Genomic DNA, 272,728 nt, shown 5'->3' with positions numbered 1-272,728 from the left:
TATTGGACCACTAGGAGAGGTGGGAAGCCTCACCCCATTCCTACTTTGATGAGGCCCACCTGAGGGCAGCTGAGTCTCAAATATCATTAGCAATCATCTGTTCCTTAACACCTAAATCAATGGTTGGCCAGTTGAATGTCAAAGGCAAGCAGGCAGATCTTCCCAAAGCTGCAGACCCAAGGCCTAGAGCAGTGATGGTGAACCTTTTTTCCCTTGGGTGCCAAAGCGCGTGGGGGCCTGCTATTGCACATGCATGAATGCTCACACCCATAACTCAATGCCTAGGGAGGGAGGAAACAGCTTCCCCCACCCCCAGAGGCCCTCTGGAAGCTGGAAATAGCCTGTTTCCCAATTTCTAGTGGGCCCAGTAGCTTGTGTTTCACCATCCCCGGAGCCGAGGGAAGGTAAAAACACCCTTCCCCATCCCCCTGGAGGCTCTCTGAAAGCCAAAAACACCGTCCCAGAGCCTCTGTGCGAGCCAGAAATCAGCTGGTCAGTGCACACATGCACACTGGAGCTGAGCTAGGGCAATAGTTCACATGCCAGCAGATATTGCTCTGTGTGCCACCTGTGGCACCCGTTCCATAGGTTCACCATCACTGGCCTAGAGGGACAGTGGGACCACCTGTGGATCTGCAGGTTGCCAACCTTCCTCGATTCTCCTTCAATGCTCATAGTACATTTTGAAGTTCTCACCAGTTTACCGTCTGCTGCTGCCTCTTCAGCGTTCAGTCTCACAGCACTCTACCGTAGGTCCTTAATAGCCTGGCAAACAAGAATACACAGCAGTCAACAAACATTAGTTAAGAATTCCCACAGAGGACAAGGAACTAAACACACCCACACCCACAATTACCTTTCCTAGTAGAGGAAATAAAGAGTTTGCCTTTCCATTATATCACTAGAACAACATTTGCAATCGCTTGGTGTAAACCAGGTTCTTCCACCCCCCTCCCCACAAACCCCACCAATCTAATCATCCCGACAAAGCTTTATTAACACTGTAAATACTGAAACAGGCGTGGTCGGGGATTTCTCCAAACATTCTAAGGTCCTTGCCAGGCAAACGGTAATAATAATAATACCTTGCACATATCCAGCAGACATGTTGCCTACACTCAGCCTGCTTTCTGAAGCATCAGTTTAGGGCCATATTTTAACTCCTTCCGGTCTGCAGTGTTGGTTCCAGCTATATCCCCCCCCCTTTTTTTCCCATTCCATTCCACACCCTGCACAATTTTGACAGTATTCTCAGAGAGAGCCCCCTCCTTTCAAAAGAGATGCCAGGTTGCCTCCTCCCATGTCTGGGTTTTGCTTTTTGTTTTTGCAGCTCCTCTGCCTCCCAAAAGAAAGAGTTGTGAAGCTGGCAGGCTGAGAGAGAGGAGGAGATCCCGGCATCCCCCCCCCCCCCCCCACTAAATAAAGATGCTCAAGGCAGGCAGTTCCAGGGGGGGGGGAGAGAAGGAAGAAAGGATGGCGGGAGCAAATTGCACTCCTGCCATTGAGCAAAGCTGATTGGAGGAACGGGGTTGTTGCTGGGTTACAAGAATGAAGATGGAACGAAGGCCTCCCCCCCCCCGAAAGACAAGCTTTCTCTTCCCACCCAACCCCCAAATAAACCCACAAAAGCTAGGTACCCTGGCAAGTACAGTAGCTCCTTTTCTCCCCGTGAGCCCGTTCAATGTCCGGCTTAGCCATCCATCCACAACGCCAAGGAAGGTGGCTTTTTTTATTGTCTGGGCGTGTTGCGCTTTTTTTTTTTTTTGCAAGCGCAGCTCCGCAGAAAAAGAGTTAAAAATCCTCGGAGACGTTTAGTTGGGAACGGGCAAATCCAGCGCTCGGAAGAAGGGCGCAGGCGGCCTCCCTCAGCAATAATAACCCCACGAGCCCGCTCCAGCTTACCGGCGTCCTTTCAATCAAACAGCCGCCCCCCCCCCCCTTTTTTTTTTTTAAGGAAGCGGGAGTTTGCGCGTGCCGAGCCCGCCGGCCTCTCCGCCCAGCACGAGAGCTCAGGGGAGCGCGGGAAAAAAAGGAAGCGCGGAGGAGGCCGACCTGACAGGTTCGCGCAGAAGCTACGTTCACCTGACGCTGGGATTTTAAAAAAAAATTATTTATTTTTTCCACTTCAGGGCGTAATGCTGAGGCGGATTTACACAGCAACACCCGCCAGGGATTGCGATAGACTGTAGCAAAAAATAATCCGGCGCTGTGGGGCCTTTTAAGCAGCCTGGGGTGGCGCCCCCCCCAACTCCGCCCCGAGTCCACGGAGAGGGGCGGCATATGAAATAAATCAGATAAATAAACAAACAAATAAATAAATAAACTCCGCCCTGAAGCACAAGGCGGCCTTGTGAGGTGGGTTGCGGTGTGTGTGTGTGTGAATCTGAAACTTGCGTTGCAGCGGTGAGCCTATCTCCCCCCTCCAGCCCTGTTCACACGAACTAACCTGCGGAAAGAACCGCGCCTCTTTTCTTTCAGACCTGGCGCCTTCCAGACAAGCGTTGGACTTTCACAAGGCTCTTCGCTCCTGGCCGAAAACAGTCAGCCCCGTGTGGCTCCGGAGGAAGCGAAGTTTAGGCGAGGAAAAGCAGCAAAGCTGAGCTCCGAGCCTCTCTCAAGGCCAGAAGCTCTCGATAACCTTTCACCTAATTGAGAAGCGACTTTTCTTAGTTATGTCTGGCGGGAGCAGTTTGTTCACTTTGTCTAGACAGGCACAGGCATACCAAAGGAGAATGAGTTGTCTGTGGGGATTCTCAATCATCCCGGTCATGGTTGTCCCAAAGGTTGCTTTTTTTTCCTCCCAGATTTTCTTTTATTTTTCTTCACAATCAACATACAGCTTCATTATCTATCTATCTATCTATCTATCTATCTATCTATCTATCTATCTATCTATCTATCTATCTATCTATCAGATTTCTATGCCGCCCTTCTCCAGGACAGCTCACAGTAAACAAATACAAAAACATGAAGAAATCTAATATTAAATACTCTAAAAAACCTTAATATTAAAAATAAACAAATCTCTGTTAAGTTATATTCTAAAATCCTTTAATAAACCAATCACATTCATTCATTCATTTATTTATTTATTTATTTTGTCCAATACATATTACACATTGAAGAGAATAGATATGTAATAATATAAATAAAGAAAAGAATAGAAGAAAAGATATAAAAGTATAGGTGAACATATTTGAAAGGAAGAAAAGATAAATGAGATAAGGAGAGACAATTGGACAGGGGACGGAGGGCACACTGGTGCACTTATGCACACCCCATTCATATTATAGTTCACTCGTAGGCTGGGGTAGATGTTAAGATTTCAGTGGTCCCAAGCTTGTGGGCAGAAATGCATTTTCAGGGCTTTAAGGAAGACTGGGAGGGTGGGGGCGATACAAATCTTTGGGTGGAGTTGATTCCAGAAGGCTGGGGCTGCCACAGAGAAGGCTCTTCCCCTAGGCCCCACCAGAAGGCATTGCCTGGCTGACAGGACCTGAGAAGCCAACTGTGGGACCTAACTGGCCACTGAGATACATAGAGCAGAAGATGGTCCCGTAGATAATCTGGTCCTGTGCCATGTAGGGTTTTATACCTTTATACCATATGCCTTCAATATACAGTGGTACCTCTATTATTATTATTATTATTATTATTATTATTATTATTATTTATTAGATTTGTATGCCGCCCCTGTCCATAGACGCTACCTAAGAATGCCTCTACTTACGAACTTTGCTAAATAAAAACCAGGTGTTCAAGATTTTTTTGCCTCTTCTCAAGAACAATTTTCCACTTACAAACCCGAGCCTCCGAAAGTGTAACCAGAAAATGCAGGGAGAAGCCTCCATGGTCCTCTCTAGGAATCTCCTGGGAGGAAACAAGGCCGGAAAAGGTGGGGAGAAGCCTCTGTAGGGCCTCTAGGAATCTCCTGGGAGGAAACAGGGCTGGAAAAGGTGGGGAGAAGCCTCCATGCGGCCTCTCTAGGAATCTCATGGGAGGAAACAGGGCTTCCACCCTTCCTGTGGTTTCCCCAGTCGCACACATTATTTGCTTTTACATTGAAATGTAAAAATTGCTGCTTCTTACAAACTTCTACTTAAGTACCTGGTCATGGAACGAATTAAGTTCATAAATAGAGGCACCACTGTATCTTAATGTACATATATTGTTATTTCAATACAATAAACTAGTTCACATTCCAGGTTTGTTTTATATTATTTCATCTGTATCCAAATTTATTCTTTCCACTTCCCTCTTTCTATCTCAGGCAGCTATTTCCCCTCTACTACCTACTTTCTTACTCCCTCCCACAAAGGTGCTTTTCCCCCCTACCCTCAAAGGCAACTGAACTTTCTTGGCTTATTTTCCTTTCAAAACATTTCATTTCTCATCCAAGAAGTTTCTTTAGTTCAATGTCAATGAAAAGAAGCTTTCTTGGATGAGAAGCGAAAACGTTTTCGGGGGGGTGGGGGAGCCCAGTTGTCTTTTGGGAAAAGCACCTTTGGGACTACGTAAGAGTGTTATCATTAATAAGTGTGACTGTTACAAATAGGCAAATAAAATCTACATGAGCCAATCAAATCAATAGTACTGTATTCCTACATTGACCTATAGCTACAAGTTTGCTAAAAGGCTGGGGTCACCAACCTTTCAGACCTCAGGGACCACTAAATTCATAATTTTAAATCCCACAGACCACTTATATGATTTTAAAAAAAAATATAGGTAGTATTTAGAACAATATAAAAACGCAAATAATGTTTCTGTGGATCACCAACATTTTCTTGTGGACAACTAGTGGTCCACGGACCACCAGTTGGTGGCTATTGCTATAAAACTCACAACTTACTGACTATTAAACATTCATCTTTTTTTGTATGCCAGCCAATTGGAGATAGCTGGACATATCGAGAAGATTCTGCTACTGAGGACATTTATAAAGTAAAAATAAGGTCACAATTGTAATGGCTTGCTAAGCTGTTCACAAATAAAAAATAGGCTGGGCTTATTTAGAAAGATTAGAAGTAAACAATGAATGTCAAACATTCAAGACACACTACAGTATATCCAAACAGCTAAGATAAAAGTGTCACTGTCTTTTTGCCTGCATTGCTGAGAATCAAAACATTCCTTTTAGTTAAATCAGTCTTTCCCTAGCTTGGTATTCTTCAGATGTGTGAAAATTACAATTCTCAGCCAGAACATTTTTTGAGCATTGTAACACGAATGCACTTGAGCACCACAGAGGGAAAACTAAATTAACAAAAACTCCATTAAAAAACAATAACCACAAAAAACAAAATCTCAACATTTGTCCTTTTTATTTCTCCACAAATATTGTTCTTTATCAAATGATCTTGTGAATGCCACGAGTTCATCACTGTACAACAAGCCATCCGGGATAGAAGGACGAAGAGTTTATGAAGAATTTAAAAACTGGAAAATTCCAAAGATGAAAATAATGTTAAAGAGGCTTTGTATTTTAAGTATTTCTCACCACCTGTACAGGGTTACTAGGAAAACTCATTTTGTTATAGTATGGTTTGGTCAAACAAAGTACTTACTAGTAGCTCTAGGTGTTTATCTTCAACAGTTAACTGGAATATGAATATAGATTCACATTCTTTTTGTTTAGAGAAAGGGAAAGAATGGGATGTACTATGATGTGGTAGAGACTAGATTATTTTTATTAATGGAGAAATCCTTTTAATCTCTAAAGTTAGAATACATATCATGGGAAGACCTTGCTGCCTCCCCCACCCCCAGTTGAAATATGTTCCTTCCAAGAAGTATAAAAGAGGGAAGCTATTTATATGAAATAACTATGTGCTAATAAGTATAGATGCACATTTAAATATGCTAATTATTAAATGTCAACAATTCACATCTGATTTCAGATGATGAATAGACTGATGTTTAACAATCTGACTGGTTTCCAGTAATCTCCTTGATCCTGTCTAGGCACTTTATTCATTGCCATTCCCTTCAATTTCCCTTAACCTTGCCAAACACAGGGGGGGGGGGGGTTTCTAATCCCTCAGCTATTTGTATCACATGATCAATGTGAGTGAGTTATTGCTTACTGAGAATTTCCTTGAGCACTTAATCTGGGGTTTTTGGGCCTGGATTGATTGGTTCTTGCAGTCCACGGTATTTTTAGAAATCCTCTCCAGATCTATTATTTAAAAGTGTCTATTGTCTTGTTCTCAGGATCCATTGGCTGTCTATATCTTGGAGATATCCATACGCCCCAAATTCTTTTTTAAGTTATCATTGCTTTCTTCCTTAGGGTTTATTTCTAATTTTCATTCTGGAGTTCATCTCTTGCAATTCTTCTATTTTTACAGCTTATTTGTTATACCAGTCAAATAAATATAGAGGCAACTTGCAGAAAGTTTCAGAAATAGTCACATTCTCTTGTGCTGTCTTCAGTATAGATACTGTATATTGTTCAATACTTTCCAGTCTCTAGGGCACAGAGTCTTGTTCCTCATTTGTTAACACAGAGCTGTTATACTTTAACTGCTGTTTCTCCTTCATCTTGAAACAGTTCAATAGGTCATTTGTGCTTTCCTAATTGCCAGCTAGTCATTCCTGGATATATTTGATGTCTCTTTCTAAAAAGAATTCTAGAATTCTGTTTACAAAGGGTTTTCATTATAAGCTTTCTAACTTCCTTAACCATATTTTCCTCTGTTCTGCTGTATGCTACCTTTGAATATTCTTATTTCCTCCTGTGATTTCTCTGTTCTTCCTAAAACCATTTGGATTCTTTTATTTCTTGTTCTTTCCCTCTTTTTGAGATCCCTTGTTTTTATTTGTTGGACTCGTTTGGTTTGCTTGGCATTGAAATTACTGATAAATAAATTCCAAGGCTTTACTTCATTTCCTATGTCTACCATGAAAGCTTCTTCTGAAAGCTGCTTGGATTTCTTCCTCTTTGAAATTTTGGAAGTACACTGGATTATTTTCTGCTGCAATTTTTACAGTGTCTACTATCTCTTTGTATAGCACCTCAGGATAGATATATGGAATATGTTCCTTTCAGTGAGCCTACATTCTTACTGCATTTCCTCTTGGTTAAATCCTGCTGGTACTGTATAATGTGCTGCAATCCTTGTATTGTCTCCTCAATGCCTCCTTAAATTTGTATTTTCCAGGACCCAATACTGATATTTAGGGGGGGAAAGTTCAATTCTTTTAAAATCAGCGGATAGGTATAGATACATAAATGTCATATGAAGCACCCTTGCCTCCTTTCAATCCAAATATGTCAACTATGAATGCATCCTGCATTATTTCATTTCCCAAGTCTTCTTGTAATTCTAAATTACCTCATTTTACCTGTGTCTGCATTCCAATTGCCTATTTGCCCAGGTTCGCCTAGTGCATCAGTTGCAGCCCTATTTGGACAGGGAGTCATTGCTCACAGTCGCTCATGCCCTTATCATCTCAAGGTTCGATTACTGCAACGCTCTCTACATGGGGCTACCTTTGAAAAGTGTTCAGAAACTTCAGATCATGCAGAATGCGGGCGCGAGAGCTATCGTGGGGCTTCCTAGATTTGCCCACGTTTCTACAACACTCCGTGGCTTGCACTGGCTGCTGATCAGTTTCCGGTCACAATTCAAAGTGTTGGTAATGACCTATAAAGCCCTTCATGGTATTGGACCAGAATACCTCCAGAACCGCCTTCTACCGCACAAATCCCAGCGACCGATAAGGTCCCACAGAATTGGCCTTCTCTGAGTCCCATTGACCAAACAATGTTGTTTGGCGGGCCCAAGGGGAAGAGCCTTCTCTGTTGTGGCCCCGGCCCTCTGGAATCAACTCCCCCTGGAGATTAGAACGACCCCCACCCTCCTTGTCTTTCGCAAGTTACTCAAGACCCACCTATATTGCCAGGCATGGAGGAACTAAGACATCTCCCACAGGCTTTCTTATATTTTATGTTTGGTATGTATGTGCTGTATGGTTTTTTTTAACAGTTGGGGGGTTTTTATATAATTTTTATTATTAGATTTGTTCCATTGTTATACTGTTTTTATTACTGTTGTGAGCCGCCCCGAGTCTTCGGAGAGGGGTGACATACAAATCTAATAAATTATTATTATTATTATTATTAATTATTAGTAGCATTGCATCCTTCCTTGGCAGCTCTAAAGTAGGTAGCTATCCTTAAATGACTAATGTTCAGTAGATATATTGTACATTCTAGGTATATGTTCATATAGGTTTATTGGCTATAGTCAATGGAAAACCTGGCTATAGACAAAATGTCAGGGGTGAAATTCAATTTTTTTCCCTACTGGTTCTATGGGAGTGGTTTGGTGGGTGTGGCAGGGGAAGGATACTGCAAAATCTCCATTCCCACCCTACTCTGGGGCCAGCCAGAGGTGGTATTTGCTGGTTCTACGAACTACTCAAAATTTCCATTACTGGTTCTGCAGAACCTGATGAATTTCACCCCTGCAAAATTTCCTTCCTGATAATCCTTGCTACTTCATTCCCTTGTATGGTCTGAGACAGACAGAAATCCATCCATTTATCCCATTCATTCTGAATATACATCATGTCAAGGCAGCTTGCTGTGGATATCTTTTTATTTTATCTCACAACAATAACTTCATATGGCAGGGTATATTGAGAGTGAGTGAGTGACTGACCAAAAGTTAATCAGTAAGTTTTCCCAGCCCTATTTCAGTTTATTATCCACTATATCACACTTATCTGATTTAAACTGACCATTTTATCCACTTTTTTTCTTCCTAATGTTTCTTTTTGCAGGAGCAAGTTCTGCTTTTTTATCAACTAAGTGTTGATCTATTGGTTGTGACAGCTTTTTATCCAACCAGCTTGTTACTCAAGCTTGACGTTATGGGCTAAGAGTACATGGTCAGGCTATCGTGCTTATGGCAGGATTGAAATTCACAGTCTTCTGGCTTCTAGGCTGGTGCCCTAACCAGTAGATCAAACTGATTCTCAAACCCGTGGATGACTCTTTCATCCGCTCACATTTGCTTATTCCTAAAACATTCAATATATTATCTTCTATTTCCTCTTCAGCATTTCAACTTTTCTTTGTTTCATGCTTCTCGTGTTCCCTGCTCCAATGTTTTTTGACTCTATTCACCTTCTGCCTTGCCAGTCAAATAGGTACTGTATAAACATTGCAATGATCCTCATAGCAAGACATGGTATGGTTAAGGTGGGGACAATGATTTCTAGTGCAGATAGAAACCACAGATTCTCAAATTGTGTCACACAGCAGACATACCTTAGAAACAGTTAAATTATTATTCTGAATTATGAGTGGGCAGTAGATTGGGTCTTAGATCATAAGCAAAGCTATGCTGATTGACCATTCAGAGCATTTGCTATTCTCCCTCCTTGTGGTAGAGTTTTCTTGGTTCCTTTTCAAAGAAACACTACAGTGTTACAATTCTTCAGTGACTTCCTTCTAGAGAAATGGGCTCTGGAGGAAAAAATGCCTAAACCTATTAGTGATCGAAACATTTAAATATATTAAAGGGTTAAATAAGGTCCAGGAGGGAAGTGTTTTTAATAGGAAAGTGAACACAAGAACAAGGGGACACAATCTGAAGTTAGTTGGGGGAAAGATAAAAAGCAACATGAGAAAATATTATTTTACTGAAAGAGTAGTAGATCCTTGGAACAAACTTCCAGCAGTCGTGGTAGATAAATCCACAGTAACTGAATTTAAACATGCCTGGGATAAACACATATCCATCCTAAGATAAAATACAGAAAATAGTATAAGGGCAGACTAGATGGACCAGGAGGTCTTTTTCTGCCGTCAGACTTCTATGTTTCTAATAGAACACTCCTTCAGAAAAAAATGTTGAAAAAATTTATGTTAGAAAAGCTTGCAAGAAAACCACAGAATGCCATATACTTTTTTATGTGTGCAGAGGAGGGGCAGAAAACAATTCCAAGACTTGCAGTCAAAGTTACCCAAATATTTGGCAATGTGTTCTTTGTTACTAATATTGTCCCACCTTGGTCGAAAGCCAGTTCTATGTCATCTTTCAATGTGTTGCTAAAATAAATAGGCAATTGGGTGTTGAATTAGCACAAAAACAAGTCATTCATTGAATTGTTCCAACTTGTATAAACCATCTTAGTATGCTGGTGTAAACAATTTCCTCCTATTACTTTCCTCAGACTTGCTTTGCAAATGGAGACAGCAAGGAATATTCCAAAATATGGCAGTAGCCTTTTTGGTCATAGTGTCATGCTTTTATAGCACCAATTTTCAGATACAGAAAAATCTTAGTTTAATTGTGGAGTGAAAGATTATCCCCTAAATCCAATTGTCCACTACTCTGGACTGAAGTTATTTAAGTATTTGTGTCAGTTACATAATTTTATTTATTATATACACTGCTCAAAAAAATAAAAGGAACACTTAAACAACATAATATAACTCCAAGTAAATCAAACTTCTGTGAAATCAAACTGTCCACTTAAGGAAGCAACACTGATTGACAATCAATTTCACATCCTATTATGCACATTCACCTTTGTACAGAATATTCAATGAGAATATTTCAATCATTCAGATCTAGGATGTGTTCTTTGAGTGTTCCCTTTATTTTTTTAAGCAGTGTATTTACGTTACTTATATTTCTACATCATATAGGTGTGAATGTGGATCAAAATTTTGATTTATATAATGATGCCTCCAAAAATATGGGTCCTCATTTTACAAATCTTCAGCGAATGAAAGGTGAGTCATCCTTGAGCTGGTCAGAATCAAACTACTGGCAGACGATAGAATTACTCTGCAATACTGCATTCTAACCACTGTGTCACCAAGACTTATTATTAATGTAATACATTTTAAATTGGAATTTGGCCTTTGAGTACATACACTATATCAAGTGTTAGAATGATTAAATTCCCTCTTCCATTTGTATCTCGCTTGTATGTTTGGATCTGTTAAGAGAGAGGAGGGGCTGGTGCATTCTTGGGGCCTTTCATCACTTACACATAACCATGGCTCAAGCATGGGTGTTTTTTGTTTATTTTATTTATGTATTTATTTGTTTTTGTTTGTTTTTGTTTTCTGTCCCCACCGTGTTGCCTTTGTCTCATCCCCAGTCTTTGGATCAGAGAAACAGCCTTAAGTGATTCATAACTGTGTTATTGTTAAAGTGGTATTTAACAATAGTGGAAGGTCTTAAGCATAAAACTTATCAGGAAAGACTTAATGAACTCAATCTGTATAGTCCGGAGAACAGAAGGAAAAGGGGGGACATGATCGAAACATTTAAATATGTTAAAGGGTTAAATAAGGTTCAAAAGGGAAGTGGTTTTTAATGGGAAATTGAACACAAGAACAAGGGGACACAATCTGAAGTTAGTTGAGGGAAAGATCAAAAGCAACATGAGAAGTAGTAGATCCTTGGAACAAACTTCCAGCAGACGTGGTAGATAAATCCACAGTAACTGAATTTAAACATGCCTGGGATAAACATATATCTATCCTAATATAAAATACAGGAAATAGCATAAGGGCAGACTAGATGGACCATGAGGTCTTTTTCTGCCGTCAATCTTCCATGTTTCTATGTTTCTATGTATTTCCCCCTTTTCAGATGGTCTCCAAGGACAGCTTCAATGTCTATGAAGACTGATAGGGTTTGTCTCTCATTGCCTTGGAGGAAAGTCAGACAATGCTGTGATAGAAACAATAGAATTAGGATAAGGACTGGCAATGCGGGAAACAGATGCCCTGCTGCAATTGTTTTTTGTTGACTCAAGGATGGGTGGATAGCATGTCAGTTCAGCAGTGGGTAAAAGCCCTTGGTGTGCTCTAGGGCAGTGTTTCCCAACCTTGGCAACTTGAAGCTATTGGACTTCAACTCCCAGAATTCCCCAGCCAGTATTCACTGGCTGGGGAATTCTGGGAGTTGAAGTCCAAATAGCTTCAAGTTGCCAAGGTTGGGAAATACTGCTCTAGGGCAGTGTTTCCCAACCTTTTTTGAGCCGCGGCACATTATTCATGTTTTCAAAATTCTGGGGAACACTGAAGGGGGGGCGGGGGGGCTAAAGAAAAGTTTGGACAAAAAAAATATCTCTTCCTCCATTTCACTCTATTTCTCCCTCCCTCTTTCTCTCTCTTCCTTCCCTTCTTTCTCTCCATCCCTCTTTCTTTCTTTCTTCCTCTCTTTTTTGCTCTCTTTCTCTCTCCCTCCTTCCCTCCCTCTATGTCTTTCCCTCTCCCTCCTTCCCCCCTTTCTTTCTCTCTCTCTCTTGCTTTCTTTCCCTCTCTTTCTCTTGCTTTCTTTCTCTCATTCTCTCTCCCCTCCTTTTTCTCTCTCTCTCTTTCTCTCTCGTTCACCACGCCAGCAACAGAGAGAAAAAGAAAGAGCGAGAGAGAGCCGGAGAAAGAGTGGAGTGCGCAGCAGCCATCAGCCTCCTCGCCCTCCCAGACGTCCCCAGCGCCCGGCCTCGCGCCGCCTCCCGTTAGCCCGGCCGAAAGCCACACAGTCCCGGACTCCCGGATTGCTCGCTTCTCCGGCCAGCGCGGCGCTTTCCTGGGCAGATGGCTTTGCTGACCGGAGAAATGAGCGATCCGGGAGTCCGGGACTGTGTGGCTTTGCGCCATGAAGAGAAAACGGCAGCAGGGAAAAGTCGGCCGTTTTCTCTTCATGGCGCAAAGCCACACAGTCCCGGACTCCCGGATTCCTCGCCCCAAGGCAGGAGGCGGTGGCGGAGAAGAGTGGGCGGATTGGGCGGGCAATGGGGCAGGACGGAGAAGCCAGGGGCGCATTTGGCCGGAGGCACCGTGGGGAGGCAGGGGCAGGGAGGTGCGGCAGTAGGAGTAAAGGGAGCCGCGGCTGCCCCTGCCTCCCCACGGTGCCTCCGTCCAAACGCGCCCCTGGCTTCTCCGTCCTGCCCCATTGCCCGCCCGATCCGCCCACTCTTCTCCGCCACCGCCTCCTGCCTTGGGGTGAGGAATCCGGGAGTCCGGGACTGTGTGGCTTTGCGCCATGAAGAGAAAACGGCAGCAGGGAAAAGTCGGCCGTTTTCTCTTCATGGCGCAAAGCGCCCCTGGCTTCTCCGCCCTGCCCCATTGCCCGCCCGATCCGCCCACTCTTCTCCGCCACCGCCTCCTGCCTTGGGGCGAGGAATCCGGGAGTCCGGGACTGTGTGGCTTTGCGCCATGAAGAGAAAACGGCAGCAGGGAAAAGTCGGCCGTTTTCTCTTCATGGCGCAAAGCGCCCCTGGCTTCTCCGCCCTGCCCCATTGCCCGCCCGATCCGCCCACTCTCCTCCGCCGCCTCTCGCCGCGGCACACCTGACGGTGTCTCGCGGCACACCAGTGTGCCGCGGCACACCGGTTGGGAAACGCTGCTCTAGGGAACCAGCTGATTAAAAGGAGGGAAATGGGAACTCCACAGGCATAACCAAAAGTTATCTCACAAAATGCTGGATTTAGTAGATTACGAGGTGGTTTTCTGCATGCTTTATTTATGAAAATATATAGTTACAAACAAATGTATGGCCTTAATTTGAGAAAAATGAGAGTAGTCATATGAGTCATGAAAAGGGTTTGAGAGCTCCTATACAGGAGTGGGTTCTGGCTTACTTCTCTGCCAGTTCACTTCCTGATGCAATGTGCGGGCATGCGCATATTGTGCACCACTAAAAACCCAGCTTCTGCACATGCACAGAAGCAAAAAAAAAAAGATGACATCACCAAGAGAGCCAGCTTGGGGGGATGGGGTGTCCAACTGGCCATTGCTGCCTGTTCAGCAAGCAAGGAGAAATTCCCACTACTAGTGATATAGGACCGATCCAAACCTGTAGGAACCCACCTCTTCTCATATACATCCCTCCTTAACATTGGAAACAACTCACTAATCCAGTATTATCATTTGCTTGTATTCATGTTAGAGAAACTGTATAGAAATGGCTTTGCATATTATGAGCGAAGAGCCTGTTATGACTGACTTTAAATGAATGCAAACTTTAAAAGTTTTTTTTCCTTACATGTATAGATCCTAGAATTATCAAAGGAGCCATTTATTCAAATTACATCTTTGAATTATTATAATTTTTTAAATTAATCCATAACTCCATACTCTATCTTAGTGATGATTACTGTATAGATGAATTGCACTGTTTTTGTTATTTCTCAACTTTAAAAAAAATCAAAAAATCAAAATAAGAACATGGATGTTATAAAGCATTCCTAGGAAATTAATTCCTACTTAATAAGGTAGAATTTCTAGAGGAAACCTACTTAGTTTAGAGTAATTAAAATGCCATGCGTAATTTATTAAATACTGTCTCTGATTTAACCCTAAAGTATGCATCACAATTTCATCCAATTTTTAACAAAGCATTATATCATGAGCAAAATATTCAAGATTTTATTCTTAAATAGTTTTCCTATGATATAATCCCGTGTTAAAATTGGATGAAACAAGAAATGTAAAACACCTTATTAAAATTGTAATTAAGTTGCTAATTTAAAGGCTAAGAAACTATGTGCTTATCTCACCTAATAGTTGTGTAAATTATACTTACATTTGGGGCATAGTTCATCATGGGTTGTCATGTACAGTTGTTAACTTAAATGTGCAAAGTAACCATTTACAGATTACCAATCTTTCTCACCACATAATGTCAGAACAAAAATAAATACCTTCATGTGAGAGAAAACAAATAACAAATGCTGAAATGAGAGCGTGAAAAAATAAAATTGCTTCTCAAACTCCTCCAATTTTTCAAAGGGAATTAATATTTGCAATTTACTGGGAATTGGTTTCTATTTTTCCTTGCAGTGTCATTATAATACAGTACTGTTGACGTCACATACTGGTCCATTTTATCACAGGCAGAATGAAGAAACAACCTGCTGCAGCAGATTTGGGTGTCATAAAAAGACATCACAATATTGCTGGATTAGATCCAGATTCATTCAGATTCAATGTGACCTTTGCACTGAAAGTTACATCTAATTTAATTCCTGCTACATTCTTGCTACAATCTCTAAGCAAGGATTTATGTTTTTACTTAGAAGGGAGTAAAGAGTTGCTTGTGGAATTCTGCACCTTAGGTCCTTAATATATATATACTTAGTCTTGAATATTTGCACCTTAACTGTGGGTGTGTTTGCATTACATATGACAAGAAAACTGCTGCAGTGATATTCTACTTCTGCTCCTCCCCAACAGGTATTTCAGCTTAATGTACTACTTAAAACTGTAATAGAACACAAAATTTCTGTTGCTAAGCGAGGCATTTGAGTTTTGCCCCATTTTCTTATCTTTCTTGTCACAAGTTAATTACTGCAGTTGTTAAGTTAGTTGACATGGTTGTTAAGTGAATCTGGCTTTCCCATTGACTTTGCTTGTCAGAAGGTGACAAAAAAAAAGATCACATTATTCCCAGGACACTGCAACCATCATAAATATGAGTTAGTTATAAAGTGTCCAAACTTTGATCATTTATTAAATATTGGAATGCTGTAATGTTGTAAGTATGAAAAATGTTCAGAAGTTAATTTTTTCAGTTCCATTGGAATGTAACTTTGAATGGTCAATAAGTTAAAATGGTAAATAAGTTGTTGTAAATCAAGGATTACCTGCGGAGAGTAGAGTAGGGTAGGGTAGGGTAGAGTAGAGTAGAACAGAACAGAACAGAACAGAACAGGAACTGAATGTTTTATTGGCCAAGTTCAACTGTTATTAGATGCGCTATTGTCTGATTTTATATCCAGATCTAGGAAGAGGGAACGCCACTAATTAATCCTACTGCCCTGATGTGAATTTGTATGCTATGGCTCCAGCCAGTAACTTAAGCAAAAAAAAAAAAAAAGTAGTGAGTTTGGCTGATGGCTGCAATTTGGTGTAGTGATTAAAGCACCAGGTTAAAAATGGGGAGATCTTGTGTTCTAGTCCTGCCTTGACATGAAAACAGCTGGGTGACTTTGGCCAGTCCCTTTCCCTCATGCCTAGAAAGGAAGCAGTGGCAAACTACTTATGAAATTGTGCCAAGAAAACTCTAGGAATCTAGGAATAAATGCTCACTTGAAGATACATTTATTTATTGGTTGGTTGGTTGGTTGGTTGGTTGGTTGGTTGGTTGGTTGGTTGGTTGGTTGGTTGGTTGGTTGGTTGGATGGATGGATGGATTGATATGCTGTCCAACTCCCTAAGAACTCTAGGCGGTGTACAACAAAAAGAACAGTATCTAAAAATCAGTTTAAAAGATAGTTTAAAATCCATTAAAAACCATACATATCTCTTATGGCTGGATAATAAGCTCATTTACTCAATGGTCCCAGGCTTGCTGGAAGAGCCAGGTCTTTATGGCTTTCCAGAAGGCCATTAGGGTGGGGGTGGTACGTATCTTCGGGGGTAGCTATTTCCAGAGAGCTGGAGAGCTTTCCATATATATAACTGGAGAGCTCTCTGTATATTGGCTGATGGCTGAAGTTCTAACTCACTCAACAAATTCATGGACCATTAGTTAGGCCAGCAACATATCCCGTTTTATAGCGTACACTCAGAATAAAGTGACACATACTTTATTCCATTTAAATGCTATACTTTAATGTAAACTTTAAACTCAAGAAGTGCAGGATATGAAAGGATTTAGATACTCCCTTGGTCCATTTGAAAAGAGACAGCCCCTATTTAGTGTGCAAGTCATTTACTGCTTAAAGGCAAGGGCTTACAAAGAACAAGAAATCTAGTGTGGGTGATAAAATAAACAATGATTAACCTAGTGTAGGTAATGCCAAAAATGACTAAGCACAAAGCTGCTAACAACAAAAAAATATTTAATAATTTTTGAGTATAAACAAAGGCCAATTTTGTGCTTTTCTTACTCATGGTTACCTGTAATATAATTAATGCTTCCAAAGATATACCCATAAACATGGTTATTAAAGAGAATGGGGATTACCATCTGAACCAGTGGTTCCCAAGACATTTGGGACAGAAGAGGCCTCTTCTTATTAACTTTGTAGGAGTAGAAATTTACAGCAGGGGGTAGGAAGATGAAAAATCTGACAACGGCACAGAGAATAGGAATTTGGTTTTTGTTTGTTAGGAGCTACTAGTAGAAAATTAAATCATTTTCAACCATGTCTTATTTCAGTACAGTATACATATCCTGACACTTATGCTATGGCTGGTACGTACATTTGATATCAGCAGGGCAAGAGCTTATCTCAGAATATCTGTTCTTGAAAAACATATAGATGCCTTGACTCACAGTTCTAAGGTTTTCTCCAACCAGATTGTCGCTTTGAACAACCTATAATCATGAGGCTTGATTATTCTTTTCCCACAGTTTGCTCCACTGCAATAATTTCTCTGCCCATCTGTTAAGCAGTCAAAAACTATAATTCTATTTGCTGCATGAATTGGTTTTGTGTTTAAAGGAATTCTTAAAGATGTTCTTTGCTTTTGTATGAAATTCTGGCAAACGATTTTATTTGAGCATTTTCAAAATATATTTCATGGGTATTATATAACAAGATTATGAAATATCCTACACTGACATGTTTGTTGATCAGGAATAAATTGCTAATCTGTCACTGGCTGAGCCATTCCAGAGCAGATAATAAAGTTGGGCAGAGTGCCCTGAACACTGGAAAACTCTTGGATCTCTTAATTTGACATCATCATAAAACACAAGAAGCCTGGGAAGGGTAAGTTAGTGTAGGAGGATTTTAATTCTAGCAATGGAATTGCATTATGGTCTTCCTAGAACCAGATTACAGTTAGTCTTTGACTTACAACCACAATTGAGATCTGAAATTCTGTTGCTAAGCAAGGCAGTCGTTATGTCAGTCATACCTGATTTTACAAGGTTTTTTTTGTCTTGGTTGTTTAGCAAATCATTTTAATGCAGTTAAGTGAATCATTCTCTTAATAAGAATGATTACCCAACTCCTGGTTGTAACTTTGTTGTTTGTATCCTTAGGATTTATATTGACTGTTTCCTAATGTGATTTGATTGCTAATTTATACCCTATGACAGTGATGGCAAATCTTTTTTTGCTTGGGTGCCAAAAAGGTGCACACATGTGCAATGGCACGATGGTGCATGCCCACACCCAAAATGCAATGACCTCCCCTTGTGTATATGCACACAATCCCTCTGCACTGCCCCTGTGTTTTCAAGCTTTTGTTTTGGTTGGGCCATCTTTTGCCATCCACAGGCTCCAGAGACTTTTCTGAAGCCTAGGGAGGGCGAAAAACAGCCCAACCGTGAAACCTGCCTCCCCCCCCCCCCCCAGTCTTCCAGAAGGCCAAAAATCAGTTGGCAAGCTCACACATGCACACTGGAGTTAACATAGGGCAATGCCTTGCATGCCCTCTGATATGGCTCCACATACCACCTGTGGCATCTGTGTCATAGGTTCGCCATCACTGCCCTATGATTATCATTAAGTGTTATACTGCATGATTCTTGACAAATGTATCTTTTCTTTTATGTACACTGAGAGCATCTGCACCAAAGACAAATTCCTTGTGTGCCCAATCACACTTGGCCAATAAAGTATTCTATTCTATTCTATTCCATTCCATTCTCCTTAAGCCAATGCAGCTGCCCCCCCACTTGACTTTGCTTGTCAGAAGCTGGCTAGGAAGGTCACAAATGGTGATCATGTGGCCCTGGGATGCTGCAACCATCCTAAATGCACACTGGATGCCAAGTACATGAATTTTGAGCACCTAACCATGAGGACCCTAAGTGTGAGGACCAGTTATATGCACTGATGGGCTCCTACAGGTACAGTTAGGTATGCAGAAGCGATAGAATTTTTTTTTCTTTTTTTCTCTTCTGGGCTCTGGATATGTTTTTCCTATCACAGTAAATGAGGTTGAATGTGTATAATTTTAGAAGAGCTGTGTGTGCATGTGTTTATATACAGTAGTAGATAATGTATATTTTGGTGTTCCTGTGTGTAATAGGTATGTATGGTATACAGTGATCCCTCGATTATCGTGAGGGTTCTGTTCCAAGACCCCTCGCGATAATCGATTTTTCGCGATATAGTGGTGCGGAAGTAAAAACACCATCTGCGCATGCGCGCCCTTTTTTGCCATGGCCGCGCATGCGCAGATGGTGTTTTTACTTCCGCACCTGGAAAGACCCAGGGAAGGTTCCTTCCGCCGCCCAGCAGCTGATCTGCTTGGCAGCGCCGCAGCAGCGAGGAGCCGAAGATCCAGGTTTCCCCGCCGCCCACGCAAAGGGGAAACCCGGATCTTCGGCTCCTCGCTGCTGCGGCGCTGCCGAGCAGATCAGCTGCTGGGCGGCCGAAGGAACCTTCCCTGGGTCTTCCCCGCCGCCCACGCACCGCTCGAGAGCAAGAGGGGGAGAGATAGAGAAAGAGAGAGAAGGAAAGAAAGAGATGAGAGAGGGAGGAAGAGAGTGTGAGAGAGGAAGAAGCAAGATAGAGAAAGAGAGAGAGAAAGAAAGATGAGAAAGGAAGAGAGCGATGTCATCAGGTGGGAAAATATTTTTAATTAATATTTTTTGAAAAATCGCGATATAGCGTTTCGCGAAGATCGAGATCGCGAAAATCGAGGGATCACTGTATATACATAGAATTAAATAGTATATTTTGGATGTTTAGTAATAGTAAATAGAGAAATTGTATCTCTTTGAGGCGAGGAGAGGCCAGGCACCCTAACCCTAAACCAAACCCTTCAGGTGAGTGACGTCAAGTTGTCCACCTTTAAGCCAGTTACATGACCTTTAAGCCACTCCCTGGTTACATGATCATCAACCCACTCCCACATGGCCACATGGCCAGCAAACCACACCCACAAAATAAGCCACACCCACAGTGGGGTAGTAAAAAAAAAAAATCAGCCCTTCACTGGTTGTATATAACTTTTTTTCAGGGCCATTGTAACTTTGAACATCACTAAATGAATGTTGGTAAGTCAAGGACTACTTGTATCCTAATACTTCCCTCATGTTTGACAGTTTGTGACAACAATCCTAGCCTTGTAGCTTTTGTGTAAGCCCTCTAACAAAGTTAATAGTTCAATGGAAAAACAATTTGCCAATGAACATTTGACCTATTTTATTAAAATTCAAGAATTTCTATTCCCTGAATTATATTTAAACTTTAAACTTTCTTGCTGTTTCTGTCAGTTACAAACTCGCCTTATTGTTATATTCATGTGTGTACCTGTTTTTCACAGCTTCTCCTGAGTGTTATGATTCATGACATGTTAGTCTTGCTCATTCCTTGATATGAAGGGCTTTTAATAATCCATGCTCTAATTTCCTGTATTTCACTAGTACTGGTAACTTCCTGTAACCTCTAATTTCCTGTATTTCACCAGTACCTAATATTGATAATGCCGGTAACTGACAGGCAATATCACTATTAATTAAAACATACCCTCATTTTGTTTATCAAAAGTTTGTGTCCATAAAGAATATTAATACTGTTAATTAGCCAGCTCTCTTTAATTAAGGAAAGAGATATAAACAGCGAAAGTGCTGAAAATACAGAAAATAAATTGTTTAATATGAATGTCAGACATGTTCAGCTGTTCAATATTTTGAGTTACTTTTTTTATTTCCAGCTGCAAAACCATGGAGATTTTATATACGTGTAATAGTTATGCCATGAGAATTTCAAGAACGTCTTTTGATTTCCTGCATAAGAACTTTCATATTCTGTATATTTATTTTAACAAAAAAATAGGAACTAGCTAGCCATTCCGTTTCTGCTTGTCTTCTCAGCTTCATTGGATCACAAATCTTATAATATCGGAGGTAACTGAAAGCATTTGCACCAAAGACAAATTCCTTGTGTGTCCAATCACACTTGGCCTATAAATAATTCTATTCTATTCTAACCCAACAAAATGGCAACTGCTGCTCACAAAATTTCACCATATTACAAAACTCATTTGTAGCCCAGTGCAAATTATTTAGAATGTACCTTAAACAAAACTCAACTGAAAATCAATAGGAAAGAATGATTGGGGAAACATGATAACAATATTGGAGGGGCTGCCACATAGAAGAGAGGGACCAACTATTTCCAAAGCACCAGAAGGCAAGGCAAGAAGTAATCTATGGAAACTAATCAAGGAGAGACGCAATCTGGAACTAAAGAGAAATTTCCTGACAATGAGAACAATTAACCAGTGGAACAACTTGTCTCCAGAAGTGATGAGTGCTCCACCAATGGAGCACCATTTTAAAAAGACATTGAACAGCCATTTGTCTGAAATGGTATAATAGGGTCTACTGCTTGAGCAGGGATTGGGCTAGATAGAAGGCTTCCAAGATCTCTTCCAAACTCCGTTAGTCTGAATTCTGGAATGTTTTACTACATGGATATAGTAGAAAAAGACACAAATTAGATATTTGTCTCCTTTTCCTTTGTCCTGATGATTTGAAAAAAATACTCTTAACATCTGAAAGTGTGCTACTAGATATGTAGTGCAAGTAAAATTGGAGGGAAATTATATTTCTAATTATTCCTAAGGCTGTAAAATATTGTATTCAAGATTTCCACGTGATTAAAAAAATATTCATGTTCTCTATAAAAACATCATACAGGACCATTAGAATAGGGTGGAGTAGAGTAGATTAGAGTAGAGTAGAGTAGAATAGAATAGAATAGAATAGAATAGAAGAATAAAATAGAATAGAATAAAATTCTTTATTGGCCAGGTGTGATTGGACACACAAGGAATTTGACTTTGGTGCATATGCTCTCAGTGTACATTAAAGAAAATATACATTTATCAAGAATTATGAGATACATCAGTTAGTGATTGTCATAGGGTACAAATAAGCAATCAGAAAACAACCAATATAAATTATACTGTATATCTGAATCTGAGAGCTAGTTTTCACAATTATCCTCCAGTAATATTTTCGCAACATCATAGTTTTATACATATAAGACAAACCAAATAGACTTTTTTCATTGAGGAAGAGTCAAATTTTGCAAGATATTTTATATAAATATACATTTCAGAACAGTTCAAACTGAGCGGCATATTCACACAGAAGATGATAATATAGCTCTCAATTTTTCATTTTTCAAATATTAACAATGTTAGATTTCAGAATGCAGTATACAAATTAGTAGAAAATATTAGTTCATGCTCTAAATAAATTCCTTCCCACGTCAGCTAAGATCAATATCTATCAAATACATACTACCACACAAGAAACAAGAACAAAATAATTATATGAAGCTACTTGTGTTCAGGGCATAAATTCTTTGGGATCTTTTCCCCTTTGCACACCTACCTGCACTAAACAAACAACTTTTTTTCCCTGACCAGAACTTCTAAGGAAATCTAAGAACTAAGAGAGGGAGATACTGAGATTTCAGCATATTAACTAATAGCTGAAGGTATGTCAGCAAACCACCCCGCCATTTCAATAAAATCATTATGGAGAAATACATGTTTAAATATTTAGTCAAGGCATAACAGTAAAGCTTCAGAAACTGTCAAATTCACAGTCACAACCACCCACCATTTACTTCTATGATGCACAAATCAAAACGCTCCAAGTGGTTGCTGTTGTTTCCCCCCCCCAAAACTTGGCTACTTAAAGATGCCAACTCCAACTCCTATGGAATTCTGTTAATGGAAATCTATACATCTTCAAGGTGCCCAAGTTTGAAAAACGCTGCTCTATTTGCACTCTTGTTTGTGATTCCCTATGTATCTAGGCACATCACAATTCTTATCTAAAGTTCCCCTCCATGGCTTATCCCTAATCCCGTTCGGTTAAAGTTACGCCAGGTTTCCTGGCATTAAAAAGCCTTACCTTTTCCCTCCACTTGTTGGAAGTTATAAACTGGGGGGGGGGGGGGGGGGGGAGGGGGGATGCGTCTCTGATTGGCTAATTCAAATGCTTAATCTGAAGAGGAAGTGTGAGAGCACCGTCCTCGTGCATCTGGAATGCTCACAGGTTAGATGATTTCAACCCTTATTCTATCTTTCTCTGCAATCATCACACAAACACATGCACAGCGTGTCCCCAATGAAATTAAAAGCTGAATGAGAGAGAGGGAGAGAGAGAGAAAGAGAGAGAAAGAGATAAAGAAAAAGAGAAAGAGGGGAAGAGAGGGGGAAGAGAGAGAAATGGGGGAACAGAGGGGGCAGAGAGAAAGAGAGAGAGAGAGGTGGGAAGAGAGAGAGAGAAGAGAAAGAAGGGGGAGAGAGAGAGAGAAAGAAAGAAAGGAAGAAAGGAAGAAAGAAAGAAAGAAAGAGCAAAATAGAGGGGGAATAAGAGCTGGAGAGAGAGAGCAAGAAAGAGAGAGGTGGGAAGAGAGCAGAGAGAGAAAGAGAAAGAAAGGGGGAGAGAGAGAAAGAAAGAGAGAGAGAGAAAGAGAGGGGGAATGAGAAAGGGAGAGAGAGAGAGAAGGAGGGGGAGGGAGGGAGACTAAGACTAAACCGCAATAGGAACAATCAAATTGCTCTATTTCCCACAACTCTTCATCAGCTGAAGTGACACTATGACACCGCTTGTATAACACGAGGGGGAAGAAACCATCGCCCGGGAATTTGGGGCAGAAGCCCGTCCCCCCTCAAAGCAGCCAAAGCAAGAGATTCTGAAGCTTTATCCCAGGTCAAAGAAGTGCGTGAAATCTATTAGAGACACACAGGTCGAGGTATAGACAGGTGAGGGGATGGGTCTGCCGGTAAGTCCAGAAATCAGCTAAGCTCATTGTGGAGAAAACCAGAATCTTACCTCTGAGACAAGGCGAGCTGCTTCTGAGCTGCTCTGCTGGGTCCCTCCTCCCGGGACTGCAGGCTGCTGCTTGTTTCAGGAGGAGGGAAACATCCTTTGCTTCAGGCAAAAATTCTCCAGGATTTCTTCCTCTGTGCTTCGGAAACTCTCTGGTTCAGCTTTATCCCCGGCTCCGCATCCTTGAGCATCCTTCTCGCTGCAGCTGCTTCCTACCAGCATCCCCTTGTGCCAACCAGCCAGCTGCTGTGTGGGAGGCATTATGAAAATGCCAGACGCCCCCACTCCCAGGCAAGCGGTGAAAAGGGAAAAAGGGAGGGAGGGGGAAACAAAAAGACAAAAGTTTCATTTGGGAAGGATGGGCGGGAGTGATGCATCAGGTGTTCTTGTTTACGCCAACTGAGCCCTTTTCTTCTCTGTGTCATTCCATTGTCTCTGTGCCCATTTAACAGATAGGAAAACAGGGGGTATGTTCAAATAGCGGTGACTTGAGTTGCTCCAAGTCACCAGTCAAGAAACAGCTAGCCTTCCTTGTAGATGTGCCCTTTACTTTGCCTATATTTTTTCACATAGCCATCCTGTTTAAATTTTCTCACTACAGTGGGACTTCTACTTAAGAACTTAATTTGTTCTGTGACCAGTTTCAGTTCAGTTTCAGTTTTATTGGATTTATATGCCGCCCCTCTCCGAAAACTCGGGGCGGCTAACAACAATCATGAAAATATACAATAAAATCCAATACTAAAAGCAAATTAAAACCCCTTAATATATAAAAACCAAACATACATACAAACATACCATGTATACAGTTGTAATGGCCTAGGGAAAGAAAAAAGTCTTAATTCCCCCATGCCTGGCGGCAGAGGTGGGTTTTAAGTAGCTTACGAAAGGCAAGGAGGGTGGGGGCAATTCTAATCTCTGGGGGGAGTTGGTTCCAGAGGGCCGGGGCCGCCACAGAGAAGGCTCTTCTCCTGGGTCCCGCCAAGGCGCATTGTTTGGTTGACGGGACCCGGAGAAGACCCCACTCTGTGGGACCTAACTGGCCAGGTTCTTAAGTAGAGAAGTTTGTAAGTAGAAGCATTTTTTTCCATAGGAATCAATGTAAAAGCAAACAATGTGTGCAAACCCATTAGGAAAGAAATAAAAGCTCAGAATTTGGGTCGGAGGAGGAGGAAGAAAAGGAGGAGGACAGTCGCTGCCCAGAGCAAAGGGAGCATTTATTTTCTCTGGGCGCTGGCACAGGTTTATTCCCTCTCCAAATGCCCAGAGAAAGGAAAATGCTTTGTTCGCTCTGGACTGCCAAAGCCTCCTTAAGTGCCACCAAAAGGCTTCTCTGGCAGCCCAGAAAAGCCCGAGATGGCCGGGATTAAAGGGGGAATGGCAGGAAACTGGCCGGGCCTTCGTGCCATTCTCAAATTTCCTGGGAAATTTTTCTGGGCTCAGGTTCTTAAGTAGAAAATGGTTCTTAAGAAGAAGCAAAAAAAATCTTGAACACCCGTTTCTTATCTAGAAAAGTTCTTAAGTAGAGGCGTTCTTAAGTAGAGGTACCCACTGTTCTTCCCAAAATAAACCCTAATTGATTTTAATCTACTATCTATCTATCTATCTATCTATCTATCTATCTATCTATCTATCTATCTATCTATCTATCTATCTATCTATCTATCATCTATCTATCTATCTATCTATCTATCTATCTATCATCTATCTATCTATCTATCTATCTATCTATCTATCTAATCTACCTACCTACCTACCTACCTGCCTACCTAACTCTGGGCGGCTTACTACAAAAAAAAACCCCCACAGCATTTAAAACAATTTAGAACTAATTTAAAAACCCTAATAAAAACCATACATATCTCTCAATATCACTTATGGCCAGATCTGCTGGCCATAAGTGATATTTTCCAGGCCTGCTGGAAAGCCAGGTCTTTACAGCTTTGTGGAAGGCTGGTAGGGTGGGAAGGGTACTGATCTCCAGAGACAGCTCGTTCCACAGAGCCAGAGCCACCACAGAGAAGGCCCTTCCCCGTGGTCCCCGCAAGTCGACATTGTTTGGCTGACGGGGCAATATGCAATAATAAGCAGGATTCCCTTTAATCAGTTTTTGTCCAGGTTAGAACATCTTCATGTGATTTGGAGCTTTTTTACACCACTGAGCTCAAATGCTTTCCACCCATCCTTGAGTAAGCAAAAGTAAAACATAAAAAAGGTTTGATTTGATTTTGTGCTTCCAAATTATTTTTGACTCCTAGGAATCTCACACATTTCCTCCATGACCATCTATCCCTCACCTGATTCTTCAGGTCTTCCAACACTGCACTCATCACTTGAGTGATGACTCAATTGAGTCTATTCATCTGAGTCCTGGTCATCTTCTTTTCTTTCTTTCTTTCCATCCCTTCCCACTTGGGGTGTTTTGTCCCATTGCAGAGTTTTGTCCTGTATCTATTGTCTCTGTTGTATACTGCTCAAAAAAATAAAGGGAACACTTAAACAACACAATATAACTCCAAATAAATCAAACTTCTGTGAAATCAAACTGTCCAATTAGGAAGCAACACTGATTGACAATCAATTTCATTTTCTTGTCAGCACATTCCACTTTGTACAGAACAAAGTATTCAATGAGAATACTGTATTTCATTCATTCAGATCTAGGATGTGTTATTTGAGTGTTGCCTTTATTTTTATTTTTATTTTAGCATTGCACTTCTCATAACCAGCTGGACTTCCCTATATGGTCACAAGTGTAAAACTAATAGATTTCATGCACTTTGATGGTAATTTTGGATAGTATGGATTAAGGAGAAAATATACTGTTATAATTAAAGTTACTCTAAGGCTAGAGATGAAGTGGGAGTGGGTGCACAATTCCTGCAAGAGGGGGAATGGCCATATTGGGTTTGTTAACTATAAATTATTACTGAGAACAAGACTGGATGTCCTTGTGTATTTCCTATTACTTATTTTATGCTTTGTATCTGTTCTGTCTGGGTGCCCCCAGACTTCAACACCAACTGGAAAAAGCAGCCAGACACGCTGGTAAAAGCAAAAGCACTTTATAGTTTGAAAAATAAACACAGAGAAAAACCTGTTCTTCCCAACAGGCAGGCTATGAGACTTCACAGCAGAGTCCTGATGGCCAGACAATACAGCAGACTTCTTGCTGGCACACCCCACCACTGTAGAGAATAAGACCCACACCTTTTCCCCCCAAGGTTTCAGTATTCAAAGTCACAAACCAGAATTCCAAGACGCCAAAGATCACAGCCAGGTCCCAGGACTCCCAAAGATAATACTCCACAAGCCAGGAAGGGTGGGTCTGCCTTTCCAGCCTTTCCAGAGAGCACCACACCCAAACCCAGCTGTTGCCTCTTTAGTGCTGAAAGTACCTGGCTACTTGTCCCCTTCGTTGTGTTGCTCTTCTCTGCCGGAGATCGATTATTGCTTGTGCATTTTCATCTAAGGAATCCAGGCTGCTTGCTGGGGAGAGCTCCCTCTCGGGGGACTCTGGCTGTCCTCCCTCTCCCTCAGCCTGAGATTCCTCCTCCCCGTCTGCCTGAACCTCCTGTTCCTCATCCTCCCCCTCTGAGCAGGAAGCCGGCAGAGGATCAGCCGTTCCCTGAGGGGCCTCAGACGGAATCACAACAGTATCCATACTGGAGAAAAACTTCCCTGCAACCTCCTTAAGGCACTGTCACTTATTGAGGGCTAATACTGTAGAGAAAATAGAGCAAGGGAATGAAGGGAAGAAAGAAAGGAAGAATAAATCCTTCTCTCTGATCTTCTCCAGATGATTTAAATTACAACTTACATAATCTCCATCAGATCCAATGACTAAGTCAGCTTATCTCATATTTTCAGAATGTGAACATAGACTTCCATTATTAACTATGGTGACAAAAGTATTACAATATGTGCAAGACAAACTCCACCCTTCATTGCCCGCATTTGAACACAAATACTTAAGTGTTTGCATGATTATGCTACATTGTGTGTGTTGTCACTTTGGCCCTCTTCTGGTGCATTCGTTTATAAACTGCAAAGATTAACACACTTTGTAAAACACTCTTGTAGCAGCCACAAATAATTTTTTATGTGGTTCAAGATAAAAATATTTCTTTTGTCCTGAAAACTGTCTTGTACTGTGATACTGAATAAACAGAATGTAGTGGGGTAAGTGCATATAAGTATAACTTAGGGGCATTGAAGGGCTACCAAAATTTTTACTACCACACTGTGGGTGTGGCTTATGCAGGACGCCCTGCATTTTCTTTCAACATCTTTCAGTGCAAATTGGGTGCTCTGGAGTGGAGCGTACCCACCCACCTCCAGAGGGTGCGCTCCAGAGGGTGCGTACCCACCCACCTCCGTCCGGAAAGTAGCCCATCCCTGCTTAGGGGATACGCTTCCTTTTATGGAAGAACCATGTTACATCTACATGACATTTCTCATTGATTAGCTATGCCTTGGTGGAAACCATTTAATGTAAAGGCAAGAGCACCGACAAACAAACTTTTATGGCCTCGGGAGCAAAGCACCATTGAACTGGTTAGTTTCAAGACAGCGGGCTAACAGGGAATGCCACCCTAGTCTAAACTGGAAAGTTATATCTAAGGAAAAAAGCTTTGATATTTATGTACCTAAAAACAAAGTCTTATGTGGCAATTTCTCAACCTTCTTCTAGGATACATAAAGATTGAAAATAGAAGTTGCAAAATAACATTGTCACATCCACTCCAAAACCTATAAGTTTGGAATTCCTTGCTTGAAGCAACTATTTGGATACTTCATGGAAAAGTCTGTCCTATGATTTTTAGGTTGCCAGATGACCTTGTACAAAAATATGTTATCTCTGTAATTCCAGTAGTTACTCACTATATTACTCTGTTCTCCTGGCTTACAAACCTAAAGTAAAAATTAGGGAGCCACGTTAATTACATACTAAATTTAGAGCTAATGTAGTCCTGCAAGCAAAAAAAAAATTGCAACATCTGATTCATGATATGGACTGAACCAGGAGGCTTAGAGGTTCATATGTGGAATATAAATAAACCGGGGTTTATGGGGTATTCAAGGAGAAATAGCACCTCTGGTGGAGGAGCATGTTGTGTCCTTTTATGGCAGCCCATTTTAGGGAGCTTTTAGGGCAGCTCACTCACCTTTGGTCCCCACCTGTCACTCAGCTCTCACCTGTGGCTCCCAGTAGCTGTAGCATGCGCAGCAGCCACACCCCGGGCAACAGTTCTGACAGGCTGGCTAAACCAGGTTGAGAGTAGCCGTTGGGTCCTTGACCTTTGGTGAGATAGGGACTTGTCTATCCTGAGCATGTGAGGACAGATTCCAGTGGACTGAATGGATGAAATCTACTAGATTAGGAGACAACGATCATGAAGGTGGTCTCTGCAAGCGATGTGGTATGCTAAGTCAACCACTGTGCCCAGACCATCTCCAACTGTCTTGACTCTTGTTCTGCTATTGAAGCAAGATGGAATCTGGGAATAGAGCGTGAGGCTGACTATGCACACCATTCCCTCACTTTAATCCAATTCAGGCGCAAATCTTGACATCCCCTCCAAGATGTCGAGGTCTTCTTTGAAAGCGATGGATTAACATCATAAGTACACTCAAATATATGTGGGCATTACTCCAAAATAATTGATTCCTCATGTCAAGTCAAACTCAGTAAACATGCCAGGAAGTAATTATTTCTCATTCATGCACAAAAATATTTACAACAATACCAGTTTTTATGTGTGATACTTCCACATAAGGACTTTGCCACTTCAGAATCCATCTGAGCCTCCATAATCTTGTGACATGAACATTATCTTATTTCTGGTTTAACTTTAATGTATTTTAAATCACAATTAAACTAGTACAGTATTTGAAACAATGTTAAAGTGTCGAACTTCTGCCTGGTCTGCTGAAACTCTTGTCTAGTTCCATCTTCTGCTCCAGGACTTCAACCACCCTAACATATATTTCATATAAATTTTATGACTTTGCTGTTTCCTCTCAGAGACAGAGCTCTGTTATATACCAGTAGTGAGACAAATGGATACTGCACATAGTAGGAATAAGTATAGCAAATAACTTTACTTCTCTAGAGTGATAATAAGTTAGGGATCCACAAATTCTTCAGTTCATCGATCCCTTTGCAAAGTTTCAGATAGTTAACTGACCTCCAAACATTCATCATATGAAAACAATAACTACCACTTTATCTAATAGTGCTATGAATGAGGATGATGACAATCCCTTGTATAGACCCATCAAATCTTGGCAGTCAATATTGACCTCTTTGGAAAACCCTTGAATATGCTCCTATCTATCCACTTTATAAAATAAGTGGAAGAGAATATTATCACAAGAGCTCTTTAATCTTCTTTCAGGGATTCAGAAGTGGAAATGGTGACAAATGTGGAAGTGATTTCAGATTTCTTATGTTTTCTTGGAAGAAATGCATCAACAAATATTGGATCCAGAGAAGGCATCAACTCCAAAAAATAACACAAAATAAAACTTCTGTTTAATCTAATTTTCTAATTTCCATTTCTATAAATGCACATTTTCCTGGGCCTATAATGATGCTTGATAGTTATCAGAGTCTGAGAGTAAAAGATGACGAAGGAGAAAAAGAAATAGAACTGAAGGTGATAAATTAGTGAAGGAGAGTTTAAGAATAAGCCATTCTCAAGCCTTCTGCTTAGTCACCTGTGTATATTTTCTTCAAACCCACGGAAGTTAGTACAGATGCCCACCTAATCTGTCATTGTGACAAAGATAGTTATTAAAGAACAACCGGAAGAAGAAAGAAGATGCCTAAAAACTGTAATAACAGAATCAACCTTTCCAAATTTGACAGTGGTTCATTGCCAGGACTCCTCCTAGCCCACATTGTTTAATTTCTCAGCTAATCACAAATCGATAAAGCGTTGCATTTTCTAAACGTTGCCTGGTAATTTTGACCTTGTGGGAAGTTGCTATGGGAAAGGAGTTGATGTCATTAGCACAAAAAGCACTGAATTTACACATACAACAGGAACAGGGCTATTTATACAGAGAGCATTTTACCCCAGCCTCCCTCTTTCAGTGCTGTCATAGAGGGAAGAGCAGTGATTTTCCCCAGTCCTGACTGAGATGGATTGCTCTGGATTCACGCAGAGCAAAGGACAGAAGATTGTTGTGGGGTTCATTTAGCAAACTATTCAGGCATATTTATCTACTTAACTCTATGCTCTTCTAATAGTAACCTTGAAAGGTTCTACAACCTTTCCTTAAAGTGTGTAAGGCAGTGTTGTATCATCCAGTACTATTGACCATTCATACATCCACTACTTGTAGCTGTTTTCTTATGTCTTTACACATCTGATCCTGTGAACAAGTGTCAGGATGGAAGGGGGGAAAAGACTTGGGATTAAATAAAATAAAGGAGACTCCCAGTATGGATATTACAGTGTCTGAAATTCAAACTTTGGGGATAAATCTAATTCAGTCATTTGGATCTTTACACATAGTGATATGCTTTCTTCCAATATTCTTCCTGAGTAGTAAAGCTGGCATCAAGATGAAGATGAAGATGAAGATGTATGTATGTATGTATGTATGTATGTATGTATGTATGTATGTATTATTGTTGTTGTTGTTGTTGTTGTTATTATTATTATTATTATTATTATTATTATGTCAATACAACACAGCAAATGAGATCACTATGCTGGATTTCGTATTTCATCACCAGTCGGGTGTTTCCCAAGCACCTAGGACTGCGTGATGTAGGGGCGAATTATGTTTGCCGATCCCAGTAAAGTGGCCTTATAATAATAATAACAACAACAATAATAATAATAATAATAATAATAACAACAACAACAATAACAACAACAACAACAACAATAAACAATAGTTGTTGTTGTTATTATTATTATTATTATTATTATTATTATTATTATTTATTAGATTTGTATGCCGCCCCTCTCCGAAGACTCAGGGTGGCTCACAACAGCAAAAACAGTACAAATCCAATAATTAAAACAGTTTAAAACCCTTAATATAAAAAACAATCATATATCTCATACAAACGATACATAAAATGAAAACGACCCAGGGGACTCAATTTCCCCAAGCCTGACGACAGAGGTGGGTTTTAAGGAGTTTATGAAAGGCAAGGAGGGTGGGGGCAATCCTAATCTCCAGGGGAGATGATTCCAGAAGGTCGGAGCCACCACAGAGAAGGCTCTTCCCCTGGGTCTCGCCAGACAACATCGTTTCATCGACAGGACCCGGAGAAGGCCAACTCTGTGGGACCTAATCGATCGCTGGGATTCGTGTGGCAGAAGTCGGTCCCAAAGATATTCTGGTCCGATGCCATGAAGGGCTTTATAGGTCATAACCAACACTTTGAATTGTGACCGGAAACTGATCGACAACCAATGCATGTACGTATGTATGTATGTATGTAATTTGTATGCTGCCCAATCCCGAAGGACTCTGAGCAACTTACAACAATAAAAATACTATAAGAAACAGTTTAAACCCTGACCCTGTCCTTAGGACATGTCTTCAATTCCATCTCTGCATTGAGACAAGAAGAGTATGTCTGTAGAATATATTCTATCTATCTATCTATCTATCTATCTATCTATCTATCTATCTATCTATCTATCTATCTATCTATCATCCATCTATCTATGTATTCGATTTTTTTAATGCTGTCCTTCTCCTTAGACCCAGGGCAGCTTACAACATGTTAGCAATAGCACTTTTTAACAGAGCCAGCACATTGCCCCCACAATCCGGGTCCTCATTTTACCCACCTCGGAAGGATGGAAGGCTGAATGAATTTTACTTTGAACTTGGCAACATTGTTCAGAATTATATCTGGTGCTGAAAAGCTAAGAACTGCTTAATTTTGTTATTTGTTGTTGATCATATTCCCAAGATGGTGTCAGTTTTAAATGTACAAACACATTTTGCAAAGTCGGTGAGTAACCATTTGTTTCTTTCTCCTAGACTTCCCTGGAAAAGGTCTAGGCGCAACCTGAAATCATCTCAGAACCTGACATATCCTAATTTGTATGTCTGCAGTCTACTCCCATATTTCAACATACTAACTATACTGTATGTTAACACGGATTGTAGCTGGAATAGTAGGCACTTTCCTCTTCCCATTCCTTTCCTTAGGCTTCCCCTCCGCCCTGTTCTTCAGAATTTAAAAATTTACATAGCTAAAAGCCAACTTATTTGCCAAATATTCTACCACTAATGAATTACCTTTAAAATTTTAAGTTGGTATTGTTGTATCCTGTAATGGCTACCTTGTATCTCTGTAAATAGTTTGTTCCTCACTAAAGCGCTGTCTGAGCTGGAAATCAGGAAGTCGCTCCTGATTGGCTCAGATGCGCCCTGCCCTTGCTTTGGCGGGAACCGCAAATGTATAAAAGAAGCGGTTTCTCCCAAGCAGAGCAGACGGTACTAGCTGAAAGTCACTTACCTATTCTGAGCTGAATAAAAGTACCGTTCTCAACCAACCCTGCCTCTGGGTTTACCTCACTGGCGACGACGGACGAAAGAAACAACGCGTGCAACGTGAACAATCTCCAAATCGGCCGGGCTCCTGAGTTCTTCGACCCCGAAAAGAATTCCTGGGACGACTACCTAGCCAGCTTCGAGATTTTCCTCGAGGCAGCAGGAATACGGGACGCCGACGCCGATCGTAGACAGGCCATCTTCCTAAATTACTGCGGTCCAGAAATCCGCGCCCTTGCCCAGACTCTCACCGACCCGCTGCCGGCAAGATCCGTCGCTTGGGATGTCCTACAAGACAAGCTCGCGAGCCATTTCAAGCCAACAAAACCAGCCATGGTTTTCCGGCACCAGTTTTCTAGAATGGCATGCCTCTGCGTTTACCTCAGGTATAGAGATGTGGATCCTTTTGTAGTAGTTTCGTCCTTCAGAACTGAATCTGCCTTGAGTCTTATCACACTTTTGTTTAGCATTTGGCCCAGCAGCAGAACATGAACAGAATGGCATTTTTTGTAACCTAGTTTCATTTCATCCATGATCTGGTCTCTGAATTCCTGATACTGTATCAGTCAATACACTTTAGCAGTAGTTGACCAACACCCAGTGATGGACTGCTGTCCCCATGGGGGGGGCAGTGGGGGTAGTAGGTTTATGCGCTATTTATAGTTTTTTATTGTCCTTGATTTGATTTTGATTTTATTGGATTTGTATGCCGCCCCTCTCCGTAGACTCGGGGCGGCTAACAACAGTAGTAAACAGCATATGACAATCCAATATAAACAGTTAAAAACCCCTATTGTAAAACCAACATACATGCAGACATACCATGCATAAAATTGTAAAGGCCTAGGGGGAAAGAGTATCTCAATTCCCCCATGCCTGGCATCAGAGGTGGGTTTTAAGAAGCTTATGAAAGGGGTGGGAGCAATTCTAATCTCTGGGGGGAGTTGGTTCCAGAGGGCCGGGGCCGCCACAGAGAAGGCTCTTCCCCTGGGTCCTGCCAAGCGACATTGTTTAGTTGATGGGACCCGGAGAAGACCCACTCTGTGGGACCTAACTGGTCGCTGGGATTCGTGCAGCAGAAGGCGGTCCCTGAGATAATCTGTTCCGGTGCCATGAAGGGCTTTATAGGTCATAACCAACACTTTGAATTGTGACTGAAAACTGATCGGCAACCAGTGCAGACTGCGGAGTGTTGGTGTAACATGGGCATATTTGCTCCTTCCTTCTCTAGTACCTTAGTATGATCCTTAATTACTTTTAAAATGATTAAATAGTATGTTTTTTTACCCATAAGTGCTTTAATCATTTTAATCATTATCTAGAACTGAACTTTTATAGAAATTAACGAAAATTGAGCTGCTTGCCTAATCTCCCATAATTTGGGGAGTTGAAGTCCAAATATCTTCAAGTTGCCAAGGTTGGGAAACACTGCAGTAAAGTGTTTCCTAAATAATCTTACCTATGAGTCAGTAGATACTTGGTGTTATGCAGTTCTCTAGTGCTCACTGCCTACAGCTAAATTATAATTTTAACCTTAAGAAAAGAACGGTCTAGATAACTGGCAAAAAATATAACTGTCTCAAATCCGTCAAGAAGCTCAGGGATTTTTTCTATGATTTAGTGAGCAGCAGTGTGTATCAAACACAACAACTTAGTCAAAGGCTATTCTTGAATATTTATTAATAGGGGAATGGATATAAGACCAGAGACAGCTACGTAAACATTTTAAAACACGAACAGAACTTTTGTAGGTGTGAAACAATTTTTTAAATATATGATTCATGTTTTAAGGCAAATACATATTTTTTTAAAAAATTCCATTATTTGGTAATGATTGGGTCATAAGATGGGGAAAAAACAGAATCTTGCAGGCCTGCTAATCTATCCCTCTGGCCAAGGCAGGAGTCTTCATATCAGCTCTAACAAATGATTATCCAATCTTTACTTGAAAATCTTCAGTGATGGAGCACTGACCTCAGGAGGCAAGTTGTTCCACTGCTTAATAGTTCTGTGAGGAAATATTTCCAGGTTGTACACCTCTCTTTGATGAATTTTCATCCATTGCTTTGTGCAACCATTAGGTACTTTAGAGCAATATTTCCCAACCTTGGCAACTTGAAGATATTTGGACTTCAACTCCCAGAATTCCCCAGCAGGCGAATGCTGGCTGGGGAATTCTGGGAGTTGAAGTCCAAATATCTTCAAGTTGTCAAGGTTGGGAAACACTGCTTTAGAGCATTCGCTGGCTGGAGAATTCTGGGAGTTGAAGTCCAAATACTGTATCTTCAAGTTGCCAAGGTTCGGAAACACTGCTTTAGAGCATTTGCTGGCTGGGGAATTCTGGGAATTGAAGTCCAAATATCTTCAAGATGCCAAGGTTGACAAACACTGCTTTAGAGCATTCGCTGGCTGGGGAATTCTGGGAGTTGAAGTCCAAATATCTTCAAGTTGCCAAGGTTGGCAAACACTGCTCTAGAGAATAAAACGATGCCCTCGTCTCTTCAAGAATTGAAAGGCTGCTGTCATGTATCCCCTCAGTCTTCTCTTCATAAGGCTAAATATATTTAGCTCATTTAGTCATTCTTTACAGACTAGTCCATAGACCCTTTATCACATTTATAAAACATACATTAGATTTTAATCAGTTTGAGGCAAATGGTTTCATTTGCCACAGTAAATGAATCTATAGCACTTAAAAGAATTATGCACAGCACTACAGCAATTGGTTGAATGCCAGTAATAAACTAAATTTGTCTTTAGGTTATGTTGTGGTTCATCAGCTATCCTCCATAACTACTTATAGAGATGGATATTTTTTAAATAGTGTTTTCTTCTTCTAAAGTCTGTAAACATGTGCTTTGAAAAGAAACATACATTCATAATTTGTCACTGCATGAGGAGGAGAAAGAACCTCTAGGGCTTTTGAGCTAGTAAAGAATCTTTCATAAAACTTGTATGTAGTAGGATATATACTTACTCATGTAAATGAAATTATAGAGTTGGCTAGAATTTCTCTGTTGTGAGGCCGCACACAAGTAGAATAACTTGGAGGCATCCCCTGAGCCTCCACTGAAATCGTATCAGTTCTTCCTAGATATGTGTAGAGTACGTTTTGAATTTATTTAAGTGGTTGAATGCTGGAGATATGTTTTAATGTATTTTCCTATGCCGTCTATCAATGCATTCCTGTTTGTTAATAATGTTTTAAATCCCTTTGTAATCCATCCAGAATGCCAAGTAGAATCATGTGTTTATGGTTATGCATTCAGGTACATGTCCTGCTGAATCAGGCCAAGGCATATTTTAATCTAGGACACCAGTGCCAAATTCGCTACGTCACGTTGCCATCATGTGACGTTTTCCCCATTTGTAGAGCTGGGTGGGTGTGGCCTGCGTGTGACACATGCAACCAGTTTGAGACCCCTGGACTAGGACTTTGTTAGTGGCAGTGAAGGGCTACCAAAATTTTTACTACCACACTGCGGGCGTGGCCTATGCAAGACGTCTTGCATTTTCTTTCAACATCTTTCAGTGCAAATTGGGGGCTCTGGGGTGGAGCTCCATTTTTGCTACTCCACTGCATCCCCTCCCCATCTGGGCAGTAGCCCACCCCTAGTTAATGGTCAGATGCGGAAGGTTCTTGGTGAGCAAATGAAGCCATCTCCCTTTCCACCCATTATTCTTCTGGGACTGGTGCTAATAGTCCTTGACTTACATCCTTATTTGGTGACATTTGAACTTACACCACTGAAAAACGTGGCTTATGACCACTTTCCGCACAATCACTGCATCTCTGTGGTCGTATGATAGAAATTCAGATATTTGGTAACTGCTTCATATTTGTGATGTTTGTAGTGTCCCAGGGTCATGTGAATACCTTTTGTGATCTTCTGACCCCAATTTTTTTTTACAATTTCACTTTACAACTATGTAACTAATTTAATTGCAGTGATTCACTTAACAACTGTGGCAAGAATGTGTTAGAATATTCATGGCTGGGGGAGCCATGATAACAAGGTCAGTCAATTAATAGGCATAGCAACTAAGTCAGCCAATGAGAACTTAAACACATCCAAGTCTGTGCAGAAAATCAAAACTGAAATTTAAGCTAGTAGGCTAGGTGTAGCTCAGCCCACACCGTCTGACTGCTCTGAACCGAAAAGAACTATTCTCTCCTGCCTTATTTACTTGGAAAAACTACTTGTGGTATTGTATATATGTTATTATGTATATAAAGAAGTCAATGAATCCAGCTGAATCAGTTATCTGTGTGTGCTTCTGGATTTGATTTATGCAACAAACTCTGACAGAATTGTTGTAAAATGGGGCAAAACTCACATAACCCCGAGTCTACGGAGAGGGGCGGCATACAAATCTAACAAATAAATAAATAACAAATGTCTCACTTAGCAATAGAAATTTTGGAGACAATTGTACCCATAAGTCAAGGACTATCTGTATTTGAAGTATATTGCCCATGACCTGGAAATCATATTTCGTTCTCAAAACTAATAGCCCCTGCAAACCTGTCCCCCATGAAATTATCTTCTTGAAAGTAATTTAATTTAGTGGTCAACACAATATCTTGTGACAGTGAAGTTTAGGACTCTAGCTTTAAAAAAATCAGCTGAGAGATCATTGAGGTATATAAAATCACAGAAAGTCAGATATTTGTGCTCCAATTATATTGGTTGCACAGTTTTATACATTTTCTTTTCTACTTTGTTCAAATGTAGTGGCCAAGTGTGCACATTGTTTCAGACACAATATTTACCATATAAGGATCTTTTAAGTTACAGGTACCCTATATCGGTTATTGTATATGGGAACTTAGTGTTTTTTTTGCCCAAAATACATATTATACTTAATTAAATAGAACTGTATTGGTCATTTGGTTGGTGTTTAACCCAGAGCTTTCTAACATTTTCACAACATCCTTTTTCTAATCACCTTGCATAGATTGGTGTCATCGCCAAATCTAACCTGCTTACAGCTTATCCTAAGTCAAGGTAACTATCAACTGGCTAAGAAGCAGTTTATACATTTCAAGGACTCCATTTCCTACTTCTCTCCAGTAATAAAGCAGCCAGTATTTACATTTTTCCTTTAACCAATTAGCAATCCATAAAAGGACATGTCTTTATCAAATATTTTGAAAAACCAAGTGTACAATATTGAACACGTTCTTCTATATCCATAGATCTATATGGACACTCTACAAAGTTTGGTAAGATCTGTGCTAAACCAGAAAATGCAAAGCTATTTTTAAAAATATTGTTAAGTTATTCAATTCTTGGGCAACTTCGTAAATATTCTTATAGCAAGAAAATAATCTGCACTACTGGGATTATAATAATATGCACTGAGACCAGGGTCATTAACTACTATGAAAGGGAAAAGTGGACCACGGCCATCAATTCAGTTCACCACAGGAGAAATTCAGCTGTTGCAGAATAACTGTTGACATAAGATTGGCATGTTCTCTACTAGCATATTGCAGCTTCCATCTATGGTCAAATGTAGAAACATATCCTATAATTTTATACATACAGTATGACTTGTACAAATTACACACAATTTAGACTACAAATGAACTTAATATTTGAGAAATATATCAACGGCAATCAATGATCTAATGCTGTTACTGACGTCAAGACTGCTGTCCAAAGTAGAATTTTCTTCATGATCCAAATAGCAGCCATAGGCGGCAGAAGTGGAGGCAGTACTAATGCAGTTGCAGAGGAATAATTTCGCCTTCTCCCTTCCACTAAAATTAGGAAAATGCCAATTATGTAACTAACATCACATCAAAAATCTGGCATTTTGCCTCTTCAGGATTTTTTTAGTACAGTTTCCGAACATGTTCAGATACCAAACTTTGTTTAAAGAACCTAGCAATTCAAATAGCTGCAAAAACTAGAAATAGTGTCGTTTTTCATTCATCCAATAATTCTTCAAATTTTCATGGTGGCAACAAAACAGCTTTACTGAACAGTGGTTACACAGAAAGAAGACAAACAAGTAAGGGATTTACAACAATATGAAGATGAAAAAATTAAGATACTACAAAGCAGTCAATTCTGAACATTTATAGAGAAGCAAGCATAAAACATTGCCAATAGATAGCAACTGTACAGATTCTTAAGGCGTCAGCTAAGCTTCATTTGACAACCTATGAGTTAATGAGAAAAATGTTCCTATTGTTTACACATTTAGCAGGACCAAGATCAAGCATCAGCTTTCACTTCCCTTAGGTCTGTGATGGCTAACCTATGGCACACAAGCTGTTGTCCTAGCGTGCATGCTGATTTTTGGCTGGCCCCTCCTCTCCCAAGTGTGTCCACATGGCCCATTTTGGATGCCGTGTCATTACAGGGTTCACAGAAGCTCTGGGAGAGTGTTTTGGCCTCGGGAGGGGTGGGGAAGGCCATTTTCGCCCTCCCCAGGCTCCAAGAAAGCCTCTGGAGCGTGGGGAGGGCAAAAAATGAGCCTTCTGGGCCCACTAGAAGTTGGGAAACAGGCTGTTTCCTGTCTCCAGAGGGCCTCTGGAGGGAGGGGGGCAGGGGAGATAGTTTTTGCCCTCCCCAGGCTTCAAGGAAAGCTTCTGGAGCCTGGGAAGGGCGAAAAACGGGCCTACCGTTTCCAGCCTCCGGAGGCTTCAGGGAGGCCTGCTAGCGCTAAAATGGGGCACTGTGTGTGTTGCGTGCACAGGAATGTGGGGCAGGGCACTGTGTGTGAGGATGGGACACATTGCAGGCACTAAATTATGGATGTGGGCACATGTGCTAACGCACCCACACATTTTTGGCACTCGAGGTTAAAAAAGGTTTGCCATCACTGCCTTAGTTGGTAGACGGAAGTAAAAAAGTAGGGAAACATTAAGAGGGGCATTTTCTCTATGTCAGAATCATATCTCCAACATCAGCAAAGTCTTCCAGCTTTTTATGTAATCACAAATGTGTTTGGTGAAAGATCTATCAAAGGAACTGTTCAGAGCTTCTCTGAGATCTTGCAGAAGCAGCACAGTAGATTTCCCATTTGCATTCAGAATTTCATCAAAGAATGTATTCCACAAATTACCATCGGCGGACCTAAACAAGAAGAAAAAAAAACTTTTTTGAGAATATTCTGCATACTGCCACTTGCAGATTTCTTGTATAAATTTGTACTTTTCCAGTTGTCCTCGAATGCAGCCATGAAATTCTTACCTAGAGGCTGGAGACCTCGAGTTGATAACAGCTCTTTTTTATTGAAGAGTCAGGAGTGTTCAGCTCTAACAGACTTCAACTGAGAACAGCGGCAAAAGCCGCGTCTATTTATACTCTTAAAAAGTGCGGGGAAACCTTTTGACAGTTATTTGTTTTTGGCGGCAAGTCTATTTGACTTACCGTGTCTTAACCAATCAGCTTTTACATAGCATAGCAAGACATAACACCCCTCCCCTCATAGGTGGCAGATATCTGTCAATCATTTAGCCACGTTACATAGTCCTGTAATTTGATTGGAGGTTTGGATGGTCTCTGAGACCTGCGCAGTTCAGTTGCTGGAGAACTGTCCTCCTGTGAGGCTGGCTCCTGTGCTGCTCCATTTTTTAAGACTTTCTTGGCCTGTGGGCGTTGATGCAGCCTTACCATCGCCGGCAAAAGCCTTGTCTATTTATACTCTTAAAAAGTGCGGGAAAACCTTTCGACAGTTATGTTTTTGGCGGCAAGTCTATTTGACTTGCCGCGTCTTAACCAATCAGCGACCAGTTTTTACATAGCATAGCAAGACATAACAACTTTAATAATTTTATAAACCACATAATGAGACCTATGCGATCTCTAAATATAATGAAATATAAAGGATCTTTGAAAGCACTGAAAAAATTATATTTGTGGGTGTTATGCTTCTACTTATAAACAAAGATAAATTACAAGTACCGGTATAAGCAGTTCCTGCACACATGCAAATATTTCAATAGATATTCTGAACAGTCCAATCACCAGAAGTATCCTGCTTATATCTGCTTGAAAACTCATCATATGCTTTTCACTAGCCACTCAATGAAGCTGTTGATGCATATTCATCTATTTAAAGCTCACTCATAAAAATAAATGCTATAAAAAGGCAACCTTTTTTTAGAATGCAGCAGACAAATCTATCTACATTAAAACTGGGTAATTTAATTTGTCAAATATGAGTTGTTATGATGACTTATAGCCAGTAATGGGCAGCCAAAATTTTTACTGCCACACTGTGGGTGTGGCTTAATGGTCATGTGACTGGGTGGGAGTGGCTTGAACAATCATCATCTTTCAAGTGAACTGTTAAGTCCTCAACTTACAACCTTACCAGTGTCACTCGCTGGGGTGATAATTTAATAATAATAATAATAATAATAATAATAATAATAATAATAATAATAATAAATTAGATTTGTATGCCGCCCCTCTCCGAAGACTCGGGGTGGCTCACAACAATAATAAAAAACAATATTATAGCGAAACAAATCTAATATTAAAAAAGAAGCATATAAAACCCTATCATATTTAAAAACCAAACAACACATACATACCAAGAGCCTGGGGGAAAGGTGTCTCAACTCCCCCATGCCTGACGGTATAGATGGGTCTTGAGTAGTTTACGAAAGACAAGCAGGGTGGGGGCAGTTCTAATCTCCGGGGGGAGTTGATTCCAGGGGCCGCCACAGAGAAGGCTCTTCCCCTGGGGCCCGCCAAATGACATTGTTTAGTCGACGGGACCTGGAGAAGGCCAACTCTGTGGGACCTTATCGGTCGCTGGGATTCATGCGGTAGCAGGCGGTTCCGGAGGTACTCTGGTCCAATGCCATGTAGGGTTTCACATTTCCCACACTCTCCTTTCTGAGTTGCCCCCACCGCCTCAGGCTGGGTAGTTAGGCAAACAGGTGCTGCCAGAAGCATAAATGCTGCCAGCGCCACTTCCATCCACACCTTCTGCTTGCACCTCAGGTGGGAGGTGGTCGCATGAAACTGGATCGGAGCCAGGCAGGAGAGAGGGAAGCTTGTCTGAGGTCAGGAAGGAGGAAAGAGGAAAAAAGCAAGGAGCGCAGATGCAGCAGCAGCGAAAAAAAGGAGAGCTGAGCCGAGACCAGTAATCCAGGAAGTGACAGCCGCCGATCAGCTGGAGCTGCGCAAGCATCTTCATTTCCGCCGGTGGAACTGTGTTCCACCCTGTCCTGCCTGCTGCCCACCCCTACTTATAGCTCTAAGAAAGAAACCTATATGAAATAAAATTTTATACATCCCCTTGATTTCATACATGATAAAAAACAAGCATTCTAAAATAAAAGATATATAAAGGGACAATTTAATACACTGTAGATTAGAAAGGGTTCAGTAGGATAGTTCTTGATACAACTCATAGTGGCTTAAAAAGTCATCCAAGAAAGGCTAATACAGATACCCCAGATTTCATGAGACTAGTGATAAAAACTCAAGTAGAAATCAGACCAATTGTAATGATTCAATCAATCCCTTTTCTATCCTCTGCAGAACTGATGCTAATATACTTATATTATTCCACAAAATGCGTTAGATCAGAGTTCTCCAACCTTTCTGGCTTTGTGGACCAGTGGGGTGAACCAGATGGTTCTGTGTGAGTAGGTGTGTGAACGAGCAGCTCCATTTGCATGAGTGGAGGCACGCATGCCTGCTGCCTGCACAAATGGAGCATGTGCTTGTCTGCTACTCATGTAAGTGGGGATCCATGTACGTGCTCACTCGCCACTTACGTGGCAATTCCAAGGCCTGGTAATGGATCCCAGCCTGTGGGTTGAGGACCCCTGTGTTATCACAGATAATCCCCACTCGGTTAAAGACCTCGGTATACTAATAACAAAAGATTTAAGTGCCAACGCCCACTGCAACAACATAGCCAAGAAGACTTCAAGAGTTGTAAACCTAATCCTACGTAGCTTCTGCTCTGGCAATTTCACACTGCTTATCAGAGCTTACAAAACTTTTGCCAGACCTATCCTCGAATACAGCTCATCTGTTTGGAACCCATATCACATCTCAGACATTAACACCCTTGAAAATGTCCAAAGATACTTCACCAGAAGAGCCCTTCGCTCCTCCACTCGAAATAGAATACCCTACGAGACTAGACTTTCAATCCTGGGCCTAGAAAGCCTAGAACTAAGACGCCTTAAACATGATCTAAGTATTGCCCACAAGATCATATGCGGCAACATCCTGCCTGTCGGCGACTACTTCAACTTCAACCACAACAACACAAGAGCACACAACAGATTTAAACTTAATATTAACCGCTCCAAACTTGACTGTAAAAAATATGACTTCAGTAACCGAGTTGTCGAAGCATGGAACTCATTGCCGGACTCTGTAGTGTCATCCCCAAACCCCCAACACTTTACCCTTAGATTATCTACAGTTGACCTCTCCAGATTCCTAAGAGGTCAGTAAGGGGCGAGTACAAGTGCACTAGAGTGCCTTCCATCCCCTGTCCTATTGCTCTCCTATATCTCCTATACCTTTCTTCTATTCCTATATCTCTTCTTCTATTCTTTCATTGATATGTTCTATTACTATATCTTCTTTTCTATTCTTTCTTAGATATATTTTACTATGAGTATCTCCTCTATAACATTCATCATGTATTTTACTATGTGTGTCTGTCTGTCTGTCTGTCTGTCTGTCTGTCTGTCTGTCTGTCTATCTATCTATCTACCTATCTATCTATCCCCACTAAAACTCTCATTGTGTATTGGACAATATAAATAAATAAATAAATCCCTCAAAAACAGCCTGGTCAGCTTTGCAGTTAAATCCAATTATTTCCATTACCACCAGTTCTCCTATTTATCCATCATAAATCTCAAGATCAAATCTGTTTGCAATTCACTTTTCTAAACCACCTGCACTGTTTTTCTTGCACTCCATCCTCATTTAATTGTAATGTTCAGTTTTCTCTTCAGAGATCTTTCTCCTGGAAAGATACATATTCACATTCATCGTCCTCAAGGTTAAGAGCCTCAGCGGGACATTTGCAATTGGGAAAAGCAGCTGATTCAAATTACAGTTCTAATGGACATCATTTAAAAAATAGCCCATATATTACTGGTAGTTCTGTGAACATTTTTTTAAAGTTTAGGTTTTTTTTAAAAAAAAAATCTCTCAGATATAAATAAAAATATTATACTGTATATTATACAACTTGCAGAAAGGAAGGATTTATATTCCTTGCAGTCATAATGACCAGCTGTCTGCAAGAAATATAAATCCTTCCATTCTCCACTGTCCAGTCAGAACCGAAGAAGCTTCTTGGATGAGAAGTGAAACATCTTCAAAAGAAAAAAAAAACAAGAAATTCTGGATGCCTCCTGAAACAACACCTTTGAGTCACATTATACTTAAGTCCCAGAACCACACATAGTTGTCACAACTACTTAACTAATTAACATTCTGATTTAAATATCTCATTCCTTTCAGTTAATGGTATCATTTCTGTCATGGTGAATCTGGAATGGGAAACAAAAGGCAGTTTTTTAAATGCTAAAAACTTACTCAGATAAATCTCTATTAGTTTTCCATCTGTCTTCTTCCCAATGAACTTGAAGGGATTCCTCAAACAAAATCAAATGGGTAGTATTTGCAATGCCAAGCATGTCCACCTGCAATGATTGAAGGGTTTCCTGTGTTAATAATAATGACTTGTAATTTCATAATCTTGAATACTTCGAGTCATATTATGAAAAAAGTAATCTCTTTAGAAGCAGCTTGCTCCAAAAATATTACAATATCAACGCCAAATGTATTTCTTCTGGGGTTTTCTAGTAAGAAAAATTGTCTTTTACCTGATGTACTGGGGTGTTTTCATTCAAGATCTGCTGTCCAATCTGGGTCTGAGTTATTGGGAAGCTTTTCAGTGAATTCTCAGTTGGCTGTCGTTGTAAATCTAGGCTGTGAGAGAAGTCTACTATTTTCAGAATTTTGTTAGTCTTCTCCATGACAAATGGATTGTAAATTCTGAAAAAGAGCAGATTTGCAGGTTAATTTAATGGTTGAAGTATTTGCACATTGCCTGTCTTACTGCTTCCCTCTAGTGTTTGCACTAAGAATTTCCTTCATTCTTAACAAGTGTACCAGATGTAAAGGAAAAGCAAGGTTTTACCTTAATCAATTATCTGTGGATGGTGTGTATGCGTGTGCATGCATACACTTGTAGAGGTATTTTGTATTTGATGAAAACACTGACATAGGAAAATATGATTGAAAAAAAAATCAATGGGTGGCAGGTGAGGATAATAAAAGCAAGTAACTGGAAGGATGGGTGTATGGTATGCATGTGAAACCATACTAGCTGTTTTGAGTCAAAAAAGAGCCATCACATCAGTCTTGCTTCTCTTCTTGTTGCTTCTAAAAGATGAAGGATGATTGTCTGCAATGGAGACCCACTCTCTATTCATGAAAGCCAGCTATGTGATCTAAGTCGCATGGAAATCAGATACTTTAATTAGCAAAGAATATTTGTAGATTAAGGATTTTTTTTCTACTGAAGATTTAACCCTGCTGTGCTATTCGATAAAACTCCCTAATGTTATGTTCCCGGGTCTATTTGACCCGGACCGCAAATTGTTCATTTTAGGTACTTATATTTGGTCTTTCTGAAAGCTTTTTTCACTTGGAAACAAGTTTGAACATTTCTGCACAGATTGAAATGAAAATTGAAATGAAAAAAAATAATGCTTATTGGTTTATTTTGCTAATAAAATCCCCCCCCCCCTTTTGTGAAATAAATGCCTAATATATTAAAAATATTTGGGATTTATAGCCTAAAAAAAAATTAAAGTGAAAATGGTTGCAAGCAGCCGGGAGTGGGTGGGGGGTGGTATTTCTGATTTTAAAAAACCAATAAGCATCATTTCTTTCAGTTCATTTATATTTTTCTTATGTTCAGAAATGTTCAAACTACCAATCCCACACCAACTTTAGTAAAATTGATCACATTTTGCAAGCTAAACTATCTATAAATTGAAAAGAAGTTCACAAATAAAGGGGGGTCCTGCCTTTTATAATCAAAATAAAGCAATATACATAATTTTGTCAGTTCAATTTTCATATCATTGTGTGCAGAAATGTTCAGACTACTTTCCAAGTGAAATAAGTTTTCAAATTGACCAAACATAAGCACTTCAAATGAAGAATTTTCGGTCCGGGTCAGTACAAGTGTGACTTTTCTTTCAGCAAGAAAGAAACCCCCCAGCCTCCCCAAAAAAATTCTCATAGAGAGAACCCCTGAAATGATGAAAAGTCATGAAATTTCAAGTTTCAGATATGCAGGGAAATTTTTTTACAGGGTCTCAAACTTTGATTTCGGGTCTCAGAGACCCGAACAGCACAGCAGGGTTAATCTTCAACAAATGAAAAGTAAAGAAGAGACTAAGGTTACCATACTGGCCTGGGATATAGGCCACTGATTTCCATAGAGCATTGAGGTAAATAAACAAAAGCAGCCAACCTGTCTCCCAAGAATAATGTTTCCGGATTCAGATTCCCGTGGATTATTTCTGCTTTATGCAATTTTTCCACAATTTCTAGGAGATTGTCAACTATCAGCAGTACCACTTCTCGAGGGATAACTTTGTCATGCTGGATCATATCCTGTGGGATGGGAGAATAAAAACTAGGCATAAGCAAAATTTCTACCATTCTGATCCCAACTCAGTTAATTAAATTTTGGGAATATCATGCCTATATTTTCAATCCTGCTTTTTAAAAAACTCATATACCTTTCTTTTTATTTGGCATCAACTTCCATAATTTGTTCAACACCTATTCATTCAACAATGTACATACTGACCTGAACAGTGAGAAAGCGTATTGTCTCATGGAGAGTCACACAGCCATTGTGATATAAGTAACAAGTGCAGAATTGACTAAAATTCTGGTCAAATTCAGCACCTAGGCGCTCTTGGAGTACCAATAATATGTAGAAATCCCATGGCACAGGCTCAGAATGCACCTACAAAAGAACATTTACAACTATGACTTCCTAATATTCAAACTTCAACAGCTATGCTTATGCAAATGTGATTTTGTTATCTAATAATGTACAAATTATAGCTAATGTACACAACCCAGTTACTTGCTTGAGATAGCCAGTTGTATAAATTAGATAAACAAGAAAATAAATGGTGTGTTTATGTAGCAGATAAATTTGTGCCAATATGGTGGATCTCATTATAGCAATTGAAATAACATGCTTCTATTGCAGTCTGACCATGGAAAAGTATTCTATTATGATCATTGTTCTTCACTATCTTTAGAAAATCTGAAAACATTGCGTAATTCCACTTAAGTAATAGGGGTGGGATAAGCAATCAAAATTGTATTAGAGTGGCCCATATAATTCAGGAAAACTACATATAGATTGAATTTAAAAGAATTAGTTATTTAACATTTCATGCTGCTAGCAAAACATTCTTTGCAATTATGTGTTTTTCTGAACATAAGGGAATGCTCCATAGATAACATCTGGGACACATTTCAGGCAGACAGAACAAGTGGAAGTTTCATTCTGACTTGAACTCTTTCTCTTATGCTTCAGAATTAAAATACAATTTTATTTTACCATACTTTTCAATGAATGATTGGTTTTTTTTAACCCTGCTGTTCTGTTCGAAAAAACTCCCTAATCTTATGTTCCCGGGTCTATTTGACCCGGACTGCAAATTGATCATTTTAGGTACTTATATTTGGTCTTTTTGAAAGCTTTTTTCACCTGGAAACAAGTTTGAACATTTCTGCACACAATGGAATGAAAATTGAACTGAAAAAATTAATCCTTATTGGTTTATTTTGCACATAAATGTGCCTACCCACCCACCCGTTTTTGTGAATTTTTTTTTAGGTTTATTGATAATTTTGCCTGCAAAATCCATTCTATTTTACTAAAGATGGTGTGGGATTGGTAGCTTGAACCTTTCTGAACATAATGATATGAAAATTGAACTGAAAAAAAAAAGATCCTTATTGGTTTATTTTGCTCATAAATGGGCCCCCATGCTTATACTCAAATAGGCTTATACTCGAGTAGGCTTATACTCGAGTATAAAACAATATGGTCTTATATTCAAAAATAAACCAATAAGAATAATTTTTTTCTGTTCATTTCTATTTTTCTTATGTTTAGGATTGTTCAATTTAGTATATCAAAACTTTTGGGTTTATTGATAATTTTGCCTGCAAAATGCATTCTATTTTACTAAAGTTGGTGTGGGATAAAATAGAATGCATTTTGCAAGCAAAACTATCCATAAATTGAAAAAGAATTCACAAAAATGGGGAGGGGGGCATGCATTATATCAGCAAAATAAACTAATAAGATTTACTTTTTTCATTTCAATTTTCATATCATTGTGTGCAGAAATGTTCAGACTACTTTCCAAGTGAAAAAAGCTTTCAAAAAGACCAAACATAAGCACTGCAAATGAAGAGTTTTCGGTCTGGGTCAGGATGACCCGGGAACAGAAGAAGTGTGACTTTTTTTGCCCAGCAAAAACTAAGCCCCCCACCCCCCCAAAAAAATTCTCATAGAGAGAACCCCTGAAATGATGAAAAGTCATGAAATTTCAAGTTTCAGATATGCAGGGAAATTTTTTTACAGGGACTCAAACATGGCTTTCGGGTCACATACGACCCGAACAGAACAGCAGGGTTAAAAAAAAGCTGTTCTGCTTAAAAGATAGTAATAAAAATATTATTTTCTTATTTTCTACTTTCTTATGGTGACAATCTTTGTATTTTTAACTGTTGTCTGAATAGAGTACATTTTTGTTTTTAATTAGAAAGCAACCTTAGGAGTTTGGGTAACGTGTCATTTTAGAACAGAAGCTAGAGAACTGCATTGGAAATTAAGGTGACAAGTTGAAGGGCTTCATAAGTGTTTAATGATCGTAGGAGAGTATGAATGAGTTAAAGGAGAATCAAATTAAATAATTATACCTTTATTAAAAACGCAGTATCCTTATTTGTTATGTTAGTTGATACAGCAGAGAATATCTTGTCTCGCTCACTTATCAAATACTCTTTAGTAACATGATAAGTAGCATCTCCTGTTGAAAAAGAATTGTTTGCAAAAACAAATCATTACTAGAATATTTTGTACACCTACAAATAACATTTAGGTACAAGGACATTTAATTCTAAGAAACCTACACCTCTACACATCTCGAGTTGATATTGTTGTTTCTTTATTAATCTGTTGATTCATCTTGGGAAGATGAATCAATCGAATTTAATAGGATGTTTTAAATGGGACAAGATGAATAGCTGAATTCCTTGGCCAACTTTCTGTGATTTTCCTGTATCTTTCTCAAAATTAACTCAAGAGAAAATAGAAGCAATTGAAATTTATCAATTAGGTTCAGATAAACTATTCAGGGTTCACCAAATACCATGTTTTCCTGAATAGAAGACCCTGGTCTTATGTTTTTTTGAACCCCAAAATACGCGCTTGGCCTTATTTTGGGGGAGATCTTATTATTTTGGGCGCATGGAGCAACACAGGGCTCCTATCTTACCTGATTTCCAACTCTGTCTCCCTAACTCTAACCAAAGGAAATGGCAGGGACTGGCTGTACAAGCATTTAAATATTTTTTGGGAGATCTTATTTTCAGGGAAACATGGTACACTTCATCAAATTTGTTAAAAATCAGCATCTACATGGTAAGTTAAAACCAAGATAAAATAAAGTACAAAAACTCTAATACAATTCTAGCCTTATGTAGCAGACTAGACCTGGGTTCTACACTTTAATCCAAGGTCCAACTACTTTTCTGAAATTGAAAACAATCAGAACAAATCACTTTTCAATATTGCCTGAAGTAACTAAACCTAATCAAACCTTTTTTTATTGGCTCTCTGAAAATATAAGACTAGTCTGTTATTTAAAGGCCCTGGTACAGCCCACCTAGGATTAAATTTAGTAATTGACCTACTGGAACCAGACTTAAGCAGAGAGCATTTTAGCAAGGTTCATGTCACCCTCTTTGACCTTTAATCTCCCCAAGTTAACAAGAGTAAACAATTCCATTTCATACATTGTAAGGGGACTGCAAATGGGATGTGGGTTTACATGCTGCCCATGGCTTTTATTTATTTATTTATTTATTAAATTTGTATGCCGCCCCTCTCCGTAGACTCGGGGCAGCTCACAGCAGTAATAGAAAAACAATATACAATACAAATCTAATAATTAAAACTAAAAACCCATAATTTAAAAAAACTTGCACATAACATACCATACATAAACAATATAGGCCTGGGGAAGCTATCTCAGTTCCACCATGCCTGACAGCAGAGGTGGGTTTTAAGAAGTTTGCGAAAGCAAGGAGGGTGGGGGCAATCCTAATCTCCGGGGGGAGCTGGTTCCAGAGGGTTGGGGCCGCCACAGAGAAGGCTCTCCCCCTGGGTCCTGCCAGATGACATTTTTTAGTCGACAGGACCCGGAGAAGGCCAACCCTGTGGGACCTAACTGGTCGCTGGGATTCATGTGGCAGAACTCTCGATTTTCTTACTGAAACAGATTATACCACAAGCCTCACCTATATTAACTTCTTTTTCCAATTCTATCCAAGGCATAATCTCATCCTCCTGTTTAAAGTCAAGCGCCTCGCTCAAGAAATTTGGAAGAGGTTGCAAGAAGTGTTTGTGTTGTTCAGCATTCTGCAAACCCTCAGAAGAGATGTCTAAAAAAAGAAAACCCAAACCCATAATTTTTCAGATAACAATTCCATACCGCACAGTAATTTTCCTCTACAATAACTACACAGAAATTGAATATTGTTGTTCAAGTAAGCTTTGTCTCCCACTCAGGATATGTTTTATATTACCGATGTGTATTTTCTTGCCTTATACTTGATAACAGTGTCCAGCCTGGTCTGGTATTGTCACCATTAACAATACGTAATACAGCTTTGCATGAATCAAGAATCCAGTAAATTTTGGGACAGTGTCCCAGCACCCCTCAGCCCTCCAAGGACATGAAAGCGCTACGGGCAGCAAAGTCAAGTTGCTCGGGTCTAAAACTCAGGGACTGAAGCCACACCATTTGCTGCCTCTTATATGGCTCACAGACCATTCATGCTAAGAAACCTTCAGTTCCTGGTATATTGCTAATACAGTCTTCAATTACTAATTGAATCAATTAAAATGGAATGGAATAGAATAACTTTGTCACTTTGAATGAACACTAATCAATATACAGTGGTACCTCGGTTCTCGAATGCCTTGGTTGTCGTACATTTCGGATACCAAACAAAATTTTCAGCAAAAATTTCCTTCAGTATCTGAACAAAAATTCAGATACTGAACAGCCACAGAAAATTTTATTAATTTTATTAATTATCCGAAATGTTACCGCCGGGGACGCCTGCAATCCTGGCAGCTTCGGGGGGCTTCTTTCCTCAATGCTTCATCTTGCTACCTGTAGGCAGCTGCACCAACTTTCTCCTTCCCGGTGGCAGCAACGGCGACAGCTTCTCTTCGAGGAGCAACAGCGCTGGGAACGTCCCGTGATGAAGGGAAGCTGCCAGAGCCATCTCAGCAGTTGCCGCCGCTCCAGCAGCTTCCCTTCATTACGTGACGTTCACGGCGCTGTTGCTACTCGAAAGGAAGCCGTTGCCACCGCCGGGAAGGAGAAAGTTGGAGCAACTGCCTACAGGTAACAAGATGAAGCACTGAGGAAAGGAGCCCCCCGAAGCTGCCCGGATTGCAGCCACCCCCACCCTTCCTGCAGCTTGGAGAGTTTAGACTATAGAACTCCTCAGATTTTTTATCCCATAGGAAATAAAGAAAATAGATGTAATTGGTTCCCAGTGAGTCAACAGGGACTGGGAACCAATTAAATCCATTTCCATTATTTCCTATGGGATAAATTAATTCGGTACTCGACCAAATCGGTTCTCGACCACACTTCTGGAATGAATTGTGGTCGAGAACTGAGGTACGACTATACATTAAAATGAAATTTTGTTGCATAAAGCTCTCATGGGATCACAATGTTCAATATACACTGTCAAACAGAGGTTGGTGATAAAATACTGGCTTGCCACACTATCTCTACAAGGCCTGATGTTTATAGGAATTCTGGAGGGGTGATTTTCATGAGGGAGCAGATACAGCCCCAAAGCGTTCTTTCGAGGGTTCAAGGCCATCCCGTGCCCACCACCCAAGTGGAAGCGAAAGGAGGAGTTGCCACACTAGCACAACGTGACAGGTTTGTGGGTGGGGAGCAAGGAATGTGAATTTCCAACTGGATGGGAAGCTCAGATTTGGCTTTCCCAATGTAGGTGCCAGTATGGCTCTAGCAATAAATTGGAACTTTTGAGAAATACTTTGACTTGGACTCTTGATTTAAGTTTGGATGCTTGGAACCTTGACTACATAACCATAACAAAAGAAATAAATACAAAATTATTCATATACCCATATACAGTAGTACCTCTAGATACGAGTTTAATTCGTTCCAGAAGGGAGCTTGTATGTTGAACAACTCGTAACTGGAACAAATGTCTTTAGACTTTGTTTTTCCCCTCCAAGATAACCAGAAGCAAGGATTCTTGCGCCACCTAGTGGACGCTCAGCTCGTATCCCGAATTTGAGCTCGGGTCTCAAAAAGAAATTTCTCTCCCCTTGTGGCTCATATCTTGGAATACAGTGATCCCCCGGTTATTGCGTTCCCGACCATTGCGAACAGGCTAATTTGCGATTTTTAAACCCGGAAGTCAAAACACCATCTGCGCATGCGTGCCCTTTTTTTCTATGGGCACGCATGCGTAGATGGCGCCGGGCAGATCAGCTGCTGGGCGGCTTCCCTGGGTCTTCCCCCTCTTGCTGGCGGGAGGGCGAAGCCCCCCCAGCACCCGCTCGCCCGCCCGGCCACCCGCCGCTCGCCCTTCGCCCGGCCACCCGCCCTTCGCCCTGGAAGTTCACCAGGAGTCAGCGGAGAAGCCGCGCGCCTGTTTTAAAAGATCGGAGCCGGCCTGGGGGGGCTTTCCAGCAACCCCCGAGCCCCCAACCCGGGCTCGGGGGTTGCTGGGAAGCCCCCCCAGGCCGGCTCCGATCGTTTTAAAACAGGCGCGCCGCTTCTCCGCTGACTCCTAAAGTGCGGAAGTTCGCCAGGAGTCAGCGGAGAAGCGGTGCGCCTGTTTTAAAACGATCGGAGCCGGCCTGGGGGGGCTTTCCAGCAACCCCCGAGCCCCCAACCTGGGCTCGGGGGTTGCTGGAAAGCCCCCCCAGGCCGGCTCCGATCTTTTAAAACAGGCGCGCCGCTTCTCCGCTGACTCCTAAAGCGGGGAAGTTCGCCAGGAGTCAGCGGAGAAGTGGCGCGCCTGTTTTAAAACGATCGGAGCCGGCCTGGGGGATCGGAGCCAGCCTGGGGGGATCGGAGCCGGCCTGGGGGGGCTTTCCCTTTCAGGGCGGGCGAGCGGCGGGCGCGGCAGCAGCGAGGAGTTTGCGTGGGCGGCGGGGAAACCCCAATCTTCGGCTCCTCGCTGCTGGGAAGTAAAAACACCATCTGCGCATGCGCAGATGGTGTTTTTACTTCCGCAGCGCTACTTCGCGAAAACCCGCTCGTTGCGGGGGGTCCTGGAACGGAACCCTCGCAATGATCGGGGGATCACTGTACTCGCATGTGGAACAGCTCGTACCTAGAGGTACTACTGTATATTATATAATACAGAGTAACAAGTCTAATTTGGATGTACAGTGTTCTCTCGATTTTCGCAGGGGATGCGTTCCGAGATCGCCCGCGAAAGTCGGATTTCCGCAAAGTAGAGATGCAGAAGTAAATACACCATTTTTGGCTATGGACAGTATCACAAGCCATCCCTTAACACTTTAAACCCCTAAATTACCATTTCCCATTCCCTTAACAACCATTTACTCACCATTATTACTGGTACTCACCATTGAATAAGACACTTAGTGATCCCGATATTTATAAACATAATTATTTATTAACAATAATTATTACTTTTTTCAATAACAACGCTGATTGGCTGAGATTTCGGCCAATCAGCAATGGCAGATGAAAGTTTAGTGATGACGTATGACGTCATTGGGTGGGAAAAACCGTGGTATAGAAAAAACCGCGAAGTATTTTTTAATTAATATATTTTGAAAAACCGTGGTATAGGCTATTCGTGAAGTTCGAACCCGCGAAAATTGAGGGAACACTGTATACATGCACATTATGAGAAAAACAAATCTTGTGAGTTTACCAGACAGATGGCAAAGGGAACAAAACTGTTACAGAATCTGGTAGTCCTGCTAGAAATATTCCAAAATCTCCTCAGAGGGGAGCAATAAAAACTGACCGTGAAGTGGGTGTATGGGGTCTCTAACAATGCTTCGAGCTCTAAGCATGTACTGCTTATAAGCAGTATTCTGAATAATAGGAAGCAAGCTTCCTATAATCTTCTTCGCTGTCCTTATCACTCTCTGTACAGACCAGTGATGGCAAACATTTTTTCCCTCGGGTGCTAAAAGAGCATGTGTACATGCTTTTGCGCATGCGCAAGTGCCCACACCCATAATTCAATGCATGAGGAGGGCGAAAACAGCTTCCCCCACTCCCAGAGGCCCTCAGGCACTGCTTGCCACCAAACCAAACATTGATGTAGTTTGTTAAAATGCTCTCAATTGCGCTTCTGTAAAAAGTGGCCAGGACAATGGCCTTATTAATGAATTATTTGAAGCAGCTGTTCATAAAAAATGAAGACTGGAGACAAAGTGAACAGCAAGAGATTACTGAGCGGCTGTACCATTTCTTCTTCCAAGTCTAGTAGTAGCGCAATACCCTCCCTTAAAGAAATATTAACCAACTTCTTTTGCTAAATAGTTTAGAGAACACAGTTACAAACTTATATTTATTAAGCATATGTTTTGAGCCTGGAATTAGAAAGTAAGTTGTCAGTTGCAGACTCACCAGATTCATCAGTAGTATGAGTCAATTCAAGTTTCTCCGGAATTTGTTCCAATTTAACAGTAAATGGGGAATTTGATGATGCTGAAGATCTGGTATCTTCCTGGCTTGCCTCCAAAATTGGACTACGCATAATTGAAAAACTGTATCAGATTTACATCCTGCAAATTTATTCAAGCTACCTAAAACTCCAAAGAGCACTTTTAAAGTGGATTTTTTTCCCTCCGAAACTTGTTGCAGTTACAATATAAGTGGTAGTAGAGCTGAATATAATTAATGTACTGATGCCTCTTTATTCCATATAACCTTTCCCAGTTGTTTCACAAATAGTTATTAAAAAGCACGGGGAAAAATGTTTAATGCATTATTTTTAACACAATCCATGAATTATTATTATTAGTAGTAGTAGCAGCAGCAGCATTCCAATATTTGCCCTGAAATTCTATTTATATAAGTGGGCAAGTTTACACAGAATTATATATGACAGAAATTCTTTGGATGCAGTGATAATATATAATTCTCTTGATAATGTCATCAGCAAGTAGAATTTGTTTCTAACTTCATAGCAGAATAACAGGCAAGCAATCTCAGGAACATTGTGAAATTCTGTAAATTATATAACCACAATCTATGCAACCAAGACACCTGTATGCTCAATCCTATATAAACATTCAAAAAGTATTGACTTCCTGAGTTACCTCAGTTTTTTCACATAGATGGATTCATACTGTTCTTCACAAACAACTGTTTGTTGATTCAGAGGTGTAGTCTTAGATTCCAGACATTGTTGTTCTAGTTTGTCACACAGCTGTTCTGTTATTCCATGGAAAGGTGTTGACACCAGATGGGCAGCACTAGCAAAATCACATGTATCTTCAAGATTAGGGCTATGTGTTTGGTTCTTATATGAGCCTGTGACAATTGCATCTTTACTCAAGGGTTCAATTCCTTGAAATTCATCCTACAGAAAAATGCAGAAGAGATCACAGCATGACTATCTCCAAGACTCCTCTAAGAAGACCTGTGAGCCGCCCCGAGTCTTCGAAGAAGGGCGGCATACAAGTCTAAATAATAATAATAATAATAATAATAATAATAAAGACTGAACAACACAAAACACAACACAAAATAATTGGTTTGGAATTCTATTGAAATAGATTTATCTCCCAAACTATTTCAGCAGCAACTGAAACTTTTACATATTTTTTTTCCAAAGTTCGATCCCAAACACATACTATTGTTACTTACAGTGATACCTCATCTTACAAACGCCTCGTCATACAAACTTTTCGAGATACAAACCCGGGGTTTAAGATTTTTTTGCCTCATCTTACAAACTATTTTCACCTTACAAACCTACCACCGCCACTGGGATGCCCCGCCTCCAGACTTCCGTTGCCAGCGAAGCACCCGTTTTTGCACTGCTGGGATTTCCCTGAGGCTCCCCTCCATGGGAAACCCCACCTCTGGACTTCCGTGTTTTTGTGCTGTTGCAGGGGAATCCCAGCAGCGCAAAAATGGGTGCTTCGCTGGCAATGAAAGTCCAGAGGTGGGGTTTCCCAGCGAGGGGAGCCTCAGTGAAATCGCAGTATCGCAAAAACACAGAGATCCGGAGGTGGGGTTTCGAGGACTTCGGTGTTTATGCGATGCTGTGATTTCACTGATGCTCCCTTTGCTGGGAAACCCCACCTCCAGACTTCCGTTGCCAGCGAAGTGCTCGTTTTTGCCATGCTGGGATTCCCCTGCAACATCACAAAAACACTGAAGTCCGGAGGTGGGGTTTCCCATGGAGGGGAGCCTCAGGGGAATCCCAGCAGCACAAAAACGGGCGCTTCAGCTGGCAAAAGGGGTGAATTTTGGGCTTGCACGCATTAATCAATTTTCCATTGATTCCTATGGGAAACATTGTTTCGTCTTACAAACATTTCACCTTAAGAACCTTGTCCCGGAACCAATTAAGTTTGTAAGACAAGGTATCACTGTATTTTGAACAATTCTAAATAACCAAAACCAAATACGTTGCTAAAGAAAAGTGAGTTTTGATTCTTTAAAAACGATCTATTGTGATAGCTGACCATTTTTTCCCCATGCTTATTAGAGTACAGTGTTCCCTCGATTTTCGCAGGGGACGCGTTCCGAAACTGCCCGCAAAAGTCAAATTTCCACGAAGTAGAGATGCGGAAATAAATACACTATTTTTGGCTATGAAGAGTGTCACAAGCATTCCCTTAACACTTTAAACCCCTAAAGTGCAATTTCACATTCCCTTAGCAACCATTTAGATCATTACTCACCATGTTTACTTATTAAAGTTTATTAAAAAAAATATTTATTAAAGTCGGATGAAAGTTTGGCGATGACATATGACATCATCGGGCGGGAAAAACCATGGTATAGGGAAAAAAACCTGCAAAGTATTTTTTAATTAATATTTTTGAAAAACCGTGGTATAGACTTTTCGCAAAGTTTGAACCCGCGAAAATCGAGGGAACACTGTATATCTAAAATTATGCTTCTTAGCTTTTATTTTGTTCCACGCTATACTGCTGCATAAGGTAAACTGATCAGCAATTCCTATTTTACTCAGACAGACAGATATCAATATATAGACAGTTAGAGATACGGATTGCTCATTCAGAGTCAATTAAATGAAAATGCTATACGTTTGCTAACATTTGTATGTACATATGTGTAGATAGACAAAGGTAGCACCTGCTAATAAAGAACTTTATTTTGGGATTGTGCAGAAAAAAATAAACATGATTTTCACTTGGCTTAAACTCAAGCAGCCTTTAGAGGGATTCCAAAAACTTGAATTAATGAATCATATTTCTGATAAAAGTGATCTACCCCTGAAAGATGAAAAATAGTAGGGGCGGGGGGGGGGGGGCTTATAGTAAGCATAAGTTCCAGTATGTATTTTCTGATAAATTAGCATAAGTGGAAAGTAATCAATTAAAAACATATATTATTTTTAAGGCTTGAAATGAAGTTTTTATATGTAAATGAAACTTAAACTGAAATTCAGAGTTAAGAAACAGGTTGGAGTGGGTTACAGATCCAGCTCAGACAGCTGGCCCTAAACCTATCTATGTACAGTGGTACCTCTATTTGAGAACGCCTCTACTTAAGAACTTTTCTAGATAAGAACTGGGTGTTCAAGGTTTTTTTTGCCTCTTCTTAAGAACCATTTTCTACTTAAGAACCCGAGCCTGGAAAAATTTCCCAGGAAATTTGACAGTGGCACAAAGGCCCGGACAGTTTCCTGCCATTCCCCATTTAATTCTGGCCATTTCAGACTTTTCTGGAGTAGCCTTGCTGGGGCGCTTAAGGAGGCTTTGGCAGTCCAGAGTGAACAAAGCATTTTCCTTTTTCTGGGCGCTTGGAGAGGGAATAAACTTCTGCCAGCACCCAGAGAAAAGAAATGCTCCCTTCACTCTGGGCAGCCCAGAACAAACAGTGTGTTTTCATTTCTCTAGGCGCTTGGAGAGAGAATAAACCACTTTGCTGTGGTGATTCCCTCACGCTGACTTCCACACACCTGGCGCGAGAACATCTGGGTGCGGAAAGGCAAAAGGTGGCGCTTCGCCCCGGCCAAATCGAGGAGTCACCACAGTGAAAGAAATGCTCCGGCTACAAAGCGAATGAGCGAGAGAAGAAGGGAGCCCTTCAGCATGTGAAGGAAGAGGCAGCAGATAGTAGCAGCCGCTGCCTTTCGGTCAAAGGAGCAGGAGGTTCCCCCCTCTCGCCCGCCTGGGTTTCTCTTTCTGGTGCAGTGAATGGGAGGCAGCCTGGCACCAGGTATATGGGAGGCACGTGCTCCTCCTCACCGCCTCAGTCTTCTCTTTAAAAAAAAAAAAGCCTTAATATTTTGGATTTTTTTGATTCCCCTCACCTCACCTTCTTCCTTCGGCAGCGACTGTCTTCCTCCTCTTCTTCCTCCTCCCACCTAAATTCCAAGCTTTTATTTCTTTCCTAATGGGTTTGCACACATTATTTGCTTTTACATTGATTCCTACGGGAAAAATTGCTTCTACTTACAAACTTTTCTACTTAAGAACCTGGTCGCGGAACAAATTAAGTTCTTAAGTAGAAGTACCACTTTATTTTTAAAAATTGAATAAATAAAATAAATAAAATATGTACATTCACAGATGTAAAGTGGTAGAATTCTAAATTTGTTGGCGTGCAGTCTGCTATGCAGGCAAACATATTTTTGACAAAAGTAGTATTTTATAGGTAGGAAAATATAATAGGTTTTTAAAGCAAAATATATTCATAATATGCATCATACAAACTGTGAACACTTACAGAATTTCCAGGAGGTATGTTTTCCTTAGCAGTGACACTTTCTGAAAGTTTGTGGACTTCAAGGGGATGTCTATCATGTACCAGTGAAAAACTAAAAGATAAAACAAATGCATATTTTGATGACACTGAAGATTCACTGAATATGGAATCTTATTTTAAATACTGGACTTGCAATCTGCTGAAATATACAGTTTATTAATATTTTAAAAGTTTATATTTACCTGGTAGTCTTACTTTCTGGAGCAGATGACTCATCAAAAATAGAAAAAGGCATAGAATTCACAGCCGGACAGATCTCAGTATCTGAAAAATACGTTGTTGAATTTTAAGGTGGCCAGCTTAATATTTTCCAGAAGCTGAGTACATTAATATTATAATTATCAAGAGCACTTTAATATCCTATCTCTACATTCATTGACTTTATAATTTTTTTCTGAAACTGACATAGGCTCATAAGCAGATTGCATTATTATAGTGAAGATAATTACATCTCACTTTAAAAAAATTCTACACAACTTCTGTCAATTACAATTGTTAGCAATTGTCAGTCTTCCAGCAGAACAAATTAATACAGGGAACCAGTTTACATCTGAATTGGCTGAAATCCCCACTCATACTCAGGTTCATGTGCTTAAATACCATAACAGTCTCAGTCTAACCTATTTAATTGCTATGAAGAAACAATATCGGAATTATGGCACCATAGGTAATCCTCTTAGCAATCACAATAGTGACTGAAAGTTTAATTACCAAGCAGTAAATCACGCAACTACAACAGACTTCAAACTTACTTTCCCTTCAATAATTAAATGAAGCAGTGCAATTGCAGTGCAAACTACCATGTGATTCCAATAGGCATAAATACACGCAGGTCACAAAGTGTGCAAATCAGTTATGAAATCATAGGAATGCTGTGTTGGTTATATAAATGCAATAATTGGTTAACTTCTCACTTTTAATTTCAAATGATTACTGCATGAGAATTGCCTGTATGTAATTCTCCGTCCAAAGCAAAGTGAGATATATTTGTAATAATCATTCCTAGTCTCAATTTCTTCTTCTAAAATGAAAATAGAAATTTTGGAATAACACAGCATTTCCCACTATTTTATTTTTAGAAAATAAACAATATCATGCCAGTTACCCTGTTTTTCCATTAAAAGTCCTTAACAATACATTATGTGATCAGTGAGAGTTTTTCTGAATCTCCATAGGCTTTAAAGAAACCTTTAAACAACTGCTGCTGTTTGTACTTTGTTCCAGTCTTTTGTGTCCATTTTCCTCAGATACACTCAGATAAATGTACAATAAGAGTTTTCAAGCAGATTAGAGACACAAAGATGGCCAAATCCCTTTTCAGACAATTAAAGCATGCACCCAGGTTTTCCAGATTCAGCCTCTTTATAAAGGCACATAGGAAGAGAAGGGGAAAGGAAACAGAATGGTCCATAAAATGGTCATTTCCCCCCCCCCCCATCAACACCATAACATTATACAGTGTTCCCTCAATTTTTGCGGGGGATGCATTCCAAGACTGCCCGCGAAAGTCGAATTTCCGCGAAGTAGAGATGCGGAAATACACTATTTTTGGCTATGAACAGTATCACAAGCCTTCCCTTAACACTTTAAACCCCTATATTGCCATTTCCCATTCCCTTAGCAACCATTTAGATTATTACTCACCATGTTTATTTATTAAAGTTTATTAAAAAATATTTATTAAAGGCGGATGAATGTTTGGTGATGACGTATGACGTCATCAGGCGGGGAAAACCGTGGTATAAGGGAAAAAAATGCGAAGTATTTTTTAATTAATATTCTTGAAAAACCGTGGTATAGACTTTTTGTGAAGTTCGAACCCGCGAAAATCGACGGAACACTGTATATTTGTATAAATTTACAAATATAATCTGAGATGCTGCACGATTACATTTGATAAACTAGGTGAGTGGCTGTTAAATGGCTAGGATAAAATCAGTATGTCCCTCACTAGAATTGAATAATTACTCTCCTTGCAAAGCAAGTTAATTGAAGGAAGTTTAAATTGCATTTTGATTATTTTCACACTCTCAAAAAAGAAAAAAGTCACTCGCTTTACCAATGGGTAAGAGATTTATTATAAAAATACTTCCTATCTTCCCTTTGGTTGGACTCATGATTTGGATTATAAAAAAATCTATAAATATAACTTACCGTTGGAGTTTGAATTCTTGCACTGATTACTTTCAACCAGCTCAAAATTGCTTTAAGGTGACAGGATGTAAAACAGAAAAGAGGTTAATAAATAGATGTTGTATGTGTGCAAGTAATCGCTTGCTTCTAATTCTGAATTATTGGCTTAAAAATAAAATCTCTCTCTCTTTCTTCCTCCCTCCCTCTAGCAAAGCAATCTTCCATTACCTTTTCATAGAAAAACACTCTGGATGAAACGGTTCAAAAATGTCTTCAGTATCTAAATTATGTTGCTGTTCAGTTGGGGAAAATTTCAAATCCTTTGAAACGGCAGGAAATACAGCTGCAGTCTCTTGTTCTACTTGTTGCTGTGATCATTGAATAAACAATAAAAAATTGACAACGTGCATCAAGTCTAATGCGATTACACAGAAGTTAAATAATAAGCGTGTGATAATAGAATATTACCTGAGTGCCTGATTTCTGCTTGTTTTCTTGCTGCTGTCTCATCATTTCTTCCATTTCTTCAATCCTTCTCTGCAATTCAGCTTTTTTGTGTGCTAAAGCCTGTAGTTCTTTTATATGAAAGAAAAACAAGTTATAATCTTCACAGCAAAAAGCTGTAGCAAAATGCTACCGAGATTGCATTTTTAAAAATTGCTTAAACTCCTATGTAATATAGAACTCCAGCTATTCAGCATCATAACACTAACAACATTCTCTAGATCAGTGACAGCAAACTAGAATATCTCCGGGACCGCTTTCTGCCACATGAATCCCAGCGACCAGTTAGGTCCCACAGACTTGACCTTCTCCGGGTTGACAAAACAATGTCGTCTGGCAGGGCAGAGGAGTGTTTCCCTACACCACCCCTCCAGGGGAAGAGCCTTCTCTGTGGCGGCGCCAACCCTCTGGAATCAACTCCCCCTGGAGATTAGGATTGCCCCCACCTTCCTTGCCTTTCGCAAACTCCTTAAAACCCACCTCTGTCACCAGACATGGGGAAATTGATTCCACCGGGCCATTTCCGCTTTTGTATGAGATGTATGATTGTTTTTTATATTAAGGGTATTAAATTGTTTCAACCATTGGATTTGCACTGTTTTGTTGTTGTGCGCCGCTCCGAGTCTCACGGAGAGGGGCGGCATACAAATGTAATCAATAATAATAATAATAATAATAATAATAATAATATCTGCGGGCACACAAGCTGTTGCCCTAGCTGAGCTGCAGTGCACATTTTGCACACTGGCCATCTGATTTTCAGCTTGCGCGGAGGCTCTAGGAGGGCGTTTTCTGCCTTCAGGGTGCCTCTAAAGGGAGGAGGGGGGCATTTTTGCCCTCCCCAAGCTTCAGGGAAGCCTCTGGAGCCTGGGGAAGGTGAAAAACATGCTTACCAACCCACTGGGAAATGGGTTGGGGGGGCAGGGGAGGCAATTTCCCCCCTTCCAAGACATTGAATTATGGTTGTGGGCACTCGCGCAGGCACAATAGTGTGTGTGCACGAGCTTTTGGCACCCGAGGGGAAAAAGGTTCGCCATCACTGCTCTAGATCCTTAAAAGAGAAACTTAGAAAGGGGGGATAGGAATAGAGAGTGTTGCCAGGGGCAGGGAATGCATACCAGGAGACCCAGTCTCCCCCATTGTGGTGTGCTTTTGCTGCAGGCCATGGAGGGAGTATTGAGCCCCTCCGCCATCCAACTTGTCAATAAGGGTGCTTCTGCTGGGATATCCCCCTCCTCATTGGGCTGTTGTGCTTGGCAGGGCAGAGGAGTGTTTCCCTACACCACCCCTTCTTTCTCTTGGCCCACCAATGGTAGAGGAAGGCCAGGCTTGGGGGATGGCCTCTACTCCACAAGATCCACCCCTGCCATTCTCTCCCAGCAGTCTTTGCTGTGGACAACAGCAAGTGTACTAGGCAGAATGCTGTTGCAGCGCAAAGGCAAGTGCAGGGACCTTTGATCCCACATGGCTCTGACCATGTCACTGCCAGGACAGGGTGACAGGGAGTTGCGGCAGAGGCCCCAAAGAACCGGAGCCATGGGTTGTCAACCCCTGCGGTAGGGGAAGAGTATTAAACAGTATTAAAAAAATACATGCCGTATTACAAGGACAGGACATGGATGGTTTCAATTGTAGAATAACCCAAAGGTGTTTTTCAAACCTCTTTCAATCATATGATGCTAAACATAGCAAGTGCATTTCTTTCAAATCTCTTAAAATACTGACATTTAGCAATTCTGCAAGTTTCTTAGTAGTTTTTGGATCTAATACCTGCTCTTCTCTTTTTTCTGTAGATTTCATCTCTAATCTCTTCGAAGGAAAATTCCTCTACTCCAGCATACACTTTCGTTTTACAATACATGACCTCTACTTTCTTTTCCTGACCATCTTCATTATGGCTTTGCACACGATGTAGAGGATCCTCCTCTTTTCCAAGTTTCCGGGCACTTAATACACAGTTAATGCTGGACTCTATTTTGTGAGGAGTCCTGAAAGAATCATGGAAGAAAAAGAGGATGGACCAAGTACAAATAATCAAGGAATTACGGAGACACATTTGTCATAAAAGAAACGGTCCATAAAAAACCTCCAGTCTCTAGGGCAAAATAATTGTTACAAAAATTCATAGGGGAAATTACATGGTATTTCCCCCCAGAAAAATAAAAGCAACAGCAAGCAGCTTTGAAGAAGATGGTGGAGAGAACATGGATGTGATTTCCAAACTGGTTTCACTCTGAAAACCTATGCTTCAAATCTGACCTTCACCATAATCCCAGTTATCATTAAGTTTGGAGGCTTTTTTCTAAAAAAAAATCTCCCATTTATTTCAAAGGTAAAGAAAACACACATGGGAGAAAAAAATGGAGCTGATGCTTCACAAGAGTACAGGGGAAAGCCCTGGTTTTAAAAAGGCCTGCTTTTGTATTTTGTCTGAACTTTCTGCCCCTGCGGGCCAGGTGCATCAGCAGTTGAGCAAAGGGAGGGGAAGTACCAATATGTTACATGATGCTACTGTGACAATGTGAGTTTGCCACCCATTCTATATTATTGCCCATAGTTGCCAATAAAAATATTCGGAGCATTCAGCTGACTTTATATTATGGGTACATCTACAGGCCAAATTTTCCAATAGGAAATTTGTTTTGCTATTTACAACTATTGGTTTTGCAAGCAATTAAAACTTCAAACAATATTATTTATATAGCATCCTAACACAATCATGCTCATCCTTTCCCAGATGAGGAATACTTTATTCAGCAAATAATATATCCAGATAATTATACAACAGTAATTATCAACAGTACAAATACTCAGAAGGGCTATTAATGCAGGAGATTAGCTAGGAACAAAGCTAACCCTCTAAAATATTTCTTAAATCGTCCATCATTCCTTACAAATAGTTCCATCAAAAAGACACATACTAGTCTAGAAGGAGTTGGATGGCTTATAAATCAATTAAATTAAAATTTAATTAATGGTAACAGCTCACTACTGAAGGAATCCGTTAATGCACTTTTTGGACTATAAGATGCATTGGTGTATAAGATGCACCAAGGTTTCAGAGGTAAGAAAGAAAAAAATTGGTTGTCTCCCAAAATCCTCCCAAACCCTTTGCACATCCTTTAAAAAAAAAAAGCAGAGGTATGGGAGGCCTACAGAGAGTTGCTGGGGGAAGGCAAAAACACCTGTTTTTATACAAATGGGGTAGGCAGAGGGCCTGGGAAGCCTGCAGAGAGCTCCTGGGGGCTGGCGGAAGGCAAAAAAGCAGCCTTTGTACAAAATGGGCCATTTTCCTGCAAAAATTGGGGTATTTTTGCCTTCTCCCAGCCTCCAGCAGGCTTCCCAGGCCCTCTGCCCACCCTGTTTTTGTGAAAAACAGGCCCTTTTTTGAAAAAATGGGATGTGGAGGTGGTGCTTCTGGAGGCCAAAAATGACTGCATTCGATGTGTCTTATACACCGAGTACAGTCATTTCCACCCTCTTTTAGGGGGAGGAAAGGTGCATCTTATACTCTGAAAAATATGTATATTTCATAAGATAAGGATAAGTAAATATTTACTGTAAATTGCTCTATTCTTTACTGTTTCAGGGCAAAAAAAAATAGTTTCATTCTTAGAGGCTGCAAGAAAAAGTATTAAAATATCTAGGCAATTTATCATTTGATTAGGAATTGGAAGACGATTTTTGTTCTTTGGGATTACACAAAATAAAATAGTAAAATAAAACAGGGAAGATAGTTCCCATAAGGATTACTTTATTCTCAGATTTCTTGAGTACGATGACAGAATAGCAGAACCCACTAGAGCAGATTTATAAGAGTACTTTTCCTCCTTTACTCAGTTATTTAATAGTCTAAGGCTGAAATCTTACATGGCTTGCTGCTGTGCAGCCTCTTCAACATACGGAGTAAAGCTGGGGGTGGCAGCAGAAGCCATGGAATCTGTATTGTTTCGAGGACGCTAAAACAAAAGAAAATATTTCTTTATTTTAATACATCAACTGATGGATCATGTTTGATTTGCAGTTATTTTATCTATAGTCTTATAGTTGCTGTAAGCAAAGCAAAAATGTACTTATGTCACATTTGCAGAGTAATGCAAATAAGCAGAAAACATTCATGATACCGTGAAAATTTGTGTAACCTAAATAGTTAAGGGAAGAAGGTTTAAGAGAAAGCCATCTAAAGACTGCACTAAGATAACAATGAATCATTAACAATAGATTGCTTCCCCCCCCCAAAGAATACATCAAGTTGTTTTATATTGACATGCTATATATATTTCAACAGCAGATTTCCTATTTCTTACCCTCCCTGTGGTCCAAGGGCCTGCTTTCAATTCATTCTCCTTTGATTTTGTGGGTGGAGGAGCAACCCAAGGCTGTGGTGTAAGTAGTGGAAAATCAGGTGTAGAATCTGCAACTTGGTTTTCATCAAACACAAAAAAATTGGGACGAACTGATGCTTGCTGAGATGATGGGGTTTGGAGTCTCTGTCCTTGGCTTGGGGCTACAACACATTGCATAATTAAGTATCAATGATTCATAAATAATTGGCAAATTATAATGCCATAACAACAACTTACCTTTTACAGCATTTCCTACCCGGCTAATTGGGGCTTTTATGACTTTCTTTCCTCTCCCCCTCAATTCTGCCAGTGTGGTTCTCTGTGGTTCAGAAACAGTACTGTCCAACTGCTCCTCAGCATCACAATCATTTTCTAGCTCTTCTAAAACCTGTCGAGACACACGGGCTTGGAACTCCCTACAAATAGAAATAGTATGATTTCAGCTACCACTCCTGCCTTTTGGCTTCCTAATGAAGCAGAGTGTCTGAATCCAAATAATCTATGAAGAGATTTATTTGCAACAAAGTATCTCAGACTAAATTATTCCCAGTGCAGCCATGCAATTATCATTCCTATCCAAAGTCCCGTAGCATTTTGGTCAATGAAACCATTAAAATGCATACACTTTTGTGAACTGCAGATCACTGCATCAGGGGCATACAATGGCTACTGTGTGATTAAACTGGACCAAAGTTTTGGAGGGGAGAAAGAGAGGTTGATTATGCAGTTGCAGATTACATGCAAGACAAATTACAAACACTTCACCAGTTAAGAATTGCAACGGGCTAAGAAAACCTGTGTCCAATTGATTTTCTGTAAAGTCAAGCAATCACCTCTCAATTTTCATCAATTACCTGTGATGAGACAATAATTTATCCAAAGGCTCTGCTTTACGAAGGATCCCTTCCTGGAATATCATATCAGCTTTCTTGAAATTCTCTCTTGCCTCCAGTTCTTCTGCCCAAGTAATATAAAGTTGCGCTAGTGAAGTGCCTATCTCCTGGCTATGCAGGTAGCTATAAAGATCCAAAGGTTCACTGCAACAGTTCCCCTAAGAAACAGAGACAAGAAAAAAATGTTCATATTATAAACTATTTTTCAAAGAAGAACTCAGAATTCAGTAACTCCATATAGCTCTATGTCAAGCCCTTACATCTGCACATAAAATAGACATGATAAAAATCCGGAAAACTATTCAGAAATACGTTTTGTAAAAGATGCAGACCAAAACATTTTTACTCTGAGATGTGGTTTCAAGTGATAATGGAGAGGAGCATGAGGTTTATTTGGCTATGGAACATGCAAAAAGAAAAAAAAAGTCTTGGGAAAATCAGAGATCAGTGAGTTGATGGAAGATGCCTTGCTGGCACATTAATGCTGAGATAAAAACAGTGAAGGGCACACAAAATACACATAGGATGGAATTGGGGAGTGACATTTCATCACTTTTCTCTACTCCTGCCAAACATCCCCTCCAATTTTGTTTTGGCTAAAATCCAAAATTCTTGAACTTTGATTCTGCTGAATCATGCCTGATCTGGAATGGTTTGGCACAATTTTCTGATCACAAAGGTTTGTTTCATACTAAAAACACATTTCTCTTTTGTGAAAAAAATATTGAAGTGAAACAGAATCCCTGACTTAATAAATAGCCAAACTTTAAGTTTTCCTGCTCTAAAATCTCTAAATTTGAGCTTTTGGGGGCCTAGATTTGTCTTTATTTTGGGGCTTGGATTCCATGGTAGTAGATTAAATTCCATGCATTTCTGCATCCTACTTGTGTTTTCTCAGTTTACAAGGATTAAAACAGATGAACAAATGAATTTTTAAATAATAGATACAGACGAGGCCCATTTTAATTGCCTTGAAATAATATCTAGCAAAGGTATTTCTGTTCTTTAAAACCAGTTACTAAGGCCAAGTAATCATTTTTTCTTACTTCATTTTAATTACTTGTCTAACCATGTTATCTATTTTATGCAGTTCTAAACAAATATTATGACACTGAGAATCAAGTATGTGGTCAAGTTGCTTAGGGAAGGTGGTTGATTACCTTTCCTTTTGTGCTTATTACAGTTAATAGGAATGGAATTTCTGACTACATCCAGGACTTATACATCTATTGTCTATTTTAATCTTAGAAGTTTAAAATTGTAATTCACTTTAATACATCTCCTCTCTGGGTTAACTCCTTCAGCAGATTGTTAACTGATTTCAGATATGCTTGAATAAAACTCATATAGCTAAATCAATTCTAGTCAGGCATCAGGTTCACTTTGGGACAAAACAATATTGTGTTGTGATCTACTAAGAATTGGTTAGGGAAAGCACTGATCCAATGCTCTGTGGTCTTTTGATTAAAAAGAAAACCTGTTAAGGTATGTATATGTATTTTCAGTTTAGATTTAGTCTGGTCTTCTAAAACAGTTGTTATAATGCTGTGATTTTGTTAAGGGGAGAAGATTAAGTTTGATTTGGTGAACTATTCAAAGACCTCAAAACATTACAAATTAATGTAGTACTGCTGCTGTATGAACACATAAATGGGAAAATTCCCATAATGTTTTGTGTTAAAATGTTGTTCACAGCACATGACAGCACATGACAGTCATATATCTAAATAAAGTTTGCCAATGATCTGGGCCCAACATACTATAGTATTACTCACAAATTTAAGCCAGAGACTAAGATAACGGGGATCTTGGTAGTATCTCTGCTGTTCCTTCAAAGCTTGAATAGCTCTCTCCAAAACAGCAGACAGATTGCCTTCTTTACCTCCTTGAGGAAAGGTTTGTTCTGTCCACTTGATGTACCTAGTGATATTAAAAATAAGTATAAATAGAGGGGGGGGGGAGAATAACTGGATTTGAAAATTATGTTTTTTCATATTTCATTTACAAAAGTTAAGCATACCTGTCCCAGATGTCTAATGGATCATCTCCAGAGTAAAAGCGAATTTCAGATTCAAATGCCCTGAAATTATAATCAAATGTATGACTTTCACATTACATATTGTTTTAATGTTGGTTGTTCTAATTTATTGTTTATCAGTTAATTGTAAGCTGCTGTCTAGATATAGTAAACAAATGTCTCCCCTAGTCCTTCTTGTCATTAAACTATTTGACATGCTATAAACTGGAAAATTCTTACCAAGAATATAATAATGGTAAATGAAAAGTATAGTTGTACATGCTTTAAAAACTATTTTGAAATTGCACCCAATTTAAAGTTTCAACACAGAGAAAAACAATGCTAGACACCATATATATGTTCAGAATTGTTTAATCATCAAATATATATTCACAGCAGGAACCATATTAAACACCCAGCTATTCTATTTGTATGCAAAATAAAACCATGTTTTATTTTAAAGCAAGAATGGGATGCATGCAGGGATGAGAAAAATGACTGTCACGTTCACCTCTTTTGCTGCTGAATAACCATGTGAGTAGAAACATCTTGCTGAGCCAAAACGCCTTGCAAAGTAGTCATTTGTCGTCCTTGCCTCAGAGGCTGCACATTTTCTTTGCTCAATTCCCATTCATTCCCATCCGAAGCCATGGTAATTCGTGTTGGCCTATTAACATACAGATCCAAAGGTAAGTGCTGAAAAGACGGGCAATCGTGTAAAAAACAAACAGAGAGAGTGAAAGATAGCCTGTTCAGGACTTTATAACTATAATTACGCCAGATATCCTGACATTGCTTTTACAAATGACTCCATTTGGGGGGGGGGGGGGGTGTTTAAAAAAAATATTCTTTTTTTTACTCCATATTCATACAATTATCAATGCATATACCTTACCAATATATCTAAAACATAGTTACCTATTTCCTAAACTAATCTCTTTTATATTCATATCAACCCCTCTGTCATATATAAGCTATCAGTCTGTGTTCATGTTTCTCTTTCTCACTCCCCTCCTGCTCTCTCCATATCTCCCATCTCCCTTCCTTTCCTTCTCTCCATCCTTCCTTGCTTCCTTTCTCCACCCCACCTCTACCTTTCTCCAACTAATTCCTCTCTCTCCCTCTTAACATTCCCTTGAGTGGCTTCGATTTTAATAATTTTTATATTAAAACGACGAATAATATATTACTAAATATAAATAAATATAAATTACTAAATATTACTTAAAATAGATTTACTTTACATAGGATGTATGTATGTACGTAGGTAGGTAGGTAGGTATGTACAGTATGAATGAATGTTGTAACTTTACACAAGGATTAAAAGAGCGCTGGTATAATGGCTTTAGCTTCTCCGGCTTCACGTATTCCCATAAACTATTGCCGCAATTATTTCAATATTTATTTCCAAGAAGCTAACTTCGCAATTAAAGCAGCGCAAACGCTGCACAGACCGGAGAAAGATCATTTTAATTCTCCTTCTCCTCCCCCAGCGGAAATCCCACCATTATCACACACAGGCAAACACGCGCGCCTCTCTCCTTCACCTGCTTTGGCCCAACCCAACCCAAGCCAGGACAGAGCCTCCAAACGTTCATCCGCCGCAGCCCGACCGCATTCACCAAAATTCTCCAAGCCTGCTCGGTCGCCTCCTCCACAGTTGCCGTTCAAATATAACCGCCACCAACCGTAGCGATTCGGTTCGGTCTGATTGGCTCCTTCCTTTAACCGTTTTCGTCTCTGATTGGACAGGACATGAAAATAGAGAGGCTTCCGCCGGCTGCCGTAGAACGTGGTGGACTTAACTCTCGAGGGGGCGGGGCGACGCTTTTCTTAAGGCTGGAGATGGCTGTAATTAATCCATGTCCCGCTAGACGGCGATCAGACTATGATTTAATAAATAAGAGGTTTTATTTGTAGAAGCCACTTAGTCACAGGTGCCGATGAATCCCAGATTTCGGCCGGACGAGTAAACGGCTTTCCTATCCTCCCTTATCTAAATTGTAGGGTTCCGTCAGTTTGCTAAGGAGGAGATTACAGTAATTGATATTCTAGAGCTCAGTCAGATCCTGCAACACGTGATCGCGCTGCTTTAATCAATTAAAAAATACCTTCCAAAATTAAATTTAGACAAATGCAGGCCTCCTCCCCAACCCGTTTGACATATTGCAAAAAAACGGTTGATTATTTAAAATGGAAACTATAGCATTTTATTCAAATAAAATATATACTTCACAGTTTGTTATAGTAGTTTGTAAAATTCAGACTTCATTGTAGAAATGAATCTGGGATGACTTTATGCTTATTTTCGATACACAAACACACACACACACACCTTTTAATTCCGAAATTCTTGCAAATGATTAGTATTCTCCCTTGCAATTTTATTATATATATTTCTCAAAAAAATAAAGGGAACATTCAAATAACACATCTTATATCTGAATGAAATACTCATTGAATACTTTGTTGTGTACAAAGTTGAAGGTGCACAACAGCATGTGAAATTGATTGTCAATCAGTGGCGCTTCCTAAGTGGGCAGTTTGATTTCACAGAAGTTTTATTTACTTATAGTTATATTGTGTTGTTTAAGTGACACCTATTAAAACTGAATATATTAATAAAATAACATATATATATACATATGTATGCATGTATGTATGTATGTATGTACGTATGTATGTATGTATGTATGTATGTATAAATATATGAACAAATGAATAAGGTACTTAGTATTTTTATGAAATTAAGACTGAGTTTCCTTTATAGGAATGGGAAAATTATGGGATACAGCAAAGAATGTTTTAAAACAACCTTAATGTTATTTTATTAATATATTCAGTTTTAATAGGCGTCATGTGATATACATCAAAACACTTAATAAATACCTATATAAGGAATAAAACTCAGAAATGAGAACAACTACTGCTGTTAAAGTCTTAGACTAAGAATAGAGATTCCCAGATTCTAATGCACTCTTCACCATATAAGTTCACTAGGTAACTTTAAAGAATCATTTACTGTCTGTCAAATCAATCTATACATACAATTATTGTAGGGAAAATTGGGTATAATAAACATTATGTACATTGTGTATTACAGTACCTGAAATGAAAAGTAAGATATTACTTTAATAAATATCTTGCGTCTTTATTATATTTTCTTTTATATGTTATATTTGACCAGCAGGGGCTACTGTTAAGCTATGGAACATTTGAAAACCAGCTCCGTTCTGCAACTAAGGTACTGCAATATCTTTCCCTGCTAAATCATTGAATCCTGGTTTTAAAACTACAATGCTTGTGTTACTTAGTATTGCTTTCAGATATACCTATGTACTTTCATGAACATGTACCCTTACAAACATAGCTGATGTAAGTAGTAACAGAATGCATTTTTTTACACTGAAATGCCATCATGGTTTTTATTCATTGATCAAGAATGATTACTTCTCCATTTTATCTTTTTAACCATGGCTCCTGTTAAGTGATACATCTCTGGGAAGCTTTCCATTCTGCAAATAGTTACTGTTACCTCTGTTACTGTACATTTGTTTAATTAATTGTTCGTTTTGTTTCCAGACTGTAGTATTAGCCCAATGTACTTAAGGTATGCATGAGTGCTTAAAAGGTGACAAGCCTCTGAAGGTTGATTCTGTCAGTTTAATTTATTTATATGACTTAGGTACATGATCCCCTATTAATTGCAGCTATTGCTATCTAAGTGTGACTTAATGTAATGTTGTTTCTAGGCCTCTTTAACTGTGCCAATACTAGACCTTACTGTAATTTAGATCTTAGCCTGTATCATCCTTCAATAATAAAATAGTAACATGAAGTCTTAAAAGATTATTTATCTTAGACACAAACTGAAAAGTCTAATCTTTCAGTTAGTCTGAAAGTCATTTGCGAGAAAAAATTAAAAACTGTAGAATTTACAGTTAATGTAGAACAAGATATATGCCATCAAAACCTGAAACAAACAAAAAAATCAATAAAGAATTTGTTCATAGAGGATTTTTGGAATGGCACACCCATAAGTACCCCAAGCTCACGTACATCACTTGGGGGTGAATTCTAATTTAACACCTAAGCAAGCATTTGGCTGATAGGATGATTGGAAAATCGGTGATACCTCAACTCCTTTTTGTAGTTCTGCAAAACAAAATAACAATTGATCTAATCCCTTACTGGAACTTGTCTTTTTTTTTTTTTTTTGCTATCTCAGCTTCATCTCATATTAAAGAGAGTGAGTGGTGGGTGGGATGTTTTTTTAATCAGATGGTGATATTCTGTAGGAAAGATAACACAGCCAAGAAATCCCTTGATTCCCGTTCTTAAGATACTTTGTACCTAGGATAACATTTATATTGACAGTGTTTACCGATTGTACTAAATAATGATTTGTTAATATGGTTTGCATAAATAACAATTGGCTCAGTTCTCATAACGTGCTATTATAAAAGCCAAAGCTAAACAAACAATGGAAAGTATGTTCATATAGCAATCAAAGCCATAAGCAAATGTACATGATATACCATATTTTTCAAAGTATAAGATGCATCTTAGTTTTGGGGGAGGAAAACAAGGAAAAAAGGCCTCTGCTTCCCAGCAATTTGCCAAACAGCAAACAGCATAGATGATATACACTGTTTGCTCTGTATTTCTGTGCATGTGTGCCTGACCCATAGAAATAGCAATGAATTGGAGAAATGTACATTATGGCAGTATATTAATCCCAGAAAGTTTTTTTTAACGTAATCACTCTAATTCCTCCCAATTATTTAAATAGATCTACTCCAAATATGACTAAGTGAGGATTTAACTCAGCTGCCTTATCTTAATACTAATACTTAATACTTAATACATTTTAGATTATACTTTTACAGATCTTTAAAACTGATGTGGCTTTCTGGAAGTATTGTCTGCTATTTAAAAGAAGATACAACAGCACTGGGCCTCTTCAGATCAAGCATTAATTTTAAAAAGCTTCTTTATTTTGTTAAATTAATAGTAAAGCAGTCTTTAAAAAAATAAGTCTAATAATTTGAATTTTCCATAGGCATTTATGGTTATTGACTTACCTCCTTGCAGCAAAAAACAACCAGTTTCAGCATAGTCTGATCCCTCCAGCAATTAATAATAATAATAATAATTTATTAGATTTGTATGCCGCCCCTCTCCGAAGACTCGAGGCGGCTCACAACAACGATAAAAACAATATTATACTGGCACAAATCTAATATTAAAAAACTAAAAACCCTATCATAATTAAAAACCAAACAGCACATACATACCAAACATAAATTATAATAAGCCTGGGGGAACGGTGTCTCAAATCCCCCATGCATCTTAGCCTGGCGGTATAGGTGGGTCTTAAGTAGTTTACGGAAGACAAGGAGGGTGGGAGCAGTTCTAATCTCTGGGGGGAGTTGATTCCAAATGGCAGGGGCCACCACAGAGAAGGCTCTTCCCCTGGGGCCCGCCAGACGACATTGTTTAGTCGACGGGACCCGGAGAAGGCCAACTCTGTGGGACCTTATCGGCCGCTGGGATTCGTGCGGTAGCAGGCAGTTCCGGAGGTACTCTGGTCCAATGCCATGTAGGGCTTTAAAGGTCATGATCAACACTTTGAATTGTGACCGGAAACTGATCGGCAGCCAATGCAGGCCACGGAGTGTTGCAGATACGTGGGCAAATCTGGGAAGCCCCACGATGGCTCTCGCGGCCGCGTTCTGCACGATCTGGAGTTTACAAACACTTTTCAAAGGTAGCCCCATGTAGAGAGCATTGCAGTAATCGAACCTCAAGGTGATAAGGACATGAGTGACTGTGAGCAATGACTCCCTGTCCAAATGGGGCCCCAGTGCAGCTTTAGTTTCACTTTCATTTTAGCACAGGGACTTGCTGGCAACTTCAGCTGAATGTCGGGAGGCAGATAATCAGTGGCTTGTGCTAAGCAAGCTCTGTTACTGTTTGCTACCAGGAGGTAAATTGCTGGCAAGCAGAGTGGGAGGTAGATGGGTGGGGCTACATATAGCTGCTCCGAGTCTTCTGAGAGGGGCGTCATACAAATATTATTATATTATTATTATTATTATTATTATTATTATTATTATTATTATTATTAATAATAATAATAATAATACATTCGGTGTATAAGATGCACCCAAGTTTCCATCCTCTTTTGGAGTGGGGTGGGGTGTAAAAAGGTGCATCTTATACTCTGAAAAATATGGTAAATGTGCAACTTGTCATCCTTCTTTATCAAAAGCTTTCAAAGTATGTTCTAAGAAAATAGTCCTGTTTTTGAATATATGTTCATATCCTTTTTTCACTTTCCATTTTTACTTTCATAATGAACTCTTCTGGATTATTTGAAGCAATGTCTCAAACTCTTGGTATACAGTGATCCCTCGAGTTTCGCGATCTCGATCTTCGCGAAACGCTATATCGCGATTTTTAAAAAAATATTAATTAAAAAAAAACCAGTTCCGGGTTTGGCTTCGGAAGTCAGCTGGGAAGCGGCGCGGCTGTTTTAAAAGGTCGCAGCCCTTAAAATAAAAGGGTTCCTGTTTTATAAGTGTTAGAAGAAGCATGGTTTTGTTAGCCAGAAGCTTGAAATAAAATAAACTAGAAGAAAATAGTCATTGTGTCACTTTAGTCATTGTGGTGGTCATTTTCTTTTCTCAAAGAAGATTATATGAAAAAGATTATAGTAAGTCGTCTGCAATCCCAAGTGATAGAGATCATTGCAATTAGTGATGTCAGTCAAAAGATGATAGCTGATCTTTCAGCATCTGTACTACACTGCTGTATAAGGAGTAAATGGTTTATTTAGTGGCTTCTCAATGACAAATGTCAGTTGTAAAGCTTTCTAGGATGGACATCGCAGTTATATCCGAAGTCTGTCTCAGCTGTCTGGAAACCAGTAACAAAAACCAGCCATTTGATCTTGGCCTTTTAAAATCTCATCTCATCTAGCTATTGGGTGCTGTGCTGAGTGGTACCTGACCACCTTAACAGAAATTACATAAAGTCGACAACCCTCTTGGAAGAGGCTTATATGCTGAAGTATTGTTTACCCCAGCAAATAATTGCTTCCTAATTAGAATTAGAATAGCTGTCTACTCCATTTAAAGAAAGAAGATCCTAGTGGGTATCTTTGATTCATCCATATGCATTCCGTGCATATAATGATAGAACCTTGTGTTTCAGGTAACAAGAGTGTATGCCCTATATTATGTTCATTCCATTATCTATAATCACTGCAGTCATAAGTGATTATATAGTCATAGTCATCTATGACTATATAAACATACCGGTCCATTTATTACTGATGATATTCAGTTGCTGAGCCAGCAGATGTTATTTACATTGCAGTCATATCGTCCATGTAATTAACTCCCTCCTGATCACAGATAAAGCATCTCATTCTAACACTGAATGGAGAACAAAGGATGGAGCCTGCTTGATTCATTGGGAAGCCAGAACACATAAAAAAGGTACTCCTGATAGTCACCAGTGTTGATGGATGGAAGGTCAAAGTCAATTATCTCCCTATTTATCTCAGAATAGCAAGGGGGACACCAGCTATTTCCAAAATACTTTCTTTTGCCTGTTTTTATTTTTTAAGTTTGTGTTTTAAGCTAACCCTTCAAAGTCTTAGAGGTATTTGAGTTCTTGCTACTCTGGAGCTCAATCTTATAATTTTTATTAAGAAATAAACAAGTGGCATTTTGTTCAACAAAAGTTACTCCCAAGAAAATATATACTGAATTGGAGGTTACATCTATTATTTTATGAAAGGAAGACGGGGAAAAGTTGATTATCAGGAATCATAACTTCTATCAGGATGAGAATGTAGCCTAAAGCAGTGTTTTTCAAGCAGTGTCCCGCGGCACAGTAGTGTGCCGCAACACATGATCAGGTATGCCGTGAAGCTCAGAGAGAGAAAGAAAGAGAGAAAGAAAGAGAGAGAGAGAAAGAGAGAAAGAAAGCAAGAGAGAGAGAAAGCAAGAGAGAGAAAGAGCGAGAGAGAAAGAGAACAAGAGAGAGAGAGAGAAAGCAAGAGAGAGAGAGAAAGAGAGGGAGGAAAGGAGAGAGAAAGACAGAGGGAGGGAAGGAAGGAGGGAGAGAGAAAGAGAGCAAAAAAGAGAGGAAGGAAGGAAAAGAAAGAAAGAAGGATGGAGAGAGAGAACGAAAGAGGAAGGAAGGGAGAGAAAGGGAGGGAGAGAAATAAAGCAAAAGGGAGGAAGAGAGAGAGAGAGAGAATTTTTTTGTCCAAACTTTTTTAAGCCCCCCCCCCGCTCAATGTACCCCAGGGTTTCGCAAATGTAAAAAATGTGCCGCGGCTCAAAAAAGGTTGAAAATCACTGGCCTAAAGGACTCTTGCCCAGCTTTGATTGGTGTGTAAGTTACAGTCTTAACTAAGGTGTAAAAACTTGGCTAAGTGACTTATGTTTTTGCCACCATAACACTGGACTATTACAATTCTCCATACATGGGTCTATAATAAAATAGTGCATTGGAAAATACTATTATTCTAGAATAACATCAGTTTGATTTCTGATCAGCAACCCATCAGGTTTGTATTCAATGCCCTACCCTGGTTTCCATTTACTTTTAAAGTCCTGGTTTTAACCTACAAAATCTTCCATGGTTTGGTACATAGATTTCTATTACAGTACTACGTTCTCCAAATTATTTTCTGTTGAATTTCCTGGTCAGTAAGATCATTCAAGAGAAATTTCTACCATTATTTCAAGTGTAGAAGACCAGAGACATGATCTTGCAGAAAATATGTTTCAACCATTAATAAAATCCGAGTTTAGCTCAGAAAAAAAGAGCATGAGAAAGAAAGATTGTCCCACCTTGATTCTCCTTGGTATTAAGAGATAGGGAAGGTGGAACATCTATATCAATAAAATAGAATTCTAGTATTTCCTCTGCAGCCTGTTTCCTGACCTAGCCTGTCTTGAAGAGCTGATAAGACTTCTAAGAAGTTTCAAAGTCTGTTACCAGGATTACTTCAGCTGGAACTGGCTATCACTGACATCGGGTTTACTCCCCTCCCTGACAACATTAAGGAAAATAATCAAAGATGGATAACTTGTTGTTATTTCTTCATAGTACAGTAGTACCTCTAGATACAAGTTTAATTTGTTCCAGAAGGGAGCTTGTATGTCGAACGACTCGTATCTGGAACAAATGGCTTTAGACTTTGTTTTTCCCCTCCGAGATAACCAGAAGCAAGGATTCTTGCGCCATCTAGTGGACGCTCGGCTTGTATCCCGAATTTGAGCTCGGGTCTGGAACAGAAATTTCTCTCCCCTCGTGGCTCGTAACTTGGAATACTCGCATGTGGAGCAGCTCGTATCTAGAGGTACTACTGTATATGGACACCATCAGGAGATTTCGGTATTGCTGTCATTCCCTATCTTAAATGTCTTACATATTAAAGTTTTGAACATATCATGAATGTTTTAATACTGTATTTGTTACATCCTTTTACCATAGATATGGTTCTGCTGTAAACAGCTTTGAAGTACAAATAGTCTTCACTCAGTGACCATTAAGTTGTAACAGCCACCGTATCCCCAAAGTTTCAGCCATTGCAGAATCCATGCAGTCCCATGATCAAAATTTGGGCCCTACCTATCTCTTCTCACCCTGCCCTTTAGACCACCCTCATTCCACTGTGTCTGCTAACCCTACCATTCTGTGCTCTGCTTGCCTGCCACCCTAATATTGGCAGCTGACCTTCATCTTCACCAGCTTCTTCTTCCTATTGCTAATGAGGCACACCTCACCTAGCCCTTAGTGAGGCTGTGCCAGGCTGCAGGTGGCCTTGTCCAAATCTCACATGACTTTCTTCTGAGGTTTTGAAGACTTCCAAAGCCTTGTGAGAAAGTTGTATGTGATTTGGACAAGGTTACATCTCAGGATTCCTCCACAGCTGGATTACTGCATTCCTGTCAAACAGGTAACAAGTTGTCAAAATTGGAAGCGCCATTTCCACCCCTGTCCTTGTTAAAAGTGGCGTCCCCCAAGGCAGCGTACTAGGACCTACTCTATTCATTCTCTACATCAACGACCTCTGTGATCATATCACAAGCAACTGTGTTCTTTTCGCCGACGATGTAAAACTTTTCAACACCAAGGACAACACATCTACTCTCCAAAAAGACCTCGACTTTGTCTCAGATTGGTCTAACACCTGGCAACTTCAAATATCAACAAGCAAATGCTCTCACAGCCAACCCCCACTCAGTAAAAGACCTTGGAATACTAATATCAAATGATCTAAGTGCCAAAGACCACTGCAACAATATTGCCAAAAAGGCTTCTAGAGTTGTTAACCTGATTCTACGCCGCTTCTGCTCTGGCAACCTCACACTGCTCACCAGAGCCTACAAAACTTTTGCCAGACCCATCCTTGAATACAGCTCATCTGTCTAGAACCCATACCACACCTCGGACATTAACACCCTCGAAAATGTCCAAAGATACTTCACCAGAAGAGCCCTTCACTCCTCCACTCGAAACAGAATACCCTACGAAACTAGACTCACTATCCTGGGTCTAGAAAGCTTAGAACTACGATGCCTAAAACACGATATAAGTATTGCCCACAAGATCATATGCTGCAATGTTCTACCTGTCAACGACTACTTCAGCTTCAATCGCAACAACACAAGAGCACTCAACAGATTCAAACTTAATATTAACTGCTCCAAACCTGACTGTAAAAAATATGACTTTAACAATCAAGTTGTCGAAGCATGGAACGCATTACCTGACTCAGTAGTGTCAACCCCCAACCCCCAACATTTTTCCCTTAAACTATCCATGATTGACCTCTCCAGGTTACTAAGAGGTCAGTAAGGGGTGTGCATAAGTGCACTAGTGTGCCTTCCGTCCCCTGTCCAATGGTCTCTCCTTTATCTTTTCTTTAATATATCTTCTCCTCTATTTTTATATCTTTTCTTCTACCATTTTCTTTATATATATTACTACTTTTCTATTCTCTTCAATGTGTATTGTGTATTGGACAAAATAAATGAATGAATAAAATAAAAATAAATTTGAACAAGAGTGAGCAGGAGGGCAACAGAGCACAGCTTGGTAGGGCTAGCAGGTGCCTGTGGCCTCCTGGAGACCTAAAAAAAGGACAGGTCTGCTGGATCATCAGATAAGAGCCGTCATGGAAATGACACGTTTCTGAGGTCCGACTAGATGGCAAGATTTCAGAGAAGTGCTCATCTATCTGATCTGGTAAGATGGTCAGACAATAAGGATCATTGCGATAGCTGTGAGTTATATTTTTTTAAATATATCCTTTTTGGTGTTTCTATAATGTTGTTTGGGACAAAAAGTGATAACATTTGCAGCGCTAATTAGCCTTATAAGCTGTGACCATAGAAGTGATCTTCCACAGTAAAAGAAATAACTAAAAGAAGAATTGGATGCACAGATGTTATTCATAGAATTTATTAATTGTAAACATGCCTGCAGAAGGGGCTTATTTCATGCTGGATGTCTATTTATTTGGGTTTACGTGGCACATGGAACCAAAGCCAAAAGAAAAGCACACAACACAATTACGGCTTAGCACAATGTACAGGTAGTCTTCGACTTAGCGACCACAACTGAGTCCCAAATTTTCTGTTGCTAAGTAAGACAATTGGTTAAATCTGAAATCTGAAAAGTACGTTTTGCCCCATTTTATGACCTTTCTTGCCACTGTAGTTATTAAGTTAGTAACATGCTTGTTAAGTGAATCTAGCTTCCTGATTGACTTTATCTGTCAAAAATAAAAGTGACCACATAGCCCCGGGACACTGCAACTGTCATAAATATGAACTTGTTGCCAAGTGTCTGAATTTTGATCACATGGCCATAGGGATGCTGCAATGGTCATAAGTGTGAAAAAATGGCAATAAGTCATTTTTTTCAATGCCATTGTAATTTCAAATGATCACTATACAAATGGTTGTAAGACAAAGATGACCTGTATCAGCCCAGTCACTTTTTTTTAATCCCACCCTTATTATTTTCATAAGTAAGCCAAGGTGGCAAACATATCTAATATTAATGAATTAATATTGAATAAATTAATGAATTAATGAATTAATATTGAATTAATTAATTAATCAATCCATTCAGTGATTAATGAATTAATGAATTAATTAATTAATTAATTAATCCACTAATGAATTAATTAATGAATCCACTCCTCCTTTGGGCTCAGAGGCCGATGGGCGGGATGGCTGCAGCGAAGGAGCCACCTGGCTTCCCTGCCCCAATGGTGGGTTGCCCTGGTGGAGGCAAAGGTGGGAGAGGAGGCGGGGGGCTGAAGCGGGTCTCTCTTTTTCCTGGCACGCTGCCAATCAACCCGTGAGCAGCACATGATGAAGCAGAGGGCTGGGATGGCAAATCCGCTGCTTCGGTTTCCCTGGGAAATTGCCCAGGACTCACCAGCTGCCCCGCCCATCCTGTCTCTCTCTCTCTCTGTCTCCCTGCGAGCAGACATTGGAAGCTGAGCTGCTTGCCAGCTGTTCAAGGCAAGCAGCTCCAAGGCATTTCCAGCTGGCGTTCAAGCTGCCAGCTACTAAAGTGGGACTTTTTAAAAACCCAGCGGGACGCGAGACAAATAGGAAAAAAGCGGGACTGTCCCGCAAAATTCGGGACATCTGATCACCTTATACTAGTAAGAGATAAATTTAAGGGCCTGTTGTGGTTAGCTCTGGCCCAGCTCCTGCCCCAAGGACTGTGGATGTGGGGGAGACATCCACATGCTGCAGGCCTGTTTTACCCCCGGTGGAATCTTCTGATGAAGGCTCCTCTGACCAAGAAGACATGAGTGACAGGGAGGAGGAGAGTGTGGCAGACAGCTCAGAAGGAGATCAATTATCTAGATCCTCCTTGGATTCGGAACAAGAGTTAATGATACAGCCACGCATGCGGAGAGCGATGCATAGGCAACAACAACTGAGAGATTATTATCAAAGAAAATGAGGCCACCTGTGGTTGGGTGGGGCTGTGGTAATTAGTGAGGCTGCTATAAATAGCAGCCTGTGGGTTTGGCCATTGTGGAAGATTATCTGATCGTTGTGTTTCGTGACTGCTTTACTGACTTTGACTTTTTATGTGCTGATTTTCCCCCGCTTTGAAACTAAACCAGAGCAAAGTGTGTTTCACTTTGTGAAAGGATTGTGAATTGCCTCACAGCTGCAAGCTAAGTATTACAGAACTGATAAGGGACTTGTATAAATTACCAGTTTGTTTGGAGACCAGTGCTCTTTGCTATACCAAAAGAGGGCTTAGTTTAAGTGAATTTTCATTATAAAGAACATTGTTTTGAATTTTCAAACGTGTGTGTGTCTGAAATTTGTACCTGTGAATTTTTGGGAGGATTCTACCAGAGAGCCCGACAGAACAGGGCAGGGGGCAGAAGGCACTCTGGTTCACTCAAGCTCAAAGCTGACTCAGCCTTCCATCCTTCCAAGGTGGGTTAAATGAGAATCCAGATTGTTGGGGGCAATAGGCTGATTCTGTAAAACCGCTTAGAGAGGGCTGTAAAGCCCTGTGAAGTGGTATATAAATCTAAGTGCTATTGCTATTTTGGCATGCAAACCAAAAAATGTTCACTACATTGCACTAGATAAAATTGGCTACAGACCCAGTTAAAACACCGTAAGTGTTTCTCAAAATGTCATTTATGAGATGCTGGGTATGCAAAGAGCAGTTCAGATACTTTCCTTGAAAAGATGTTCTACAGTAAAAACAGCAGAACAATTATTTCATGAATTGTATCTTTCACTTCTCCACTATTGGAATCTTGGCTTGGATTTTTTAAAGGCCAACTCTTGATTGCCCTAGCGATTACTGAACAATTGTTTTGTGAGTTTGTGTTTAAACTTTGGACTTGTGCCTGGTTTTGAAATGCAATACACTTGTGCACTGAATGAAGGTTCCTCCTTTCTTGATTTCTCTTTACTTCCCCCCCCCCTGCCCCCCTCTCTCTTTCTCCCCTGCCTCCTTCTCCGGTGTCACTATTCCTCAGCAGGCTGAGACTACAAAGCTTTGAGCCAACAACTTCTCTATTACTTCTCAGGTAACTCAGTTCTTCTGATCAGATGCAGTCTTAAGAAAGCCTAATAACGTGGTGTGCATTCCAGATTCCACTTCAATAATTCACACTAGGATTGTACTTCAGTATCTTTCACTCATACAGCTCTTATCTTCCTTTTCTTTCTTGCTTCTGTTTTAAAATGATTTGCTGCACACCAGGCATAGTGAAGGATTTAAAGAAGGATTTGGGTTCTCCTTCTGCTGGATATGCTTCCCAACTGCAACTGCCTAACTTTAGCTAGGGATGCCAATAAATACATCTATCTATCTATCTATCTATCTATCTATCTATCTATCTATCTATCTATCTATCTATCTATCTATCTATCTATCTATCTATCTACCTACCTACCTACCTACCTACCTATCTAATCTATCTATCTATCTATCTATCTATCTATCTATCTATCTATCTATCTATCTATCTATCTATCTACCTATCTACCTACCTACCTATCTAATTTATCTATCTATCTATCTATCTATCTACCTACCTACCTACCTACCTACCTACCTACCTACTACCTACCTACCTACCTACCTACCTATCTAATCTCTCTCTCTCTACCTACCTACCTTATTTACTTACTTACTTACTTACTTACTTACTTACTTACTTACTTACTTACTTATTTATTTATTGGGTTTGTATGCCAACTTGGAGCGGCTCACAACAGGAAACAGTACAAATCCAATACTTAAAACAATTTAAAACCCTTAATATAAAAACAATCATACATCTCATGCAGACCATACATAAAGCGGAAACGGCCCAGGGGAATCCATTTCCCCATGCCTGACAACAGAGGTGAGGTTTTGAGGAGTTTGTGAAAGGCAAGGAGAGTGGGGGCAATCCTAATCTCCGGGGGGAGTTGATTCCAGAGGGTTGGGGGCCGCCACAGAGAAGGCACTTCCCCTGGGACCCGCCAGACGGCATTGTTTCATCGATGGGACCCAGAGAAGGCCAACTCTGTGGGACCTAACCGGTCACTGGGATTTGTGCGGCAGAAGGCGCATTGCTATCTTCTCAAAGAGAGCCAGTTTGGTGTAGATGTTGAGGTTCCCTAGCAATTCTGTTGGCATAGCTTGGTGGGCATGGCAGGGGAAGGATAGTCAAAATCCCCATTCCCACCCCATTCTGGGGCCAACCAGAGGTGGTATTTTCCGGTTCTCCAAACTACTCAAAATTTCCACCACCAGTTTTCCAGAACCTGCTGAATCTCACCCCGGTACCAGGCTAGAAACCAGGACAGTGTGAATTGTAGTCCTATCCTAGGCACAAAGCCAGCTGTGTGGCTTTAGGCCACTCATTTTCTCTCGGGCGTAGCAAAAAGATCTCCAAAATTTTTTGCCAATAAAGCTGCAAGATTTGTCTAGGCACTTGCCGAGAGTCAACACCGACTCAAAGCATCTCTCCCCTCAAATAAATAAGTAAAATATATTTTATAGTAAGTTGTGTGCTTCTCCAACACCAGTAAAGCAGACGTAAAGCCCCGGAGCTGCCCTGAGTCTTCGGAGAGGGGCGGCATACAAATCTAATAAATTATTATTAAATTATTATTAAAAGACTTCTGGAGGAGAAAATGTAATTCAGCACAATGCATGCTAAAATTAAAATTATTCCAGTTAGAATAGATGGTCCTGCCCCAGTAGCTAGGTGACAAACATAATGGGTAGAAGGGCTACAAGAATGGTGGAAGGTCTTAAGCATAAAACCTATCAGGAAAGACTTAATGAACTCAATCTGTATAGTCTGGAGGACAGAAGGAAAAGGGGGGACATGATCGAAACATTTAAATATGTTAAAGGGTTAAATAAGGTCCAGGAGGGAAGTATTTTAAATAGGAAAGTGAACACAAGAACAAGGGGACACAATCTGAAGTTAGTTGGGGGAAAGATCAAAAGCAACATGAGAAAATATTATTTTACTGAAAGAGTAGTAGATCCTTGGAACAAACTTCCAGCAGACATGGTAGATAAATCCACAGTAACTGAATTTAAACATGCCTGGGATAAACATATATCTATCCTAAGATAAAATACAGAAAATAGTATAAGGGCAGACTAGATGGACCATGAGGTCTTTTTCTGCCATCAGACTTCTATGTTTCTATGTTTCTAAGCAGGATTTCGAATACTCCAAAGCCAACTGATAGTTATGCAGAGTGTGTCAAACTGGTATTATGAACGCTCAGGCTCCTGTATCTTGAACCAGATGTAATTTCCAAATGGTCTTTATAGGCCAGTGATGGCAAGCCTATGGCACGGGTGTTACAGGTGGCACACGGAGCCGTATCTGCTGGCACGCCAGCCATTATTCTAGCTCAGCTCCAATGTGCATGTGTGTGCCAGCCAACTGACTTTTGGCTTGCCCTGAAGCTTTGGGAGGGCATTTGCGGCTTCCAGAGAGTCTCCAGGAGTTTGTCTCTGGAGCCTGGGGAGGGTGAAAAATGGGCTTACCAAGCCCAGCAGAGTTTGGGAAATGGGCTGTTTCAGGCCTCCAGAGAGCCTCTGGGTGGGTGGAGAAGCCGTTTTCATCATTCCCAGGCATTGAATTTTGGGTGTGGGCACTCGCGCATGCACAATAGCACATGGACACATGCTTTCGGCAGCCGAGATAAAAAAGGTTTGCCATCACTGTTATAGGCAATACGGCAGAGTGAATACAATAGTCTAATCTGTGGCTACAATGACTGTTGGCTGGATTCTCACATTATAGTAAAGAGTAATAGTGTTGGAAAGGACCTTGGAAGTCTTCTGGGCCAACCCTCCTGCTCAAGCAGAAGACCCTAAACCCATGATGGTGAACCTATGGCACGTGTACCTCAGGTGGCATGCAGAGCCATATTGGAGGGCAAGCGAAGTGTTGCCCTATGTCAGCTCCAGTGCTTACGCTAGCCAGCTGATTTTCAGCCTTGGGAAAGGCCGTTTCGCCCTCCAGAAGCATCAGGGTTTCCCAGTTGTGCTGTTTTTTGCACTACAGAGGCTTCAGGGAAGCTTCCTAAAGCCCCAGAGTGCGAAAAACATCACAATATTTAATATTACAGTAAACAGTGTAACAGTATTTAATATTAACTGCTCCAAACGTGACTGTAAAAAATATGACTTCAGCAACCGAGTTGTCGAAGCGTGGAACTCATTACCTGACTCAGTAGTGTCAATCCCTAACCCCAAACATTTTTCCCTTAGACTATCCACGATTGACCTCTCCACGTTCCTTAGAGGTCAGTAAGGGGCGTGCATAAGTGCACCAGTGTGCCTTCCGTCTCCTGTCCAATTGTCTATCCTTATCTCATTTATCTTTTCTTCCTTTCAAATATGTTCACCTATACTTTTATATCTTTTCTTCTATTCTTTTCTTTATTTATATTACTATGTATAAATACACATCTCTTCGATGTGTATTATGTATTGGACTAAATAAATAAAAATAAATAAATAAATAAATAAATAAAATAAACAATGGGCAAACCAGAAATACATTTTTCAGAAATTCCGGTTTGCCCATCTGGCTGTTTTTTCACCGTCCCAGGCTTCAGTGAGGCCTGTGCAAATGCATGGGGTGGGTGGGTTGTGTGCATGTGCACAGGGAGTGTACATGCAGGGGGAGATGGAATGAGTGTGGGAAAGTGTGTGTGTGCTAGCATACTTGTGGGACTGACTTCTGCCGTATGGGTCCCAGTGACCGGTTAGGTCCCACAGAGTTGGCCTTCTCCAAGTCCCGTTGGCAAGACAATGTCGCTTGGTGGGTCCTAGGGGAAGAGCCTTCTATGTGAAGGCCCCGGCCCTCTGGAATCAGCTCCCCTCGGAGATTCGCACTGCCCCCATCCTCCTTGCCTTTCGTAAGAATCTTAAGACTCACCTATGTCGCCAGGCTTGGGGAAATTAGGCCTCACCCCCCTGGCCAATGAAATTAGACATATGTTGTATGATTGAACTGGTATGATTGTTTTTAAATGCAGTAGTACCTCGTGATACAAACCCCTCGTCATATGAACTTTTCGAGATACGAACCCGGGGTTCGGAATTTTTTTGCCTCTTCTTACGAACTTTTTTCGCCTTACGAACCTGCCACCACCACCGGTTTTTGTGATCATGGGATTCCCCTGAGGCTCCCCTCCATGGGAAACTCCACCTCCCAGGATCACAAAAATGGGCGCTATGCCGGCCGCCGCCGCCTGGCTGTCACCTTCTGAAACAGCCGGGCGCTTCTCAGCGTACTCCCAAACGCCGAACCCGAAAAGTTTTGCAAAAGTTTGGGTTCGGGTTCAGGTTTGGGAGAACGCCAAGAAGAGCTGCTGCCTGTCTGTCACCTTCCGAAACAGCCAGGGGGCTTCTCAGCGTTCTCCCGAAAAAGTTCAGGTTCGGCGTTCGGGTTCAGGAGAATGCCGAGAAGCACCGCTGCCCAGCTGTCACCTTCACAGAAGAGCCGTGGAGCTGTCGGCCAGTCAGGAGGCTCAAAGGGAGGTGGAGTATCCCAATAGGGAATTCCAGGGGCGGAGCTTTGATGTCACGGAGATGTCCTTCCTGGCTGGCCAAAATGTGGACTACAGGAAGGACGTCTTCATGACGTCAAAGCTTCTCACTCTCAGGAAAGTTCTCCTTAATTCTAGGCTGGATCTTTCTGATAATTTTCCATCCTTGTTTTGCTTTTCGGTGCTTTGGAGAATAAGCTGACCTCCTCCTCTCTCTGCCCCTCACATATGGGAAGTGTGCTATCAAGTCACCTCTAGTCCTTCTCTTTCTTAGACTAGACATAATTTCTGCAATTGTTCATATGTTTTATCCTCCAGTCCCCTAATCATCCTCGCTGCTCCTCTCTGTACTCTTTCTGCAGTCTCAATAACCTTTTGAATTGAAGTGACCAAAATTGGATGCAGTATTCCAAGTGTTGTCTCACCTGTGCAGTATAAAGCAGTATTAACTCTTCGTGTGATTTTGATGCTGTCCTATTGATGAAGCCTAGGACTGCATTTGCTTTTTTTGGCAGTTGTAACACACTACTGGCTCATACTTAAGTGGTAATCCATCAGGGCTCCTACATCCCTCTCATACGTATTGAGGTTGAGCCATGCTTGGCTGTAAAGTATGGAATACAAAAACAACATTAACTGTGTGCACATATGGTGTTAATCCAGCATCAGTCAATCGATATTATAGCTTGGTTTAACATGCAAGCCAGGTTATTGCCTAATAACCAACAGAACTTCAAGATGTCTTATAGGCATTTTCCAGACTTACCTAGATATGCAAACTCCTAAATCATACATAAACCAGCAGTGATCTGTTTTGCAAATTTATGTTTCTTGTTGCTCTGGAAAACATTGTGGAAATTTCAGTTGGGGCAGAAGGCAGCCATTTGATCAGAATAGAATTGACCTACTTTAGGAGGTTTCTGGCTCATAAAAAGAGGGAGAAGTAAATCCTTTAATATACAGTATATAAAGTAGAGTCTCCCTTTGTTCCCTATGGTCATCGATTCCATCTTGTTCAGGTTTAGCTGCAGTGTATTAATGCGCTCAGTCAATCATTGAGGCTAACAATTAACATTCCCAGTGTGATCATTAATGAAAATTACCTTGGTTAATCAAAATATACTGATGCTTTATTTAAAAATTCTTAATGACTGCATTCAAAGCAGCCTTAGATACAAGAGTGTTTTAAAGAAGGATTAAAAAAAAAACACCTGATCCACAATGTCACAATTCTATCTAATTTAAATCAATCCTGTGCATATTAACTTTTTAAATAAATTCTACTAGCACAGTGCACAGGATTTAGTCTTAAAGAACCAAGAGGGGATTTTTTATTGTGTTTTAAAATGAAAAGCCAGTAAATTTTGAATACGGATAAAATCAAGTGAGAATGTGTAAATTGGCAATCAGCCATAAGAAAACTTTCAGTTTTCCAGTCATATATCTTAATTGTGATTGGACTTACCGTAATTGCAATTTAATGCATACTATGTAGAAACATAGAAACATAGAAGACTGACGGCAGAAAAAGACCTCATGGTCCATCTAGTCTGCCCTTATACTATTTCCTGTATTTTATCTTACAATGGATATATGTTTATCCCAGGCATGTTGAAATTCAGTTACTGTGGATTTACCAACCACGTCTGCTGGAAGTTTGTTCCAAGGATCTACTACTCTTTCAGTAAAATAATATTTTCTCATGTTGCTTTTGATCTTTCCCCCAACTAACTTCAGATTGTGTCCCCTTATTCTTGTGTTCACTTTCCTATTAAAAACACTTCCCTCCTGAACCTTATTTAACCCTTTAATATATTTAAATGTTTCGATCATGTCCCCCCTTTTCCTTCTGTCCTCCAGACTATACAGATTGTATCACTTTTGAATGAATATATCAGGCTGGTCACTCTTGCAGTAACAGATTATATTATAAAATCAGCTCTTGACTGACATATTATTTGTGCTCCGTCTCCCTCTCCCATCTGACTAGCTTTGGAGTTGCTCTGGTCAGCAGTGGACTCAATCCAACAAAAGAGTAAAGCAACATCAAAGGAAAACATCATGCAGATTTAATGGTGCACTAAGAAGAGTTAGCATAATAGATGAGAGCCAAGATCTCCCCATTCCCTCATTACCTTAATGAATAACTTTACTTATAGTATATAGAAATACATGTAAGTCAGATTGTGTAAGTCAGATTGTGCAAAAGTACAGATAGAAAATCCTTGCATAAAAATCAAGTTGTGTTAGCGGGATCACAAAAAGAGGCAAATAGAAGGCAACAAATTATATAATCAGTAATTTCCACAGTCAAAATGACTGTGTGCCAAAATAATTTTCTGCATGGCTCAAAAGAACTAACACAAGGTATGATGCCTCCAGGATATACAGAATACAGAATGACAATGTTGGAAGGGACATTAGAGGTCTTCTAATCTAACCCCAGTGATGGGCTCCTACGGGAACGGTCAGGAACGCAGTTCCGGTAGCAAAATTTGGAGCTCCACCCCAGAGCACCCAATGTGCACTGAAAGATGTTGAAACAAAATGCATAAGCCATGCCCACAGTGTGGTGGAAAATTTTTTGGTAGCCCATCACTGTCCAACCCCCTACCTAAGCAGGAACTAGTGGTAGGTTGCTACCGGTCAGGGGTGGGCTACTGCCCAGATGGGGGGGACTCAGTGGTGTAGCGAAAATGGAGCTCCATCCCAGAGCACCCAATTTGCACTGAAAGATGTTGAAAGAAAATGCAGGGCATCCTACTGTTGTATCCTGTAATGGCTACCTTGTAACTCTGTAAATAGTTTGTTCCTCTTTCAGCGCTGTCTGAGCCCAAGCAGGAAGTCGCTCCTGATTGGCTCAGACGCGGCCGGCTCTGGCTTTGGCGGGAACCGCAAATATATAAAAGGAGCGGTTTCTCCAGCCAGAGTCAGTCGGTACTCGCTGAATTGTCACTTTACCTTGCTGAGCTGTCCCTTATTCTCTGAGCTGAATAAAAGTACCGATTGCTCCAAACCCTGTCTCTGGGTCTACTTCACTGGCGACGAACGGACGGAAGAAACTTCGCGTGCAACATGGACAAAATCCAGATCGGCCAGGCTCCGGAACTCTTCGATCCCGAGAAATCGACATGGGACGAGTACATGGCCACCTTCGAGATCTTCCTCGAGGCGGCGGGAATGCAGGACGCCGAAGCCGATCGCAGACGGGCTATTTTCCTTAACTACTGCGGCGCAGAAATCCGCAGACTAGCCCAAACTCTCACCGAACCAGAACAAGCAAGAGCCACAGCGTGGGACGTCCTACAACAAAAACTGGCGAGCCACTTCAAGCCGACCAAACCAGCCATGGTTTTTCGGCATCAATTCCACATGATGGTTCAGAGGGAAACCGAGTCGATCAGCCAGTTTACAACGCGGCTGCGAACGGTACTTGCTCAATGCAAGTTTAAAGACCCGGAAGCTCGCCTCACCGACGCCCTGGTTTTCGGCATGAAAAGCAACACGGTGAGAAATAAACTCCTCATCGAAGAAGAGCCGACTCTACAAACCGTAATTAAACTGGCGCAAACCGCAGAAGCAGCCGACGCGGCGGCGAGAGAATTGAAAGAGCACGGAAGGCGGGAAATCATTGCAAAAATCGACTCCGCGTCTCCCAGCGCCGTGGAAACAGACAACCCCAGCCAACAAAGTTCCAGCGGAGACAACTGCCTCCTGGTGCAAGACCAGCCGAGACACCTGAGAGCTACTCACCCAGCCCCCTGCGCGGGCTGCCGGGGAAATCACCAGCGCCATCGATGCCCCTTCCGAGACGCTACATGCCGCCGTTGCAACCGGAGAGGCCACATCGCCATCGCATGCAGAGCAACAGCGCCAGAGGACACATTTGCCACACCGCAATACCAGCGACCTCAAAACCAGACCCCCCAAGCGCGAGAAAGGAGACCATTCCGCAACGCGGGTCAAAGGAACTACTCAACCGCTAACCGCGACTACTATAGAGGTAACTCTCAATTTTCCGTGAATAACACGGCAACCAAAAAGGGGGCTAAAATTGTTATATCACTGCTACTCAATAACCAACCTTGCTCAATGGAGCTGGATACGGGCTCTAGATATACCATCATGCCCTGGGAAAAATTTAAACTGTATATGCCTAATGTATCTAAGGCTGACCTAAATCAAACCTCTTTGGTGATTAGAGACTTTCAGGGGGGAGTAATCTCGGTCTTGGGAACAGCAAATGTACCTATCGCATTCAAGAATGTTAAATGTACCCTTCCCATGCTTATTGTAACAGGGGCCAAGCACTCTCTTCTGGGTTTAGCATGGATGGAACCACTGGGGATCGAGATTTCGGGTGTGTGTAATGTAAACTGTTATGATATGCCTAACTTTGTGAAAGAGTTCCCTGAAGTGTTCAGCCCCACACTGGGATTGTATAAAGGGCCCCCTATATCTTTCTCTATTGACCCCAAGGTCCCACCGATCAGACTAAAACCTCGCAGGGTCCCCCTGCCGCTCCTCCCCAAACTAGACATACAGCTGGACAAACTCATTAGCCAAGGTATTTTGGTCCCTGTGGAGCAGGGGCCATGGGAAACTCCCATAGTTACCCCTCTGAAGCCAGATGGCTCTTTAAGAGTTTGCGCTGATTACAAATCGACCCTAAACAAGGCACTCCAACACCACCCCTACCCCATCCCGGTTGTGCAACAACTGCTACACTCCCTGGGGGAGGGGAAAAGGTTCGCAAAGATCGACCTGGCGCAAGCTTACCAGCAACTTCCGGTCGATGAACAAACAGCAAACGCTCAAACAATTGTAACGCACAGGGGGGCTTTCAAATGCACGAGGTTACAGTTTGGGGTAAGCATAGCCCCAGGAATATTCCAGAGCATTATGGAACGCCTATTGTCAGGGGTAAATGGGGCCATTCCATACTTTGATGACATCTTAATTGCAGGGGAAAACCAGGAACAAGTAAACAAAAGAATAAGGGAAGTACTTAAGAGGTTACAGGACAAAGGTTTAAGAATCAAGCCTGATAAATGTGTCTGGGGAACCAACAGTATAGAATTCCTAGGATATAAAATAGATAAGGAAGGTATCCACCCCACAACAGAGAAGCTGAGAGCAATTAGAGAAGCCCCAGAGCCACGAGATAAGAATGAGCTGCAGGCATTTTTGGGCCTCCTTAATTTTTATTCCGTTTTTTTAAAGCAGAAGGCAACAGTAGCAGAGCCTCTCCATCGTTTACTCCAGAAGGAAGCCCGCTGGACATGGGGGAAAACTGAACGTGAAGCTTTTTCTCAAATAAAAAATTTATTAACCTCTAAAAGTGTAGTAGTCCAATATAGTGCTTCACTACCCATTAGGCTCACGTGCGACGCTTCGCCGTACGGCATAGGAGGAGTCCTAGCTCACGTTCTACCTAATAAGACAGAGGCCCCAATAGCATTTTTTTCTAGAACCATGACCAGCACAGAAAGGAATTATAGCCAGTTAGACAAGGAGGCTCTAGCATTAGTGGCAGGGGTAAAGAAGTTTCACAATTACATTTTTGGAAGAAGCTTTGAGCTAGTCACTGACCACAAACCCTTACTAGGCCTGCTAGCCCCCAACAAGCCCACTCCACCTTTCATGTCTCCAAGACTAATCAGATGGGCTCTTTTCCTCTCAGGGTATCAGTATGAGCTCACCCACAAGGGGGGGAAGGAAATCAATCATGCAGACGGCCTAAGCAGATGCCCCATAGCAGACTTAGTGGAAGACCCTGTTCCTTCCACAGATGTGTTAATGATAGAACTCGAGGAAAACCCACTAACCACAGCAAAAGAGGTAGCTGCACACACGCAGCAAGATCAAATCCTTAAACAAGTGGTGAACTGTGTTCTAAAGGGATGGCAAAATGATGTTGTGAAACCTGAATTGTGTGATTTTAAAAACAAAAGACTTGAACTATCGTATGTAAAAGGTTGTTTACTGTGGGGGGATAGAGTGATCATTCCCAAAAGCCTAAGGGGAAAGGTACTCAAAATGTTACATGTGGGTCATCCTGGGATTGTCAGGATGAAGAGCCTGGCAAGGGGGCATTTATGGTGGCCAGGGCTGGATGCTGATATTGAAAATTGGGTTTCAAAGTGTGATCCGTGCCAAGAGTCACGACCCAGTCCCCCCAAAACAACTCCGGCTGAGTGGGAACAGCCTGCGGGTCCTTGGTCTAGAATCCACATTGATTTTGCTGGCCCAGTGGGGTCTCAGTATTTTTTAATAGTGGTTGATGCTTTCTCCAAATGGTTGGAAATAATAGCAATGAACAACATAACCACAAGTGCCACTATCAAGGTATTGAGCAGACTGTTTGCATCCCATGGTTGCCCAGATCTCTTAGTGTCTGACAATGGGCCACAGCTAACAGCCAGGCAATTCGAATTGTTCCTAGATGGCCTAGGGGTCAGGCATGCCCTCATCTCGCCTTATTCGCCCTGGGCTAACGGGTTGGCAGAACGTTACGTACGGGTGGCAAAGGAGGCATTGCGCAGATCAGGCCCTGGGGATGTGCAACAGAACTTGGACCAATTCTTACTCACCCAACACATTACCCCTAACTCGCACACACATGTAAGCCCTGCAGAGTTATTGATGGGAAGGAAGTTGAGGTCACCACTAGACAGGTTAAACCCAAGGTTCTGTGTTAATAATAACCAAATGTGTACAAAACCTGAAAGAGAAATGTATTTGGGACAAAATGTATATGTAAAAAGTTTTGATGGAAATGTAAACTGGATGAAGGGAATTATTGTTAAGCAAAATGCACCTAAGACCTATGTTGTTAAACTAGAGGATGGTCGTTTGTGGAAACGACACATAGACCACATTCGGAAGCGAACAGAAAATCAATTGCCACAAACCGCTGACATGGACTCTCCCCCTTCAACAGACTTTAGTACATTGCCCGAAATAAGAGACACGCAAAGAGACTTATCGGGCCAGGGGGAACCATCCAGCGACGCCGAACCATCCTCGTCCTCCGAAGCCTTCGTTGGGCCCGCCAGGCCAAGTCCGCAACACCGGGAGAACAGCGGCGAGCCATCCTCCACAGTCGGTGGCGAAGGAGAAATTGAACTGCGCAGGTCAGCGCGAGCTCCTCAGAGGCCCCACCGATTGGACGACTTTGTCACATGGCTTTCTTGATGGATGTGTCCAACTATGAGGGGAGGGGTGTTGTATCCTGTAATGGCTACCTTGTAACTCTGTAAATAGTTTGTTCCTCTTTCAGCGCTGTCTGAGCCCAAGCAGGAAGTCGCTCCTGATTGGCTCAGACGCGGCCGGCTCTGGCTTTGGCGGGAACCGCAAATATATAAAAGGAGCGGTTTCTCCAGCCAGAGTCAGTCGGTACTCGCTGAATTGTCACTTTACCTTGCTGAGCTGTCCCTTATTCTCTGAGCTGAATAAAAGTACCGATTGCTCCAAACCCTGTCTCTGGGTCTACTTCACCTACCATGCCCAAAGTGTGGTAGTAAAGATTTTGGTAGCCCTTCACTGCTACTGGTACACCCCAGTTTGGGTGAACTGGTAGTGGTGGTGGTGGCTCCACCCACCCATCCGGACATCATCACAGATTATCTGTGCATGGGCAGAAGTGAAGCATGTGAACGAAGTGGAGCATTCACAGTTCTGAACCGGAAGTGAAGGTAAATGCTGCCCACTACTGCCCTAAACCATTCTGGATAAAGGTCTGTACAATCTCTTCTTAAAAATCTCCAGTGTTGGGGGGGGGGACGTATTTTGACTGGTTAATTGCTCTCACTGTCAGGAAATTTCTCCTTAGAAACATAGAAACATAGAAGACTGACGGCAGAAAAAGACCTCATGGTCCATCTAGTCTGCCCTTATACTATTTCCTGTGTTTTATCTTAGGATGGATATATGTTTATCCCAGGCATGTTTAAATTCAGTTACTGTGGATTTATCTACCACGTCTGCTGGAAGTTTGTTCCAAGGATCTACTACTCTTTCAGTGAAACAATATTTTCTCACGTTGCTTTTGATCTTTCCCCCAACTAACTTCAGATTGTGTCCCCTTGTTCTTGTGTTCACTTTCCTATTAAAATCCCTTAGTTTTAGGTTGGATCTCTCTTTGTTGACTTCCCGCTCGCTACTTCTTGTCTTGGCCTCAGATGCTTCGGAGAATAGATTATCCCCCACTTCTTTGTGTCAGACTTAACAATATTGGAAGATTGCTACCATGTCACCTTTAGTCCTTCTCTTTGTTAGACTAGACCCGCGATGGCAAACCTATGGCATGCAGCCCCCTTTCTGTGGGCGTGTGACTAAACAATGCTCCAATTCAGCTCCACTGTGCAAGTGCTGGCCAGCTGATCTTCAGGTCTATGCCACACGTTTGGGGGCGGGGCATGTGTGTGTGTGACGTGCATTATTATTATTATTATTATTATTATTATTATTATTATTATTATTATTAGATTAGATTTGTATGCCGCCCCTCTCCGAAGATTCGGGGCAGCTCACAATAGTGATAAAACAATATACAATAACAAACCTAATATTAAAAGTCTAAATAACAATTTAACATTAAAAGCCTAAAAACCCCATTATTTAAAAAGCATACGCACAAACATACCATACATAAAACTACATAGGCAAGGGGTGATGCCTCAGTTCCCCCATGCCTGAAGGCAGAGATGGGTTTTAAGAAATTTACGAAAGGCAGGGAGGGTGGGGGCAATCCTAGTCTCTGGGGGGAGCTGGTTCCAGAGGGTCGGGGCTGCCACAGAAAAGGCTCTTCCTCTGGGTCCCGTCAAATGACATTGTTTAGTCGACGGGACCTGGAGAAGGCCAACTCTGTGGGACCTAACTGGCCGCTGGGATTCATGCAGCAGAAGGCGGTCTCGCATATATTCTGGTCCGGTGCCATGAAGGGCTTTATAGATCATAACCAACACTTTGAATTGTGACTGGAAACTGATCGGCAACCAATTGAGACTGCGGAGTGTTGGTGTAACATGGGCATACCTAGGGAAGCCCATGATTGCTCTCACAGCTGCATTCTGCACGATCTTAAGTTTCCGAACACTTTTCAAAGGTAGCCCCATGGGGGTGGGGTGCATGTATGGAGACCACATGTGCATTGAACTTTGGGTGTTCGGACACACATGTGCGCATTCACATGAATGCATGCTTTGGGCATTCAGTCTAGAAAGATTTTGCCATTACTAGACTACACATACTCAGATCCTTCAACTGTTCATCATATGTTTCAGCTTCCTGATCCCTAATCATCTTTAATGTTCTTCTTTGTGCACTTTCTAGAGTTTCAGCATCTTTTTTGTATCATGGTGACCAGAACTGGATGTAGTGTTTCAAGTGTGATCTTACCAATGTAGTATATAGCAGTATCAATACTTCATGTGAAGTTGAGACTATTCCTTTGTTGGTGCAGCCTAAGACTGCATTTGGGGTTTTTTGGCAGCTGTAGCACCTCTCTGGCGCATACTTACATGTTTGTCCATCTAAGACTCCTAGATCCTTGCCACAGTTACTACTGTTGAGTTGCTGCCACCTATTCTATACCCTATGCATTTGTTTTTTTCCCTAAGAGTAAAGCTGACTTTTCTCATCAGTGAATTGCATTTTGTTCAATAGGCTCCTATAACCAATGAATTTCCCAACTCCCTCCATGCTGAATATAATTTTATACAATCTTTACATTTCACTTATTGGAAAAATTCTTCTACCCCTCAAGACCCTTATTTCAACGATTATAGCCCATAACAGGAGGGAAAAAAAGGTGGATTGTTTATGATAAGCAGCTGATCAGAGATGCAAATTTGTTCCTATCCTAAGGTTCTATACAACCGAAATAGTGCAAAAGTGTTTTGGACTTATGGAATGGATGATAGACATCTTCCAATAGTGTTTCCCTTCTCAAAGATTTCCCCTTTCCATGCTGCAGTTGAGCTATAATATATTCCCTGTTGTCATTAAGAGACTTAATTGCTCTATGTGTATATTTAGGAGAGTGAAAAATTGACTGTGTGCTGGCATGTGACCTGCCCATACATCTGCTTGTCAGCTTTAAGGTGTTCAAACAAGTAGATCCCCATAAAACAGGCGAGGGTAAAAAGAAAGTAAGCTAGAAAGTTGGAAGGAGATGTTTTGCTTTATCCACAATAATTATTAGGATACATCCAGAAGAATATTTTGTAGCAGGTGGCATTGAATCAAGTTATTGGCATTTATAGGGAAATAACTTTTTGCAGGCCACCTGCTTAATGTAAACAACTTTCTCCTATGTTTTCCTTCTTTTTCCTGAGAGAGATTTAAAAACCTGAAGGATCCCTCCCCCAAAATACTACAGGATAATGTCCCCAGGCTACTCATTACACTTTAAGTAGTTAATATAGTAACTCTTTTAGCCAACTCTGTCCCAAATCAGTGGTTCTCAACTGGTGGTCTGTGGATCCTGGTGGTCTACAAAGTCTGCAGAGAGGGGCGGCATACAAATCCAATAAATAATAAAAATAATAATAATAACTTGAAGAAATGCTACAATTTAAATCTGGGGGGGGGGTCTGCGGCATATGGACTGTGGCCACAAAAGGAAGAGGGCCATGGTGAAGAAAAGTTTGAGAGCCACTGACCTAAATAAATAGTCACAATTCAAAGTGTTGGTAATGACCTATAAAGCCCTACATGGGACCATCTTCTGCCGCACAAATCCCAATGGCCGATAAGGTCCCACAGAGTTGGCCTTCTCCAGGTCCCATCGACTAAACAATGTCGTCTGGCGGGCCCCAGGGAAAGAGCCTTCTCTGTGGCAGCCCCAGCCCTCTGGAATCAACTCCCCCCAGAGATCAGAACTGCCCCCACCCTCCTTGCCTTTCGTAAATTGCTTAAGACCCACCTATATCACCAGGCATGGGGGAATTGAGACATCTCCCCCAGGGTATGCTTGTGTTGTATGCTTTTTTAATGACAAGGTTTTTTTAAATGCTTTCTTTTAATATTAGATTTGTTACATTGTATATTGTTATTATTATTGTTGTGAGCCGACCTGAGTCTGCGGAGAGGGGCGGCATACAAATCTAATAAATTATTATTATTATTATTATTATTATTATTATTATTATTATTATTATTATTACTACTACTACTATATTATTATTATTATTATTACTTATTATTTTAGATGGTTAATTCTCAGTGGTAAGTCCATCTACTCCTAGAACCAAGTCTATTTTTTATACCTTCTCGTTTTCTTCCCTTCCCTGCAAATACCTCCAGTTAAAAATGTACAGTTATAGTACGATAACTGGGATTGTAGCACAAATCCAAGGAGTGTGAGCATTTTCTTCTGATTCTAATTCTGGGAAAATCCTTCCTCCCAAATTTCATACTGGGAAAAGTGAAATAATCTGTACTTGGTAACGGAATGTCATTAAGAGTTTACAAACTTTGTACATGTTCCTTAACAGAACATTCAACATTTTGTGCTGCTAAATTGTCACCTTCAAGTTATGGCTAAAACCCAATAAAGGATTACAGTATTGTAATGATCATTTCTAATCACACTGAATGACGCAGTAAATGCAATACATTACGTCAGTGGCTGGGCCCAAAATTTCCTTGGAAATCTATAGTAACTGCTTCTTGTTTTAGGACTAATGTGAGTGTTGTGTGTGGTGCTAAAGTGATATTTGCTTTAAAAGAAAAAAAAAATCTTCAGTAAGGTTTTGAAAAACTTAGTGAAAAAAATTCTAAATGATTATTTAGAATTCAGCATCTGTCCTGGTGTCTCTTGGTGTGGAATAGGGCAAAGCCTAGTTATCTCATAGCACACTAGCTTACCACATCTGTGTCACATGTATTTTGAAAAACAAATGTCTACACATCTCAAAAGCCATTTTCCAGACCAGAATGTATTGAAGCCTCAACGTTCCAATCAGAAAATCAACAAGGCAACTCATTGTAGAAGTAATGAAGGGAAAGCTTGCAGATATGAGGGTGGAAACAAATAGGGGCAATATCTAGCAGAGAATATGGGGGAATTGGAAAAATGGTTAGGACATTTATTCTGCTCTGCCAGACTAGGGGAAAAAACTTTTACATACAAAAAAAAAACAAATAATATTTACCAGGAAAAAAATGGGCTTCTACATTCTGCTAATACTGACTATCCCCAAGAAAGATAATCTGCTGTTCTAGGACTGGTTTTAAAAACCCTCTGCAATATCTCATCCATTCTTGTCTATGGCTCCACTCATCAGATTTATCCTTTAGGATAACTGTAAATATACTTAGGACTTGGGGGGTATCTTTATGAGATTTTCATAGTGAAATCCTGTACTTCAAAACGACTCACTATCGGATTTCCAACTTGCATAACTTCTGTGGTTTATGTTATCTTTGCTCCCCTACAGGATGAAGGCGGTGTAATAATCTTGTCTGATTCAAAAAGGCATCTTTACAAGAGAGAGGAGCATGTAAGAAGATCTGGTCTACCTCTTTAATAAGTAAAGAACTTGGGTGACACAAGACCTTCTTGTATCCAGTGGAGAACATTTTCCTCCTTGGAAACTTGAAGCTCGGTTGTGATTAAAAATGAAAATCTGTCTCTGGCTTTCAGTTAGTTTCTTAGAAAAGATAAACATTTAAAAGGAGTGTAAGAGGAAAAAGAACCAACAAAGAGAATCTTTTTCAGATGAAACTCTTCCTGTCACCAGGATCAGAAGATCTGCGCCAATCAATCTAATATAGGCATGACAGAAACATGGGTGAGCTATTTTGATTACAATTCTGTATTTTGCATATTGGGCATCCCCTCTTTTTTGCTTTTATACACTTGTCCCATCTAGTATTTTGCAAGTTTGTTTAATTGCAGTATCCATAATCCATACGGAGCATTATAAGAATTGTAGTCCAAGATACAATGCTTCTTAGGACAAAGAAGGATGGGTTTACATATAACAGAAACACTTACGATGAGCAATTATATTCTAATTCTTTGTATGACTCAGAAATGTCTCATGTAGCAAATGTGAAATATAAACCACCAAATATTCAGAGTGTTACCAGAGTCATCTTAATTAAAATATATTTAAACTGGCCAGAGTAAGTGAATAATGTTAGAAGAATAAACAGGGAGTGGTAAAATAATTGGTATTACCTACAAAATCTGACAGGGTAATTACCTTCATGTTTCTTTATATATAAGCCCTTTTTTGTTCAGAGACACTTTCTCACAAGTATGTGTCCGACTATTGAAACATGCTCATTGTTGTTTTCAATTCTTGGTTCTTACATTTAGATTGGCAGGAAAATTTATTCATCTCCCATAAAACCAGAGAAGCTTTTCTGCGGATATCACCACATTCTGAACTGGAGCCTTAATTTTTAAATTAGTGCCTTCACTTAGGTATACAAGTTGAAAAATTCAATCAGTTCCCAATAAAGTTAGGAACAAGAACCTGTTCTTGCACCATAGGCAATTGGCAAAGAATCTCTAAAAAGACTTTTAAAAGCAATTTAATAGTTTTTAGTTATTTTGTAAGTTAAAGCTTACGAAATAGAGAGCCAATACAAAGAAAACAGAACTACTCCTTCATTTGCCAGTTTAAAGTGCATATTATAGCAGTTGTGTTTGAATGTGGAGCAATGTTGAAAATCAACAGTTCTAGAGTGGGTAAAGAAGAAGTAAACAATTTTCTTTCTTGCTGTGAATCGCTGGGAAATTTGTCCTCCAAAGAGCATGGATGAACTCCAACTGTTATTTCCCCCCCTCCAGTGTCATGTCTAGTTTGGCTGGAAGAGAGAAGTGGTATGTAACAATTGAACACTGAAAATGATTAAAATAATTCCATTTACATTTTAAATCAGTGGAGGAGGGAGAAATCTTGTGTTTTGTTTTTGAGAAAGCTGCTTTCAATGGGAATAATTATTCAGTGGGAGAAATGCAAAAATATGGCCTTTTAAAAACCATTCCCATACATTTAAATGGAGGTAATATGTATAGTAGAAAAAGTTGCCCATTTGTACTTTATGCTATTGTACTAGCTTCATCAGCAGAGTTCAGCAAATTCATCACTACATAGTTGGTTCAACTGAAACATTTTTTTTTCTTTTCAGACAACCTGTCTCTATTCTGGATTGTTTACTCAGAGCCTTTGGTTAGCAATGACTAATTTTCTTGAGGGCATCCCCTGAGATTACCTTTGATGAAATCCTACCATAGCTCTCTGAAAATCATTGCAAAGCTATTATTCTGATAGTGTCATGGCTAACTGGATGCTCTCTTTTATTCTCATGTAATGTTTCAAATTCTCAAATCTTTTGCACAAAGAAATGTCACTGAAGGCATGCCATGAATCTTTTTGAATTCTGCTTTTAATTTAAGATACATAAAGTTTTTTTATTCCTTTGCCAACCCCCTTTCTCTAAAACTTCTGCAGAATTACCACATAATGTATACATGGCTTCTTAGTTATCTACAATAGAAATCAAAATTATATGTGGCCATATTAATATCTACAGAAACCAGTGCTGTATTTATTTTTCCTTGAATAAAAATAGTTCTATAATTCTATCTCATTCAAAAAATGATTAGGAGTGCCTTTAATATATGTAAGTATGTATGTGTGTATGTGTGTGTGTGTGTGTGTTCATGTTTATATATATATATAGACACACACACTGTATATACTGTATACACACTGTATATACAGTGTGTGTGTATATATATATGTCACATGTTTTTTTGCTGAATTTGAAAATTAAGGGGAAACTAGGATAGATCTATTTCGGCCTTATTTTGGCCTCATCAGCTAGCCATACCCACTGGGACTTGAACCTGCAACCTTTGCCTTGTAAGGCAGAGAATTATCCTCTAGGCTACAGTATCCAATCCCTTCAGCTCTGTACCATATATAAATGATTATGAGTTATTTTAGCATTGCAAAATAGCAAAAGTGTTGCTTTTGCTGCTTCCTAATACACATCTCTCCTTCATCCTCTCCCTCTTTCTCTAACTGCTCCTATTCTGAAACTGAAAAAGAACAAAAAAATTATGGGAGAATTTCCTTTGAAATGTTATTAATTTTAACTAAAAAAGTATAAAGTCTATAATGTGATAAACTGTTGTAGATTGCAGATATGGTATTATATAATGAAAATCACTTTCCCTTCAATACCGAATTAAGTCCTATATCAACTTCACCTTTTTTTCCATCTTTTAAAAATTAAACTAGAATTTTTAAAATGCAGACAAAATTGTTCCCACAATATTAATTTATTTATTTACTCACCCAATAATGAATCAGACAAATTACTTGTAATTTGTAATCTAGTAATAAGTTAGCAAAACATTTAGAAAGTAAAGTATATTAATACTTACAGTAGTAAAATAAATAATATATAGGAAAAACAACTATCTACCAGTGTAGCATTTCACCATGCACATAGAACTCCATAAATTATATTTAAAATATCTGGGTTAAATCATTTGCAGAGGAAGAATTAGTGTGAGAAGTATGCATTAGGAAGGATATTACATACAGGTGCAAGCAAAACAAATTGAATCCTGATGATATGCTATAGGTAGGCTCCTTAAACATTAACACAATCAGACATAGACATACCCATCGTCACATTGACACCCAGGTAGTTTTCTGGGAATAATACTAAACTTCTCAATTCTCTTCTCTGTTGGAATACAAACTCAAATAATTTGCCAAAATAATGATAGTGGATATGGGTACTTAGGGCCAGTATTCTAGTTACTTGTGTTTTAAAGTCAATTCAATATATGGCTCTTTTCCATGGATAGGGCTCAATATGATTCCCCATGGAAGCAAAAGTTTTATTCTTATTATATCTAATGCCAGAACTGGAGTCCAGGGGAAAAAAATCCTTTAAGAAGCACTATTGTATGTGATGTCTGGCCTTCTTTGTTTCCTCAAATGTTTTTGTTGCTTGATATGGCTATTCACAAAGTCTCTTGAGAAATTTTTGTCCTTTTACTAACCTCTTTTGTTCCAACAGATCATTAATTTTATTTCATATTAGGTGCACAGACATAAACACACATTTTAGTATATTTCATTGTTTCCTATATTTAAGTAGTGGACTGCTTAGACTTCAAAAGCCTCAGGGAGTCCCTAAAGCCCAAACAAACAATTGTTTGATTTGAAAATGACTGGGCTGCTGCAGAAAAACACTGAAATTGGTTGCAGCCTGGCTAAAACTTTCCAGAACATCTGTTATAACAACTGCTCTCAAAATTAAAATCAGAGCCATCAAAGTTGCAGGGACCTAAAACTAACGGTTTTAATAGAAAAAATATCACCCATGTGATATTAGTTCAAAATGAATTAGCTTACATTTGTCTTTCTCATTCATGGAAGTTTAGAATAGAAATTAGAATTACCAAAAATAAAACATAGAAATGGATAATCACCAAAGCCATGAATGTCGATGGGTAATTTCCAAAATATAAAAGGCATTTCTGCATGGGCCCACTATCCATGGGCATTTGCCAAGGTCGTGTCATCACAGCATGTTGCACATATATTGAAAACCTCATGTGATGCTAATGCAACTCCTGTCAACCCAGCCAAAATGGATAATAGTAAAAGATGACGAGTAATAGTAAAACAGGCAATAGTAAAAAATGTAGGAATATTTCTTGAAATGGTATGCTTCCTGGATAAAATCCTAAGCAACAAATAGTAAATTCCATTTTCTGTGGCTTTAGTCTAGTGAAACTTACTCAAAATTAAGACCTAAATTATGGTAGCAAACATACTTGCTCATGTGTGTCCATGACAGTTTTATTATATGTTAGGATGGCTGTAAAGTTCATGAATTTACTACGAAGATTTGCAAGCAGGCTGTAGGCATTCAACTGTCAATGTTAATACCTTGCAAATTGTTTATTAATCAGACGCTGATAGAAAAAAGACCTGCCATCAAACCAAGGACTGACAACAGCTAATAATCTTGCCTATGGTCATAGACAGAAAGCCACATCAATTTTAAGATGAATAAGTCTTTGTTTTTCTCAAAATGTGTGTATACTATACTTTCTATTTAAAAAGTGTTAAAAACCAATGCTGTGTTGGTTATGTTGCCTTCTACTGGTAAGTTCAGAGAAAAACAGCACCTGGTGTTTCTAAGTGGTCTTTTTTAATCATCAGATTTTTGCACAAATATCTGTCTCTTCTATAGTTTTCTATTTACCGTATTTTTCAGAGTATAAGACACACCTTTTTCTTTCTTTTTAGAGGCTGAAAATTCAGGTGCTTCTTATACTCTTAATGCAGCTTTTTTCTAAGCTTTCCCCCCCCCCCAGCCCTAACTAGGTGCTAATGATCTTCCCAGCTCTTATCTTGCAGGTTCTTTCATTGTTACTGTCTGTGAAGAATGTTTTCCAAACTCTAAGTCTTTGCAGAATTTTTTTCATTACTCTAAATTGCTCCAAGTAAGTTTCTTTCCAGTCCTAACCAGGTGCTAATGATGTTCCCAGCTCTTACCACTTGCAAGCTTTTCATTGTTATTCTCTGCTCAGAATGTTTTCCAAGCCCTGTCTTTGCAGGGTTTTTTTCATTGCTCTAACTTGCTCCAAATGTTTCTTTCCAGCCCTTTCCAGCTAACAATGTTCCCAGATCTTACCAGCTTGCAAGGTCTTTCATTGTTATTCTCTGCAAAGAATGTTTTCCAAACCTTAAGTCTTTGCAGGTTTTTTTTCATTGCTCTACTTGCTCAAAAATTTTCTTCCCAGCCCTAACCAGGTTACAACAATGTTCCCAGCTCTTACCCACTTGCAAGCTCTTTCATTGTTACGCTCTCCAAATAAGGTTTTTTTAAAGCCCTAACCAGGGGTAAAATAATGTGCTGAAACTGACCAGACTAAGGATGCTACTCCCTATTTTTCTCCCCCAAAACTAAAATGCATCTTATATTCCATTGCGTCTTATACTTCAAAAAATACGATATCTGCTATCTGATATGAGGTGATATAAGTGGCAAGAATATCACATTTTCTCCAGTCATCGTGTATTTTGGATCTGGGAAAAATGCCATCCTTCCCCCTAGGGAAACAGAATGCTGCAGTATAGAAAAATGAATGCAGGGTATCACAATATTTTTGTTTTAGATTCTATAAGAGAAGTGGCTATGGATGGGAAGCTATGTTACATGGGAACGGGATACAAGACTTCTGTTCCACATTCTAACACAGAAGAGCATGTCCCGTCTTTTTAAAATGGGAAAAGGATGCATGGCTATTATCTTTGATGGCAGTCGGATGGCTATGAAAACCATTTGCTGGGAGACTTATCATTCAATCGATGTGTTAACATTATCATAGCTAAAATAGTTACTATAAGAATTGAGCAAAGGACGTTTTCTTCATCATGGACTCTTAATAATAATAATAATAATAATAATAATAATAATAATAATAATAATAACAACAACAACAATAATAATAATAATAGTAACAACAACAACAATAGTAATAGTAATAGTAATAATAATAATAATAATAATAATAATAATAATAATACTTTATTAGATTTGTATGCCGCCCCGCTCCAAAGACTCGGGGTGGCTCACAACATAATACACAATGTACAAATCCAATATTAAAACCCTTATCGTAAAAAATTAATCACACAACCCAAGCAAACCATACATATGGGGCATATCAAACTTCCCCAAGCCTGGCGACATAGGTGGGTTTTTAGGAGCTTGCGAAAGGCAAGGAGGGTGGGGGCAGTTCTAATCTCTGGGGGGAGTTGATTCCAGAGGGACAGGGCCACCACAGAGAAGGCTCTTCCCCTTGGTCCCGCCAGACGGCATTGCTTAGTCAACGGGACCCGGAGAAGGCCAACTCTGTGGGACCTAATCGGTCGCTGGGATTTAAATACCTTTTGTGGCCATGGAGCCCGACCATGGACCCGTAAGACTTAAGATTTAAATCATAACCAGCAGTGGGTTGCTACCGCTGTGGTAGGAGACTGTGCACCAGTAGCGGCTGTCAGACTGCACAATTTGCACGCGACAATTCTGGTGCCAGTCCTATGGACGCTGCCATCTTTTTTCTTCAATTTTTCATATCTTTTGCTTTGTGCACATGCGCAGAAGCAAAATCTCATGAGATTTCAGCGGGTTTTTGTTTCCAAGTGAAGCTGTGTGCGCAGCACAGCAGTGGCAGCAGTAATAGCTGCCCCTGATCATAATCCACCCCTGATCATAACGTTTTTTCAAGCCTTCATAGATCCCTGTGGTGACATCGCGGCCCCCTCCAGGAGTTCGCAGATCCCAGGTTGGGAACCACTGAACTAGAGTATAATTACGGAGACAGGATATTTTATAGAGAGATACTCTTAAAATGCAGGACAGGAGAAAATATAGGGCCTACCATATTTTTCAGAATATAAAAGAGAGTGGAAATGTCAGTGCATGTTATACACCAATTGAAGCCATTTTAGCCTTCGAAAGCCCCACTCTGTGGTCCCATTTTTGCAAAAATGGGGTGCACAGAGAGTTTGGGAGGATTGCAGAATGGCTCCTGGGGGCAGCGGGAGGCAAAACAACTGATTTGGGAGGGGGGGTGACAGGCAAAAAATGGATGTTTTTGTCTTTCCCCAGCCCTTAGGGAGGATGGATGGATGGATAAATGGATGAATGGATGGATGGAAAGATAAGATAAGATCAGATAAGGTAAGGTAAGGTAAGATAAAATAAGATAGATAGATAGATAGATAGATAGATAGATAGATAGATAGATAGATAGATAGATAGATATTGTAGGAATGTTTGCCTTCTGTTTTTCTGTTTTTAAAATGATAAACTGACGAGACTCAACTTGGATTTGGATGGTCTCCAAATTGAATAAATGAATGATTATCTGGACCTGTGTCCTGCATTAGGCAATATACAAGTTTCTTTCTAGGAAAGAAAAGAAAAAGTTTTATATTAATATTGCTAGTATAAAGTTCTACCATATAAAATTCTCCAAATATTTTGAACAATATTTCTGTTTCTCAAAGTAGGCAAGCTTCTCCTATAGAGCAGCAAGTAGTTTCATAACAGGAAGCAAGGGCATGAATAAATTGACAATTGTGACAATGGAGGGAAGTAAGTACTGAAGGCTATCCACTGGGAATTCTTCAAGGTACATAAAAAGCAAAGGCAATGGGCTTGTTTAGAAGGAAATTATATCCAGAAAGGTTTAAATCAAATCCTAGGAGGGTGAGTTTATGAAAGGTTATCATGAAAGGCTATCACAATTTAAACTAAACCTCCCTGCTCAAAAGCCAAATAATACATCTTTTTAATATCGGAAACAAGTTTGGAACAGTTCTTCGTGTCCTTATTTAGTTTCGTCTAGGATTATTATTTTTTTTATTTATTTATTCATTCATTTGTCCAATACACAAATACATAGGAAGAAAAATAGACATGTAGTAATATATATAAGGGTAAAAGTGAACTTAGAGGAGAGGATATATGAAAGAAAGAAAATATATATGATAAGTGAGAGAAAGGAAAGACAATTAGACAGGGGACAAAAGGCAGACCAGTGCACTTATGTACGCCCCTTACTGGCCTCTTAGGAACCCGGAGAGGTCAATCGTGGAGAGTCTAAGGGAGAAATGTTGGGGGTTAGGGGTTGACACAATTGAGTCCGGTAATGAGTTCCACGCTTCGATAACTCGATTGTTGAAATCATATTTTTTACAGTCACGTTTGGAGCGGTTCATATTAAGTTTGAATCTGTTGCGTGCTCTTATGTTGTTGCGGTTGAAGCTGAAGTAGTCATTGACCGGTAGGACATTGCAGCATATGATCTTGTGGGCAATACTCAAATCGTGTTTTAGGCGCCGTAGTTCTAGGCTTTCTAGGCCCAGGATTGTTAGTCTATTTTCGTAGTCTATTATCAGGCGGGAGTTGCCACTCCTCCGGTGTGCTTCGTGTGCAGCTTCATGTCTCTGGCATGTGTGCACACACATCCGAGTGAGATTTTGCTTCTGCGCATGTGCAGGAAGAAAATTCTCATGAGGGGGCATATGTGCACATGAGAATTTGGCATTTTTTTTGTTTTTGCACATGTGCAGAAGCAAAAAATCACCGAAATCTCATGCATGCATCTCCTCATGAGATTTTGTTTCCTGTGCATCCACAGAAACAAAATCTTGCCTGGACACCGGAGACATGAAGTTGCAAGCACAGCTCAATTTTCGCTACCAGTGCAGCGTCTTTATAGAAACACAGAAACATAGAAGATTGACAGCAGAAAAAGACCTCATGGTTCATCTAGTCTGCCCTTATACTATTTCCTGTACAGTGGAACCCCGACATAAGAGCTGCTCTACTTAAGAGCAACTCGAGATAAGAGCTGGGAGGGGAGAGATATTTTTGTTCTACTTACAAGCCCAAATTCGAGATACAAGCGCCAAGGAGCTGTCTCCTGAAGCCAAACGCTAACTTCCGCGTTCGGCTTCAGGAGACAGCTGCGAAGCGGCGCGCGTGTTTTAAAAGGTTGCAGCCGGCCTGGGGGGCTCGGGGGGGTGCTTGCAGCTTTCTTTCTTGCTCTTTTTCTTTCTCTCTTTTACCTTCCCTTCCTCTATTTCTTCTTTTCTTTCTCCTTCCCACCTTCTTCCCTCCCTCCCTCCCTTCACTCATTCCTCTCTTACTCTCCCCTTTCATAAGTTTCCTTGCTTCCTTCCTCTGTTCCTGTCCCTTCCCCCTTTCTTTCTTTCTTTCTTTCTTTCTTTCTTGCTCTTTTTCTTTCTCTCTTTTACCTTCCCTTCCTCTATTTCTTCTTTTCTTTCTCCTTCCCACCTTCTTCCCTCCCTCCCTCCCTTCACTCATTCCTCTCTTACTCTCCCCTTTCATAAGTTTCCTTGCTTCCTTCCTCTGTTCCTGTCCCTTCCCCCTTTCTTTCTTTCTTTCTTTCTTTCTTTCTTTCTTGCTCTTTTTCTTTCTCTCTTTTACCTTCCCTTCCTCTATTTCTTCTTTTCTTTCTCCTTCCCACCTTCTTCCCTCCCTCCCTCCCTTCACTCATTCCTCTCTTACTCTCCCCTTTCATAAGTTTCCTTGCTTCCTTCCTCTGTTCCTGTCCCTTCCCCCTTTCTTTCTTTCTTTCTTTCTTTCTTTCTTTCTTTCTTTCTTTCTTTCTTGCTCTTTTTCTTTCTCTCTTTTACCTTCCCTTCCTCTATTTCTTCTTTTCTTTCTCCTTCCCACCTTCTTCCCTCCCTCCCTCCCTTCACTCATTCCTCTCTTACTCTCCCCTTTCATAAGTTTCCTTGCTTCCTTCCTCTGTTCCTGTCCCTTCCCTCTTTCCTTCCTTCCTTCCCACCCTCCGTCCATTCATTCACCCATTCCTCTCTTGATCGCTTAAAGCTGGTCCCTGGTGCAAAAAGGGTTGGGGACCTCTGTCCTACAGGATTGGGTGGCAGAGAAGTTGAACATATGTAAATTTAAAAGTTTAAGAAAGTTTACAAGTTAAGTGAAAGAAACTTCATTATTCATTTATATGTACATGTACATTTCTTCATTAAAAACATGTCTTTCTGCATAATTTAGACTAACTTTGTGAGTTTTTTGAGGGCTGGAACCAATTAAAATTATTTACATTAATTCCTATGGGGAAAAGTCGTTCGAGATAAGAGCTGCTCGACTTAAGAGCCCAGGTCCGGAACGAATTAAACTCGTATCTCGAGGTACCACTGTATTTTATCTTAGGATGGATACGTGTTTATCCCAGGCATGTTGAAATTCAGTTACTGTGGATTTACCAACCATGTCTGCTGGAAGTTTGTTCCAAGGATCTACTACTCTTTCAATAAAATAATATTTTCTCATGTTGCTTCTGAACTCTGGAACCTTCTTCATGAATATTTAACACAAAGTATTTAATAACAATAAATTGAAGAGGAATTATATTATAATTATATTATATATAAAACTATATTACCAGTTATGAAATGTAAATGTGTTAAATGATATGAATAACTGCATAAAACCTGATAAGAAACATTTAAGAACATTAAACATTTATATCTTTTTAAATGGTGCTGTTTGTTTGTTTTTATTTATTTATTATTTGTCTTTGTTTTGTTTTTTGTCTGCTTTTTTGTCTCTTTTTATTGACTTGCTTGCCTGTTATTGCTACCATTATGATTATATACTGTATATTGTAAGTTATTTTTGTAAATACATTACGTATGTAGCTTTTTAAAATAATAAAATTTATTTTTTTTTAAAAAATCTCAATACCTGCTATCTTGCATATATTTTGACAAAATAAATAAAATAAGAAATCAAAATAAACCAAGAAACCAGGAGAGAGGTTCTCCGATGGCCATCCTTAGAACTCGAAAAAACGGAAGTCATTGCGGACTGCACAAGATTTGCTTCTCTGCAAGTCTGGACTTGCCCTGCCTTCGAAAAATGACAGTGAGGCTTGGCTTTGGGCTGAATGCAAAGGCAACAAATAGGCACGGTTTAATATCAGATATTTTGCTTCAGGTTTCCCAACTAACGTGGCCATCGGATGAACCCAGATCTTCTTGGTAGTCAACTCCCTTCCCATGCCAGCAGCACCAGTTCCCAGTCCAAGGAAGAACAGTTTAATAAATGTGATGGCAACTGGTACAACGCAATTAAGTGTCATCTTCGGTGGTTTATATTTGGTGATATACAGTAATGGTTTTATAATGGTTTTAAAAAAATAATAATTTGGTATTTATTTGACTTCTTACTCGTGTTATTGTATTGTATTGTGTTGTGTTGTAAGCCGCCCTGAGGTACCAAGGTATTGGACGGCACAGAAATATAAATAAGTAGGTAAGATAATGTAGTGTAGTGTAGTGTAGTCGTGTAGCGTAGTATTAGTATAATATAGAAACGGCTCCAGCCTTTGCCTCGCTCGTGAAGCGAGATCACGAGCCGAACTTGACAAAATCGCCCCACGTTGTGACAGCCCCGAGCGCCGCGAGCTGGGGAACGTGCGCGCCTGCCGCTCCCCATTGGCCGGCTAGCCTCCCCCTTCCCTGACGTCACGGCGGGGGAGGCGTATCTTTCATCAGCTGTGCGGGGTAATGCCAGGAAGCGAGCGTCTTTTTTGGAAACAATACCGTGTGTGGTGTGTAAGCGGCGGCGGCGGCGCCTCAGGTTGCAAGTCCGGGGACTTTCCGGCTCCCGCTCTTTCCGCCGGCGGCTCTTGTTTGGCGCTTCCAAGCAAAGCAAGTCAGTGGACCAGATGAAAGGCGGGATCCCTTTCGGAGGGTTTCGCAGGTCGCTGCTTTGAATAGGTGACCGGGGGGGACTCCTGGATCTTGTCTCTCGGGGTACGATCGTTAAGCTTCTGCAGGCTCTTCTGCCCGGGCAGAGGCGCAGTTCGGAGCAACAGGTCAGTATTTGGGGAGAGGGGAAGGGAGGGCTTGAGTGACAACTCCGTTATTTGTATTTGTAAGTGCTGTTGATAGATAATTTCTAAATCACGTCGTGCTCCTTGGGATTTGGATCCACTTAGGGAGGCGATCGCTCGAAAATTGCAGGACAGGGACGGGAGCGGGCGGGAAGGGTTGAACCTCCAAACCCAGAGTCCCTCGAGAGCCTTAAGAGATGCAGGCATCGGCGGATTCTTCTCCTTGATAAGCGCATAAGTGCACCAGACCCCTGCCCTAATGTTTCTTTTTTGCTAGTATCATGTATATGAATACTGTATTATGATATCTTTACATACCACCAATATGTACTTGACAAAACAAACAAACAAATAAAAGTTCTGGGGATCCCCACCCACAGTTAAGAAAGTTGCATTGAAGTGAGGGGTTTCTTCCCCCTCCACCCCCAAAATCGAATAAGTTATCTTACTCAAAAATGTCTTTCTGGGTAGGATTCAGGTTTACAGTTGCACGGATATTAGCATTGTACAAAATATTCATTGAAAGATATATTTGTATATTTGTTTCCTCTTGCACTCTCATTGTAACTTGTTGCTTGTATCCTAAGATTTTTATTAATATTGATTGTTTCTTCATTGCTTATTTGACCCCTATGACAATCATTAAGTGTTGGACCATATGATTCTTGACAAATGTATCTTTTTCTTTTATGTACACTGAGAGCATATGCACCCAGACAATTTCCTTGTGTGTCCAATCACACTTGGCCAATAAAATGCTATTCTATTCTATTCTAATTCTGCTTTTGTATATCTTGCAGTTAACTTTCAATACTGCTTGAAAGGTAGGACCTGAAGAATGAAAACTTATTTTCTTTAATTTTTCTTTGCTGACCATTAAAGTTGTCCAAGATGTAAGGACAGCCAACAAGTAGGTGGACGACTGCAGCAGAAATTTGTGCCAATGGTTTGGGATGGTTTGAGGCATACAGAAAAGATGGCATTACACAAAGATCATTTGTGTTATGTAGTGAAAAAGTTGTTTGGATACCGAGACTATAGCCATCTTACATATACTGCTCAAAAAAATAAAGGGAACACTCAAATAACACATCCTAGATATGAATGAATGAAATACAGTAGTCTCATTGAATACTTTGTTCTGTACAAAGTTGAATGTGCACAACAGCATGTGAAATTGATCATCAATCAGTGTTGCTTCCTAAGTGGACAGTCTGATTTCACAGAAATTTGATTTACCTGGAGTTATATTGTGTTGTTTAAGCATTCCCTTTATTTTTTTGAGCAGTGTAGTTCTCACCTAATCATTAGGGAATGCAAATTTGTGTTCTTCAAAATAGAAAAGAGGCATATGGTTTTGCAGAACTGGCCACCAAGGTGCTACAATTGAAGTTTTAATACTTGAAGACTCAATTTGTTTTATGCACCATGGATTCTGTAAGGCGTTGCTATTTGTTGACTCATTTGGATAAAAAAATGAGTATCTATTGTTGTTTTCCGCCTTCCTTTTTCACAGTAAAAATTTGGTTTGACCTCTTCCTGGGCTGATATAATGTGTTTCAACCTTAAAAGATTATTTGCAATTGAGTCATTTAAGCAGAGGGCAGAAGGCAAAAGGAAGAGCTAAAGAAACCATGAAACCAGCTTGTCACTTTGTTTTGGTTAACTGGCATACACGTGTGTTCTGTCCACCCCCACCCTCTTCCTTGTTCTTCCATTCCTGAAGGAAGGCAAGTGCCTGTATATTGATTTTTCTCCCCCCTGAGAGAATGCTCGAAGTAATGGAAGAATGCCTGCATTGTATGGTTCCTCAACAGGTGTTTCCAAGTGGAAAGAACTGCAGAATTGGTTTCATTCTTTCACATTTGGGGCTTGTGAAGGTGGTTGCTGAATTGATTTCCTTCTTTCCGAAGAGCATGATGGTTATTTATTATGCTTCTACAGCATTTCAGGAAATATAAAACTGCTTGCTTGGGACTTTAAGGAGATTCCAGTCCAGGTGCTCAGATGTGCTGAATGGTATCAATATAATTGCATCGTGTGCACTTAAATCCCCAGGATGTTGCCTTTGGATACCAGTGAATTTGTGGATACTTTTCTTGCCACCTTCTGTCCCACTCTTATTTTTAAAAAAAATATTATTTTATTTCTAAACATCTAGAATCATTTTTATTTCTCAACAGTGTCCTTGCATTTCTCATTGGCATTGTTGGAAAATGAAAATAATAGATTTACAGTGTAAGAAGGGACTACCTAACCCTTGCCCTTCTGCTCAGAATATATTTATAATTTGCCCTACTTTCAAGGATCTTGAATTGACCCCCACAACTGCAAAATAGTGTCTGAGTGCACACATCACGAATCCCAGCGACCAATTAGGTCCCACAGAGTTGGCCTTCTCCTGGTCCCGTCAACTAAACAATATCATTTGGCGGGTCCCAGGGGAAGAGCCTTCTCTGTGGCGGCCCCGGCCCTCTGGAACCAGCTACCCCCTGAGATTAGAACTGTCCCCACCCTGCTTGCCTTTCGTAAACTCCTTAAAACCCACCTCTGCCATCAGGCATGGGGAGACTGAGATAACTCCCCCAGGCCTATACTGTTTATGTTTGGTATGTTGTGTGCATGTTTTTTAAATTATGGGTTTTTAGTTTTAATTATTAGATTTGTATTATATATTGTTTTCTATTACTGTTGTGAGCCGCCCTGAGTCTACAGAGAGGGGCGGCATGCAAATTTAATAACTAACTAACTGACTAACTAACTAACTAACTAACTAACTAACTAACTAACTAACTAACTAACTAACTAACTAACTAACATCACCCTAAAACAAATGAAGTGGGTTTGTTGGCTCCATGCATAGTGCAAATCCAGCGATTTCCACTTATGAAATATAACTTTTGGTATAACAAGATCTCTCACAATACTTATTTATTCCACAAGCCAAGGGTAAATGAATCATGATTTATTGTAGTCTGTGAAACCAGCCTAAAAGAAAGCGATGAGTTCCTATGCTCCAATTCTGGTGTTTTTCCCCCATATTGCTAACTGTTCTGAACCTCACAGACTCATCGACTATTTTAAAGTGAGCTCAACGGAACAGAAAGGTCTTATGCATAGGACTGTATAGTAAGTTAATTTTGTTCATAACATAGTTACAAACATAGGATTGTGTTGAGAGACCTCTCAAGGTTATACTTTATTTATTTATTTATTTATTTATTATTTATTTATTGTTAGAGTTGAAAGGGACCATGCAGGTCATCAAGACCAACCCCCTGCCTGAGCAGGAATCCTAAAGCACCCCAGCCAAATGGCAGTCCAATCTCCTCTTGAAAGTGTCCAGAGTTGGGGAGTTCACAACCTCTGCATGCAGGTTGTTCCACTGGTTGATCTCTCTGACCGTCAGGAAGTTCTTCCTTATTTCTAGGTTGAATCTCTCCTTGGTCAGCTTCCAGCCGTTGTTCCTCGTCCGGCCCTCTGGTGCTCTGGAGAATAGAGTGGCCCCCTCCTCTCTGTGCCAACCCCTCATATACCTGTACACAACTATCATGTCCCTTCTGGCCCTCCTTTTCTCTAGGCTATCCATGCCCAATTCCCGCAGTCTCTCTTCATAAGTCTTGGTTTCAAGTCCCCTAATCATTTTGGTTGCTCTTTTCTGCACCTTCTCCAGAGTTTCAATGTCTCTTTTGAATTGTGGTGACCAGAACTGGATGCAGTACTCAGATGTGGTCTGACCAGGGCGTAGTAGAGTGGTATTAATACTTCCATGGTCTTAGAGTCTATCCCCCTGTTGATGCAGCTTAGGATAGTGTTGGCTGTTTTGGCCGCTGCTGCACATTGCTGGCTCATGTTTAGTTGATTATCCACCAAGACTCCAAGATCTCTTTCGCAGTCACTACTGCTAAGTGGGGTTCCTCCCAGGCTGTATGTGTGTCTAGGGTTTTTTTTTCCCAAGATGAAGGACTTTGCTCTTGTCGATGTTGAACATCGTGTTGTTAGTGTGGGCCCATAGTGTAAATCTGTCTAGATCTTTCTGTATTTTGAGCCTGTCCTCTAGGGTGTTGGCTACCCCTGCCAGCTTAAATATCTAAACTATGGTGATAGAAACTGTTATGAATACTTACTGTCTTAACAGTCTTAATTATACATGCAAGATTATTATGATGTTTAATCTGGAGAAGAGGCACTTGTAGAGAGATATGATCGCTGTCTTCAAGTATCAGAACAGTTATTAAATAGAAGATGAGGAGGGAGAGTTATTCAAAGTTCTACCCCAGACAAGGAGGTCAATGTCATCTGAATATTAGGGTAAAAAAAACTCCCTAAAAGTAGGATCACAAGGGGAACAAATGCTTGAGAGGTAGTGGACTCTTCCATATTTAAACAAACTGGATGATGGTATATAAAGGAGGTTGTAGAAGTGGACTCCTATGCGAGACAGGAGATTGGGCTAGATTTTTTAAAGGCAGTGTTTCCCAACCTTGGCAATTTGAAGATATCTGGACTTCAACTCCCAGAATTCCCCAGGCAGCGAATGCATTCACTGGCTGTGGAATTCTGGGAGTTGAAGTCCAAATATCTTCAAGTTGCCAAGGTTGGGAAACACTGTTTTAAGGAACCTTCCAACCCATGCATTCTGCAATATGAAGCCTATGAAGAAGACAAAACAATGGAAGAGAGCAACCAGGATGATAAGGGGAATGGAAACTAAAATATGAAGAGAGATTGCAGGAAGTGGGCATGGATAGTATAGTGAAGAGAAGGACCAGGGGAGACATGATAGCAATCATCAATACTCAAGGGGCTGCCACAGAGAGGAGGGGGGTGCCAGGCTGTTTTCCAAGACACCAGAAGGCCAGATGAGGAATAACGGATGGAAACTGACCAAACTGGAAATAAGGAGGAACTTTCTGACGGTGAGAGCGATCAACCAGTAGAACAGCTTGCCTGCGGAAGTTGTGAACAACACTTGAAACTTTCACGGGGACATTCGACTGCCATTTGTCTGGGGTGGTATAGAGTCTCCTGCTCGAGCAGGGGGTTGGACTAGATGACCTACAAGGTCCCTTCCAACTCTAATAAATAAATAAACTTGTTTCCCACTTTTCCCCTAGCTCAGAACATTGTTCTGCCCTTTCATTTCTGCAACACTATTTTCCATTCACAACTGACAGCAGATCCATACATGGAATAAAATGAAATCATAAAAAAATTAAGGCATTGGGGAGTTATTTATTCCAAGGTAGCGAAGGATGTTAAAAGAAATATAGTAGAAATGGTGTATGGCGTGGCCAACCTGAATTAGATTTCATTCTGCTCAAACATGGGATTGCTCAGTGAAGGTGTGAGATCCAGATTTAGTCAAAAAAAGGTCTTCGTACCTGTAGAATGAAACTGAACAAGCTGAAATCGAACCAGACTATCCAGAAGATACCGTTGGCAAGAAGAACACTGGACTCTGGAATTGTGTTGTTTTGGATGGGGCTGCACTCCCCAAATAGAAATGGCCTTATACTTTTAGGGTGGTTCTTGACCATCAGCTGTCATTGGATTTGCAGCTGGCAGCTGCAGTAAACAGTGGTTTTTAGAGTTTTATGGTTAGGGTGCAGCTGGGATCCCTCCCTGATCCAGTGGAATTTAGTGACAGTAATTCGCACCTTGGTTACAACTCTTTTCATTTATGTGGGCCTTGCCTTGCTAACTATCCAAAGGTGGGTGCAAAATGAAACAGCCAGCTTCTGGTTTTCTATGCAATATTCGAATCCTGTGATGTTTGCAGTAAAAAATCTGCACTGGTTGTTAAAAATGTGCCTTGGGCACAATTGAAGATGGTCGCACTGACCTTTAAATCCCTAAACTGCTTAGGGATAGATTATCTGGGGCATTGTGTCTCCTGTTGCAAACCTTTTGGGTTACTTAGATTGGCAGGAGAGGCGCTTCTCAAGATACCCCATTGTCACGGTTTATCTTTGTAAGAAAGAACCACCTTCTCTATGACTCCAAGCTTGGAAAGAATTCCTAATGTTTGACTCCAGATCTTTCAATATTTATTAATTATATTATTGATTGATTTTCATTTTGGTTTGGGTTTTATTTGTATTATTTTTAATCTTTAATATTCTGTATTTTTTTGCTTGAGCACTAGAGTAATTAGAAAATTGGGTATGCATTTAATGATATTAAAAAATGAAGATGGAAAGCTAATTTCATCAGCTCCCATTTATTTATTTATTTTTATTTTTATTTTTATTTTATTTTATTTTTATTCCTTCCTTCCTTCCTTCCTTCTTTCCTTCCTTCCTTCCTTCCTTCCTTTATTAGATTTGTATGCCACCCCTTTCGGTAGACTCCCATGCCATAGAATAATTTCCTATCACTGTTTTCAGCCTTTATTCTGTTTCTTCCAAACTTCCTTGTTACCATCCACTCCTTCAGCATTGTTCAAACTTACAACAACACTGAAAACAGAGATTTGCGATCAGCCTTCCCAGTTTTAGCCTTTGTAATGTTCCCATGGTCACATGATCATGATTCAGACTCTAGGTAAGCAGTACACATTTATGATGGTCGGAGGGGCCCACAGTCACGTGATTGCCATATGTGACCTTCACAGTCATCCATCAACAAGAAAAAATGGGAAAGTTGGCAGGAAATAACAAATTGTAGTGAAGTGACATCACACTTAACAACTGTTCTATCCCGGGCCTACACAGATTGAAAACAAAGGAGGAATCCAGGCGCTGATATTTCAAATCAATCTTTTTATAGAGAAAGCATCATTTATACAAGCCAAAGTCATGCATGGGAGTTCATCTTGGCAGCTTCTCAGTGAGAGGAGTTATAACAGTCCAGCAGCTAGGCTGCTGATGGAGATCAAAGCTAATTGCGCATTCCTTTGTGAGATAAAGAGTCTCCAGTTTCACTGACTTACAGTTACTGCTTCCCAACCTCTCTGCAGACAGGGCACTTTTACTCCAACGATTCTTAACAGAGAAATAATAGTTGGCTAGGGTAACATGGCTGGAACCCCCAAACATCAACTGACTTCATTACAAAACGTTGAAATTCCACCCTGAATTTCCCATCAGCCACCCCTAAATACCTATGGGGAGTGGTCAACAATTCCCTAGAGTTAAAAACTTACAGACTACTTCCTTTTCCCATACAAGTATTCTTGTCTTTTTCTTAGTCTTCTAAAGCAGGCATCTAACAAAGGCTCATTGTCTTCCTCCTCCTCCTCTTCCTCCTCCTCTAATTAAAGCCTACTGTCATTGGCATATCTGCCACCTCTGATGGTCCTTCAAGTTCATCTAGGTCTATTTCTCCCTCACTCTCACTCTCTGCATCAGCTGGCAAAACCACTGGCCCAGAGTAGCAAGATGGGCCTGGCTCATCCTCCTCAAAATCATTAGCAGAGTTGGTTGAGGACCACTCACAACAACAACCTGTGGTGTCTCGTTTAACAATCACATCCAGAAGTGATAAACTGATATAAGCCAACATAACCCATCAGTTCACAACAAACCAGATCACGTCTCAGTAACAACAACCAGCCAATCAAACAATCCAAAACCAGACCATCAGAAATATCTGAATAAACAACACTAATTTACATCACACAGACAGTGCTTAAAACCAAAGATCATGCGTCAATAACAGCCAATGGATCAAAGAGTTTGAAATCAGATCATGACTCCGAAATAGCCAAACAACATCCACACTAATTTGCATCACATAAAAACATATTTAAAGGCCAGTGTTCTGACAGATGAACACAATTTCAAGCGCACTGATGACGTCTCCTTGAATGGTGATGAAACGTTTTAACCAAATGACCAAGCTTGGAGCTCAGAACAACAGCCTAATTATCAACCAAGGCTACTAATATTCAAGTATATTTCAACTGTTATTATTGTTTAGAAAACTGAAGAAAAAAGATACGGCAACAAACATCTACCAAAAAAAAGGACTGATCCTGGAAATAATACTGTGTGTTCTGTACCAGACTTTAGGCTTATATTTGTTCCCTAGCAGTGAAACAAGACAAGTGTTATCATCTATGGCAGTGTTTCCCAACCTTGGCAACTTGAAGATATCTGGACTTCAACTCCCAGAATTCCCCAGCCAGCATTCGTTGGCTGGGGAATTCTGGGACTTGAAGTCCAAATATCTTCAAGCTGCCAAGTTTGGGAAACACTGATCTATGGCACCTGTTACTAATGTAGAATAAAAGTATTTAAAGTTAAATAAATTTAGATTTTCAATATAGTACATAAAAGTGTCATTTCCTGGGCTTTAAATATGTGGGCTGTAGTGGACTACAACTGAAATTAAGATCAAGTCTTTGATCTAGTGAAGGTTAGGGTTAGAGTTTAGGTTGTGAAGTGTTATTTTAAACTTCAAATACTTTTATATACACAGATATTCAAAATGGGACAACATTTATAGCCCAGTTCTATATGTGCATACTTAAAAGAAAATCAGTAAAACATGCTACTCCTGTGTAATCTTACAATAGATTTCAAACTGTTAGATCTCATCAGTAATTGCAAGTTAGATTATACAAAACAAAGCACAATAAATAATGATTTTTTTTAAGATCTGGAGAATTCTTATGTGTTTTCTGTCAATTTAAATTAGCATTGAGAGAAACATGAAAGACTAATGATTGGCCTCAAACCATGAAAGACTAATTATTAGGTTATTATTTTATTTTTGTTTTTTATTGTTTTTATTTCTTTTATATTTTGCTTTTATGTCTTTATAAGCCACCTAGAGTCGCCATGTTTGATTAAGCAGCAATATAAATTTTCTAAAATTAAAAAAAAATGCTCTCCCTGTTTATCTATAACCTAAATGTCTATCAACAAACACTTCTGGTTTTAACAAAGAAGAGATAATACAATATTTGGATTTGGGATTTCTGTTTTGCAACATCTTGGTATATTTTTGTGTAACTGACTTGTTGAGGGCCATTTCCACTCTTCCTTGCTGCTTATCCCTTCATTTTATTTTGTTTCCACCTGCTAACATACCTCCACGTTTCTTGCACTCAAAAGGGGCTGAACTTTTTTCCGTTTTTTCCCAAATGCCATCACTCAGCTAAACAAACAATTATCTCAACATTGTCAAACTATTTACTAAGTCTGCACTACTATTACTACTATTTTTTCCTCAATATATTATACCAATTTTTTAAATTAATATCGTTTCCGGATTGTTATTTGAACCCTGGTGTGACAATCATTAAGTGTTGTACCTTATGATTCTTGACATGTGTATATTTTATTTTATGTACACTGAGAGCATATGCATCGAAGACAAATTCTTTGTGTGTCCAATCATACTTGGCCAATAAAGAATTCTATTCTGTTCTATTCTATTCTATTCTTTGTCAACTAGTTTGAAGATGGCTCTACGATACACAATATATGCAATAATCTCTAATGTCCCCAAGATCTCTCAAAATAGTGTAGTCAAGGAGTTCCCAAGGCTTTAAAAAAACCCCTGTAATAAATAGTCTAAGCCTCTAGATAACACTTTCTCTGCCCCTAAAGTAGCCTCAGGACCATACCAAACTTCCCATGGCTTCTTTTCAACCCCCCCTTTTTTTTCACTCTCTTTATCTGATAGATACTACTACTACTTGGGCAGTTCCACTGACAGGGTCATCCTGGCAAGTTTGGCCAACCAAATTCCCTGCCTTGATTCCCAAGAGCTCCTGCCTGAAGCCAGAGGAAACAGTGCAGTTTCCTCTTCTTATCTATCCCAGCGGTTTCAGTTGCTAGAGTGAAAATATAAATTGAGCCCATTGCCAGATGTGCTCAAGAGAAACTCGTTTTGTGAAGGGCCTGCTTTTTTGTGCAGCGTGTCCTGTTATGAAAAACACTTTTTAAAACTCCGTTTCTAGCTTGCCAGACTTTCTTTATGTAAGCTCTTGAGAACGCATAATATGATCTTGGAGCCAAGCTCAATTATAATGACATACTTGGGTATTTCTTTGCTGTTTGGTTGGTATAGTACGATGTGGAAGGAGTTTGTTGTTTGCTTCCTTGGGGATGTTCTTTTCACTTCCCACTCTAGCCAGGAACTTCTCGTGGAGTCAGAAAAATAAATCCATGCCATCCCTTGCCATCTTTTGAGCTGTACATTTAATCCAAAGGATATTTATATGGTGGTTACTGTGATTGGACATGGAATTACAGTGTTCCCTCAATTTTTGCGGGGGATGCATTCCGAGACTGCATTGTTTCCGCAAAGTAAAGATGCGGAAGTAAATACACTATTTTTGGCTATGCACAGTATCACAAGCCTTTCCTTAACACTTTAAATCCTTAAATTACAATTTCCCATTCCCTTAGCAACCATTTAGATTATTACTCATCATGTTTATTTATTAAAGTTTATTTAAAAATATTTATTAAAGGCGGACAAATGTTTGGTGATGACATATGACGTCATCAGACGGGGAAAAACGTTGTATAGGGGGAAAAACGGTGAAATATTTTTTAATTAATCTTGAAAAACTGTGGTATAGACTTTTTGCGAAGTTCGAACCCGTGAAAATCGAGGGAACACTGTATATAGTTTTACATGCTCCGTTATGGGCAGACTGGTTGTTGATTCAAGAGCCATCTTTAAGAAAATATTTTTTTCCTTTAAATGTAACTCAATTAGGAGAGAAATTGCCTGTACCTTGCATGGATGTCATTAGAATTGTACGTCCAGTGAAGACATGGCCATGGTGTAGCATTTGTTCAAAATCATTAATTTTATTAGAGATTTTCTGAACAACTTCATTCTTCGCTATTATCAGTACAGTATACGCTGTTATTTAGATGCTAGATAACTGAATATTTATACTGTTTCATTTCTTAATTCAGTAAGATTTTAGATCTTATGCTTAGATTTATTACACTTGTTTTATAGCTAAAAAAGTTCTGCAAAAATAATTTTGCACCGGCATTGACTAAGCAGATTCTGAAGTCAATTCACTCCTATTGTTTTTAAGTCAACCTTATTGAGCAGGTTTGCTGACCAAGGTTTTTGTCTTACTGCAAAGTGAGATTGTACAAGGTGATCTTCCAAAATGCAGTTCATGGGAAATTTTATTTATTTATTTATTCATTTTTTTTAATGCCGCTCTTTTCCTTAGACTCAGGGTGGCTTACAACATGTTAGCAATAGCACTTTTTAACAGAGCCAGCCTATTGCCCCCTCAATCCAGGTCCTCATTTTACCCACCTTGGAAGGATGGAAGGCTGAGTCAACCTTGAGCCAGTGATGAGATTTGAATTGCTGACCTGCAGATCTAGCAGTCAGCTTTAGTGGCCTGCAGTACTGCACTCTACCCGCTGCGCCACCTCTGCTCAATTAATCACCAATTCAGAAATTGTAAATCACTTCCTTCTCCACTTGGTCTTGGATCTGACCACTGGCACTGCTCATGATAGGACTTGCTAAAGCAGCCAAAATTGACTTGTAGATCTTGTCTTTTTTTTTCTTTTCTGAAAATGCCTTAGATTTTGTGCAAAAGAGAAAAAAATGAACTTGTGAATTGTGACTTGGATAACTATAGAGGATGAGTTATAGAAAGAAGAGAATCATGATATAACTTTAGAGAAAGATGTAAATCTACAAATGTATTTATAACCTTTGTAAGGAAAATAAGAAACTACTTCTTTATAACTTTTTTATTTCTTTTCTATTTTTCTTCTACCTTTTTATATTTTTGCACTTAGCAATAGCATTTAGACTTATATACCGCTTCATAGTGCTTTTACAGCCCTCTCTAAGCGGTTTACAGAGCCAGCCTATTGCCCCCAACAATCTGGGGTCCTCATTTTACCCACCTCTTGGAAGGATGGAAGGCTGAGTCAACCTTGAGCAGGTGGTGAGATCTGAATTGCTGAACTACAGGTAGCAGTTAGCTGAAGTAGCCTGCAGTGCTGCACTCTGGCCACTGTGCAACTGGTTCCATAACATTGGGGCAGCCACAGAGAAGGCCCTCCCCTGCAGGCACATCAACCTGCATTGTATATTTATTAGATTTGTATGTCGCCCCTCTCCGTAGGCTCGGGGCGGCTTACAGCAATAATAAAAACAATGTATAACAAATCTAATATTTAAAATATCTAAAAAACCCTTATTTAAAAAGCAAGACATACACACAAACATACTGTGCATAAACTATATAGGCCTGGGGGAGATGTCTCAATTCCTCCATGCCTGACGGCAGAGGTCAACGGGACCCGGAGAAGGCCAACTCTAAATTTGATCAGCAGAAGTAGCTTTCAGTATTGCATTCTAACCACTGCACCACCAAAGCTCTTCACTTTGCTTATCAAAAAGTTGCAAAAGCAAAGGGGACAAAGCAAAGGTCATAAATATGAATATGATCACATTATCGTGGGAATGCTATAATGGTGGTGTTTTAAAATGACCATAACAGGGGTGGGTTCTAACTTACCTCGCTGCTGGTTCGCTTCCTCCTGCGCCTTATGGGCTTATGTATGCTTTGCTCGTGCACTGAAAAATCTGAAAAAACCCTCCAAAAAACAGGATGCCGACCGCATGCACAGTGCCAGAAACTTGGCTTTTGCACATGCTCAGAAGAAAAAAAAACCTAAAAGTTTTTTAGAAATAAAAATAATATGGCAGCACCCATGGAATGGCATTGACCAAACCAGCTCCATGATGTCACCAGTGGGTCACTACTGGTTCGGGCAAACCAGTCCCACCTTTGGGCCATAAGTCACTTTTTTAGTGCCATTGTGACTTAGAACTGCCGCTAAATGAACTGTTAAAGGTTGAGGACTACCTATAAATCTTTTCAGTACGTATGTCAAGCCAGTGGTGATAAATCAACGGCTTGCCACGCTATCTGTAGAAGGCCTGATGTTTATGGAAACTTGGGAGGGGTGATTTTCATGAGGGAGCAGATGCAACCACAAAGCCTACTTTTAAGAAGTTCAAGGCCATCCTATGTCCACCACCTGGGAGGAAGCGGAAGGAGGAGTTGCCACGTTGGCACAACCTGAGTGGGCAATGTGACAGGTTTGTGGGCAAGGGATGTCAACTTGCAATTACCTATTTATTTATTTATTAGATTTGTATGCCGCCTCTCTCTGAAGACTTGGGGTGGCTCACAACAACAATACAATATACAGAATACAAATCCAATATAAATTAAAAATGAAATTAAAACCCATAAATATTAAAAACAATCATTACTGCACAATCATACCATTCTCATGTATTACAGTCAGAAAAAAAAGTGGCAGTGGGGGAAGGAGATAACTATTTCCCCCATACCTGGCGACATAGATAGGTCTTCAACATCTTGCGGAAGGCGGGAAGAGTAGGGCAATTCGAATCTCCGGGAGGAGTTGGTTCCAGAGGGTCGGGGCCGCCACAGAGAAGGCCCTTCCCCTGGGTCCCGCCAGATGGCCTTGTTTAGTCGATGGAACCCGGAGAAGGCCAACTCTGTGGGACCTGATCTGCCGCTGGGATTTGTGTGGCAGAAGGCGGTCCCGGAGGTATTCTGGTCTGATGCCATGTAGGGCTTTATAGGTCATTACCAGCACTTTGAATTGTGACTGGAAACTGATCGGCAACCAGTGCAGGCCGTGGAGTGTTGACGAAACGTGGGCAGATCTTGGAAGCTCTCGCGGCTGCATTCTGCACAATCTGGAGTTTCCGAACATTTTTCAAAGGTAGCCCCATGTAGAGAGCATTGCAGTAGTCGAACCTTGAGGTGATGAGGGCATGAGTGACTATGAGCAGTGACCCCCGGTCCAAATAGGGCCGCCACTGGTGCACCAGGCGAACCTGGGCAAACGCCCCCCTCGCCACAGCTGAAAGATGGTACTCTAATGTTAGCTGTGGAGGACGCCCAAGTTGCAGACCCTCTCTGAGGGGGTCAATAACTCCCCCCCCAGGGTAACGGACGAATAGATGAACTCGTCCTTGGGAGGCAAAACCCACAGCCACTCCGTCTTGTCAGGGTTGAGTTTGAGCCTGTTGACACCCATCCAGACCCCAACAGCCTCCAGGCACTGGCACATCACTTCCACTGCTTCACTGACTGGACATGGGGTGGAGATGTACAACTGGGTATCATCAGCATACTGATGATACCTCACCCCATGCCCTTGGATGATCTCACCCAGTGGTTTCATGTAGACATTAAATAGCAGGGGGGAGAGGACCGACTTCTGAGGCACCCCACAATGGAGTAACCTAGAGGTCGACCTCTGACCCCCCACTAACACTGACTGCGACCGACCGGAGAGGTAGGAGGAGAACCACTGGAGAACAGTGCCTCCCACTCCCAGCCTCTCCATCCGGCGCAGAAGGATACCATGGTCGATGGTATCGAAAGCCACTGAGAGGTCAAGAAGCACCAGGACAGAGGACAAGCGCGACCAAAGCAGTTTCCGTGCTATAGCATTAAAGAGTGTGCAAAGCAGCTTGATTTGCTCAATCCTCTGATCCTCAGCTGATTCTTGAGGCCATGAATCAATTAAAGTGAAATTCCAAGGCAGAGTCAGATAATTGGGGAAAATTGCAGAGCAGGACAGCTTTCAGATCTCTTCTCCTTCTTCTCGCAGCATCTTCTGGCTCTAAACTCTGTGCTGTGTCCTTTATATATCTAGAGCAGTGTTTCCCAATCTTGGCAACTTGAAGATATCTGGACTTCAACTCCCAGAATTCCCCAGCCAGCATTTGCTGGCTGGTGAATTCTGGGAGTTGAAGTCCAAATATGTTCAAGTTGCCAGGGTTGGGAAACACTGCTCTAGAGAATAGATGACTCCCAGCAAATAGCACATTCTACAATAATGCTTGCCAACAATGCGTTTTTCTTCTTCTTTTATCTGTCAGAAATGGATCTGAGCCTTTTTCTCCTTTTTCTATGATTTGTTGTTTTCAAAATATTTTTTCTTCCTTCTGGCTCTTGTTCCTGGTTTTTTTTTTTGGCCCATTACTAATGTTAACATCTCATGTCCAAAACCTTTTTGCCTGCTGTGGGTGTTGCCACTTGGTGCAATAGCCTTGTGTTCACAAAGATTCATAGCGATAACTGTCAATCATCAATCAGTAACCCTAACATTAAATCACATTTGGTGTTGGGGGGGGGGAGGATAAAATAGCTGAAACAAGCAGATGGAATTGACTGTTGGGTGAAACGCACTGGCAATGAAAAACATTTTGGTGGGCAAAAAGGAAACTAGACTTTTTCTTTCCTTAAGAGTGTTTAAAATTACTTTTTAAAAATGAGGATAGAAACTCTGATGTTTCTTCAGTTGCCATTAAGAGACATGATTGCCTTTTGCTGTAAAAGAATCATCGGGAATTAGGCGGCATACAAATTTTAATAAATTATTATGGTTCGTTGCATAGTCAGCCAGATGTTTAGACTGGATTTGGCATTTTTATCCACTTATCAAATCCTTTCTGGAATAAGAAGATGTTGGTTTTGATGGTGTTAAAGGAAGAGTCACAGGTGTAAGGTCTTCCAAATAAACAAGTTGCCTTTTTTAACTGGCTGGTGATTTTGTCCGAGATGGTGGCGTTCAGCAGGATTTGGGGCTATTGTTCTTGCTGGTTCGCTTTCTTTCGCCACAATTGTTCTATTTTTATTGGCAGGTCTTTAGGTTTTGTGACTTTCTCCAGTTCTTTTCTATTCTGATATCTCCAGATATTGCCATGGTCCAGTATCCAAACTTTTTTTTGTCTTTCTTAACAGTTGCTATATATGAGATATTTATCTGTTTGAATTCAAAGTCCCAGACCACTTTTAGTACAGTGATACCTTGTCTTACAAACTTAATTGGTTCCAGGATGAGGTTCTTAAGGTGAAAAGTTTGTAAGATGAAACAATGTTTCCCATAGGAATCAATGGAAAAGCGATTAATGCGTGCAAGCCCAAAATTCACCCCTTTTGCCAGCCGAAGCGCCCATTTTTGCGCTGCTGGGATTCCCCTGAGGCTCACTTCCATGGGAAACCCCACCTCCGAACTTCTGTGTTTTTGCGATGCTGCAGGAGAATCCCAGCATCGCAAAAATGAGCGCTTCGCTGGCAACGGAAGTCCAGAGGTAGGGTTTCCCAGTGAAGGGAGCATCAGTGAAATCGCAGCATCACAAAAACACCGAAGTCCTCGAAACCCCACCTCCGGACCTCTGTGTTTTTGCAATGCTGCGATTTCACTGAGGCTCCCCTCGCTGGGAAACCTTACCTCCGGACTTCCGTTGCCAGCGAAGCGCCCGTTTTTGCATTGCTGGAATTCCCCTGCTGGGATTCCCCTGCAGCATCACAAAAACACGGGAGTCTGAAGGTGGGGTTTCCCATGGAGGGGAGCCTCAGGGGAATCCCAGCAGCACAAAAACGGGTGCTTCACTGGTAACGGAAGTCCAGAGGTGGGGCATCACAGCGGCAGCGGTGGGTTTGTAAGGTGAAAATAGTTTGTAAGTAGAGGCAAAAAAATCTTAAACCCCGGGTTTGTTTCTTGAAAAGTTTGTATGACAAGCCGTTTGTAAGATGAAGCATCACTGTACTTCATTTTCTATGGTTTTTTTTTCTATTTTGTGGTCCCACCAGTTCTTGCTTGAGGGCAAAAGGCATTTCTTGCAGATATTCCAATGCCCCATTGTAGCTACTGTATCAGGCCATTATTTTTAGTCTGTCCCCATGACCTTGCAGCAGCTAATTACATAGTTCCTTTATTTCTTCTGCTCCATTGCAGTGTACTTGCTATCTGTTGCTCTCTTCTCAATTCTGGCTTTGTAAAGCATTTGGTTTTTAAAGCTTGGTTTTGGTACAGCCCTAATTAACCCCTCTGTCTCTTTCTTCAGTTTCCCTGCTCTTAGAATAGGATAGGATAACAGAGTTGACAGGTACCTTAGAGCAGCGTTTCCCAACCTTGGCAACTTGAAGATATTTGGACTTCAACTCCCAGAATTCCTCAGCCAGCGAATGCTGGCTGGGGAATTCTGGGAGTTGAAGTCCAGATATCTTCAAGTTGCCAAGGTTGGGAAACACTGCCTTAGAGGTCTTCTAGTCCAATCCCTGCTTAACCAAGAAACCTTACACTGCTTGAGACAAATGGTTATCTAACATCATCTTAAAAACTTCCAGTGTTGTTGGGGCATGCACAACCTCTGGTGGCAAGCTGTTCCACTGATTAATTGTTCTAACTGTCAGGAAATTTGTCCTGAGTTCTTCTCTCCTCGTTTAGTTTCCACCCATTGCTTCTTGTTCTACCCTCAAGTGCTTTGGAGAATAGTTTGACTCCCTCTTCTTTGTGGCAACGCCTGAGATGTTGGAACACTGCTATCATGTCTCACCTAGTCCTTCTTTTTAATTGAACTAGAACATAACCGGTTCCTACAACTGTTCTTCATATGTTTTAGCCTCCAGTCCCCTAATCATCTTTGTTGCTCTTCTTTGCTTTCTTAGCCATTGCCAGATCTGCTTTGCCTGCTTTTTTTTTTTAATGTATTGGCCTTATTGTACTTTGCCTTTCCATATCTCTTTTCTTTTTTTTCATTTAGACTTTATTGTAGGCCAATTTAGTCTCTCCAGGTCTCTTAAGCTTTCCTGGTATACTAGGTTCAGTGAATCTTCTCATTGTCTGTCAGGTATTCTTCCAGTGCCACTTTCATTGGCAATATTCTACTAATACAGTGATCCCTCGATTTTCGCTGGTTCGAACTTCGCGAAAAGTCTATACCACGGTTTTTCAAAAATATTAATTAAAAAAGACTTCACGGATTTCCCCCCCTATACCACGGTTTTTCCCACCCGATGACGTCATATGTCATCGCCAAACTTTTGCCTGCTTTTAATAAATATTTTTTTTAATAAACTTTAATAAATAAACATGGTGAATAATAATCTAAATGGTTGCTAAGGGAATGGAAAATTGCAATTTAGGGGTTTAAAGTGTTAAGGGAAGGTTTGTGATACTGTTCATAGCCAAAAATAGTGTATTTACTTCTGCATCTCTTCTTTGCGGAAATTCGACTTTCGCGGGCGGTCTCGGAATGCATCCCCCGCAAAAAGCGAGGGAACACTGTATTGCCACTTTCATTGGGAATATTCTACATTGGCAATATTATTTCTTCACCCAGAGGGTCGTTGGTTTATGGACTTCACTTCCAGAAGAGGTCATGACAGCTGTCAGCCTTGATAGCTTCAAGGCAGGATTAGACAGATTCATGGATGCCAAGCATATAGATGGTTATTGAAATGGATGTCCAAGTGCTACCTCTATGTTGGTTGAGGCAGGCAGGATTCCCTTCAGTACCACTTGTTGGGGGTCAAGGGAAAGGGAGGAGCTTGCCTTCTCTTTCTGCTCAAGATCCCCATGGACAATTGGTGGTCCACTGTGTGACACAGAATGCTGGACTCGATGGGCCTGATTCAGCATGGCTCTTCTTATGTTCTTATGTACACCCACCCATTTCTTTAAGTAGAGTCTGTCAAATTGCTGTATGGATGAAGGCCATGATTCATTATCATTATTTTTCTGGTTTTCCTATCCAGGGCGTTTACATCTAATGCCACTAATCCAACTGTGTATTTCATGAGTGGGATTTCCGAGGTGTTAATTGCCCTGATGGCATTCCTTCTACTGACTTTGTGTTTTAAGAGCTTTACTCTCTTGATGTAATGACTTGTAACCCTCTTCCTGATTTCACTGTTTGATACAGTCAGCTTGAAGGAAACCCAGGCATCTGTAGCAATGGTTTTCAACCAGACTGTTTATGTTATTTCCATAGGGCGTTTTGATTCCTTCAGTTTTCACTATTTCCCCCCTGATGGTGGCGAAAGTGGTACATTTGTCCTATCCAAACTCCATTTCAGTATCTTGGCTACATATATGAACAATGTTGAGCAGCAATTCTATTTCTGATGCTCTTTTCCAGACAGCCTCAGATCATCCATGTAAAGGAGAGGGAGATGTTTTTGATGTTTGATAGCCACGGCTTGGCTTGTTCAGTATTATTGACAGAGAATCAGAATACTGACATACAGTAGTAGTGAAACTGAGTCTCTTTGAAAGATGGATATCTTGATTGTAACTTCTCCCAATCTATCAACATTGGCTAGCAGCTGTGTTTTCCATTGTGCCATTGATCTTTGTATAAAATTTCTGACACCCCTACTGACATTGTTTTTAGGCACTTGATTATCTAATCAAACTCAACCCTGATAAGACGGAGTGGCTGTAAGTTTTGCCTCCCAGGGACAATTCCATCTGTCTGTCCATAAACCTGGCGGGGGTAAACTACTGACCCCCTCAGAGAGGGTCTGCAACTTGGGCGTCCTCCTCGATCCACAGTTTACATTAGAGAACCATCTTTCAGCTGTGGCGAGGGGGGCGTTTGCCCAGGTTCACCAGGTGCACCAGTTGCGGCCTTACCTGGACCAGGACTCACTGTTCACAGTCACTCATGCCCTCATCACCTCGAGGCTTGACTACTGTAACACTCTCTACATGGGGCTACATTTGAAGAATGTTCGGAAACTTCAGATTGTGCAGAATGCAGTTGCGAGAGCAATCAAGGGCTTCCCCAGGTATGCCCATGTTACACCAACACTCTGCAGTCTGTATTGGTTGCCGATCAGTTTCCGGTCGCAATTCAAAGTGTTAGTTATGACCTATATAGCCCTTCATGGCCTTCTGCCGCACGAATATAGCCCTTCATAGCCTTCTGCCGCACGAATCCCAGCTAGGATTAGGTCCCACAGAGTTGGCCTTCTCCGGGTTCCGTCGACTAAACAATGTCATCTGGCGGGACCCAGGGGAAGAGCCTTCTCTGTGGCGGCCCCGACCCTGTGGAATCAACTCCCCCCGGAGATTAGGACTGTCCCCACCCTCCTTGCCTTTTGCAAACTCCTCAAAACCCACCTCTGTCATCAGGCAAGGGGAAATTGACTTCCCTGGGCCGTTTCCGCTTTATGTATGGTCTGTATGAGATGAATGATTGTTTTTATATTAGGGTTTTTAAATTGTTTTTAACTATTGGATTTGTACTATGTTCTGTTGTTGTGAGCCACTCCAAGTCTCCGGAGAGGGGCGGCATACAAATCTAATTAATTAAGTAATATTAAATATATATATATATATCACTTTTTTTTTGCTGAATTTGAAAGTTAATGGAGACTAGGATAGATCTATTTCAGCCTTATTTTGGCCTCATCAGCTAGCCATACCCACTGGGACTTGAACCTGCAACCTTTGCCTTGTAAGACAGAGAATTATCCTCTAGGCTACAGTATCCAATCCCTTCAGCTCTGCACCAGGGAAGAGTTACATATTTTTGTGTCGAATCATTTTATATATATATAAAGTGGTAGGGGGTCCAGCGTTTCCTTGCAATTAATCCAAGTTACATTCAAGGGGGTCATTCTTCTCTTGCAGTTTTCCAAAATCTTAATCAACTAGGAGCTCATATTTGTTCCTCTGCTGTGTGGGCAACTTTCTCTCTGCTCAGGTGCAAAGAGGTTTTTTTTTAAAACTAAATGCTGCTGGACATCATCACCTTTCATACCAGTTGGCAATTTGAGAGTTGTTGGTCAGCAGGTAATTGGTCTACAGTAGCATTCCCTGAATGAGTGGGATGAGCTAATGTGATGGTGCGTAAGTAGCTTGGCCCTATACCATGTAGGATGCCCAAGAGAGGCATTCATATATATTATATGGATACAGAGAGATGTATTGCACACTTAAACACATGCATTTTTTAAAACTGCAAATTGCACTGCAGATTTTTAAAATGTGTGTGTGTAATATATATTTATTCCAGTTCTTTTATGGACATGGGAAGTATTTCTCCACATCTCAAGTTTAAGATGGAAAACTGATATATTTAAGGTAGTTCATGTCCAAGAAAGACTCGGATTTTTTTTTGCACTAAAATGGTAAAAACCAGCTATACTTGGTTATATTTCCTAGTAAATTGGAGTGGCACACTCAGCCCCAGGTTCAACTGGCTCTATGATTTAGATGATTTAGACCAGTGTTTCCCAACCATGGCCACTTGTAGATATCTGGACTTCAACTCCCAGAATTCCCCAGCCATCCTAAAAGTAGGAGCACAAGGGGAACAAATGCCTTGAGAGGTAGTGGACTCTTCCATATTTAAACAGACTGGATGATGGTATATAAAGGAGGTTTTTTAAGGCAGTGTTTCCCAACCTTGACCACTTGAAGATATCTGGCTGGCGAATTCTGGGAGTTGAAGTCCAAATATCTTCAAGTGGCCAAGGTTGGGAAACACTGATTTAGATGATGATGATGATTTATTAGATTTATAAGCTGCCCTTCTCCTGGTGGGCTCGGGGCGGATCAAGATTAACAAACTTGACCAATATTTCAGATACTGTGCATTAAGAATTCTTAATGAATTAAGATTAATGTACAGATACTGTACATTAAGAATTCTGAAAACTGTGTAGAGCATTTAGAATAATCTTTTTTGAGAGCGGAATGCTGGTTAAATTATTAATGTGATTTATTGCATTCCAAAATGATTTTCCTGGAAGCTAATTTTTTTTCTCTTTTAACTTTCTTCATAGGACTGACCAGACTGTAAACAGTCTGAACATTTTGTTTCCCATTTGCTTGAGAATTTTGTTTTAAAGAAGAAGAGAGAACTGGGCCAAAGGGCCTCCTTCACTAACCAATTAACTTTTCCCCCCAGGCAGCATTCAGAAATAGCTTTGTGTGGCAAATAAAATGAATGTATGTTTTTGCCTCTGTTATTCATAGTGTATTATCTAGTGTTGTAATATTCTTATTATATATTTTCAGGTGAAATGGATCCCCCTGTTTACCTGGAAGATGATTTTTCCCATTTGGATGGGTTAGATGATGATGTATTCCACTCGGATGACTGTGAACTGGTCAGTCAGTCCAGCAAGATGGCCTTTCGTGGCATTTTCACCCAGAGCAAATCTTACAACTGCCTCCTGGGCAGATTCCAGCTCTTCCCACTTACACACTGTTGCGGCCCAGGCAGCCGGCATGCCAAACAACAGGACAAGGCAACACAGACCCTCAATGCCTCCTCTTCCAGCCAGGATATCATGTTACCTTGTGGAGTCACCCAAGAGCCTCAGAGACTCTTTTATGGTAAGAATCATCAGCTGTTACTTCTTTCTTTGTCTACAGTGAGAAAAGGCAGTGAACCAGAGATACAGTCTGTTCCCTTTTTTAAATGAACCGTGTTGTTCTTGAGCAAAGCAGCAATTGCCTCCGCTGTGGCTTCAAATAGTTATCTCAGAATCTTTTAGCTGGCTCTATGTGAAACAGGTAAGGGGAGGTCCTGCTTCATGATCAGAGTACAGAGGTACCTCTACCTAAGAACTTTTCTAGATAAGAACCGGGTGTTCAAGATTTTTTTGCCTCTTCTCAAGAACCATTTTCCGCTTACAAACCTGAGCCTCTGAAACTGTAACTGGAAAAGGCAGGGAGAAGCCTCTTTGGGGCCTCTCTAGGAATCTTCTGGGAGGAAACAGGGCCGGAAAAGGCAGGCAGAAGCCTCTGTGGGACCTCTCTAGGAATCTCCTGGGAGGAAACAGGGCCGGAAAAGGCAGGGAGAAGCCTCTGTGGGGCCTCACTAGGAATCTCCTGGGAGGAAAGAGGGCCGGAAAAGGTGGGGAAAAGCCTCTGTGGGGCCTCTCAAGGAATCTCCTGGGAGGAAAGAGGGCTGGAAAAGGTGGGGAAAAGCCTCTGTGGGGTCTCTCTAGGAATCTCCTGGGAGGAAACAGGGCCGGAAAAGGCGTGGAGAAGCCTCTGTGGGGCCGCTCTAGGAATCTCTTGGGAGGAAACAAGGCCGGAAAAAGTGGGGAGAAGCCTCTGTAGGGCCTCACTAGTAATCTCCTGGGAGGAAAGAGGGCTGGAAAAGGTGGGGAAAAGCCTCTGTGGGGCCTCTCTAGGAATCTCCTGGGAGGAAACAGGGCCAGAAAAGGCGGGGAGAAGCCTCTGTGGGGCCTCACTAGGAATCTCCTGGGAGGAAACAGGGCCTCCACCCTCCCTGTGGTTTCCCCAATCGCACACATTATTTTCTTTAACATTGATTCCTATAGGAAAAATTGCTTCTTCTTACAAACTTTTCTACTTAAGAACCTGGTCATGGAACGAATTAAGTTCGTAAGTAAAGGTACCACTGTATTTCATTTAAAGCAAGACTAGGCAGCCAGCACCTCAAGATTTACATGTGACTCCATGCTTTCTCGTCTTTGGCCACCAACATTTGGCAGCAGTGAAACCCTCCATTGAATTTTGGTGTCAAGTCACTTAGAATCAGTCTTCATAATATGCAGAACTGAGCTAGTTATCCAAACAGAGTTAGTGTTATCAAAAAAAGAAGTAGATGATCAATGATATATTAATATATATTAATAATATATTAATTAATTAAAATATATTAATAATCTAAAATTAAAAAATAATCAACTAAAATGCAGAATTAATAAATGAATTGCCCTCACTTGACATTTCTTGCAATAGCAAAAGTGCTTAGATTTATATTCTGCTTCCCAGTGCTTTACCACTCACTCTAAGCAGTTTGCAGAGTCAGAATATTGCCCCCAAAAATCTAGGTTCTCATTTTACCCACTTGGACGGATGAAAGGCTGAGTCAATCTTGGGACAGTGAGGATGAACTGCTGGCAGTCGGCAGGTAGCAGGTAGCAGAATTAGCCTACAGTATTGCATTCTAATAACTGTGCCACACGACTCTAGGATGTGCTTGTATAAACTCTTTGTTCCTTATAGTTCAATAGCACAAGCTCCAGTAATAGTTTAGAAGAAAGGTAATCTAAGTTGTCCTCCTCTCAAATTAATTGGTAACTAATTGCAACTCGAATTCATATGAGGGAGTGAATGTGTTGTTATGGTTTTGAATTGGGGACTGACAAAAAAGTCACTGGTAAATTTGGGTAGTTTGCTCCCTCTTAGTCCAATTTTCCTCACAGAGTTGTAAAGATAAAATGAGGGGAGCACCAGCTTTAGCTCCTAATAGAAAGGTGGGGTATAGACAGTCATGGGCTACTGCCCACACCGGGTGGGGGGGGGGGGGGAACCAGTGGGAGTAGCAAAAATGGAGCTTACATATAGTAGATAATGTATATTTTTGAGTGCCTGTGTATAATATGTATGTACACATATGCAATAATGGGCAGCCAAAATTTTTACTGCCACACTGTGGGTGTGGCTTATTTTATGGGTGTGGCTTGATAGTCATGTGACTGGGTACGAGTGCCTTGTCGGCCATGTGACCAGGTGGGAGTGGCTTGAACGGTCATCATCATGTAAGTGAACTGTTAAGTCATCAACTTAAAACCTCACCAGTGTCGCTCTGTAGGGTGACAATTTGCTTCGCGTTTCCCGCGCTCTCCTTCCTGGGTCGCCCCCTGCCTCAGGCTGGGTAGCTAGGCGAATGGGTGCTGATCAGCTGTTGAGAAAAGAGGGGGGGAGGAAATGGGCCCCCTGCAACTCCTGCCGGTGCCGGTCTCCCTGCCGCTTTCCAAGGAGGAGGATGGAAGGGGGGGATGTTCAGCTGGGCAGACAGCTTCATTTCTGCTGGTGGAGCTGCATTTCACCCCGTCCTGCCTGCTATCCACCCCTGCACATATGGCATATATACATATAGGATTAAATAATATATTTTGGCTATTCAGTAATAGTAAATATCTTGTAACTCTTTGAGGCAAGGAGAGGCCAGGAACCCTAACCCAAACCCTTGACGTGAGTGACATCAAGTTGGCCACCTTTAAGCCAGTCACATGACCTTTGAGCCACCTCCCGGTCACATGATCATCAAGCCACTCCCACCTGGTCACATGGCCAGCAAGCCACTCCTACCCAGGCCACTCCATCCCGTCACATGACCATCAAGTCACACCCCAAAATAAGCCTCTCCCACAATGTGGTAGTAAAAAAAAAAGTCTCTTCACTTGGTTTAGATGCAGTAATAGTACTAAATTAAAAGTTGATTAAAACCATATTAGTTACCATGGGTATAATACTCCAAATTTTGAGTTCTGGAGTTTATATTGAGTTTATATTGTTTAAACGAACCAGCTTGATGTAATAACTAAGGTGCTAGGAGTGTATGTGTTCTAATCTTGACTTAGGCACAGTTGACTGACCTTGGGCCAGTTGCTATCTTTCAGTCCTAGGAATCAAGGGTTCTGAAAATCTGGCTAAGAAACTGAAGGGTCTACTCCAGGCAGTTAATTCTAACTCAAAGGCACAACAATAACACCAAAGAGTTGTCTAACGTCATACTGTTGATGTAAAAAATAATCTTATATCATATTGTGGTATAAACACCTTTTTGTATGATATTTGGCAGGAAATGCTGGATACCGTTTACATGTCCAACCAATCGGTTTCACATTGAATCCCCATCTCCAGGAGGAACCTCAGGAAAGTCTGCAGGAATTGCGTACCGAAGTTCGGATTGCACGGAAGTTACAGTGCATTGCAGATCAGTTCCACAGGCTTCATCTACAGAGGGTAGGCAGCTTGAAGAGCAAGTACACTAGGGGTAGCAGTAAGGCAGCAGAATTAACTCATTGGAAGAAGGATTTATGAATAAGTTGATTGGCCAAGTAGTGTAACTTCTGCGCCATCACAGCATATTGGAGTGTGCTTTGTGTTAATATTGATAATATACAGTTTGTTTCAAAACCGGGAACTGTTTTCTGAAATATATTTAATTATTATTCTTTATTTGATTCTATTGTAATTTATTTACAGGAGTACAATAGTTCTTCCTAACAGAAATACTAATATAATAATTTCTGAATGTACAGCTGGTTTTCTTTGTTTAGTTATGCTGCAGCCGAATAAAAAATAAATAAAGTTTGCAGATAAAGAGGTACATTATTAAAAAAAAGAAGTAGATTTGTTTTTGAATGTCTTTTATTGCAGGATTCTCCAACCTTGGCAACTTTATGATTTGTGGACTTCAATTCCCATAATTCCTCAGCCAGCACATGCTGGGTAGGGAATTATGGGAGTTGAAGTCCACAAGTCGTAAAGTTGTCAAGGGTGGAGGCCCCTGTTCTATTAAATAAAGTTCAATAAATCTATTGAACAAAGTTTTTTTTAAATCGATGAAACTAAAATGAAAAGAATCAAATTTAGTCTTTCTAAGTACTGTAGTGGGCAAGTAGTCCTCCTGATGCCGGTTCTTAAATATATATTTTTTATTTTCTTTCTGCTTACCAATCTACCACTTTGAGCCTTGCTTTCTGCTTCCAAGGACAACTTAGAAACTGCAAATACTTTGAGGGGTATCTGTTTACCTCAGATTTATTATTTTAGCAGTGGAGTTGAGAGAGAGAGAGAAATAACAAGGCCTCTCTGCCATTCTCTATCCTGTAAAGTCTTCTGTTTCCATTAGTCATGGAAAGGTAGAATATTTTCTGCTGACTAAGCCCGTCAGCTGGAAAGCAGAACAAGTAGGCAAGGCTTTCAGGAAGCCAAATTTCATGCTTTGACATCTAGTCCCAAATGTAGTTCAGCCTTAAATACCATGAAGAATCCAACTCTCTCTCCTAATGCCCTGAAGTATCTGTCACTTTGGAGATTTCTGTTGGTGCTGCCTTGTGAAGCAGCTGAAAGAAACTAACATAGTGTGATGGGTGAAGCACGATGCCATGGTCCTCAAAAGCTTTGAGTAAAAAGCATCTGTGTAATTCTCCCAGGTACTACAAGTAGTCTGTATTATAATGGTTAAAATGAAGGGAACTATGCATGCTTCAGAAGTGTTTTAAAAGAAGTGCTTTGAAACTTGCACACACACAGCACTTTTTTGGTCTTAATTAAAGCAGCCAGAGTTTTTCCAGACTTTCTTGTAATTGTAAAAACAAATGAGTTCCTGGTATAGTATATGCCCGTGAGGGCGAACCTATGGCACGTGTCCCACAGGGGGCACATGGAGTCATGTCAGCGGGCACCTGAGGCGTTGCCCTTTGTCAGCTCCAGCCTGCATGTGTGCACTAGCCAGCTGGTTTTCGGCCTTGGGAAAGCTGTTTTGCCCTCCGGAGGTTTTAGGGAAGCTTCCCTGAAGCCCTGGAGTGCAAAAACCCGCCCAATGGGCTAACCGGAAGTTCAGAAAATGGACTTCCAGTTTCCTCGTTGTGCTGTTTTTTGCACTCTGGGGCTATAGGAAGCTTCCCTGAAAGCTCCGCAGTGCGAAAAACAGCACAATGGGAAAACCTGAAATCTGTTTTTCCGAACTTCCTGTTTGGCCATTTTTCACCATCCCAGGCCCCAGTGAGGCCTGTGTGGATGCACGAGGATGGATGGGGTAGTATGAATGCACAAGGGAAGCATGGTGCATGCATGAGGGGAGGCAAATGCGCATGCATGGGGGAGGGAATGGGTGTGGGCACGTGCTAGCACATGCACGCACCCTCCTGGCACGCAAAACAAAAAATGGTTTGCCATCACTGGTCTATTCTATCCATTCATTAGCATGACTGTTAAAGCAGCAGCTGTCTGGAAACCTGGAAAACCTGGAAAAAGGCAGGTTGCATAAATGAAGAGCAGGAAGATGCGCATGTATGATCTAAAGCACTTTTCGTTTTTAAAGCCAGCAAACCCTACTTAGTTCTCTTCTGCACAGATTGCAAATAGATGTAAGTGTCCAAGACTGATAGAAGGGTTTGCCAAAAGCCTTTTAATATGATACGTTCACATAAGACAGTAACTCTGAAAATAAGTTAGATCAACAAGTTAGATCTGCATAATATAAAAAGCCATAAATTAACTGAAAACTTTGGGTATGTCTAACATATCAAGCCACATAAAATAAGATCCAAGGATGAACCTTTAGCATGCTTAGCATGTCGTGTAAATGCAGCTGCTAGGTTTTTGATTGACCTTCTTGAGTCAAATTATATGAATGTGGCCACTGAGTTTCTAGCAAAGATGAGATACTAAATTTCGGATGGGAAGCCCTCCTACACTGGTTCACTATTGGCGCTCCAAGGTGTCTTTTGGCATCTACACCAAAAAGAACTTGGTGTCAACCCATCTTCAAAGGAGTATTTTGTTAGACTTTTTGATTAAATTCTCTGAAAGAGAAGATTTGCGGAAGTGGGAAGAGTTCTTAGAAGGCTCACCACAATTTTTTCTATTTTATAAAATATCCTACTCCAGACTAATCAGCTGTACAGTTCTTTTCCTCTAGGTCTTTCAGGAGGTGGTGATGTTATCATTGGATACTGGGTACTTTTTCCTTCCCTCTCCTCTCCTCTGTTCTCTTTTCCTCTCCTCTCCCCTCTCCTCTCCCCTTCCCTTCTCCTCCGTTCTCTTTTCCTCTCCTCTCCCCTCTCCCCTTCCTTTCTCCTCTCCTCTCTTCTGTTTTCCTCTCCCCTCCCCTCTTCTCTCCTCTCCCCTTCCCTTCCCTTCTCCTCTCTTCTCTTTTCCTCTCCTCTCCTCTCCCCTCTCCCCTTCCCTTCCCTTCTCTCTTCTCTTTTCCTCTCCTCTCCCCTCCCCTCCCCTGCCCTCTACTCTTTTTCTCTATTCACCACCACTAGCCTCCACTTCCCACTATTAGTTTGTAAGGTACCCTTGTGGATTGTCCTTCCTTGTGTCAAACCAGGGGTGGGCTGCTAGCCAGCATGCCTAATTGGACTCGCCTCCACGGCTCTGGAGGTACTGTGAGTTCGAGCGGAATTATGCTTCTGCGCCCGTGCAGGTAGCAAAATCACGCATGGAGACACAAGTACGCCCGTGTTCCGGCGAGGGTTTTTTGCATGTGCAGAAGCAAAAAATCTCACTAGAACACTGGTGCACCTGCGTGATTTTGCTACCTGCACTGGCGCAGAAGCATAATTCCGCTCGAACTCACAGCACCTCCAGAGCCGTGGAGGTGAGCCCAATTAGTCGTTCCACCTAGCAGCCCACCACTGTGTGAAACCCAAGCAGATCTCTCAAAAATGCTTTACAGGAGAGGAGGAATCATCCAAGACGGTTTATTTTAACCTACCTAAACCAGTGTTTCCCAACCTTGGCAACTTGAAGATATCTGGACTTCAACTCCCAGAATTCCCCAGCCAGCATTCCCTGGCTGGGGAATTCTGGGAGTTGAAGTCCAAATATCTTCAAGTTGCCAAGGTTGGGAAACACTGACCTAGACTGACCTGATTTCAGCTTGGGCCACTTTACATCCCTTCTGAGAAGAATTGCACTCAGGAGCTTATCATTGCTGCGACTTCTGTTTCTCTTCTAAAGACAAATGCATGTTGTGTCACCACGCCAGAGCTTAGCGGGCCAATGAGATCCACAACGAAGTCTACCATATTTGTAAAGGAAACTTATATTTTTATGAACATAATGTATTTGGTGGAAGATAAGAGCTCTTTTAATGGATATAAATCAAGCAGAGAAGTTTCACTGCCCGATTGTGGGTGTTTCCAACTGAACAGGAGTAGTAGCCTGCAACCACTTCAGGAAACTGTGGTGGACCCGGGTCATGTGGGGGATGGAACTAGGCAACGGCTGCAGAGGGCTAGAGCTTTAAGTTACAGCCATTGCTATTTCCTATAGGAACTCTGTGGCAGCTGCCAAGTTCTTGCAAATGCAGAATCCACTCAGGGAGGAATGGATGTGTGTATATGTTCACTGGGGCTAGATTTCCGTGCAGCGCCAGATGTTCAGATTGCTCCGTTGCTTTTCCTACAATCTCAGGCTTCATTTTACTTCATACCCTTTTTCTCCCAGGTTTCTGCCTGCAATTTTTGAGACATAGCGGTACTTGTGTGAAGTTTGTTTGGGGCAGGGAGAGAAATGGTTTCAGATAAAACGAATGGTACCTCTGATTTTATGTTCATCAAAAGAGAACAATTTTGCCAGGGTGAAAAAAAAATGACTAGAAAAATTCCCCGATTCCTAAGAGGTCAATAAGAGGCCTGCATAATTCTGCAGGCGACATAGATAGGCTTTATTTTTATTTATTTATTTTATTTGTCATACAAATATAGTATTGCATTGTATGTTTAACATAATATAAGTATAAAATAGAGATAGAAAATATAAAAAAGACATGAGGACAGGAATGGTAGGCAGAAAGGTGCACTTATGTACCCCTCTTATTTATTTGGTAAGGTCTGGATTAAGGGATTCCATATACATATGGAAATAGGGAATCATCTTCTTTGTGTGGAACTATACTGAAGGACACCAACACCTATTGCTAAGTTTGTGCTGGTGGTTTATATTCTTTGGGGCCATTTTCTTCTCATCCTGTTGATAAAGACACAGTGATGTGTTATCTGGTACTTTTCTGGAAGATTATTGGTGACCAGAACTGTAACTTGTTTATTGTGTCACCTTATGGTTGCAATCAGACTGCACTATTGTGCAAAAAGGAAAGAACATTGACTTAGGATTGATGGTCTTCCCTATGTAATAATAATAATAATTAATAATAATTTATTAGATTTGTATGTCGCCCCTCTACGAAGACTCGGGGCAGCTCACAACAAAAATAAACAATGCAGTACAAATCCAATAATTAAAACTATAGCTAAAAACCCACTATCATTAAAAAACAGTCAATTCTACCCAATCATAACCACACATAAATCTTACTGGCCAAAAAGGGAATACATCAATTACCCCATGCCTGGTGACTAGGTAGGTCTTCAGAGTCTTGCGGAAGGCGAGGAGGGTGCCTATCATCCCTGTCCTTGTTTCCCTCTTATTAGTACTCATATCATGTATATAAATAGTGTTATGTCTTTGTGTATTTATTTTTTTATTTTACATTTATTTATTTTGTTCAATGCACAATACATATTGAAGAGAATAGACATGAAGTAATATATATAAAGATAATATGTAAAATAGAGGAGAAGATATATGAAAGGAAGAAAATATATATGATATATGAGATAAAGGAAAGACAATTGGACAGGGGACGAAAGGCACACTAGTGCACTTATGCACGCCCCTTACTGACCTCTTAGGAATCTGGAGAGGTCAATCGTGGATAGTCTAAGGGAGAAATGTTGGGGCTTAGGGGTTGACACTACTGAGTCCGGTAATGAGTTCCACGCTTCGACAACTCGATTGCTAAAGTCATATTTTTTACGGTCAAGTTTGGAGCGGTTAATATTAAGTTTGAATCTGTTGCGTGCTCTTGTGTTGTTGCGGTTGAAGCTGTGCTACCAATACGTACTCAACAAATAAATAAAATTAGTGCAAGGCGTGCCATTCTAACTTCTTGCTTTTCATAAATGTAAGAACTCCATGTGTTTGATAGGTAAGAGGAGAATTAACCACCTCCTTCTCCTCAAATCCTCCTGGCATTGTTTTTTCCCCCCATCCTAGATAGTAATTCCATCAGCATCTGTCCCTAATGTCAGTTCTGGGGTAGCTAACTTTGTTTAGAATGGCAAAGGTTAACAGGGCTTTGTTTTTCCTGTCAAGAGTCCTGAAGGGAAGCTGTAGAACTGGTTGTAACCTGACCCGTTCCATCTGGGGAGTGCAGCTATCCAATGTCTTTGTCTGAGAAATGTGTCCAAGAATGCCCCAGGGGAAGGGGGAAAAAAGCTGTAACCAAAAAAAGAAATGTGAGTCTCCCCCTCCCTTTTCTTCAGGCAAGACGTGTGTGCGTGTTGCTGTGGCACCAAGAGCCAGTGAGGAACCACTGCAGCGCAGAAATAGGGAAGGAGCATCATGTGTCATCCAAGCATGTGGGAGAGTTAGTAAACAAAAGCCTCCCTCTTTACTACGAGCTGAGGCAGGCGAGAGAGGAGGAGCTCTGTCTCTTTCAGCTGAAATAATGGAGTGGAATAAAGCAGTGTTTCCCAACCTTGGCAACTTGAAGATATTTGCACTTCAACTCCCAGAATTCCCCAGCCAGCATTCGCTGGCTGGGGAATTCTGGGAGTTGCAGTCCAAATATCTTCAAGTTGCCAAGGTTGGGAAACACTGGCATAAAGGAGGAGAAAGTGTGTGCAGGCTGACAGTCCCTTCTCTGTCTCTCTTTCTCTCATCATTGTATATGTGCAAACTCTTTATTTTTAAACAGAAGGCAGGAAAGAAATACTCGATCTGCTATCACTCGGTCTTCCTTCCTCGCCCAGTTCTGTGTTCTCAACAAAAGATTCCTAAAAGATGTGGAAGATATTTATTTTATTTTTATTTATTTATTTTATTTGTCATACAAATATAGTATTGTATTGTATGTTTAACATAATATAAGTATAAAGTAGAGATAGAAAAGATAAAAAAGACATGCGGACAGGAATGGTAGGCAGAAAGGTGCACTTATGCAAAATAATTAATTAAAAAATAATTGAGGAAAGGGAGGATTTTGTTATAGTAGAAGAATTATTAAAATGACCAGATGACCATCCATTGAGAATGAGTGGGTAAAAAAACAACCTTTTCCACTGGTGCCCTGAAAAAGTCCTATGTGGCTGAGATAAAGGTTCTTTCACTATAATATGCAGAGCTAAAATTTACTAATATTCCTCCTTATTTCTTACCCATAGCCACGGTCCTTCAATAGGAAGGAATCATACATGAATTACGGGTAGACTTGAATTTGGATTTCCTTGGTCCTTGGTTAGTACCATAATCCCTACACCAGCCTCAATAACAAATATTTGGAGTTTATCTGATTCTTTTTCTTTTAAGTTTACATTTCCATGAAACTATGTTTACAGGCAATGTTAAGCCTGGATTTAGTTGTATCTGTATATGAGACTGTGAGTGAAAACAAGCCTTGAGATGTTTGTTTCTCTTTCTCTAACTGGATTGGAAAAAAAAACTAATTATGATTCATTCATATTCAGTTCCCTGGCCTGGCCTACAGTATATATGCAATTTGGAATCAATATTTAACACAGTCTCCAATTGAACATTTGGTTTGTCTTGCAGTTGATTGGCATTCGTATTAAGCTCAACTTGTATTCCTCTTCTCTATTGGGGTGGGGGAGAAGGAAAGTTGGTTTATCTAATAATTTCCTGTTGTTTGCAGGTATTCCAAAACAGATAATTGATATATTGATTTTATGCCATTAAGTCAATATTGACCATGTAAATAGATGACAGGTCTTTCAGATTGTCTAACATTGTACCCACCATTGCTTGTAACTGAGTCAATTCACCAGGCTGCTGGTTATTCTGTTTTCTTCTGCCTTGTCTAGCAGTTTAGCCTTCTTCACATAATGTGCTTAAAGTAGGATAATTTGGGCTTTATCATTTATGCCTCAAGTGAAAAATAGTTGATTTGTTCAATGAGCCATTTGTTAATTCCTTGGCTGTCCACAGTATTCCCAAGAAACTTCTCAACACCAAAGTTCAAAAGCATCAATACTCTTATCCTGGTCTCTTAAATTCCAACTTTAATTTCCATAGATAACAGAAAGTACCATGACTTACACTGTTCTGATCTTTGTAAGTGAGACATATCGCAACACCTGAATCACTTTTCCAACAGCCAGTGGTTTAATTATTAATTTTAGGTAACAACAGACATAAACCTCCTTTTTGAAGATAGAAGTACACAGGATCAAATATTACAAAATAGTTTTTAATGATTTCTAGTGCATCTTGGGTGTACAGTAAGGGCTATATTGAAATCAATTACACAATAATACTCCCATCTGTAGTTATGTCTGAGCTTGGCTCACCCATTATTTTTTTTATTTACACATTGAAACTTCTTTTAGTCATTTGGAAGTGGACAGACTTCACTGTCCCACTCAACCAATTGCAGAAAGATATTTATTTACTTAAATTTGTTATAGCTTGTTAGGATACAGATATAATCCTCGACTTACAACCCTAATTGACCCCAACATTTCTGTTGCTACGTGAAACATTTGTTAAGTGAGTTTTTTCCCATTTTATAACTTTTTTTGATACAGTTGTTAAGTGAATTACTGCAGTTCTTAAGTTAGTAACATGTTGTCGAAAGGCAGGGGTGGCTTCTGGATCCTTTTGCTGCCGGTTTGCTCAGGGTCGCATCGTGCACATGCCTGCAGCAATCAAAAATTTTGCGCAGAAGCAAAATCCAAGATGCTGGCGCCCATGGGGACATCGACAGAACCAGCTCTGTGACATCATCACCGAGTTACTAGCGGTTCTAAAGAGCCAGTGAGAACCAGTAGGAACCCATCTCTGTCAGAAGGTCATGAATCACATGACCCCAGGACACTACAACTGTCAGAAATATGAGTCATAAGAACATAAGAAGAGCCATGCTGAATCCGGCCAAAGCCCATCGAGTCCAGCATTCTGTGTCACACAGTGGCCCACCAATTGTCCATGGGGATCTTGAGCAGAAAGAGAAGGCAAGACCCTCCCTTTTCTCTGACCCCCAACAAATGGTACTCAAGGGAATCCTGCCTGCCTCAATAACCACCGATACACTTGGCATCCATGAATCTGTCTAATCCTGCCTTGAAGCTATCCAGGCTGACAGCTGTCATGACCTCTTCTGGAAGTGAATTCCATGAACCAATGACCCTCTGGGTGAAGAAATATTTCCCTTGATTTGTCCTCGCTTTCTTACCTGTGAGCTTTAGGGAGTGCCCCCTTGCCCTAGTATTGTGTGATAGAGAAAATATTTTTTCTCTATCCACCTTTTCTATCCCATGCATGATTTTATACACTTCGATCAATTGCCAAACATTTTTGAATTTTGATCACATGACCATGAAGATGCTTCAACAATCATAAATGTGAAAACTGGACATCAGTCAATTTTTTCACTGATCTAACTTCAAACGGGCACTAAACAAATTGGTGTAAGTCGGGGACTACCCATATTTACAAAACCCAGGGAGCACAATAGCCGCTTTTATTGTACCTATTCAAAGCAAAGGCTTGCTAAATTCATCACTTCAGACTTAATCCCAAGTAACAATGCATTGCTCTGCTGCAGCCCTGTGAGTAAAATTCGAGCGAATCAAATCATGGTTAATTAGTTTGTTCATGTTTTAGGAAAAAAAGCAGAAGCAAACAAGTTTTCTCCCTGACTTTCTTGTGGCTCCCAGGGTTTTACTCAATAGACTGGGGAGTCTATGAAAAAATGGAGGCAGTTTATTTTTGCAGTACGAGAGTGGCATAACTGTCAATAAAATCCAGGAGACCTGACTCCAGTCTCCAGCCCTGGCCCCTCGATCTGGCTGAGATAATGCTTCAGGCCAGGGCTTCTGGGAGGCTTTTGTAGAAAATGAGCTGTAATTGAGAGCTGTATATATTGACCAATAAAAGTTTACAGTGGTGAGGCAAGGAGAAAAATATAAACTGTTACATTCTTCTTGGCTTCCATAGCAGTAGGGGAGGCAAATAAGAGACAATCCTTTAAAGGTGGTATTGTGAAAACAGTACTATACCACTAAATAGAACCAAAACTTTTATTTTCCTTTCCCACCCCTAAGGACTGTTTCCCTTGTATTATTATTATTATTATTATTATTATTATTATTATTATTATTATTAATTAGATTTGTATGCCGCCCCTCTCCATAGACTCGGGGCGGCTCACAACAATAACAAAGACAATGTAAGAACAAATCTAATAATTTAAAAAACACTAAAACCCCCATTATTAAAAGCAAGAAATGCAGGTTTAATTATCCTGTAAGAATAGCTTTTCACAGTCCACAACTCTTCTAATCACACTATGGGAAAGCATCAGGTTGAGGAAGGTAGCTCAGAATATTTGCCTAATCAGGACGAAATGTTAATGAGAAATATACTAAATATAACAATTTAAAAAACTAATAGAAAAAGTATTGGCTAATGAATTAATATTCTGCACAGCCCTCCTACTTAGTGTAATAAACTAGGAATTCTTGCCATAAGTCTATTTGGAGTTACTTTTTTCATATTTTTAGATTATATTTTTACTTTAAACTCAAGAATATAGTATATCTAGTTTGCTAAATAATTATTGACAAATAGAAGTTTCCTTTAAATTTCCTAGTGCTACAACAATTTTGTTTAAAATCCAATACAAAAAAATTAATCTATAGCCCCCCCCCAACCCCCCCCAATCTATGTTAGTAATTTAACATATAATCTTTAAAGATTGGGTTGCGCCTCAACCCGTTGCTCCAATGTTTCCACAATGTTTTTCAACCGTTTTTCATCATTGAAGGAGAACACGTAGAGTTTTCTTTCCATCTCCTGTACTTTATTGTTGTACTTATGTTGTAGAGTGGAGGTTGTTGGGTTTGTTTGGTTTGGTTTGGGTGTTTGTTTGTTTTTGGCAACATGTTTCTTGTCTCCTACACATTAAAAAAAGTTGCTTTTACTAATTCTGATTAGCCTGTATGATGCAACACAACTCCAAGTAATTATGAGGCAGGACTATGCCTTGGAGCAAGTCACAATCATTAAAAATAGTCTCATTTGGGACTGCTGGCAGGTTTTTTTGTTTTAATTAGGACTAGGGGGAAAAATGGTTCAGGGCATTCTTATACACACAACTGTGCGTGAGAAAGGTAGGAGCTTAGCAGGATTTTCTCTGCTGCCATCATTTTCCAGATTTAGCAACTGAGTCATCATAACTGCTGACAAAGAGCTTGAATTATTGGAGACTTCATTGTTACACCTGACTGCTGGCCTTTGTCTGTTTCTATCTAGCAGGCACATTTCCAAAGATTATCTCAGCATTATCTCAATATTAATACTAATTATTTATATTTTTTAATTTTTAGGGTTGTTGGAGGGGGTTGTTTTTTGTTTTGGTTTTGTTTTGTTATTTTTTTAAATATATTTTTATTGATTTTATAGATATGGTTACATAAAACAAACATAAAACAGTGCACAGTGCGTGTGCCCATCATCCGACTGACAATAACCATCACCACCACCACCAATTGCGGGGGGTTCAAATATTTACTAGTTTATATATATATATTTCCTTGGCTCTACTTTGCATTTGCTATTATTGAAAGAGTGATTGGAGTTTATTTTTCACATTTACGTCACAGATTCTACTCAGCATATAACCTTTCACCTTATTCCATCGTGCCATCAGCTTCTCCAGTTTATTTTCATCAAAGTTGTTTAATCTTATTTCCATGATTTCAAAATGAATGTGATCCACCATGTACCAGTACCAGTTCTGTAGTGTCCATTTTATAGACTCTTTCCAACCCAATACCACTACCGCTTGAGCACTTTCCAATGCTGCAGTTTTTATTTCTTTAAAATCTCTTAGTTCTCTTTGTTTAATTAATATCGCTATTTCTTTTGTAATTATCCAATTAATATTTAACATTTGTTTTGGTTTTGTTAGCTGTCCCATTCTGAAGTTTTGGGCTCCATTTCTCTTCTTGTGCAAAGCATGCTTCGAGAAAGTCAGATTTCTTTTAAAATCTCTTAAAACAGTGTTTGCCAACCTTGGCAACTTGAAGATATCTGGACTTCAACTTCCAGAATTCCCCAGCCAGCAAATGCTGGCTGGGGAATTCTGGGAGTTGAAGTCCAAATATCTTTAAGTTGCCAAGGTTGGGAAACACTGTCTTAAAAGATTAGAAGCAGGAGGATACTTTTGACCATTGCTTTAAACAAAGCGGTTTTGAATAAAATAGGTTTCTCTACCAATTTGGAGAAAATAAAAACAACCTTCAACACAATGGCAAATTTAAATATTATAAAATATTACAAGAGAGAGAATGAACTGTGTTATAATGTGCAAAGGAGAGGCAACAGGAGGGCATGCAGAAAGTGAGTGTATTTCATTAGTTCGTGGGCATGGAGCTGACACTAGTTCTTCACACTTTGTTGCTTCTTCTTGAAGCAGATCCAATATTTCTGTACCATGATGATGTGTAAAGTGTGGATTTGTTTATACATCTGCCAATGAAAATATTTGCCAAAGTGCCTTTTCCTGGTATTGACTCCCCATCCTGTAAAGATCATGATCCCTGCCTTTAAAATTATTTCCTGTCTCTTGTCAACAACATGGACTCTTGCTTTGATCATTGCTGGGGCTTTATCTTTTCTCCTCCCAGAAATCTCATTTTTGCATCCAACTTCAGCTGCTCTTTGTCTTCCCAACACCTGCCCTGGTCCATTGGGAGTCTGCAGCAGCCATTCATAACCTGGCGGTCTCCAGATATCCTGTGAGTAGCAACATTGATCTCCCAATGGTTGCCCATGCCAGAAAGGACACTAGGTTAGGGAGATACTGTGTTATGTGTGTTTTTTCTGTTCCATGTTTTATTTGATCTACTTCTGCTTCACCTCCATCTTTTCCTCACATTCCCATTTCAGTAGCTGCTGAATTCTTCTCACTCTTTATTTATTTATTGGATTTGTATGCCGCCCCTCTCCGCAGACTCTTATCATATCTTGCATTTGTTTCTAGAATAGATGTCAACCAAACCCCAATTGGATTAGAACAGTTCCACTATCAAGCATTTTATTCTTGTTCCATGGTGTGCTCTCCCTATCTCACAGCATCATTGTGTATAAGTGCACCAGTGTGCCTTCTGTCCCCTGTCCAGTTGTCTCTCCTTATCTCATTTATCTTTTCTTCCTTTCAAATATGTTCACCTATACTTTTATATCTTTTCTTCTATTCCTTTCTTTATTTATATTATTACATATCTATTCTCTTCAATGTGTATTATGTATTGGACAAAATAAATAAATAAAGTCTGCGAAGAGGGGCGGCATACAAATCTAAATAATAAATAAATAATAAATAAATAAATAAATAAAAACCAAATAAAATAAATAAATAACGGTTGGAAGGGATCTGAGGTATTATCTAATCCAACCTTTTGTCTAATGCAGGAATCTATTGCTGCAGCATCCTTCATGGATAGCCATCCAGTCTGTTTACCATCAGAGGAAAAGCCTCTGGTATCAGTTTTTGTCTGTTGACCAACTAATAGAGCAGCTGCATTGATTTCAAACTCTGCTTGCGTAAGGCAATGTTTCTCAGCCTGGGTTTTTGCTGGGGAATTCTGGGAACTGAAGTTGAGAAACACTGGTCTAAGGCAGGGGTCTCCAACCTTGGCAACATTAAGACTTGTGGACTTCAATTCCCAGAATTCTTAGAATTTTGCTCTTAGATTATCCACTGTTGACCTCTCCTGATTTTTAAGAAGTCAGTAAGGGATGTGCATAAGTGCACCAGAGTAGCTTCCGTCTCCTGTCCTAATGTTTCTCTTTTATTAGTATCATGTATATAAATATTATATCTTTGTATACCACCAATATGTACATGACAAACAAACTAATAATAAACAAACAAACAAACAAACAAACAATTAAATAGTCTAGATCAGGGGTCTCAAACCCGGACCACTTTAAGACTTGTGGACTTCAACTCCCAGAATTCCTCAGTCAGCAAAGCTCAACACCTCACCTCAGCAAAGATGGCTGAGGAATTCTGGGAGTTGAAGCTCACAAGTCTTAAAGTTGCCAAGGTTGGAGACCCCTGGAATAAGGCATTCATACAAAATGGCGATTGATCCCTGAATTTTTACTTCTGATTGACTATTTTATTAAAAATTGAAAATTTTCTCCAAGAGTGACTACTACATCTATCTGAAAAGACAATGATCTGTAATTTAAAATAATCCTCCACTCATTACAGGTAGTCCTTGACTCATAACAGTTCATTTAGTTGACTGGTCAAAGGTATACCTGCACTGAAAAAAAGGGACTTTTGACCATTTTTCAAACTGTTGCCCAGGGTCACATGGTCAAAATTCAGATGATTGGCAATGCGTTCATATTTATGACAGTTGCAAGCTTTTGTGACCTGACAAGCAAAATCAATGGAGAATCCATTCACTTAATGACTGTATTACTAACTTAATTACTGCAAATGATTCACTTAACAACTGTGGCAAGAAAAGTCATAAAATGGGGCAAAACTCACTTAGCAAGTGTTTCACTTAGCAACATTAAGCTCAATTGTGGTTGTAACTCGAGGACTACTCATATTAATTCACTATTAATATCGGATTCTTAACTATTGGTTAACATGAATTCCCACTACAGCAGTGCTTTTCAATTATTTTCACTTAGCCGCCCCCCCCCCCCAGAAGTAAACATTTTCGCGTCTCCCCAACTCTCCGATCTGGGGCTCAGTGGAATTTTAGTGTTAATATTTATTATTTTACTTATTATAAGCTTCAATCAAAGTATAGGCTGGGGAAGGCTGCTCTACCTACTTAAATGTGAGTAAGTCAAACTGAACGCAGTGGAGCCTGTTTTCGGTTAGATAGGCATAGGTTACCATGGTTAGGGCCCTCTTTTGACATGGGGCCAGGCCAGCTTAATCAAGCCGATGTTTTGGGGCCACCGGCCTGGCCCATAAACGCCGCCTCAACCTGGCACTCACAGCGACTGGTGTGGAAGGAGGCTTTAGGGTGCCGTTCGAAGCTTTCGCCCAGCTGCTGAGGATGCTCCTCTTTGTCCAGTAGCAGGTTCGCCACGCCTTTTGTGGCTACTGTGGCACCTGCCAAGAACAAGAAGATTCCACGCAGCTGTCCTACCCCGCCTGGCCATCTTTTCTTCCAGGCTCGGAGCAGCATGCAACTTGGAAAACACTCCCCATCTGGGAGAATCGATTAAGAGGGACCACAGATATTCCCCAGGGTCACACACACCCTCAGCATCACTTCGTGCCCCCCAGTGGGGTGGACCCCACTATTTGAAAAGCATTGCTCTACAGTAAAAAATCTTATTTGATCCCCACAGTCTTGCCAGAGAAAAAACAAAAACTCAGTTATGCACATACATATTCTCCTCCTTTCAACAGAAATAGTTAAGGCTGAGGAAACAATGGCAGGATGGAGATAAGGCAGGGAGGGGAAGGGGCAGTGCACGGGGGAGAAAAGAGGAAAAATTGAAAGAAAGAAGGGGAAGTAGCTGAACAGGGAAGGGTAAGTGTTGATATTGCTGGAATTGGACAGTAAGGATTGTATTGTTCAGAACTTTGGGGAGAAAATATGAAAGAACTTTCAAGAAATCAAGCTAAAATGACACACCCCTTCATCTCTTGTGCTTTACTGAGGAAGAAGCAAGATTTTATACTTTTAAGTAAAGATTTTTTTAAAAAAAAACTTATTTAAAACATAGGTATAAGCACTTTCATAAGGTAGAATAGTTATCAGTGCGAATTAAAAACACAGAACAAAACCCGAATGCTTAAAATAACAGTGAGTTGACATACTGAAAACAGAAATCAAATAGATAAAAAGCAGCTAGATGGAAAGGGATTATGTGTATATACTTCCATGTTTCCAGAGCATTACTTTTTCTATTTCAAAGTTAGAGGTGTTATGAGAGGAGAAGTTCTCAGTATTTGAACGCCTGCAAAATTGTCATGAGTGACATCACAACATGGCCAGAATCAAGACCTGCCTAGTTTAAAAAGACATTGGGTTGTGCTAGAAACTGCATCAGTTTGAGTTAGACTCTGAACTTCAGCATTCGTAGCAAAACAGGGAAAACTGATGATGCTCAGGGTTGTATTCCAACCCTAGCTCAGAAACACTAAGGCTAAAATATCTTAGCTATCCAAACCAGACACGCCAGAAACATACGCACAGATTTAGTGTCTTAAACTTATCAAATAGGGGCCAACTTGTTTTCTTTTCGTTCCAATTTTTAAAAAAGCACAAACATTTTAACTGGCTAGTTGTGCTTACAATAAGCACGTCACAAACTTCCAGATGTTCTCTTTGCATCTGTTCCATCCAGTATTGGTCTCTGGACCAGGGGAAGAATCGTGCAATTAATAAATTAGGAAGATGGAGTTTCCATGGGTGTTCTAGAAGATGGCTGTGAATGGCTGAGCTTCTAAGGAGCCAAACAGAATTGCCAGACAGTGTTGAGTCTGTCATAATTCCTTCCTTGGATATGCTTTTGATAGAAGTAAGCCATTAACACTCCTGCCTGAGATTCCCAGGGCTCATGATCAGTAGAAAAACTATCTGGTAGGTTGCAAGCCTAAAAAATTGAGTATTATTTTACATAAGGTCCTCCCTTTGGCACTTGGTGGCTTTCCCTGAGCCAAAAAAATATGGTTACTTTCTCCCTGTCTTCCTTTACATGTCCTTATTCTGAAAATAAGAGTGGATTCACCTGCATCAGAAGGCCCGGTAAATACATTCCACAATTTAAACCAGAGTTTCCCAATCTTGATAACTCTGGAGTTGAAGTCCACGTGTCTTAAAGATACAAAAGTTGGGAAACCCTGATTTTATACCATTAACACCCCCCCACCACCACCACTTTCTTCTACTTGCAGTTTAACTTGAAATGCTGTGGCTTGCAATAAGAGCACTGAGTTCTTTCACTTCCTTTTTTCTGTTTTAGAAAAGGGAAAAGGGAACTAAACAGACCATTCCACTTGCACAAGTTGAGATGCTGTGAACCTGGGAAAATGTGGCAGGAGGGATGGGACACAGCAGTTGTCTCTTCCAAAGCGAACTCAACCGGCTCTTGTTATTGCACTCTCTTGCTATCAGGTGTGATGGTGAACTGCAGCAAGTACTAGGAGTCCTTTTCACTAAACATTTCTCAATACAGCTCAGAGAGTCTCCATTGTATAGTTACTGCACAAACGTCTCTTTTGCCTAATGAAGCTAGGCTTCTTCCCCTTTGGGTCTTCCTGATTCACACTACATTGCCCTGGAATGGTTCGTGGTGGCCTTCCTAAAATAATTATCAGGTATCACATAAAGAACCACGTTATGATTTTTGTGTAACACTTGAATTTTCAGCCTCTTAAAAGAAGTTCTCACTTTTCCTTCCATGTTGGCTTTGGAAGATTAAAAATTGAAGATCCATTAGCATAATGGCACGTTTTCATCTCTGCTACTAAATCAATATTCTCGTCCATACATGTTTTAGTAACAAGAATGGAGAATTACAAGGTTAACCTGGTCATTTTCCAGATACTTAAAGGCCACCATGGGGACTTCTGCTTCCCTTTATTCCATCCATTGGTTACCAGATTCTTTTGCCATCTGGAATATATTCATTCATCTGTTACTCTGGGGAATGGGAATGATTTCTTTGCTTTACCTAACATTTAATCTGTTCTGTGGCAGCAAAGAATTCCTACTCCATATCCCTGACAGGCAGGCAAAACTACTTTTCAAACTATGCAGCTGTGAATGTTACATTTTGTGTCATATAGCATACTTATTTGTTTGCATTCTGCTCTTGGAGTACTCTTCGTTTCCTGCTCTGTCACTGAGAGTTTCATTTTGTGCCGTTGCAATTAATGCCATAGGATGAGGACTGACTCTAGTGTCCTTTAGAAACTTGGCTCCCAGTTTCCAGGTAAAAATAACGTGGTTTGTGAAAAGCAAAAAGTGAGCCAAATCAATTTACAATATCAACTCAGGGGATACAAACTCATCTTATTGAAATATGTAATTTACCACACCAGATGTTTAAGCTGGCGTTAAAGTGATGGAATTAAACTATTAGATTTCTATAAATAGAAAGAGTCGCTTTTCAGAGTGAGATGGGTAGCATATAAATTAAATCAATAAATAAAATGTATTTTCAAAACAACCTAGTAAGGTGTTTCATATGGAATTACCATTCATTCTGAACATCTTAGATAAAAATAATTGGCCAACATGCTTGCAGATGGTTGAACTATCCTCAGTATGCTGATGATAGAAACATAGAAACATAGAAGATGGACGGCAGAAAAAGACCTCGTGGTCCATCGAGTCTGCCCTTATACTATTTTCTGTATTTTATCTTAGGGTGGATATATGTTTACCCCAGGCATGTTTAAATTCAGTTACTGTGGATTTACCAACCACGTCTGCTGGACGTTTGTTCCAAGGATCTACTACTCTTTCAGTAAAATAATATTTTCTCACATTGCTTCTGATCTTTCCCCCAACTAACCTCAGATTGTGCTCCCTTGGTCTTGTGTTCACTTTCCTCCTGAATCTTATTTAACCCTTTAACATATTTAAATGTTTCGATCATGTCCCCCCTTTTCCTTCTGTCCTCCAGACTATACAGATTGAGTTCATTAAATCTTTCCTGATAAGTTTTATGCTTAAGACCTTCCACCATTCCACCCGTCTTTGGACCCGTTCAATTTTGTCAATATCTTTTTGTAGGGGAGGTCATCCGTTGTACATTTGTACCGCAAGCTGACCAGCTTTCAACTTAGAAAGGCACAGTGTTTCTGGTTTTTTGATCCTCTTGGTTCCCATGAAGTATCATCTTTCGCTTTTGCTGGTACACAATTTGGAGATGTTCCTAGATTTAGAACCTGCTCAAGGGACACCTGGAAGCTATGGCCCAGTGGGCGTTTGCACAGCTTCATGTTTTGCACCAATTGTGCCCATTCCTGGACACAGAAGCCTTGCTCACAGTCACTCATACTTTGATCCCTTCCTGACTACAGTACTGCAACACATTCTACCTAGGGCTGCTCTTAAACGACCATACAAATTACAATTAGGGCAGAATGTGGTGGCCCACATAGTTCTGGGTACTTCACAATTAGCCCATATCCTATGGCTGGGGAAAACTGCTTTGACTTCCATTTTCTTTACTGATGTTATTCAAGGTGTTGGTTGCCATCTTTAAAGACCTAAATGGTCGAGGGCCAGAGTATCTGCGAGATCACCTCTCCTTGAGAGTATCCGCCCGTTCCATTTGGTGTGATTGGATGGATGTTCTCAGATCACTTCCCTCAAATGTGACCATCTGGTGCCAGAGCTCTTCAAACTTAGCAACATTAAGACTTGTGGACTTCAACTCCCAGAATTCATAGGTGTCTGGAGAATTCTGGGAATTGAAGTCCACCAGTCTTAAAAGTTGCCAAGTTTGGGGACCCCAATTTAGAGGGACCTAGGCAATATGCTTTCTAAGTAGCTATCTCTGTCCTTTAAGTACCCTACTGAGGTCTGTTTGTTGTTTGTTTGTTTGTGGATTTGTGGGGATGTACAGAAGTTGAAAATGCTGGGAGTTTTCCATACTGGTAGACTTCACTTACTGCTTTGTTCAATAACCATTTGAAGTTAATGACAATGTGGAAAAAATAATTTTACAACTAATGACTTTGTTGGCGAGCTTAGCACTGTTCCTCAATCACATGGTCATCCATTATAGTCCATACTCAACCATACTGTTGACCTGTTTGTTTTATTCTCCTCAGCTGCCTTGCTGAGCAGAGAGATTGGAGAGGAAGGGATTAAAGAGAATAAGCAGGAGCACAGTGAGGAATACACCAGGCTGTATGAGTAGCAAACGTGGACCATAGGTGCCAACACATTGCTCTCAATGAATTCTCCTCATTGTGTGCCTCCTTACTCTCTTGTAGATCCCTTTTTCTCCAATGTATGTAAATGCAAACGTAATTCCCTTCTTGCTAATTATGCCACCACGCAGCGCTGGAGTGAACATCCCAAAGGGCGGGGCAGTGGGGAAAAGTAAAGCACTGACATGTGATTTCCCACTTAGCAGCCACTTAGCTGGAGCACTTTAGGTGGCTCAAGTGGTTGGAACCCTGGGCAGGAGATTAGCAAGCTCGTATTTGAAACCGGAGAGCTGCAGTGAAGATAGGTTGAGCTCTTGTCCTTCATTCCAGCTCTTGCCGAGGACATGAAAGGAACCCCCAACTGGATGTCCCCAAGACATCAGTGTTGCCACTGGATAATCCTTAAAAATCTGGAAGTACCTCAATGCTTCGGACTCAAGTGCAAACCAACTTAGCTTGATGACTAGAATGTCTGCTCGCGTGTATTGATCTTTTTATTTTCTATGGTTTGCGAGCTGTGATGGTTATGTTGATGGTATCAATTGCTACCGTGTTTCCCCGATAGTAAGACCCCCCCGATTGTAAGACATATGGGGGGTTTCAGGGGGGTTGGCTAATATAAGCCATACCCCGAAAGTAAGACATATGTCTTACTTTCGGGGAAACACGGGGGTATTGCCGGGGGGGGGGAGCCCGATGACCAGCACCGTCCTTCGCCACCGCCTCTTCCCCGGCTTGGCAAAGCGAAGGACGGCGCTGGTCCCCGCTAAGCCTTCTGCGCCTGACTCGGCGAGGCGAGAGGGAAGAAGGAGAAAGGTTTTGATGCCGAATGCTAATTCAGCAGTGGATTTGTCTGCTCAGCTATATAGGTTGGGTCTGTACAACCCAGTATTTCAAAAGAAAAAGGGAAAAAAAGAAGAGTGTTTTTAGGCTCCTATCTCCCGATCCAAATTGCTTTTGAGCAGACCGGATTCGCGAGTGCCGGTGCATCCGCTCAGGTGGGGAAAAAATAAATAAATGTTAAGGCGCGGAAGGTAATCCGATCGGTTTGAGAGCCGGCTTCTCCTTCGCGCGCCCTGAATTCGCTTCGCCTCGCCTCGCCTCCCTCAGCCACCTGCGCTCTGCATATGCCTCCGAGGTGCAGACCCCCTTCGGGCATGCCGGGTTTCCCAGAGGCTGACAGCCCAGCCTCTCGTTAACCCGGCTGCCGATGGGAGGGCAGCCAGTTGCGAGCACAGTGGAGGGAGGCGGAGGGAGGGGAGAGGGAGCCCGCCTCCTCCTTCCCCGAGGTTGGACGGCGGTAGAGGTTCTGCAGGCGGCAGCGACGGGATCATTTCGGGACTGGGCGGGCTGCTCTGTTGCTTATTTCCCAGCCGCTACTGGAAGGGCCCGGGCAATGCCCCCAGCCGCAGGCGCAGAAGGCGCAGAAGGCTTAGCGGGGACCAGCGCCGTCCTTCGCTTTGCCAAGCCGGGGAAGAGGCGGTGGCAGCGAGGCGAAGGACGGCGCTCCCCTCCGCTCGGCTCGCTTCGGACCAGCGCCGTCAAAGCGAAGGACGGATAAATGCCTCCCGGGCGGATAAATGCCTCCCGGGCGCTCCGCATCCACTTGCACTTCTCCTTCTTCCCTCTCGCCTCGCCGAGTCAGGCGCAGAAGGCTTAGCGGGGACCAGCGCCGTCCTTCGGTTTGAGAGCCGGCTTCTCCTTCGCGCGCCCTGAATTCGGGGCTGGGGGTGGGTGGACGCCTAACGCCGCCCGCCCGGAGGAGAAGAGGCCTCGCCCGGGCCAAAGCCCGAAGACGAGCCGGCCCCGGTGCCCAGGACAATATAAGACATACCCCCAAAGTAAGACACAGTGGGGCTTTTGGGGGTAAAAAGATAGTAAGACACTGCCTTACTATCGGGGAAACACGGTATTACCTTATTAAGAAAGATGGCACTATGGGATGAAAGAAGAACTGAGGTCTGGTGGCTCATGAAGACAAAACAACTGCCAGAGGATTATTACAAAGGTTCATTTCTCTAAATCCCCGCAGCATTCCAAAATGCAAGGCCCATGCCCCATTTCTGAAAAATGTAGATTAGATTAGATTAGATTAGATTTATTGGATTTATATGCCGCCCCTCTCCGCAAACTCGGGGCGGCTCACAACAAAGTAAAAACAATACATAATAGCAAATCCAATACCCACCAATCCAATTACAATTTTATGCTAAAAAATTCATAAAAAACAACCCCAGAATATTAAAAAACAAGCACACAATCAATCTAACACCAAAACAACATGGGCAAGGGGGAGATGTTTCAGTTCCCCCATGCCTGACGGCAGAGGTGGGTTTTAAGGAGTTTGCGAAAGGCAAGGAGGGTGGGGGCAATCCTAATCTCAGGGGGGAGCTGGTTCCAGAGGGTCGGAGCCACCACAGAGAAGGCTCTTCCCCTGGGTCCCGCCAGACGACATTGTTTAGTTGACGGGACCCGGAGAAGGCCAACTCTGTGGGACCGAACTGGTTGCTGGGATTCGTGCGGCAGAAGGCGGTCCCGGAGATATTCTGGTCCAGTGCCATGGAGGGCTTTATAGGTCATAACCAACACTTTGAATTGTGACCGGAAACTGATCGGCAACCAATGCAGACTGCGGAGTGTTGGAGTGATATGGGCATACTTAGAGAAACCCATAATTGCTCTCGCAGCTGCATTCTGCACGATCTGAAGTGTAGCCTTACGAAACAACATTCACGGCTTCCATTCTTCTTTCACAAGTAGAGCCGTTCGGTGGAGGAGACTGTAATCTAGCAGGACTCTTGCTGATGTATGAAGGCAAAGTGCCCTTCCAACATCAATTCCTTGATTCTCCTCTCTCCGGCAGCTCCCTGAGCCATTTTCCATGCTCTGCTGGAGGGCTGCCAATTTTCTGGAGCAATTTTTGTACAGGCGGGGTTGGGGTGGGGGTGGGTAAGAGGGGGTCATTAAAGGGAAGGTAGGAGAAAATTGCCTCTTTGACATAATGTGCATGGGACTCCGCTTGCTGGATCTCTCGATCTGCCTTCGTCGTATCAATGATGCCTCTGTCTTTCGACAAAAGGCTCTCATCGTACAAAGCCTGGATTGTGACGCTGGATGAAAGCTCAACTCTCGCTTGCCCTATCTCAAGGTAGCAAAGTTAAGAGTTTGAAGCCTCCCTGTCCCCCCCCCACCCTCAGCCAAACTTTAAAATGTGTTCCTTGATAATGGGGGACCTGAAATAACCCCAAAGTGTGTGTTTTGTTTTGGGTTGGGTTTTGTTTTCAAGTGTGTTCTTGTTTAAGGTTTAATTGGCTCCAGTCAGTAGGAAAGGGCTCCAAGACTGATTATTTATGGCTTACTGTCAAAAGGAGCTATTAAAAAAAAGGGGGCAGTATTATCTTGGAGATGTTGGGAAGCAAAGATGGGGTTTGTGTGAGTGTGGATGTGTGTGTATAGGAGTGTGTTTTCTTGTACTGGATAAAATCAGTTTTGCTGTCTCAGCAGTGTGGTTTAAATTGAAGATTAACCCTTTGACCTTCACAGTGTCAAATCACTTACAGATGGATCACCAGCTACACTTCTCTTCTCCAGCCCCTCCTCCCTTCCCCCCATCTCCTGTGTTTGCTGGAAGAGGGGGGCACTCTCCTTTAGGAAAAAAAACGGAGGGGGGGGAAGTTGTTTGTTCTTGCAGCTGGGCTATGAGACACTCAGAAGCCAATCTGATTAAAAACAGCACTTGGCTAAACTCTGCAGAATCCTTCAAAAAAAAAGAAGAAAAAAGGAAAAAAAAGAGAGGGGTTAATCCTTTTGTGCACAATACATAAAGGGTCTGCTTCTTTGTTCCATAATATTGGAGCAACAATTATTCCTGGAGAAACTACTAGTAGTCACACACACACACATTACCCTCTGGGGCCAGTGTGTTTTTCTCCTCCTTTTTTAATGTGTAGTATTGCTGGATTAAAATGGGCCTGTTCTTAAAAAGTTATAACTTAGTTTGTATAGGGACAGATTAAGCTTTTGAATGGTGATTTCAACATTTTTACATGAGTAATCTTGTTAAGACCCCTTTCCCCCACCCCGCACCCCACTTTTTTTTTAAACAGCACCAGCAGAACAGAAATCAGGTCTGGTGGCAGATCCTTCTCTTCCTCCATAACTTGGCCTTGAACGTGGAAGCCAACAGACAACGTGTGGGCCAGAGGTGAGACCTGCCCTGCTTCTTCCAGGTTTCCATCCAGTCTGCTGGGAGCACCGAACAAACCCAGGTTACAAATGTGCGTGCCACTGGACAGATGTGAGATTCCTGTGGACCCCAAGGGTGCTTCTTGTTGTACAAAAGACTTGTTTTCAATGGACTTCAATCGCCTTCTGACTCCCTTGTCTTCTGTAGTGGGGAGCTTTGGTCCAACACTGTTGAAGAAAGATCTTCCCAAATTGTCTGGTTTATAATCAAGATGCAAGGAGGAGCTAATGTAAAGAAGCTTTGGAAGCATCGGTGATGGACTGTTGGCGATGTTCTAGGATCGAGTTTTGGGGCAACTACCAGATTCCTGATAAGTAAACTTTGAGGAAACTCTGTTAAGAAGTAACTGTGAAGCAGCATTTAGTAAACGTCTTCAAGCTTGACAACTTTAAGACTTGTGGACTTCAACTCCCAGAATTCTCCAACCAGCTATGCTAGCTGGAGAATTCTGGGAGTTGAAGTCCACAAGTCTTAAATTTGCCATGTTTGAGGACCCCTGGCATATCAAATATGTACAACTGAATCCTAACATTTTAAATACTGGAGATACTGGTGTAAACAAGGAGTGAATCTTGAATAATAACACCCAATCATTACGCTCAGGAACATATAGGCTCCCCTCCTGCCTTTTAACTCAAGTCGGAAAAATGCAGTACTTTCTTATCAAATGTAACTTTCTTTACTACTCTAAAGCTGTAATCCTTATAGTAATAAAATAAGCCATTACCCAACCAATAGGATTTCTTAGCTTTCCTTCCCTAAGGAGAGAAAGAAAAGTTTGTTTTGGAGAGAGAAATCTAGCCTCAGAAGGACCTTCCCTAAAGCTGCAAACTGTCTGCAGTTGGTACTGTGAAGGTCAGGATGGGGGTGGGGGCAGCAGTGGGTTGCTTCCGGCTCGGACCGGTTCTTAGACCCAGGAGGCTCCGCCCACCTGCCCGCTATGCTTCTGCACACGTGCAGCAGCATCATGCGTACGCAAGTTCATGCAGGAAACAGTGGCAAAGTAATTTTTAACCCACCACTGGGTGGGGGCCTTGCTAGTAGAGACTCTGTTTTCCACTGTCCTCATGTGCCAACTTGTCTTTGAAGTGGGTAGGATCAGTTTGTACCATCTTTTTCCTTCCCATTGGAATCATTGGGCAGGACAAGGAAAGGAAAATCCTTTTTTTGGAGAGGATCCAGTTAGCGCAAGCCACTAAAATTGCAGAAGAATTCATTCAGCTACCCGGGTTTCTCTCTTTTCCAAATCTAAAACATCCAACAGAATTTGTTTAACTTAGCAGAGAAAAGTGCCTTAATTTTACATTACAACTCTCATTGTGATCATATTCAGTATCAGAGATGGAGCCACAAATGACTGGATGCCCCATATTACTTTTTTTTTTCTTTTTGCCATTTACAAAAAAAAAATAAAATAGAAGTAAAGTTTTTATTGGGAAAACAAAATCAGATTGCAGGAAAGAAGGGGAAGGCTTTTTATTGCCTGGCAAAGAGTTTCACTCTGGTTTCAGGCTTCCAAACCTTTCAGTCTTAGGGCAGGTGAGACGCAAAATGAATTAGAAGGCTGGTTGTGCAAATATTTGGCTATATTTTTTGCAAGAGACATACCTTCCAAAATGTTCTCCTGAAAGACATTTGCTATTCCGAATTGTGTAGCAATACTTCCCCTCTATCTTAAGAGACAGTACATTCCTACTCTAGGTGTTTTTAAGATTTAGAGTCAGTGGCCACACGGTTTGATTAACGTTAAGTCCATTTGCGGTTTTGCCCTTGTGGCCTTAGCATCCTTGTGCAGATCTAGCCAACATGGTTAGTTTGTGCTTCGTTGTATTTTTGAGGACTAAGAAAATGGACCAACACAGGAATGCAGTTGGGTGATTGTGTATTTAGTACTTCTTCCCAAAATAGCTGTAACCTCTAACATTATGGCTTTTTTTACACATTGGTTTTAAGAAAATAAAAAAAACATGAATTAACAGTATCCGTATCGTTTAAATATTTCCCAGTGTGAAGAAACAAATAGTTCAGACAATAGTTCAGACTATTCCAAAATTTTTAATACTACTTACATTTTTAATTTCATATTTTCAGAGAGGGATTTTAGAGTTTAGCAAGCAGCTTAGTCTCAGACATTTGCGTCTCTGTGCTAGATTTCCTTCCAACTTTGCCACTGTGCTTTCACTAAGAGAGTCTTTGCTCCATCTGGCCTAATTATGGAACTGTAGGCTATTTTTCAGCATTTCTGTAGTGCGTTGAAAACTTGCTGCTCCGAATCTTGGACTGAATCCAACTTTTGATCTCTACCAAAAGAACAGATTTCTTCTATCGTAGATTCTGGTCTAATGGAGCATTCCTGCTGGTAGAATGAATAGGTGATTTCTGATTCCTCTTTAAAAAAAAATCTCTTCTGGAAAATTGTGGGGCTCTAGGACAGTGAAGGGGGTAATGTGAACCAGAACTTCCTAATAGAACTCTGCTCAAGGAGATCCTACTGGAGCCAGATTCCTATTTTCGTCCTCTTGAAAGGAATAAATCTATCCCAAATCCATCTCCCCGGGAGCTTATAATTTCCATGTGAACATGGATCACCTGTTCACAGCTTCCCCCAACTCAAGTATCATTTAGGTGTGCTGAAGATTTAGTTCACCGATTCTCAGCAGGCAAGATTGAGAAAGGGTGACTTAAATGAAATGTCTCCAAGAATCAAGAGTTTCTGACTCAAGTCTGCAATCCCAGCCATATCAATATGCTCCTGTGCCACATCTTCCTTGAATTGACTCAGACAAATAATGTTGCTGGTCATTACTGCATCGTGGCATATAAAGGTAGAAGATTGTTTCCTTGAACTTTTTGTTTCATGGACCAGTTTAATTTTTATAACCTCTTTAGATACCTCTTCTCTTCCTGATCACTATAAGGAATGTTTAGCCCTTCTGCCACGAGATCAGATGTATTAGATTAGATTAGACGCCTTGTTTGACAAATGACCTACTTACCCATCATCAGTTTGGACACAGGGCAGAAATCTGAAGCACAAAGCTTTATTGTATTATTCTCTGTAGTGGACTAAGCAGTAACTATGGGATGGAGAAGTAGGGCATGTTAGCACATGGATGTTGCCTTCTATAGAATTCTTTTTGTGTGAAGAGTAGAAATCCCAATTGGGTAAGAGTTTTACATTGTGTCTTCTTCAACCTAATACATCAGAATTATTAATGTTGAACATTGGTTCCTTCCTCCCCACTATTACCAATGATTACTGTCTGTTTATACTAAAAAGCTATAATAATGTGCATCTATTTAAGTGTATAATCAAGAACAGAACCTGTAACGGGGCTGAACTGGTTATAAGACATAATAGCTTCATCCCATCAGTCATAATTAATGTGTTCTATTTCTGGATGAGGACTTGGGAAGCCTATTTGAATTTTAGATTTTTCATATCATGTACAACCAGAACAACTTGCTTAATATCTAGCAATAGAAAATTAGCATGTAATTTTTACTTACCTCCACTGGCTTCCGGTGACCATTTGGTGTTCTTATCTCATGTATTCTAACTGGGCTACCACTTTGATTTAATGAGATGCTCCTCAATTAATCCTGTGAATCTTATTAATAACAAGTAGCTGAATACCCGTGTTTCACTACGAAACTTTGTGATCGGGCTTCATAAATGTACAATTAAAGCTTGAAAATTAATGAGTAGTTACAATCGGGCTTGATACATTGACACCTAAAACTTGAAAATTTATATAAAATGTGTAACTACTTAGCATAAGGCAACTGGCAGTTGGAACAGAGTTATTTTCAGGTGGGGAGGGGGAGTAGAACGTCTAACGTCTTCGCATCGGAACCTGTTAATATAATACTGTATAAGAAATACTAATGATCTGATGGTCATTTTGAAAAATCCTTTCTTAGTGAGTACCTAGAAGCCAAGAGCAATATATGTGCCAAGTTTCAAGTTTGTAGGTTTTACAGTTCTGGAGAAAGTTTTTGGAACTCTAATTTTTGAATGGATAGATAGATAAAAATCAGGGCTGGCTTTAAGACATCTAAACTTTTTCTAAAAGAACACTTCCATATTCTTCAATTAGGGAGCCCCTAATTAGGGACCGGGCTTTTCTCTCCTGATCATTTAAATTCAAAGGAAGCAAGAGTCCTTGGCTTGGGGCGGAGGTTGCTTTATGCTATTAGTTTACAGTTGTCTTTTCTCTTTATGTCTTTCCTCTTTCTCTTTAGCAACCGAAAGGAAGTTTCAACCATGGTAGAAAAACCATGGGAGCGTTCCAATAACCTGCAACATTATCTGAAGCACTACTACCTCAGTAAAATGTTGCAAATGAGGCAGAGCAATTTTACAGCAAAAGCTTCCACCAAGAAAAGGAATTTTCTTTTTTTACTATCTCTTTCTCCTCAATTCAGCTGGTTCTTTGTTAATCCTTTTTAAATCAAACTTTCCTTGGCTGCATTCTCTCCAGTAATAGTGCTTTTGCTGCAGTTCTTGGAAACTGAGACAGCAATCATAACAAACTCTACTGCCTGAGGTGACTTCCAGCTGCCAAAAAGCCAGGCCAAGGTGGGGAGAGAATAGGGGAATGGTCTTCAGATAAAAACCCCGAGGATAAAGACCCTGGGGACACTGGCTGATTGTCCTGCAATGGGCTTTTGTTGTGCAATTTCTGTGTCTATATATATGTAGCTGCTGTTTTCTTTGAGTTGTGTGGATTTTCCTTTATGCCATGGCATTGTGTTCTCCTATTGTACCAAATCTGCTTGTCTTGTTCTGCCAACTTAAGCAGCCTGTTGGCAGCAAGTTCTTGTCCGTGTTCCCAAAGGCTGGAATTTTCATTTTTGAAGACTTTACTAATCTCTTCACCTACTTGCAAGCTTTGGTTATAACCAGCCAAAGAGGGTGATCTAACATTCCCATAGAAAAACCGTATCTGCGTGACTTTGCTTTCAGCACGTTGGTCTTGGGTTTTATTTTGTTCTTTGAGGAATTAAAATTGTGGCCTGCTGGCATTGTGACCAAACCCCAGATATGCACGGATACTGTTGTCATGTAACAGTGAGCTTGAATTAATTCACTCCAGTCACCATTTGGTACAAAATAAGGACACATACAACAGGAATTGAAGCTGCAACTGAGATTGGCCACAACCTGACAATCCCATCCTATAGAAAAGCCTGGGAAAGGCATTAATGACATAAAAAGTAGAATCAGATGTGCCCTACAGATCCAGAGCTTCATATAAATTACCCATGGGCTATAAACAGAATGGACAACAATTAGTAGATTTCACTGGCTGTGATAAATTAAAGGAGTCATTACAAACGCCACACGGTTTGTTGGTATAACTGCGCTTTCTTGTCTCAAATTGCCTAGCTGCGATGTGGCGCATGGGAAGTTTCTTTATATTGATTGAGAACAACAAATAATCTAACTAACTCCCTCCCTGAGTCCTTCAGGACTGGGCAGCATAGAAGTCGAATAAAATAATAATAATAATAATTAATAATAATTAATAATTTATTAGACTTGTATGCCGCCCCTCTCTGAAGACTCGGGGTGGCTCACAACAACAATGAAACAATACAGATACAAATCTAATAATTAAAAACTGTAACTAAAACCCATTACTTTAAAAAGAATCCATACAACACAATCATAACCACACATAACTTTCAATGGTGTGGGGGGGGATACACTAGTTATCCCATGCCTAGCGACATAGATAGGTCTTAAGGCCCTAGCAGAAGGCGAGGAGGGTGGGGGTAGTTCGAATCTCCAGAGGGTGTTGATTTCAGAGGGCTGGGGCCGCCACAGAGAAGGCTCTTCCCCTAGGTCCCGCCAGAAGAAATTGTCTGGTCAGCGGGACCTGGAGAAGGCCAACTCTGTGGGACCTATGCAGCAGAAGGAGGTCCTGTAGGTATTCTGGTCCGATGCCATGTAGGGTTTTGTAGGTCATCACCAACATGTTGAATTGTGTCCAGAAACTAATCAGCAACCAATGCAGACCGCGGAGTGTTGACGAAACATGGGCATATCTGGGAAGACCCATGACTGCTCGCGCGGCTGCATTCTGCACGATGTGGAGTTTCCGAACACTCTTTAGAGGTAGCCTCCATGTAGAGAGCGTTGCAGTAGATACCAACCCAGCCCTATGCCATCCCACCCGACCCCCAGTAAGGTAAAGGTAAGGTAAATGTTCTCCTGCATATGTATGCTAGTCGTATCTGGCTGTAGTGATGGTGTTTATCTCCGTTTCTAAGCCGAAGAGCCCACGCTGTCCAAATATGTCTTCGTAGACATGTGGCCAGCATGACTCAATGCCGAAGGAGCATGGAGCGCTGTTATCTTCCCTCTACCAAAGGGGTCCCTCTTTTTCTACTTTCATTTTTTGCATGCTTTCGAACTGCTAGGTTGGCAGAAGCTGGGACATGTAACGGGAGCTCACATTACATGGCACTAGGGCAGAAAAAGACCTCATGGTCCATCTAGTCTGCCCTTATACTATTTCCTGTATTTTATCTTAGGATGGATATATGTTTATCCCAGACATGTTTAAATTCAGTTACTGTGGATTTACCAACCACATCTACTGGAAGTTTGTTCCAAGGATCTACTATTCTTTCAGTAAAATTATATTTTCTCACGTTGCTTTTGATCTTTCCCCCAACTAACTTCAGATTGTGTCCCCTTGTTCTTGTGTTCACTTTCCTATTAAAAACACTTCCCTCCTGAACCTTATTTAACCCTTTGACATATTTAAATGTCCCCCCTTTTCCATCTGTCCTCCAGACTATACAGATTGAGTTCATTAAGTCTTTCCTGATACGTTTTATGCTTAAGACCTTCCACCATTCTTGTAGCCCGTCTTTGGACCCGTTCAATCATTTTACTCCTATGCCTGCTTTGTGTACTGAAAGCAGATGGTCTTGTGGCTCATTACATTATATCATATTTTAAACATCTGGCAATACGTGTTCAGTTCTATTGGGGTTAGTTTCACATTGGAGCCAGCAAGATCTAAAAACAGAACTTCAGGTGCTGCAATCAATATTTCAATCAGTGGCATATTTCACCCCGAGTTATTCTAATATAAAATAGGAAAAAGGATAATTGGTGCTAATGACAACCATAAAATGCTTAGCTATTAGTTGGAGATTTATTAAGAAATGTATTTTTCAGTGGAGGGTAAAATCTGAAGTTAATAAATCAAAGGTTCAACTCTATGTACACTTGAAAGTCATTCCACTTTACTGTAAAAAGTCTTGCTTCTGAGTAAGCCTGTGTAGAATCATATTACACGTCATCTTAACAAGTTAATAGTTTAAAACAACAAATGAAGCTTGAGATCTACAACTTAAAAATGCAGATATGTCCTTTACATATTCAAATGTCCATTTTCCATCTAAGATTCAATAACGGTCTTACTTTTCAGCTATTTCATACCCTGAAAGGAAAAACCTTTCCAACTATATCTGATTTTTAAGTGCTACTTTTGTTTTGCAGACTTTCACAGGCAACAGTGGGTTGGATGCCAACTTGGCCCTCCTTAGAGTAGAGCTATTAATTGTGATGGAACCTGAGAAAGAGCCCTGTATTTTAGCAATTTCTTTAAAAAATGACTAAATTTGGATCCAAGCCACTGTTTATCTTCATGGTCTGAGAGGTTTCATCTGCTTTTCAAGATATGAGGATATTTTTTTTCCAGGTATTCTGGCAGCTCTTGTTAACAAATGTCATTCTAGTTATTAAATTTTATATTTCATACACACACAGAGAGAGACACAAAATGATCATAATAATGACTTAATGTTGCTTTGGATTTCAGAGCGACAGTACCGTTTTTTAAATATCTGAAACAGTACTGAACTCTTACAAATTTCTGGTTCTTACTCATCAGCAATAGGAGAAAAGAGGCCAAATATGTCACATGCATTGGAATATAATTGTGTATGTCTATAAATAAATAAATTGTGGTCTTTAAGTTCCTCTTTTCCCTTGCCTCAAATAGGATCATCAGTATTTAACAACATAGAAACATAGAAACATAGAAGTCTGACGGCAGAAAAAGATCTCATGGTCCATCTAGTCTGCCCTTATACTATTTTCTGTATTTTATCTTAGGATGGATATATGTTTATCCCAGGCATGTTTAAATTCAGTTACTGTGGATTTATCTACCACGTCTGCTGGAAGTTTGTTCCAAGGATCTACTACTCTTTCAGTAAAATAATATTTTCTCATGTTGCTTTTGATCTTTCCCCCAACTAACTTCAGATTGTGTCCCCTTGTTCTTGTGTTCACTTTCCTATTAAAAACACTTCCCTCCTGAACCTTATTTAACCCTTTAATATATTTAAATGTTTCGATCATGTCCCCCCTTTTCCTTCTGTCCTCCAGACTATACAGATTGAGTTCATTAAGTCTTTCCTGATAAATTTTATGCTTAAGACCTTCCACCATTCTTGTAGCCCATACAACCTTTGCTGTATTGTGTTAACAGTCATTGGAGTGATTGAAAAAATTGGCAAGTTGCCACAAAAACTATCCCTGCTCATGTATTCAAATCGAGTTGCCTTAAAGACGCAGCTACAGAGGTTAGGTGAAGCATTGGCAACCCAGACTGATTTATTGGTTGAGTTATTGCAACTCACTGACTGTGAAACTGGATTAATGAGTACTTGTGTGCCACCCTGTTGCCCCCCCCCCCTTCCTCCCTTCATGAATTTGTAAAATAAATAGGAACTTTTTATAAAACTACATTGGAAGATGATTTCTGCAAATAGAAAGCCATGTGACTTTGGGGTCAAGGGGAACTTTATAATGCTTAAATGAACTCCATTGAAATCAACTGAATAGCTGTAATTACTCATTTGTCCTGTTGATTTCTATGAGTTTCAATTACAGCTTTTGCTCTCTGGTGGATAAGTTTCTTAAGAGGCCTTCAGATTATTTTCAAATAATAATGAGTAATTATTATTATTAATTGAAGTAATGAGAATACAGGATAGGTTTAAGAGTCAGAAAGGTATATTGGATCATTTTTAATGCTGTTAAGAAAATCAACGTGTGTACAATGTTTGTAAAAAAATATTTCTTTTATAAGGATGTTTATTAAAAAAATATTGATCCGGATTGATATACTGGGCCCGACAGGAAAGAGTTAGAGTTTTCTGTAACTCTTTGCTGCCATCTAGTAATTCCCCAGATGTATTGGTACCCTTTCAGTGCTATGAGCCTATCCAATCTGTAAGGCAATTGTTTATATTGTTTTATAAATATTTATATAACTCTTTTTGTTCAAAGTGCATTTATTGTCAAGAATTATTGTCTATTTCATCATTATAGGTGTCATAGGAATTAAGGATGCATGTTTTGTGTAAAGATAGATTTTCTGCGCTTTCAGTAACTGTAAAAGAGACCAGGTTGCCTTTGGAACCAGGGCTTGGGAAAAAAACAACATCAGACTGGTTGAAAAATTGTACCCGTTTTATGACTATTAAAAATAGAGGGCCCTCTTTCCCTTTTGTTCTTGCCGGATGCAGCATACCAAGTTAGTTTTTCTTTATTTCACACAGTTTTTATTATTTAAATAATGATCAACTTTTTTTTTTAATCCTGAGATTCACCATCACTTGGGTCTTAACTTTATAGATCGATTGGGCCTTTTCAGTATATATGGAAGAAGCGTTTGCAACAATCTTATAACGTGATATAAGAATGTGTGTCCAAAGCGACAATGGAGAACTGGGATTTTTATTTTTGTTTTCTTGTGGTTTTTTTACTAGCAGCTAATTCCCTAAGATCTTGGGTACAGTCAAGTCTTTCCCATCGTCGTTCTAGATCTTTTACCAAATACCAGGTATTTGAACTTGGCGCTTTCTGCACATGAGCATGTTATTTATCAGAAGACAGTTGGCTCCTCAAAATAGCCAAATAATCCAGAAATCACAGTGAGGACCATTTTTTAAACGAGTGTCTTTTAATTGGACACTTCCAGACGGAAGCCTGGAAAGTTGCAATACCAATTAGCAGCAGTTCATTTTTCCTCCAATATACGGTATATAAATATTAAGTCAAACGTATTTTTCTTAAACTGTGAAATTGGAATCCTAAAGAAGGTTCATTCTACAGTCTTAAGGTGAATCTCTCGTTCTGATGTAGTAACTTATAATTAATCTATATTTGTTCTAATCGTCTGTCTCTCCATCACACGTTATATACTGTATGCTGCAGATTTCTTTTAAGAGTGCTATAGAAAGAAGAATTTAAGACATGTGTTGTTGACATGTTCAACTTTGTACATAAGGAATTACAGTCATTTGGCAATAGCCAATTATACTGGGAGAATTGGTAGGCAGCAAATATTGCCACATCATTTTGAAAAGTGTTTTTAAAACGATTGCATTTGTACTGTATATATTATATATTCTCCCATTTTGCAGGATGTTTCTGTTATTGCATCTTTTACCCTCATGGGCCTGAAGTGCACAGACTTCCTTTTCCATGGACCGAGACCCAGTGAGAATGTAGCATTTTATCTGGCTATGGTTACCTGCAGGGGTGGGTTCCAACTTATCTCGTAGCCGGTTTGCTTCCTCTCTCGCCATATAGGCACACCTGCATAGTAATCAAAAATTAAAAAAATAAAATTTGTAAAAAGCCAAAAAAAAAGAGAGATGGCGATGGTATGCCCATGGCCAGAATTCGGCTTCTGGGCATGCTCAGAAGGAAAATTATTTTTAAAAAAAAGATCATTGTGATATCACCAGTGGGTCACTACCAGTTCAGGCAAACCGGTCTGAATCGGGAGGAACCCACCCTGGTTATGTGTCTTCAGACTGTTCTGTCTCAACCAGGGGCAAGTCAGAAGAGTCTCCCCATCCTTTTTTTTTGTTATTTACTTCTGGATTTCTGTGTTTTTCTTATTTCTGACTATTTAAAATTCAACTTGGACTCTTTTTTGATAATTGGTACAATTTTAATAAATAAATACTTAAAATCAAATGAAATGTTTTCTTTTTGTTCGATGAATTGGCAGCTGGTATCACTGGCATTAAGAAAACTGTCTATTCCATCTACAATGGGAAGTTCTGCTAGGGCAGGAGGTCTTCAACTTTGGCAACTTCAAGACCTGTGGACTTCAACTCCCAGAATTCCTCAGCCAGCAAGGCTAAAGGGTAGCTCCTTGGAAGTAATTTATGCCAGCCTGACAAACCATAACATCTAGTCTACTTACCCACACCGCATTTTGGACATAAACACTCTAGAAAATGTACAGACATACTTTACTAGAAGAGCCTTCCATTCCTCCACTTGCAACAGAATACCCTACACAACTAGACTTACAATCCTAGGTTTAGAAATCTTAGAACTACATCGCCTTAAGCACAACCTAAGCATAGGCCATGAAATCATCTGCTACAATGTCTTTCCTGTCAACGACAACTTCAGCTTCAGCCACAACAACACACAAGCACACAACAGATACAAACTTAAAGTAAACTTCAAACTTGACTGCAGGAAATACAACTTTAGTAACTGAGTAGTTGATGCATGGAATTCACTACCTGACTTTGTAGTATCATCACCTAATTCCCAAAACTTTACTCTTACTCTATCCACTGTTGACCTCACCCGATTCCTGAGGTCAGTAAGGGGTGTGCATAAGTGCACCAGTGTGCCTTCCGGTCCAGTCTTAATGTTTCTCTCTTACTAGCATCATGTATATAAACATTGTTATATCATTGTATACTACAAATATGTACTTGACAACACAAATAAATAAATATAAAAAAGCTAAGCTAGCATATCATACTAAACTGGCTTGTTCACTCATGGTTTGTTGAGTAAGTTTCAACCTAAATCACACTAAGTTAATTATTTAATACAACACATGATTGCTATCCAAGAAAACCATTCAGTACATTTGTGTTCTTAGGAAAATGTAATTTCATTCACTTTCAGCTATTGGCTAGCCAGCCCATGTTCACATGGATACCTGTGGGACCCAATGCTATTTGAATTAAACACCATCACAGTAAAATTCATCTTGGCAAAGGCAGAATTATTCAGGAAAACTTGAGATAAAATACACTTTGGATTTTTGTTAACGCTATAATATCATGTCTAGAAACAAACAGTGTAAAGACTTTTATTTTGAACGAAAAACCTTTGAAATCAACAGACACTAGATTCAAGCAGAGGTCATGTTAGCCTTCTTCATGAAATTCAAACCCGACCACATGTCAGAATCGAAAACTACAAGGCCACCCGTTGCTGTTCTCACTTCTGTTCCATTTGGAGTTTTTAAAACATCAAGCATTTAAATTCTACAGTGGTACAGGTAATTGTTTTTATTGTTTCAGTTTTGTGGTCTTTCTCATTAAATAAAATAGGGGCTACTCTTTTAAACCTTATTTACAAGCATGCAAAAAGTGGCCTTGAACCTTTTACAAGGAAATCCTACCCTCACTTTCTTGGAAGTAATTACTTTTAAATGATCTGGATGAATATGAGTCATGGGGATGAAACAACTAGTGGGGGTAGGAATGGAGTTTTAGCTGCATCAGCAGAAGTTTAGTTTCAAAAACACAACAAATAATAGCTAAACTATTTTCTGCAATAGCCAGACTTTACTGCAAGTATTAAATCCAGTTCTACTCACCACATTTGAAAATGGATTTGGACAAATAGGAAGGATAACAAAGATGATGAGCAAACTGAAAAGCCTTACAAAGAAGATACTGAACATGATTAGCTTAATATCAATTCCTTTGCTAAACCAAGACTTAGATTCAATGGCCTCATTTGCCCTAACAATAATTTTTATGATGCATCCAAGGAAATATGCATGTGGCTATATTCTAAAGCAGTGTTTCCCAACCTTGGCAACTTGAAGATATCTGGACTTCAACTCCCAGAATTCCCCAGCCAGCATTCGCTGGCTGGGGAATTCTGGGAGTTGAAGTCCAAATATCTTCAAGTTGCCAAGGTTGGGAAAAACTGCTCTAAAGAATTACACTATCAGGTCTGATAATGTCTGCCTTCATATCCCATGCAAAGTCATTGTTTGTTTAAACATGATATAGACTACAATAGTTGACACTATAATGAGCCAAAACTAACTCTATTATTATTGTTGGGTACAATATTTTGACTCAACAGCATATAATAATAATCCAATACTAAAAACAGTTAAAAACCCATTATTATAAAAACCAAACATACATACAGATATACCATGCATAAAATTGTAAAGGCCTAGGGGGAAAGAGTATCTCAATTCCCCCATGCCTGGCGGCAGAGGTGGGTTTTAAGCAGCTTACGAAAGGCAAGGAGGGTGGGGGCAATTCTAATCTGTGGGGGGAGTTGGTTCCAGAGGGCCGGGGCTGCTACAGAGAAGGCTCTTCCCCTGGGTCCCGCCAAGCGACATTGTTTAGTTGACGGGACCCGGAGAAGACCCACTCTGTGGGACCTAATTGGTCGCTGGGATTCGTGCAGCAGAAGGCGGTCCCTGAGATAATCTGGTCTGATGCCATGAAGGGCTTTATAGGTCATAACCAACACTTTGAATTGTGACCGAAAACTGATCGGCAACCAATGTAGACTGCGGAGTGTTGGTGTAACATGGGCATATTTGGGAAAGCCCATGATTACTCTCGCAGCTGCATTCTATATCTATATCTATCACTGAGAGTTGTTTCTTCTGATTTATGATTTTTGTATATTGTGACTATGATAATGATTTACCACTTGTTGCTTGTATGTATGCTAAGAGCTTATGCACCGGAGACAAATTCCTTGTCGGTTCAATCCCACTTGGCCAATAAGGAAGAAAGAAGAAAAAGTTTGCAGAATTATTTGCCACTTTTTCTTTCCGTTATCCTTGATGAATTATTAGACATTATCTACAAAATGAAATTGATTGATTTCTGTCTTTCATTTTAAATATTATTCTGGTGAAGTTGCATCAAAATCTAATGTAGAATTCTTTTGCTAAATGATATAAAACTGAGATTTTATCCATAATTTTTAGCTTTCTATTCCCCTTATCTACAAACAGAAATCCGTTTATATTTTCTTCCATTCTTGCCTCTCTGGCATCTCTGTGTATTCAAAAACACATCTTTTTACTGCCCCCTCCTCATAAATTTCCTCTTTAATATTAAGAGGAACTAAACTAAATGCTATCTTTTTATCGCCTGAGAGGAAAATCGGGGGGGTTTTCCCCACCAGAAATGCAGCCACCTTCCCTCTCAGTCAGCTTCTATCCCATGAAAAGCAATTGGTTGATCTCAGAATGATTGAATGGCTCCCATCCAGGAGAGACTCTAAACAAACACTCCTTTCTTTCAAACATCCCACTACTGCCAGCATGCTATTCAAAATGAAGCCTTTTCTGCTCAAGTTTGGGAAGGCAAGTTTCAGAACTTCCCCTTACACGTGTTTCACGCAGAGGGAGTGCATCCATTTGTAACTCATCTTGGAAATAAGAGCTTTTCTAGGTTCAATTGCACTAAAAAAATTGGTTATTCTAAGGACATTCTACCTATTGCCTGAGAGTCCCTGTTTACATGTAACATTTTGTTCTGTCGGGCTCTCTGGTAGTATCCTCCCAAAAAATTCACAGATACAAATTTCAGACACACACACATGTTTGAAAATTCAAAACAATGTTCTTTATACCGAAAATTCAAATAAAATTCAAATAAACTAAGCACTCTTTTGGTATAGCAAAGAGCACTCGTCTCCAAACAAACTGATAATTTGTACAAGTCCCTTATCAGTTCTGAGATACTTAGCTTGCAGCTGTGAGGCAATTCACAGTCCTTCTTCTTTCACAAAGTGAAACACACTTTGCTCTGGTTTAGTTTCAAAGCGGGGGAAAATCAGCACACAAAGGTTGAAGTCAGCAAGGCAGGCACAAAACACAACAATCAGATAATCCTCCACAATGGCCAAACCCACAGGCTGCTATTTATAGCAGCCTCACTAATTACTCTCTCAGTTGTTGCTGCCTATGCATCGCTCTCCGCATGCGTGGCTGTATCATTAACTCTTGTTATGAATCCAAGGAGGAGCTAGATAATTGATCTCCTTCTGAGCTGTCTGCCACACTCTCCTCCTCCCTGTCACTCATGTCTTCTTGGTCAGAGGATCCCTCATCAGCAGATTCCACCAGGAGCAAAACAGACCTGCGGCATGTGGATGTCTCCCCCACATCCACAGTCCTTGGGGCAGGACTGGGCCAGAGCTAACCACAACACATTCAATCCCAAATAAGAATTATGTGGGGAATAAATACAATACTTAGTTGAGAAAATTGGATTTTGGAAACTGGATCAAGGAAAAACCCACCCAAAAAGTCACAAATTTACAAATGGAAAACCTCCTTTCTCCAGCTTTATGGCTTTCAATAAACAGCAACAGTGATTGATTTCTGCAGAATTTAATATATTTCTATTGTGGACATTACACTTGAAAGAGAACTCAGACAACTGGAATATAGGTTCAGAGTTCAACAAGATTTGGCAGGGAGGATACCAGCACCCTTCAAATATTTAAACAGATGTTACAATGGAGATTGTCACCAGGGTTAAAATATGTTTCTGTTCTGGCTGGCAGGGGTGGTTTCCTCCCAGTTAGGACCATTCACTCAAACCAGTAGTGACCCACTGGTGATATCACGAAGATTTCACCAAACCAAATCGGATCTGTCGGTGCCAGTCTGTGGGCATCACCATCTTTTTAAAAAATTGTTTGAATTTATTTTTCCTTCTGAAACCAAGTTCTGGCACTGTGCATGTGGTCGCCATCTTTTTTTCGGCTTTGTTTTATTTTTTTCTCAGATTTTTCATTATTGCCCATATGTGTGCAACATGCGTGTGCACCAATGAGGCACACTCATGTGGCACAGGAGGGAGTGAACCTGCAACAAACAAGTTGGAAACACCCCCGCCCCCCTGCTGCAGGTCTATGGTGGTGTAACATCATCAAGTATACCTAGCCAATTGACATGCTACTTAGGATAGACAGAACATAGATAGATACAATACATCAGTGCTTCCCAACCTTGGCAACTTGAAGATATCTGGACTTCAACTCCCAGAATTCACAAGCCAGCATTCTCTTTGATAAAAATGCCTCATGTACTCCTCTTCCTCCTCTTCTGTCATTGGCATATCTGCCACTTCTGATGGTCTTTCAGATTCATCCAGGCCTATTTCTCCCTCACTCTCACTCTACAAAACCACTGGCCCATTGTACCAAGATGGGCCTGCCGCATGCTGCTCAGAGTCTATCATTACCAGAGTGGGTTGATGTTCTGTCGGGCTCTCTGGTAGAATCCTCCCAAAAATTCATAGGTACAAATTTCAGACACACACACATGTTTGAAAATTCAAAACAATGTTCTTTATAATGAAAATTCACTTAAACTAAGCCCTCTTTTGGTATAGCAAAGAGCACTCATCTCCAAACAAACTGGTAATTTGTACAAGTCCCTTATCAGTTCTGTGATACTTAGCTTGCAGCTGTGAGGCAATTCACAGTCCTTCTTTCACAAAGTGAAACACACTTTGCCCTGGTTTAGTTTCAAAGCGGGGAAAATCAGCACACAAAAGGTCAAAGTCAGTAAAGCAGTCATGAAACAGAACGATCAGACAATCCTCCACAATGGCCAAACCCACAGGCTGCTATTTATAGCAGCCTCACCAATTACCACAGCCCCACCCAACCACAGGTGGCCTCATTTTCTTTGATAATAATCTCTCAGTTGTTGTTGCCTATGCATCGCTCTCCTCATGCTTGGCTGTATCATTAACTCATGTTCTGAATCCAAGGAGGAGCTAGATAATTGATCTCCTTCTGAGCTGTCTGCACACTCTCCTCCTCCCTGTCACTCATGTCTTCTTGGTCAGAGGACCCTTCAGCAGCAGATTCCACCGGGGGCAAAACAGGCCTGCAGCATGTGGATGTCTCCCCCACATCCACAGTCCTTGGGGCAGGAGCTGGGCCAGAGCTAACCGCAACAGTTGAGTTGCACACGATTCAGATAATGTCTTTGAAGTAATAATCAAAAGTGTGGATATTGAAGTTGCAGATGTATACAGTATAGTGCATCTGTAACCACGTGAGGCCTTTTGGACTTAGAGGCTTTTGATTTTCCCATTGTCAGCCTGGTTTACAAGCAGCTGTCCTTACACTTCACTGAGCAATTCATCTTCATATTTAGCAGTTGCAAAGGATCAGTTCTTGGCGTCTCCTCTCATATAAACCTTGAAACGTACAGCTATAATTATTTCAGACCATATATGTTTATTCTGGATGATATTCAGATTTGTATAAAAGATCTGTATTTTCCACTGCGGTTTGTGGAGATTAAGGTCAGTTTTTCATCCATATCCCCCCCATGATCTGTTATGGAAAAGAAGTGGTGGTTAGACTTGGAAGGACTCGGGATTCTTAACAGAGATGGTACACCTATATATATGATACAGTCTTGTCAGAAAAAGTGAGTCACGAATTAAAAGCCTCTGCACGAACAGGCATAGCTCAGGAGAAAGAGACCATGTTTATGCACTGTAGGGGCCGTGCAATAGTGCCAAACATTTGAGAGTTATTTCAAGAGAAAGACAGCTCTGCAGCAATAACAGAATAACAGAGCCGGAAGGGACCTTGGAGGTCTTCTAGTCCAACCCCTGTTCAGTCAGGAAACCCTATACCATTTCAGATAAATGGCTGTCCAATCTTTTCTTTAAAATGTCCAGTGTTGGAACATTTACAACTTCTGGAAGCAAGTTGTTCCACTGATTGTTCTGTCAGGAAATGTGGAGAGTTTTCCCCCCTTCAGTTATCCGCCTCTAACTCTAGTAGGATGTGATGTGGAAATCAGTATGATGTCAGATATAGCTCTACTACTATAAAGTAGAACGGAATGGAATAGAATGGAATGGAATGGAATAGAATAGAATAGAATAGATTTTTATTGGCCAAGTGTGATTGGAAACACAAGAGATTTATCTTTATACCTCCTTCTACAACAGTGGTTCTCAACTTTTCTACTGCCGTGACCCCTTAATAGAGTTCCTCATGTTGGAGTCACCCCCAACCATAAGTCTAGCACCAATTCTCCCAATAGAGCTTTAAGCTGATTGGCAGGAAGGTCAGAGTGACAACCCCACTGTAAACAACTGATTGGTCAGATTGTAAAAATATGTTCCAAGGCACCAGAATAGAAGCTTTAGTTCCTAACACCATGGGAAATTTGTCTTTTCCCATGGTCTTAGGTGACCCCTGTGAAACAGTCATTCAACCCCCCCCCCCAAGGGGTCTTGACCACCAGGTTGAGAACCACTGTTCTACAACATGATGCCTCTCTATATAATGTATTGCAGCAGGGCTGACATGATCAAGAAATATGGCTAGCCTATATAATATGGCATTCCAAATTCTTAAGATGATTTATTTATTTATTTTAATTTTGTCCTGTCTTTATTATTTTCAACAATAACACAAGGTGGCAAACATCTAATATTCCTGAGCCTTGACAACTTTAAAATGTGTGGAATTGATCTCATTCTGGAAGTTGAAGTTCACACATCTTGAAATTGCTAAAGATGGGATGCATTGCTCTAAAACACAATAGAATAGAATAGAATGGAATTGGGATGGGATGGGATGGGATGGGATGGGATGGAATGGAATGGAATAGAATAGAATGAATTCTTTACTGGCCAATTTGTTTTTGGTGTATATGCTCTCAGTGTACATAAAAGAAAATATACATTTGTCAAGAATCATGTGGTACAACACTTAATGATTGTCACAGGGGTCAAATAAGCAATAAGGAAACAATCAATATTAATAGAAATCTTAAGGTTATAAGGAACAAGTTACAGTCATGCAGTCATAAGTGGGAGGAAATGGGTGATAGGAATGATGAGAAAAACCCAGTAGTAATAGTATTGCAGACTTAGTAAATAACCAACTTTTTCCAGCCTCGGAATCATGCTTTTGTTTTATGTAAGATTTGTAGGGGATGTGTTCAGTGCCCCCACCCTCCTTGCCTTTCGTAAACTCCTGAAAACTCATCTATGTCGCCAGGCATGGGGAAATTAATATACCCCTTAGCTATCATAATTTATGTATGGTTTGTTTGAGCTGTATGGTTATTTTGATAAGGGTTTTTTAAAATTGTTTTTTAACTTCTAGATTTGTATATTGTGTATTGTCCTGTTGTGAGCCGCTCCGAGTCCTCGGAGAGGGGCGGCATACAAATCTAAATTATAATTATAATTATTTGTATGCCGCCCCGAGTCTGCAGAGAGGGGCGGCATACAAATCTAATAAATAATAATAATAATACTATTATTATTATTATTATTATTATTATTATTATTATTATTATTATTTTGCTGTTACTGAGTGAGCAGGCCTGAGTTTCCCTAATATAATCTTGCATTTTTTAAGGGATTCATTTAATAAGAGCATGAATTTTGATCGATCTTGTGCCAGGGTTTCCCAGGAGATGGTGTCGATATTAAGGGATTTGAAGGAAGCTTTCAACGTGTCTTTGTATCACTTCCTTTGTCCCCCATGTGATCACTTTCCCTTAGACAGCTCACCATAGAGAAGCTGTTTAGGGATGTGATGGTCTGGCATCCTAGCAACATGGCCCGCCCAGCGTGAGCGGCCTTTCATCAGCAGGGTGGGAATTGATGGCAGGCCTTCTCTGGAGAGGACCTCAGTGTCAGGCACCTTATCCTGTCCCCGGATCCTCAGAATTCTATGGAGGCTGTGGCACATCATGTCAAAATCAGGGTGCCCTGAATTTCATCCTGATGGGATGTCAGTTTTACGATGGTTTGATGACCCATATTCTGGACAATGGAGAAACTTCAGAGGCCTTTTGATTTGATTTGATTTGATTTAATTATAATTTCCAAGGACTCGGGCAGCTCACAGCATGTACAGAAAAACAAGAAACAATAATAACAATCCAATTTATTTTATTTTATTTATTTTATTTGTTTTATTTGTTTTATTTGTTTTATTTGTTTTATTTGTTTTATTTGTTTTATTTGTTTTATTTGTTTTATTTGTTTTATTTGTTTTATTTGTTTTATTTGTTTTATTTGTTTTATTTGTTTTATTTGTTTGTTTGTTTGATTTTTATGCCGCTCTTCTCCTTAGACTCAGGGCGGTTTACAACATGTTAGCAATAGCACTTTTTAACAGAGAATCAGCCTATTGCCCCCACAATCCGGGTCCTCATTTTACCCACCTTGGAAGGATGGAAGGCTGAGTCAACCTTGAGCTGTTAATGAGATTTGAACCGCTGACCTACAGATCTACAGTCAGCTTCAGTGGCCTGAAGTACAGCACTCTACCTGCTGCGCCACCCCGGCTCCATAATTTATGTTACAAACAATGTATACACCATAGCAAGAAAAAAAAACCTTGGCAACATTGTTTGTGTTGATGCACCTGTAGTATTACACTAAATTTTCCTCCAGCTCTTCTCAAACCTTCAATATATATATTCCATTTCCTGAAAGTCTGCCAAGATTCTGTCCACAAAGCTTTTGAGGAAAATTAGTTGAGACCAAACTACCATGAATTTAATATGAAACCTCTTATTTGCAAAATTCTGGAGATTTATAGTAACCGTTTATCTTTATTAAGAACAAGCTGTGATGTGAAATTAAGAATGCTCCTCTTTTCCATTCATTCCGCATCTGAAGGAAGCTTAGCTTGCATTCACATCGCCATCAGACCTGACTAAGCTCGGCCTCGGGTTTATCCTTCCATGCCACCATTGTATCAGACTAAGACCAGGCTTCCTTCTTGCACCATGAATTGAGGTTCCATTGTACTGAGTTTTATTCCTGGAATAGTCTGGAGAGCCAACCAGCATCATGTCCAGAAAGCAAAATACAGTGGTACCTCTACTTACGAACTTAATTGGTTCCATGATCAGGTTCTTAAATACAAATCAGAATAGAATAGAATAGAATAGAATTCTTTATTGGCCAAGTGTGATTGGACACACAAGAAATTTGTCTTTGGTGCATATGCTCTGAGTGTACATAAAAGAAAAGATGCATTTGTCAAGAATCAAGAGGTACAACACTTAATCATTATAGGAGTCAAATAAGCAATGAAGAAACAATCAATATTAATAAAAATCTTAGGATACAAGCAACAAGTTACAGTCATACAGTCATTAGTGGGAGGAAATGGGTGATAGGAATGATGAGAAAAAACTAGTAGTAATAATAGTGCAGACTTGGTGTGAGGGGGGTTGCTAGCATGCATGCACGTGCCCACCCCCTTCCGTCCACCCCCCCCCCCCCCCATATGCGCACAGGCCTTTCTGAAGCCTGGTAGGTGAAAAAAATGCCCAAATGGGCAAACTGGAAGTTTGGAAAAATGTACTTCCAGTTTGCTTATTTGCTCTTTTTGGGGCTGCAGGGAGCATCCCTGAACCCTCCGGAGTGCAAAAAAACAGCACAACGACAAACTGGAAGTGAATTTTTTCTCATCTTTCAGTTTGTCCATTGGGGGATTTTTTTTTTTTTACCTCCGGGGCTTAAGTGAAGCTTTACTGAAACATCTGGAGGAGGCAACGCAGTGATGGGCAGAACCCAGAACGGGGGGAAATGGCATTCCAGTGGCGGCAAGAGAGCATGTAGGCTTGTTCCATTGCCTCTGAGCGTACATGCACATGCACGCACAACCGGAGAGATTCCGGTAAAAAATTACCTTTTTTTTTGCTTCTGCGCATGCACGGAACCAAAAAAACTGCACACATTTACAGTTCATTCCCATGAGTTAGAGAGAGGTCATTGAAACACCTCATGTTTGGTGTTGTTAGGCAAGTCCATTTTGTTGCTGCTGCTGCTGTTTCTTTTCTTTTCCATTGTATATTGGGAAATTTCAAGAGATCTTAGATTATCTTAGACCCTTAGATTATCTATGGTTGACCTATCCAGATTCCTAAGAGGTCAGTAAGGGGCGAGTACAAGTGCACTAGAGTGCCTTCCGTCCCCTGTCCTATTGCTCTCCTATATCTCCTATTCCTTTCTTCTATTCCTATATCTCTTATTGTATTCTTTCATTGATATGTTCTATTTCTATATCTTCTTTTCTATTATTTCTTAGATATATTTTACTATGAGTATCTCCTCTATAACCTTCATCATGTATTTTACTATGTGTATATAGATATATACCCACTAAAACCCTCATTGTGTATTGGACAAAATAAATAAATAAAATAAAATAAATAAAATCTTGATGCCTTCTGGAACAACTAAAGCAGTTTGGAGCAGAAGGATCCACAGAGTTTTCTTGCAGACAATTTCATTTTTCAGAAGAAAGAGGAAGAAAGAAGACAGCCACCTAATCTAGAATTAATCCTGACCACCAACAGGCAGGAATTGATTAAAGGATTTTGGTGTGCATGTAGGGTGGGGGTGGGAAGCAATTAAATCATATTGGAATTCAAGATAGCTAGGGGAAGAAAAGTTGAAAGAAGTTGGACTTGCTCCAGGGATTTCAGTGAAGACAGGTTTTAATGCACTCAGGCAAAAGGTGAACAGCATGCCATGGCTTGAATCTTATGGGATAAACAACAAAAATTAGACAATGAAAACACAGACACGGATTATCTCCATGGGAAGGAAAAATAGAAAAACATTAAAGACCTGTGTGAATGAATAATGATCTCATTAAAAGCTAAAAAGCGAAAGGTTTTATAGGAAATGGAAACAGGAGCTAAAAACTAATGAGAATTACAAAGGGTTGCAGCCAAAACATATAGGAATAGAGAAGGAAAGAGTACGGATCAGAATAACATTTTGATGGGGAGCACAAAATTTAGTAAGTTAAGGGAAAACATTTCTGAATAAATTTGAGGAAAAGGAGGGAAGTTTATCTTAGAATAGATAGATAAAGAGAAAGAGAGCCTCATTGAACTTACTCTTCTCTCTCTTAGTCTAATAGAATCCTCCATCTTTGATGTCATGGATCTCATTAGCAAATTAGAAGATTATTTAGGGCTTCCTAATGATCTCTGAACAATAACAACAGTACCTAATTTTCAGCTGTTGTGATTTTGCATAAAAGGGATTAAATGGGAGGCTGTGGGCAGCAGGTTGAAAACAAAGGTTCAATTTCACCTCTTAGGCTGCTTTTAGCCGATTTTTAAGAAAGCGCAACACTTATTACAGATTGTAAATAAATCTGTGCAGAATGAGAATGAATAACTTGTATGAAAAACAAAATCTTCTGGGTAACCAAGAATATACATCAAAATTGTGCAAGCCAAAAAAAGAGAAATTGAAATCTTTGCATTTTTACAAGTGCCAGAAAAGATCTGAACATGTTCATGTGAAGTAACAAGTTCAGAGCAAAACAGGTACATATACTGCTCAGAGAAATATGAGAATTAAACAATATTAAAATGAAGATTACAGAGTGGAAATTTAAGTCTAGAAACCCCTTCTTTAGTGTAACTATAAGCAAGGTACAAGTGCCAGAGGAAATGAAAATTTAAGGAAACTTAGACAATCTGCTAGAAACCTGAAATGAAGTGCTTTAAATTTGCGAAGTACAGTGATACCTCTTCTTACGAACTTAATTGGTTCCGGGATGAGGTTTGTAAGGTGAAAAGTTTGTAAGACAAAACAATGTTTCCCATAGGAATCAATAGAAAAGCGATTAATGCGTGCAAGCCCAAAACTCACCCCTTTTGCTAGCTGAATGTTCTTTTTGCACCAACTCAGGGAGCTCAAATTGCCCAAAGAGCTGCTGATTCAGTTCTACCGAGGAATTATTGAGTTTGTCACCTGCACTTTCATAACTATCTGGTTTGGCTCTGCAACCAAACAAGATAAACACAGACTTCAACAGATAATTAGAACTGCAGAAAAAACAATTGCTACAAACCTGCCTTTCATTGAGGATCTGTATACAGCACGAGTCAAAAAGAGGGCTGTGGAAGTATCAACCCTCATATCCTGGACATAAATTGTTTCAACTTCTACTCTCCAAATGACACTATAGAGCACTGCATACTAGAACAACCAGACACAAGGACAAATCGGAGGGCACACGAAGCTTTGCCCTATGTCAGCTCCAGCGCACAAGCTGGCCAGCTGATTTTTGCCTTTGGGGAAAACTGTTTTGCCCTCTGGAGGCTACAGGGAAGCTTCCTTGAAGCCCCAAAGTGCGAATAACTGCCCAATGGGCAAACCAGAAGTTCAGAAAAATGGGCTTCAGGAAGCCCTGGAGTGCAAACAACAGCACAACGAGCAAACTGGAAGTCCGATTTTTTGAACTTCTGGTTTGCCCATTTGGCTTTTTTTTCACCACTGCAGGCTTCAGTGAGGTCTGTGCGTATGCACAGGGGCGGTGTGTGTGTGTGTGTGATGTACAGGCACAAGGGTTAGCATGTGTGTATGTGCATGAATATGTGAGAGGAGGGAATGGGTATTGGTCCATGTGTGCATACTAGCGTGTGCACATACACATCCTTTTGGAATGCAAACCTGTTAAATCTGTCCAAATGAAAGATGCCAGTAGGCCTGGGTGTAATCAACAAGGTTTATTATGAACCACAGCAAAATGAGCAAATCTTGACAATGTTGTAACAACTCAACTTAGCTGTGCCTGGCAGCTATATATAACCCTTGCTGTCAGGCTGAGCCAGCCTAGCCAGGCCCTGTATTTTTCCGCCCGAGGATAAAGGGCGGGCCACATTTCCTAACTGTCTTCCAGACACAACACTCCTCCCCATCACATTATATAGGTCTTGCTTTATTGGTCTTGCCTTCCTCCGTAGGAATAACCACCAAGCATAAAATTTTCTAGATTTAAGCTAAAGCAGAGCATAGCTAGTGTAGATCATAGACCGTGTTGGGTAAACCATGGTTTACAGTTTAGTGAAACGTCCAGCTAATTGAAAAATCATCAGTATTGATTAAAATACCTTCAATTTGGCTCAGAGTGTTGGATTCAGTGGTATGATTATCTCAGGGACCGCCTTCTGCTGCACGAATCCCAGCGACCAGTTAGGTCCCACAGTGGGTCTTCTCCGGGTCCCGTCAACCAAACAATGCCGCTTGGCAGGACCCAGGGTAAGAGCCTTCTCTGTGGCGGCCCCGGCCCTCTGGAACCAACTGCCCCCCTCCGAGATTAGAATTGTCCCCACCCTCCTTGCCTTTCGTAAGCTACTTAAAAGCCACCTCTGTCGCCCTTACAATTTTATGCATGGTATGTCTGTATGTATGATTGGTTTTTATAATAATGGGTTTTTAATTGTTCTTAGTATTGGATTATTATTGTATGCTGTCTTGTTATTGCTGTTAGCCGCCCCGAGTCTTCGGAGAGGGGCGGCATATAAATCCAATAAATAAATAAATAAATGAATGAATGAATGAATGAATGAATGAATGAATGAATGAATGAAATAGCAATAGCTTCCATATTATATGGTTTAACTTAGCTTTTTTTTTTTCAAACCTAGCTTCTGTGATTTGGAGGGGAGGGGGAAAGTGGCTTAGTGCGAGGAGAACAACACAAGGTCTGGAAGCAACAGATTGCTCCATTGAAATTTGGCAGGATACTGCAAAGTTTGTGTGTCTGTGTTGCTCAGTGCAACAGTGCCCTACATTTTTATTTACTTATTTTTATTTATAAAATTTAGAGACTGCCCATCTTGTTCGCAGAGAGGCTCTGGGTGGTGTACAATCAAAACATAAAAAGCAAACAAAAATGTCAACCTAGGTAATAGGAGGCAGATAAAGCAAGAATAGAATAATTAAAGTTAAAAAGACAAGGGGAAGACCTTAAAAGCACTAGCCAACCCTGAGCTTGTGTGTTCTTCTGGGAGTCCCATTTGAGTTGGCAGAGCTAAGTCTTCAAATTGTAGAAAGGCCAAAAGAGTGGGAGCCCACTTCTCCTCTGGGGGAAGATATTCCAAAGGTTAGGAGCAGAGAAGTCTCTCTCTTCCTGGGCTCTGACGTTCAGAATTCATTCATTCATTCATTCATTCATTCATTCATTCATTCATTCATTCATTCGATTTACCGGCCGCCCTTCTCGCGGACTCGGGGCAGCTTACAAGAATAAAATTCAATATAACAATAACAATAATTAATTATGAGGAATTTAAAAAGTTAAAACGATTAAAAGGACCCAATATAAAACAATCAATTGTCCATCATTCACACTACTGGGCGGAGCAAGAACTATCGCTCATGGTCCCCAGGCCTGCTGGCATAAATATGTTTTCTTTTCTTTTTTTGGGGGGGGGGTTTAAATAATTTTTTTAATTTTTGCCTCCAATCACATGTACAGAAAAAGAAAATACCATTAATTTTAAGTTGTATTACAATTTTACAATTTCGGTATACAGTACATATTTTAACCATTGCTACCTCCTTAACATTTGACATCTGAACAAAAATAATTACTCCAATTTCTTATATAATAACAAAAAAAAAACTGTTAGCCAATATACATTTTAGGCTGTTCCTACTCTTAGTCACATCTAATTAATTAGGCCATGATACTTCAGTTTTCTCAGAATCTCCTCCATGTCAGTTTTCATGTATATTTTAAACCTTCTTCCATAATAAATGCCCTTTAAAATAAAATGAAAAAAAACATTTAAAAAAGGGAGTTTTCAACGCCTTTTGAAAGGCAAAGAGAGTGGGGGCGGTACAAATCTCCAGGGGGGAGTTGGTTCCAGAAGACTGGGACTGCCACAAAGAAGGCCCTTCCCCGCAGTCCTACCAGTCAGCATTGTTTGGCTGACGGGACCCAGAGAAGGCCGACTCTGTGCGACCCAAAAGATTGAAAAACACGGTCCTGTTCTTGCTGGAGAAAGTCATGTATACATGTTTGCATTTTCTAGATGATGGGTAAGAAATGTAAAACTAAACTAAAATATAATTAAATTAAAGTAATGCTTTGCTTTTTGACCTAGATGTTAATGGTGCCCTGAAACACAAATCAATAACGTTCCCCTAAAGCTATGCTGAATGATGACAGCATCACAATCAGCTGGCGTAATCGAAAGCAGGTTTTTCAAAAGGTTCAGCCAAATGGATATGAAATGATTATGAGAAAAAAGCATTGGATTCTTCAGGGAGAGCTTGGAGGGGGGGGGTGTTAATGAATCCTTATAGTAGTGCACAATATTTTCATACTATTGAGTTTTCAAATTACGTTATCAGCCTCAAAGTGGCAAATGAGGATCGGGGATGACCCCAAAAGCTGGGATGGTTAGATAATTGTCAGTAGCACAGACCCAGCAGAGTGGTATGTGTGCACACAATACAAAGATATGCCCTAACAGAAGAATCACCAAGCATTTAAATGCAGCCTATAAACATTCGGGCAGTAGGAAAAGCAAGTAGGATGCTTGGCTGCATAGCTAGAGGTATAACAAGCAGGAAGAGGGAGATTGTGATCCCCTTATATAGAGCGTTGGTGAGACCACATTTGGAATACTGTGCTCAGTTCTGGAGACCTCACCTACAAAAAGATATTGACAAAATTGAATGGGTCGAAAGACGGGCTGCAAGAATGGTGGAAGGTCTTAAGCATAAAATATATCAGGAAAGACTTAATGAACTCAATCTGTATAGTTTGGAAGACAGAAGGAAAAGGGGGGACATGATCGAAACATTTAAATATGTTAAAGGGTTAAATAAGGTTCAGGATGGAAGTGTTTTTAATAGGAAAGTGAACACAAGAACAAGGGGACACAATCTGAAGTTAGTTGAGGGAAAGATCAAAAGTAACGTGAGAAAATATTATTTTACTGAAAGAGTAGTAGATGCTTGGAACAAACTTCCAGCAGATGTGGTTGGTAAATCCACAGTAACTGAATTTAAACATGCCTGGGATAAATATATATCTATTGTAAGATAAAATACAGGAAATAGTATAAGGGCAGACTAGATGGATCATGAGTTCTTTTTCTGCCGTCTATGTTTCCAACATTCTGACTTACAGGGGGTGGACAAAGAAATGGAAACACTTGACTTTTTGGCATCATAATATTTGAACATTTTCAAATCAATCAAAACTTGACATATTTTAATGGGTTTTTTTTTGTTATTTTGATATGTTTTTTTAAACTACCTTTTTTTTTAACAGAAATTTAAGGAAATTGGTTATAACCTTCTAGAAATGGTAGATCTCTCAGTCTTTCAAAGAGGCCAAATTGTTGGTGCTCGAATGGCAGGTGCTAATGTAACAGAAAGTGCCCGAATGTTTGGCGTTTCAAGAGGTAATGTCTCAAAGGTAATGACTGCTTTTGAAAGAGAAAGGAAAACATCTTCAGCCAAGCACAGGTCTGGTTGAAAATCGAAGTTGTCTGAGAGAGACCGTCGGACTCTAAAGCGAATTGTTAGAGTGGATCGCAAGACCACAGTTCCTAAAATCACGGCAGAGCTCAATACACATGTACAGAACCCAGTTTCTACAAAAACTGTTCGAAGGGAGCTTCACAAATCTGGATTCCACGGAAGAGCTGCAAGGTGTTTCCATTTATTTGTCCACCCCCTGTAAGTCTCTTGAGACTTTTATAGTGGGGGAGGGGAGACAAAGAACCTCTAAAATTCTGTTCTCAATACAAATTGTTTGTTTGTTTGTTTGTTTGTCATACAAATATAGTATTGTAGTATGTTTAACATAATATAAGTATAAAGTAGAGATAGAAAAGATAAAAAGACATTGGGACAGGGATGGTAGGCACAAAGGTGCACTTATGCACGCCCCTTACAGACCTCTTAGAAAAAGGGAGAGGTCTATTGTAGATAATGTAAGGCTGAAGATTTTGGGATTGGGGGAGGAAACAACAGAGTTCGGTAGTGAATTCCAGGCGTTGACCACTCTATTGCTGAAATCGTATTTTCTGCAGTCTAGTTTGGAATGATTTACATTTAGTTTGTATCTATTGCCTGCTTTTGTGTTGTTGTTGTTAAAGGTGAAGTAGTTGCTAACAGTCGCTAATTGTAGGCATGTTCAACAGGGAACATAGATGTGGTTTAGCATATTAATAATTAATAATTCAATTCATGAAATCACAACTTTCCCTGAAAGAAATGCTTTAAGCAACCTTTTCGTTTCCCCTTCTATTGTCCAATTCTTACCAACAACTCCATTTGGTAACATTTCCCCCCTTTCTGATGGAATTTTTAAATTTTATTTTGCATTTGGTACCTTTTTAAACCTCTGATTGCCTTAATCCAATATTTAAACCCTGATTTATACTGTTCAGAATTAAATATGTACTTCCCTTTTTACTCCCAAAAATATGGTTTCAACATATGCACACAGCAGTTAATGAAGGTATTAATTCAGGGTGTGCACTGGATTTAGCGAAAGCCTGAGTTCCAAAGAAACATGGATAATTTAAATAGAGCAAAGCAGATTGGTCTGAACCTGCTTTCTATAGTTATGTGCCAACAAAGCTGTGGTCGCAATCAATTTCTCATGAGTGCCAGCATGCTCCGAATGGCAACACCATGGCAGACACAGCTTAAGCTATTTATCCAGAGGGTTGATGGAGGGATATTTGGATTCAGTATTGGATGGTTCTGCTCTTCAGTCAGAGTGGCCTTTATAATTACACCATGATGATGATTGAAATTATACTTTGCAGCTTGTTGTTTAGCTTGGATGAAAGACTGAGTGCAGCTTAGAAATAGAAGGCTATTGGACTGAGAAGGACATGATTTGAGGTTAGGTGGCATGGCTATTTATGGTATCATAAAGTCAAAATTAATATAGATGTTGAAATCCTTTTATTAGATGTGCCATGTTGAGATTATAGAATAGATGTCAATTTAAGCTTGTTCAAAAATATAGTTGCGGTTCTCACCACAAGTAGCATATTATTGATGAGAAATGATAACTAAACATAAATAGTTAATTTATGGTGACATATTGGAACTTTCTCAGGGAGATCTCAAAATAAAAACAAGAGAAGACATACATGTCAATGGTATTCTTATCTACAATTATTAGAAAGATTTAAAATAAATAAAAAGACTTTCGGTTTTGAATAATGTAAGAATAAATTTATTTATTTATTCATTCATTCATTCATTTATTATTAATTGCATTTCTATGGAATTTGAAACAGAGTTGCAGATGATGACCATGTTATTATTGAAGTTTATAGACTTTTTAAAATGTGAAACAGGTAATCAAATAAAAGAATACATGATAAAATGGGCTAAAAGTTTGGTTATAATATACACAATGGAAACATGGGAGAATATGTAGCTGAAAGGACTAAAATTTACATTATGTTATAATCTTAAAGACAATTTTTATAAAAGAATGTATCACTGGTATTTGTCACCACACACACAAAAATCTAAAATGTAAAAAGATACTTTGAATATATGTTGGAAATAAAAACAAGAGTGGAGGGTTTTTTTTATCACTCTTGGTGGGGTAGAAAGTCAGCTCCCACACACAGGGCCGCCATCAGGAATTTTGGGGCCCCATACAGCCTAAGTGTCTGGGGGGCCCCTCCCCCCGCCATTTTAAAACTACTTTTTTAAAGTTTTTAAGAAGATGTTAGATAATCATCTGAAAATAGCTGTAAATAAAACCCGATGTTCCCAGAATTAACTTTATTCATAAGATTATGATAGCAACAACTTGACCTTAGTTTTACTGGAACTATAGAATAATCATATAATAACCGCTGATGTTACAGGCCGTATAACTATATAAAGAAGGAACTGTGAGGATAACAGTTCAAAAGGGACGGGGGTGGTGTTTGTTATGTTGTGTTGTTTTGTTGCTTGTCTTATAAAATGCAAATACAAAATTTAAACAAACAAATAAGTATATTGTAAAATGATAGATTATGTACTATCTTATTTTTTTAATGTTTACATAATAACTACTTTTTTAAAAAAAAAATCATCTGTCTGAAGTAGTGTAGGATTCCTGTCTAAGCAGGGGGTTAGACTAGAAGACCTCCAAGGTGCCTTCCCACTGTTATTCTATTCTAATTATCCAGGGGGTTGTGTAGTTATCAGTGGTATTAAAATAGGAGCTGTTAAAAAAAAACCAAATACAATTTCATATTGCTTCACATCTCAATATCCTTTTCGATCTAGTTTTTACGCCCATCGGTGAACGCAGGTCTGAACGAGCCCGTGGTATCCAAGTTAATTTCAAAGTACACTGCTCAAAAAAAAGTGAAGGGAACACTTAAACAACACAATATAAACTCCAAGTTGTCAATCAGCGTTGCTTCCTAAGTGGACAGTTTGATTTCACAGAAGTTTGATTTACTTGGAGTTATATTGTGTTGTTTAAGTGTTTCCTTTATTTTTTTGAGCAGTGTAGATAGAGCATGAGGTCTCCAATCTTGGCGACTTTAAGACTTGCGGACTTCAACTCCTAGAGTTCCTCAGCCAGCGAAGCTGCCTGGGGAACTCTGGGAGTTGAAGTCCGCAAGTCTTAAAGTCGCCAAGGTTGGAGACCCTCTGATAATACAGGGATTCTATCGTTGTATAAGTCAGTGTTTCCCAACCTTTTTTGAGCCGCGGCACATTATTCATACTTTCAAAATCCTGGGGAATATTGAAAGGGGGGGCGGGGGGGCGGGCTAAAGAAAAGTTTGGACAAAAAACCCCTCTCTCTTCCTCCCTTTCGCTCTATTTCTCCCTCTTTCTCTCTTTTCCTTCCTTCCCTTCTTTCTCTCTCTCCATCCCTCTTTCTTTCTTTCTTCCTCTCTTTTTTGCTCTCTTTCTCTCTCCCTCCTTCCCTTCCTCTGTCTTTCTCTCTCCCTTGCTCTCTCTCTCTCTCTGTCTCCCTTGCTATCTCTTTCTTGCTTTTTTCTCTCTCTCTTTCACTGTCTTGCTATATGTCTCTTTCTTTCTCTTTGCCTCTCTTGCTATCTCTCTTTCTTTCTCTCTCTCTCTGCCTCTCTTGCTAAGTCTCTCTTTTTCTCTTGCTATGTCTCTCTTTCTTTTTCCTCTCTCTCTGCCTCTCTTGCTATGTCTCTCTTTCTCTCTCTCTTTCTCTATCTCTCTTTCTCTGCCTCTCTTGCTGTCTTTCTTTCTTGCTCTGTCTCTCTCTCTCTGCCTCTCTTGCTAAGTCTCTCTTTTTCTCTTGCTATGTCTCTCTTTCTTTCTTTTTCTCTCTCTCTGCCTCTCTTGCTATGTCTCTCTTTCTCTCTCTCTTTCTCTGCCTCTCTTGCTGTCTTTCTTTCTTGCTCTGTCTCTCTTTCTCTGCCTCTCTTGCTATGTCTCTCTTTCTCTCTCTCTCTGCCTCTCTTATACGTCTCTCTTTCTTTCTCTCTCTCTCTCAGCTGACTGCAAGCGGGAGCCCTGACGGCGGCAGCTGGACGTGCTGCTGGACACCATATATGCCAGGCCCGCAGCACCAGCATGTACGACGTCCAGCACCACGTCCAACCGCCACGTCAGGGCTCCCGCTTGCAGTCAGCTGAGAGAGAGAGAGAGAGAGAGAGTGCTCCCTCTCGCCGCCGCCTGGAGCTCTCTCTCACCGCCGCCATCTCCCCGCGACTGCCTGCGGCCGCTGCAGCCCCCCCCTCCTACCGCCAGTGCCCTCCCACCGGGCCACAAAGGACACTTGCCGCCGATGCCAGGAAAGTTCCAGCTGGGCGGGGCACTGCTGGTACTTCCGTCCTGGGGCTCCCGCTCGCAGCTGTCCCCCGGCTTCTGCTCGAAGCCGCGGTTTTTGGCGCTCTCCTGCTGGGCCCCAAAGAAGGAAGGCGGGAAAAAGGCGCGAAGAATGAAGCTCTCCTTCTTCCTGCCTTCCTTCTTTGGGGCCCAGCAATAGAGCGCCGAAAACCGCGGCATCAAGCAGGAGCGCACCAGTTGGGAAACGCTGGTATAAGTTACAACCGGGTTCTGAAGACCAGCCCCACACGACAACAAACCTCCCTTCTTTTGCTTTGGGAAGGTGCCTCGAGTTTCCCTCACGTCCATTCATCCGGGTTATTTTTCTTTTACCGAAGGGAAGCTCTGATTGACGGCGTTAATGCGGGGCCCCTCGAATCACCAGGCCCGGTACGGGGCTCCCTGTAGTACCCGTCTATCGGCGGCCCTGCCCACACACCCTCATAGTGAATTAAATATTTTGGTGAATATTAAAAAGGCAGGATAGAATATTTCCCCTAAAAGAGAAATGGGGGGAGGATCTTAAAAGAGGCAGACACGAGCCCCAGTCTCCCTACCCCAAACAAAAACTGGGGAAACCAGATTTTAGAAATGCAGATTTGGTAATCCGGTCAGAAAGACTGGGTCAGACAGAAACTTCAGATAAGCAAAAAGCCAAAGGTTGACAAGATTAGCTCAGACAAACACCTAGAACAGTGATAGCAAACCTATGGCACAGGTGCCACAGGTGGCATGCGGAGCCATATCTGCTGGCACACAAGTCATTGCCCTAACTCAGCTGTTTTCTCCTGCCCCAGGCACTGAATTATGGGTGTGAACACTTACATATGCGCAATAGCGCGCACACACGTTCTTTAGGCACCCTAGGAAAAAAAGTTTCACCATCACTGACCTAGAATTTTCATTTTCTGTTTTGCCTATACAGCCAGCCATGATCCCTGCATGACCTCATTGAGATCCAGAAGGTATACAACCCACCCATTGTCAACTCCGTTTTGTCAGCTGTCCCAAAACTGCACTCTGTATGTGTGTTGGTTCAATTCACCAATAAAATTAATATTTCTTTTCAATCAGTCTCCTTTTTATTCCCAGCTTGGAACTGGAACTGGATTTTTCTTCCAACAGTGGGCATGTAAAAAAGCTTCAACATTTGCACTGAAATAAAGATACAGTGGTACAAACGCCTCTACTTACAAACCTTTCTAGATAAAAACTGGGTGTTCCAGACTTTTTTGCCTCTTTTCAAGAACCATTTTCCACTTACAAACCTGACCCTCGAAACTGTAACCGGAAAAGGCAGGGAGAAGCCTCCGTGGGACCTCTTGAGGAATCTCCTGGGAGGAAACAGGGCTGGAAAAGGTGGGGCCTCTCTAGGAATCTCATGGGAGAAAACAGGGCCAGACAAGGCGGAGAGAAGCTTCTGTGGGGCCTCTCTAGGAATCTCATGGGAGTAAACAGGGCCTCCACCCTCCCTGTGGTTTCCCCAATCACACACATTATTTGCTTTTACACTGATTTCTGTGGGGAAAATTGCTTCTTCTTACAAACTTTTCTACTTCAGAACCTGGTCACCGAACGAAATTAGTTCGCAAGTAGAGATACCACTGTAAAGGGAAAGAGAAAGTTTTCCCCTGTCCAACCATGTCTGACTCTAGGAGGCTTATTTCCATTTCTCAGCTGAAGGAACCAGTATTGTCCAAAGATATTTCTGTGGTCATGTGGCCAGCATCACTATATCCCAAGACACCTAGAACAGTGCTACCTTCCCACCAAAGTGTATCTATTTATCTACTTGCACTTGTGTGCTTTTGAACTGCTAGGTGGAGAAGCTGGAGTCTACAGAGAGGGGCGGCATACAAATCTAATAAATAATAAAAAATAATAATAATAAAGTAATGGGACCTCCCTCTGTTGTGCAGTGTTCAAATCTTGAACTCAGGCTGTCAGCTTTCCAGCTAATAAGCTCAGCATCTTTAACCACTGAGCTGTTGTGCCCCCACCCCCTTTTTTTGCATTGAAATCATACATTAATTCAAAGGATTTTAAAGAATAAGATACAATTGAAACTAGAGATGTTTCTTTTGGTACTGATTGACAAAAGCTGGAAAATCTTGTGGAACTTTGTTTTTATATCTGATAAAGGCAGCTAAACTTTTATATGTGCCACAGGAGAAAGATTCAACATGGAAGAATGATGCTAAATTGTTAGCTTTGATTACAGAAAATATACTGATTAATTTTAATCCTTCTCTGTGGTGGCCCCCGTTATTTGGAACCAACTATCCTCCGAGGTCCGTACTGCCCCTACCCTACTGGCCGTCTGACAAGCCTTGGAGATTTGGCTCTGCCGACAGGCCTGGGGGCCATGATAATTAACTGCTCACTTCCAGCCAATTCCTCTTTTGACTGGTATGTGTGATGGTATGATTGTATTGTCTGGATCAAGGGTTTTTACTATTATTAACCATTAGGGTTTTTTATTGTTTATAGTGAGGTTATATTAATGGGGTTTTCTACTGTTGGACTTTTTTTATTGTACTGTTTCGTTGTTGTGAGTCACCCTGAGCCCTGTGGGAGAGGGAGGCATATAAGAATGAATGAATGAATGAATGAATGAATGAATGAATGAATGAATGAATAAATAACTAAGCAAGCTTGCTCTTTTCTGCCTCATCCAAAGCCTGTTTCAACCAATAGCCCCAGATCTCAGCATAACAAACAAGACCAAAGTCCATCAGGTCTACATTTATGTAATAAATCCAAGAGAAAGGGGAAAGATATTTAGTAGCTGAATATAAAATCAGCTCAAGGCCAAGCCTCCTTTTTGCAATGGGCCTTCTTCAAAGGACATACTCTTGCCTGCAGACTTTAGTCAGTGCTCAACCCCAGGGGCCTCCAACCTTGGCAATTTTAAGATTTGTGGACCTGAACTCTGGGAGTTGAAGTCCGCAAGTCTTAAAGTTGCCAAGGTTGGAGATCCTTGCTCTACCCTAACACAATTACCCTGTAAACGCTCATTTCAAAATGTGGACACCCAGCTAGACTATTTACGTCAAGGAGCTTCTTCTCGAAGCCTGGCATGTCTATTTCTCTCACTCTTGATTCAATTTGTTATTGTTGGACACACAGGCGATTCAGAAAAGTTCCAGTTGCAATCTGGGCCTGCACAATAGATAGAAGGGTCAAATTCTTCCCCACTGCCTGGCGCTTGGCCCCCTAAGTCTCCAATTTTCTTTTGTCTGGCTCCTTCTAGCCCCGAGAGAATGACTTTCTATACAGACCAGGGGCATATTTGTCTAAAATGTGCCAAGATACTTTCCTACAGATGGAGAATTCAGGTTTTAAAAAAAGTACTGTACAATCTCAGCAAGGTTTATGAAAATTGGGATTCATCAACTTGCCAAAACCCAAGATTCCTCATGAATATGGTTCTTAAATTGTTTGATCCAATTACCCCTTTTTCTGCTCTCAAATTCTGTAATATCATTACCTCCATTAAAAAAAACAACAACCCAGAATGTTATTTTACACAACTTTCTCGGTATTGGCTGTTATAAACTGGATCCCTAACTCTCAAGCAAGCAATTATAAATTGTTCCATTATCCCCAGGACCTGCCCAAATCAACCCCAGTTTAAGAGATTCTGCCCTATGATGTCAGCCAGAACATTTTTGTAGTGTTATTTTTATTTGTATCCAGGCCAATAGCTAGGGAATTCATTGTTTCATGTTCATGTTATAAAGCTGCCACACTGTGTCACACCAAACCATAGAACCAATCACAAGGCGAAAATAAAATGGTTGAGTAATTTAAAGTTTACTATAAGACAGTGATGGCGACCTGTGGAGCAATATCTGAGGGCGCGTGAGGCATTGCCCTATGTCAGCTCCAACACGCATGCACTGGTTAGCGGATTTTTGGCCACCTTTTTGGCTGTTTTTGCTCTCCCCAGGCTTCAGGAAACCCTTCTGAACCCTGGGGACGGTGAAAAACAGGCCAATGGGCCAACCGGAAGTTTGGAAATGAACTTCCGGTTGGCCTGTTGGGCCATTTTCGCCATCCCCAGGCTTCAGAAAAGCCTCCTGAGCTCTGAGGACAGTGAAAAACAGCCAAAACGCCCAACCAGAAATTCATTTCTGAACTGTGGTTGGCCTGTTGGGTCATTTTAGCAGTCCCCAGGCTTCAGGGGGCTTTACTGAACCCTGGGTAGAGTGGAAACAGCCCAAAAAGGGGTTTTGGCACACAAGTCAAAAAAGGTTCACAATCACTGCTATAGGAGAAAAACATTACCCTTAGAGAATGATAAGAGTGGCAATTCTCTTCTTACAACAGTGATAAGAAATGAGTAGCTCTCTAAACAGCTATTACAATTCCTCAGAGTTTTACCAATGTAGCAAGTGATAAGAGAGTTATAGTTTGGAGGGACTTCACATTCCCTGTCACTGTAATACAGAACAAGACAACTGTTTCTAGTGATCTGTTATTGCAATTAAGGCCTGCTATTTATTATGTGTATAATCTGTTCTTCCCTAGACTATTCATTAACCAGAAACATCTACTGTTGAGGGGAAAAAAATACAGTTCTGCTATTTAATTGTAAACTTATTTTATAATTCTACAGTAAGGTGTTTTCAAGTATCTATGCATGACTAGGAGTCTATGTCTAAAATTAAAAACACAGGAAATTAAACGTTAAATTAGTCAACAATAGCCAAAAGAATGAGATTATACTGCATTCCATTGCATTTCTACTCACCTTTACTTTTGACAATTCAAGGAAATATATGTAATGCTGCCACCTTCTATTTTTCCCACAACAGCCCTGTGAGGTGTCTGAGCTGAGAAAAAATGCCTGTCCCAATATCACCAAGATGGCTTCTGTTTTTAAGGCAGTACTAGAACTGACAATCTCCTAGTTTCTAGTACATCACCTTAATCACTTCATAAAATGCCAATCCAGTAGTGATACTTAAAAGTCTCTTGTAGAAACATAAAAACATAGAAACATAGAAGTCTGACGGCAGAAAAAGACCCCATGGTCCATCTAGTCTGCCCTTATACCTTTTCCTGTATTTTATCTTACAGTGGATATATGTTTATTCCAGGCATGTTTAAATTCAGTTACTGTGGATTTACCAACCACGTCTGCTGGAAGTTTGTTCCAAGGATCTACTACTCTTTCAGTAAAATAATATTTTTCTCACGTTGCTTTTGATCTTTCCCCCAACTAACTTCAGATTGTGTCCCCTTGTTCTTGTATTCACTTTCCTATTAAAAACACTTCCCTCCTGAACCTTATTTAACCCTTTGACATATTTAAATGTTTCAATATTTAAATGTTTTGATCATTTGTACATAGATTACCAAACCTCCTTACTGGATTTGGGGCAGAGGTGGGCTTCTAAGGTGGAATGGTGACGTGTGCTTGTCCCTGTGGCTCTGAGTGCTAGTGGAGTCCAGCGCAATTGTGCTACTGCACCTGGGCAGGTAGTGAAATCGCGCACGGACATGCAAGGGCACCCAGGGCCTCTGATTTGGGGAAAATGGGGCACAACATTTATCCTGATTCAGATAAATGATGGTCAACCTCTTAAATTCTCCACCAACAGTAGAAGGTGTGATGAGCTCTACTAGAACAGATCAAAGGTTTCTGTCAACAGATACTGGCCAACGTAATGCCTATGAAAAACTGGTAAGAGAACGTAAGCTCTTATCTTCTCCAGCTGTTGGTTCCCAATATCTTCTGCTTTTAATTCTGCAAGTAGCATATAGTCATAAGAATAGTCTCATCAGACACGATTAATATGTCTAATCCCATTTTAGACAGCCCAAATGGCAGCCGTTAACATATAGTAACAACAACTATGAGTTGGATGAAGAAATTGGGTACTTTTCTGCACTACTATTTTATTCTCTCACTCCTAAGATATCGTCCATTTGTATTAAAAGTAGAAATGTTGTTCTCTTCAAGATGAAAATGCCATGGGAAAAACAGTGGTATAGACTGGCAAGATAATAATGCCCTACACCATATTATTTATTTATTTAATCATTCATTCATTCATTCATTCATTCATTCATTCATTCATTCATTCATTGGATTTATATGCTGCCCCTCTCTGAGGATTAGTGAAGATGCAAGGGATATAAGGAACTATATTTCATACATTCAAAACTATTTATTTATTTATTAGATTTGTATGCCGTCCTCTCTGTAGACTCGCTAGATTTGCAGTGAAAATTTCCTCTGTCCCCCAAAAATCCAAATAAGACTAAATTAAGACACTTACTGTAGGTAAGCAATCGTTCATATGTGTTCCTACCTCTACATGCTGATACGTATCATAGCAGATTTCTCCAATTTGGTGTTGGTCTACGGTACAAATTGTGTTGGTCTACGGTACAAATTGCCTTTGAGATCATGGGACATATGAATAGGAAATATGGAAATGATCACCAACTAAATTGGGAAAGGCTGCAGTTTAGTATATTGATTAGTCAGTGGTTCTCAGCCTGGGGGTCGGAACCCCTTTGGGGGTCGAACAACCATTTCACAGGGGTCACCTAAGACCATGGGAGAAGACAAATTTCCCATGGTGTTAAGAACTAAAACTTCTATTCTGGCGCCTTAGAACATATTTTTACAATCTGACCAATCAGGCATTTAGAGTGGGGGTGTCCCTCTGACCTTCCTGCCAATCAGATTAAAGTTCTGTTGGGAGAATTTGTGCTAGACTTATGGTTGGAGGTCACCACAACATGAGGAACTGTATTAAGGGATCGCAGGATTTGAAAGGTTGAGAACCACTGATTCTAATGCCATGACTAGTCTCCTTGAAAGTGAGAGAGTTAAAGAAAGTCAAAGTCTCTCATTATTATAGCTTTATGCACAGTACTGTACTTTTTCTTATCTCTTTTCTAGATTAGCACTTTAAAATCTCAATTTTCTGCTGATCCTTTTTTTAAAGAAAAAAAAATCAATATGGCTCAGAAAAGAAATAAAAGCACTTTAGAAGAGGATCTAGCAGTGAGATTAATTTTCTTCTGGAAAAGAAATTCAAGAGAAGTTCTGAACTTTTACACTGTGAAAGGATCTCACCTCTCCACACTCAGAAGAGGGGCCACAATTTTTAATCAGTGCCCCTTTACTGGCTTGCTGTTTCTGCATAAATGTAACCCCATCAACTGGAGTAAATAAACAGCCAGGCAGTCCCAGACAATAGGCCTTGGCGGTGAATTAATAAACTCTGCCTCTTGCATTAGCAGAGTGTGACTGGAACTGGCAGGGGCTCCTGGCTGGGCTCCAGAAACCATTATTGCAAGACAGAGCCAAAGGAGACTTGGCACAAAGCAGGGCCCACAGCTGGAGATTAGGTAACAGAGTCAGAGCACTCAGAGAGCTGCCAGGGTGTTGGCCATTGTGCCTAAAGAGAGGGTAAAAAGTCTGTTTTTTGAAGCCCGGAGCTGCACGCACACATAATCTCCATAAAGTACAGAATAAAAACTGAAGCAGGGCCTTCCTTCCTTCCTTCCTTCCCTCCCTCCTTCCTTCCTTCCCTCCTTCCTGCCTGTCTTCTTTCGTGCCTGCCTGCCTTCTTTCCTTCCTTCCTTCCCTCCTTCCTTCCTTTATTCCTTACTGCCTGCCTTCTTTTCTTCCCTCCTTTCTTCCTTCCTTTCTTCCCTCCTTTCTTCCCCCCTTTCTTCCCTCCTTCCTTCCTGCCTTCTTTTCTTCCCTCCTTTCTTCCCTCCCTTCTTCCTTCCTTCCTTCCTTCCTTCCTGCCTGCCTGCCTTCCTTCCTTCTTCCCTTCCTTCCTTCCCTTCTTCCTTTCTTCCCTCCCTCTCTCCTTCCTTCCCTCCCTCCGTCCTACCTTCCGCGTGCCACCTGTGGCATGTGTACCACACGTTCGCCATAATTGCCCTACACTATTTCTGACCAATGGCAGTCCAATCTCTTCTTGAAAGTCTCGAGTGATGAGGGCAAGCCGTTCCATTGTTGATTGTTACGTTTGCTTAGTCTTCATCACTCTGTCTTAATTGTTCCCTCTTTTAAGCAGAATGGGAGAGTCGGATCCATCTTTTGGAGATCATAAAATGATATGCCAGATTATTATTATAAAGTTGCCAAAAACACCCCCTCTCTATTATAGCATCATAATGTCCCGCATGGGCACACGCATCCATCCGTGAAATTTCACATCTACGCATGCTCCATAGCCGGATTCAACCTGAACACAGTTGAAGAGTTGATCAGCTGGGCTTTGGATGAAGAAATAAAGGTGAATATTAGCCCAGGGAAAGAATAGAAACCATCCAAAGAAATAAAATTCTGTGAAAAATTCCAAAAAAAGAGAGATGGTAGCGCCCACAGACCAGCCCGAACTGGATCCGTGATGCCATTTTCATGTCACCAGCATGTCGCTAACAGTTCTGGTCCGAACCAGGAGTAACCTACCCCTCCTACAAAGGAGACATTCTCTGAAAGAATTATGGGAACCAGGCAGGATGCTTAGCAACGTCTTGCCTTGCTCCCTGAAAAATTCCTTGTTTCCTCAAGGATGCTTCACAGCAGAGGTGATTATCAGCACTATTACATACAGTTACAAGCTCATAGGTGACCAAGGAGTTTATACCGGTACCTGTGGAGATAGAAAATACAGTATTCACTTCTGAACTATTAAGAACATAAAAAGAAGCATGCAATTCTTTTTTGGGGATGGGTGGGTGGGGGTGTTATATTTTTAAAATTATTTTTCCACACCTTACAGAGATTCAAATTCACGTACCTTCAAATTAAAATACAATACAATATAATATCAATTGCTAAATTCTTAATCAATGTTTCCTAATTATTTATCCAATTTGTTCTGGTATACATCATCTTCTGCTACCTCCTTTTCAAATTTGATCATCTGGATATAAAAGATTATTTTCCGCTTTCATTCGAATTCAAAATGCTATTACCTATTTAAATTTCTCTTGGCTATTTGCTTTTTTTCTACTAAAACTATGCCATCGTGCTTCAATCCATTTCTTATATTCTTACTTAACTTGTTCTTGCTTTTTAAACCCTCGTTTTATCGTAGCTGCCCTTAACAACAAAAAAAGTTCTTGGTTAAATAACCAAGAAGAATCAGAATTTTATAATATTTGGCAGAAGGTATGTACTTGGTGGGAAACAAAGAAAAAAGGATGTATATTGTTATATGATTTTGAATATTTGAATTTAGAAGTTAAATTGTATTAGATGGTGACTATTTACAATATAAATGTAAATTCTTCCTTCTTCTCTTAAAAATCTCTCTATATATCTTCATAAACTCTTATACAGGTTTATATTTACTATTTTAAAATTGATACTTTCACATATTTCGTAGACGATGTTAAATAATAAAATGACTTTCTTTTTATTTTATTTTCTATTACAATGATGACTTCCACTTTGAGCGGAGCGACTGTAGCTCCACTAAATGTTGTATGTCATGTTTGTTAGGTTTGTTTTTGAAAATTAATAAAAAAAAAATTTTTTTTAAAAAGTTCCACATTTACTGCTCTTCGTACAACAGGAAGAAAAGGGGAAAAAACCATTCACATCATACCTTGATCTAATTATAACAATATTGATACACATTGGAGGAATAAATCAGCAAAACAATCATGCAATTCTTAATGCTTTATATTTGCTCAATTGCTTTTAAAAAAAATATAAATGTTAAAAATCGGTCAATGGAAAAATTGACAGATGTGTAGTTATTGTTTGCATTAAACCGAGGTCAGTGATAAAACACTTTTGCCTAGTTTTTGGAGTTGGAATATCTGTGGTTACAGCTTGTATTCAAAGGATAAAATATTCCTTTTTTGTATTGGAAAGGCAGGCAGGCTGGATAGCAAGAAGGGTAAAATTGGATCTTCTCAGGTGTATTGCAGAAACATTAATATTGTTTTTTGTGAAACAAAAGTAGTGAAGTTCCATATTTACAATGAAACATTACATGAGAAAAATCTTTTTGCTCGCCAATTTGGCTTGACTTTGAGCATTTGGCTTAATACCTTGAGAAAAAAAAGATTATGTTGATTTGCAATGATCTTGCCTGCCATAGCTGAAAAATTATCATCCAAATGAACAGGGGTTTTTGGGGTTTTTTTAAGAAATGAAGCCATAAATATGGATAAAGTGAGAAAGGACTAGATACGATCCATAGAACATACGCATATGAACACAGAAGAAAGGAAGAAAAATCTGGAGACACCACAGTTTATTTTTTTAAATAGTACTTCATTACAGTGATCCCTCGATTAGCGCGGGGGTTACGTTCCAAGACCTCCCGCGCTAATCGATTTCCGTGTTATAGTGGTGCGGAAGTAAAAACACCATTTTTTTCATGGCCGCACATGCGCAGATGGTGGAGTTTGCGTGTGGGCGGCGGGGAAGACCAAGGGAAGGTTCCTTCGGCCGCCCAACAGCTGATCTGCTCCGCAGCGCGGAAGCAGTGAGGAGCCGAAGATGGGGTTTCCCCGTTGCCCAGGCAAAGGGGAAACCCCATCTTCGGCTCCTCACTGCTGCCGCGCTGCGGAGCGGATCAGGTGTTGGGCGGCTGAAGGAACCTTCCCTGGGTCTTCCCGCCGCCCAGGCAAAGGGGAAACCCCAAGATCGCTTGCCGCTTGCCGTATTGCAGCTTGGAGGCTTGCTTCGCCTCCTTCGCTGCAATACGGCAAGCGGCAAGCGATCTTGGGGTTTCCCCTTTGCCTGGGCGGCGCTGGGTCCATGCGGAGCCGCTCATCTAGGGGGGCGTGGACCGGCAAGGTGCCCTCCGCTCTCTCTCTTTCTCTCCCTGTTACCGGTGTGGTATAAGAGAGAGAAAGAGAGAGAAAGGAGGGTGACTTGCCAGTCCACGCCCCCCTGGATGAACAGCCTCGCATGGCCCCAGCGCTGGGCTCCGCTGTTGCCTCCGCCCCCATTCGGCTCCCGGTAACACACCCGACCTCTACTTGCAGGAGGGGGGGAGAGAGAAGGGAGGAAGAGAGTGTGAGAGAGGAAGAAAGAGAGAGAGAAATGATAGAAAAAAGGGGAGAAAAAAAGAGAAATGAGAAAATGATTGAAGCAGAGAATGACAGGAAAGAAAGAGAAAGAGACAGAGAAGTGACTCTTGGTGATGACGTATGACGTCATCGAGTGGGAAAAACCGTGGTATAGCAAAAAAACCGTGGAGTATTTTTTAATTAATATTTTTTGAAAAACCGTGTTGTAGCATTTCGCACTAATCGAGACCGTGCTAATCGAGGGATCACTGTATACCCTTGAGTGTGAATGAATCCCAGCTCTACCACCAATTATCACAGGGCTTCTTAAAAACCATGCCCAATTGAAATAATCTAGATCAGGGGTATGAAACTCAAGGCCCAGGAGCCTGATTCAGCAAACAGGGTACTTAGATCTGGTCTGCAGAGCATTGAAGGGCTGGCTTGTAGTGCCTCTGCTAGCCAAACCAGAGCTCGAGACTGCTACAGAAAAACAGAAACAGATCCCTTTTTAAATGTCAAAGGGATTTTCTGGTACACGCAAGGCACAGGTTAAATGCATTCCAATTGCTCACCCAATAACTGGGAAATTGAGTCCAATTCTAAAGTCCAGAGAGTCCACGCACACAATCCTGAACAGCAAAAACCATGATCTTGACGAAACAATGAATCAGATAAACTGCCATGAGGCTAAAACACCAGGCTGCACTTTTATCTGTAGCACTAATTACAGCAGCTCCACCCAACCACAGGTGGCCTCATTTTCTCTTGTAATAATCCTTCAGTTGTTGTCTCCTATGCATCACTCTACGCATGCGTGGATGTGTCATTAATTCTTGTTCAGAATCCAGGGATGATACAGATGTCTGATCCCCTCCTGGACTGTCTGCCAAACTCCCTTCTTCCCTGTCACTCACGCTTCCTTGGTCAGAGGAGACTTCATTGGCAGATTCTACTGGGACCAAAACAGGCCTGCGGCATGTGGATGTTTCCCCCACATCCACATCCACAATCCTTGGGGCAGGAGCTGGGCCAGAGCTAACCACAACAAAAATGTACTCTTGAGTATGTTTACCGAGGTCTATATTCAGCGAAGGGCTACCAAAAGTTTTAGAATAGAATAGAATAGAATAGAATTTTATTGGCCAAGTGTGATTGGACACACAAGGAATTTGTCTTGGTGCATTTTACTACCACACTGTGGGTGTGCTTATGCACCCTGCATTTTCTTTCAACATCTTTCAGTGCAAATTGAGTGCTCTGGGGTGGTGCTCCATTTTTGCTACCCAACTGCGTTCCCCCTCCCCTGGCCAGTAACCCACCCCTGTCTCTATTTCAATGTAGCTAAGTACTGTGTTCTACACCAGGGGTCTTTGCTGGCTGAGGAATTCTGAGAGTTGAAGTCCACAAGTTGAAGTCCTCTCTCTCTCTGTTTATTCTTCTTTTTCCATTAATGGGCTCTTTTTTTTTTTTTTACGCTGTGTTTCATCTTGCTGAGCTGCAAAACCATTTCCTTTGGCCCATCCATTCCTGAAGGAAAACGCCTTCATTGGTGTTCTGGTTTCAAGATAAGGCAACTAATAGTTGAAATAAAGGATTGCTAAATGCGCAACAACAACTTTATTCTCTTTCCTCTTCTTCCCCTCAATCATCACTGCACGCAGATAAACAAACAAACAAACAAACAAATTTAACCTATTTTCGGCATTTTTGTTGTTTCTGTGCATGGGCACACAATTTCACCTAAAAGAGTAGCAGATCCTTGGAACAAACTTCCAGCAGACGTGGTTGGTAAATCCACAGTAACTGAATTTAAACATGCCTGGGATAAACATATATCCTTCCTAAGATAAAATACAGGAAATAGTATAAGTGCAGACTAGATGGACAATGAGGTCTTTTTCTGTCATCAATATTCTATGTTTGTATGTTTCAGCGTTTTTTGCTTCCGCGCATGCATGGAAGCAAAGAAATAGCCGAAAATAGGGCTCATGTGCGCATCCTTGCGTGAAATGTTGCTTGTGACGCATGCGCAGAAGCCAAATCTTATGCCAAAGCACGCGTGCACCCACTCCAGACGTGCACATGCCCCCGCCGGTAAAGCCGAAGACGAGCAGCTCTTCACTGGTCCTGAACTCCAAAACACACGTCTTTTCCTCCCATGCTTGGGTCAAGGTTGTAGTTTTACTGGCAAGCTTGTTGTGCTGACAGTCATGAAAAAGTTCAGATGGATGGGAAAGAAGGCAGCCCAGGTGCCTGGAATTTTCCTCAGCAGCCTCCTCTTCCACAGTCCACGTATTTTATTTATGCTGCCTTCGATGTACCAGTAAACAAAGGGATTAACAACAATAACATTCACATGAGAAAATAACATTCTGATGTTAAGCTAACTGGTTATTTTATTTACCATTTCTCAACAGGAACAACGGCTGGCATGTGATGAAAGAAGCTGACATGGCCACTTGCTGTAATATAAAGGAATTAAGTGACTCTGGCATGGAAAAGTGACTGCATTATTTGCCCAATGGATTATTTTGAGATACCAGGAAGGAAAACATCTTCGGTGCAAATTAAAAACATAGCTTTTACAGTAGATTCTTTTAAATGCATTTAATATTTTTTAAAAAAATATAAAATACAGGAAAGAAACACATATACAAAACAAACAAACAAGTAGGGGTACAATTTCCCTATATATATATGATAAGCTTACATCGGTTAATATCAACAATTATTATATATATATCAGACTCGAGGCGGCTCACAACACATCAATAAAAAGCAATACTGTATACAATAACACATCTAAATCCAATTAATATAAATAACTAATCTAAAACCATTCTAAAAAGGCTAAAACATTAAAAATCATTCATTCATATTCAAACTACAAACATACCACACATCCGTTGGCCAGAGGCTAGGGCAGTTATGGCGAACCTTTTTTACCTCAGGCGCCGAAAGAGTGTGAGCACGTGCTATCACGCTCGCACGAGTGCTCACACCCACAATTCAATGCCTGGGGAGGGTGAAAACAAGCTTCCCCCACACCCCCAGAGACCCTCTGTGGGCAGGAAACGGCCAATTTCCCAACTTCTGGTGGGCCCATGTAGGCTCATATTTTTCCCTGCCCAGGCTCCAAAGGCTTCCTTGGAACCAGGGAAGAATAAAAATTCTCTTGCGCATTTGCCCGGAGGCTCTCTGGAAGCCAAAACACCCTCCCAGAGCCTCTGTGTGAGCCAAAAATCAGTTGGCCAGTACACACAACCATGTTGGAGCTGAGTTAAGGCAATTGCTCGCGTGGCAACAGATATGGCTCCGCGTGCCACCTGTGGCACCCATGTCATAGGTTCGCCATCACTGGGTGAGGGTCTAGTGACCCCAAGCCTGGCAGCATAAAAAGGGTTTCAGATTTTTGCAGATGGCAAGGAGGGTGGGGACAGTGCAAATCTCCTGGGGGGAGCTGATTCTAGAGGGGCTGGGCGCCCACAGAGAAGGCTCTTCCGCTAGGCCCTGCCAAGCGACATTGTCTAGCTGACGGGACCTGGAGAAGGCCGACTCTGTGGGACCTAACTGGACGCTGGGATTCATGCAGCAGAAGACAGTCCTATAAGTAATCTGATCCGATGTCATATAGGGTTTTATAGGTCATAACCAACACTTTGAATCGTGTCTGGAAACCAAATACAAGCTGAATAAACAAGACCTTACAGACAAACCTCACTCTGTAAAAGACCTTGAAATACTCATACCAAATGACCTAAGGGCCAAAGCCCACTGCAACAACATCACCAAAAATGCTTCAAGAGTTGTTAACTTAATCCTATGTAGCTTCTGCTCAGGTAATCTCACACTAGTAACCAGAGCATACAAAACTTTCGTCAGACCAATTTGCAGCTCATCTGTCTGGAACCCACACGACATTTCGGACATAAACACTCTAGAAAATGTCCAGAGATACTTTACTAGAAGAGCCCTCTACTCGCAAAAAAGTACCCTATGCAACTAGACTTACAACCCTAGGTTTAGGAAGCTTAGAACTACATCGCCTTAAACACAATCTAAGTATAGCTCATAAAATCATCTGCTACAACATCCTTCCTGTCGATGACTACTTCAGCTTCAACCACAACAACACACGTGCACACAACAGATATAAACTTAAAGTAAACCGCTCTAAACTCAACTACAGGAAATACGAATTTAATAAGCAAGTAGTTGATGCATGGAACTCTGTAGTATCATCACCTAACCCCCAAAACTTTACCCTTAGATAATCGACTGTTGACCTCTCCTGATTCCTAAGAGGTCAGTAAGGGGCGTGCATAAGTGCACCAGCATTCCGTCCCCTGTCCTAATGTTTCTTTTTTACTAGTATCATGCATATGAATACAGTAGAACCCCGACTTACGAGACTAATTGGTTCCGGAAGGAGGCTCGTAAGTCGGAACGCTCGTATGACGAAACATTGTTTCCCATAGGAAACAATGTAAAGTCAATTAATCCGTGCAACAACAAAAAAAACCGCTGCCGCCGAACGCGGAAGTTAGCGTTCAGAGACAGCTGCGAAGCAGCGCGCGTGTTTTAAAACGTGGCAGCCGGCCTGGGGGGCTCGGGGGGAAGCCCCCGAGCCCCCCAGGCCGGCTGCAACCTTTAAAAACACGCGCGCCGCTTCGCAGCTCTCTGCTGAATCCGGAACGCTAACTTCCGCGTTCGGATTCAGCAGACAGCTGCGAAGCAGCGCGTGTGTTTTAAAAGGTTGCAGCCGGCCTGGGGGGCTCGGGGGCTTGTGGGGCCAGCGCGATTTTGCTGCTGCATCTGTGGAGGTAGCAAAATCACGCACGGAGCCGCACGTGCGCCGGTGTTTCGGCATGCACAGAAGCAAAAAACCGTCATCAAAACATGGGCGCAGCTGAGGCTCCCTGCGCGATTTTGCTACTCCCACAGGTGCAGCAGCAAAATCACGCTGGCCCCGCAAGCACTTACAAGCCGCGGTGGCGGCCACAATTTAGCGTTCCGGCTAGTAGGCCACCACTACTCCTATGTCTTCTCCTCTTCTTATTTGTCCGCTGGAGGGGATGGCGGCCAATAAGCCATAACAGGCCATTTCACTTGGATACTACTGTATATCTGTACTGTATTCCTGTAGTCCCAACGATACTATTCATCCTAAACGTATGTTTAAACAGCCTTGATTTTAAATTGAGGGAATTACAGAGAGGAAATCTTACAAATCTCGTGTTGTCATGAAATTTGGGGAACTAACCAGGCTTCTAAAGTTTCAACAGCAATGAACCAATCCTTATTATGCACAGGATTGCTGTCAAAGAGCAACAATTTTTCTATCTAGCCATTTCTGGCTTATTTCTACTTAAACAGCCTATGTTGCAGCTTTGCTCTTCATTTCTGGCCCCTCCAATCCAATGTGTTTGGTCCCCCCGCCCCCCACGATTGCTCTCCATTTGTCTTTTTTCATAATTTAGAAGCTTCTTTCTATTTTTATTATTGCTCATTCTTCCCAATGAGCTTTCATGGCACGCTATAAATTTTTCTCTTGCATTTTAGTAAGAATCAGGTCCAGTGTATAGGCTGTTATCTATCTATATTAAGTATTGTTCCATATTTCTCATTGTACAGTATAGACGTTCTGAAACCACCTAACTACTACTATACCTTAAGGAGCATTCATTTTGATTTATAGTATCTATGAATACTGCTGAATGTTGTGTCTTTTAAATTAAGTTTTATTTACCATTTGAACTTTTCAAGTAGTTTGTTAGTATAGCTTAAACATACTAAGCCAACTTTTAATCCAGGATTTTAAAAAAAAAAGTTTTGTTGCTGTTGCCTCTAAAGTAACAAATGTTTATATAGTGGAGGTCCAGTACAAATATTTTAAAATTGGCAAGGATTGATTCCTGCTTCACACACACAAAATATTTAGCCCTCTATATCAGTGATTTTCAACCTTTTTTGAGCTGTGGCACATTTTTTACATATACAAAATCATGGGGCACATTGAGCGGGGGGAAGACTAAAAAAAGTTTGGACAAATTTTTTTTCTCTCTCTCTCTCTCTTTTCCTCCCTTTTCCTCTATTTCTCTCCCTCTTTCTCTCTCTTCCTTCCTTCCTCTCTCTCCATCCATTTCTTTCTCTCTTCCTTCCTCTCTTTTTTGCTCTCTTTCTCTCTCCCTCTTGCTTTCTTTCTCTCTTTCTCTTGCTTTCTTTCTCTCTCTCTCTTTCTCTCTCTTGCTGAGCTTCGCGGCACACCTGACCATGTCTTGCGGCACACTAGTGTGCCACAGCACACTGGTTGAAAAACACTGCTCTATATATTTCTGATATAAATAATTATATATTTAAATCTCTACACGTCTTCTTCCTCTGAGCCTTTGCTCTGTTTGACTTCTCAAGAGTCCTAATGACAGTAATTTACTCCTGACTAGGTTTACATGGAAGTAAGCCCAACTAATTTAAATAGGATTTGTTTCCAAGCCATGTTTAGACTTGCAGGACGGTGCTGCAATTTGAGTGGGTGTACTGAACTCAATAGGTCTTTCTTCTGAGTAAATGCACACAGGATCAACCCTTGAAATTACTCCTAGTGTGTAAGTAAGAGAAGATATTATTTTATTATGCTCAGCAGAGTATCTTTTTCAGGTATCCCGCTCTCCTCTTTTGTGAAATGGGGCACGTGTAGGTTAACAGTGCAAAAAAGAAGAAGGAGAAACATTTTGAGGAATATGAAAAGTAGATGAAACGTTTTGAAGGATTTCGGTCCAGAATTCCAAAGTAAACAAAAAGGTCAAACAACCTTTTAGCCTGACATCTTTTCCCCCCCTGAGACATTAAGAAAAACATTTCAGAAAACAATGCCTCCTGATGCTAATGTAACCTCCCTCATGGTCCAGTTCCTGCCAAGAGCAACATTTCAGTGGATAAATAGTGGGGGTTGAAGAGGGTGAGGGAGAATAAGATTGGGGCTAGAAGACCAGAGTTGAGGAAATCCCACAAGACCAGTAGAGCAGTGTTTCCCAACCTTGGCCACTTGAAGATATTTGGACTTCAACTCCCAGAATCCCCCAGCCAGCGAATGCTGGCTGGGGAATTCTGGGAGTTGAAGTCCAGATACCTTCAAGTGGCCAAGGTTGGGAAACACTGCAGTAGAGGATAGTAAAGAGCTTTGCTTTCGCTCTTTGCTGCCCTCTGATGGTTGCCTGCATTTTTACATTCAGATCTGGCAGCTCTAAGAGAAAGACTGAGCGCACTTTTCCATAGATGGATTTTATTACAAAATTATTACTGTTTCTAAATTCTCTACCTCACTATTAACAACACAAAAAACAGAAATATATCCCAAATAAGGTTTCCAAAACAGCTTTTAGGATCGTTGCAAACATGCCGAAAGCAACATTTTGTTTTCATTCATCAATGGGTACCTATGAATCGAGAGGTCAAAGGTCAGGGAACCATAAGCATAGACTAACATGAAATAATTTACTCATATGGATAGCTGTGAGGCAGCGATGGGATCAGTGGTGGGCTACGAGATAGAACGCTAAATTGCGCTCGCCGCCGCGGCTCATAAGTTCTTGCGGGGCCAGCACTATTTTGCTGCTGTACCTGTGGAGGACGCAAAATCGGGCACAGACCGCAGGTGCGCCTGTTTTTCGGTGAGGTTTTTTTGCTTCCGCTCATGCTGAAACATGGGTGCACCACCTCGTAGTGCACCGCTGGATGGGATTCACACAATTAACCTACCAAATCTGTGAATGCAGCACCAAAAATGTGAGTGTGTGAGTGCTTATGAGTGTGTGCTTGCTTCACTTGAACACGCCTCACCCACACATGTGCAAAACCTTCCATGCATGCACATGACACACAATGCTGCTTGAAAATGTGGTAGCACTCAAAGACCACCCTCGGTCTCAGCGCTGGCGGGCTGTGCTGTTGTTTAGCTCAGCTGAGGTGCGGGAATCCAGTGTGCCCTGTGAATCAGCTGAGCTATTAACAAAAACAGAATATAGGACAGGGAATTAAAGGGTGGGAATGGTTGGGGCGCAGGGGTAGGCTACTGCCCGGACAGGGGGGGAACGCAGGTGTTGTGGTTGTCTCTGGCCCAGCTCCTGCCCCAGGGAATGGGGAGGTGGATGCAGGGGAAAATTCGACATGTCACAGGCCTGTGTTATTGCCGACAGAATCAGTTCAGTGTTTAGTTTCCTCGGACGAAGAAGGTGGGAGTGACTCGGCAGAGGAGGGCTTGGCACACATCCAGGGCAGTCAATCTACCTTATCTTCCCTGCAGAACACAGTGGGTAGCAAAAATGGAGCTCCACCCCAGAGCACCCAATTTGCATTGAAAGATATTGAAAGAAATGCAGGGCGTCCTACACAAGCCACACCCACAGTGTGGTAGTAAAAATTTTGGTAGCCCTTCACTGTAAAGGGGCAAGAGGCCAGGACCAACCAGAGGTGTTATTTTCCAGTTTTTTAAACCCGTCAAAATGGCCACTACCAGTTTGCCCGAACCAGTCTGAACCAGCTGAATAACACCTCTGCTCTGAAGGGGTATAAATAAGTTGAATTCACAGAGAATTCAAGATAATCAGACAAGAGGATAAGGAAAAATATACCCTATGCAGTTCCAAGGGAGAAAACATATTTGTATCAGACTGGCCCAATTTAGTTTTTCATCAGTAATTGCACTAGACATGGATATTGGAAAGGCTCCTTCTTTGGCAAAGTGAAACAACAAAAAAAGTGTCTATTCTCCAAAGGGATGTTTTTTAAAGAGTAGGGAGGTGGCAAAAGCTCCAAAGATATCATTTTTTTCTGCCAGCAAAGAGTGAAAGTGATGAGAAAATCTCCATTTGCTTAATAATAATGCCTTTTGTGGAAACTCTTATGGGACAGATTTCCTTCCTTGGATTAAAAGCCATCTATCCTGGATCTAAGCAGATCCAGCCATAAAATGTTACTTAGGATGATATAGCAGAATCTAAAATTAATCATGTGTTGGAAAAGGCCAAATTTTAACAGGAGGAGGAGGAGGAGGAAGCCTTTGAGTCCATGTAGCAGCACCAGTTCCCCCACAGAGGACAGCTTTGGTGTGTTATTTCCAGCTGCTAAAGAAATCAAGAGATTTGATGGTTGGGTCTGTTCTGGAAATCTTTCAAATAAATCTGAAACATTTTCTGGAACAAACTTTTGGATGGGTTCCTTGCAATAAATACACTTAGCAAAAATCTAAAACGTGTGGGATGTTGCCTCGTCTTTGTACCTGGAGCTTTCACGGTGGGTTTGGTCCGCCTGCTGTACATCAGGCCAGTTACTCCCAGGTTATCCCCGTGGTCTTCCTCAATAAGCTAATATGGAATTGCAATTACCAGCCCAGTCGTCTCTGTATATCACTAAGTGCATATTCTTTTTCCGTCCTTCTAGATTAAAGGGATCAATGTCTATTAGTCTTGATGGAAGTGGGTTTGCCTCTGAAGGCCATCTGCTGGCAAACGAATGAGCTCATAAGACAGACTGCTTGACTAGATGGGCCAGGGATCTAATCCAACATGGTGCTGCTTATATTCAAAATGTTCTTAAAGGTCTGTGTTTGTGTGATGCACACCTGTGATTAATTAATTCATTGGATTTATATGCCGCCCCTCTTTGAAGACTCAGGGTGGCTTTCAACATATAAAAGAACAATAAAAATATCCTAAATCCAAATTTAAAATTAAATTAACTAATCTAAAACCCCAATTCCTTAAAAACCAATCACTCTCATTCAGACAATCAAACATATATTCCATTTATCAGCCAGGGGATAATATCTAATGGCCCCAGGCCTGTCGGCACAAGTGGATCTTCAGGCAGGGAAGATAAAGGCGGTACGAATCTCTGGGGGGAGCTGGTTCCAGAGGGCTGGAGCCCCCACAGAAAAGGCTCTTCCCCTGGATCCTATCAGGCAGTATTGTCTAGTTGACGGGACCTGGAGAAGGCTGACTCTGTGGGACCTAATCAGATGCTGGGGCTCATGTGACCGAAGGCAGTCCCGTAAGTAATCTGGTTTGATGCCATGTAGGCCTTTATAGTCATAACCAATACTATGAATTGTGTTCGGAAACCAATCGGCAGCCAATGCAGCCTGTGGAGTGCTGGAGAGACATGAGCGTACCTAGGAAGGCCCATGACCATTTGCGTGGCTGCATTCTGCACGATCTGTAGTTTCTGAACGCTCTTCCAAGGTAGCCATATGTAGAGAGCATTACAGTAGTCAAACCTCGAGGTGATAAGGGCATGAGTGACTTTGAGTAGAGACTCCCTGTTCAGATAAGGCCGCAACTGGTGGACCAGGCAAACCTGGTAGAACATCCCCCTCGCCACAGCTGAAATATGGTGTTCTAAGGTCAACTGTAGATCGAGGAGGACACCCAAGTTGTGGACATTCTCTGAGGGGGTCAAAAGTCCCTCTCCGAGTAATGGACGGACAGATGGAGTTGTTCTTGGGAGGCAAAACCCACAGCCACTCCGTCTTACTGGGGTTGAGCCTGAGCTTGTTGATACCCAGGATGAGGAAGAGTAGAAATTATATACATAAGCATGTCATTTTTAATTCTAATTTTAATTTAATTTAATTTAATCTTCTTGGTCAGAGGAGCCTTCATCAGCAGATTCCACCGGGAGCAAAACAGGCCTGCGGCATGTGGATGTCTCCCCCACATCCACAGTCCTTGGGGCAGGAGCTGGGCCAGAGCTAACCACAACATAATGTATTGATGTTTAAAGTTTGGAATGAAAGTGCTTGCTAGTAGATTCGAAACACATAAATATTTTCAGTTCTTTCAGTATATACATGTCTATAGAGATTCTCGGTCATCCAGGTCACAGTTGTCCCAAAGGTGCTTTTTTCAGGAGGTAACTGGACTCCCCTCCCCCTTTTTAAAGATGTTTCGCTTCTCATCCCAGAAGCTTCTTCAGCTCTGACAAGATAGTGGGGGATGGAAGGATTGATATTTCTTGCAGACAGCTGGTCATTTGCATCCTTTTAGAGCAGGGTGTCAAACTCACATCATCACAGTGGCATCACGTGACGTATCAGGATTAGCCCCCCCCCCTTCACTAAACCAGGCATGGGCGTGGCTAGCATGTGACACATCCAGCCCTGAGTTTGACAGCCCTGTTTTAGAGGGTCATTGAAGCCCTTGGGGGTTTATCTGTGTCTTCAGGGTCACCTGACTAGTGCTCCTGGTTCTTGAAATCTACAATTTTTTTGCTCCTCTTCTTCCTCATCTTCCTGTAAATCCAGAAGTGAAACATTTTCAAAGGAAAAAAGAAAGTCCAGTTGCCTTTTGGAAAAAGCATCTTTGAGACTTTCAATATGAATCTATCTTAGTGTTTATGCTCAGCAGAAGATTAGATTTATAGTTTAGATTTATTGGATTTATATACCGCCCCTCTCCGCAGACGCCGCAGGTTGCAAGCAGAGGAGAAGACAATGAGATGATGATTTCAATTAAAACTACCTTTTTAAATGTTATGCAGAAAAGGTTTCATTTGCAGTGTTTTTTAAAGGCCAAAACCCATGGAACATGAACTGAAAGCTTGATATTTTAAAACAACATGCTGGCAAAATTGTTTCATAATAATGGGAAAGTTCTAGTGAGTACATTGTTCTGTGATAGTCTTGCCTGGCCAATGTATTATATGAGACATGACATAGTTTATTATACACTAGCAGCACCACTATTTATGTGCTTGTTGGCCGCTCTCCTTCATCCTAATCAGAAAGTGGCAGGGATACATAATTTTTCAGAGACTCAATTTGAGTCTCTCAGCTGAGACTTCACCAACAATTCTCAACTGGGGCCAGGGGAATCTTTGCACGGGTTCACCTGGTACACCAGTTGTGGCCCTATCCAGACCAGGAGGCTCTGCTCATGGTCACTCATGCCCTTATCACCTCACGGCTTGATTATTGCAATGCACTCTACATGGGGCTATCCTTGAAAAGTGTTCAGAGACTTCAACTGTTGTGGGTGTACCTGGTCTCCGGCCACAATTCAAGGTGTTGGTTATCAACTATAAAGCTCTACATAGCTTAGGGCCAGACTATTTATGGGACCATCTTCTGCCACATAGCTCCCAGTGACAGATTAGAGCCCACAAGGTTGGCCTTCTCCAGGTCCCTTCGACTAAGCAATGTCAGCTGGCGGAGCTGTGGGGGACGGCCTTCTCTGTGGAGGCGGCGGCTCTCTGGAACCAACTACCACAACTACTGCCCCCATGCTACTGGCTTTCTGGAAAGACTTGAAAACCTGGCTTTACCAGTAGGCCTGGGGGCCATGAGCAATCGACACCTTTAGTTCCAACCCTAACAAGATATGACATGGTATGCATGGTATAGTATTTTTATACTATTTTGTTGTTGTAAACCACCCAGAGTCCTTCAGGAGTGAGCGGCATACAAACTTAATAAATTACTAGATTAATAAATAAATATGTTATTTCTCAAAGTAAACTTTAATTCAAGTTAGTATATCTGTGTGTGGCTGAATATTTATTCGCAACTAATCTTAATCTAAACGTTTCTATGTATGCACAACCGTGGTAAACAAGGATTATTCTGCTCATACATTAACAAAGGGGAAAGAAGATATGAGAGAGAAAGGAGAGAGAATAGAAGGGGAGGTAGAGAAGGAGGAAGGAGGAGGAGATGGTAGTAGGAATGGGGAGAGAAGGTGTACGAAAGTAGGCATTAGGGATGGAATAGCCATCTGAGATAGAAAGAGGGGAGTGGGGAGAGAGAAAATTGAGACAGATTGAATAATAAAATTAAAATTGAAATGTAAATTAAGTTATTGTATTATTGTTTTTAAGCGATGATATATGCATATTGTTCTGCCGGACTCTCTTGTAGGAGCCTCCCAAAAATTCAAAGGTACAAATTTCAGACACACACACGTTTGAAAATTCAAAACAACGTTCTTTATCACAAAATTCAAAATAAACTAAGCACTCTTTTTGTATTGCAAAGAGCACTCGTCCCAAAACAACTGGGTAGTTTGTACAAGTCCCTTATCAGTTTGTAAATACTTAGCTTGCAGCTGTGAAGAAAGTCACAGTCCTTCTTCTTCCACGAAGTGAAACACACTTTGCTCTGCTTTGGTTTCAAAGTGGTGAAAAGTCAACAAAAAAAGGCCGGAGTCAGCAAGACATTCATGAAACACAACGATCAGATAACTCTCCGCAACGGCCAAACCCACACACTGCTATTTATAGCAGCAGCACGAATTACAGCAGCCCCACCCAACCACAGGTGACCTCATTTTCTCTTGTAATAATCCTTTAGTTGTTGCTTCCTATGCATCACTCTACGCATCCGTGGATGTGTCATTAATTCTTGTTCAGAATCTAGAGATGATACAGATGATTCTGGGCTGTCCGCCAAACTCTCCTCCTCCCTGTCACTCATGTCTTCTTGGTCAGAGGAGACCTCGTCGGCCAATTCCACTGGGAGCAAAACAAGCCTGCAGCATGTGGATGTCTCCCTCACATCCACCTGCACATTCCTTGGGGCAGGAGCTGGGGCAGAGCCAACCAGAACACATATTGAGGTATATGTGATATTATGTATGTTTTTGATGTGAAGAAAAATAAAAAAATACCAAAAAATGACAATAAATTCTTCTGAATCACACATACACATTTTTATAGGTATATATTTACAAAGAAACAGACTCAATAAAACACTTTACAACAAAACATACCTTTACAAACAACTTTACAAAAACCCCACTTATTTACAACGGAACATACTCCAACCACTTTCCTCCCTAATGAGTGACATTTGAAAGGATGCAAAAAAAAATCTAGATGAATCAATTTCAAAATAATGCTAAAGTTTTACTTTGAATAAAGTTCGTCCATTACATCTTAAGCACATACCATCTCGGATATTTTTCACCTTCTTGCTTATTCTTTCAGATAAGATAGGAGTTTTTGCCTGGAAGGAATGTGGTGGGATAAGGGATGTATATCTATTAAATATCATGCGTGAATAACACACACACACATTTATTTTTGCCAATAATGGCGGCCAACTAGCAATAAATGCATGATAAATCATCCTATAATAAAGTAAATTCTCTTGTACAGTCAATGAAAAATTAGTTCAATTCTCCAGTTACATAAAAGGCAGCTGAATTTCATTATATTGACTTTCCTATTATCATCTTAAGTACTACTAATCTCCAGCTACAACATGTTAGTTTTATGTCTTCCAGAACCTCCCATTATTGTCCTAATGTGGTTTAGCAGTTTTGGAGAGTATTCTCCTGATTTGATTTGATGTTGCCATCTTTATTCTATTTTCTCTGTATTCTGTGTTGTGCTTCTATTCCTTGAACAGGATGTGCTTTATATTATATATTTTATCATATATATATATATTCTATGTAAGCTCCAAGTGGCATAGGATTAGAAATAGTGGCAGCCTGGCAGGGACTTAGAAATATGTCTAAAACACAAGCAAATAAAATTCCAGGCATTTTTAGACTGGAAGCACTCAAAACCCAGTAATACCTAAAGCAGTGATGGCAAACCTTTTTTACCTTGGGTGCTGAAAGAGCATGCACACTATCGCGCATGCACAAGTGCCCACATCCATAATTCAATGCCTGGGGAGGACGAAAACAGCTTCCCCTGTCCTTGGAGGCCCTCTGGTGGCTAAAAATGGCCTGTTTCCCAACTTCTGGTGGACCCAGTAGGCTTGTGTTTCACCCTCCCCAGGTTTCAAAGGCTTCCCTGGAGCTGGGTAAGGGTAAAAACACCCTCTGCCATCCCCTGGAGGCTCTCCGAAAGCCAAAAATACCCTCTCGGAGCCTCTGTGCAAGCAAAAAATCAGCTAGCCGGCACATACATGCACGTTGGAGCTGAGCTAGGACAACGGCTCGCGTGCTAGCAGATATGGCTTGGCATGTCACCTGTGGCACCCGTGCCATCACTGACCTAAAGGGTTTAGTTTATTTAGCAGATCCTGCAGTCATCTATTTTAAAGACAGTCCTTGACTTATGACGGCAGCTGGGACCAGAATTTCTAAGCTTTGGACGGATGACAAGCACGAAATGCAGGGATTCCCAGCAGGGGGAAACAAAGGGGGATCCCTGCAGCAGAATGACAGGCGCTTTGGCCAGCAACGGAAGTCCGGAGGCAGAGCATCCCAGCGGTGCTGGCAAGTTGGGGGAAGCAAAGGGGGATCCCTGCAGCAGAATGACAGGTGCTTCAGATGGATGGCAAGCACGAAATGTAGGGATTCCCAGCGGGGGAGAGCAAAGGGGGATCCCTGCAGCAGAATGATAGGTGCTTTGCTCCGGAGGCGGAGCATCCCAGCGGCGCCGACTCGGGTCCGTAAGTAGAAAATAGTTTGTGAGAAGAATTTAAAAAATCTTAAACACCCAGTTCGTATCTCGAAAAGATTGTCAGTAGAGGCGTTCGTAAGTAGAGGTACCACTGTATTTGGTCTGGGAGAAAAGGCTGGAAGGAACAACTACTGTTTCCTGTTCCAGATGTGACCATCCATATCAGTTGGCATCCATTCTACAAAAAAGCACTTCGTTATTCTTAAAAGAACCAGCATCCTTTATTGAAGAAAACAACAAATACTTTCATTTCTCAGAGTCAGCATGTATATTATCATGTAAATTGAAAGAGGATGTCCATAGGGAATTCTTTCTTCTACTCAACCTTCCCCAAATCGAATTCATCTGTATACCGTACTACAGACATCTTGCGATCTCAGACACATTCTTGTTCCTCAGCTTGTCCAGATATATGTGGCTGTTCCATGAACAATATTAAGCTGTCACATAATAATGAATTAGATCAGTACCAGAACTGCTGCAGTGATCTATTGAAGAAGGTCTGTTTCCTATTTTCAGGACAATCTCCCATCTTTCAATTTTTGAGCTATGGAAAGCTACAAATCTTACATCTATTACCAGTTGCTTTATAAGTATTCTGACAGTTCACCTACTTATGTATAAGTCTCAGCTAATCTGATCCAGATTTAGCAACATTTGAAAAAGCCAAACTACATATTACATTCAGTGCAGGGCTGCCACTAAAACCATTGCATCTGTGTCAAATTCTCATATTGTTGGACTGTCACCAACCATATAACTACATCTGAGCCTAGTCAAAAGCAATATGAGCTAGCATGTGGGATAAGAAATTGGAGGAATATCTTCTCCCACACCCATTTGGAGTGAGTATGATGACATTTCACGTTGAAGAAGAAGCATCATTTGGAGTCTTACCCTGCTTCACTTAATGTGCACCCAAGCATAAGATGACCTTAAGTGATCATTAAAGCATTTAAACATGTATGTATGATTTTAACTTGACAAGATATAATCCGTACACAGCCCACAGCCCAATGTGGGCTAACAGTTGGATCTTAGCCAGTGCAAAATGCACATCCCCAAACCAATTGTCTAGATTAGAATGAAGCACTTAATGAATGCAATTTGCTTAAACATTCAACTAGGATGCCTTCCAAATAATGTTTTGACTTAATGAAACCACATATGGAAAACGAATATACAATACGGATTCCCTTCATTGGCATAAAGCTCTGAGAACATTCAGCAGGCTCAATTGCTTTTTGAAGAGACTGTGCAGCTGCTCACAAAAAGGCAACTTGCCATCATAAGTGAGGTGTTGGACATTTTATCAGCAAAGCCAGCATTTAGCACCAAGTAAACGTAGTCGGGAATGGCATTGTAACCTGAAAATGTCAGACAAAAACATTCAGCAAAACCCAGGGCTGACCTTGGACCTCTCTGCTGCTCTTGCTAAGACATTGCCCTTTCTTTGAGGAAGTTCATGGGCCCCTGCTTCTTAATAAGGGAATTTCTATTTTAGTGTATTTCTGCTTCATTAAGTAACCTATTATACACCAGACAAGCCACACAGAAGATAGCTTATTAAAGGTTTAATGAGTAAACACAGATTCCCCACCTCTTCAGCTTTATGTGCAGGCATTCAGCCTTAAAGGAGACTCCAGTAGGCAGCTGAAGGGCCTCCTGTTCTTGTTTCTAACATACAAAAGATTTTGATGAACTGGAATGGCCTCAAGGAGACCAATGATTTTATGTACCTGACAATCAGTCAGCCAAAGTCAAATGAACTCATTACAACAAGCGGAATTGAGAATGTGCTATATATCCATGTGAGTTCAACATATGAAAATGGTATCTACCCTAGCATCATCATGAAAGGAACCAGTAGCTTCCCCTCTCCCCCCAAAAAAATTTCCCTTACTACCACTATTTTTTTGTTTAAAGAATAGAACTTCTCCTATGGGACACACTTTGCTTTCGTGCAGGCATGCAAAAAGCTACTCTTTTGGAAACTCTCTGTCTTCATACAATTGTTCCTAAAAACAAGCCATCTAAGTAATTATCTGAGTACTATTGATTGGGATTCTTAAGGAAAACTCTATTCATCTCTAAGATCTTGTTCTTTCTTTCTTTCTTTCTTTCTTTCTTTCTTTCTTCAATTCATAGTCTCTTCCTTGCTATGAATCCGCCCATTACACACAAATTTGATTAATAAGTAATGCATAAATATTACTTAAGTGTACAACAATGTAAAAAAAATTCCCATGAATATTTTCAGCTGCACATTATGTTTTCTAAATATTGGATGTTCGTTATCTTACCACTAGTTACCTGTAGATTTTTAGGTGTAATCCAAGGTATTGGTGATCATTTATAAAGCGATAGTCTCTGTTGTGGAATTTTTGATTCTGGATATTGTTCTTTCCCAAATTGATATGCTCTTTTTAAATGCCTTCTTCGTCTGGACTTTATTTAATAACAAAGCATTATTTCTCTGTTTTCAAACTTTATACATTTGTAACTTTTCTTTCAGTATCCTTCAGCTATTGGCCCTGGTTTTTCAGGCAACAGTAGACAAGGTGGTCAAAAAAGGTAATGCCATATCTAATTCTGCTCCAGTTAACAGTGGAGTTCCCCAAGGCAGTTTTCTAGGACCCACTCTCTTTATACTCTACATAAACGATCTCTGTGACAATATTACAAGTAATTGTGTTCTCTTTGCTGATGATGTTAAACTATTTAATACCTCTGACAATACTTCTATTCTTCAAAAGGACCTTGACCATGTAGCTGAATGGTCTAACAACTGGCAACTTCAAATCTCTACCAACAAATGCTCTGTCCTACACATTGGTAAAAAGAATCTGAATACTAAATACACACTTGGACAAACTGAACTCGTAGAGGAGCCTCACTCAGTCAAAAACCTTGGAGTACTCATTTCCAATGACTGAAGTGCCAGAGTCCACTGCAACAGAGTCACAAACTTAATTCTACACAGCTTCTTTTCTCAAAAGACTGATCTACTAAACAGAGCATACAAAACATTTGTCAGACCAATTCTTGAATACAGCTCTCCTATATAGAATCCACACTGCATAACAGACATTAATACAATTGAAGGAGTCCAGAAATACTTCACAAGAAGAGTCCTCCTCATGCAACAAATTACCTAACTCCTCCAGACTTCAATTACTACGTTTAGAAAATTTACACCTACCCCGCCTCCGAAATGATTTAACTGTTGTTCATAAAATCATACATCACAATGTAGTCCCTGTTAGCGACTACTTCACCTTTAACAACAACAACAACACAAGAGCATGCAATGGATACAAATTGTCCTTGGAGCAGGAGCTGGCCCACAGCCAACCACAACACCAACTAAATGTAAATTGCTCCAAACTAGACTGCAGAAAATATGATTTCAGCAATAGAGTGGTCAACACCTTGAATTCACTACCGGACTCTGTTGTTTCCTCCCCCAATCCCAAAATCTTTAACCTTACATTATCTACAATAGACATCTCCCCTTTTCTAAAAGGTCTGCAAGGGGCGTGCATAAGTGCACCTTTGTGCCTACCGTCCCTGTCCTAATGTCTTTTTATATTTTCTATCTCTACTTTATATTACAGTGATCCCCCGGTTATTGCGTCCCCGACCATTGCGAATGGGCTACATCGCGATTTTTCAACCCGGAAGTAAAAACACCATCTGCGCATGTGCGCCCTTTTTTCCTATGGCCACACATGCGTAGATGGTGTTCCCCGCCAGGCAGATCAGCTGCTGGGCGGCTTCCCTGGGTCTTTCCCCTCTTGCTGGCGGGAGGGCGAGAAGCCCCCCCCAGCACCCGCTCGCCCTCCGTTCGCCCGCCCTTCGCCCGGCCACCCGCCATTTGCTCGCTGCTCGCCCGGCCACCCGGGTTCGTTTGGCTTCGGGACTCAGTTGGGAAGCGGCACGGGTGTTTAAAAAGGTCTCCGCCGGCATGGGGGGCTTCTTAGCACCCCCCCAAACCCGGGTTGGGGGTTCGGGGGGGGTAGGAAGCCCCCCATGCCGGCGGAGACCTTTTAAAACACCCGTGCCGCTTCCCAGCTGAGTCCTCAAGCCAAGCGCAGAAGTTAGCCTTGAATCCCTTTGAATCCCGCCGCTTCTGCTGGATACGGGCGATGGGGGGGCGAGCTGCCACACCCCTGGCTTCCGCACCGCTCGTCCCACCCACCGCCCGTATCCAGCAGAAGCTGCTGGATTCAAAGTGCTGGGGTGGGGGGCTGTCGGGACACCCCCCCCACCCCAGCACTTTGAATCCCGCCGCTTCTGTTGGATACGGGCGATGGGGGGGCGAGCTGCCACAGCCCCTGGCTTCCTCACCGCTCGTCCCACCCACCGCCCGTATCCAGCAGAAGCTGCTGGATTCAAAGTGATTCAGGGAACAGAATGGAGCCTTCCGCGGCGGGGCTGGTAGGAGGGGAGCCGAGGGGATAACCGAGCCCAGCCCCGTGGCATTCGCCTTCCTCCCGCCTGCAGCCGAGTGATCGTGGGCTCCTTCGCAACCTCAGAGAGCTTCCTGGTTTTCGTGAGCTTTCATGCCCAGGAAGCTCTCCGAGGTTGCGAAGGAGCCCAGGATCACTCGGCTGCGGGAAAGCGAATGTCACGGGGCGAATTCGCTTCAGGACTCATCTCGAAAGCCCGCTAGCGAGGAGCCGAAGATTGGGGGCAGCGCGGCTGTTTTAAAACGTCGCCGCCGGCATGGGGGGCTTGCCAGCACCCCCCGGACCCCCAACCCGGGTTTGGGGGGCTGCTAGGAAGCCCCCCATGCCGGCGGCGACGTTTTAAAACAGCCGCGCTGCCCCCAATCTTCGGCTCCTCGCTAGCGCTGCGGAAGTTAAAAACACCATCTGCACATGCGCAGATGGTGTTTTTACTTCCGCAGCGCTACTTCGCGAAAACCCGCTCGTTGCAGGGGGTCCTGGAACGGAACCCTCGCAACGAGCGGGGGATCACTGTATTAAACACACTACAATACTATATTTGTATGACAAATAAAAATAAATAAATAAACACTTGTCACCAAAGATCCAAGAACTTCAACACAAGAGTGGCCTTATTGAACTAGGCAATAAATGTTCCAGTATGTCCCACCTTATTGTTTATGGGGGAGACATTCTTTGTCTGGCTCTGCAGATGAAATAGTTGAACTCTGGCATAGCTTTTATCTTTCTTAGAACACACAAGCTCCACAACCACATCAAGGTAGGGCCTCCCGGGAGAGTTTATTATTTTGGTTTGTTGCACAGTCAGCCAGATGTTTAGACCAGGTTTGACATTTTAATCCACGCATCAAATCTCTCTCAAGTACCTGGAATCGGCAGAGGGTGGTGCTTGATGGTGTTAAAGATATTGTTGCAGGATGTGAACTGTTTCGAGCAAAACTGCATTTTGCAATTGACTGGTGGTGATTTTTGTTGATGCTGATGGTGTTCATGCAGTGTTTCAATTATTTTGGGATTGCCCCCAAAGCACCTATTAATATAATAATAATAATAATAATAATAATAATAATAATAATAATAATAATGGCGATGATGATAATAGTGATAATGATAATGATAATGATAGTGATAGTGATAATGATAATGATAATGATAATGATAATTTATTAGATTTGTATGCCGCCCCTCTCTGAGTAATATGCATAATATGTAATAATAGTAATGTGTTACTATTTCTGCTTTCTTTTGCAACCATCATTCTATTTCTATTTCTAGGTCTTTGTATTTTATGATTTTCTCCTCTCCTCTCCACTCCTCTATCTTATCTTATCTTATCTTATCTTATCTTATATCTTACCTTACCTTAGCTTATCTGCAGTTACCGCCATGTGTACTATCTAGACATATAAATCTTTTTTATTGACAATTGTTATTATTATCACTATTTATGTGCATCTCTTTATTTTGTACAATGCAGGACAGTGTACTTAACATTCCCCACTCCCATTTTTCCCTCAACAACCATTTCATGATGTGAGAAAGAATGACTCTAATCTAGGAGAGAATGGTTAGTCCCAAGTCACCCAAATAGTTTCTGTCCCTATGAGAACTGGAACTTACAGTTTTCCAGTTTCTGGTCCAGCACTTGTACTAAATATTAACTGAATTGGGGATTGCGTTTTAAGCAAAGACTTTCAAAGAAAAGCCATCAATGTAGTTACAAAATTTCCTTCCAAATTAAACATAAACTCAATCCTCAAAATTATTATATTTTAAAGCATTGTCTAACCATGGTTTCAGACCACAAAAAACCCAGCTTAAAATTCTACTTAAAATAAAAAATGCAAAAAGCTAGAGAGCAGCTTTAGAAAAGAGCATATTATGACAGGTCTGTAAAGATGCGAGACATCCATCTCAAACGTTTGTACTCTTCCTGAGACTAAGCTTCCATTCTAAACATCACTCTATTGACCACTCAAACATAGGAAGGTATTCATATCCCAGAGGTGTCATTAATCTCCTTTCCTCCTTAAACTATGCGCATGATCTCATTTTAAAGAGGAATGTCTAATCTAATGAAGAGAAAGACTGGAATGACATGACAGCAGTCTTCCAATATTTTAAGTACAGAGATGAAGAGGTCAACCTAATCTTCTTATCATACCTGAAGGTATGATAAGAAGTAAAGGATCGAAGCCTGACAAACAAGCAACCTAGAATTAATGAGAAAATTACTGTCAGAGAGAACAATTAATCACTTGCCTCCAGAAGTTATGAGTGCTCCAACACTGGAAGTTTTTAAGAAGAGATTGAATTTCTGGAATGTTATAGAGCCGTGATGGTGAACCTATGGCATGCGTGCCACAGGTGGCACATGGAGCCATATTGTAGGACATGCAAGGCATTGCCCTAGGTCAGCTCCAGCACACGTGTGTGCTTGCCAGCTGATTTCCCACATTTTTTTAGCTGTTTTCGCTCTCCCCAGGCTTCAGGAAAGCCTCCTGGAGATAGAAACATAGAAACATAGAGTATTGATGGCAGAAAAAGACCTCATGGTCCATCTCGTCTGCCCTTATACTATTTCCTGTATTTTATCTTACAATGGATATATGTTTATCCCAGGCATGTTTAAATTCAGTTACTGTGGATTTACCAACCACGTCTGCTGGAAGTTTGTTCCAAGGATCTACTACTCTTTCAGTAAAATAATATTTTCTCATGTTGCTTTTGATCTTTCCCCCAACTAACCTCAGATTGTGCCCCCTTGGTGTTCACTTTCCTATTAAAAACACTTCCCTCCTGGACCTTATTTAACCCTTTAATATATTTAAATGTTTCGATCATGTTCCCCCTTTCCCTTCTGTCCTCCAGACTATACAGATTGAGTTCATTAAGTCTTTCCTGATACGTTTTATGCTTAAGACCTTCCACCATTCTTGTAGCCCGTCTTTGGACCCGTTCAATTTTGTCAATATCTTTTTGTTGGTGAGGCCTCCAGAACTGAACACAGTATTCCAAATGTGGTCTCACCAGCGCTCTATACAGCGGGATCAAAGACGGTGAAAGACAGTCCAATGGGCTAACCAGAAATTTGTTTTCGAACCTCCAGGCTGCTGGGCCATTTTTTGCCATGCCCAGCCTTCAGGAGGCTTTCCTTAATCCTGAGGAGAAAAACAGCCCAATGGGCCTACCAGAAGTCTGGAGACTTCAGTGAGATCTGTGCACATGCGTGGGGGACAGCATGGGGATTGCATTATTGGTGTGGGTGTGAACACATGCACTATCGCACACGTGCACACCCTTTTTGGCAGCCTAGACAGAAAAGGTTCACCATCACTGGTATAGGGTCTTCTGCTTGAGTAGGAGGTTGGACTAGAAAACTCCAAGGTGACTTCCTATGTTATTATTTTGTAATTCTGTGAAGTTTGGCCATTCTAATCTCATTTGCTAAAGCCTAGAGTTGAGTTAAGGGGAACAGTTTGTTCCCCAAGAACAAGGAAGCCCCTCCTCACAAAACAAGCATCCCCAGTGACAAGCGTTGGTAATACATTGTAGATTACAATGAAACAGGCATGCAAATTTAGTACCTTTCAACACAGTCTCAGTGTTTCTTTATAAATGAAAGAGTAGCAACAATACAATACAGGGGTACCTCTACTTAAGAACGCCTCTACTTAAGAACTTTTCTAGATAAGAACTGGGTGTTCAATAATAATAATTTAATAATAATTTATTAGATTTGTATGCCGCCCGTCTCCGAAGACTCGGGGCAGCTTCAAGATTTTTTTTGCCTCTTCTTAAGAACTATTGTCTACTTAAGAACCCGAGCTCAGAAAAATTTCCCAGGAAATTTGAGAGAGGCACAAAGGCCCGGCCAGTTTCCTGCCATTCCCCCTTTAATTCCAGCCATCTCAGGCTTTTCTAGGCTACCAGAGGAGCCCTTCAGTTGCGCTTAAGGAGGCTTTGGCAGTCCAGAGCGAACAAGGCATTTTCCTTTCTCTGGGCACTTGGAGCAGGAATAAACCTCTGCCAGAGCCCAGAGAAAAGAAATGCTCCCTTCACTCTGGACAGCGACTGTCCTCCTCCTCTTCCTCTTCCTTCCCCTCCCCCCCAAATTATGAGCTTTTATTTCTTTCCTAATGGGTTTGCACACATTATTTGCATTTACATTGATTCCTATGGGAAAAATTGCTTCTACTTACAAACTTTTCTACTTAAGAACCTGGTCATGGAACGAATTAAGTTCTTAAGTAGAGGTACCACTTTACTCTTTTATCATTTGCAGTGAAAAAGAACCACGAGTTAAGCATCTCCACAACTTTGGCAGTGACATGGTAAGATTTATGATAGTATGAGATTTATTAGAGTCACAGATAGATGGGTTAGGTGAGAAGTGTGACAACCACATGGTGGCTTTCCTGCCTAATCCAACAATCTGAACATTACACGCTATCTAAATTTTATTTATTTTATTTTATTTATTTATTTTGTCCAATACACAATGAGGGTTTTAGTGGGTATATATATATATATATACACATAGTAAAATACATGATGAAGGTTATAGAGGAGATACTCATAGTAAAATATATCTAAGAAATAATAGAAAAGAAGATATAGTAATAGAACATATCAATGAAAAAATAGAAGAAGAGATATAGGAATAGAAGAAAGGAATAGGAGATATAGGAGAGCAATAGGACAGGGGACGGAAGGCACTCTAGTGCACTTGTACTCGCCCCTTACTGACCTCTTAGGAATCTGGATAGGTCAACCATAGATAATCTAAAGGTAAAGTGTTGGGGGTTTGGGGATGACCCTATGGAGTCCGGTAATAAGTTCCACGCTTCGACAACTCGGTTACTGAAGTCATATTTTTTACAGTCAATTTTGGAGCGGTTAATATTAAGTTTAAATCTGTTGTGTGCTCTTGTGCTGTTGTGGTTGAAGCTGAAGTAGTCACCAACAGGCAGGACGTTGCAGCATATGATCTTGTGGGCAATACTTAGATCTTGTTTAAGGCGTCTTAGTTCTAAACTTTCTAGGCCCAGGATTGAAAGTCTAGTCTCGTAGGGTATTCTATTTCGAGTGGAGGAGTGAAGGGCTCTTCTGGTGAAGTATCTTTGGACAATTTCAAGGGTGTTAATGTCTGAGATGCGATATGGCTTCCAAACAGATAAGCTGTATTCAAGGATGGGTCTGGCAAAAGTTTTGTAAGCTCTGGTAAGCAGTGTGAGATTAGCCTAGTTAGATAGTCCTAGGGAACAACTAATGGTTGTGGTGCAAATTGGCATCAATAATGTGAAGAAAAACGATTGAGAGTTTCTGGAAACGAAATTTAAATTGCAGAGAGGGCTCCTGACACTTAGGCTTGACAAACTAAGAAACTCAGGCAAGCAGAGCTGAGCCAGAAGGAGACAGAGGTGCCAGATGAAGGGGTTTAGATTTGTGAGGTTTAGGCAAATGTGTGTAGCCAATTAAGAAAGCCACAAGGATTTAAGCACATGCCAGAGAAAATCCAAAGATTAAACTGTGCAAAAGTGTTTATATGTAAATGTCAGGAATCTTTAAGCCAAAATGGGCAATTTGGTGTTCTCATTATTAGAAGAAATCATAGATACAGCAAGCTTGCAGAAAACTAGTGGAATGGAAATAACCAATGAGATTGAGTTGATTCTGGAAGGAAAGTTGCCATTTATAGCAAAAAGAACATAGGGCCCCATGAAGTAGAATTTAGAAATGAAATCAAATCTTTTACTAAATCGGAGTAGGTTATACAGTATGTCAGCTCTAGAAAGCAAGTTAAGACTAGAGCTGTGCTATTGCTCCCTGATCAAGAAACTAAAGCTGGTGTACATATGGAAACATTTATGTATTTATTTAACAGGGAGGCATCTAAAAAAGGAACAATAACCAAAAAAAATGGTATTGGTCATCTTCATTTAGAATGGAAAAATGTGTGTAACAAACTGACTAGTCCTTGTTAGCAACTGTTTTATTTTCTGACCATTTGCATTTAATGATGGTGATGAAAATGTAACTTTATGACCAACCTTTACAATTATGACCTTCACAGATCTGTAAAGAAAAGAAGAGCTGGAGACCTCACCTACAAAAAGATATTGACAAAATTGAACGGGTCCAAAGATGGGCTACAAGAATGGTGGAAGGTCTTAAGCATAAAACGTATCAGGAAAGACTTAATGAACTCAATCTGTATAGTCTGGAGGACAGAAGGAAAAGGGGGGACATGATCGAAACATTTAAATATATTAAAGGGTTAAATAAGGTCCAGGAGGGAAGTGTTTTTAATAGGAAAGTGAACACAAGAACAAGGGGACACAATCTGAAGTTAGTTGGGGGAAAGATCAAAAACAACATGAGAAAATATTATTTTACTGAAAGAGTAGTAGATCCTTGGAACAAACTTCCAGCAGACGTGGTAGATAAATCCACAGTAACTGAATTTAAACATGCCTGGGATAAACATATATCCATCCTAAGATAAAATACAGAAAATAGTATAAGGGCAGACTAGATGGACCATGAGGTCTTTTTCTGCCGTCAGACTTCTGTGTTTCTATGTTTCTAAGAGCTGAAGTAAGATCATGAGCACCATTGTGGTTTCACTGAGTGACTTCGCTAACTGACTGTGTTGTCAGTGCCAACTGTTGCTAAAAAAGGACTATCTATATCACTTGATGGCACTCTAATGATTATGCCATGGAACTATTGTTCAGGAAAGTAAGGAGGCTACTTAACATTGAATTTAGTCTTAAACAATGCCTAGAATCTTGTCCAAAATCCAAAAAGCTATTGAGCCAATTGAGAACTGTGATCATGTCTCCAATGCACCTTAAGTAAATATCTCAAAAGTTCAATAATGTAATGCTTTGTGTTAAGATGAACCGAAGCCATCATTTGGAGACTTTGGCCTGCCACAGTAGAATAGTATCATGGGAACTGGGAGGGGTAGTTGCATGAGAGGGAAAGTTACTAGTCACAACAAATTCCTTTCTTAGAGTCCAAGGTCATCCTTTCTTCTGCACATGTAAGGTGGAAGTCGGTGTAATCCCTGCACTCGGACTGGTCCTCGTTATGAACTTGTAGGTGTGGGGATGGGGGATGAACCTTAACCTGGGTGGGATACTGGAAGGAAATTAGTATTGCGATGGCAACAGTGTGAGCAACATGGCTTTGTTAATAAATCAAACCTGGACTGGAATCTGATTTATTTCTCATGTGCTATTTGGGGCACTAACATTTTGCTTCAGAACAGCAAGTTTTAGGTAAAGTAGATAGATAAGGAAGGTGAAAGGGAGCGAGGAGGAGAGAGAAAGAGAGACAGAGAAGCAGGGAGAGAGAGAGAAAGATAGGATAGACAGATAGATAAGACAGACAGACAACAGACGATAGACAATAGAGGAAGAAGTGAAAAGAAGGGAGATTTTAGATTGAAAATTATTCAAAAGTGAAACAATAGAATCACAGCTCAGATCAGGAAATATACCATAAGACTCAAAAGAAAAAAAATAGTTTTTAATGAGTAGGACTAGATATTAAAAGGCAAGAGGGTTTTTTAAAAAAAAATAAAGTCTTGCCGTAATAACATGATAAACCCTGTTAAAAATGTAAGCAGATTCTGAGAGTGACATGGTATCTAAATTTGACAAATTAATAAAAAGTTGACAATAAAATATTTAAAAAATCTTCAAGGTATACAGTATATCATAAAGAACATTAAGATAAGGCGTAAAAATGTAGGTAGAATAGAACATTGATTACATTTTTTGGGAGAAAGATTGAATATATTGAGACAAGCATAGGCAAGAGCAGAGGTGGGTTCCTCCGGTTCGGACCAGTTCTATGGAACCAGTAGTAACTTGGTGGCCTGGGTGGCTGGAACAGGCAGCAACCCAGGCCTGCCACACCCCAGAACTGGCTGTCTCGGCAACGTTGAAGGCAGCACCATTTTGTTTTTTGCTTCTGCACATGCACAGAAGCTGGGTTTTTAGCACTGTGCATGGGTGCCTGCGCAAAGCGCCCGCCCACAAATGGCATCAGGAAGCAAACCAGCAGAAACCACCCCTGGGCAACAGCAAATAAAATTATATGGATAATCAACAAATAAATAAACAAATTGCTGTTCAGATTCATCCAATAATTCTCAAGTAATAACTTATAAGTGAAAATGCTAGATTTTAAAACAAAATCCTGCAGGTTTTCTTTAATATCAACATCTGTTTGTCAATGCTGTACTCAAAAATTGTCAGCGCAACCCTATTTTTTAAAAGAATCTGAGAGAATAAGGAAAATAATAAGCCAGGCAGCTTCACATTTGCTTCAGTGAAAACGGTTGCAAATATTTTAAAGAGAAAACAACCAAGCCTTGCAGTATAAAGAAACAAGATGATTCTCTTCCTCTATATTTAGGAGGGCAACAATATAGGCATAAGTATTAAATATTACATTCTTAGATTTTCAAAAAGTAATCGTACAACCAAGACTCCTGACTAAACCCAACTGCTTTGGATTTAAAACAGCCTTTTCTAAACCCAGCAGCTTTAAGATGTATGGACTTCAACTCTCACAATTCCCCAGCCAGCAATGGGTCCCAGACAAAATTTTAGTCATTATTATAATCTGCCATTGTAAAAGAGGAGAAATAGAAATCTTAATACATATAGTCCTTGACTTACAACAGTTCATTTAGTCAATGTTTGAAGTTACAATGGCACTGAAAAAAGTGGCGTGATTGATCAAAATTCATACACGTAGCAGCCTACATATTTATGATCGTTGCAGTGCCCTGGGTTCATGTAATCACCTTTTGTGACCCTCTGACAAGCAAAGTCAATGAGAAAGCTAGGTTCACTTAACAACTGCAATGATTCACTTAACACATGTCAAGAAAGATCAAAAAACAGGGCAAAACTGTTAGAATATTCATGACTGGGAGAGCCATGGTAACAAGGTCAGCCAATGAAGAGGCATAACAACTAAGTCAGCCAATGGGAGCGAAACATTTCTGAGTCTGTGCAGAGAATCAAAACTGAAAACTTAGCTTAAGGCTGTGCTCTCTGTCTACTCTACTCTCAGCCTTCTCTGTGCTTGTCTGCTCTGCTGTAATGAAATTAGCTCTCCTGCCATTGTTTACTTGAAGAAATAATCTACTTGTGGTATTATTATAGAATAGAATAGAATTTTTATTGGCCAAGTGTGATTGGACACACAAGGAATTTGTCATGGTGCATATGCTCTCAGTGTACATAAAATAAAATATACATTTGTCAAGAATCATGTGGTACAACATTTAATGATTGTCATAGGGGTCAAATAAGCAATGAAGAAGCAATATTAATAAAAATCTTAGGATATAAGCAACAAGTTACAGCCATACAGTCAACATGGGAGGAAATGGGTAATAGGAATGCTGTGAAAAACTAGTAGAATAGAAGTGCAGATTTAATAGAAATATAGTATAAATATATATATTTATAAAGAAGTTAATGAATCCAGCTGAATCGGTTAACAGTGTGTGCTTCTGAAAATTGAATTTTTTGCAACAAACTCTGATAAAAACTCACTTAACAGATGTCTTGCTTAACAGCAGAAATTTTGAGCTCAGTTGTGGTCATAAGTTGAGGGCCATCTCAATTGTGGTCATAAGTCGAGAACTCTCTGTAATACAAGAGTTCAGGTGAAGCAATGGCTCAATTGAAGGGATGGTCTTTGTTGCACAAAGTAACCAATGAACTGCTGATTTGAGCGCACAGCCATCTCTGATGTTCTGGAGACAGCATGGGTAAGATTTGGCAGCAGAGCCGAGCACAGCAGAGGAGATGAGAGCAACGTGTGTAAAGGACTGCACTCAGGGGAAGCAAAGATTTGATAGAGGATGTTGTCTCTTTTTGCCTTCCAAAAACAGTTGCCTGTCACTTCTGATAACGGAGCAAAAAATATATACCAATCTGCTTTTGGAGTCAGGTGAGGAGGCTGTTTTCTTAACCGATAAGGGAGAAATACCCAGCTCTATAAAATATGAATCTGCTTGGTTGCAAAACAAACAAAAGCACAGCATGATGTTGTGCCAGCCGCTCCAAGATTGATAGAGCTGCAGGCTGCCAAGACCTGTGACTGATAAACCTGGCTGGCTAACTCAGGGGTAGGCAAAGTTGGCTCTTCTATGACATGTGGGCTTCAACTCCCAGATTTCATGAGCTAGCATGATTGGCTCAAGAATTCTAGGAGTTGAAGTCCACAAGTCATAGAAGAGAGAACTTTGCCTACCCTGGGCTAGCTGTGAGTTGCCACACATTTATTTATTTGTTTGTTTTCTCACATACATATTGGTGGCTTACAAAGATATAATAATATTTACATACATGATACTAGTAAAAGAGAAACATTATGACAGGGGACGTAAGGCCCTCTGGTGCACTTTTTTGCACACCCCCTACTGACCTCTTAGGAATCGGGAGAGATCAACAGTGGATAATCTAAGGGTAAAGATTTGGGGGTTAGGTGATGATACATGAGGTATACCAATCACAACAAGCATCCTGCACATGTTTTGCACTAAGTCTAGCTTAGTATGGCATGCTAAGGTGTCTCTTGTGTGATTAAGACAGGCTTCCCCAATTCAGAGCCTTCTTAGGGTTTCTCAGTGTGGCCAAGGCAGCTAGAAATTTTGGGAATTATATCCCAGTGAAAATGGCAGTATATGGTACCTCTACTTATGAACTTAATTCTTTCTTTGACCAGGTTCTTAAGTAGAAAGAAGAAGCAAATTTGTAAGAAGAAGCATTTTTTCCCATAGGATTCAATGTAAAAGCAAATAATGTGTGCGATTGGGGAAACCAGAGGGAAGGTGGAGGCCCTGTTTCCTCCCAGGAGATTCCTAGAGAGGCCCCACAGAGACTTCTCCCTGCCTTTTCCGGCCCTGTTTCCTCCCAGGCGATTCCTAGAGAGGCCCCACAGAGACTTCTCCCCACCTTTTCTGGCTCTGTTTCCTCCCAGGAGATTCCTAGAGAGGCCCCACAGAGACTTCTCCCCACCTTTTCTGGCTCTGTTTCCTCCCAGGAGGTTCCTAGAGTGGCCCCACAGAGACTTCTCCCTGCCTTTTCTGGCCCTGTTTCCTTCCAGGAGGTTCCTAGAGTGGCCCCACGGAGGCTTCTCCCTGCCTTTTCCGGTTACAGTTTTGGAGACTTGGGTTTGTAAGTTGGAAACGGTTCTTGAAAAGAGGCAAAAAAATCTTGAACACCCGGTTCTTATCAAGAAACGTTCATAAGTAGAGGCGCTTGCAGGTAGAGGTACCGCTGTAGCTGGTTTAAAAGAGGTAAAATTAGGAAATGCTATTTTATTATTTATTTATTACTTAGATTTGTATGCCGCCCCTCTCCGAAGACTCGGGGCGGCTCACAACATGTAAAAAAACAAATCATAAGCAATCAGACAATTTAAAATATTTAAATATTTAAAAAACCCCATATGCTAACAGTCACACACACAGACATACCATGCATAAATTAAACGTGCCCAGGGGGAGATGTTTCAGTTCCCCCATGCCTGACGGCAAAGGTGGGTTTTAAGGAGTTTACGGAAGGCAGGAAGATTAGGGGCAGTTCTAATCTCCGGGGGGAGTTGGTTCCAGAGAGTCGGTGCCGCCACAGAGAAGGCTCTTCCCCTGGGGCCCGCCAACCGACATTGTTTAGTTGACGGGACCCGGAGAAGGCCCACTCTGTGGGACCTAATCGGTCGCTGGGATTCGTGCGGCAGGAGACGGTCTCGGAGATATTCTGGTCCGATGCCATGAAGGGCTTTAAAGGTCATAACCAACACTTTGAATTGTGACCGGAAATTGATCGGCAACCAATGCAGACTGCGGAGTGATGGTGAAACATGGGCATACCTGGGTAGGCCCATGACTGCTCTCGCAGCTGCATTTTGCACGATCTGAAGTTTCCGAACACTTTTCAAAGGTAGCCCCATGTAGAGAGCATTACAGTAGTCGAACCTCGAGGTGATGAGGGCATGAGTGACTGTGAGCAATGAGTCCCGGTCCAGATAGGGCCGCAACTGGTGCACCAGGCGAACCTGGGCAAACGCCCCCCTCGCCACAGCTGAAAGATGTTGTTCTAATGTGAGCTGTGGATCGAGGAGGACGCCCAAGTTGCGGACCCTCTCTGAGGGGGTCAATAATTCCCCCCCCAGGGTGATGGACGGACAGATGGGATTGTCCTTGGGAGGCAGAACCCACAGCCACTCCGTCTTATCCGGGTTGAGCTTGAGTCTGTTGACACCCATCCAGGCCCCAACAGCCTCCAGGCACCGGCACATCACTTCCACCGCTTCGTTGACTGGGCATGGGGTGGAGATGTAAAGCTGGGTATCATCCGCATATTGATGATACCTCACCCCATGTCCTTGGATGATCTCGCCCAGCGGTTTCATGTAGATGTTGAATAGCAGGGGGGAGAGGACCGACCCCTGAGGCACCCCACAAGGGAGAAACCTAGGAGTCGACCTCTGGCCCCCCACTAACACCGACTGCGACCGGCCAGAGAGGTAGGAGGAGAACCACTGAAGGACAGTGCCTCCCACTCCCAACCCCTCCAGCCGGTGCAGAAGGATACCATGGTCGATGGTATCGAAAGCCGCTGAGAGGTCAAGGAGCACCAGGACAGAGGATAAACCCCTGTCCCGGGCCCGCCAGAGATCATCCATCAACGCGACCAAAGCGGTTTCCGTGCTGTAACCGGCCCTGAAACCCGACTGCTGGGGACCTAGATAATCGGCTTCTTCCAAGGACCGCTGGAGCTGGAGTGCCACCACCTTCTCGACAACCTTCCCCATAAAGGGAAGGTTGGAGACTGGACGATAGTTGTTAAGTACGGCTGGGTCCAGGGAGGGCTTCTTGAGGAGGGGGCGCACAAGCGCTTCTTTATAGAGTGATGGAAAAACTCCCCTCCCCAAGGAAGCGTTGGTAATCTCCTGGGCCCAGCTCCGTGTCACCTCCCTGCTGGCCGAAACCAACCAGGAGGGACACGGATCCAGTAAACAGGTGGCGGAACTCACAGCTCCGATGGCCTTGTCCACTTCATCAGGTGTCACCAGATCAAACTCTTCCCAGACAGGTGGACAAGTACGTGCCCCAGTCACCTCGACTGACTCATTGTCAGTCGACTCTGTTATACAATTGGAGTCGAGATCGGCCCGGATCCGAGCGACTTTATCAGCGAAAAACGTGTTAAAATCCTCGGCACTACTCTGCAAGGGCTCCCCAACTCCCCCCTGGTTGAGAAGGGAGCGGGTCACCCTAAACAGAGCGGCCGGGCGGGATTCCGCTGATGCAATCAAGGCGGCATGGTACGCGCATCTTGCCGCCTTGAGCGCCACTTTGTAAGTCTTAATAAAAGCTCTTACAAGTGTTCGATCGGATTCAGACCTACTCTTCCTCCATCGCTTCTCTAGACGTCTCTTTTGGCGTTTCAACTCCCAGAGCTCCTCGTTGAACCATGGGGCTCTACGGGGTCTAACGCCTCGGAGAGGTCGCAAAGGCGCAATCCGGTCAAGAGCCCCCGCTGCAGCCGTGTTCCAGGCCTCCGCGAGAGACTCCGCCGAACTGTGGACGAGTGCCTCTGGAATAACCCCAAGCGCCGTCTGAAAGCCCTCTGGGTCCATCAGGCGCCTGGGGCGGAACATCTTCATTGGTTCCGCCTCCCTGCGGGGGAGGATTGGAGCCAGGAAGTCAAGCCATAGTAGAAAATGGTCTGACCATGACAAAGGCAACACTTCTAAGCCCCTTAGTCTCAGACCATTACTCAATTGCTCGGAAAGGAATACCATGTCAGGTGCGTGCCCTCTTGCTGTTCTATTTACTGAACGAACCCCAGAGACAAGATAGCAAATCTGAGAAGGCCTCAAAATAAAATCGCATGACCTTGTTTGTCATAGCAGAGAAGAAAAAAGTCTTGGGAATGAAGGTTTGCCTGCTGTGCAGTGACTACTAGCGCAGTTAATGTTTAATATTACCTCATCTTCCTGGAGGCACCTTTGCAGCATAACAAACTGATGACAGTCCCCTGATACTTCTGAAGAGATAGGAACCCAAGCCGAAGGTAAATGGAAGGACGTAACTCCCCTCCCCCCTTTGTTTTGATTTTCTACTCATTACTCCAGAGCTTAGGCTGGGCATGACCCCTGGCTGCTTTTTCCCTCATTCTACTCCTGCCAGATTTTATGTGGAAGTTAATGTCTGTTGCAGCCAAGTCAGCCTTTGCTGCTACATCTAGACATTAACCCCTGCCTTCCATGAGAGGCTGATGCTACAGGCCAGGCCAGGAGGAGAAAGAGTAGGGGTGAAAGGGCCCGATTCAGCTGTATAGGTAGCGGCACATGCTGGTGGTTCAAAGAACCAATAGCGGTGGCAGCACAAGGCTCCGCCCACACTCCCGGACGCTGCCATTTTCTTTTTTCTAACCCTCTGCACATGCACAAAGCCCTCTGCATATGCACAGAGGATGAAAAAGCATGTGCGATGGTACTAAACACTTCTGAACCAGTAGGGATAGTAAGTAGATAAGTGGTCAAAGCAGATAAGTGGTCAAAGCAATGGAAACTGAAGTTTAATGTTTCCAAATGTAAAATAATACACTTGGGGAAAAGGAATGCTCAATCTGAGTATTGTATTGGCAGTTCTGTGCTAGCAAAAACTTCAGAAGAGAAGGATTTAGGGGTAGTGATTTCTGACAGTCTCAAAATAGGTGAGCAGTGTGGTCGGACGGTAGGAAAAGCAAGTAGGATGCTTGGCTGCATAGCTAGAGGTATAACAAGCAGGAAGAGGGAGATTGTGATCCTGCTGTATAGAGCACTGGTGAGACGACATTTGGAATACTGTGTTCAGTTCTGGAGACCTCACATACAAAAAGATATTGATAAAATTGAACGGGTCCAAAGACGGGCTACAAGAATGGTGGAAGGTCTTAAGCATAAAACGTATCAGGAAAGACTTAATGAACTCAATCTGTATAGTCTGGAGGACAGAAGGGAAAGGGGGGACATGGTAGAAACATTTAAATATGTTAAGAGGTTAAATAAGGTTCAGGAGGGAAGTGTTTTTAATAGGAAAGTGAACACAAGAACAAGGGGGCACGATCTGAGGTTAGTTGGGGGAAAGATCAGAAGCAATGTGAGAAAGTATTATTTTACTTAAAGAGTAGTAGATGCTTGGAACAAACTTCCAGCAGACGTGGTTGGTAAATCCACATTAACTGAATTTAAACATGCCTGGGATAAATATATATCCATCCTAAGATAAAATACAGGAAATGGTATAGGGGCAGACTAGATGGACCTTGAGGTCTTTTTCTGCCGTCAATCATCTATGTTTCTAAGTAGATTTCACCACTGAGAATGAGTCAAGAGGAGTTATATCATTGGCAAAGATGATGTTGAAGTGTTGCTGACATTTCTGTGAAGGAGATTACCAAATAATTGCATGCTGGAGACACTTTTCCAAAGATTAAAATCATGTGAAGTATTAGTGCCACTTTATAAACCCTTGGTAAGATCACACCTGCATCCAGTATTGGTCGCCACATTACAAAAAGATGTTGAGACTTTGGAAAAGCTTCAGAGAAGAGCAACTAAGATGATTAAAGGCTTGGAGGATAAAACATATAAAGAATGGTCGGAAGATTTGGGTTTGGCTTGAAAAATACTCAGTGGAAGGCAACTGGTGAATTAGCAGTTTCTTTATTTTTCTCTCAGTCAGAACAGGCAGGTTAAACAGATCAGTTAGGGCAGTGTTTTTCAACCAGTGTGCCGTGGCACACTAGTGTGCCGCGAGACATGGTCAGGTGTGCCGCGAAGAAGGAAGCTCGGGTTCCAGTCTCGCAACTTTTTGCTGAGAGAGAAAGAGAGAGTGAGAGAGAGAGAAAGAGAGAGAAAGAAAGCAAGAGAGAGAGCAAGAGAGAGAGAAAGCAAGAGAGAGAAAGAAAAGAGAAAGAGAACACAAGAGTGAGAGAGAAAGAAAGCAAGAGAGAGAGAGAGAAAAGGAGAGGAAGGGAGAGAGAGAGAGAAATGAGCAAAAAGGGGAGGGAAAAAGAGAAATGAGAAAATGATTGAGACAGAGAATGAGAGGGAAGAGAGATAAACAAAAGAGAGAGAGAAGTGACTCTTGATTTAAAGCATATGATAAAAAGCACCCAAAGAAAAAGAGAGAAAAAAACCCCTGCCCTCACCTGTTTTTGGAAATGGTTCAAGAGTGTGTATATACACACACACACACACAAGGGGGGGGGAGGAGACAGGGATGGAAAAAGAGAGGAGAGTGTCTTAGAGTGTCATTTTGGTTGGTGGTGTGCCCCAGGATTTTGTAAATGTAAAAAATGTGCCGCGGCTCAAAAAAGGTTGAAAATCACTGAGTTAGGGTATAGTCACTAACTCTCCCTCAGAGAAAGTGGCGAGTCTTTACCCTATTTATAGGCTTCACAAAGTAACAAACCTTATTTGACATTGTAACAAATTCTCCCGCCGGAACGAACAGCCAATCAGAAGACAACATTCAAATCCTGCCCTTAGCAACATGGCTAGTCTAGAGTAAAGAAAGACAGAGGGTGGGAGGCAGGAATGATAGAAGCATTTCAATATTTGAGAGGCGGCCACAAAGAAGAAGGGGTCAGTTTAGTTTCCAAAGAACCAAAGAGCGGGACAAGAAACAATGGATGGAAACTAATCAAGGAGAGAAGCAACCTGAAATTAAGGAGAAACTTCCTAACAGTGAGGAGAATTGACCAATGGAACAGCTTGCCTTCAGATGTTGCGGGTGCTATATCACTGGAAGTTTTTAAGAAGAGACTGGACAATCACTTGTTTGAAATGGTATAGGACAGTGATGGTGAACCTTTTTTTTCTTTGGGTGCCGAAAGAGCGTGCGAGGGTGCTATCGTGAATGTGCGAGTGCCCACACCTATAATTCAGGGCCTGGGGAGGGCGAAAACAGCTTCCCCGTCCCCGGAGGCCCTCTGGAGGCCAGAAACAGCTTGTTTCCCAACTTCTGGTGGGCCCCATAGGCTCGTGTTTTGCCATTCCCAGGCTCCAAAGACTTCCCTGGAGCCGGAGTAGGGTAAAAACGCCCTCCCCCATCCCCCTGGAGGGTCTCTGGAAGCCGAAAACACCCTCCCAGAGCCTCTGTGAGAGCCAAAAATCAGATGGCCAGCACACACATGCACGTTGGAGCTGAGCTAGGGCAATGGCTTGTGTGCCAGCAGATATGGCTCCGCGTGCCACCTGTGGCACCCGTGCCATATGTTCACCATCACTGGTATAGGATCTCCTGCTTGAGCAGAGAGCTGGACTAGAAGACCTCCAAAGCCTGTTCCAGATCTATTGTGATTGTGATTATGGTTTTGAATTGCAACACCCAAAGTAATGATCAGAATGGTTGGAAACAAGGAACAAACCTTGACATTTCAAATCAGTGGGCTCTATTATTCTCCCTGCCATATTTCTGTGAAGTTGCTTTCCAAAGTGCTAACTACACCACAACAATTTTCTTCTCACTGACAAACATCCTTGTTTTGTTTATCCTTACATGGCATTGATTAAAATAGCAGAAAGATTGCCTTCCCCCAACCTTCTTCCAAAGTTCTCACTTGGAAAGTTGTACTTTACAGAACTATATCATTTATCCTGAGATTGGCTAGAGCTCATTTTCTTTTCATCCCCTTCTTTGGGAAGTTATAGAACAGTTTCGTATTTGCTATTTTTGGCTAAAACTAAAATGCTTTTGTATACAGTCGCTTATCAGCTGCAGGTGACTTTGGAATAAGCTCAATAGGGTTTCAGGCCAACAATTAGGGAAATTAATACAGATGGGTCAATTAATCTTCCAGGCTGTCTCAGTGGATTCTGAAGTCACTGCATAATGTATTATTCTGGAACTTTTACAAGGGTTAAAAGTAAGAGGCCGTTGCCTTGCAGATATTCTACACATCCCACACATGGAAATTTCAGAAGATAGCACTAGGAGACATCAGCCCAAAGAGATTTATTCCTTGCTTTGAATCACCACGTTGCTTTTTACCTCCTCTAGCCATCTACAGAAAATGTCCATGATAGATCACTTCTGGGAACCCGAAGAAGGTATCATTCATATATAATAACACTGTTGCTTTTTAATATTTCTTTATGTGAGAGAATACAATGATCCTCCGTGAATGATAACAATGATAAATAGAACTTATAAGACAAATAAATCTTAGACATCCATTTGATCTGGATATAGGGATTGTGTGTTATCTGTTTGGTTTGTGTGATAACCCAATTCACAAGATTGTCTCTGGGAAACTTACAATTAAAAGAAATTATGCAAACGAGGAATGAAAAATGCACTAATTACAGTAATAACCAACACAACTAATTTAAAAGTATTGAACCCTCTGTAGACTCACCCCACAGTTTGTTCCAATGTTTGGAGAAGAATCAGGTCTTTGGGGTATAGAAGAGTTGGGGCCAGCTGAAAAAAATTGGAAGAATGATGTTCCATAGGGCAGGTTTTCAAAAAATAAGACTTGCCTCCTTGGACCCATAAGGTGATACGATTTCAAGGAAATGATCCAAAGTGTGCACACTTGTGCTGGATCTACTGTATGTTAGAGCATACATATACAAGTGGCACTGCAAGTATTTATTTATTTATTTATTTATTTATTTATTTATTTATTTATTTTGTCCAATACACAATGAGGGTTTTAGTGGGTATATATATATATATATATATATATATATATATATATATATACACACACACACACACACACACACACACACACACACATACATACATACACACATAGTAAAATACATGATGAAGGTTATAGAGGAGATACTCATAGTAAAATATATCTAAGAAAGAATAGAAAAGAAGATATAGTACCTAATAGAACGTATCAATGAAAGAGTCGAAGAAGAGATATAGGAATAGAAGAAAGGTATAGGAGATAGAGGAGAGCAATAGAACAGGGGACGGAAGGCATTCTAGTGCACTTGTACCCACCACTTACTGACCTCTTAGGAATCTGGATAGGTCAACCGTGGATAATCTAAAGTGTTGGGGATTTGGGGATGACACTATGGAGTCCGGTAATGAGTTCCACACTTCGACAACTCAGTTACTGAAGTCATATTTTTTACAGTCAAGTTTGGAGCGGTTACTATTAAGTTTAAATCTGTTATGTGCTCTTGTGTTGTTGTGGTTGAAGCTGAAATAGTCGCCGACAGGCAGGACGTTGCAGCATATGATCTTGTGGGCAATACTTAGATCTTGTTTAAGCCATCCTAGTTCTAAACTTTCTAGGCCCAGGATTGAAAGTCTAGTCTCGTAGGGTAGCCCTAGCCATGAAAGGCTTCACAAATGGGTAAATCACACCTTGAATGAAATTGAGATCATTCACATCTACTCATGTCAATGCATTATGCACCAATTGTAGATTTGGATGGCTTTCAAGAACATTGTCATCTACAGTGTACTGTAGTAGTGTAGATGGTAGATGAGCAAGACTGGAATTACTGGGAATGGAGTCTCCCAATCCAGAATAGGCATAACTGGCATGGTAGATCTTTGTACCCTCCTGGATATGGTGGTCATTTGCTCTTCTAACAGAATCTGAGACTCTAAGACGATATTCAAATTGCATAGCAGTATAATCCCTTCCAGAATCAAAGAAAAAGAACTTCCATAATCTTGGATCCAAACCCAGTAGACGGACCCCTTGAGGCGTGGTTGTGCGATGGTTAAAATTGAGAGGCCAGGCGATCTAATGTCCGGCCGACAGTTGCTGAAGGCAGGAAGCAGCTCAGCACCGCCTATCAGCTGCTATCAGAATTCTCCACGAGCCGCTCGGGTCTCTGGGAAGGTGTGGGTGGGGCCAGGGCCCTATATCAGGGCTGACTTCCCTTATGCTGCCGAGCTCGCTTCCCTGCAGACACCCACCCACTCTCCGCTCAATCCAGGATGTTTCTTGAAAGGTTGCCCAAGAGGGGGGCGAGAAGGAATTTTTTGCAATCTTAGAATACTTATTCCAGATTGGTTTTTTGCCTACTCCATCCTGGGTGAGTGAGATGGAATTGTGGTTATGGGGTGCATCTGTTTGTAAATAGGCCTTGTTACAACATTCATGTTTATATTTGGTCACTGTATGGCAGAAACGGGGTGGAATGGGGTAGCAGTAGCAACTGTGTGCTCTCCCTTGGGCATCTTTTGGAAGATGATGGAGTCCCCCATTACACAACTCATGCTGCCTAACCTTGGGGCTCACCTACGTCATTTCCGGTTCCGGGTCATGAGGGGGGTGAGCTCCCATACGCTTGTGCGTGGCTTTTATGGCTGGGTGCAGGCGGGGCATGCCTCATCCTGACCAGGCACGAATTACACTCATTGGTTGCCCAAGCATGTTGCGTTCAGGAAATTTCGCCCCATTTAGCAACCCCTGCAGATCTCTTTCTGTATATATTTAATAAAGTAACCCCTTTATTATCCAGCTTGGTGTCCGAGTGTTCATTTCTCCTCCGATGCAATGCAGTATTGCAGACTATCTTTGCCTGAAATTTGATCCCGATGGGCTCAAGGTTGACCCAGCCCTCCATAATAATAATAATAAATAATTATTTATTAGATTTGTATGCTGCCCCTCTACAAGGACTCAAGAAGGACTCCATCCTTATAAACTTGCTAAATTGAGGATCTAGGTTGTTGGGGGCAATATGATTACAGTGTGAACTGCCCAGAGTGTAAAGCATTGTAGGGAAGTACAGTGATACCTCGTCTTACGAACTTAATTGGTTCAGGGATGAGGTTTTGTAAGGTGAAAAGTTTGTAAGATGAAACAATGTTTCCCATAGGAATCAATGGAAAAGCGATTAATGCATGGAAGCCCAAAACTCACCCCTTTTGCCAGCCGAAGCACCCATTTTTGCGCTGCTGGGATTCCCCTGAGGCTCTCCTCCATGGGAAATCCCACCTCCGGACTTCCGTGTTTTTGTGATGCTGCAGGGGAATCCCAGCAGTGCAAAAACGGGTGCTTCGCTGGCAGCAAAAGTCCAGAGGCAGGGCATCCCAGCTTGGGTTTGTACGGTGAAAATAGTTTGGAAGAAGAGGCAAAAAAATCTTAAACCCCGGGTTTGTATCTCGAAAAGTTTGTATGACGAGGGGTTTGTAAGATGAGGTATCACTGTATATAAGCCTAAGATGTGCTATTGCTCTTATTGACCTCACCCAGAGGTATCATGTAGGCATTAATTAAGCATGGAGAGAGAAAAGAGTCTAGAGAAAATTGCAGCGTAGAAGCTTTGGGCTAGATCTATTTCGTTCATTCTCTCCAAATTGACTTGAAATTACTATAGAAGAAGATAGAGAATAGAAATCCTCTACTCTCTAAATCACTGTTTTTCAACCAGTGTGCCGTGGCACACTAGTGTGCCGCGAGACATGGTCAGGTGTGCCGCGAAGAAGGAAGCTCAGGTTTTGGTGACAGTGAGAGAGAGAAAGCAAGAGAGAGAGAAAGAGAAAGAAAGCAAGAGAGAGAGAAAGAGTGTGAGATAGAGAAAGCAAGAGAGAAAGAAAAGCAAAAGAGAGAGAAAGCAAGAGTGAGAGAGAGAGAGAAAAGGAGAAGGGAGAGAGAGAGAGACAGAGAGAAATTAACAAAAAGGGGAGGAAAAAAGAGAAATGAGAAAATGATTGAGACAGAGAATGAGAAGAGAGAGAAACAAAAGAGAGAGAGAAGTGACTCTTGATTTAAAGCATATGATAAAAAGCCAAAGAATAAGAGAGAGAAAAAACCCAGCCCTCACCTGTTTTTGGAAATGGTTCAAGAGTGTATACACACATACACACACGCAAGGGTGGGGAGGAGACAGGGATGGAAAAAGAGAGGAGAATGTCTTGGGATGTCATTTTGTGTCATTTGGGTTGGTGGTGTGCCCCAGGATTTTGTAAATGTAAAAAATGTGCCGTGGCTCAAAAAAGGTTGGGAAACACTGCTCTAAATCTCAAAGCCAATCCAGAAGTACTGTATATTATGATTGATGTATAGAAAACAGTTTTGAGATCAAGGTGATAATGTGTTCTTTGTCCACACAGAATGTTTTAGATTGTGCTTTATGACATTTATATATTGCCCAAGTAGATAAATTTCTCTGGACATTTCCAAATTTTACTAGTAATTATTACTTGCACGTACCAAAATAGTTACTAAAATGAAACTGGCTTTGTATTAGTGCTCACATTCTATTGCAAAGCTTGTTTTGTAGCATTTCTTTCTTTAAATAAAGCACTAAAATGACCCAGTGATGAGGTTAAAGATGTTTGCTAGAATTAAAGGCTTTTAGAAGTTTATGATGTTAATTTTTGATTCTGAGCTTACATTCAGAGGTTGATTTGAGAAATATATTAGTTTTGATTCTCTTGTGATTGTTATAAACAAAGGCAGTGACTTATACTGGAGGCACTAAACATGATTCAAATGATTTTGTCTGGGCATCAAGCCAACTAACAACTTTGGTTTACAGTGGAGCACTCTCCTCCTTCTTCTGGTGAAAGAAATATTATTATCATGCAAGACACTTAAAACCAACAATTTGGTTTCTCTTCACTTTTATAACAAGCCACAGCGCCAAATGGACAGTTGACCATTGCTTCCTCTGATGTCACTTTTTATCTTCTGGATTGTGGTTTCTCTCTCTCCCTCTCTCTCTCTCTCTCCCTTGCCTAAGGCAATATTCTGTGGAGTCTCAAGGGAAATTTGTCTTTCAAAAGGATTGGGAGGCTGGTACAATGGCTTTACTGTTTGACCTTTCACCTTTCCCAATTATGAGAGGCCATAAAATGCAGGATGCAAGAAACAAGACTGGTGTCTAGGGCAGATCACAGCACTGGACACAGATCACGTTTCTTGGGATTATTTTGATCAAATGTAGACAAGAGATTGGATGAATTGATATCTTCGTTGCTCTTGGCATTATCACCACTTATAGCTGATGAGAATTGTGCCAGTATTAGAGATGTAAACTGTTCTTTCTTATGTGTGGTGTTCTTTTATTCTGGACAGCTGGACCCCTTTAAGACTTCTTAAATAGTTTTTTATGAGCAGTAACAACAAAACCATCAATTCCAGATAAAATTTTGTTTACCTTTGGAGGGGGTCATAAAAATTGGATTTGAAATCTATAATCTAACCCACTTAGTGAGCTCATATTTATCATTAACATTTCTAGGTTGCCTGGTCTGCATACAATAAAATCATACACATCAAGAAAAACTAGAAATAAAAATAGAATATGTACATTGTTCAAAATCTAAACTTTAAAATAAATCTCACACACACCTAAGGCTAATCTAACTAAACTAAACTAAACTAAACTAAGCCTATGACTAAAGTAACTGTTCCAAAGGAGATTACTACTGAAAGGGTATGTTCTGTCGGGCTCTCTGGTAGACTCCTCCCAAAAATTCACAGGTACAAATTTCAGACACACACACGTTTGAAAATTCAAAACAATGTTCTTTATAATGAAAATTCACTTAACCTAAGTCCTCTTTTGGTATAGCAAGGAGCACTTGTCTCCAAACAAACTGGTAATTTGTACAAATCCCTTATCAGTTCTGTGATACTTAGCTTGCAGCTGTGAGGCAAGTCATAGTCCTTCTTCGTTCACAAAGTGAAACACACTTTGCTCTGGTTTAGTTTCAAAGCGGGGGAAAATCAGCACACAAAAGGTCAAAGTCAGTAAAGCAGTCACGAAACACAACGATCAGATAATCCTCCACAATGGCCAAACCCTCAGGCTGCTATTTATAGCAGCCTCACTAATCACCACAGCCCCACCCAACCACAGGTGGCCTCATTTTCTTTGATAATAATCTCTCAGCTGTTGTTGCCTATGCATCGCTCTCCGAATGCGTGGGTGTATCACTAACTCTTGTTCTGAATCCAAGGAGGAGCTAGATAATTGATCTCCTTCTGAGCTTTCTGCCACACTCTCCTCCTCCCTGTCACTCATGTCTTCTTGGTCAGAGGAGCCTTCATCAGCAGATTCCACCGGGGGGGAGGGCAAGCATCCACAGTCCTTGGGGGAGGAGCTGGGCCAGAGCTAACCACAACAGGGTAGCTACCTTTAATGCCCCAGCAGCCTGACTGGTACATTTATACCAGATGCGTTTCTAGGTTATCTCCAAGGCTGTAACATGTGGAATAAGTAATTCAGCCAAGTGAAGCATCATGACATGGTATTTGACAGGACATCTTGATCCAGCTAAAGTCAAAACTGGTAAATCAACCAAGTGCCAAGTTAGAAAATCTTAGATAGAGCACGATCCTAAAGCAGTGTCAGTATTACTAGATTACCTCAATAGCTTTTGACAACATGTGTTCCATCTTGAATGGGCAATCTGTTTAACTTTTGCAGAAAACAATTTAGGTTTGTAGAAAGTTAGCACCCACCCCTCTACTAGAAGAATGAAACATTGTTGGAAATATTAAAAAGGCAGAATATTATATTTCCTTGGATGAGAAATGGAGAAACTTGTTTTTTTAGGCAGGAAGCAGACTTACTCTTAATAGCCTCCACCCTCCTCAATAACCAATAACAGATGTCAGCACTTAAGAGAGGGCTAGATCTATTCATAAGCAAATACCCTCACTCAAGATCCAACAAAAGTAGGATTAGCCCTAAGTCATAATAGGAATTGGCCCAAACCCTCTTCATTACATCATTACCCAGCAAGATTCAACCAAACCTGGGACTCAAGACAACTTACAAAGTTACCCCTGCATGGCACCACGGGAGTCTGACAACCAATCAGGATACCTGCCCTTATACAGCAACAGGAAGCTCTAAGGTGGAGCCTTAGATAGAGGGTATCTATCTATCTATCTATCTATCTATCTATCTATCTATCTATCTATCTATCTATCTATCTATCTATCCATCCATCCATCCATCCATCCATCCATCCATCCATCCATCCATCCATCCATATCTATCTATCTATCTATCTATCTATCTATCTATCTATCTATCTATCTATCTATCTATCTTTATTTCTTATTTTATTTTATGTTTCCTTGTTTGTTTGTTTTACTATTATTCTAGTAGCTATTTATTCTAGTCCCTGTGCTAGGCTTTATTTATTCTGCTCCCTATTATTTATTTGGCTATTATGATATACTGTAACTTTACAGAGATAAGTTAACATATAATTGTACTGGTGAGGGGCTCCTACGAGTAGGGCAGGTATGCAGAACCGGTAGAAAACTTTTGTGGTTTTTTTGGGTTTTTTTCCCTTCTGGGCTCTGGGTATGTTTTTCCTACTGCAGTAAATGAGGTTGAATGTGTATAATTTTAGAAGAGATGTTCCTGCATGTGTGTGTGTGTATGTGTGTGTATGCACATAGTTTATATAGTAGATAAGAAGTATTTTTGTGTGCCTGTGTGTAATATGTATATACACATATGGCATATATACATAAAATTAAATAGTATACTGTATTTTGGGTGTTCAGTAATAGTAAATAGATAGGAAAATTGTATCTCTTTGAGGCGGAGAGGCCAGACACCCTAACCTAAACCCTTGATGTGAGTGACGCCAAGTTGGCCACCTTTAAGTCAGTCACATGACCTTTAAGCCACCCGCGATCACATGATCATCAAGCCACTCCCACCTAGTCATATGTCCAGCAAGCCACACCCACAAAATAAGCCACGCCTACAGTGTGGTAGTAAAAAAAAATTGCAGCCCTTCACTGAATTGTACTTATAATTGCTGTGAAGGAGATGAGAAGCCACTTTTCTATATTTTTCTCTTTTTTCTCTTTTTTTTAATTATTGCATTTCAGCATTTTATTTCTCTCTTTCTCTTTCATTTTCTTTCTTCTGTTTTAAATTTGTATTAGTTATTGCTCCTATTAAAACTTTTTAATAAAAATACATATTTATAAAAAAGAATAGAATTTTAAAGAGACAATCCTGTTCATGCATCTTTACAATATTTAGTTTAGCCTTCTCCAACCTGCTCCTTTCCAGATGTTTTGACTCTGCCTCCCTAGATTCCTAGACAGCATGATTAGTAGTAGTCACGTCTGAAATATACCACAGCAGGGAAAACTAGTTTAGCTTGATTTTATGTATCTTCAAAATGCCACTGCTTAGTCTCAAAACAAAACATGACTTTTCAAGATTCTTGGTGTGCTTGCAATCCCCTTGCAAACATGTCTGGGCAACATCTCTTTTCTGCCATGTCCCCAAGATGTGGTCTTCATTTCATTCCCAGTTCCTTGGTTATACTGATCTTAAACTAGCATTTGACCCCTTAAGTGGCATTTTCACTCTTATTTAGACACATGGCAAGCTTAGGGAATATAAAACTGGTTAGGCTTTGTCGCCCATCAACTTGAAGTCTGGTGGTTAGCAGTGACTGAAAACAGAAACAGTAGAGGCAATAGAGCAGAATAGGGATCAGCAATAGGGATCAGCAAATGTCATGCTAATATACGTAGTTTCCTGCTGGCTAAAAATATAGGTGAAAAATAGTTCATTCAACCATGAGGAAATGTCCAGTATGACATTTTGGCATGCATTTTATTATTATTATTATTATTATTATTATTATTATTATTATTATTATTATTATTATTATTATTATTATTATTATTTTATTATTATTATTATTTTATTATTATTATTTTATTATTATTATTATTTTATTATTATTTTATTATTATTATTATTATTATTATTATTATTATTATTATTATTTATTGGATTTGTATGCCGCCCCTCTCCGCAGACTCAGGGCGGCTAACAACAGTGGTAAAACAACTTGAACAATCCAATTAATAAAAACAACTAAAAAACCCTTATTATAAAAAAACCAAACATACCATGCATAACTTGTAATAGCCTAGGGGGAAAGGATAACCTAACTCCCCAATGCCTGGCGACAAAGGTGGATCTTAAGTAATTTGCGAAAGACAAGGAGGGTGGGGGCCATTCTAATCTCTGGGGGGAGTTGGTTCCAGAGGGTATGGAGGGCACCAAAAACAATGAAAACAGTAGTCTAGTGCAGTAACACAGAATGCCAGGTTAAAGAAATAACTTGCTACTCCTTGTATGCAGGGGTGGGCAGCAGGCAGTACGGAGTGGAACGCAGTTCCACTGGTGGAAATAAAGCTGCATGCACAGCTCCTGCTGACTGGTGGCAGTCATTTCCGGGAGCAGTCATGGGCCTACCCAGGTATGCCCATGTTTCACCATCACTCCGTAGTCTGCATTGGCTGCCGATCAGTTTCCGGTCACAATTCAAAGTGTTGGTTATGACCTTTAAAGCCCTTCATGGCACTGGACCAGAATATCTCCGAGACCGCCTTCTGTCGCACGAATCCCAGCGACCGATTAGGTCCCACAGAGTGGGCCTCCTCCGGGTCCCGTCAACTAAACAATGTCGGTTGGCGGGCCCCAGGGGGAGAGCCTTCTCTGTGGCGGCACCGACTCTCTGGAACCAACTCCCCCCGGAGATCAGAACTGCCCCTACTCTTCCTGCCTTCCATAAACTCCTCAAAACCCACCTTTTCCGTCAGGCATGGGGAAACTAAACATCTTCCCCTGGGCACGTTGAATTTATATATGGTATGCTTGTGTGTGTGTATGTTAGTATAGGGGTTTTTCTTAAATTTATAATATTTTAATTAAATTGGATTATGTATTGGATTGTCTTTTCACTTGTTGTGAGCCGCCCTGAGTTTTCGGAGAGGGGCGGCATACAAATCCAAATAATAAAATAAATAAATAAATAAATTACCGGTCTCGGCAGGGTTCTCCTTTTTTTCTCTGCTGCTGCTGTGCACTCCTCGCTGTTTTCCTCTTTCCTCCTTCCTGGCCTCGGATGAGCTTCCCTCTCTACTGCCCAGCTCCCCCACAGCCTCACACGGCCACCTCCCAAGGCCAGGAGAGCTGCACTGCGCTGAAGCAGTCTGGGCTGTGGTGTTTTTCCCCTCGCAAAGCCCATAGCTGAGATGAAAAGGCATTCGTGCGGCAATAACAGTTCACTTGAACGATAATGATCGTTCAAGCCACTCCCACCTGGTCACATGGTTGGCATGCCACTCCTACCCAGTCACATGACCATCAAGCCACACCCAGAAAATAAGCCACGCCCACAGTGTGGCAGTAAAATTTTTGGCTGTCCATTACTGCTTGTATGCACTAGACTAGAAGAAGAGGGAGAAAAAAGTGACAGGAAACACCATTCTCCCCATTGTTGTGAGGTAAAAAGGATTGGGCCCAGAAGCAGTCTTTTTTCCCATAGTAGCCATATAAAATATTCTTCCCTTTCATACTAGGTTGGTTACAGCCTTTTGAAAATTGGTTAAAACTTTTAAAAAAAATTAGAGGATAGAGTTGGATTCATCTGCAATTTATAGTTATTGGTTGATGGTTTTATTGTTCATGCTTTTGAGAGTTTGATATGCCTTTATCTTGTTTTTTTTATGATTGTACAATTTAAACACCAGGAGACTGTCTCACTGGTTATGGCAATATGCATAACTAATTTTTATATTGTTTTTCATTTCCTGATTACTGTTTTTCACCAATGTATCCCAAAGCTATCAAACTTCTGTGAAATCAAACTGTCCACTTAGGAAGCAACACTGATTGACAATCAATTTCACATGCTGTTGTACACATTTAACAATGTATGTATGTATGTGTGTATGTGTGTATGTGTGTATGTATGTATGTATGTATGTATATGTGTGTGTGTGTATATATGAATGAATGAAACAAGTAGTCCTTGTTTAGCACATGTTCACAATTACAATGATGATGAAAAATCTACACATTTATAAACTCCACAGGTTTGTAAAGCAAAGGAAAGCTTAGATAAGATTATGGAAGTGGTTTCACTTAGCGACTTCTTTGCTTAATTACTGAGTTGCCCATCCCAATTGTGCTCTCTAACTGAGGAGTATAAATAACAGATAGGTAATTGAGATGTTGATTAAAGAACTAGCCCAATAATTAACTCTAAAAATAAATAAATAAACTTTGGTGAAATACTGCATCTTGTTCATTTCCCCTTATTTGTTTGTTTGTTTATTTACTTACTTAGTTATTTATTTACTTATTTACTTATTTATTTATTAGATTTGTATGCCGCCCCTCTTCGCAAACTCGGGGCGGCTAACAACAATAGTGAAACAACATATAACAAATCTAATATTTAAAATAATTTTAAAAACCCTAATTTTTAAAAAAACAAACATACACACAAACATGTATAAATTGTATAGGCCTAGGGGGAAAGGCATATCTCAGATCCCCCATGCCTGACAACAGAGGTGGGTTTTAAGGAGCTTGCGAAAGGCGAGGAGGGTGGGGGCAATTCTGATCTCTGGGGGGAGTTGGTTCCAGAGAGTCGGGGCCGCCACAGAGAAGGCTCTTCCCCTGGGACCCGCCAAATGACATTGTTTAGTCGACGGGACCCGGAGAAGGCCAACTCTGTGGGACCTAACTGGCCGCAGGGATTCATGCGGCAGAAGGCGGTCCCAGAGATATTCTGGTCCGATGCCATGAAGGGCTCTATAGGTCATAACCAACACTTTGAATTGTGACCGGAAACTGATCGGCAACCAATGCAGACTGCTGAGTGTTGGTGTAATATTTATAATAAATAATAAATTAATAAATAAAATAAATGTATGTTTGTAAAAGATTCTGGTATCATCTGGTCAATACAGGCCTGTAGGGTGGTTGAGAGGAAAAATATTCTTTTCTTAAATGGAAATGTTTTCTTTCTGGCCAGTAGTTTGATGAGATCTGAGAAGTGCATTTTAGTCAAAATGCTTAACTTACAAAACTTCATTTATATGATGACAGAGGTTTGCCCCTTCCCCAATTATAGGAATTAGCCTTTAGGCATTTTAGCACTAGAGTGTCATGTCATAAACTTCTATTTAGAATTCTATTCCTTGTCTGTCAGCTGCAGAATCACAGATGCGTTTGTCAAAAGAAACCACACACCACAAATGTGCAGGTGTGTCTGGGCCCTCTGGGGGAAGTATTTTCCTAGACACAATTTCAATACAAGGACAAAGTTTGCAGGAAATTCTACTTTGGAGCTGTCTTTTATGTCCTAGCATCCTGTAATGTGTTACAACCTAAAATGCTGGGAATTATAGTCCAAACACATCTGGCGAGAGTACCAATTGGAAGAAGTGTTGTAAAGCTGTGAGGCCATGTTTCTAACTTTTAGGGAGACAATGATTCCAGTAATTTGGAAGTGAAAGACATTACAGACTGAGTTGATTGCCTTCATTATAAGGCAGATTTTATTTATTTATTTATTTATTTATTCATTCATTCATTCATTCAGTCATTTATTTTGTCCAATACACAATACATAGAAGAGAATAGACATGAGGTAATATATATAAAGAAAAATATAAAATAGAGGAGAAGATATATGAAAGGAAGAAAATATATATGATATATGAGATAAAGGAAAGACAATTGGACAAGGGACGAAAGGCACACTGGTGCACTTATTTACGCCCCTTACTGACCTCTTAGGAACTTTAAAGGAAATTGTATAGTTTAAAGTGAAAAATAATAAAAAAATGTTTTATTTTTGGACTGCTTAATAGAGGAGCATGTGGCCATAGGGCTAAAGCTTCTCCCATGCTTTTTAAATTTTAATTATTATATTCTTGTTTTTGTTTTTATTATATTTATATCTGACTTTAATGTTTTATGTCTATTTGTACATCCCTCAAAATTGGGAGATGTGTAATTTATAAATACAATTAAAATTAAATAATACTAGCACACATGTCAACTTAGAAGAGGCTACTACTCTTTTTTCTTTGTTATTTATGAAGGTTTATTTGAATGGCTATTTAAAGGCTATGACTTATGTCACCCTCAACTTTGACACAAAAACCAACTTTTGGTAACACTGATGGTTTCAAAGTGAGGTGGAAAAAAAGAAGGTAGGATGAAGTAGCCAAACTCAGTTGAAAAAAACTGGAATGATCATAGGGTCTGCCTGTAAAAACTGTGGAGTGACCACTCCATTCCACCTGGAGCACAACAAGTAAATAAGAATGAGCTAAGGTTCACATGAATATTTTGTATGGAACACCGTATGTGCTTGATAACTGTATATAAACACCTCATTGACCTTCTCTAATTTGTTTGTTCAGTATAATATCTTGCTGGAATTGGAAGCCATGGCTGTTTCCCTTGGTTTGTTTAACTGACAAGTGGGAGAGGCAGAAATATAGCAGGTGAAGCTTTTCCTGGCATAGAGACAAAGAAATTAAAGCTAAATGTTTCACCTGCTAAATTTCTTCTTGTTAGACTGAGACAGCTATAAAAGGGCAGAAGCTGGCCAGAAAGTAGTTGGCAGCCTTAGTTTGGGCAAACTCTGATGTCATGATGGCACTGACAAAATAGCTCATTTGATAAATAATAAAGGACCACATTTTCAGTAAATGGCTTATGTTTACATTTTGCTGACAAACTATTTTGAGATGATCCAGGATTCTGGTCTTAGCTCACAGGCTTGGCAAATGGTATGTGTGACATAAACAGATAAAATGTTTGCCTTCTGGGAGTTATTTCTTGGCTATGGATAGGCTCTAAGGATGATTCTGGACGAGGCTTATGTCATGCAATCCCTCTGCTTTCTTCATATAATTTTATGGGTGGCCCAGACAATGTTATTTTCCATAAGCAATCCTATCATCTTCCTTCCATTGCTTCAAGTTGCCTTTCCATGCCCCCCATCAAAAAAAGTTAGAACGTATATGTCATTTTGACTGAAAGTACAGAGAACTCTGCATCTGGGCACACCCTCAATCAGCAACAGCTGTAGAAGACATTTTTTTAAACTCTGCAAGGTAGAGGCAGCTTCTAAGCAGCTTCTTCTCCTGCCATTCAAAAGGATAAGTGCAGCTGCTGTAGCTTATCTTCCTCAATAGAGGTTATCCTTTTTTAAAAAGAGAACTAGTGGGAAAACACAGGGAGATTAGATATGGAATACAGCAACATCTGGATCTCCCAAAAGTTTGTGCATTGAGCAGGGTAATTATACAAATTTTGTTTGCAACTGTCTAATAAAGATATATATTCAATAAGAACTCTGAAAATATAATAAACTGTTAAAACAGCAATAGATTCAAAAATAAGCATGAAGGTGAACTTCCATTAGTACAACATTATGAAGACTGGATGATATGTTCGGATATATATATGCAGAGTAATGCAGGAGGACTAGATAAGATATCAGAATATATTGTGGCAATTAATGAACCAGATAAATGAATGAAGACATGTTTGTAGAAAACAAGTGCAAAATATGTTCAGTCTTCTATATACAGAAACTTTAAATCGGCTATATTCAGCTTACTTACAAGTAGATATTCAATCAATCCAGGTCACAAGTAGGTACTAAATCAGTCCAGGTTTCTAGTAGATACTAAACCAATCCAGGTTTCTTCGTATCACTATCACTACTCTATTCAATATCTAACTCACGCTCAAACTGCTCCAGCCAGTCAACTAACAACCACCACCAGCAACAGCAGACAACCGCAGAATCATGGTGAAGTTGATTTGCATCTTATAATGCTCTGGTCCAATCAGGTTGCAGTTCACACTCAGCATTAGCATGCTTACACTCTACCTTTTACCTTATATGATAATGCAATGAAATATCATCCAGGATTGCTAATCCTGACATGATAAAGGCATAGAAACATAGAAGATTGACGGCAGAAAAGGACATCATGGTCCATCTAGTCTGGCCTTATACTATAGAGCCAGGATGGTGCAGCAGGTAGCGTGCTGTACTGCTGGCCACTGAAGCTGACTGTAGATCTGTAAGTCAGTGGTTCAAATCTCATCACCGGCTCAAGGTTGACTCAGCCTTCCATCCTTCCGAGGTGGGTAAAATGAGGACCTGGAGTCTAAGGAGAAAGGCGGCATAAAAATCAAATAAATGAATGAAATGAAATGAATTCCCTGTATTTTATCTTAGGATGGATATATGTTTGTCCCAGGCAGGTTTAAATTCAGTTGCTGTGGATTTACCAACCACTTCTGCTGGAAGTTTGTTCCAAGCATGTACTACTCTTCCAGTAAAATAATATTTTCTCACGTTGCTTCTGATCTTTCCTCCAACTAACCTCAGATTGTGCCCCCTTGTTCTTGTGTTCACTTTCCTATTAAAAACACTTCTCTCCTGAACCTTATTTAACCTTGTAACATATTTAAATGTTTCGATCATCTCCTCCCTTTCTCTTCTGTCCTCCAGACTATACAGATCGAATCCATTAAGTCTTTCCTGATAGGTTTTATGCTAAAGACCTTCCAACATTTTTGTAGCCCATCTTTGGACCTGTTCAATTTTATCAATATCTTTTTACTGTTTGGAAGTTTTTTCCGCTGCTGCTGATTGAAAAAGGACCCTCCCACCTGCCCCCGGGTTTATACTTACCTTTATTCATTCACCCTAAGCACAGCTGATCAGCTTCTCAGCTGTGTTTCGGGCTGATTAGGTACCGAGCATGCGCGGAAACAGAATTTCACAAGGGAACACATGTGCGTGTGTGTTCGAAACAGTGTGATGCAAACTGGTGGCAAAGGTAAGTGGAACCCCCCCTTACCTTGAAAAACAGGAGGTGGCAGATGGGAAAAGGCAAGGCTCCCACCCGTAAAATATAGCCTATTCCCGTGATGGCGAACCTATGGCAGGCATGCCACAAGTGGCAAGCAGAGCCATATTGGTAGGCACGCAAGCTCAGGTCCAGGTTTGGAAATGGGCCATTTCTGGCCTCTGGAGGGCCTCTGGGGTGGGTGGGGAAGGCCGTTTTTGCCCTCTCCAGACTCCTAGAAAGGCTTTGGATCTTGGGCAAAGCAAATAACAGGCCTTCCAGTTTAACTGGGAAGTTGGCAAATGGGCCATTTTCTTCCTCTGGAGCAGTGTTTCCCAACCTTGGCAACTTGAAGAGATCTGGACTTCAACTCCCAGAATTCCCCAGCCAGCAAATGCTGGCTGGGGAATTCCGGGAGTTGAAGTACAGATCTCTTCAAGTTGCCAAGGTTGGGAAACACTGCTCTGGAGGGCCTTCGGGGCAGTGGAGAAGGTTGTTTTTGCCCTCCCCAGGCTCCTACAAAGACTCTGAAGCCTGGGGAGAGTGAAAAACAGATGTGCCATTGCGTGCTGGGAGTAGGGGGAGCATGGGCACATGCACAGGGCCCCCACATGCAATTATAGGTGGGGGCACATGACCCTCCCATTGCCCCCCTTTTGGCACATGAATCAAAAAAGGTTCGCCATCAATGGCCTATTCATTAGCTTTGCAGAACTGTAGTGATCTAAATCAGGGGTCTCCAACCTTAGCAACTTTAAGACTTGTGGACTTCAACTCCCAGAATTCAAGTCCACAAATCTTAAAGTTGCCAAGGTTGGAGACCCCTGGAATTGAGGACTGAAATCTGCAGGCAAAAGTGTGTATTTTGAAGAAGCAAAGCTGGCTGAGGAACTCTGGGAGTTGAAGTCCACAAGTATTAAAGTTGCTAAGGTGGGAGAGCCCTGATCTAAATCAACAGAATTCCTTTGCAGTGATTTCAAATGTGGTGCTTCTGGGACAGAAATGGCTGGATGAGATCAGTTCTCAAGCACATCTGACATCATCAGCTCTTTTGCACCAGTCTAGAATGAGCTCTATGTCTTGTGCAAAAAATCTCACAGATACCTGCTGGCTGCCACAGGAGACAGACAATTTAATTTAAGTAGGAGTGTGGGGGACCTTTGGTCCTCCAGATGTTGTTGGACTAAATTCCCATGACCCTTTGCCATTACTAAAACGACTGGGGCTGATGGGAATTGATGTCCAACGCATCCGAGAGGACAATACTTCCAGCAAGGCTCCTTTAAATAAGGTATAATAATAATAATAATAATAATAATAATAATAATAATAATAATAATAATTTATTAGACTTGTATGCTGCCCCTTTCCGGAGACTCGGGGCAGCTCACAACAACAATAACACAATATAAATACAAATCTAATAATGAAAACTATGGCTAAACCCCATTATCTTAAAAACAAGCAGTAATACACAATCAACACTCAATATTACAATCATATCCACACATAACTTTTAATGGTCAGAAGAGGGGGCATATGCTAGTTGCCCCACACCTGGTGACATAGGTCTTTTTTTTTCACATAATTTTTTAATTTTCTCGCCAATCACAGTACAATGTAAAGTACTAACAACATCAAACTGGTTAGATACATCAATAATTCAATTTTAAAAGTTATGGTATACAAATCCAATGCTACCTCCTTTACTTTTGACATCTGGATAATAAATAGCTGCTCAGATTTCTTATATTATATTAATATGCTATTCACTAAAATGTCTTTTAAGCTGATCCAAATTTTAAATGCCTCAAGTTAATTAGGCTGTAGTATTCCAAGGTCTTAAGGCTCTTGCAAAAGGCGGGGAGGGGGGCAAGTCCGAATCTCCAGAGGGAGCTGGTTCCAGAGGGCCGGGGCTGCCACAGAGAAGGCTCTTCCCCTAGGCCCCGCCAGACAACATTGTCTGGTTGACAGGACCTGGAGAAGGCCAACTCTGTGGGACCGAAAAGGCCGCTGGGATTTATGTGGCAATGGGGGAAAATAGCAATCGGTTATAAACATAGTCCTAAAACCCTTTTCAAAGAACAGTTGTCCTGGATCTATCAGCTGTACGCTCTGCTCTTTCAACGTTCTGTAACAATAAACTCCTGACAAAGTTTAGAAGCTTTCTCTTTAAGAAGGGAATATATACTCCGTGCCTGGCTGTTGACTTGCCTGAAGGTGAGACCTCTGCTTAAATTCATGACTTTGGCTGTCAAAAGCAAAGAAAAGCAGCTTTTCCTTGGCGGCTCATTGCTTTGGGTAGAGTTTGACATCTTCCTCTGTCAGCAGAATTTAATCAGCAATGAATACCCACAGCCTCTGAGCTCCACCACAGTTCACTTGGAAAGGGGTGGAGGTTGGGGACAAATGCAGGGATAATAGAAGGGGAAGGAAACTCAAGGCACAATATGCCTGGAGGCGCATGATCTCACCAGAGCCTGGAGGAAACCTAAGGCTTTGTCAGTCAGCCTCATTACACCCTTTGACTCAGGGAGTTCTGTTTTTATTAACCACAAAGCCGAACTCCCGTCTCTTTTAAAGATACCTGTCTCTTGCAAGGACCTTGTGAGGTTTTGATCTCCACTTTAAGTGGTTCACATAATAGTGTTTTAGTTTGCAGATTCGGCTGATGATAATTCAGCTATTATAAAAGTCTTCTTAGAAAGGGCTGTAGAAGAAGAATAAGGCATATATCTGATTTCTAATATCTCAGCATCTATTGTTGTCCTACTATCTGCATTGGCTGCTGATGGTTTCCAGTCACAATTCAAAGTGTTGATTATGACCTATAAAGCCCTTCATGGCATTGGACCAGAATATCTCCGGGACTGCCTTCTGCCGCACGAATCCCAGTGACTGGTTAGGTCCCACAGAGTGGGCCTTCTCCGGGTCCCGTCGACTAAACAATGTTGTTTGGCAGGACCCAGGGGAAGAGCCTTCTCTGTGGTGGCCCCGACCCTCTGGAACCAACTCCCCCCGGATATCAGGGTTGCCCCCACCCTCCTTACCTTTCGCAAGCCCACATGGAGTTTCTATTAAGACCTCATAAGACTGCAGAGGGTCTGGAGACCTGGAAGCATTGTAAGAGCAGAGGAGAGGAAGTGACTGAGAACCCAGAGAAAGACCTGAGAGTGCCAGCCAGTGGCAGTGGCTGGCACCAAAAACTTAACAACAATATGCCAAGATTTCTCCCTCAACAACATTTTTCCCCTGATCAATTCCTTTCCCCCCAGAACTCACCTTTAAGAACTGGTGTCAGTATTGCTGGCTTGATGGATAGTTGATTTTTAATTATTCCTATATTTTTAGCACTTTAGAACTGTGCACTTTACCAACTTTAATTAATAGCTAAGCTCTGATTTTATATTATTAACTATTAATCTATGAACTTTTTATTCCTATTTTATATTGTGATATATATTATTAGTATTTTAATTATTACTAATTTAATTCATTTTAATATCACTAGGGGGTTTTGTAATTAATGGATGATTGGGGTAAATATGGGACGAATGACTGGTATGAATGCAATGGTTGGGGCGGGTGGGATTATGGTATGAATGTGATAAATGGAAGCAGTATGAATGATAGACTTTGCCCACCTGACGCCGGAGAGGCGGGAGGGGAGGGGGCACTAATCTCTGGGGAGACAGAGGGTCAGAATATTCCTGTGTTGCTGGGGAGAGGCAGATATGGCGGGGGCCGCGGAGTTAGCCGTTCCAGGGGAACGAGGGACCGTTGCTTAATAACGATCCCTTGTTCTGGCTCCGTGAGCCCAATCTTGGGTACTGGTGATGAGTGTAACTCTGGCCCTGGGCTCAGGTTGCTGCTGCTTAATGCCAGGTCGGTGGTAAATAAAGCTCTCCTCATCCGGGATCTGATCCTGGATGAGGAGGCCGACCTGGCATGTATTACTGAAACCTGGCTGGGCCCAGAGGGAGGTGTTCCTCTCTCTGAAATCTGCCCAGCTGGGTTTCAGATATGGCATCAACCTCGACCCCAGGGAAGGGGGGGAGGAGTGGCTATTATAGCCAGGGAGAGCCTTTGCCTACGTGGACTCATTGCTCCGGAAATTGCGGGTTGCGAGTCACTCTTGATGAAGTTGGACTTAGGGGTTCAGGTGGGCTTATTTCTCACGTACCTGCCTCCCAGCTGCGTGTCAAAAGCCCTGCCTGTGCTACTCGAGGAGGTAGCCGGGTTGGCGGTGGAGTTCCCAAGACTTATTGTCTTGGGGGACTTCAACCTGCCGTCACTCGGCGAAACCTCTGGGCTGGCACAGGAGTTCATGGCCACCATGACAGCCATGGACCTGACTCAAGTAGTACAGGGTCCGACTCATGAAGGGGGGCACGCACCCGACATGGTATTCCTTTCCGAGCAATTGAGTAATGGTCTGAGACTAAGGGGCTTAGAAGCAGTGCCTTTGTCATGGTCAGACCATTTTCTACTACGGCTTGACTTCCTGGCTCCAATCCTTCCCCGCAGGGAGGCGGAACCAATTAAGATGTTCCGCCCCAGACGCCTGATGGACCCAGAGGGCTTTCAGACGGCGCTTGGGGTTATTCCAGAGGCACTTGTCCACAGTTCGGCAGAGTCTCTTGCGAAAGCCTGGAACGAGGCTGCAGCAGAGGCTCTTGACCAGATTGCGCCTTTGCGACCTCTCCGTGGCGCTAGACCCCGTAGAGCTCCATGGTTCAACGAGGAGCTCCGGGAGTTGAAACGCCAGAAGAGACGTCTAGAGAAGCGATGGAGGAAGAGTAGGTCTGAATCTGATCGAACACTTGTAAGAGCTTTTATTAAGACTTACAAAGTGGCGCTCAAGGCGGCAAGATGCGCGTACCATGCCGCCTTGATTGCATCAGCGGAATCCCGCCCGGCCGCTCTGTTTAGGGTGACCCGCTCCCTTCTTAATCAGGGGGGAGTTGGGGAGCCCTTGCAGAGTAGTGCCGAGGACTTTAACACGTTTTTCGCTGATAAAGTCGCTCGGATTCGGGCCGACCTCGACTCCAATTGTAAAACAGAGTCGACTGACAACGAGTCAGTCGAGGTGACTGGGGCACGTACTTGTCCACCTGTCTGGGAAGAGTTTGATCTGGTGACACCTGATGAAGTGGACAAGGCCATTGGAGCTGTGAGTTCCGCCACCTGTTTACTGGATCCGTGTCCCTCCTGGTTGGTTTCGGCCAGCAGGGAGGTGACACGGAGCTGGGCCCAGGAGATTACCAACGCTTCCTTGGGGAGGGGAGTTTTTCCATCACTCTATAAAGAAGCGCTTGTGCGCCCCCTCCTCAAGAAGCCCTCCCTGGACCCAGCCGTACTTAACAACTATCGTCCAGTCTCCAACCTTCCCTTTATGGGGAAGGTTGTCGAGAAGGTGGTGGCACTCCAGCTCCAGCGGTCCTTGGAAGAAGCCGATTATCTAGGTCCCCAGCAGTCGGGTTTCAGGGCCGGTTACAGCACGGAAACCGCTTTGGTCGCGTTGATGGATGATCTCTGGCGGGCCCGGGACAGGGGTTTATCCTCTGTCCTGGTGCTCCTTGACCTCTCAGCGGCTTTCGAAACCATCGACCATGGTATCCTTCTGCACCGGCTGGAGGGGTTGGGAGTGGGAGGCACTGTCCTTCAGTGGTTCTCCTCCTACCTCTCTGGCCGGTCGCAGTCGGTGTTAGTGGGGGGCCAGAGGTCGACTCCTAGGTTTCTCCCTTGTGGGGTGCCTCAGGGGTCGGTCCTCTCCCCCCTGCTATTCAACATCTACATGAAACCGCTGGGCGAGATCATCCAAGGACATGGGGTGAGGTATCATCAATATGCGGATGATACCCAGCTTTACATCTCCACCCCATGCCCAGTCAACGAAGCGGTGGAAGTGATGTGCCGGTGCCTGGAGGCTGTTGGGGCCTGGATGGGTGTCAACAGACTCAAGCTCAACCCGGATAAGACGGAGTGGCTGTGGGTTCTGCCTCCCAAGGACAATCCCATCTGTCCGTCCATCACCCTGGGGGGGAATTATTGACCCCCTCAGAGAGGGTCCGCAACTTGGGCGTCCTCCTCGATCCACAGCTCACATTAGAACAACATCTTTCAGCTGTGGCGAGGGGGGCGTTTGCCCAGGTTCGCCTGGTGCACCAGTTGCGGCCCTATCTGGACCGGGACTCATTGCTCACAGTCACTCATGCCCTCATCACCTCGAGGTTCGACTACTGTAATGCTCTCTACATGGGGCTACCTTTGAAAAGTGTTCGGAAACTTCAGATCGTGCAGAATGCAGCTGCGAGAGCAGTCATGGGCCTACCTAGGTATGCCCATGTTTCACCATCACTCCGCAGTCTGCATTGGTTGCCGATCAATTTCCGGTCACAATTCAAAGTGTTGGTTATGACCTTTAAAGCCCTTCATGGCATCGGACCAGAATATCTCCGAGACCGCCTCCTGCCGCACGAATCCCAGCGACCGATTAGGTCCCACAGAGTGGGCCTTCTCCGGGTCCCGTCAACTAAACAATGTCGGTTGGCGGGCCCCAGGGGAAGAGCCTTCTCTGTGGCGGCCCCGGCCCTCTGGAACCAACTCCCCCCGGAGATTAGAACTGCCCCTACTCTTCCTGCCTTCCGTAAACTCCTTAAAACCCACCTTTGCCGTCAGGCATGGGGGAACTGAAACATCTCCCCCTGGGCACGTTTAATTTATGCATGGTATGTCTGTGTGTGTGACTGTTAGCATATGGGGTTTTTTAAATATTTAAATATTTTAAATTTGTCTGATTGCTTATGATTTGTTTTTACATGTTGTGAGCCGCCCCGAGTCTTCGGAGAGGGGCGGCATACAAATCTAAGTAATAAATAAATAAATAAATAAATAAGCTCCTTAAAACCCACCTCTGTCGTCAGGCATGGGGGAATTGAGATATTCCCTTCCGCCTAGGCTTATAAAATTTATGCATGGTATGTCTGTTTGTATGATTGGTCTCTTAAATTGGGGTTTTTAAAATTACTTTTTATATTAGATTTGTTATATTTGTCTTTTTTACTGCTGTTAGCTGCCCCGAGTCTGCAGAGAGAGGCGGCATACAAATCTAATAAATGAATGAATGAATGAATGAATGAATGAATGAATGAATGAATGAATGAATAAATAAATAAATAAATAAATATCGCACATCATTTAGAGCATCCTAACCTATGGCATTCTCGCATGATATGGGAGCAACTCGATAAAAAAAGGTTTACAAGGAAATTAGAACTGTCCAGAATATCATTGGGCTCCCAGCTCCCAGCCCTGGACGATATCTCTACCTCTTGCTGTTTTAGAAAGGTGAACAACATTCTCAGAGACTCTTCTCATCCTGCTTACAATCTTTTTGGACTGCTGCCTTCTTCTGGCAGAAGATACAGAACAATTAAAACTCAAACCACACTTTTTCCTAACAATTTTTATCCAAGAATTATAATTGCACTTAACAATGTACTAGGGCAGTAATGGCGAACCTTTTCCCCCTCAGGTGCCAAAAGCACATGCACACATACTATTGCGCCTGCACGAGTGCCTACACCCATAATTCAAGGCCTGGGGAGGATGAAAATTGCCTCCCCTGCCCCACAGAATCCCTCTGGAGGCAAGAAACAGCCCATTTTGCAACTTCTGCTGGGCCTGGTAGGCCCGTTTTTCACCCTCTCTAGGCTCCAGAGGCTCATTGAGGTGGGAAATTATTATTATTATTATTATTATTATTATTATTATTATTATTATTTATTAGATTTGTATGCTGCCCATGTCCGGAGACTCGGAGTGGCTCACAATGGTGGCAGGTTGAGCATGTTCTTTCAGATTGCTATGTATGTTGAGATTGGTCTTTGGCATCATATGAATTTCGTTGCATATACAGTACAATGACAATAAAGTATTTATTTTTTATTTTTTCTATTTTTTTTATTATTTTATTTTATTTTATTTTATTTTATTTTATTTTATTTTATTTTATTTTATTTTATTTTATTTTATTTTATTTTATTTTATTTTATTTTATTTTATTTTATTTTATTTTATTTTATTTTATTTTATTTTATTATTTTATTTTAAAGGTGGATGAATCCCTGAAGGGGTCCTCCTTATAACAAGCTAAGAAAAGGACTTTGCCTTACTACTTTCCCTCACTAGGTGTGAATGATCTCATTTTTCACCCTTTCACCCCTCCTCTTCTTTCTTATCAACTCACATAAGTAGAGGAATATATTACCTGAGTTTAAATAATTCCCAATAAGCATTTGTTCATTTATAGAATTTGTTGCTGTTCTAATTTGATCATAAGTAAGGAATCCTCTGGGAGCGTGATTGACTAGCAACCATAGGATTTGCTCTTTCATTGTTGATTTATTTATTAGATTTCTATGCCGCCCTTCTCCGCAAACTCGATGGCTCACAACAGAAATAAATACAAAGTACAAAAGTAGAGCATGTAAGAAATCTAAAGTTAAAATACAGTGGTGCCTCTACTTACTTACTTAATTTGTTCCGTGACCAGGTTCTTAAGTAGAAACTTTTGTAACAAGAAACAATTTTTCCCATAGGAATCAATGTAAAAGCAAATCTTGCGTGTGATTGGGGAAACCACAGGGAGGGTTGAGGCCCTGTTTCCTCCCAGGAAATTCCTAGAGAGGCCCCACAGATTATTTCTTTTTTGTCTGTTTTTTATATGCAAATAACTAAGAAGTGAATGCAACGGGGAAAAAGCAAAGTCTGAGGAAAAAGGCACAAGAGATTCCCATTACAAAGTAATCACAACACCCCCCCTTGGCCAGCCCACCCAATCCAGAATGTCCATGAGCATCAGGTGGGTACATCTTCACCAACATGTCACACTTCTGGAATGTACAGCTGTTAACCTTGACTTGGAGATAAGCAGGCCTTCTCTGTGCATCTGTGCCAGCCTGCAGCTTATTTATTTTTATTTATTTTATTCTTTGTCCAATATACAATACATATGGAAGAGAGTAGGCATTAAGTAATATAGTACAGTATACTGTATATAAAGATAGAAGGAAAAAGAGGATATATGATATAAGAAATAAGGAGAGAATATATATGATATATGTATGTATATATATGTAGATAGATAGATATATGTAGATAGATAGATAGATAGATAGATAGATAGATAGATAGATAGATAGATAGATAGATAGATGATAGATAGATAGATAGATAGATAGATAAGGGAAGGGAAGACAATTGGACAGGGGACGATAGGCACATCAGTGCACTTATATACGCCCCTTCACCATCCCCTCTCCTTCACCATTTCTCACACGAAATCCAGACTCCCATGGGCTCCTCCAGCAAGCTTCCCCCCCCACCAATCCAGAATGTCCCCCCACCCCTGTTTCTTTATGACAGCCGATGCAGTTGAAGATAGGAAGAATAATGCAGAGAGGCTGACAGGTGTAGTAATATATTAACATTTTTTTCACAAAAATTGAGGCATTTTTGCCTTCCTCCAGTCCCCAGGAGCTCTTTGCAGACTCCCCAGGAGCTCTTTGCAGGCTCCCCAGGCCCTTTGCCCACCCCATTTTTGCAAAAAAAAGGGGGGGGCAAGAAAGGGTCCATTTTTTTGCAAAAATAGGGGCATTATTTGTCCTCCTCCAGGACACCCAGGAGCTCTCTGCAGGCAGGGAGTGGTGCTTTGGGACAGCAAAAATGGCATTATCTTTTCTTTATATATAATACAGTACTTCATGTCTATTCTCTTCAATATGTATTGTGTATTGGACAAAAACTAAATACTCTGAAAAATACAGTAGGTCTGAAAGTGTTTGGTTCATCAAAACCAAGGGACAAATTGAATGGACCCAAATAATAACCTGATAGTGTAATGACTGATCTGTACACCTGGGAAATACCTTTATATTCCAACCTAAAGATCTGTACAGTATTTGGAAGATACACTGTATTATTTACTTGCAGCATGATATATACAGTGAAGCCAACATCTGGATGTATACTTAAATCTCTCAGGACATCAATTATATAATATAGTGGGATAAACCATAATCAGCTCAATTCCATTAGACCCCCCGTCCCCCTCCCTCCCCTCTGACTTATCTGCAGCTCTCCTTCTTTCCTTCCTTGAGCAACAGTGTTCTGCAGCATACGGACTCTTGGCAGGGGCAGTCATCATAAAGTAAGCTTCAACTTGCTCGTGAGTCATACTGTCAGCCAAAGTGCTCTTCACTCCATCCCGCGAGAGACAAATGCAGCTTGTTAAATACATAGAACAGACACGAGCCACAAGAGTTCTACTGCGATTCCAAGCAACACCCCGTAAAAGAATTATACGCAGCGGGCTCTCATGAATCAAGCCTTACGCTTCAAGTGCAGTTGCAAATATATGTAGCATATTGCAAGCAAGATTTTGTTAACGTTTAGGAAAAAATGAGCCTGTCTAGAGTTTTGCCTGCATCTTGTTCTCTCCATGAGGAACCAGGTAGTAGAAAAGCCCCAGCTAGGTTTTTTTTTTTAACTTTCCCTTTATGGAAGGAATGATGAGATTTTGCTGCAACCAAATTTCACAGAAGCATTGAAAAGGGTGGTGTTCTTATTTCTTTGTTTTTAGTGCTTTGCTTGCCGGCTATATCAGCCACAGCAGCCATTTTGAGCCTGTATTTATCATATATGCTTACAATTCCAAAAGAATTCCTCACATTGAAAGGGAACCAACTTTTATGGAACCCTAAGGATCAGTGCAACTTGATCCCTAGAAGGAAATTGTTCTAAAATTTGTGAATTGTAAAATTTTGAAATTCTTTCATGTATTAAGTTTATTTTATTACATACTCCTACCATTTCTTTGCATATGCAGAAGAGTACTGTATTGTATTTAATGATAATATAACACCAGTTTTAAAAAAGTATATTTTATTTTGGATCTAAAGCCAAATGTATAAAAATTGAAAGGCGTCATGGGTGAATGATATAGAAATTTGCATACAAGTAATTGTATGGAGCAATGGGGGACAGTAGCACTTTAAAGAGAAATCTTTGATGGCGTTTCATGTTGCACTCTAACATCTATAGCAACTTTTCCCAAACTGGACATTTGCAAGCTCTGTGGATTCAACTTCCACAATTCTCGGTAATATTAAGGGCTCCCAGTTGGGGAAGACAAACACAGAAGTTTTTTTGTGGTAAGAATGAATGTGAAGTCGTGTTAGACTCTGGCACACAAATCAACAACCAGCTATCTGACACACAGACTTGAGAAAACCAGTGGGATATGAGCAGGTTTTACGATGCCTGTTTACAAACCAGAGCTTGGGAAGACTTAAAACTAATAGATTGTGTATAAGTCAGCCTGTCCTTGACATGGTCTTTTTCTTTTCTTGTTGTGTCATTTTAACCTAAGCCAAAGAGCTCTGAGAGTATCAGAACTATCTGCCTTTTCTGCAATTTGGCATTCCTATTCGGGTTATGCTGGCTGGAGAATTCTGGGAGTTTTTTATTTTATTTATTTTATTTTATTTATTTTATATTATATTATATTTTATTTATTTTATATTTTATTTTATTTATTTATTTATTTATTTTTATTTATTTATTTTATTTCATTTCATTTTATTATTATTTTTTATTCAATTTAAAGGCCACCCTGCTCCTCATGGACTCAGTCCACCAGTTTTAAGGTTGCCAAGTTTGAAGATCTCTGACTTAGGCACTCTTTAAATTGCAGGTTGAATAATAGTCTACGCTGTGCAGTTTGCTTGAATTTTCAAATTATTTATGAAATGTATTCAACAATAAATCTAAGGTATTATTAAAATGAAATGCACAGATTTAACAAATAAATCACCTTCCTATGTATATGTATGTTTTCTTGTGTAAATCCATAATTTTGATAATAAAAATGGTGCCAGCATTGAATAACAGAATTGGAAGGGACCTTGGAGGTCTTCTACTCCAACCCCCTAAATGTGAGAAAGACAGTGCCCCCCTCCCAAAAATCACATAAAGCCAGTAAGCCACTAGCTTATTCACCACAGTGTGTGAAAAATGAGTATTCTAGGATCAGAAAGCCTACCCAATTTCTCTAGTATCCCACAAGCTGTTACACCGGAAAGGTTCTGACAAGGTTTTACACCATCAGATACTGTATAGCAGTGATGGTGAACCATTTTCCCCTCGGGTGCCAAAAGAACATGTGCGCATGCTATCGCACATGCGTGAGTGCCCATACCCATAATTTGATGCCTGGGGAGGGCGAAAACAACTTCTCCCACCCCCGGAGGCCATCTGGAGGCCAGAAACAGCCTGTTTCCCAACTTCTGGTGGCCCCAGTTGACTCGTGTTTCTTCCTCCCCAGGCTCCAAAGGCTTCCCTGGAGCCGGGGGAGAGTAAAAACACTCCCCCCCGGAGGCTCTCTGGAAGCCAAAAAAGCCCTCTCAGAGCCTCTGTGTGAGCCAAAAAATCATCTGGCCAGCACATACATACATATTGAAGCTGAGCTAGGGGAAGGGCTCATGTGCCAGCAGATATGGCTCTGTGATGAGATACTTTCACTGCCAGTATCTCATCAGTGGATTTGGCTTCAGGGGTGGACTGCAAACTGCATGACAGATTTCCTGATATTATATCGGCAGCTGTGGCATATTTAAGATGATCTGCTTTGCTTTGCTGACCACAAGCAAGTGAGCAACGATTGACTGAGCACCCATCTTTATAGCCAGGGGTCCTGACAAGAGCATCATTAGCGCTTCTCCATAACCTGAGAGTTGCTCGTGCCTCCTCATCCAAGCTGCCAGGTGTTGCTCTGGTTCTTCCTGCCACAGCCACGCAGCCTTCCAATTCTAGCTATGCCTTGGCACTTGCTGCCACAGGAGCCCAGCACTGCGGTTCTCCTCACTTCAACCATCAGCCTCTGGTTGCATCAAAAAGCCAGTAACACAGCAGGAGGAGGTCAAGGACGGGTGTAAGGTGACATGCCCTTCCGGGCCAATTTGGGAGGGACCAGAGAGCTAGGATCATCTGAAAGAACTATAGCAGTGTCTTGCAGCTTTTAAAAGTGGTGCAGCTGCTGACAATTGGCAGAGGGGAGTACCAAAGACACAGCTCCTCGCATTGTGGCTGCTGCAATGAATATAAGAAGCCCAGCCAATGTTTTGAGCATGGTTAACATCTCCAGTCTAATGAGTTCTCCGTTAACATTCACCACATCTGTCAATTTACCAACTCTGGTTGCTGCACCAGTGAACATTGCACATCCGGTCACTATCACCTCACCAA

At 41.0% G+C, this 272,728-nt stretch overlaps 3 protein-coding genes across 8 annotated transcripts in view; 1 reads left to right on the top strand and 2 right to left on the bottom strand.

Moving 5' to 3' along the window:
* The window catches only part of PAK6 (p21 (RAC1) activated kinase 6), a 24,032-nt gene extending 22,033 nt beyond the window's left edge, over nucleotides 1-1,999 (bottom strand). The window contains exons 1-2 of one of the 2 annotated variants that reach the window (XM_070756694.1): nucleotides 1,638-1,999; nucleotides 569-765 (exon numbers count right to left, since the gene is read on the bottom strand). In XM_070756694.1, the coding sequence (XP_070612795.1) occupies nucleotides 569-586 (18 nt within the window). In that variant the 5' untranslated portion in view covers nucleotides 587-765; nucleotides 1,638-1,999. The remainder of the gene's footprint in view (nucleotides 1-568; nucleotides 766-1,637) is intronic. The other variant, XM_070756701.1, reaches the window with a different exon arrangement.
* Nucleotides 2,000-39,240: 37,241 nt separating this feature from the next.
* Nucleotides 39,241-71,370, bottom strand: BUB1B (BUB1 mitotic checkpoint serine/threonine kinase B). 2 transcript variants are annotated; one of them, XM_070756674.1, is made up of 23 exons: nucleotides 71,045-71,370; nucleotides 70,009-70,164; nucleotides 69,501-69,560; nucleotides 69,256-69,400; nucleotides 67,442-67,638; nucleotides 66,825-67,003; nucleotides 66,549-66,748; nucleotides 66,112-66,200; nucleotides 64,012-64,229; nucleotides 62,206-62,312; nucleotides 61,966-62,105; nucleotides 61,759-61,808; nucleotides 59,787-59,868; nucleotides 59,566-59,656; nucleotides 55,953-56,215; nucleotides 55,258-55,379; nucleotides 50,873-51,016; nucleotides 49,271-49,380; nucleotides 47,127-47,288; nucleotides 46,785-46,927; nucleotides 45,121-45,292; nucleotides 44,831-44,937; nucleotides 39,241-40,372 (listed from the first exon to the last, which is right to left on the bottom strand). In XM_070756674.1, the coding sequence occupies exons 2-23, from the start codon at nucleotides 70,146-70,148 to the stop codon at nucleotides 40,189-40,191; spliced, it is 3,105 nt and encodes a 1,034-aa protein (XP_070612775.1). In that variant the 5' UTR covers nucleotides 70,149-70,164; nucleotides 71,045-71,370; the 3' UTR covers nucleotides 39,241-40,188. The 2 variants fall into 2 exon arrangements, with proteins under 2 accessions (XP_070612775.1, XP_070612783.1); XM_070756682.1 differs by having other exon boundaries at nucleotides 71,120-71,370.
* Nucleotides 71,371-72,720: 1,350 nt separating this feature from the next.
* BMF (Bcl2 modifying factor) lies at nucleotides 72,721-164,071 on the top strand. 4 transcript variants are annotated; one of them, XM_070734224.1, is made up of 5 exons: nucleotides 76,986-77,002; nucleotides 100,555-100,908; nucleotides 134,393-134,713; nucleotides 137,943-138,106; nucleotides 161,954-164,071. In XM_070734224.1, exons 2-5 carry the CDS (start codon nucleotides 100,905-100,907, stop codon nucleotides 162,053-162,055), a joined length of 591 nt encoding a protein of 196 aa, XP_070590325.1. In that variant the 5' UTR covers nucleotides 76,986-77,002; nucleotides 100,555-100,904; the 3' UTR covers nucleotides 162,056-164,071. The 4 variants fall into 4 exon arrangements, with proteins under 4 accessions (XP_070590342.1, XP_070590325.1, XP_070590315.1 ...); XM_070734214.1 differs by lacking the exon at nucleotides 76,986-77,002 and adding an exon at nucleotides 83,552-83,616; XM_070734241.1 differs by lacking the exons at nucleotides 76,986-77,002; nucleotides 100,555-100,908 and adding an exon at nucleotides 72,721-72,741.
* The last annotated feature ends 108,657 nt before the right edge of the window (nucleotides 164,072-272,728 follow it).

The sequence above is a fragment of the Erythrolamprus reginae genome, chromosome 1 (genome assembly GCF_031021105.1).
Source record: "Erythrolamprus reginae isolate rEryReg1 chromosome 1, rEryReg1.hap1, whole genome shotgun sequence".
NCBI lineage: Eukaryota > Metazoa > Chordata > Lepidosauria > Squamata > Dipsadidae > Erythrolamprus > Erythrolamprus reginae.
This window is presented reverse-complemented; position numbering and strand designations above follow the sequence as displayed.

Bases quoted from the DNA above. Each gene is read 5' to 3' on its own strand.
- BMF (XM_070734224.1), top strand. The intron at 134,714-137,942 runs GTAAGAATCATC...GATATTTGGCAG, and splicing joins GCCTCAGAGACTCTTTTATG to GAAATGCTGGATACCGTTTA. The intron at 138,107-161,953 runs GTAGGCAGCTTG...TTTTTTAAACAG, and splicing joins ACAGGCTTCATCTACAGAGG to CACCAGCAGAACAGAAATCA.
- BUB1B (XM_070756674.1), bottom strand. From the start codon at position 70,148: ATGGCTTCGGATGGGAATGAATGGGAATTGAGCAAAGAAAATGTGCAG. The intron at 67,639-69,255 runs GTGAGTAATACT...TCTGTTTCTTAG, and splicing joins TTAGTCTCTGGCTTAAATTT to GGGAACTGTTGCAGTGAACC. The intron at 55,380-55,952 runs GTAACTCAGGAA...AATTATGCGTAG, and splicing joins ATCTATGTGAAAAAACTGAG to TCCAATTTTGGAGGCAAGCC.